Below are 270,693 nucleotides of genomic sequence, written 5' to 3' on the forward strand. Positions count from 1 at the left end.
GAGTTTCAATTTAACTAAACATATAGAGCATTTAAAATGCATGTCTACACCCAGTCACACACGTATATATATATATATATATATATATATATATATATATATATATATATATATATATATATATATATACACACACACATCTACATCTATGTGCATTATTGCACTTGTAGGCTATGTCTCTATTATAGTTCACATATTTTACAGTATTCTTTCATTCATTACTACTTTTTCTTCAGCTGCATTTTTGCAGTCTTTTGTCAAAAAAATATTCACATTTACATGACAATATAACCTTGCTACATTCTGTTTTACAGTATATGGATCAGATCATAAAAATCACCTATACTCCATTTTTTGTTTGCTGTATCTGATTTCTTAATAAAACATACACACACACACATTTTGAAAGTGCTTCTACAAACGATGCAACACGTTCACCCTTTTGAGTTGTATTTTGAAACTTTTCACCGGAAGTTAGCCTCTACATACTGACTTGTGTGACAGATATCGGGAGCGCAGAGTACCAACAGCGGACCATTCAGCCTCTTTCAGTCCGATGCACTGACTTTAGTCCAAAGCTGCAACAGCAGCGAGATTTCATTTAGGAAAGTGATTTATAGAAACAAAAGTAAGACTGGACAGAACTGGACAAGGGAAAAGTTGAGAACTCACTAGTCCAGTCTTTCTTTCTTATTTCTTTATTTTATCATCAGCGCCTTTGTTTTAGCCTATTTGTTTCTCCACCTTTGGACACGGTGATGCGTGCTGGCTGTGCTCTCTGCACTCTACCTGCGGTGATGAGTCGGGCCGCGAGATGAGCAGCGGGCGGTGTGGGGGTGCTAGGGGCGCACGAGGAGGTCTGGACGCTAAGGTAAAAACTCGGTTTGTTGGTTTAGGGGTTACCTTTGCTTCTCCCTGTGGTCCAAACTGTTTTATTCTGGAAGAGAGGGGCAGCCTCAACTTTTTAAGGTTGCCTTAGGATAGCTATAGTGTGTGTGTGTGTGTGTGTGTGTGTGTGTGTGTGTGTGTGTGTGTGTGTGTGTGTGTGTGTGCGCGCGTGCGTGTGTGTTTGTGTGTCTGTGCGTGCGTGGTCTTCTTATCGCAATGAGGGAATTGGAGGATTTAGATAAAATAACCTTTTCCTCTTTCAGCAAGCAACTGGTCTGTCGTGTTTTAATCTGTATGAACAGCAAACCAAGTCCACTGTGTTTTAATTCATTATCTACTTGTCCTCATCATGACTTGGTGATCTAACTAACCATTACACATATAATTCACCATTACCTGTCATTGCATATGCACTGGTTATACTGTTTCACTGTTTCACTCTAAATCGTAACCTAATGATATAGTTTCTTTTTGAAATATATATCTGTTTTCTATAGTATTCTAATCTATTCTGTTTGTTTCTATTTGTAAGTGTTTTCTGGAGCTATAGCAAAAACAGATTCCACTACAAGTTGTACTGTGTATGAGTGTGACAAAAAGCCTAAACATGATTGGATTGGATTTTGCTTAATGTCGAGGACACACAGTTTGAGAAGTTACCAGGGAACGAATGAGGAACTAACTTCAAGTGAACCATTAGTTAATGAGTAACTCCTAATCAAAGAGTAGTTAAAAATAAGTTCATGATTAGTTGATTAAAAAACAGTGATGAACGTATCATGAACGACTTTATAATTGATTCATCGTTAATAAGTACTTCCCTATCTAATGGAGCACTATAATAATGATGAGTTACAGAGAACAGCCTGGGAGATCCTATATTAATGAATTATTGAGTAATAATTAGTTAATGAATATCTGTGAATCAATCCACCTTCTTCATGAGTCATTCCTGATTCCTGCTTCCTGCTCCCTCATTGTTCCTCATTGTTCCTCATTTGTCCCCTGGTGACTATTCAAACTCTGTGGCCCTTATTGTAAATTATTGCAAACCTATAGTTGTAGTTGTTTGAGACGAAGTGATAAGAAAGATTTTTATTGCGTGTTGCAGCTTCTTTGCTCATGGTTAACGAGAGGCATATGGTCACTTGAAATGTAATTATGAAAAGTTTAGAGTACGATAAATATATCTTCTCTTTGCCCCCCTCTAACCATCATTCTCTCTCTGTGTGTTTTTTGTTTTCCTACAAATCCATGAATACGAAAGTGCAGACGCTTAGTGATATTGGTATACCACTTTGGTATTATTGTGGCTCAAAAAAAGGGGCAGGTTGTGTGATATGAAGTGCTGCACAAAGGTGGTCACACAATGGGTGTAAATATTCTATTTTGCTTGATTCTAAGGTGATTGCTGAATGATTATTTTGTGATTATGACACAACAGGCGATGATGTCATCTGAAACTGCATGCAACAAATATTTTGTAAAGACGTGGGTAATCATCTAATCAGCAGACATAAAGCAATCTCTGCCGGTTATTTTGCTGCTTACAGTCGACATCTGCACAGAAGAATTATTATGTCCTGATGCAGCTGGAACCAGAGTCCCTGTAATATGCCTTTAGGGGCTGAGAGTGTCTCTGCAGTCATCAACCATTAGTTTATGGTAGCCCATAGAGGCCACATTGGACATAAATCAATGCTATATCCATAAAGGGACTAATTGCGTGCATGTGGTGATAGTAATAAGGCAAATCTTATTATATACAATTATTATTCTGTGATCGTAGAGCTGCAACAATTACTCAATTTATCCAGTTGATTGATAGGAAATGAATACGAAACTAGTTTGATAATCAATTAATAATTTTAGTCATATTTTAAGCAAAATGGTTCCAACTTTGCAAATGTGCTGATTTGCTGCAATGTAATAATAAACAGAATATCTTTGAGTTTTGGACTGACAATCAAATAAAACAAGCAATCTAAACATATCACCTTGGGCTGTGAAACAACTAATCCAGTAAACAATCAGCATATTAATTGTGAATAAAAATAAGTGTTACTTGCAGCCCTATGTGAACAAAAAACTGTTACACACATGCCTTCTATGGCCTTCTGTAATTTCAGGAGGTGTGTTCACAGTATTTATATATTATTTTATTTTTGTGCTGGCACCTCGATACTCTGCACCTCACTGACAAGTTTCTCCTCAGAGAAGTTCACCTCTCATTCCAGGCCATTTGAATATTGTCTCCGGCTTTAAAAGGGGATGAGAGAGGCTGAAATGATTGAACAATGTATCCCACCCAATCCCATTCCTCCGGATGTCCAGATTGTGCTCCGGGTTCACCTGGTATGCAAAACCTGCCCCAAGATGGTGCCTGTGTTTACACCAGAGCCCTTTCTCTCCCTCTGTGTCCTTTTGCCCCCCTTCTGTGCTTACGTTTACTCTCCAAGAAGTAATATCTTAAGATGTCCTGCCCGCGGGCTCCGTGGTTTCCTCATACATCAGACCACTCTCTTTTATATGATGGCTGCAGATTTGATTTGCCTCGTCAGGATAGGTAGTCGCACAGACAGGGAACATTTATAAAAGATAGATATTGTCTTTAAACATAAGGGCAGACAAACTAGGCTAAAGTCTTTTTTCCATTAACTTCTTTCTGATGACACTATTGTCAAAAAGCTGGAGCTTTCACAGGGTAAACTTTCTTTTAATCAATACACTGACAAAGAGGGTTGTTGTGAAACAAAACTTGGCAAGTCTAATTCAGCCGGACTGTGGATGGAGCCTGTTGGGGCCATTGTTGGAAGAAGGTGATTGCTTTGACTCAGGAGTCCATATTGCAGTATATTGGATTACTTCTAGGAGTTACTTTTTGCTCAATGAGTCACATTTTCAGTGTGTGGCATAAAGTGAGGCTTGGACATATACAGTACAGTACATTATAATATACTTACATTTGACTTCATACTATATACATTTACTACTACTTGTGCTAGTAAGTGATGAAGGATCACACACTGCCCCTCCTGTGTCTCCTCATATTGATTATGTAACAGTTTCAAACTAAAATTCAGATGTCAATATACAGTGGAGGCTGGCACACATCAACTTGTTAAGATACGCCATTGTCCTATTTCTCAGTGTCAACACATGCCAACTCTCCACAAAAAAAGAGCAGTTTTTCACATTTGCTCCCTGGAATGCTGTATCTTGGCTATATGCTCTGTCTGCATGACACGTACAATGTGTGCTACGGTTGTCAATGACGCATGTTAAATGACGTGACGCTCGCCGATGCAGCCGGTGTGTATTACAATGATTTGGTGCTTATCTTCTTGGTAAAAATTACAGCACAGGGACACTTTGTTACAGACATTGTTGATTGATACCATGTTGCCATTTCTTGGAGTTGACATCGATGCAATCGATGGAGCCAAGAATGAGTAGGTGAATTGGAGCTTGGTGCATGTAGGAGACAGACAAGCACAAAATGAAACAACGGCCATGTCATAGTGTAATGCAGAGGTATAAAAATTGCCATGAGAATTTGGTTTAGTCTCTTAATTTGTAACTACGGTATTACTGTGAAACAAGCCTAACAGTCTACAGCCATGATACTTCCAAAACGCTAATAGAATGGTTTGTGCTTCTTGCAAGAACTTCAAAGTCACGCTAAGAGAGAGAAGGAGCTTTTTGTAAAAGAAGGTCTTGCATATTCCATGTTCTGTATATTTTCTTTTGTATACTCCTCAATTTGATCTCTGTGTTATTTATTCATTAAGGTAGTTTGAGGTACGGGGTGAGTGATCACACAAGAAGCCTCACATTAGTCTCTCTGTCCTGCACACTATACATATCATTAACACGCACACGCACGTGTGTTGAGAGAAGGTCTGCTCTATAAAATCAATTGTTGATTTAATCAACATTTACCCAGACTGGTTTCTGACGCATGCTGTGGTCACACAAACAAACACACACACACACACACACACACACACACACACACACACACACACACACACACACACACACACACACACACACACACACACACACACATTAGGAGCAGATTGCCCCTGCCTGGTTAAACACACACATTTTATGTGTTAGGGAAAATCACATTAATTAATCTTATTCTGATGCTGATGTCATCAACGTGAAATGCCCTTGTGGTTAATTATGTAATCCAAGAAATTACCGCAGGACGGCGGGACATGAGGCTGCACGCTTTACAGATGTTTTAAATTGCTGAGCCTTCTTTACGGATAGTAGAGTTGCAGGTGCGGCAAGTTTCATTCTAACATTTTGATATGAGTAAAAGAAAAACAATTCTGCAAAACCTTGGAACCTTGGAAGTTCAGTGTTTTCTCATATACAGTGGCAACATTTTTCAAATTCTCGCCTACAAAAATATCCGCACATGGCACCTAGTATGGTTAAACCCACTCATCCAGCAGTTACAGAGGAACATTATAATTCTATAAAATATAAAATATAGAGTGTTGTTTCTGTCCTGACCTGATGAATATAAGTCCAATATTCACTTTCTTTTAGCTCTGTGTTTGTCACCAACAACTCTTGAGGTAAGTAGCTGACTCTTAAGCTGCTAAATGCTCCACTATGTTGTATGTTGGTGCTGAGCAGGTAGTGTACAGTAGGGGTTTTAGGGTGCATTTGCTGAAAACAGCTGGCCGCTGCAGTTGAAAATGACGCAATGAGAGCAGTGATAGTAATACAAAAAGTAAAGTTGAAAGAGCACTTAAACAGACAGTAATTTGAAATGTGACTGCAGCTTTCAGCTCTTACACATTCATACTGTGATGTTCATGCATGTGCCTGCAATGCCACTTTGTGTGTTCATCGATGACTATCTGGACGAATCTAATCATCACGCTGCTCTTTGAGTTCATCTGACTGAAGGTAAAATTGAAAACCATCAGTCCATCACATTGATTTATAAACCTGCATTATCCCTTCGCTCCTCCACTCCCTCGTTCTCTCTCTGGCTTTCAGTGTTCTTGACCCATATCTAAATTTCTTATCTCAGAAATTATTCTTTATTCTTTTATTCTTAATAAAATAAGGGAGTCAGTTAAACACACTCTCTTTGCTTTTATGCTGTATGTCTTTCCTCCTTCCCTTCCCTACCCTTCCCTTTTATTTTACTATCTCCTCACATTGTACATTAACCATCGCTGTATCCTCCTCAACATCTCTACTCCCTAAATACTTCCATTCCATCTGCAATGCTCGCTCTCAAATAGCTACAGTCTGAATCTCCCCAAATTTTCTAACTCTTTCTTTCTTGAAGCGTAAAATTGAAACTCTCCCACCTCTGCCCATCAATGCATTGTATGTGTGTGTCTGTGTGTGTGATCAGCTCATCTTCTCTCCCCTGAGCCCTCACCCGCACCCTTGACTTTCATTTGATCCCCCACTTGGAAGTTCCACAGTGGTGTAATGTTGCGTTAAGGTATGTTGGGACAAATTTGTATTTTGTCTACACTGAAAGACAAATGATGTCTGATGAGTTTCATTATGAATAAAAAATGTGATAGGAGAGAGGAGATTGATAAAACAGAAAAGAGAAGAGCAATATGTAGACAAGTGAGACAAGTGCTGGACAAGAAATATACCCACCAGAAACAAAAGGTGATTTAATTTGACACTGGCTACAAAGTTCCGCAAGTAACCAGATATCTTGAGTGATTTATGCTAAAGCTCCCAGTTCTTTAAGTCGCTCCAACTGTCTGGTTGAATCAACGTAATATTTAAACACAGCCAAGTAACCTTTATCCACACTGGCAGCATGGCTCTAGGGATGCTCCTACATTCTGTCGGACCACCACTTTAGTTCAGAATGAAATATCTGAACATGGATTGCCATTACATTTTGTGCAGACATTCATTCACCCCTACGGTGGCCGACAGGCAAACCCCTACAAATTTCATAGTCATCCATGTAATTATCAAGATATTTCCTAAAAAACTAAAATGTCAATTTGATGGTGGCACTCAAGTCAAGGGTGTACGGTGGCCGACAGGGGCAAACGCCCTGCAACTTAAGAAAACACACACAAATAGACAAAACACAAGCAAATTAAGAAAACAACTTCATTAATTTGACAACACATGCGCAGCATTCAGCAAACGCGCTGCAAATACACACAACACAACCAAATACATAAACGCACTGCAAATATGAGACAATGCAACAACAACAAAAAAGCACACAAACCCAGAAAACAAATGCAACAAAAAAACGCAGTATCCAGATTATACAAAGGAAGTTCTCCAGACCTCTAGAGGGAGCAGCTAAGTGGAACAGCTAGATTTACGACCCCACGGGGAGAGAGCACTCTGCCTTTTTATTAGTCGGGTATGGCTGCAGCCTGGAGAACTCCATAGACTGTATATTAAATTCATATTATTATTATTAATAACATAATACATTAGTAATATACAGTCTATGCTCCCATCTCATGCCCTCCCGGCTGGTGCCTTCCCTGAGCTTCGGCTTTTCAAAATAAAAACTTGCGTCTGGTCCGCTATGTGTACTTTTTCAGCAGATGTCTTACTTACAACACGTTGGAGTTAGCAAAGCAGTTTTGTGTTTATATGTGCGAGCGGGATTTATTCAGTTTGATAAATCCCACGGTAAATTGGCTGGTTTACTAAACAGGGAGGGACTAGAAATCCTGTCTGTTTTTTGTATTTCAAGAGCGAATTGCTCCACAATATGAATACAGATTGATCACTTATTTTGTTGGTAACCGTTGTATAATCACCATTTTACACTTGAGTAGGCCTATACTTCAGTAATGCACCTTTCGGACCTCGAAATTAAACCCTCTCATGTAATATGGCTTAAACAAACGTCAACGTTAAACGCTGATGCAGTTTTAAATGTTTTATCACCACGAGTTTACAGACGTCTCTGCTGTTTGAGTATCACCTGTGACCTGAGCCGAGACACACCCACCAAACAAGAGAAAACATATCTCAAACATAGACTTAATATTTACAGTCTATGCAGTTGCTCTCTCTCTCGCTCTCTCTCTCTCTCTCTCTCTCTCTCCCTCTCGCTCTCTCTCTCTCTCTCTCCCTCTCCCCTCCCCTTTCTTTTTGCATCGTTTCATATTTGCAGTGCGTTTATGTATTTGGTTGTGTTGTGTGTATTTGCAGCGCGTTTGCTGAATGCTGTGCATGTGTTGTCAAATTAATTAAGTTGTTTTCTTAATTTGCTTGTGTTTTGTCTATTTGCGTGTGTTTTCTTAAGTTGCAGGGCGTTTGCCCCTGTCGGCCACCGTACACCCTTGACTTGAGTGCCACCATCAAATTGACATTTTAGTTTTTTAGGGAAATATCTTGATAATTACATGGATGACTATGAAATTTGAAACACACACTCATGTTCCCAGGGAACATTTGAACTCTTTCTCCATTAACATTGACGTTGCTTAACATCAGTATGTTAGCATTGTGAAATGATAATAAAACAGGCACATCCCTTTGACCAATAGGATGGGTGCTGGATCAAAACATGTCATTAAAATAAATGTTTATGGGCGTCAACAAAGAACCTTTGGGCTACACATGACCTGCTACGACCTTTGACCCAAGTCTAGAGTGGCTGAGAACATTTTGAATTCAACAGAGGAGAAAGTTGTTTCCTGCTCTAAATGTGAGAGAAAGCAAGAGTACATCGCAATGACCACATCACAAATGCAAGTTAGTCTAGAACCTCTCAGCTCATTTTTGATTGTGTTAGCAACGGCCTAGGACCAAAATGCTTCTGGACGCAATTGGATAGACCTACATCGAAACATGAGACCTAGTGCTGAGGGAAATGTAAACAGACTACAGCGTGCAGTCCTGAGCTGTGATGGTGTAGCATTAATATGTCTGTGAACGAGTGCCATCAGAATTTGAAAATAGTACTTTAACAGAAAGTTGTGTCAGTCATTGTATCAAACATGCCCCTAATGAGATAAATGGTTGTGATTGGCCCGGCCAGGATCTGGTCGGCTCGAAATCTGTCTGAACAGGAGAGCGACCAGACATATTTGCCAGAGCAAATAAAACATGAGCTCATCGATTCGTCGGGTTCCTAGGCTAAGCTGTTGGTTTTTACAAAGTGCAGCAAATGAACCAATTGGCATGCTGCCAGCAAAGCACAGTGAAGATGGCGAGAGATCCACTGCCTGTGAGCTGATCCATTATACATGATATGATCTAGCATACACAGCTGGGAGGGGAGACAGAGCAAGAGGAGGGAGAGAGAGAGAGAGAGAGAGAGAGAGAGAGAGAGAGAGAGAGAGAAGAAATGGGGAAGAAATATAAATAGGGTTTGTTTGTGATGTCTGTCTGATGAGTCAAACATGACATTTTGACACCATCAACACATATCCGCTATCGCTGCTGTTTTCTGACACGGAAAAATCCCAACTAACCCACTCGCTACTCCACTGATTCATTAATTACTGTACATAAATGGACAATAGAAACTGTATGATGAATTAACTTTTTTCTTTTTTTAACTTTTTTTTTTCTTTTTTTAGCTAACTCTATCTCTTAGATGCAGACACACATGCCCACAATTTAAGGAATGAAAAACATTACTGATGATACGTTCAGGCTTGTCAGTGTTGAGATCAACACTGGCATGTCCTTCTGAGCTTAACCGAATGACGTTTTGTCTGGCCGGCGTGGAAGTCCATGCGTACTTTGTAGTGAGCGCAGGTGTGTGCTGTTACGGGAAAGACAGTGCTTGTGGGACAGGATTTATAATTAGTCAGGTGAACATTTACCCTCTAGGATATCACTTACCCCTCTATGTCTTTCAGTGACACCCAACAATTGTTGAAGTCATGCTGCTCGTCTGTTGTCATGTCTCCTGTTGTTGGGACAACCATTATCCTAGCTCTCTATGGGACAACTGAAGTTTATCCTGACGTTAGTCCGCTCCGGCGCGAAATACTTCCCGACCATTGTCTCAATGAGCTAATGTTGGCTGGGAAAAATGATTGGTGAATTAACAATACATTTAAAAGGTATAAAGTCTACAACAGCACACTTTCAGCATACTCAGTTGTTTTTTTTAAGTACAACAGGGAATTCAGAGATGTGGCAAAATCATTTAAAACTTTTATTTAGATTTAATTGGATGCATTCTGCTGAGTAGCCAACAAGGATGAGAGGTGCAAACTTTCTTTATAATAAGAAAAATACAGTGACAACACTAAACACAAACAGTACCCAGAGCAATTGCAGCAGTTAGAAATGATTCCTTTTACTTTTTAGCCATGTTAGCAGTATGACTAGGGATGGCAATGTTAATCTGTCAGTGCGTTGGTCCACAACTCAATATCTCAACATCTACTGTGTGGATTGCAATGCAATTTTGTAAATACATTCATCTTCCTCTCAGGATGAATTATCATGACTTTTTCTAGCATCATCAGGTAAAAATTTACTTTGGTTAATGACCAAATATCTGCAAAACTATTGTCAATCCCATCAGCATCAGCTTATGTGAAGTGCTATCAACAAATGAAGATGGTGATAATGGTAAACTGTATACCTACTAAATATCAGCATGTTATTTAATGCAGCATGTCATCAAAGCAGCAACACTGTGATTCATTCAGCTTTGAGTGTGACATTGAGAGAAAACACTGAGGCGAGTGGAGGCAGGCTGTGCTGTTCACAGTCAGGCCTATGGCACTACAGGAAATTTATGAATGATTTCTCAGTTACGGACTGAAGTAATTACACTTTTATCACCATTTTTCAAACTAATGTGTGAAGAAAAGCTTACATTAAAAACATGCGATACAAGTTACTCAGTGACTTTTCATTTTTCAAATGAAAATATGACCCCACCGGTTTTACACATCAAAGTCTGTTTACAGGGCTTGGAAGGTACTAATCTTTATGTGAAATAAGATGTATGAAGCGTTTTTTGGCTCCAGAGCTGTGTAAAATCGGATAAGTGATGTCACCTGAGTCAGTTAGTCACTCCCTTAGAGATAGGGTGAGAAGCTTAGTTATCCGTGAGGAACTCGGAGTAGAGCCGCTGCTCCTTCGCGTCGAAAGGAGCCAGTTGAGGTGGTTCAGGCATCTGGTAAGGATGCCCCCTGGGCGCCTCCCTAGGGAGGTGTTCCAGGCACGTCCAGCTGGGAGGACTAGGTGGAGGGATTATATCTCCAACCTGGCCTGGGAACGCCTCGGGATCCCCCAGTCGGAGCTGGTTAATGTGGCTCGGGAAAGGGAAGTTTGGGGTCCCCTGCTGGAGCTGCTACCCCCGCGACCCGACCCCGGATAAGCGGACGAAGATGGATGGACCTGAGTCAGTGTCAGTCGGGTCTGAAGACTACAAGTTTGCAAAAATAAAAAAGGGAGTGTAGCATTAAAAAGCAGTGAGTTTACCAGACCTCTGTAGCCAGCTCCTCATCTCTGCTTGAGACTAGCATCTCAATGCTATCCGCTACTAGCATAACACACTAGAATCTCCAACTGAACTGTGGGTGGCCGAGTTGCATTGTGGGTAATGTAGGAGCTGGGTTTGTCAAGGAAGAAGAGTGTGTGGAATACAAAAGATGATACCTCTGGTTCTGCTGCATCAATTTGGAGCTGTCCATTGTGAGCTTCGACAATGTACAGTAGGAGTGCATCTCGTAATCAGTGGAGTGCTCTTTATAGTGCTCTCAGAAGATTATAGACCACAAACATACATCACCGAAATGCACCAGTATAACTTGTATAATTACTGATCATCGGTGTCTTTTTGCTGTGCATTTGTAACAACTGTATTAATTGCAGTCGATTGTCATTCATAATTTAAGTTATTTTGACGGCATCTGGGCTTGTTTTCTAATCCATCCTGATGGTTTCCAGGATTAGTCAACTGGGGCCAAACAAGGACAGGGAGTTGGAAAAAGGAAGAGCCAATATTAGTTAAGAGGAAGTGGATTATATTTGGTATCTAATGGAACACATGTTAAGATAAACAGGGATGGATGACAGAGTGGAATACTTTGGGATGCAGTTAATATATCTTTTAGAAGTGTCTTAAGTGTGTTAAGTTTCTGCTGAATACCTGAAATGTATTTGTAATGTCCTTGCTACCAAAAGCTTGACAGAATTAAGACGATTAAATTATAATCCTGTATGAACTATAGCTGCTGCCGTGTGTTCAGGTTTGGTTTTCATCACGTAAATATAGTATGATATCACTCGTCACAGATCCTGGTCCATAGCGAGCAGTCAGGGACGGCAACACACAGAGCAACGAGGATATCTATCCTTGAGTAGCAACAAGTCATCTAATTAAAACACTTAATCTCACTTGAGGTCTATTGTGAATTATTCGTGTTGGTTTAACCCACTAGGTCAAAACGTAAAAAACAATCTCACCCAGATCAGCCGAATGATCAGCCTCGGCTGCACAGCTGACTATTGTCGAACATCAGTGTTTAGAATGCCTGCCAAGCCCAGATCAATATGCCGTAGAGCATGATGGATTAAGAGGCCACCCGCATGTTTGACCTCACAAGCTGGGACCTATTCACCTCTACTGTCACTACAACCACCACAACACAAAAATGCAGACATACACAGTGTCCCAAGACATTTGTCCCACAGTTTTAACATCCTACTAAAAAATGACAACACAAAACCAACAAGACCCCGTAGTGACCAAACAATTAATCCACTTATCTAAAAGTTTAAAAAAAATCAAGTGTCTTCCAGAGCCTACAGAGCCCAGTAGATGTCATGGAGAAAAACTAAATTGTGCTCCTGATTTATTAATAAATGCACACAAATGACTTAATTTATGCTCTCGGGATGTCAAAGATATCACAATATTGTGTTCAACAACCAAAACCTAAAGTATATCCACCGATCTCAATCCAATCGACATAAAACTAAACAGTGTACAGTGTACTAAACTATAGCTATCCATACTGATAGCGTGAAGGGTGCACATAAGACAAAACAATTAGCATGAAAGGAGATCATTTATTTTTTTCATGACAGCTCCCTGGCTCCATGCCAATGTGACCATACCAGGACATTATTATCACACACATTTACAGCATAAATGTGCTGTATTTATTATTATTTGTTTTGTTTTTTTTGAGAAAAAATGCAGCCTGTTTTAACCAAATGCCTTTGGTGCTCTCACTCTGCAAAAACTGTAAAACGGGCAGAAGTACTGAAGCCTTCCCACAGCATAGACCACATGGTCACATCAAGCTATGAGAAGAAACAATCATCCTATTCCAAAAGTCTGAAAACTCATCATCTAGGCACAGCAAGCTATGAGCAAAATAAAAAAGGCTCTTTGTCTCTGGTGTCATTGCTTTCCAGCTCAACGCCATTCTTCTACTTATGTATTTACTATTATTCTGCTGTATGGATGTAAAATACCACAAACCGCTGCCATACAATGATATTTAACGCTAGAAGAATAGCTCGTTGAATGTATGAAAAGGGCTAAAGATGAAAGGCTGATTTGAATGAGTTCATAGAGCCTGCACATGGTTTATAAAAGGAATTTATAACTTTAAAGTTATCACACCCACACAACGATCACAGGGTAAACAGCATAATTATGATGCTGTTCATTTCACTAAATAATTTATGTGCACTTACACACAGTAGGCTATTAATTGTTAAAAAGGGGGGTGGTGCAATCGGAGCACCCTAGTGATTAGAAGACTGGTTCTTTTAAGTAAGCCGCCATAGAAGCTATCGCTTAGAAAATATTATAGATCCAAGACCAAACTGACAGAAGGGTGGGACTGAGAGAAAAAGGCGCAATCACTGTACAAATCCGTCTGCTTCTTCAGCACCACGGACAGCGCCATGGACTTATCGACACAGCAAAGGTTACAGGCTACGGATATTTCAGAGCCATGGTCGGGGCCATAGCTTCTAACTTGCTCAAACCTTAGACAGATAAGGAATCAATGAGTCAGGCAGGCTAGACTAACATTTTCAACTAAACAACCCCTCAACCCCTGAACTTTCTCTGCTACTTGCAGATTGAGATGGGGGACGACAGGTTAAGACAAGAGTTATGGCATTCCCCCTTATCTCCCCCCCTCAAATTGCTTTACTGTTTACTCATATTTGAGTGGCCTTGCTGGATGACGTTGCGTTGTTTTTGCAGTAAATGTTAAACAAGGTTCAACGTTTGTTTTTCCCTCCATCCCCCTGAGTCGGCACCTCAACTGTGCTAACACAATGATCTCATTAAAATAAATGAAGAGGCTGTCTTTTCTCATGCAGCATTGTTGTCTGTCTGAATATAACTTAGTTTGGATGTGGCCTCACAGTAAAACTTATTCACAGCCATGAGTGTGACTTTGACTCATAAAGTAACATGTGACACACACACACACACACACACACACACACACACACACACACACACACACACACACACACACACACTTTGATTTTTATTTTGGTGGATGTTCTTCATTATATATCATATATGTCCCTTTGTCCCATGATAGAGACAACAGTGACATAAAGCTTGATATAAACATGTAAATAAGTTAAATAAATATAGTTTCAAGGTGCACACAGCTTCTGATGGCCCATAAAAATACCTTAATACATTATTTCATTTTCTTCATTTATAAGACAAAAAGCGGGATGGGATTGAGGCAGTATTTTTCCCCAGTCCTTGCTTCTTCCCAGATAACCCAGATGATAAAATTGTAAAATTACAGGAGTGATCTATGTACATGCTTTTCATATCTAAAATTAATGACGACAATTTGGAACTTTGCTGTGTATAAGTGCTTCAGTAACAATTAATGTGTGGGTAAAAACCTCCTCTGCTGACTGAGGATCAGTCTCTTCACTTTGTCAGTCATTTTATGTTTGTGTGTAATCTCAGCTCTCAGCAGCAACCTCCCCATGATTGATTTTCCTTCATATTTTCTTGCTTCATTTTGTGACAGGAAGAGCCTGAGGCTGTTGGATCGATGGACGAGGCGTCATGTTGTTTCTTAATGAACCCGCTCGCTTATGTTCTAACAGTGACACTGGGCACACACACAGACACACACACACACACACACACACACACACACACACACACACACACAGTGATACCTATTACAGTGTGCCAACTGGTCCCTGCAGAGCAGTCCAGTCTGGTTATTTTTTCCTGTTAAGTTTTACTGACATTTGTAATAGTGTCTTTTTCACCTTTATCCGTAATTTTGCTTTGAAGCAGGATGACAGTGAGGGAGAGTGCTGTTATTTACACCTGCCAGATATGATCACTATCAGTAACACTTCTTTCTCTCGTACATCTAATTTTTTCACTCACACACACACACACACACGGCAGTAAAAGTTTGTGATTGTTAGGTGTTGGAGGTGTTTTTGTTCCACCTTGATTGGTGTTGTTGACAAGGCAATATTCCTGCTGTGGCATAGACACACACACATAAAGTGTGTTAAGTAGACGGTTGAAAGATAAACTACTCAAATAACAAATAGGAGTATGCCTACACATCATGAACAAAGGAGGAATCATCTCTAAAATAGAACCGTCTGAAAGTAGCACAAGGAACCAATGCCAGTGGGATTACGTCTCACTTTCAATTTCCAGTGGAAACTAAATGTTGTTTGTAGCTCAGCAACAGTAATGTTTACAACAGCAAAGTCACTATACAAACTCATACTGAGTGAAGTTTAGAGAGAAATACAATTTAAGAGATTTATCTGTCAAAGACATCAGTCACTATCAGTCATTCATCCTGTCCTATTGTCTTCCCTCTGCTGAGGTCCGATGTCATTACCATGCATAATAATCAGCTTTTGTTTTAGCTTGACCAATTTGCTATTAGCTTAGCTAGCACTATGCTTGTGTAAAACAAAATGGCAGTGGATGAAAGACTGCTGCACAGCAGATTAAAATATCGCTTTCCAATTGTCTACATGTGTATGTTTGCATGTGGATGCTAAGTAAAGTCTTTTTACACTCAAAGGTTTAGTACTCTTACTTTAGCTAAACTACAGCCTTTCTGATCTGCTGTCCGCTGACTTTGCTCTGTGTGTGTATTTTTTATGTGTGTGAAAGTGGAGGAGCTTAGCCCCAACATAGAACAGGTAAGAGGCTGCAGCGTGATGATAAATACTACAGTTTAACCCCCAGCGCCAGTTTAATACCAGGTTTCGGTACCCATCCCTAAATGAAATAATTTTCCTTATTCATTGTGTTACAGTCCTTTGCAATGTGTTCATTGCGCATGTTCATATCACGATGAGTTTGAAAATACCATTGGTCGGCACTACTACTACTACTACTACAGATGACCATTTAATATCTATATTCACATTATAGACACCACTGCTGACTATCCCTGAAACAATTTAGCCACAATTAAACATATTGACCATACACAGTCCAGCCATATACTAGTTTTTGACCTAGTCTTGGTCAGAGTTGAGAGTAACGTGTTACAAAAGTAACGCAATTGCAGTAATGTATTGCTTTTTGCTGTAACGCAGTAAAATAACATTTCTGTAATATTATACCCTTTACATTCTCAGTAACGCAAGTTACAACGCATTTTAACCCAAAATTAAGTGGTGTTTTGTTTTTTTAAGAATTCAGCAACACCTCGAAATGTTTTGGCACCAGACAAAAAAAAATCATTGCGTAAAAGAGTACCGTTATTTCCTACAGAGACTGATTCTACATTACATTACATTATATGTCATTTAGCTGACACTTTTATCCAAAGCGACTTCCAATTAAGTGCTTTCAACCTTGAAGGTGCAAACTTCAGACAACAAGTAGTAAGTTCAAGTACATTAGCTTTAAATAAGCAAAACTACAAAGAGCCATATGAAAGTGCAGCTTTAAGAATATATATATAATTTTTTTTTTTATCCGAGGTGCAGTCAGAAGAGATTTGTTTTTAGCCTTCGCCGGAAGATGCGTAGGCTTTTGTCCGTCCTTATGTCAATGGGGATCTCATTCCACTATTTAGGAGCCATGACTGCAAACAGTCGGGATTTCGTTGAGTGATTAGTTGTCCCTCGTAGTGAGGGGGCAGCAAGCAGGTTGGCTGATGCAGAGCGCAGTGGGCGGGTTGGGGTATAGGGTTTGACCATGTCCTGAATGTAAGCTGGGCCTGATCCATTCGTTGTCCTCTATGCAAGAACTAGTGTCTTGAAGGATATGCAGGCAGCAATTGGTGAAGAGAGCAGAGGAGCGATGTTGTGTGAGAGAACTTGGGGAGGTTGGAGACAAATCGAGCTGCTGCGTTCTGAATGAGCTGCAGGGGCCGGATGGCACATGCAGGCAGGCCAACCAGGAATGAGTTGCAGTAGTCTAGACCTGAGAAGACTAGATCCTGAACCAGAACCTGAGCCGCCTTCTGCGTTAGAAGGGGACATATCCTTCTAATGTTATGCAGCATCTATCTACACGATCGGATAGTTGCAGCAATGTTGGCAGTGAAGGAGAGTTGGTCGTCAAGTGTCACAATCAAGTGAAAATCTCCACTTCGGGTTAATGAGTAGGCCTGTACCCCCTCTACCAGTGGGTCTGGGTGTGTGGGTGAAAGAGTAGGCGGAAGAGAGAGCAGCAGGGGTCTATGTGTTGGTCGGTGTAATTAAGGTCTCAGTGAAAGCAAGGAACTCAGTCTTGCGAGTGGCAGACTGGCAGTTCCACAGGCCACCTGCGACAAGGTGTTGAGTGTTTGTGGAGCGGGTGGTACTAGTGTGAGTATGAAATACCGAAAAAATTTATTGATATATCATTTTCATATGATGTTGATAAATGTGAAGCCATTTTTATGATAGTGAGTCCAATAGGATTAATATTGCTTACATTTTAAGTAAAAGTTATCATAACATTGTGCTATAAAATAGAAGTTAAGGTCTTTTGCTTTGGTATGACTGATATTTTGTGGGCAATGCTAAGGCAGAATACAGTAACTTCCTAAAAAGGGTCAAAGGTCAAATTTGAGTTCAAAATGTTTTTGTCAATAGATTAATACAGGTATACACTACAAAATGTGAAAATTACAATATTATACCTATAACTCAATTGTCAGGACATTAAGATAACTTTAAAGTCATTTTTCTCAGTTTCACACTCTGGTGAGTTAAGGTCTTTTGCCTTTGTAGGGCAGGAGAATTCCGGCCAATTTTTACGTTAATCTTGATCGCTATAGCTACGCGAGTACTTTCGATAGAAAAAAACCCTACCCGAATCAGTGCAGGTAACACGGAGAAGCTGCAGCTCTGTACTACAAGCGTCCCCTGAGCTAAAACGGCAGTGGTCGGGGCAAGTTTTAGAGTGCCTTTGTGCCTCTTAACAGACACAAAATGCAATTAATATGTCTGTGCCACATGAACATGGCCCTTACGTGTCAACAAGATGCGTTTTCAACTCAGACATTGTTTAAATTCACCTACCCTGGTCCCTGTCTCGATCCTGCCGGTAGCTAGCTTGCCCTGCTAGCTGATAGCCGTTAGCCGTTAGCTGCTAGCTGCTGTCCGGTGAGTGTATTCAGACAGGCTTCTGTGATAATCATCCCAATAAAAATCCACGGAGCGGCGGTGATGTGGCTATGTTCTCCAGAGGACAGGTCATGTCACGTCTTGAAGTGTATTCCCCCCTAAAATAAACATTACTGCGGTAGTAGCTGTTAGCTGCTAGCTCCCCTCCGGTGATTGTGTACAGCCAGATAGCCATTAGCCGTTAGCTGCTAGCTGCCTGTTTAATAATAATAATAATAATAATTGCTTTATTTGTATATATATTTGTATAAGAGAAAGATAATAAAAGGACGGCATTACATAAAAGAAAGTCTAAAACATTTTTTTTTTCTAAGAAGTGATTTAAAAGAAGTCACTGATTCAGCAAGCCTTATCTCCTCGGGCAGGTCGTTCCAAAGGTTGATACAGTACTGTAAGGTGGGTTTTGTATTTGTATTTGTGCCGGGTTGTAATTTCTGTGTTGCATGCATGGTTACATTTATATCTATAGAACATGTCTAGAGGGTCTTGCAGGAAAATATGTGAGTGCACAATTGTGTGCCTGTGTGGCCTCGGTCCGTGGGCTTATGCATTACTGATGTTGATAAGAGAGAAAATGAAACATTACATTAGGAAATATGAACAGTTGGCTACACCAGATGAACGCCCTGACTCTCTTTGGTGACATCCTATCATCACACACCTCATGTTAGCAGCAGCTCCGAGAGCCTCCACATACATCGGCTGATCTGGCCAGTGGGTGGAAAGATGCTGGTTTGAATTTCTAATTAAGTCTGTCGTTCCCCCAGTAGCATGAGATCAGAAATAACAGTTGGTAATAAGAAATAACAGTTGGTAATCTTGTGCAGTAGGCATATGTGTTACTGTCAGATGAGCCATAATGTTCGAAATGGAAATGAGATCACTTATGGTTCAATAAAGATGTATATTCTGGGTTCAAACCCTGGCTACATTCGTCTTAATTTATCAAAAAAGTTTTTGCTGAACTTTCCTCACCTTGTAATAAATGTAACAATGTAACAAGCATATCAGAACCACAATTTCTTAAAATGGTTTGGTTTTGGGATGGGGATAGAAGGCACCTATTTGTGCACTAACGCTGTTGGATGTAATGTTACACAGTCAGCAGCATATATGCCAGGGTGTATAGAATCATTTTGGCCTGTTTTACTGTATCTTCTGTGTCATCATATAGCAGTGATGTGTGGCATCTCGACCACAGGTAAATTTATTGCATGCCACTTGACGCACAACTGAATGTCCTGTAGAGCTGCTTTCGAGGCTCATTGTCAGTTCATTCAGCCTCTTAACTGGGTTTGTAAAAGATCTAATTCATAGTAAAAAAACAAATGGAACAACATATCTGCGTCCAAAATTTCTTTCTCTATAGTGGAAGCATACCATTTTTCAGTGTAAGACATCTCCTTAACCTTAAACCACTTGCCAGCACTTCACAGTTAATGGCAAATGAATGCTGCACGTATGGTTGGAGTTTTATTAAACAAAATACATTGACCATTATGGTTTATATACACACACACACACACACACACACACACACACACACACACACACACACACACACACACACACACACACACACACACACTCTCTCAACAAGGTGTTTTCACTTATTTCACTGATTATACCTCTTCAGTCTGTGCTTGATTGACTCAAGGTATGATCATATTAGCCTTCTGTCCAACGACATTGCCACACATTCAGCTCTGAGGTGGGTAATTAATACATAAATATAGAGCAGAGCAATAATAGACTGTAGTCTGGAAGTGTAATATTGTACAAAACAAGGTGATAACACATCACTGTAATAATGACCTTTAATTTCCAAAACACAGTGCATCAATGTTTCGAATAAAAGTAAATTCTGACTTGTGAGTCAGGCGGAGGTGAATAGAACATTACCGGGGGATTCCACCCGCAGTGCAGCTGTGGCATGGTTTTGTTCTGTTCTTCGGCGTGCGTCATACCACACCGGGAGTGTTTCAGAGTGTTTTGCTTGCAGATTTTGTTGGTTTGGCCATTTTTCCTGGATATTTGTGCTTCTACCATAAAAATAAATAGTCTACATTTTAGTGCAGTTATGACCTGTTCAACGCAAAACATATATATATGTTGATGTTATGTTGATGCTATTTCCCTAGCATCAACATACAGACACCTGAAGCATGTTCCTTATATCCACACTTTAGTTTTGTTGCATTCATTGCAGAAAACCCCACTTTGCGTATGATGTTAGAAATGGAAGCAATGTTTTCAGTGCTTTTGTGGATAGGATATTGAGCTTTGATTTTGATCTAGAATGCTGGCATAGATACAACTCTTCAGCAACACGCACATTTAGTAGGTCAGCAGGTGATAACCGACTGATGACTGAACAAATGGTTCAATGTTATTACAAGACATAAATTAGTCTATAATAGTATATTTATTATTGTGTTTTTATTTTTTTATTTTTTTTATTATCATATTTTTTTCTGTCGACCCAGTAGTAAATGCTTTGCAGCCCATTACCAGTCCATGGTCTGGTGGATGGGGACCCCTGCTCTTCAAGCCTGGGAGAGTTATAACATGAAAAGGGGCTGTTTCCTAGCAACGTGCGGAAACTCATTGTCCATACTCACTCATGGCACTTGAGCCTTTTGCACATTTAGCCCGTCGCTGTCCACCGCAGCTTTAATCAGCCAGAATGATTGAAAACACCTGGGTTGGTGTGCAGTGCCTTTAATCGTTTTAAGATTCCTTTCTAGCCTGGGAAGGCCTGAAGCTACACTGTCACTTCCCTGAGCAGAGCCAACTGGCAGTTGTAAACACTGTTTAGGATTCCTCCAGCCTGCAAATCTGAGAAGGCAGCTCATTTGTCTTCACTTGAATCTTCGACTGCATACAACATGTATTTGTTTTACTTTTATTAAAGCTTTTAACGTGAAAAAACTATTTAAGCTCATTAAAATTACATTGCGTACATTTGAAGATTTGTATTATCACTCTGTGAAAATATTTGCTTAAGTGATTTTTAGATTTAACTTTAATTGTTTTTAATCTAACTTCCCCAATCCTCTCATCCAGCTCATGAAACAATTGCCTCAATTACAATACTGACAAAGCTGAACTTTTATTTGCTTTTAGATTTCATAGCTCTTTGAAAAAGCTGCACATATTCATCTCTGACCCTGCTAAACATCCTTGGTTATAGAGCCATGTCAGGAGTGTATTAATGAAAAGTGGAGGTATGTTTCAACCATTTCAAACGTATATATAATACCTATACATATTTTACAACTAGTGCAGTGCCGATTGTTTGGCCTGGTATTGCTACTTGCAGCTTTCTTGAGGACCGCTTATCCAAACAACTTCACATTTTACACTGCACTTCCCTGGGTACTGAGCAATACACCTGTCATGAAATAGTTGCAAACCCGAGTAATGCTAGAGTTTACATGTCATTTGCTAACAGCTAGCTAATTGGGACTATGCTATTTCTGGGAACAAAGGTGTTCATTCTGAAAGTCACACCGCTGATGTTTGCTACAATGTAACATATCCAGTATCTTTTCTTTTCTTTTCATCTGGTCTTAAATGTACTTTTGCAAGTGTGACGGTACCCACGGTACCCAGCTTCCCTTTTGGTGGTGGAACACTTAATAGGGGTCCCCTCTCAATACACTACAAATGTGCCTATATAACGCACTACTAATAAATATGTCCTGTAGATCTCAAGAGCTCACACTCAACATTTCATTGGGTCCATCCATGAGCGGTTGTGGAGAAAGGACAGACACACAGACTATTTCCATTTTAGTTATATACTGGTTGTTTCACGTGTCCTGTGGTAATTTTACATTTAATCATTTTTGCACATAAATATCATTTCTTTGCAGGACACTTATTACATCTTTAAATTAGTGGCTTAAATGTAATAGGACCCTTTTGAGCTTCTCTGAAGACAACATAATACATGTAATTATCTGTGATATGATTTAAAGGAAGTAATACTGCAGCCAAACATACTCAGTTGAGTTATGACCCAGGCCCTTCAGGATAAGAAGATACAGCTCTGTGTCTCCAGAAGCCTCTGGCACATATGGGTCTATTTAGCTTTAACAGAATTATCTAATTATGTTTCTTCACTAAATCTGAAATGTATCTCATCTGACAGAGAAGATTTGAGCCAAATTCTCCCTCCTCTTTTTACTCTGTTAACTTTTCATACTTACACAGATTCCCTGTTACAAATAGAGCCCATCAGACAGAAATGAGAAAAGAGAGGAATATGTTCCTATTCATCTTTTTAATAGTTAGTTAATTACAGCAACACCCTTAATGTGTTTACTGGATTTATTCAAGATGAAGTAGAATGGAAGAGAAAATGTTACTGTGAATGGAAATCAGCAACTCAAGTTGTAAACAACATGTAAATCTGTTATTTATATTAAGAAAAAGGTGAAGAAAACAATGTGCACCCTCAATCCTTCGCTACTTTGTAATTTAGATCTCAACTGTCAGTCGCTGATGCAGCAGTATTATACCAGGAAATAGCAAAGTTAGATTGCTCTGTCTCAAATGAAAACTCTCTATCAAACCTAGGCACTCAGTAAGAAATTCAGTCACTGATATTTCATTTGTCTGGTTTAGCCAAAGCCCTAACATGGAGCAGTTTTGTGATGCACTGGTACCCACACATTTGGGGCAGATAACATAATCTTTGAACATTCTGCCTGTCAAGAGTTCCATTTCCAAGCATCAGTCAAAGTTCACCACAGATTTCTTGCAGAATGAAAGATTTAAAGATTCAGTCAAGCTTCAGTCAGAGACCAATCTGAACTGTAAATCAAATATATTGACACATTTGAGAAGAATAAAGACCATTGACTGCCAGTAGAGTGAAGTGCAGTGAAGTGAGCTGGTAACACATTTATGACGTTTGTTTATAGTTAGACAATGCTTTTGTTGCTGCATTACTCTGCATAGCAATGTTAATCTGAGACTGTCCTTCCAAGAAAAATGCCAGCATCAGTCATCTCAGCAAATATCTCAAAACAATAAATGTTTACATTGAAGTGACAAAGCTGTCTAGCAGCCGTAGGAATTATGATTACTGTCAAAAGTAAAGGAGGAAGTTGAGTGACATTAGTAAAGAATCCCAAACAAAACTGTTGGACTGGGGTACACCACTATTCATTTTCTGTTTCCCTCCAACAGTTGACATTGGTTTCTTCTAACCAAGACCACGGCTGTTCCCTAACTTTAACCATGAGGTATTGTTGTAACATGACAAAAAAAAGGTCTCCTAACATTAACAAATGTAATTTTAACTCAAACAACAATCCTGAAACATATAAAAGTGATTGAGATACAGTGTTTCAGTACCATAGTGATCAGGATTCTCAAATACTTGTTTATTGTAATAATAATAATAATAATAATAATGATAATACTGCAAAAACATATATATTTGTATAGCACTTTTCAAGAAAGTCACAAAGTGCTTTCTAAGGAAAATAAAAAGCAATAAAAATAATAGCAAATGCAAGTAAAAACAATACAAAAACCAAGGGCAATACAATACTAGTAAAAGTAGATCAAAATACAGTGTGTACAGAGACTGCAATATGAAACAGGATATGACAGTGACTGCTCAGAATACATATTGAAAACATTTCCAATGGTTTCTGAACTTTAACATGCTTACAAAGTCATCCACTGAATGTTTTCAGTCCCATAAAGAGGTGTGTGAGGGGATCCCATTCACTGCTGTCATGGTAACTATGGCGAAGGCACTCACGTCAACCTCGAACAATACAATTATATTTCAAGGCAAAGGTTTTGTACAGTTTCATTTCTGCCCGGTAACGAAGCCATGGTTGCGAAGGCATGGAGAAATGTGAAGCTTTCCTTGAAACCATGTTCTATGGCTTCATGATGATAAAAGAAAACATTGGCCGATTTTTTTCCAGTCAGGTTAAAGCATCAGCTGTTTTAGGTTTGTTTGTGTGTTGTTTGTTGTGTTTTTTGCCAGTTTATTTTGAGGGGATTGATTGGAGGATGCAGGTTGCATTCACCCTCATCAGTGTTGGCAGCATAGAGGTCTGCCAGTAGATAATGACCTTATGTTTAGGTTGATAAAATGGACCAGAGTTCATGAATATGTAGGATATTACTACTGACATTCCTGTCATCTGTTGTTTTAGTGTATATTATGTATGTGCTTGCCGCCAATAATTGTTCATCAGTGTGGATGCTCACATCGTTATATTGTTTTGGTGTGGATGGCCCTAAAAACAGGCCTATATGGTCAGCCCATGGAGAGGATATCTGAATTTAAGCAGGCCTACCTGAAATATACATGGAAAGAACATATCAAACATGGGGCGATATGAGGTCAAGAATAGATTATGGTTGTGTAATATGTCGCAGCAGCAGCGAAGACACTGCAAAAAGTAGATGGACTACAGTATAGAACATTACGCTTATGAATAGGAGCTACTAAGTCAACCCTCATTAAAGCAGTAGGCTAATATAAGCAGGAGAGACGCCACTGGAGTTAAGAACAGAGAAACTCACGCTTGCATACTGTGTTTTCTTTGAATCATTTCTGTATTTGCAGCGTTTCTCTTGTGCATGTGTTTTTGTGGTCTATGTGGTTTTTTTACTTTGCATTTTTTCTGTACATGCAGCTTGTTTTGGCTTTTTGCAGCATGTTTTTTTCAATTGCAGCACAATGTTGTTGTATTTGTTTTGGATTATTGTATGTGTTTTTGAGTTGGCATCATTTCTGAAGCTACAACAATTTTTCCTAATGAAAGTGTTTTGGGCCATTGTATCGCGTTTTCCCTGGCCACTGTCATTTTCACAACTCAAAATAATTGCACACAATTGAGATGGCAATATCACAATAATTTCCAAAAGACAGATTTGAATGGATATCAGACATTTGTACGAAACACAAATGGAACCTTTCTTATGTATTGCTATGATTATATTATTACACTTTTCCAAATGTTGACTCAGCATTTTTCAGTTTCTTTCTGTTGGTCAGGCGAACCAGACCGTGGCCACAATTGTGATGCCATGATTGTCTTTAGTTATTCCTTTAAACACCACACATGCAGGAATATATGCAGGTGCACACATGCACAGCTGAGTTATGGAAACCGAGCTATGGAACAGGAACAGAAACAGTGGTACAGTTTTGTTAGCTCAAACCATATCAGACAGTTAAACACATATACGTCTTTTACTAAGCAGCTAAAACACTGGATGGTCAATACATATACATGTCAGCACTAGCACTATTTATTATTCTGTTAGTTTGAGTCAACATATATGAATTTTACTTATTGTTTCCCCCTAGTTTAATACTGCTTTTATTGTTCTTAATGGCTGTGTCTGTTCTAATTTATATTTCTTTCACTTTATACCGTGTTGTATTGCCTTGTTGTATATTTTTCTGTTTTTCTGTTGTGTCTTGTTTTATGCTAAGTTATGTGTTGTACTTTGTCTTGTGTTGTTTTCTGTCTCTGTGACGCTTTATGCTAAGTTTTGTTTTGCTTGTGTTTTTTGTTGTTGTTGTTGTTTGTTTTGTTTTGTTTTTTTTGTATTTTAAAAAGCCTTATTTAACATCGAAGGCAGGGTACTACAGATGAAAAATAGCCTTTTGGCTAATTCTGGCTTTTTTAACCCATGGGAAATATGTGTTTTATTAATTTGCACTGTCCCCTTCCATAAATAAACTAAACTCAAAACTCAAGCTTCATGCTGTTTTCTTTCTTATTTTGGTAATGGCTTACGTGTATGTGCATTATCAAGCTGGCATATAAAAAGGGCCGCTGACGTGTAGTTTTGTGCACCATTCACGTGTGTTTTCCTCACTGTTGGTCACTGTGGTGTATCAGGCTGCCAGACACCAGTTTGTGTCTCTCATGTTTGCGGCTGTCACAGGTGTGATGGTGTGTGTCGGGACGTGTTTAGCAGATGCACTCACAGTAAACGCATGACAGGCAGGATAGTGGTCAGTTTGCATTTGATACACACCACTTGTGACCACTTGTGACATTTTCTCCACAGGGAAAGTGTTGTGGGAGACATTATGGATTAGCCCTGGTTCATTGCCTTTTGTCCTTTTGTACATCATCTGCTGATTGTGCATACATCAACTAGCGTTAAGCAGTAAGGCATTATTTAGTGACACGTTAATGTAATGTGATTACTTTTTTCAGTAACAAGTAGTATAAGGTATTACAAATTCAGTACTTACATTAAAGTTGCTAACCCCAGTAACCATCTGTTACTTTGACATTTTGGGAGTCAATTGTTTGCTGTTTTACTAGGAGATAGAAAGGGAGGGTTGATTCGTTTCGTCTGTGGGTGCAGTAGAAAGGCTGGTCGGGACTTCTTTGCTTACTTTAGGGGCTGGAGGTATGGAGAGGTGGTTAACTTCCGCCAAAAGAGGAGCATTATGCCCTCCAGTGATGCCAAAGTTTTCATATTTTCATGTGACAGATTTTAAGGCTACTCTCCAACATTAGTTCAGAGTTGGAGGGTGCATGAAGCCCACATCTTCACTGCAAGAACAGAATGTCTGAAGAGCTGTTCGCAGAAACTGGGACTAAGCTAGCTGTTGATGGTCAGTAAAGAGACTCCCATCAAACTGTAGTAAACAAAAATGTCTTGTTTTCGATCTAGCATGTATTTAATAAAGACGGTTTTAGAGTTGTTGGAAGGCAATTTTGACGGAGCTGGGCAGATTAATGAAAATAAGCTAACAAACAACTTTTTGTGGTGCGTACTTAGTAAAGTAGCATAATTATTTTTTTAATAAGTAATGAGTAATTGATTACATTTTTCAAGTAACTTGGCCACCATTGTCAAGTACAATATCTCAGATGCTGATGTATATTTTGGATAACACCCTTATTTGCTTTCTTGCTGAGTGTCTTGTTTGAGTGTAAGCTGGCAGCGGAATGTGGTGTCGTTTGTTTCCATAGGAGAGAGGGTGTGTGTGGGAGCAATGCGAGGCTGAAGGACAATATATAGCGAGCAGGATATCAGTGGTATAAGTGAAGCATTTTTTATGGAGGAGTCCAGGGAGCACATGGCTGAGAATTTGGGGTCTGGCTCTTGGCATTCTCCATGGGACACTGAGAATGGTATGTACTGGCCAAGTCTTCTTCTTCCCATGTGCTGTCCCTCTCTCTCTCTCTCTCTCTCTCTCTATCTCCCTCTCTCCTTCCTTCGCACACTTCTCACGTTCACACACAACTTTTACGACGCTCATCTGGACACCGCTGGGTTAATCCACACCCACCACTGGACACTTCAGTTGCAGCGTTGCCATGATTTCATCTTATCGGACAGAAATACCGCCTGATTCTGGAAGTAGTCAGCTCAAAATTGCTTGGACCATCTGCCAGTCAGCTTGACAGCATTCAAACTTCATTCCAACCCAGATGTCTCCTAAGTGAAAGTGGTGATGATTTGAGAATGATATCAGTGCTGGAAGCCAAACTTTCTCCACAATTTTTATATGAGAACTATGAAGCAGCAAGCTGATGTGTTTTCTACATGCAGTGAAAACACGTAATCCTCTTAATGGGATATTATAGGCTCACATACAAAACAGTGCAGGTCACAGAGTTCTTGCATGGTGCCAAAGTACCACTATGCGTTTGCAGAGTCAAGGGATGTTTGGAACAGGAGAGCAGCTTTGCATGAACTATTAATCAGCTATCTGAGGCACTTATAAAAGACATAGGACTGGAGCTTTTCTCTGTCAGACCTTCATCTACTATCTCTGCGTGTTTCCCACTAAACTGACCTCCCATATGAGACAGGAAACAAGATGGTCAGACAATTCTCCCTTGAGAAGGCAAAAGAAATAAGGAAGGGAATAGGGCTGCATTCTCTGCTTTGGCTGATGGAATTTTTCTTCCACTTCTGACAAGCCAATTTGCTTCTGCATAGTTGGAGAGGTATAACATTGAAGAGTGGGGGAAGGACAAGGAGAACCTATCATGAGAGGAAGAGAGACAGAGAGAGATGAAAAGAAAACAATAGATAGCTCTTGCTCAGTTTGTGAACCATAACATCTGCTGAAGGGGCAGATTCTGGGTCACCTCCATCACCTACCTCAGTTAATCATAACAAAGAGCTTCACACGCTTGCATGAACACACAAACGCACACTCTTGTGACTGTCACTGGCCAAGTACACCTGATCTGCCTAAACTACTGTCAATCAAGAGGACAGAAACCTGAACAAAAAGCTGTATGGGGGACCTTTAACAACATAAAACATATTTGTGTACATGGCTTCATCAATGTGTGTGTGTGTGTGTGTGTGTGTGTGTGTGTGTGTGTGTGTGTGTGTGTGTGTGTGTGTGTGTGTGTGTGTGTGTGTGTGTGTGTGTGTGTGTGTGTTCAAATCCCACAGGGCACAGAAAGGCATTTTCGGGAGTCTCTGTATTACACATTATGTCATCCAAAAATCTACTAAGGTGTTTCATTTTTGGGTGAACAAACCCTTTAAAATTGGAATTATGTCCAAACAGCATATAGTTTAAAATAGGCGGCCAGAAAGTAAGCAATAAAGAAACAAATTAAAATAAAGTAAGAGAGAAGACGTCATGATATTGGTGCTTCAGAGCAGTTGGCTGTCAGTCTCCATGTGGGGCAGAGCGGTTCACAGATGCCGAAACAACATAATTACAGCTCTGTTTAGCTCCATTACAGCACTGCACTGTCTCTGATACCGCCTACAAACCCTCCATACTTTGCCTAATTACCCACTCCTCATCACATAGAGGCTTATTGATGTTAAACAACATAATTGGGAGGTGCTCGTAATGGGTGGCATGATCATAACCTTAATGATAACCTTACTGATAATGGGAAACAGTTTGTTTTCCTGATAATCTTCATTATCAGCCATTTGATCATTTGAGGACCCTTGATGTGTGATAAGTAGTTTTACTTACATTTTCATTTTCTCTACTTCCTTCTGCCTCTCCTTCCTGCTCTGTCCCCCTTGTTTTTGTGTGTGTGTGCGTGTGTGCGTGTGTGCGTGTGTGCGTGTGTGCGTGTGTGTGTGTGTGTGTGTGTGTGTGTGTGTGTAAAAAAGGAACAACGCAAACAATAGCTTACACTCAGTCCGTTTAAGCAAATATCTCTTGGGAGATGTAAATGACATAATGACATTACACACACACACACACACACACACACACAGAAAGAGAGAGAAGTTTGTATGACGGTCATGTATTTTGATTTACATGAACAGCGCAATATATAGTAATATTTCAAAGGAAAAAGCTGTGGCTTATCTCTGGCTTTGTGTTTCTTCTTGATAACACACAAACACAGCTCTGTATATTTATCATATGATTATAGGGCATGGAGACAGAGGATTTTCCACTGAATTGTCATGAAAAATATTTCGAAGAAGGATATAAGAATTGGCTCAGTAACAGCAGAAGTTCAAAGAAAGCTTGGACATGGAAATAAAATGTAAAATAAAAGTAAATCATTATTCAAACCACAGCCTAAAAAGTACTAGAAACATCTAGTATTGTAGCATGACTATTGGCGTAAAAAAAACTATCGGCAATTTTAAGTAATTAAGTAGTAAGTAGTTTTTACTTCCACCAAAAGAGAGAGAGAGAGCCGGGGCATCTCAGAACGGTGTTCACCGTTGTGAAACGGTGTGCAACTGCTTTGAGATCATAGACTGTAAATATTAAGTCTATGTTTGAAATATGTTTTCTCTCGTTTGGTGGGTGTGTCTCTAGTTTATTGGCTCAGGTCACAGGTGATACTCAATCAGCCTAGACGTGTCTGTAAACTCTCTCCCTGTGGGGTCGTACATCAAGCTGTTCAAATTAGCGCTCTCTCTAGAGGCCTGGAGAACTTCCGTTGTGTAATATGCAGCAGTTTTTTTTGTTGCATTTGTTTTTGGGGATTGTGTGTTTATCTTTTGCATCGATTCTTTTTTTTTGGTTTGTGTGCTTTTCTTTTTGCATCATGTATTTACAGCGCATTTGCTAAAGGCTGCACATGAGGTCAATAAGGCTATCAGTTTCATATCATTTCAGATTCAGATCATGTGCTGACCTCTTCTCAGCATTGTGGTTAACTAAAAACCGACACACAGACGCTGCCAGCGGCACACATCTTCTCACACACACACACACACACACACACACACACACACCCACACACACACACCCACACTCTCATATGCCCAGCTATGAAATTCAAGTATCTCTATATGTGACGAAGAAGGAGGTTGAATTTCAGATTACAAAGATCCTATTTAACCCAAAAATACATGTTGGATCAAAAAGGACCCGACTAAGAATTGATTATTTTATTCATAAGGACCTCTCCCTGTCACTTCTGACTGAAAGCAGGGACGAGCCTATGGGCGTGTCATGTAGTGGGCCAGCACCTTGCATGGTAGCTCTGCCACCATCGGTGTATGTGAATGGGTGAATGAGAGGCACATTTTAAAGCGCTTTGTGGGGCAAGGTAGAAAGGGTTTACATAAATGCAGTACATTTACCATTTACCATTGGATGAGTTGTTCTTGAGAACGCTTTGAACCAACACCCCCTCCAACAATGCTGCAAGCAGCAATACTGGGAACCAAGCGTTTTATAACTGCTTTTTGTGAAAACTTAAATTAATACTGGGAAGCAAACAATTGTCCCATTCCGAACAGGCTCCCGCTCCAAATGGGCACTGCACTAGTCAAATCAAAAATAAAAAAAAAAAAAATGCCAATGCCAAATTTACCAGAAGGCAGGAAATTAAGTGTTTATAAAAAAATACTCACCCCCGGAACTTACCGACCCTCGTCGTGTGCCAGTCAGTCTCTGTCTTTTCCAGCCTGGTAGTTGCTCTCAGCACCAAGCCCATTAGTTCCTACTTTTATTTTTTTTAGTGTCACTTTTAAAAAAAGGCTCAGTAATTAGCTGAAACAGTTGGGCACTGTAGGTCTTGCCAAACGTTACTCAAACTGAAGTAAATAGTGAATTTATTAGGGACTACTTTCAACTGCCAATTAATACATGCTTGAATAATACATGCTCAAGTAAGTGTTTACAGCAGCAGGGGTGGTGTATGTGGGATTGACTCTAAATTAACTACAGTGCCTGTGTTCATCATAATGAAAGAACATGTAAACTAGTCCTGCAATATGGATCACTGATGTGACTTTGGACAACAATAGAGGCTTTGGATACACAGAATACTTCTTTAATCTTAAATCTAACCATTGTTGGTTGTGCTCTTTTTATGGGATTTGTTGAGAATAAGAAAAATGTAGAATATGAATCTTACAGATTGTGTACCAAACAGGAGCCTGTAGCCTGTAGCCTGTAGGAGCATGTAAACTGTCTGTCTGTCCTGCTCTTGGCTTTGCTGCTCAGTCGATAAGAGCTGCATGTGATCTGAGGATGGTTATTACTGTACTGTAACACTACAAGGTAAAAGGTATTTAGCAGGGAGAGAAAACAACGGCAGCTTACTGTATTGTTGTGTGTAGTCCGAATGTGTGCTGTGATACCATGACAGGCTACTGATGTTTGACTTAGATCTTTGTTAAGGTACAGCAAGTCAATACCATGGTCAGAAACACATTCACACACATTGCTTGATGCAAATGCATCATCATGATCATCAGCAGCAGCAGCAGCAGCAGATGCACTTCAACAGAAGCACAGAGACTGGAACAGAGTGGAATTTGAAACGTTTTAGCCAAAAATGGTTCCATTGTCCAGGTGTTTTTTGCAGAAACGTTTCAGATTTTGTTTTGTTCTCCAACTTCGTGGATGAAAACGGTGAATTGGTGCCTCACAAAATGCACCAGCCATCAAACACACACACACACACACACACACACACACACACACACACACACACACACACACACACACACACACACACACACACACACACACAATTCTAGCAATTTCATAGACTTTAATGTTGTGGATTTCATTCAACAGGTATTCCAAATAATAATACTGTGTTCTAGACATGAGGCGAAGTGCAGACAAACGCACACATACTGTACAAATATCTGTAACTGAGAGGACATATCTCTTCTCCAGGAAGACACTCTCTTCACCTCTGACCCACTATCCCATTATCCAATCATCTCTTGCGCTCCCATGATTGATGCTTTTGTGCTGCAATTTCACAGTAAATGTTTAGAGAAATTTGCTATATGTGAAGTATACAGTTAACTTGTATAAATGACAATGTTGTGTTTTCATTGCTGTGAGGCATCCAGTGAGCTTTTCTGTAGGATCTTGCCTTACAGTAATTAAACCAATTGGATGAGCTCACAAATACTGTAAGATCTTTGTTCATTATTGGCTGGCATTGTGGAGGTACATGGTTTTCATCTTAAAGCTATGATGTGTGTAAGCACATGTGTGTTGTGAGTGTAAAAAAGGGAAGCTGTCGTTATATTACTGATTGTTGCTTGTTTTGTCTGTTCACTGTCAATCCATTGCTCTTTCAGTTGCAGTTGAAACCACCCCCCAACACACAGACACACACTTTGTTCCCACTAACAAGCTCCTTCATATTGTGTGTGTAGGTCACACAGTGAGATAGGGTTGAGACCACCTCATGTGTCAGACCTCCTCTGTGTTTTGGTCCCCACTGACCTCCATTCTCCCAGCATCAGTGGGATGTCCCAGGTGTGTCTCCTCTTGGCCTTGCTTATGCTCTGCAGCTCTGCAACAAAGGTACGACTCACGGCCTCGCTCTCTTTTTCACACACACACGCACACACACACACGCACGGGTTTTTGATCTACATGATGGGGCTGCGATGGTGTAGCTGAAACGTGACATGAAGCTTCAGAAAGTTTCGTCCTTCTTCAGGTCTCCTGTACTAACTCCCTGGAGCTTGTGAAGGAGCAGTGGAGCAGCTACAGAAACCAGTGCCTGGACTACCTCAACGCCACGCCCCCCACCAAAGGTGAGCCCCTCTCCTCCCAGGAGGAGGAAAGAGAATGCAGGAGAATGAAGCCTGAACTACTATAAGCCAAAAGCCGAATTTCAAAGATCTGATCTCTATTGCAGGGCTGGTGTGTAACAGGGCCTTTGACCTGTACGCCTGCTGGCCTGATGGACTCCCAGGAACCACTGTCAATGTCTCCTGCCCATGGTTCCTGCCATGGTACCATAAAGGTGTGTGTTATGATAAGATGAGATAAACTGTATTTATCCCAGGGAGAACTTGTTGTGTAGCAGTAACAGTACAAAGTGGGAAAGATTGCAAATATATGGAGTGCAACTGAACAAAATCTAAACAATAAAGATTATCAGTAAGATGCAAAAAACAAATACGCACAATGTCGGAAATGTAAACGGTAAGTATAGATATAACTTCCCAAAGCTGTGTGCAGAAACTCTCCCTTTATTTCAAATTAGAGCTCCTCTCTAACACACCTTCATGAGAAGTACAGTACTGGATATTAGACTTTTTCTAAACTGCTACTGTAGGTAGGCCTCGTCCCACTTGTTGAGTTGAAGCACTGACGTCAGTTTGTTTGAGAAATGCAAGACCCATCCAGAGACATGATGTGAGAGTAAAACTTCAGAGAAAGAGCTTTTTTGAAGATTGCTTCGTTAAAGTCATTGTGGAGTAAATGGAAAATGCTTTGTAATGGCAATGCAGCGCTTAATACTTTATATGTCCTTGCCATTCAGTGGGATGAAAGAAACCGTCTGTTGGATGAATGCTGTACTGAATAGTGTGTACCATGGTTTCAGTGAGTGGATGATGCATTTATTGTGTGTGAAGGCCACATATTAGTCAGTCATTAGTCAGCTATCACTCTAAATGTACTATCAATTTAAGAGTGGTATCAAAACTTCCCACTGTCTCAGGGAGCAGCACACCTGTCCTGTGGAGCTTTCTGAGACTTTTCTGGGGTGAAAACTATACAGAAAAAGGTGGGGATACTTCCATTTTGTAGGCAGCAAACTAACATAAACAAGCACACCTAACAAAACAGTGCAAGGGTACATTCAGCCGCGGCAAAGCGTAGCAAAATGTTTATTTAAACTGAAACGTTGCTGTCCTGTTGTGTTTGCAAGCGCACTGCCTTTTTAACACCTCTGACACACCCACCAAACGAGAGAAAACGTACCTTTAAAGCCCGTTGCTCACTGTTTCAACCTGGAAACTGTAGCAAAATGGAATATGATTACTCACTGTATTGTTGTGTGTAGATTGAGATTTGTGTATATATGGTATCTGGACAGTTAGAGCCATGCCACATGCCATCCTAATATACAATCTCATAATCTGTGCCTCTGCGTGAACAGTTCAGCAGGGTGTGGTCTACAGAGTCTGCAGTGAAGATGGTCAGTGGGCGCCAAAGAATACCAGCGAATGTGAGGACGACCCTGGTGAGGTGTGTGTATACATGACAGTGTGTTTGTGTGTGTGGGGGGGTCAGCCCTGACTTGTGAGATAACAGTTCCCATGTTTGAAAGCTGCTCGGAGTGGTGACTCAGCGTGTGAAAATCCTCCTATCTGTTCAATACTGTTTAGGAACTTTTTTGTGCGACGTTTAATCTGTTTAGTCTCTTAGTGTGTGGGTGGATGGGTGGGTAGATGTGTATGAAGGCAATGCATGGAAGTAACTGACTCAGTCCCTCATGTTGGTTCTGCAGCACCAGTATGGCCGCATCCTCAGTCAGTTAAGGATCATGTATACAGTGGGCTACTCGCTCTCCCTTGGAGCTCTGCTACTGGCCCTGGGAATCCTCATCACCTTCAGGTACAACATGTACAAGGAGTAAATGGTGGGCGGCAGAGAAAGAGGAATGAAAGAAAAAGAAGGAAGAATAAGAAACAGGAAAGAGAACTGAGGGTAGCAAGAAGAAAGGAGGAAAGGAGAATGAATGGGATGACAGTGGGAAAGAGTAACAGAGAATCAAAAAAATAGTGATGAATGAAATGAGGAAAAGATAATAAAAGTAAGGAAGGAAGAAAGGAGGAAGAAATGATAGAAGAATGAAAATAAATGAAGGGAGAAGAACGATGTAAAAGAGGGAAACTAGGGAAAGAAGGAGGGCAGGAAGGGATAAATAAAGAAAGGAAGAAGATAAGAAGGAAGGGGGTCAATACGAGAATTAAGAACAGACAGAAAGATAAAAAGAAGCTATGCATGAAAGGTGGAAAAAAAGTGGGGAAAAGGGAGAAGGAAACAAAAAGCAAAAGGAAGGAAGGAGACAATCAAGTAAGGAACACATTTTAAAGAAAAAAGAAAGCAAGACAAAAAAAATGCAAGGATTGGAAAACATTTTTTAGTCATGTTCCTGCATGCAAAGTAGTGAATAGAACACATACAAGTCAAAAACCATCACACACTGTCACCTCTGCACCAGGAAGCTCCACTGTATGAGGAACAACATCCACATGAACCTGTTTTCCTCCTTCATCCTGAGAGCCGTGTCCATCCTGGTCAAAGACGCCCTGCTGACCCTCACACTGGACCCCAGGAGCAGCAGTGACACCCAGACACAAGCCTGGGTCAACATACCGGTCAGAGCAAACACACCACAATCACTGCAAACATTTCATTACATGTTAAAATAATAAAGTATCAAAGTGACTCCTTGTATAAGAGGAAACAGATAATCCAATACACTACCTCAACTGCCACTCCCTTCCTTACATAAATTGTAAATGCAGAAAAGTGCATATGAAAATAACAATAATGAGACAGAGGGTTGCGACACATTTAAAGACTATACTCCATATTTCTTGAATATCTGTATTTTTCTATGGCAAACCTTAACTGCTATTAAGGATTGTGAACAAAGAAAGAAATATATGTGGATGCCAGAATCAAAAAGTTCATGTGAAGGACAGCTGTCCTTGTCCTCTGAACTGCTGAGCATTGTATTGTGCTGAAGCCTAACGCAGAGTCAATTTAACTGAGCTGAAAGCAGAATACTTGTGACTCCTTTGGAGATCTGGTTTAAAGGAGAATTCCGGTCGATTTCAACACGTAGCTCTGTTGTTTGTAAATTTGGAGTGCTGTCAGTAGCGGGAAAAATGAAAACAATCTGTGTTGCCTACACCGTGTTATCCTGCTAGCGTTAGCACCCAGGAGAATGAAACCGGGCAAACTTTAAACGTGCTTTTAGCCTCTTAACATGTTCGAAATGTCATTACAAGCGCCTACCCATGTGAAGTGATTCCTTCCGAGTGAACAAAGTGAATCTGATTGCAGTAGATGTGAAAGAAATGCCTAAAAGTTGCAATAATTCAGTTCTGTTTAGTTCCGGTGTTGAGACGGCAAGACTTAGGGACCAGCTACAAACTACAACACCGAAAAGAGATACAACAAAAATATTTATTAATTTAATGATTAAATAATGTAGTGTCTCCAAACTTACCTCAATTATAACTTGTCTCCTGCTAGTTGTACTACAGCACTTACTTTTAAAAAAAATAAACATATGCTTGTATATCTCTTTTCGGTGTTGTAGTTTGTAGACGGTCCTGAAGCACTCGTCTTGCCGTCTCAACACCGGAACTAAACAGAGCTGAATTATTACAACTTTTATGCATTTCTTTCACATCTACTGCAGTCAGATTCACTGTGTTCACTCGGAAGGAATCACTTCACATGGGTAGGCACTTGCGATGACATTTCGAACATGTTAAGAGGTTAAAAGCATGTTTTAGAGTTTCATTCTCCTGGGTGCTAAAGCTAGCAGGAGGATAACACGGTGTAGGCAACACAGATTGTTTTCATTTTTCCCGCTACTGACAGCACTCCAAATTTATAAACAACAGAGCTACGTGTTGAAATCGACCGGAATTCTCCTTTAAGACATTTTCGATTTTTGTATCAGAACAAAATGTATCACCTTGGCCTATTGTTTGTATCTCCAACACCTTCGTCATATTTTTGTGTCTCAGGCTGTTATGTGGTGCCGTGGTGCCATGGTGATGATGCAGTACAGCGTGATGGCCAATAACTATTGGCTGTTGGTGGAGGGCATCTACCTGCACAGCCTGCTAGTCATCACCGTCTTCAGTGAGAGGAAGTACTTCTACATTTACCTGGCCATTGGCTGGGGTAAGAACCACAACTCTCACACAGTGACTGACAATCGCATCGTAATGATGTTCCACTTATTACAGAATCTGTAGTTGTGTGCTTTTCTATCAGACAAATATTGGTCAGTTTAGTGAGAAGAGTAAACAGCATTCTGACCCAAAATCAATTGTTAGTAACAAACATGCATCTGTCAAGCAGTTCAGATATGGTTAACAGGTATGTACATACATGCAGATTAATGATAAAATACAGAGCAGCTGTTTGGACAGGCAATTGTAGAGACAGGAACAGTGGGAGATGGCGAAGGTAACATTTATTTGTAACTTGCACAATTCCAAAATGTATAAATCCTTAAGGGCACAAAATTCAAAAAACAATCAGCCCAGAGCCACTTTGGTTTATCATTTCAGATCTGCTTTCTTGAAAACATCTGTCTCTAAATAAAGAATGACTTATGCTCATATTAAGTTTTCAGATTGTTATTCTGATGTAGCAATTTAATTATATAGTTATCTTGAGATTTTAAACATTGTTTTCCTCATGCTTCACTGAGCGGAGATAACAAATCATGGTCTTGCCACAACTATTAACTGGATTGTACATTGGATGTTAGTGAGTCATTGTAGCCCGAAAGGACAGTTCAAGTCCGCAGAAGAGACCAGGTTCATGAACGGATTAGATTCTGCTTTGCATACGCAGCAAGCATTTTCATATCAAGTCATCATCGTGTTAGAGGAGAATAGATATTTTGTCTTGAGATAATGAGATTTTAAAGTCATCATCATAAATAATGCTAAATAATACAAAAAAATCATGTCAACATGATCACTTGGTTAAAGAATATATGCAGTGCAAATAATTAATGTAATTAAGTATTGGAGTGACTGATGTACCAGGAGCACAGCATCTATGATGTCATCGCTAATCCGGTAAAATGACAACTTTATGTCCTAAAAAGTTTGACTCTGTTCACTTTCTTGTTTTACCTTTGTCATTCTCAGGTGCACCACTCATATTTGTGTTGCCGTGGATCACAGTGAAATATCTGTATGAGAACGAGGAGTAAGTTGCTTTTTATGAGGTCACATCAAATGAAAGGCAATTTAGATGTAACAGCTTTTATCTGTGCATTCATAACATAGTGTATGACTGTGTGATGATTCTTTGGATACAGCTAAAAGATTAAAATCCAAAGTATAACAGAAATAAGTTAGAATGTAAAATGTGTGTGTGTGTGTGTGTGTGTGTGTGTGTGTGTGTGTGTGTGTGTGTGTGTGTGTGTGTGTGTGTGTGTAGGTGCTGGGAGAGGAATATTAACATGGGATATTGGTGGATCATCCGTTCTCCTATACTGTTTGCTTATCTGGTAAGGCTGTCTGTGTCTGTCTGTTTGTCTCTTACTCGCATATTCTCTGTCTGGCAGTCTACAATTGAACCATTTAATGAAGGAAATTCAAGTCCAGACTGTGCTGGCATGTGATCGAGCTACAGATGCACATAACACACACACACACACACACACACACACACACACACACACACACACACACACACACACACACACACACACACACACACACACACACACACACACACACACACAGCAGCTGACATTCCCCAACTGTGTCTTTGCAGATGTTGCTGTGAATAGAGAAAGCGAAAGATACCAAATGCTTGTGTTTGGGTGCATGTGTGAAAATATGTAGAAAATATTGATTCACCTTAAAATCTCCTTTTCATTTTTTATACATCTGCAACATTAGTATCTCTCCCCACTGAGTAATTTAGATGATGTTGACAGAAAGCCACTCTGTGTAGTCAAGTGTAGCATCTAACTATGATTTTATGCAGTAAAAGAAAATCAGCCAGATGTTCAGTCAAGTGTTTTTGTCTAATTTTAGATCTCCAGGAGAAGACGGAGTGTGACGTGACTCTTTCAGGCTCTTACTGCAGTGTAGTATACACTGATACAGCAAAACATTTTAGTCCAACACACTATTAACCCTTGTGCATCCCTGTAAAAAAAAGATGATCTGATGTCCTTAGACAAAAGTGTCTGTGTAAAAAAAAACTGCCATATAATAATATATTATTATTTTCCACTTTCACTAAGTTAAATATTTAACCAACGCCAAATGTATCCATTTTCAAACATAAAAAATGGCTCAATCTGGGGGAAAATAGTAAAAACTAAAACTTTGAAGCCAGGGTTGTAGATGGAAAGCCTGAATAGAATGCATGATGAGGACATTTTTGTCCCTAAGTGTCTAACTGTCTATTGGCTATGCAGTCATTATCGACTTATTATAGAAGCTGAGGTTGAACTTCCAAAATTCAGAAAAATACTCACACCTTTGTCAAAATGTAGACAAGATTATTAACACAGCCAAAATGATCGACAAGTTAAAAAGCCAAAATTGTCCCTAGTGATAAAAGTCACTGATTCATTTACAAATAAATCTGAAAAAAGGGGCTGGGAGTATGCACTCTTTTTTGTGAAACATTTATTTTAATACAGATTTTTTTGTATAGTATGTTTACTATTTAAGTCAATAATGTGCTTGAAGTTCCTGTTCTTTGGTTCTTTTGCACATGTTTTTCTTGTTCTACTAACAGTTGCCTGAGGAGATAAAACTAAAAAGATTAAAGAATGAAAATAAACTTGTAACAGCTTCATTATAGTGAAAATAGTGAGAAAATTTCACACCCTAAATTGTATGTCATATCGTTTCTATAATATCTTCGGTGTTCTACAAACACAGACACACACTCACACACACACACACACACACACACACACACAGAAATAAGTTGTGGAATTCCTCGTGTGTGTTTCCTGCCTCTTGTTCCCATGGATACAAACAACTTTATGGATGGAAACACTTATGATTACAAGTGCACAGTAACACTAACAGTAGTAATCTTTGTGACCTCATGCAAAAGCGTACTTGTGTGCATGCACGCACGCACACACACACACACACACACACAAAGACACACTGAATTATTCAGAAACCCGTACATTTCCTAGACTGTTTAAGTTGCACAGTTTGTTCCTTGTGGAAAAAATCTCTTTATCTTAATCTCTGAAATAGTTGCTGTCCAGTTGTATAACTTTATATGTCATCCTCCAGCAATCCCAAACACAACCCTGCAGTTCAACTATTGTCCACACATATTCACACCTAAATAAACTGCATTTGTGTGCACTCAAACACACACACACATTCACACAAACACATCTGTCAAGACAACATACACACGTTACCAAATTTGGTAACTAATATTTGTTAATAACTTCAGTGTTGTAATAATGAATGTTCTCTGTCATTGGGTCTGCACTAGATCACTCTGTGTGTGTGTGTGTGTGTGTGTGTGTGTGTGTGTGTGTGTGTGTGTGTGTGTGTGTGTGTGTGTGTGTGTGTGTGTGTGTGTGTGTTCAAATCCCACAGGGCACAGAAAGGCATTTTCGGGAGTCTCTGTCTTACATATTATGTCATCCAAAAATCTACAGAATATATTATGCACATTTTTTTAGATCATTTAACTCCCCCTCTCTTCTACATTTTAGATTAACTTCTTCATATTCATACGAATTATCAAAATCCTGATGTCTAAACTCAGAGCTCATCAGATGAGATACACTGACTACAAGTTCAGGTGAGACTTAACTGGTATCTGGAATCTTACCTGATAAAGGTCGTAACTAAAATGAGCAGCGGATAACCTTTCTTCTTTCTTGTAATATTCCTCCTCTGGTTCAGATTAGCAAAATCCACTCTGACTCTCATTCCTCTGCTCGGGATTCACGCCATCCTCTTCACCTTCGTCATTGACGAGTCTGTCCCTAAAGGCTCCATACTGCGCCTCATTCGCCTCTTCTGTGACCTGCTGTTCAACTCTTTCCAGGTAAGAGCTCAACTTAACATTCATCTTACTGTATTTACACGTACATCCTCAAACATTCCATCATTAGTATGTTTCTCCGTGTATTTTTCTCTTTATGCCTCTATCTTTTCTTTTCTGAGGCATACATGAACAATTGTAAGCCTTTTGTTGTTTCTTTAAAAGCTATTTTGACTCTAATGAGTATTTCTTTTGATTTATTTATAAGAAATATTTTACATTAAAAAGAAATTTCTCCTTATTTAGTGTTAAAATGTACTTATCCATTTCATATTCTTCTTTTGTAAAAGGTTTTACGTTGAGAATGAGTAATACATGGACCTGGAGTAAACCAATGTACAAATGGATGAATGAACAGTAACCTATTCATATTTAAAGGTCTCCTGTGGAGTTTTCCTTGTAAACCATCCAGTGTCACTCACCAAAATGCACTTTGTGTATCCTGGAGGTCTAACACATATGTCCCTCATCATAAAACATCTGCAAAGCCAGTTGTTTTGAAAAATGTGAAACCTCAATTGTTTCCATCCATGTTTACTTGCTACCAGTCTTTTTCTTCCCTGCCTTTGTTGGCACATTGCTGCCTTTGGCGTGTTACCGCCACCAGAAGATCAGTTGTGACCTAAACTAGCAATCCATTTATCTTACAAAGTACTACTAAGCATTGCTTGTGTAGCCTGCCTTTGTGCCAAAGAACTCATACAGGTATAAAGGACCCATACTGATGCACTGGATGACAAATAACATAACTTCATAGTGGGGAATATGGTACAGCTCTTTCACATGTTTTTAATTACCTGCTTTTTCAATGGAGTTCTGTGACACAAAGGTTGTAAGTTATATTTATATTAGGGCTGTCAATCGATTAAAAAATGTAATCTAATTAATTACATACTCTGTGATTAATTAATCGAAATGAATCGCATACATAATTAACGGTGCTTGAACTGATACGTTTTAAGAAAGTAAAAAAAGAAGAAAAAAAAAAGAGTACTAAACAACAGTTGGTGGCATTAAAGAACGGCTTGTTTATTGCTAAGGCCATATGGTCAAAATGAAATGATTTAATAATAATGTATAACAATAACATATTTCACTAGTAAATTGCTGTTGAACCATCAGATGGGAAAAGGACATTTACAATAACTTAAAATGCACCATGAGGCTGTAGTTTACCAGTTTCATTGAACACACCTCTTCTGTGTTGTTTTTCTGGACAGCTGCAGATTGTTACATACCGGTGTTGAATCCTCTACAGTAAAACACAGTCAAACTTTACACCGTTTAGCGTTAGCTGTCAGCATTTTAACCGTGTTTAATCCAGCTACTAGCTAGCGGTAGGCTAACGTTAGCTGCTGTCGAGTATAGTGTTAACTAGCGTCATATTCAGCGGTGTTTGTGTTTCAGAGCATCAGAGAGAAGAGCAGACATATCAGTGGCACCAGATTTCGGTAGCCAGGGTTGGCAGGAAGAAGATTTTTACAAGTAAATGTTCCAATTAATAATCCAGGCAGAACATTCTTGTCTCCCTCCTTCATTTTACAGTCCAATGGTGGTTAGAACGGCTCCGGGTCAAACGTCAATATGGAATTGATTAATCTGCGTTATTTTTTATTGCGTTATTTGTTCTCAGATTAATTAATCAAAATGAACGTGTTATTTTGACAGCCCTAATTTATATATGTTGATAATATTAACAAATGAAAATATATTTAGAGCTGTGTCCTTTAAAGCTCTCATATTTTGTTAGTTTATACTCGTATTTTGGGTTTCTTCTAGAACATGTTTACATGCTTTAATGTTCAAAAAACATTATTTTTCTCATACTGTCTGTATGCCTGTTTACAGTACCTGTCTCTTCAAGCCCCCCTACAAAAAATGCCCAGTCTGCTCTGATTGGTCAACGTTTCCAGGTCTTCCACATCTGCACTCTCTGCATTTTTGCACCGTCATTGCAGATGGGGAATACACTGCACGTGATCATTTAGTATAGTTATATGCTATATAGTAGTTTTCATTTCATTTCATTTATTATACAGGAAAATTTAAAAGCAACAACTAAGTTACAATAAACGGGCCTGACTCAGTTTCAAAACTGGTTTACAGCAGGTTCCTGTCTTAGTTGTGACATAACAACATACGGAAGTCCTGACGGCTTGTTTAAAGGCACTGTTTCTAAACACGGGCTGTGTAAATATCTCTGTGGATGTGAGTTTTGATAATTTCCCAGTATTTATATAACACCTTGACCTGCTTTATAATGAATTTCAGTCTATAATGAAGATTCCACTTTCTTTTTCAGGGCTTGCTGGTTGCCATCCTGTACTGCTTTGTCAACAAAGAGGTGAGACAGATGTGCTTTCATTTCAAACACCACCTTAATTTAATATCTGTCTTTGCTGCAGTTCCTTCCTTTCCTTTTGTAGAGACAATAAATAAGACATTTTTCATCATCAGTGTTCCTGTTGCCAGCCTTTATCGGACCTTTTATATTGTGTAAAGCTCCATCTTTGTTCAAGTTCTACTCTATATTTTTGTTTACAAAGTGGGACAGACACAACATCATCCATCTGTCCATATATCCATAGTCTTTGGCAAGAGAGCAAGTCCATCTCATGAAGTGCTCAGCGTCTTATTTAATCTTCATCACAAATCTTCATGTGTCTGTCCTCTATCTGCTCTCTCTCTCTCTGCCCCTCAGGTGCAGTCAGAGATGCTAAAAAAGTGGAAGAGGTGGAAGCTAGGTAAGGACATCGATGAGGAGTACCGCCACACCCACAGCCACACTCCGCACATCAAGAGCGGCAGCATTGCCACTGGCAATCTGCCCTATCTCCATGACAACAATGCCAGTGATCCCAGCGGTGACTCACCTCGCCTCAACAAGGCTGACAGAGACCCCTCGTGCTCCGCCGCACTGGAGGACAACCGCCGACTAGTCGTCTCCTACAGCAACGGGACAAGGAAAGGCGGGCCCGCCAGGAGTAGACACACCCTGCAGTTCTCTTTCCTGCCACACCGAGGCACTGGCAGTAATGTGACCACTACCACAGAGGACGCGTGTCTGGAGGAGAAGGTGCAGTGCCGCACATCCCCTCTGGACGGAGAGGAGACTAATGTATGAAGACAACTTGCTCTGAGGCATCTTCATGAAAACTCTTACTGTTTGTGCTTATCGATGTTTCGGATCAGTGTTTATCATGCGCCAACAAAACAGCCTGAGTGGAAAGAGAACGAGCAAATAACCCACGCAGATCATGACGTTTTAACCTGCCCAGCTGCAGATTAATATTGATTGGTTTTGGGACGTTAAGTGAAAAAGCACTTATTGACTTCAAACATTAGGAATGATAAAATAAATTAAAAAGAAACGTGTGTGTGTGTACATGGAGAACTGCCATTTCGCCACCGACCCTGCTCACGTTTCCATCTGTACTGCTGCTGCACTTGTGTTGTTTGTAAGTTTGCAGCAATGGACGTTCACAGTACAGTTTTTTTTTTTTATGAAACTGAATGTGGACTTCAACAAGCATGACTCAAGCTGTCTTGTCTCTCATATCAAGATGAAAGAAGAACTGAGAGATTCACTGGACATCACTGACTCTCATCACGCAGTGCTTGCAATGTTGAGGCAGAGGATGGACTATAATGTTTAAGTTATTTTGGTTTTAAATGACCAATGCCAAATGAGGAAATACTAAGAAGCCATGATAGGATTTATAGTAAATCAGTTGGATTGACCAGGCATCAAATCTACCTTTTCATGCACATTCCGTCCTCCCTTTTTATCTACAATAACTCCATCCTTTGCCTTTTGAAACAGATTTTCCTGACTGAATGTATATGAACAATGGAGAAATATAGGGTGGAACAATATTTAAGTGTATATATGTAATTAGAAATATGCCCATAGCACCTGCATTTAGGAGACTTAATTAGCATTCTTCATTTGTCTTAATGCAGAAAATTCATCGTTTATTGGATGAAAAGCAATTTGGCTAATGTGATGTGATTTTTAGTGTTGTACATAAACCGAAGTACCTCCAGAGTATGATCATCATACTGCTCCAATCATTATCCATACAGCCTCACATTATTTCATAACATCATACAGTAGAATATGGCAAACACAGAACATAAAGTGATTTTCTACACAATAGAAAAACTCATTTTATGTGCCAGAAAGGTTTTTCATTTCATAATGAATGAATATTTTTTTCTGAAACAAGCACCACGTTTACAACAGAGTAGTCTATATTCACCGCGTTCCACTTCTGGGATTGCTCCGGTGGCGGATGCATGTCTTTTCGCTGATGTCCATTTCCTTCCTCTTTCTTTGTGTTGGAATTTTAAACTCCGGTGGATTTATGAGGAATATGGTTAACTGCTCCTCAGATCTCTTCATGGTAAATTGAGACAGCTAGCGAGTTTTCTCTCCATGACTAAAACAACTTCCTTCCCGAGGCTATTTTGCAGCTGCTCCGTGAGGAGCTTAGCGCCGCCCATGACGATTGTGATTGGTTTAAAGAAATGCCAATAAACCAGAGCACGTTTGTCTCCCATCCCGGAATGCTGTGTGGACTAGCCAGACCCTCCTCCGCAACACTGTGGAGGAAGGTCTGGCAAAGCAAGACTAACAACAAAGTAATCTCGCAGAGACAACTGCACTGTAAATATCTATAAAAGTGAATTATAAAGACAAAGACATGTGGGTGGAGGGGTGTGTTGTCCTGTGTTTTTCCTTGCAGTATAGCTGAGAATGAGAATATGTTGAAAAAAGACACAAAACATGATTGTACCTGCCTTTTATTTAGATGTTGCAATTGTAAGAGGGGGCCCAAAGCAAACAATGTCATGACAGGACGCAAAAAAAGTTTTATATTAAAGCCAAATTGTTGTGTCTCATTTGTCTCTGTGGATCTGATTAAACTGAAATATGTCAGCAATCAAGTGTCAGTGTATTGTGTGAATTCAATATGAGAGAGAGACATGTCGTTCCTCCGCAGTGAGTCTACTGTCTGCTGATCGTGAGCTGACACGAGCTGGCACTTTTGACAAATTTGTGAGTAATGTAAGTATAGTAACAAAGCATACCTAACAGAAACATTTCTGCTATGACAGCCGCCACAAAATATCAGAGTAGAAAAACACGTTTCAACATTGGCTTCAATTTGGTAGACATTAATAACTAAAATCATCTCCGTGTGCACATGTGCATGCATATCATAGTGCAGTTATTCCACATCATGGTTGACTGCAAAGCCAATCAGTGGACTTACTATCAATCAACGCATGTTTCCATTGGAGATGACTGCAACATGAAATTACAATAACTCCTCTGTGTCTTGTTGCGCAGCAGGTAATACGTTGTCAGTGGATGAATTATGTATTGGTTGCGTACACATGTCCAATATTGTGTGTGCATGTGTGTTCATGTGTGTGATTGATCTAGAAATCTCTCTGAAAACACCTCCCTCCCCATCCTTGTATTTACATATATATATACACAGAGACATAAACCACTGGAGGCAGCTCTCTGCGTGGCAGGATAAACCCCGCAGAGAATATTGCTAAGCATGGCTCCCAATGTCTCTCAGGGGAATCGCCTGACTTTCACAGTATGTAGAGACTACAGAATGAGATTGGAATGCAACAGAGACATAATGTAAGGGTATATGTTTGTTTTTTTGTTGTTGTTTTTTTAAAGGGGAAAACTGGTAAAGTGTAACAACAAACATTTACTTTTACACTGATTTAATTCTGGTATAAAAAACGCTGACACCAGCCTTTTTGACTTCATAGGAGTCAAAAGGCTAATGTAAATAGTTTGCAAATGCATCATAACCAATCATATAATTTATTGATCCCCAGGGAGGAAATCCAGTTGTTGCAGCAACCCAGATTAAAGTGCCGATTACAAGTACAGATACATAGACAAAAGGTAAGAAATAAGAATAACAAATAAAACCAATAAAAAAGAATAGAAATTAAATGAAAAAAAACTGTACAAAAGCAATTAGATCCAACAATCCAAAGTGTGGGATTAGTAAAGTCTATTTTATCTTATCTTAAAATCACAAGGAGGGGGGGGGGGGATTTCAGGGATAACAGTATAATCAGTGTGCATGGCATAATACTGTATAATTTTCATTTTGTCATTAAACAAAGCATGTGAAGGGCAAGGTTGGATTATGAGACAATGGGACCCTGGACAAGGCAGGGCAGGTACCGTACCACTGTCCTACTACCACCAGAAGCACAATTCGGTCGTTGTCTATCACCGAGGCCCCTTAGACAGAGCTGCTCTTGTTTTGCACTTGCTTTTTGGATTTGTCCACAAAGTCGAAGGGCCCATATTGCAGAGAGTGCTCAGCCAATCGAATAAACTCACTTAAAATGTATCATGATGGTTTATGTCTTGTGACATCCTTTTCAAAGCTCAGTGAATGTTAAGGCTATTCCTTCATTTTTACAATAGGACTTTTGGGACTCTGTTATTGACATGACTGACTAAGCCCTTTGACTATGTGAAATGAAATTAGTTAGTTAACTTAAATTAGTTAAGTTAATAACTTCATGCAGGGGTTCTCTAAATGTCAGGTTGGAGGCTTGGACCCAAGTGCAGGAAGACGAGGAGTGAGCAGCAGTTTGAATAAATAATAATTTAATGAAGCACAAAGAGACTTACAAACTTGTAAACAGGAGAAAATAATCTAAAAGAAAGAGCAACACAGAAGGAACAGGGAAAAAATCCAGGAGCACAAAAACACTCACAGGGCGGAACTCTTCACAAAACAGACGAGGAATGACGACAAACCAACAACAGACAGAGAAAGCACACAGACTAAATACACATGTGGGCGGGGCAATCTCAAAGGCGGGAAAACACAAGACAGGAAGTAAAACAAGACATGACATGGGAGAAACAGAGAGACTACAAAATAAAACAGGAAACTAAGCATGAAACATACACAACAAGGTAAAACACAGAAGACAGAAGCAAGACATGTACAACAACAAGGAAACAGAGAATAAATAAACACAATAAAACTACAACAGAAACCCACAACCTTGACACTAAATGCAATTTTAACCCTTGGCCTGCATCTAGTATATTCATGTTGGGGAGTAACGGAATACATGTACCAGCGTTACGTATTCAGAATACAAATTATGAGTAACTATAAGTAATTATGAGTATTCCGTTACAGTTACAATTTAAATAGTTGGTATTTAGAATACAGTTACATTGTTGAAATCAATGGATTACATGACGATACTTCTCTGTTTCACAAGTTTATTCACTCTCTAAATAAATTAAGGCAACTCCATGCATTTCCCCCAATATGAAAATGAAAACCATTTTAACATTTTATTTTAACATTATAGGTTAATATCCTACAAGATTCTCTTATATATTTTACAAGAGTTCTCTTATATTCTTTAATTTTGTGTAAACTCTAGGACTTCAAGGAGAAGTAAAAACCTTGAGCCTAGTTGAAGCTATTCTTTGTTTTCAGTCTCTCCTTTTTAGCAGATAAGGGTGAAGAGGGCCATAACATTTGAGCTGTGTCTCATTTTCTGTCTCCTAAGCTACATTGATGTTTAGGCTAAGTTGGGAAACAGGAGCAGAGGGGAAAGTTGTAAAAGGATTTGACTGTTTATGGTGTCTTTTCCTCTGTGAAGCTGCTAAAGATAACCTGACTGGGGGTGGTTTAAGGGAGTTTCTACTATATAGATGTATGGATTTGTTGGCTTGGTCAGAAGACCCTTTCAGATGTGCTGCGAGTACCTGTGAAAGTGTTTTCTCTGCTTTTGCAAAAGTAAATAAATACTCAAAGACCAAACTTTGGTTTTATTCTCAGTAAGTCTTTATTAGTTTCAATTCTTGTGTTTTTTTTAAATCCACACTCGTGCTGCTAACAAGAAAACTTTACTACAAGTTGGCGTTGTCCGGCAGGATCGGTTGAGGGAACGGAAGGAGACCTCCGTGGGCCTGAGGTCTTGCAAACCATCGAATCAGCCTGCCTCTAATACCTCGATTATAAAACATTTTCAGAGAAGACAGAGGATCAGGACCGCAGAGGACTCTTGGCTGTTTTTCCACTCCGATCAAACGAACAGGAAGAAATTTCAAACAGCACGGGTAAGATCTAAAATCAAATAATTTCAATTGGATTGTGAATTCAAGATTTTGAACAAACATTCTAAATGAATTGTGCAACGAAAGATTGCAAAATAATCATTATCATTTGGTTAAAATTAATGAAACTAATTCTGACATTTGGGAATTGAGTACCATTTTATTTTTGGGGTCATTTTGGTAAAGAATATATATATATAACTGGGTTACGAGTGACATTCTCTTGCAGAAACGGACATATCTCTGATTATTTCTCTGATGCAGGCATGGCAATAGAGTGACAGAAGAGACAGACGTTGGGCTGGTGAAAAAGTTAGTCGAAGTAACTAACTAATTTAGGCAGAAGGCCTTTTGTCTGCAGGGCTGTACCAGGTTTTTACAAGGTTTGCCGAAGAAAAGAACCGAGCTTTGCGGTGACGACCGCATCGAAAAAGATAAGAGTATACTCAAGAAAGAGCTTCTGGAAAAATGGGGAATGAAACCTCAAAGCCATGCCACGCATCTGGACCCATTGTGGGCGAGATGGTTGGAAAATATGGACCGGACTGCACGAGATGTCTGTTATATTGGTCAAAAAGATTTCGCTTTCCACCAAATGGGACTTTTAGTACAAATAAGTTAAGAATGCTGAAACTAGACTTAGAAGAAGAAGAGAAAAAGCAAAGGGGAAAGAAAACAATTAAAACAGAGGTTTTAAAACAAATTGAGGATAACAAGGAATGTTTTAATGTGTGGATGAAAGAAGCTGATAGCAGAGAGAGAAAATAATTGCAGAAACAGTTAACTTTGTTAAAACTTGTTTGAATCTGACAATAAGAATAACAAAACAAAGAAAAAGGGAAAAGATATGAATACTGTTACTGATACATTTTCTCCTATCTATCAGAGTTTAAAAGTCGTGGATCCAGATCTGGACGTCCCACCGCCGTACCTCCAAACCCCGTCGGTAGCAAGGAAAAGAACGAGGGAGCCACCAGCACCTTGCGACAGACGGTTGAGGAGCAGAATGGAGCAAGATTACCGTGACCACGGGGCATCTGCGGATGATGAATTCTCAGCATTCCTGCCCCCCACAAAAGGAGGAACAGAGAGGGATGACCAAGGCAAAGCTGATGCATTCCCGATGATTCAGATTGCTACACCCGCAGGAGTGGGTGTGCTGTACAGACCCTGGACTGAAATAGACATTAGAAATGCTTCAAGTCATCTTCCTCCCTGTAGAGACTCTGGGACACACTTTGCCAAACTTCTCAGAGTGTTCATTGAGACTTTTCTGCCAACTGTTAATGAAGTACGACGCCTCCTGATGCAAAATCTGGGACCGATGGAATATACAAAAATAATACACTTTCTCCCTGGAAATCATCACCACGATCCGGCCATCCAACACCCCACTCTTACAAACAGAGCAAACGATGACTACACTGATGCGATGGAGACACTCTTCAACGCTTTGGAAACCACGTTTCCGGATCGGACTGACATGACACGTGTGACCAACACCAAGCAGTTGAAAGGAGAGCCGGTGGAAAATTTCCAGCACAGAATAGCTGAGATTTTCGACCGGCACAGTGGCATCGCACGCACAGATGCCAGGGGAGCAGTTGTTGAACTTTGGGAAGCCCATTTTAAAAACACATTTATGGGTGGACTGCTCCCTGACATTCGAGCTCAAGTAAAGAAAACCTGCATTGGATGGCAAGATTCAGCTCTGACTGAGATCGTTAGACATGCCAGACACGCTGAGGCAGTCTTGGATGCCACAAATGAGAAAGTAGAAAGAAAAAGACGACAGGACAATGACAATGCACAGCTGACTCTCCTGAAAACGGTGACGACACTGTCCCAAGAAGGGAGAGGAGCTTACAGAGGCGGCAACAGAGGTGGATTCAGGGGCAGGAACAGAGGCAGGGGGAGAGGAAAAGGCAGAGGACGTGGCAATCTTCCGGCAGTAGATAGGGATGTCTGCTACAACTGCGGGGAGAAAGGACATTGGTCCTATGACTGTCCTCATCCCAAAAAGAATTCATCCAAAGACCAGCACGGCAACCCTCATCAGTATGCAGATTGACAGGAGGCGGGGGAGGAACATGGTGGTGGGACTGACAGCCTGGAAGACACAGCTGCACCATTAGAGGAGGGTAACTAACACACACACACACACACACACACACACACACACACACACACACACCTTTTCATGCTTGCAACGAAGACATGCTTTCTTGCACGCCACAAACACCTACACCTCCCCCACACAATAGGCAAATCATATTAGACGCAATACAGCATATTGAAGAGAAACAATTAGCAGAGAATATGTCAACTTATTCAATGTATCAGTCTGATGTGTATAGAAAACTGCCTACAACTGTGTTAACAGTGCAAGGGAGGGACATAGAATTTTTGGTTGATTCTGGGGCTACAAATTCGGTTTTGAAAAAAATCATTGTTTCCAAATCAAAAGCTTTCTGGTAGACTTGTTCTCTCTAGGAGTGCTAGTGGAATGGTGATGCCAGAAAGGTTCACAATCCCTATGACTTGTGTACACACAGATCCTAAAGATTCAGAGCCAGAGAGGAGAGTAAAATGTTCATTCTTACTCTCACCCGTGTGTCCTGTGAATTTATTAGGCAGAGATTTGATGTGTCTTTTTGGAATAGGAGTAATTCCTACCCCGACTGGCCTTAAGGTTGTGCGTCTTGATAGAAATCACTTTTTGAATGACAGATTTTTGTTAGAATCAAAAAGCAAATATTCGTTCACATTTCTTTGGGACATTTCTCTTTGTCAGGCAAATAATCTCCTGACTGAAGCAAAACAAATTGTGTCACCTTTAGCAGTGCTAAGGGGGCCACAAGAAATACATTGCATTTCTTTTGTATCACTGGATATGGGCGAAAAATATGTTGATAAGTTCTTAGACCAGTCTAAGGATGAGCTTGAGTTATCTTTTGTCTACTGGCACACACACACACACACACACATGTGCAGTGGCTGTTATCTTGACTGAGGAACAGAAAAGGTATTTCATAATTCCAAACTCAGCTCACATTCTTCTATCTTTGTCTCCCACAGACCAGGGAACAGACCCCGGACACCTTGTTGTGACTTGTGAAAAACTGACTGACTGGACTGACACGGCTGATAACTGTATTTCATTTTCTCCCTCAACAGGATATTATAGAAAACTTTTATCCCGGCGTATGCCTTGTATTCGCAGTGTTTACATTTTGAGTGAACCTGTGTCTACAACGGACACGTTTTTGCACGGTAAACATGAAGCTTTACCCACTGATGTATCACCACTTCTATCGGAAGTACCACGTCACCTTTGGGCGACGCACAAATATGACGTAGGGTTAATCAGGAATTGTCAACCTGTAGTCATAATACCACGTTCGGATTTCAGGCCACAGAAACACCAGTACCCGTTAAAACAGGAAGCTATTGATGGAATCCGACCTGTTTTCAACTCATTATTGACTGCTGGAGTTATTATTCCATGTCCAGATTCTCCTGTACGAACACCAATTTTTCCTGTAAAGAAAATACGGGCTAAAGATCTCCCGACGGAATGGCGTTTTGTTCAGGACTTAAAAGCTGTCAATGCAGCTGTCCGCGCACGCGCACCGAACGTACCAAATCCCTACGGAATTTTACAGGGGATTAGAGGTGATGCTGCCTGGTTCTCGGTAGTCGATTTGTCTAATGCGTTTTTCAGTGTCCCAGTGGACAAAGATAGTCAGTTCTGGTTTGCTTTCCTGTTTGATGGAAAACCATACACTTTCACACGACTTTGTCAGGGTTACACTGAATCTCCGACCATTTACAATGACGCACTGCGCGACAGCCTCGAAAGTTTAACACTCAGTCCGGGCTCGAGTTTATTGCAGTACGTCGATGACATATTGATTGGAAGCTCCACGAAAGAGCTGTGTGAGCGAGACACGATTGCGCTATTGTGTCATCTTGCAACTCAGGGACACAAAGCCAGTCTGACAAAATTGCAATTTGTAAAACAAGAGGTTCACTTCTTGGGACATGACATTTCAGCAACAGGGAAAACTTTGTCTCCTTCACGGATTGAGGCAATTGTTTCCCTACCAAAACCTGTAACTAAAAAACAAATGATGTCATTTTTAGGAATGTGTTCCTACTGTCGTGTTTTCATCCCTAATTATGCACAGCAGGTTCAACCACTAATGGACATAATCCATGGTAAGAATCTGACTGCACACAATCCTATAACCTGGACGACAGAGGCTGAGCAGGCCTTTGTAAATCTCAAAAAGGCTTTCCAAAGTCCACCTACTTTAGGGTTGCCTAATCCTAATCTTCATTTCACTCAGACAGTGGATGAGCGTTTAGGATGCATGACATCTGTTCTCCTGCAGCCGCATGGAGACAGACTCCGACCTGTAGCATATTTTTCTGCTAAACTGGACCCAGTTGCAGCAGGACTTCCGATTTGTCTCAGGGCTGTAGCAGCTGCTGAAAAGGCCTTGGCGGCTTCTCGGGACATTGTAGGATATGCTCCACTCACTCTATTAGTTCCACATGCTGTCTCTCTGATCCTACTTGAGCAAAAAGCTTCACATTTGTCTGCAGCACGATACCTAAGATATCACACGTCTGCTCGATATGGCTAATGTGACAGTTAAACGTTGCACTGTACTTAACCCAGCTTCTCTTTTGCCTACACCAGAGGACGGAGAACCACACGATTGTTTGGCAGAACTGGAGCAAACATGCACACCTCGTCCAGATCTTTCTGACACTCCATTGGAAAACCCAGATCTCATTTTGTATGTAGATGGGTCAGCTGCCCAGAAACAGGACAGGTAGGGTTCGCGGTAGTTTCTGACACAGCTACTTTGATTGCTAAATCTCTCCCAAAACATTTTTCTGCTTGAGATGATTGCGCTCACTGAAGCATGTAAGTTGGCTGACGGTTCATCTGTAACCATCTACATGGATTCCAGGTATGCTTTTGGGGTAGTGCACGATTTTGGTGCACTTTGGAAACACAGAAATTACCTAAAATCTGATGGTAAGCCCATTCTACATCATCATTTGATCAGTGATCTTTTAACTGCCATCCTACTACCAACACAGGTAGCTGTATGTAAATGCACTGCACACACAGGAGCATTAGATGCTGTCTCTAGGGGTAACGCACGTGCTGATACAGCAGCTAAAGCACACTTGCCCCTATCACTTGACACCTTAGCTCACACTGCAGAAAAACAAATCTCACTTCCAGAGTCTGTAACGGCTATGCAAACGCATGCTACATCACAGGAAAAACAACAGTGGAAAACAATAGGGTGCACCTTTAATACTGGCATCTGGCTAGGGCCAGATTCTAAACCATGCCTCTCAAGACATTTTTTACCACATTTTGCTAAGTTGACACATGCGGAAGATCATGTGTCAAAAGGGGGAATGTTAGCAGCTATCACGCAGACATGGTTTACAAAGGGTTTCATGACATTTGCAAAAACATTTTGTAAAGCTTGCATTATATGTGCACAACACAACAGCAAAATCAAAGCAGTGAAGGTAACACAACAGGCAGCACACCAGCCACCAACAAGACCATTTGAACATCTGATGATGGATTTTGTGGAGCTAACACCATCAGAGGGGAAAAAACACTGCCTCGTTATGGTGGATATGTTTTCTAAATGGGTGGAGGTGTTCCCAGCAACAAAACAGACAGCTTCAGTGGTGGCAAAAGCTCTAATGACAGAGATTATTCCAAGATGGGGTATTCCGAGCCATGTGTCTAGTGACAATGGAGCTCATTTTGTAAACTCAGCAATAACACAGATAAGTTTGTTTATTGGCATAAACATTACGACTCATTGCATTTACCATCCGCAAAGCTCAGGGGCTATTGAGAGGGAGAATAGGACATTAAAAACAAAACTAGCTAAATGCTGTGCAGACACAGGCCTTCCCTGGACAAAGGCTTTACCTCTGGTTTTTAATGTACATGTGAATGCGTAAGCGATCTCGCTCCAATCTCAGTCCGTATGAGATTTTGTTTGCCAGACCTCCTTATGTAAGGACAGAAATGCCCAGGGCGGAAGTGCCAAACACGGCTCTATGTGAACACGGGATGCTCAAATACTGCACTCAACTTTCTTCTGCTCTCTCTGCCATAAGAATTCAGGTTTCAGCAGGTCTGCCTAAACCAGCGGAAGGACCGCTGCATAAGCTCAAACCTGGGGATTTTGTGGTGGTCAACAACTTCAGAAGGCAGAATTGGCAATCCAACAGGTGGCAAGGACCATTCCAGATTCTCTTGGTCACACACACTGCAGTGAAAGTCGCTGAGAGAGCTACGTGGGTCCACGCATCGCACTGTAGGAAAGTCCCAGATCCAGGAGAGGGAATACAGGTTCTGTCAGAACCAACAACAAGTGACGAGCAGGTTGCTGCTGAGTCGCCAACCGGAGAAAACCATTAAGAGACCAGCCTGACAGACACTGTTTCTGTGCTATCTCTAAATTGACAGGGGAAACTGGAGTTTCTCACTGTTTGTTCCTCGTGGAATCAGGCTGTTTGGCATACAGGTGTTGCTAATTGGGGCTATGAGGTTCCTAATGACAAAACAAACTTAACTGGCAGACTATCGATCAAGAAAGTAAATTCTTCTACACCAGCAATATTGTTAACATTAAACAATGCTCAGTACACAGACCAAGTATTTTGTTGTGTGTATTAGGACATTAGGGAGAGTTCCTTGTGGACCTTTTTACCTTGAAGTAACTTCACCTTCCACATCTGACAACACACCACTTATGTAGTAATTCTTACTGAAGCTGATTAATGTTTAATGAGCAATCAGAAGCTAATTTCCTCATATTCAGACATGAAAAAGACTCAAAATTACAAAACCCAAGCCAAGCTATTACAAAAACAGAACAAATACTGGATTTTGTGTTGACTCTGCCCTTGCAGGGAGCATCTATTTTAAGGACTGTCCTATTATTTGAACTACTGGGACCAGCTAGTGCTCCAGATGAGCAGTAGTGATGTTGCAGGTCTACAGGGAGGATTGTGGGAAATACATTATGTAAACAGAGGGCCACTCAAAACATATTACAGTGGTCAAAATCTTCCATACATCCGCTGTAAAACTGCCCCTCAGGATCACTCTGCTAAAGCCATCTGTGAGTATTAGATTCAGCTAATTAGGGAAATAGTTTACAGCAATATTGTAAATTTCAGCCCAGACCCACAGCCAACTGGACTGTAGAAGTGTGAAAATATATCAAATCCAGGTATGTATTGAATCTCTACCACAATGGAAAATATACAGAATGAGTTGTGTCTGCTTTTTCTCAATTCTGGTCGATTTGAGTTCCTGATAGTCCATCCAGGCTTACATCCCGATTCTCTCTCTCAGTTTCACTTCTAAGAGATGGAGCAGATCATCATTACTGGGTGCCATCTTCAATACATTGGCCACTATAATTACTGGATGAATGATTGAATAACTTATTTAATATTGAATGAATAGCTGAATCCATTTACCCACAATGGTTCCCTGATCTTTAGTGACTGGGGTTCGGTTTGAAATCACCAGCTTCATCATCACCTGTGCTGAAATATGTCTTAAGGGAGCAGTTTATACGTCAGCGCTGCCTCTCTTGCATTCACCTCCCTCCTCTCTTTTTCCATCTCTCTCTTTCTCAAAGGCTACAAATAGACTTTCAAATCATTTAAGAGCTAATCACTGAGAAAAGTCATTGTGAGATGTGTTAGTGTGTGTGTGTGTGTGTGTGTGTGTGTGTGTGTGTGTGTGTGTGTGTGTGTGTGTGTGTGTTTGTTGCAATCGCATGCAGTCTGTCGCTGGAAATCCCGACTTCCTGTGAGCTATAAAAGGCAAGAGAGTCCTATACACACGCCGGACGAAGCCAGAAGAAGTTATTTTGGAATCAGGACAAAAACACCTCAGAACAATGACATAGTAATGACAACGGAGCAGCATGGTGTAGAAATCAATTAGCTGTGACAGGTCTATTGTGGACAGCACTTGAGTCCAAGAACAGACAAAGACTGGGTGAGGCTTAAAAATCCAACAAAAGTGAAGTAAGAGGAAAAAACACTGTGTGACATCTGTGTGAATAGTGGGTGTTGATGTGGGTGCAGTGTTGATATTGCATAAAAATCACCTCAGGGGCACAATGCAATTTGGTCTGCAATACGAATCGAATATTTTTCCCACTGCAATACTTCACAGTGGTACATACTGTACTGTACAATTTCAGAGATTATATGTTTGCTTGTATTTCTTTAAAGCACCAACATCAGGATACTGTAACTGTACTGACAGATTTCTGCCTCCATCCTGTTGAATGTCAACCCAACTACAATGCATGCTGGGAAGTATATATTAATAAGCATACAATGTTTTTTATAACTAAATTTAATAAGCGAAGTTAGTTGACACTTAGTCAACTCATCATTCAAGTAACAAGATTAAACATCTAACAAGACTAAAGCACAGTGATGCTTTGAGCTAAATGCTAACATCAGCATGTTAACATGCCTTTAGTGACAATGCTAGGATGATGATGTTCACCATCTTAGTTTGGCATGTTAGCATGCTCGAATTTGCTAAATAGCACAACACATAATGTACGGCTCAGGCTAATGCACTGAAAACCCAGATTTATTTGTAATTAAACTTTTAAGGGGCCACTGCTTATTATTTCATGTTTTTAAAAAAACATATTCAGTACTAAATAAAAATTAGTTGTTTGTAATAATCAGCATAAGTATGCAAGGCACAGATCATGTTAAGCAGAGATAACTAAGGATCTTAATTTTCTGAATGGGAGGGGTGGGGTCATTTGAACTGTTCTGCGTCGAAAGGCTCATGGGAATAAAAATATATGTTCTGAAGGATTTCTATCCTAGTTAAAGTGTGTTTTAATAATGTCCTGTTAATGTTTTGGGTGTGCATTTATGTTACATGAGTTTTAGTTTTGTATGGTTGTTTTAGTGTTTATGTTTATCTACATTTATTGTTGCACCATGGCCCGAGTGGGGACTGATGGCCTCTGGGAAGTGCAAGTGTGTTTAATGTCATGTACATAGCTTGAAAATCAGGAACTCTGTCTTTTGAGTGAAACTTCCCACGTAGATCAAAAGATTGGAAATTTCAATGTTTTGTTAATTGTTTTATTTTGGTTTTGATAAAACAGATGTATTGAATATATTAATCTTAAAGTAATAATATAACAAAGGCGCAACAAATTAATTATTTAGTAGTGATAAGTAGCCTAATGCTTTCTAATTGTTATGTTTCTTTGCATGTTTAACTTAGCATGCATATTTAACACAACATGACTCCAGAAAAAAATAATTCATGTTTACTAATGGTTTTTAGTAATGACTACTAATGTAAACTTGATTTGTCTACTGCATCAACGTAACAATCTGTGTTAATACAACTTAACATGTTTAGTTAACTAAAGTGGTTTAAAACAACAGGTTTCCACGCAATTTTTTAGAAAAGTCAACTAATTTGGGTTAACAGTGTGTGGATGTCATTAGTTTTGCAAGGATTGGTGATAAACCAAAGTATTGGACAAATACAAATTTTGACATGATGATGGCACTAGAGGAAAAGTCAGGGGATCACCAGTGTTATTTTGTTTATCCTGAGGTGGACTGTATTAAACTCTATGGCAATCCAACAGTTGCTGAGAGATTTTACTCAAAACCACAAAGGTCTACCAACAGTAGCACTAGAGGAAAAATCTGAAAAACCCCAAACGCCATGCCTCTAGCGTGACTAAAAATGAGTTGAAACGACTTGAAATTGAAAAATGTTACTAATCAAGTTACATTTGTTTGTCAGGGTGTGTGAATGCATGAATGTATGGCTGTATTATATATACAGATATTGCAAATTTGCACTTGTTTTTTAGAAAAATGCCATTTAAATCCTGACAACTTGAAATCCTTATTCATGCCAGAACAAACAAAGTACATGGCATTTTTTCAGTTTTTTTCTGTAGCCCAGTAAGCGTTGAACAAGCCTAGATGAAGAGGGATAAATCAGCTTTTTTAGATTAGATTCAACTTTATTGTCATTGTGCAGAGTACAAGTACAAATACAACGAAATGCAGTTTGCGTCCAACCAGAAGTGCAAAAAGAGCAGAAAAGTGCAATGTGATATTCAAGTATAGACAGGACAAGAAATATGGTGCAGTGTAGACAGTAGTGTACAGTTGGTTAACAGAAGGTGGTTTAAAGTAATATAAATTAAATATGAATGTGTGCAGTGTATTAGCAGTTACCTTATAAGAGTAGCATAAATATGGCTATGTAATATGAACAACGTATGAACAACATGTACAGATATTTTTACCAGCCGTCTAAGTGCAGTGTGAAGTAATTTAAACTCTGGACCTAAAATAGCAGTTGTGTGTTTTCATTTGTAACACTTTGACTGTGTTTTGGCTGCTCTGGCTGAACCTTTCCCATCAATCGTGTTATTGTGAGTCTGGAGATCCCTGAAGAGCCATCACACACAACTTCAGCATACCTGGACAGCGCTGGTCCTGCAGGCCGAGCGACTGATACAGAATGCAGATGACTGATGGCTCATTAAGTCCTAATATATGTAACAGCAATAGAAGCAGACAGAGATAGATGCTGATTTCTTCCACACTCGGCTTAGACTTCCATAACCACTAATGACTTGTCAGCTCATCTGCCAGAAAAGTGCCGCTGCTGTACCTTTGGCCAGTAAAATGATTTCTCCTCAACCTGCATTGCATCTTTCTTCCAAGCTATACAGTCTCCATGTCTTGAACACCCTTGTCACACTAGATGAGCTGCCCTTCTTTATTTTTTTCTCCACATATGTACACAGCAACAGTGTCTGAATTTCAATTAGTAAGAGAGTAAGAGTAGAGAATGGCAATCAGAACCACATATATCAAACCTTGATTCATGTGACCACTGATTACCCAAATGACAGCGTGTGGAGAAGGTAGGAGCATGCTCAGACTGAATATTAGTAACACCTCTCAGTATAATGCCACACAATTCAACAGCTCTGCAAACTGCAGTCTAAAAATTGGCCATACACTTGATTCCACACCTCTCTAAAGTTTCAACAAGTCTCCATGTGGACCAAGTACAGACTGTGGACTGGTAGCTGGAGAGGTGCCAGTTCAACTACTGGGCACTGCTGAGGTGGGCAGCTTTCATGGGCACGAATATTCAATCTTGCCACAGAATGTCTATTCTGGCCTAAAACACAAAATATGTCAAATATGCATGATGTTTGGATGAACTTTAAATAAATGCAATGCCATCCATTTTCCAAAACCACAGGTTTTTGATTGATGAATACCTTACACTGCTTTTCCATGCACTCACTGCTTTCTGCTCGTTTCAGAACAGCATTAGAATCAACTTGCAGAGTCTTGACACTTGTCAAAGTTGTGTTTTAATTGAGTAGAACTCCACTGATCTAACACATCAAAACCGGTTCTCTAGACATGGGGAGAACTGGGAAAACTGTTTTATAATATCCTCTGGAGAAGCTTTGTCAAGTCTAAGAAAAATACAATCAAGGTCATCTCTTGTTTCAGTTTAGAGACTACAAACAGTAAAAAAAAAAGCTTCATTTTAGCCAAGAGCTTGTGTTTTCTGACCCAATCAAGGGATTAATAGTCAGGATCCTAAGTTCTCTTTGAATAGTGCGTACTCTTCATGTTTGTTCAGGAGTCGTGAATATGGGACAAATACATAGATAAATCTAAAAACATAAAGACTGGAAACCGCTAGCCTGGGTCCCAAGACCATCACAGGTTAAACTTCAATTCCATTCAGTCAAGGGTCCGCAGCTAGTTCAGATATAATAATAATAATAATAATAATAATAATAATAATCAAAACCACAATAATAATCACAATAATAATCATAATTAGGACTTAACCGTGTAGACTAGATATTGCAGAGATTACAGCTAAAAAGTTGTAAAAATACTACAAGAAATGGATGTGCTGATAGGTGGATTTCATTACCTTTGGATTGTTTTCAAAGGTATCAAGGCTAGCTATTTTCCCATGTTGCTAAGCTAAGCTAATCAGCTGAATTCTGTAGCTGCATATTTACAGATATGAGAACACTATATAACGGTATCAACTCTTGCAAGAAAGCGAATGAGCAGATTTCACAAAATGTCAAACTATTCCTTTAAATGAGGACACTGGTGTATATGTGCATGATTACATGCACCTGAATGCATTTGCACACCTGCACAACATACTAAAGTGCTAATGCAGTTTCAGTCTGAGGTAGATAAAAAGCATGAATAAAAAATGAATACACCTGCACTCAATTACAATAATTGTGAATTCCATAAAAAAAAATCGTGTGGTGTATCAGAGATAGAAAGTACTTATGAATAAGAACATAGAGTCCGGGCGCCTTGGTAGCTCACCTGGTAGAGCGCACGCACATATATAATGGGTTACTCCTCGACGCGGAAGCCGTGGGTTCGACTGCGACCTGAGGCCCTTTGCTGCATGTCATTACCCCTCTCTCTCCTCTTTCATGTCTTCAGCTGTCCTATAAAAATAAAGGCCTAAAATGCCCAAAAAATTGTCTTTAAAAAATAAGTGTCTTCAGTGTGTATGCTGTACTGCATGAGTAGGAGTGGGAGATGAACTGTATGTAGGAGGAGGAATTATGAGGCTCACCATCATGTGTAAACATTAATTAGTAAGTGTCACTCTAATTAAATGAGTAAACTGTGCATGTGACTTCAGTGTGCACACCTCTAAAATAATCTTCCTCTTAGTGTTACTCTTCAGTGTCTCCAAAGCTCTTCACCTGCTGTCAGTGCAGCAGTTCCATAAAGTGCTGTGGGCCATGCTTTCAGCTAAACATTCAGCTCCATCGGCCTTTTGCATGTGTATGTATAGTTAAGTCCTGTGTAAAAGTATACAGAATTTTGATGTGTATTATTATTTTCTACATTTTCATTCAGTATGAGTATATTAGTGAGGCTTCAAGGTCAGTTACCATGTTACAAGATTCATACAAAGAGAACAGGAGTCTGTGGATAATTGAGACCGCCAATGAGCCAAATCAACATGTATTAATTAAGGAGATCAACAGTGTGCATAGATTTGTTTTATAATTCACAGCTGCTGCAGCGTAGACCACATCCCTCCTCCTCATCCCTTCATCCTCTCTCTTACGTCTGTTGCTTTTCTCCTATCCCCATTTTCTATTTTCTCTCTCCTCGGTTTCTCAGTACCAAGAATTTGTGTCTCTATTAACTCCTTAACTTTCTCAGCATCCAAGGGGAATGGTTGAGGAGGGAGCCTGAAGCTGTTTCTGTTCACACCTCCTCATCAGTAGGCTGGACTATGTGTTTTTTCTTCCATCTGTATCCTCCCTTTCATCATCTCTCTGTTAATGCATGGCTCTGTTTCCATCAGTGAGCCTAGATACCACTCTGCTCATGTTTATTTGTTTTTCTCTTCTACCTGTTTTAATGATTATTTCATTTATCCTCTTGCGCTCTCCGTTTATCCATTCCACTGCTCTTGCTCCACCTCCTCTCAGCATCTTTCAGAGTTGAAACCATGTTTATCATATGAAAAGCAGGACTTCATTAAAGGTCAGGTTTAATTTTAATCTCTTTAGTGGCGTGTGCATCAGGGTTTAGGTTAGGCTTGCCGGTATCAAGATTGTCCGGCACATTACCAACTGCCAAGATGTCCGTTGGGAAATATGCCAAAAAATTCATTAATAGCATAATATTACGTAACTGTTTTACCTTAAAATAACAGCTTCAAAATAATTGTAATGCTACACTGACTTTTAATAGGAAGAATGGTGCCTTTGTCATTCTCACTCTGCGGCCCACCACTACTTTTGGTGAAACTGGAATATATTTAATGTTGAAAATGTTTTCTGGCTGTCCCTTTAATGTCATCTGGCTGCTCTTCCTTTAAACTTTCAGTGAGTTTCCTGATGGACAGAAAGCTTTACTTGTTGCTAAAGTAACGCTAACAGCTACTACTGCTAACCCTGCAATGTTAGCTGCTGTGTGTTTGGGTTCTTATATGTTCTGAGCCACCATACATAACCAGATAATTAAAAAAAAGTATGCTAAAGAAAATTACAATTCCAATGCAGACTGCACTTTCTTTCTTAAACCAGCATCTGACATCTGAATTGGAAGTCTAGATGGACCAAAGCCAAGGGTGAAATGATTTGGACATGATGACATTCATTGACTTTCCCAAATCATCTTTTTCTTCACTTACCCATTTTCCTCCCATATTTTCTTTACCTCTCATCATTCACCTATGTTTTTCTGTCAATGACCCATAAAAGGCTGCAATGAGCAGTTAATGCTTGGGTTAGTAGACTGTAAAATGTGGAGTATTGAAGACAGGATGACAATGCAAAAGGTGAACTCAAAGCTTGGTGTTCTTTAACATGAGGTGGTCAGCAGTAAACTCGATTATGTGTGAACCCTCAATAAAATCTAAAAAAAACAAACAAGCATTGCATTTCTTGGATGCTTCTGAACTTGAGGGAAACATTTTCAATCATCATTAGATTGCCAAAATATGAAACAGAGACAAATGGTCATCAGTAATGGCCTATGCTGTATGGTGGGTGACCTGCTGATTGCTCTTCCCAATCACTAACAAGTGACTTATGGCATTTTTAAGTCCTCATGGAATCTGTGATATTGGTTGCTGATTTTCATCAAAGAAACAAGACTAAGAGTCTACTGCCATGCTAGCGGCTCTGTAGGGCTGTACTTGAGATAAATGATCACATCAGCGTGCATGCTAGCCTGCTTACAGTGACAATGCTAGCAGGTGTGGAATCTTTATCAGGTTTAATGTTTAGCATGTTCACCTTGTTGGTTTAGCATGTTAGCTGTTTGGATGACTAATAGTTTTGCAGGTATTTGGTTATAAACCAAAATATTGGATCAGCAGCCATCATCACATTTTTAATGTGATGATGGCTGCTAGATGAAATGTCAGCGGATCAAAGTTATTTCAAGTTATCCTGATGGGACATGAATGTCCGTACCATATTTCATGGCAATCCATCCGCAATAGTTTTTGAGATATGTCAATAAAAAACGTCAACCTCATGGTAGCGCAAGAGAAAAAAGTCAGAGGATCACCAAGGTCAGGAGGAATACAACATCTAAATATCCGTACCAAATTGTGCGCCAATTCACATAGTAGGTTTTGATAGAATAAGGGAAAAAATAGCTGGTGGCATTATAGGAAGATCACCAAAGTCATAAGGATTCATCCTCTGAATAAATTGCATGTATGTTGTAAACGTCATGGCAATTGTAGTGTATGAACATTTTATAACTTTCTATAAACTTTGACTTAAGATTTGGTATAAGGAGATGCATGAACTTTACCCCACTTTTATTGAAAACATCTGGAAACTGTTAACATGAGCAGAGGGCCCCCCAAGACAGAAGAGTCCTTTTTTGGAGTCATGCCAGATAAAGGCATTGATTGGTCAGTTCCCTACTCCAATCATATACTTACATATATCACGTCTTATGTTAATACAATGTACAGGATATATACTGGGTTCACACAAAGAAAAGGCAGAGCGACAAATTTTGAAGATTGGGTCGGTCGTCTCTCCAGATGTCCATGGAGTCTGTAAATTGATGCTGAAATCTCTGATGTAATAAACCTTTTTATAATCGAGAACAGTGTCAACGAAGTTCCTTCTCCACACATCGGCAACGCAGTGCTGCAACTAAATATACAACACAATCCATCAAATAGTTGTTGAGATATATCACTCTGGACCGACGAACCTGACTTGTTGCACTTTTTCTGTTCATACTTTTATGGTTCAATTCTGACCTATGTGAATCACTGAAAAAATAAGGATGAGGGCAGTAATTCATAGGTTTAACTTTACCTGCTAAATATGTTACAAATGTCTGACAAATCAAACTGCTTTGTTCCTTTATGGTGAATCAAAACAAGGGCATCAGGGGCCTGTTGCACAAAACCAGGATAAGGGATTAAGCCGGGATATTCAAGTTATCCTGGATGAATTTAGCTTTGATTTGGTTGCACAAAAGCAGGTTGAATTAAACCCAGCCAAGTAACCATGGAGACTTATTCTTTGCAGCTAGCCTGCTCCAGAGCAGGCTAACAGCCAGGCTAACAGCCAGGCTAACAGCCAGGCTAACAGCCAGGCTAACAGCCAGGCTAACAGCCAGGCTAACAGCCAGGCTAACAGCCAGGCTAACAGCCAGGCTAACAGCCAGGCTAACAGCCAGGCTAACAGCCAGGCTAACAGCCAGGCTAACAGCCAGGCTAACAGCCAGGCTAACAGCCAGGCTAACAGCCAGGCTAACAGCCAGGCTAACAGCCAGGCTAACAGCCAGGCTAACAGCCAGGCTAACAGCCAGGCTAACAGCCAGGCTAAGATTAATTCTGGAGTCTGATGTGGTAAATCAGCTGCTGCTCTGATCCGAAATAAACGTGTTTAACAGTTATTCCGTTGTCTTCTGAATGTGTTCTGCTTTATTTTTTATTAACATGCATTACTTGTCACTATTGCGGTCACAAGTTTGATTTAAATCCTACTATTGCAGTTGTTTGGATGGTAAGAAATGGTTGCACATGCACCAGAGATAAAGTGGGACAATGCGCTGCTCTCCCCGTGAATATGCCCCGTGCAACGTGGAGAGGCGGGGGGAGGCAGGGGGATCCTCCCACACCGTGCAGCGGACTCTAAAGGAGACTTTTAGCGTCAATAACGACAACAATGGCACCTGACCAAACGTCTGTATTTTATGAGATGGGAGTGAGAATGTGTTGGAATGCCACAAAGCTTCTTAATCTTTTTATTTTGGTGCCGTCACGCATCTTGGAGCTCGGGAGTGAGAAAAAAAACATGAATAATAGGCTATATTGTTTTACAGATATGCTTACAGTGTGTATTGAAGTCACTTACTTCTTTTTCTAGTTTTTGTCCAGTCATGTTTGTTCTATATGAACATTAATTGTAGAAAGATATTTAGAATTATAGCTTATAGAGATTTGTGGATATGGTTGTAAAACATATTCTCTCATTATGAATAAGGGTTTGAAATTAAGCCTAGTCCTTAGGGTAAATTGCCCGAGGAACATGAATTCCCTCTGCTCACTTTTAAGGCAAAGTAGGCTAAATAATAAAACATTTTATTTATATAGTGCTTTACAGGCTACTCAAAGACACTTTACAGTAAAACCAGCACATTTAGCACATAAAAACAGATACAGCAATAAAACCAACACAAAACAAGCATATTAAAAGCAGTTAAAACTTTGTAAAAAATGTGGAGTGACTAGTAGGCCCTAAGTAGATCTTTTTAAATCCTTACGCATTGTTTTGTCTGTTGGACTTTTTCTCTCTGTCTGATAACAACAGCCGTATTTCCCTTTTTGCATATTATATGTTTCACCTCCTCGTAACTTTCCATTAACAGCTGCTGCTCAGCGGGTTAAACATATGCCGCACGCATCTTCTCCATTTCTGCATCAGTAAATCTGTGATCGATACCGTGGTCTATTTAAGAAAGCCGTGAACGTGCACTTATCCCAGCTATCTACACCTGGCTTGACATAGCTTCACCTTCTCATCCTGGCTCGGCAAACGTGCAACCGATTAAGCCGCGATGAGCGGACCACACTAAGTCAAGCTGCGCTTTCTCAGTTATCCTGGATTTCTTCATTCTACTTTTGTGCAACAGGCCGCTGGTCTCATGAGAGCCCATTATGTGTCTGGTATATCATTTTTGAGTGTATGTATAACTACCAAGTAAGGCTGGCAGACAAACCCAAACTTACTTCTGTGTTATAAACAAGAAGATGTGACAAAACATGATTTGAATGATTTGATGACTGAAAACACAAAATGCAGTGAACATATCTAGCAATTACTTTTTTGTTCTCCAAAATGTGTTGTCTAAACCTCAGCTCAGTTTAAGTTTGTTAATTAGCATTATTTTGTAATTTCCTCTGCCTTACTCTCAGCAGTGACTGGCAACATTTTGGCATGAACATGACTTGTTATCAGAAAAGTGTCCCAGGGCTCAGTTATACTTGTCATTCTTTCCATTTGGTTTTCTATTTTATCTATTCTATCATCTTCTCACCTCTCCACTTCTGTTATAGTTGATACAAGCTCCATTATTAAACTGAAAACATGCTATTTTATGTTTCTCAGCAACAGCAGCACTGACAAAAACACTTTCAGCGTTCATTCTGGCAGCTTCTTATTATTCTTTGCATTATAGAGTTTGGATCTTCACTCCAACCAAAAACAGTGGTAAAGCCAAATAGATTTCTTAACATTTTCTCCAACAGTGATTGTTGTGCCCAGATAGCAACTTGTTGCGTATTTAGTAGTCTGGATCAACGAAAGTACATTTTCTGGATAATTGCCTAACATACGGAACATGGCTCATGTGCCTGCTGTCCCTCACCTGGCAAAATCCCTTCACTTTGCGAAACAACAACAAACTTCGAGCTAGCAAGCTACATGCTGAAAATGGCAAGTTTGGTTCTTTCTGGAAATTTTTTTTAAAGACTTACAAAGAATATGTTTACCGCATTTACTCTCTAACTGAAACGTATTGGGACCGATTGGTGGGGATTGCTGTGGACAAAATACACATGGCGATACACTGGTACAGTAAAAGCATATTGTGTTTAACCATGCATCCAGCTAATTTAAATAGCTCATGTTACTGTATGGTGTGAACCTTGAACTTCATTTAATATTGTATGTGCCGTTTTCTTTTGTGTTGTGCAAATGTTGCACCTAAACAAGTTCCTTCTCAAGACTATTTTGCAGAGCCACCGTTGCTGTGTCCGGAACTTAGCGCCGCCCAAAACGATAGCGATTGGTGTACGATGGTGTATTGGTGTAAAGAAATGCAAACAACCCAGAGCGTTTTTTTCTCCTATCCCAGAATGTATATGTGGTGTAGCTAGACCTTGCTCCACATTGTGTGCAAATAGCTCTGGCAATGCAAGACTACATATTCAGACATTAGAGGTCGCTGTAGACCACAGCATGTTGGACTGCATGTTTGGAAAGCTGTGTTTACTTGGGCAGTTAGCCCAAGTTACAGTTACTTGGGCTATAACACAACTGCAGATTCAAGTGATGTTTGTGAGGCGGTGCTGATTTATCTGAAGTGCAAACTGCATGGCCCCTTCCTTTGCCGTCTATCCTTCTCTTGTTGTTTTTTTGTGAGCTGGCTGTAATAAGTTAAAATCTATGACCTGAATCAAAAAACACCTTCAGTAATCAGTGCCTGAGATGATACATCAAAGTAATTGCTTGAAGACTCTCACTTTGGAAAACAACAGGTATGTGTGCTCAAAAAAACGGTACATTGTTGAAAGAAAAATGTTACCAATGCCACACTTACAATATAAAAAATACAATATAAACAAATTGACATTGTCATCTTTGTTTTATGGGGCAAGCTGTCTTTCCATGTATGCATTTGTTTGTAAAAATATGTTTAAAGTAAGTCTACTGGTTAGCTTGTTTTTAACCAAATCATGAAAAATACAATTCATATCTTAAAAAGCTGCATGTTCAGTAAGACTCATGACCTCAATATTTCCTAAAGGAAAAGTCTGACATTTTGAAAAATAAGTTTTTTTGCTTGAGCAGTACCACTGTCATGTTCATACGGTAAATACCAAGCTACCACCATAAGCTGATTACAATATAGCTATATTACTATTAGGTCAAAGCCTGGAAATAGCCTTGCTCATAGGTAAAATAACCCACTTACCAGCACCGATGGAGCTCACTGATTTAATGTTTTAACATGTTATCTAATTTGTTAAATCCACAAAAACAATTTGTGGTTTTAAGAGGGTTATGTATTTCTTGACCAGGTGCAGTAACTTCCATTGGTAACACTGACTACAAGAGTCCAGAATGTCACAAACAAAGTGTAATGTGTTAATTATTGAGCTAGTAGCTAGTCGTTAGTAGCGCTGGTAGGCAGATTTTGGGTACCTGTGGAAAGAGCCAGGCTTGCTGTTTCCCCCTGCTTCCAGTCTTTATGCTAAGCTAAGCTAACTGCCTGCTGGCAATTGATCACTTGGTTAACACTGAAAGAGGATTCATCAACTTACATGTTGTTATCTTTCCTTAAGGGTCATCATCAAAGCTCAAATATTAATCAATGATCAACTACAAATGATTTACAAAACATATATAACATATTAAATAAAACCCTTTTAGGATGTTTTTAAAAACAACCTGCACATTTTGAAATTTATTTTGAAGGCTTTTGGTCTGACTCTGGTGTTTGTGTGAGTCACCAAGTTTAATGCTGCAGCCTATTGATCACCCACTGAATAATAAATGTGACTAAATAATGGAGAAATGTTTCAAGTCTTTGGAAATTTGACATCTATGTGAATGTGTTTCTGATCTGTGCACACTGTGTGTTTGTGTGCATGTGCATTTCACTGGTTTTCCTGCCATTTAAATGACCATGCACACACACTCACACACACACACACACACACACACACACACATCTCACAATGACTGAAATCATATGTTTTTCTCAGTGATTAGCTCTGAAATGATTTGAAAGTCTATTTGTAGTCTTTGAGAAAGAGAAAGATGGGAAAAAAAAAGAGGAGGGAGGTGAATGCAAGAGAGGCAGCGCTGACGTATAAACTGCTCCTTTAAGACATATTTCATTATAGAATAAATTCTATATAGTTGCTTCGGGCTTGTTAATTTGGATGCTAATTTAGTTGATTTTGAATTTCACTTATGACTCAGTAGTCTATTTTTTAAGCTCTTCTCTAACTCTCTATAGCAACATGAAAGCATTGTATCTCAAAGCGCAGATTGCTTCAAGCATGTGTCATTTGTCTGTGCAACGTTGTAGAAAGATACACACTCTTGCTCAGTAGATGTGGGCATTGTGAGTTGACTCAGAAGCAGTCAACGAAAAAGAAAGATAATTAGTTACATAATATCAGTTAACAACATACAATGGCAATACAGTTTTTTACGATCGCTGTGACAATTTTTTCAATACTTTTAACAACTTTCCTATACTCTTAAGGCACCAACACATCTGCAACACACAATTGGCAAAACAGTTAATTTCAAGCTCAACATCACACGTTGAAAACTAAACTCCAACACTAGTTTTCAAAATACAACAATTCAGTAACACAATACACCATGTCTACCAAAACAATGAAAACATGTCTCAAAATCAAATAATTCTTCCAAAACATTAACACATGTTCTCTTCCAACAGGAACATTTAGTCAATCATAGCACAATGTCATACAAAACGCTAACATCAAATGGAATTACAGAAACTGCATTATTTTATGTGTCAGGTCTGCCCTTATACAATAGACAGTAGTATATTTTATTGATCATAGATTGTGTTTTACACTGCAGTTTCTCTTCAAGCCTCTCTACATGAATGACCCATCTCATAGTAGTTTTATAGAATGTACAGTTTATGAAAAAAAGGAGACAGAGACAGACTTGTCCTGGTACTCCTCTTCCTTTCCCTCGTGAAGGCATTTTTTTTGTTTTCTGTGTTCATCTACAGTATATTGTTCAAATAGGTCCTCTTTTACTGTATGTACTACAGTAATATATGGTCATGCGATTGACACCTGAGTGTGTTTCCTAGATGGGAATCAGCTGTGATTGATCTATTTGCATAGCTTCAATCAGCTGTTTCTCAGTAGCAATGGAATAAAATGCAGGGGATATATTTGTGTTTATTTGTGAAAAGCTGTTCACTTTCACTTTAGCCTATAAGTTAAGTTTAGAACATAATGTTATCTGTTCTGACTTACAGTGTGAAAGCATTTGTGAATTTGGCAGTATATCCATTGTTTTGGTCTTAGTTGAGCTTGTTTGTAAAAGATGTTCAAGCATTTAAAATGTGTGTTAACTGTATACAATTTGTGTCAAAGCAACAAGAAATGTGTTAATTGTATAGCCTACACAAACAGATGTTGTGCAAACTGTGTTAAAGTGCCCATATTATGAAAAAAACACTTTTTCTGGGATTTGGGGTGTTCTTTTGTGTCTCTGGTGCTTCCACACACATACAAACTTTGAAAAAAAATCCATCCATGCTGTTTTGAGTGAGATAAGGTTTCTGAATGTGTCTTGCCTTCAGTCTCCGGATGAGCTGTTCAAAATCGGCACGGCTTGTAACGTCACAAGCCGAAACGAGCTGGCTAACCGCAACCATTAGCTCGTAACGTTAGCATTAGCGTTAGCATGCTAACGCTAACGCTAATACTAACGCTAGCATGCTACCTCGTTCTCAATAGCAAAGCACTGCAACAACACACACAAGTTCACCATAATCTACAAAAGAACTACTTACATGTGAGCCCTCATTTTTAGAAATCTCCCAGCTAATCCTGCCTTGTAACTGACTGAAGTTGGAGAAACAGCCTTTCTTTTACTGTCTATGGAGCTAGCTAGCTGACATGATCTACATCTGAGCTACTGCACATGTGCAAGTGCAATCAAAGATAGTACAGAAGAAGAAGAAGAAGAAGAAAAGAGGTCTCACTCTGTAGCTAAAACAGAGACCAGCTGAAGAGAGGATCTGCAGCAGTGAGAGAGAGCAGTGCAGTACAACACAAATATGGTGTTTTTTGAAAATTAAACCATGTAAACCTATTCTGGTACAACCTTAAAATACAATTATGAACCTGAAAATGAGCATAATATGGGTATTTTAAGAGTTTAGGAAAGTTGTTAAAAGTATTGAAAAAATTGTCATAGCAATCGTAAAAAACTGAACTAAAAATTACAAAATTGCAAATTCTTTTGGTACTTATCTTTGATAATGTAAGAGAGGTAAGCCGCAAGTGGCTTCCCATGGCTCAAATAACTTCCAGAATATAAAACAGGTGGTCAATAGATAAAGAAAACCAATTAAGGTAATAATGGCAACACTGTGGCTGAGTGGTTTGTTTTATGGGCGTGTCAGCTGTGGGATTGATTCTATGAAGGTGTTGCATGTTTTCATTGTGTTTCTCTCAGGTGCTCCACTTTCCTCTTACAATCCAATGACAGAGATTTTTCAAAAGAAAGAACAAGGATGAAGGAATCAGAGCAGCGAGAACAGAAGTGAAGTTTGTGATTGGCACTGTTCCCAACACAGTAAATGCTTTTAATCTTTTGCTCTTCAAACACAGTATGTTATAGCTGAAATGGGCATTAGAGTATTTACTCAGCATAAAATGGATGTTTGAAGGCAATTATTCATTGTCTGCATAATCTGTTAGAGCAAAGCCCACAGATGGTTTCTACAGAAGAAAGTAGTAGTCCTTGTTAGATAAAAAAAAAAAAACATCTGGCAAACTGTTTCAATTAGGACTGTAGCATATAGGACTTGTAACAAAAGATGAATGTGGAAGAAACTCAATCAACTTGATAATGGCTTGACACACTGAATTGCTTTTGACACTTATTTTAGTCAGAGCTCACGAAAAAACATGACTTCAGTATATGTGATTTCAAATTGCATTATAAGTTTGTACTGGAAAAAGAAATTGTCTGTTTCTGGCTGTATCAGTGACTTAAATACTGATGCAAGCATTTTAAAATTGAGATGAATTGGTGAGAGACAACAGGCTTTTATTCCTCCTTTTTGTTTTCATGGCTGACAAACACGAATGCTGATTATCTAAAGATGTAGAGGAATAAATCTTCATAAGACCTCCATTCACCACATGTACATGCAAACACATTCTCTCGCACACAAATATAGTTGCATAAAGTTTTGATTGTTGCTGTGCGAATTACACAATAAATTATGTTTCATTATGTTGACAATCAAGTTGTCCTTCCTTCGCTCCTCCAGTCTTCACTTTTGTCCTTCTTTGATCCCATTTTTACTTTTTCCTCAGTTTTGTGTGTCCCACTTGTGTTATCTCTTTTCAAAGTGCTGAGCATCCTCCTCAGTGATCTAGGTGTTTCTGACAGGCCGGGTGGTTTTATGACTCTCCTCTAATGAGGGCGAATGTATCTGCCAGCTCTTCCATAAAATGACAAACTGCTGGTCAAGTGTTCACCTCAGTGTAACAAATTTAAATAAGGTGAAATGTATGATCAGTGAGCAAGTCTGTGTGTGTGTGTGTGTGTGTGTGTGTGCGTGTGTGTGTGTGTGTGTGTGTGTGTGTGTGGTTTTCAAGTGTGACATTTGACAAAGCACACTGGAAAGAAATGGACATGCATAGAGTTGAAAATGCACAGATGATGGTCACAACGGTGAGGATGTGGAAAGCTGAGAGAATAAACCAGTTGTGACACTATAGGAGGATGTGGCCTGAGGCGTTGTGGGTTTGTTGGAGCGTTTTATATGCGACTGATATGTTCTAAAAGAAGGACAGTATACTCTGCACACTTTATATCATCCGAATGACAAGGTGGAGGCAGCAGGAAGTCTGTGTGTATCTGTGTATGTGTGTCGTGGGTTAGTCTTTAATTGCTCCACTGTCCTCCTGAGGCATTCAGAACTCTGTAAAGAATTGTGTTCCTGAGAAAAAAAGGAAAGATATTGAAAATGAGATAAAAGAGGTAAGAGAGTTTTCTATATGTGATCCTAATTATTTCTCAGAATTGGAAATAACCCACAGGGCAAGTTGAAAGAATGACACTGCGATATATAGCCTACAGTAAATGTTAATTTTTTTTATGTTAGATTTAATTATTTATTTCATGCATTCACAATTCAAAAAGGCTGAGGGTTTCCCTTAACTCAGGCATGTGACTATTGGTACTTGCAGCTTTGTAACCCATAAACTTAATTCTTTAAAGGAGTGAGGGATAACGAGCGGCCAGTAGCACAGTAGAAGATCTCTATCGCCCCTCTGTGGACATCAGGTGTTACTACAGGGATCATCAGCCACTAAGGGGCCCCTATTGACCACCTCCCCAACAAACACACATCTAGTACTCTGTGCATTGTGTATCATGTTGCGCCTTCAAGTATCCACAAAGTGCAGTGCACACAGCAAATTTTCACCCCCTTGGTGCCACATGTTCGAAAAGAAATGCTGCAAAAATGCAAAAATTGGATGACTCTATGGTAGATGAATAATTATATGATGCCGTCTAGGGTGCCCTTAAATGAAGAAAACGCGATGAAATGCCCTCTAGAGTGCCTTTGTTTAAGAAAACATAATATAGTTCCCTGTAGGCTGCCCTTCCACTAGAGAAAAGTGATCTTTAGGATGGCACAAATGAAGTAGATGTGATGCAGTGCCATATAGACTGCCCTATGCAGTTGGTCCCTTATAATAATATAGGTCTTTGGGGCTCCTGTGTCTGGTGTTTGGGGCAGTTACCTGCTTAGCCGGGTTGGTAAGCCATCTTTGACAGTTACATATAGTACTTACTGAATGTGGATGTAAACCCAAATATAAACCAAAAAAACAGATCTTCAGAACTGTAACTTTCCTCACTTTTAGGCAGTGCTGAATACAGGAAATCAGAAAAGGAAAAAAAAAATGGTTAACATAAGTAGAAGACTACTGTCAGGTTTGCTTAAAGACAAATGATGACAAATCATCAGCAACCCTTTTATTTATCACAGTATAAGAATGAATAACAGGCCAGGCTTGTGTATGATTAAAACCCAGCTAACTAATGACTCAGACTGATGTTTTTAGTGAGTCTGTTGGCTGTGTTTTGATGTATTTCAGGGTCTGGCTGCAGTACTGACAGGTTACTGTGTAGTTATTGAACGGTGAGTGTCATGGAATTTAGTGTAAGGCAGAGATCTTCAACAGGGGGTCCAGGACCCCTAGGGGGTCCTCAGAGTTACTGCAAATTATTGTTAATTTTTTGCAAGGTTCCAAGAAAATTTAAATATCTTAATATGAATCCAACATATTATTTGCAACATTATTAGCAAATATAAATCAGCTTTAAAATTTGTGAAAACCCCCCACTTACTGGCCTATAGGTCACTAAGATCCACAGATACAGTTCATCCTAAGGATTCACCCTGCCACATGTATGTTTTACATTGAAACATGATTTATAAAATCATGCCAACATTTATTATTTTAATAGCTTAGTAAGCTATGCACTAAAAAGGTATGTAGAAAGGCTTTAGGCCGCCCTACATGTCATTGTAAGCCCAGTTTAATATGCAACTTCATTTTATACAATATATGTAGTAGGGGCTCCCTGCTCCGTCTCTATTTCAGTTAAGGGGTCCTTGGCTTAAAAAACATTGAAACCATTGAGGTAAGAAAAGGCAGTTTGATAGAAACAAATGTGACCATGTTGTGTCCCAGTTTATGTGTCTGAGCATGACCTACAATCATGAAGATACTATCCAGATTGGGTCAGGATCCTTATGCTATACGACTGCTCTTCGGTGAGTAATCAGATCACTTGCGATTGGATTTTATCTCCTTACTCACCTTTGATGTTCTCTTTGGACGCCTGCTAGACAAGGTTGGGGAATGCCATCTTGTTTGCTGACTATCACATTCTTCTTCTTTCCCAAATCCCTTCCAGTCTGTTTTCAAACTTCCTGTCTCTGTGGGCAACAGCACAAACAAAACAAAGAGCCGCTTCCTAATGATGGACCACATTCAATTGTTTTGTTCATGCAAGATATTCACTGTGGACATTGAGGTCATTTCCTTTGTATTTTTCTCTGGAAATTTGGTTTTAGCAGCCCAGGAGTTGCACATTTCAAACCAGGCATAAACACGTTTGTCTTCAGATACGGACAGATGTTGAACCATAGGACCAAGTTCGTTTGACAAATACTGAGCCTGTACATGTGCAACTCACAGAGGGCAGTGGGAGGGGTTGGAAAAGGGCCCAACAGCACATTTTTGCCCCACAGCCAAAATGACATAAGAGGTTTCTCTATGTTCCATGCAAACATCACATCCTGAATATGATCAAAACCAGGATTGGACTCGTAACCAGGATACTACAATATGTGCAGGTAAACATAGGCTAGGCTTAGATAATATGAGACTTTAGGAGGAAACTGTCTAACAAGGTAGGAAACAGATAAATACATTTAAAAAACTATTTAAAATTAATAAATACAGCAAAAATAAGAAATAAAGGAAATGTCATCCAAAAGCAAGTTAACATTACTGCAAGTATCTGCATGTCACAAGTGAATCCATAACATTAACATTATTTCTTATTATGCAGGAATACAATACAATACAATGTCACAGCTGTTATATCAAAAACATTGCATTTCTACACTTTATTTAGGATTTTTCTAATTGACTAGCCCCGAATTTCACCATCACACTCAGGGTCAACCTTTATTCAACTTCTTCACATAAGCTGAATCAAGTTTAAAGAATAAAGTTATCCTTACAGTGTTATCTCACATCAATGTCAATCCCGCAACAACAAGCCAGTCCAGATGTTCATACATCCATGAGCCCAGACAGGCCAGTTTTCCGGCAGTGCCCGGTTCCCGTTGTAATGGAGATGACGTCATGCTGCAGCACCGGGATGAACGGCGCAGCCGCGGAAGGAGGGAGGGCGAGTTTACAACGCAGCCACAACTCCTCCGCCATTCAGCCAGACTGTCGACTGAACCGGGAGTGGCAGGATAACAGCCGAAGAACCGGAGCCAGTCGTCAGCGTCCCTTTTTCTCTGTGAGACTCCCCACACCGCAGCGACAACATGCGTGAGATCGTGCACCTGCAGGCCGGGCAGTGCGGGAACCAGATTGGAGCAAAGGTAAGAAAAACAAGCACACACCCGTTTTGATCTAGCCTACCTGTTAACTGCACTCGGTTTTATGTGATTGGATTCAAGTTTAACAGTCTTTATGCGCAAGTCTCGGCTGTTAAGAGGCCATGATGTCCACAGGAAATACTAAATAGGTCAACACAGTGTGGAGTGGAGAGGGTTGCATAAGACTGAATGCAGCGTACAATAGCATCCTTTAGGATGGGCGGTGGCAAGCCGAGACATCCCCGCTGCTGTCGCTGATGCCCTTTAAATGGACGTGTGTGTGTGTGTGTGTGTGTGTGTGTGTGGTGAGAGAGAGAGAGAGAGAGAGAGAGAGAGAGAGAGAGAGGGTGTGGCTCGGACACCGAATGCATGCATGCATAATTTGAAAACACAAATATAAGACAGGCCATATTTCATTGCAAGGATAATTAGGCCTAATAGGCTGGTATTTTATCAATTAAAACATCAGCCTGCATTAGCCTCATTTCAAATGTAGATCATCCCATTTTCTGAAGGGGTCTGTGTAAACCAAAGAGTGATTTGAGGTTGATGAATTTCAAATATATTAAAATATTATTCTGAGGCCAGCTCATGTTTCAGATTTCCAGCTGTCTAGAAACTGGGGCCAATCACAACCTTTAATCTCACATAGGGTGGGTTTAAGATGATGACTGACAGAGGAGCATCTTGCTTGATCGTAGTTACTGGACATAATTGGCTGGTTTCAGACTAATACGCATTTGCAAATTAGTCCGGCTATACCAAGCTAAATGTGCTGTGCAAGTTTTTATTTAATGGTTTTACCCATTGACCTGTCTGTAGTTCTGGGAGGTGATCAGTGATGAGCACGGCATCGACCCAACAGGAACCTACCATGGAGACAGTGACCTGCAGCTGGACAGAATCAACGTCTACTATAATGAGGCTTCAGGTCAGGACTGTTAAAAGCAACCACAAACATGTTTTGTTGGGAGCTTGGTATTTGAATACTCTGTCTTTTCTTTTCTAATAAAAATAGTTTTGACACATGCATTTGTCTTCCAGGTGGAAAGTATGTACCTAGGGCCATCTTAGTGGATCTGGAGCCCGGCACTATGGATTCTGTTCGCTCCGGCCCCTTCGGACAGATCTTTAGACCTGACAACTTTGTCTTTGGTATATGATCAGCCACACACACACACACACACACACACACACACACACACACACACACACACACACACACACACACACACTTCCTTAAGCTTTCTCACTGCTCATAAATTTCATGGTTATTTAAATATATATAATATATATGTTTGTCAGTTTACACACACTTATAAGTTGGTTATTACATAGGAAAAGGAAAGGTCATTTTAATTATCAGCATATTAGAGAGAGTTATTGTGTTCCATATAGATCAGTTTAAATTATGAACGAAGACCTTTTGGCAGGATATTTAAAGTGCGGATTGTAATGAACCCTTTCCTTCCAGGCCAAAGTGGAGCTGGTAACAACTGGGCAAAGGGCCATTACACAGAGGGAGCTGAGCTGGTGGACTCAGTCATGGACGTGGTGAGGAAGGAGGCTGAGAGCTGTGACTGCCTGCAGGGTTTCCAGCTTACACACTCCCTGGGTGGTGGTACCGGCTCTGGTATGGGAACTCTGCTCATCAGCAAGATCCGTGAGGAGTACCCCGATCGTATCATGAACACTTTCAGTGTGGTGCCCTCTCCTAAGGTACATTGATCACGCCGCACTGCTTAATAGTGTCTTTTATTTCTAGCTTTTTATCCCCCCTGACCTTTGCGCTGTGTGCCCCCAGGTGTCGGACACAGTGGTGGAGCCCTACAATGCCACCCTGTCTGTCCACCAGCTGGTTGAGAACACAGACGAGACTTACTGCATCGACAATGAGGCCCTGTATGACATCTGCTTCCGCACCCTCAAACTCACCACACCCACATACGGAGACCTCAACCACCTGGTCTCTGCCACCATGAGCGGGGTGACAACTTGCTTGCGTTTCCCCGGCCAGCTCAACGCTGACCTGCGCAAACTGGCCGTCAACATGGTGCCCTTCCCTCGTCTGCACTTCTTCATGCCCGGCTTCGCTCCTCTCACCAGCAGAGGCAGCCAGCAGTACAGAGCCCTCTCTGTGCCCGAACTCACACAGCAGATGTTTGACGCCAAGAACATGATGGCCGCCTGCGACCCGCGCCACGGCCGCTACCTGACCGTGGCCGCCGTGTTCCGCGGCCGCATGTCCATGAAGGAGGTGGACGAGCAGATGCTGAACGTGCAGAACAAGAACAGCAGCTACTTCGTGGAGTGGATCCCCAACAACGTCAAGACGGCTGTGTGCGACATCCCACCCCGTGGGCTCAAAATGGCCGCCACCTTCATCGGCAACAGCACGGCCATCCAGGAGCTGTTTAAGCGCATCTCTGAGCAGTTTACTGCCATGTTCCGCCGCAAGGCCTTCCTCCACTGGTACACCGGCGAGGGCATGGACGAGATGGAATTCACAGAGGCGGAGAGCAACATGAACGACTTGGTGTCCGAGTACCAGCAGTACCAGGATGCCACGGCTGAGGAAGGAGAGTTTGAGGAGGAGGGAGAAGAGGAGGTGGCCTAATCTCCGGACTAAGGTCTGGCTAAAATCACTCATTATCTCCCAACTGCACTGGTTATAACTCTATCCAACCATCCATCTACTTATTACACTCCCACTCTGCTCTTTTTCTCTGACTTTTGTTTCACAGTACTCTCATTTCCCTGTTCTCTTATTCTTGTAATCCTTCTCTCTGCCTTTCCTCTTTCTTCCTTTGACAGCCCCCTTTCCTCCAGCCAGATTCACAAAATTAAATTGACTCTCCCGTCTCAGTGCTCATATAGAGGTAGCTAACACAGGTGTGCTTGTGGTCTTTTGTCAGCAGCTTTCTTGTTTATGCTCATTTATCACTATCATTTCAGTACCTGGGCCAAGTATTCAATTAAAGCGTTGAACTCATGCACATTTTAACACTTGTCTAATTTGGAATTGATTGAAATAAATTTGTTGGAAAATATCCCTTTGTGTGTTTGATGTTCTTCTGTGTGATACATTAAATGACATACATACATTAAAGACCAAACAGAGTATCAAAAACCTTTTGATGATGCACAATTTGGCTTCCAGGTTTGCTTGAGATGTCACAGTTTGAAGGCAAACCAAAATGGAGACCTGAATAGTTTGTCTACAGATTAGGCAGTTATGCTTGAACACCACTAGGAGACAGTAATGAGATCTATGAGTTTAGTGCCTCTCTGAGCAGGATGTGGATGCCTTGTTGCCTCTTTTCCACTATGAAACCTGTAACACCAAATGTGCTGTCATAATGTACTCCTTTATAGAAAAGACAGAGGATTTTGAAGCCTGTTTATTTGAGCAATTGCAAAACACACCATCACAATCAGCTTTCCATCATGTGTTTCTGCTTAAATCAAACAATAAAAAGATCCTTAACATCAGTTCCAGTTTTCCTAATAGACTGTTGTGGAGACCCTTTGTCTTATGGCTGTGAGTGTTAATGACAGTTCCTCTTTATATAATTATTGATCAGGCAGTAGTAATTCTCATGGTTAAATGCATAGATGAATACAAAATTATATCAAAAGTGGATCGATGAAGGGGATTTTATTTTTAATGCCATTCTCAATGAGGTCACAAAACAGAAATGCTATTTCTACAAATAAGTGCTTTAGCTGGTCATGCAGATACATACGATTTGTGTTTTGTAATTGAAAGCTATACCTTTTGACTTAATGGCTGCTATTTTTTTTTTTTATAAATGAGAAGACCTAGTCTTAGTGTTAAAGGAAACAGGGAACAAAAACAAAGGACATATAATGGAAACCTAAGAGAAGTGAATATGAATGCTGCGATCTAAGAGAGGTGGTTTTATAGCAGACGTCATACTGTACGTATGTATACACATACTGACATAGATCAGGAAGTGTTCTGTCACTCCGATTGCGCTGATTGTGCAGACTGCTGCTACCGCTGTTGTCTGCCTCCGTTTGCACCACTGCTACATCAGAGTAATGACTATCATCTGATACACCTGCTGAAGATCTCTGCCCTCCTGGACAAACACATGGACACAGACACATCCAGACAGCATGGGCTCCAGACTGAAGTGAGTTAATCATGTCATTTTTGCTCGACGTCCATCATCACTCTGCCTGTCAGTCTGTTCTTGTGGTTTTTATTACTTCCTCTCACAACTGCACAGGAAGTTTCCTGCAGCAAGTCTTTTGCCTTTTATGTGTTGCCATTTACCTCTGAGATGTAGTGAAGTAGAACTAGAAAGTAGCACAAAATGGAAATACTCAAGTAAAGTACTTCAAAATTGTACAAGTACAGTACTTGAGTAAATGTACTTACCTACATTCCACCACTGCACTTAATTCTCTCTATCACAGTTTACTTTTGTCCTATCAGCACACTTGTTTCATAACATCCTGAGATCTTGTAGGTTTTGGGAAATTATAATGTGAGTAATATGATAAATGTTGAGCAAATTTACTGCATGTCTCAGCATTAATGAGGACATGTTTTGGTGGATAAAACACTGGACGTAGAATCTCACATCAGTGCTGTGAATCTCTTTCCTGTCAGAGAAAACCCTGAGCGAACCTTCTACTGGTTCTTTGAAGCAACTTGCCCCGTAGCCAGAGACAAAGGTGAGCCCTCTGCTTTCATTTTCACTAGCACACCTGCCAATGTAGTATTTGAAATTACTATGATTCCCAGTTTGTGTTTCAGCCTAGAGTGCTTGAAGTGTGCTGTCTGTTATAGAACCATTTTGATGTGCAGAGTGATTTGTCAGCAACAGAGAAGTTGATTAAAATTGTTCCTCAAATTTATCCTGTGACTCTATTCACCTTCTTCTTGTCATTTTCACTGCACCAATCTGACTGTTATCTGCCATCGGAAATTCGCTTCAAAGTTAAAAAAGAAACACTAATTTATTTATCTATAAAAGCATAAGTTGATAAGACTTGAATATGTTTCTGCTAAGCTGAGAGTTGCTCATACTTCCTGTCACGTGATCAGAAAAACCACAGTCTGTCTAGTTACACTCGAATCAGATGGGAGCATGTTGTGGTATTTGACTGAGCAGCTGGTTGTGGGCTAAAAAAGGGGCAAAAAATATCAAATACTTTTTATTGACTTGAAACATTTATTTACTTTGCCCATTTTCAATAATTTGTAGCAACATTCTTTTTCACTCATTATTGCCTTAAAGCTTTAGTGCATAACTTTTTGATATTTATGAACGTCCATTACATTCAAGCCATTGCCAAATGAGTTGCTTCAAAGCTAATTAAGACTATCAGCTCCACACAACTCTCTGTGTATTTTTCAGTATGGCTATGTTCAGAAGATTGTGTCATCCGGTGTCTTTCCCACGCAGAAACTCGAGTGAAGATAATTACCTCTTCTGAAGAGTCCATCATGTTTTTTTAATCCTCCATGTTCTCCTTGGTTACAAGCAACTGTGTGAACAGGGCGCGCGGTCTTGTAAGGCTTGTATCCAAGGGGGTAAGCGAGCCTCTACAAAGCGTATCTCCTATGGAGCCATTTTGATGCTAATAAGCCATCACCTTCCATTAGCATTCCATTGACTGCCATTCATTTTGGCGTCACTTTGACAGCAAATAACTTTACATCTGAAGCGTTTAAAGACTTTATTTGTCCATTGTTTATTTCTAAAGAAACTGGACGATGTATAAAATGCTCCATTACCTTGTATCTCACGTTATGCCTCCGTAGCAGGCCTTTTTGTAAAAATAGGCTAACGATTGTGTCATAACCACGCAACTTACTGTCGCATAGTAGAGAAATTACCGTATAGTCAGGAGAAGCTTGCAGGCAGTTTCGACTTACATTAGCTGTTTAAGTTTAATTACTAATGTTAACTAGCATTTTAGTTAGCAATAGTTAGCCTGTGCCTATGTTATTTCCTAACATATACCTACGCTCTCCATGTCTGCAAGATCCGGAATGATTGAGATTTCTCTTGGCACAGCTACCAGAAGACCATCAACTTTCAGACAGGTTGCTCATGTCACATCTATGTCGTCAAGCTCAGTTTGAGGCTGCGCAGTAATGCTCAGCCATCACCGGAAAAGTGCTTCTAATAGACTTGAGTGGTCTCTGTGGGACATCTACGCCGTTGCTTTGTCTATTAATTTTACTGTCTATGCTTGTATCCTGTGGACACGCCCACAGTTTTGGTGTCATTACTTAGAATTTCTCATGGGGGCGACAGAAACTACACCCTATAGCTTTAAAACACTTAGAATACTTTGCTTCTCTACTTTGTAAATTAAGTATTTTTGGGGGTGTTAGCCATGATGTTTCTTCAGTCATTCATTCATTCATTCTTGTTAATATTATAGATCCTGGTGTACTATTTCAGTTTCCAGAGGACTTCAGCGATGAGGTAGTAACTCATGTCTCGTGTTCTTGGAAAGTATTTAATGGATTTGTGGATGTATTATTTGTATTGAAGCATCTTGTTTTTAGCCATGCTAGCAGTGTGGCTCCAGGGATTGCAATGTTGGTTGGTCGGTCCACCACTTTAGTTCAGATTGAAATATCTCAATAAATTTTACTATTGCACATTATGCCCCATATGTCAGAAAGTTGTAATGGTTATAATTCACTATTGTAGTAGAATTGGATGTCTGGCCATAAAAAAAAATCCTCAGAGGATGAATCCTACTGACTTTGATGATCCCTGAGCTTTCATCTAGCGCCACCAAGAGGTTTTGAGGGAAATGTCTCAACAACTATTAGATGTATTGCCAAGAAATTTGGTACAGACATTCATATACCCCTCATGATTAATTGTATACACTTTGGTGATCCCCTGATGTTTCATTTAGTGCCATCATCTGATCATATTTTAGTTTATGACCACAATACCTGCAAAACTACTAATCTTCCCATCAGCCCCAGCTCTACTTTGTTTTAATGTTAATAAGATACTATCATACCTGCCTAACATTTACATTGTCAGTGTGAATATGTTAGCAGTGCTGTGTACAGATTCACAGAGTCTCTGTCATGGCTGTAGACTGTTAGACTGTTTAGGTTTCACTTTTCATTTTACATACACAATTCTATCCCACTCCAGGAGTCTTGTCAAACATTGCCCAGGTTCTGCTTCCCATATGACATACAAAGGTGAGTATAAACTGTCCTTACTCTAGGTTATATTTCTAGCCTGTAGTCTGTTTTTCTATATATCCACCTCCCCCTACATTCGTCTGTACAGAACGAGGGAGGGAGTGGCCGTGCAGCACTTTACTTTTGTTTTGACTGACCTCGAGGGATGCCAGCGGTTTGGCTTTTGCCGTCTCACCAACCACACACATACCTGCCTTTGCATACTCAGGTACATCTGTGTGAGAGTGTGTGAATGTGTGTGAGAGGGCTATTCTCATGCCAAGTTGAACCATGCCTTTAACGTCATGATTAATACCATTTTATTCAATATGATTACAGTTATCTTCCATGGTTTGAAGTGTTTTACAAACTTCTTAACAACTTGGCTGATTACCTCACGAAAGGACAGGTTAGTTTCCTTTCCATTGCTTGTGTGTGTTCTTTATGCTCTTCTATTAGTCAACTCAAGCTTGACTACCATTAACATAACGACCAAAATCTTCTCAACAGACCAATGAGATGAAAGCGTTGCTGGCTGCACTCTACAAGCAGCCCTTACCACTGGCAGCTGGATCTGTCACTCTGCAAATGGTAAATATCTAATTATCCAATGAGAACCAGGAGTCACACTTGACTTTATGGCTGTTTTCTGTCAGTGGTTAGCGTGTTGTGTTTTTTTCTGAGGGAGAGCAGCTATTGGTCAGCACAGAGGTGTCCCATCCTGTTGGTCACCCAGAGGGACGAGAGGGGGTGAGTCCCACAGGGGTTCATGTGGTCTGGAATAACGGCCGAGCTGATACAGACTTACTCCTGCTGGAAAAATGTAGCTGTCTGCGCTTGATGGCTAAATATGATGTGTGTCACTCACCTGTCTAATCAAATGTTTAAGCCAAACTTAACACGATTTGCACTAACGTCTGCCATTCATTGTGACCTTTGTAGCTGTTAACTGTATGTATCCATAACCCATGATTAACCCATTATTGTACTGACCCCACAACAAGTGTTTTGTCTTAGGAGAAAGGCCTTGTGGCATTTTGTTTGAAGTTTCATTCCAAAATAAGAAATCCTCCACTCCAAAGAAACATGTACTCATCTAAAACATTAGTTGTAATTCATATGATTTAAGTCAAGATTGATTTGGCAACATGCATGGTTTCCGTGGTAACAGCGAGTGTGGTTTAATACTTCAGGTCCAAGGATTCTGGTTTGCATTAGCAGTAACTTAATACAGCTCTGATATGGCGTAAAAATAGTGAAGGCAATTTGAATCCAGTGCAGGAATGGCGGACTCTACCACTAACTATGACAGCTTCTATTTTGAGCAATAAATACTGAATAAATACTTTAAATGGCTATTGCAGAAAAATGCCCACTATAAATACTATCAAAAATGGGGTTAAATTTCATGAAAATCTTAAGGATTATGAATGTAAAGTTACAGTAAGGAATTAGCTTAGACGATAGTTTGCATCTAACAACAGCTTTATTTAATGGATACAGAATTTTGGAATGGAAACCTAACGTCTGATCCTGTAACCTGTAAAACATGCAGAGAAAGAGAAAGAAAGCGAGAAAAACTTCCATTATATTTACCCAGTTTTCTTGTTAACGTTTTGTTTCATTCGATTTGACCAGGTTCCATACTTCATCGCTCCAGACCCCAGAAGTCTCCCTTCCATCCCTGAAAATGTGAGTACGGAAGAATAAACTAAACTCTGTGTTAATATACCATTTCAATGGAATTCCATTGCAAGGCAACAGCCTGGGTCCCTGTTAACTTCCTGTCAGCTGATGCCATTCACACACGATGCTACCAAGAGAAAGTATAAAAGAAGGAAGAGGCATACGTCATTAGAATTTTTTTCGTTCTATTGAAGTTAATGAGGCGGGTATGTCAAGTCCCACTATAACCTATCATACCTGTGTTGTTTCACCTTTGAGTAAAAAATGCTTCAACAAAATAGAATATAAACACATTAGTGATGTTGACTGATGTTTGTTAAAGCTACATTTTGTACGAATTTCTCCCATCTAGCGGTGAAACCAACTGAATATTACTTTCTAGCCCCTCCCATTCCAAGCACGTTTTCACTCCTACGGTGGCCATATTATTCCAAGAAGCACGACTTTTACGTGAGTGTTTATGTTAGTAAAGTATCAGTGCTATCGTTGTTCTGTACATTGTACGAGATTAATAGTGTAAGGCAATATTTACAGCGTAGGAGAGAAGCAACGGAGGTTTGTGTTTTTAATATATTTCTCTGAGCAGTATAAACAATGTCAATGAAACCAAAATTAGCTCTTACTATCTCCATCGTTTACATGCAGCTGTTCTAGCTGTAGCTAGTCTGTGTTACAACTGCACATGACATGAGTTGTCTGCCAGGGAAATCACGACATATATGATTACGTTTATGTTACAAGCTAGACAATCCTTTTTATCACTGACGCGAGGAAAAGTATCCTAGACGTCGTTCTAGCGTACACAAATAGGCAGAATTACCTTTTGAGAAGAAAGCAGGCAACTTCGGCGTTCCTTTTAAATATCCTTGCTCCTTATGAGCTCTTTCCATCTTGGAAAAGCCACTCCAATATTAACTTTGGTCTTGTTACTTTGCCTGTCGCGTTGTCATTTTAATTCTCTTTTTAACGTCCTTGGCGACTCCGTTACATGTCCTCGAGTAATCTTCTCCCCCTCCCTGGCATTCATCACGGTACCACTGAGTGTAAAAGCGTGAAAGACCTGAATGTCCCTCTTTGGCTAATGTATTTTAAAGATGGAGGCGCAACATGGCGGCCGTCATTCGAGCAACTTGCTCGTATGTATTCTGAATGATTCTGAATGGCAGATTCTACGCGTACGAGAATACTTTTCTAGGGCTACAGATTCAATTATTGGCAAATTATCAAAGATGTTTTATCAATATTAATAAAGTTATGAATATGGGTATTAATAACTCCACCAAATTGACAAACAATCAAAACGGGGCACTAGCCTGAACTCAGGGGCCAATAACCGAACTGTGAAACAATCTCATTAGGTGGTGTGCTCTTTAAAATACAGATCTTAATTAACTTGGTTAATCTATCTGGTATTTTTTAAGGGAACAAAAAGGGGTGAATTCGAGCACTACTTATGTTCAACCAGCAATTATTACAACAAATACACAAAACAATCACAGACAACTATTTAAAGTATAGTAGAATTTATTAACTTTAAAATTATCAATGGCCAATCAATAATCCTTCAATCATCAAACCTATATACCCTTTTACAAAACTACAACAAAAGCAAAAACAAACCAGCATGTAGTGAGACGCTGTGTCTGTGTGTGTGTGTGTGTGTGTGTGTGTGTGTGTGTGAGTGTGTGTGAGAGAGAGTGCGAGGAGGAGGGGGGGTGACGAAACCCGGGGGTTGCTCGGCTACGCCCCAGATTAGCCGTTAGCTTGTTCGAGCTAGGCTATGTCTTAGCGGCACAAAAGCTATTTAGCCTCAAGAGGGCAGTAGTAGGCTGCGTTGCAGCTCCACGTGGCTAGGCTAGCCAGTTAGCTCTCAAACTAATGTGTTGCTGACAAAAAGACGCTCTAAGGAGCGCAGTTGTCCGTATATATATGTGTGTGTGTGTGAGAGATTAGTGAAAGAGGAAAGAAGGACATTTAGAGAAAGAAAAGACACTTTGGATCTTGATTATCGGTAATGACTCATCCTCTCAGTCACTCAGGTCTGGACTAACCAGAGTCTGAGAATTTTGTCTGAATTAGGGGACGTTCATTATACAAGCTAACCAGCTGATTCTTTGCGGAGATAAACACAGCTCCGCCGATCTACAGACGGACCAACGGAGCAATCTCGCTGGGCAGTGACTAAATCCCGTGGGGGGGATTATCCATGTAGCATTTACAGTTCGATAAACTACATTAATCAACACAGCATGTCAACCATGCACCTTGATCAGTGGTGCTTTCACAGAAAATAATGGGACACGGTGGTCCCGATCAGATTAATACTCAAAACGTGCACCAGTAGCACTAGGATTAATCACACATTAATGGCAAAACAATGGCAGCATTAGCCTTTACACATTAATAAACATAATATGTTCTAAATCTCTCTGCCCAGAACACTAAGCCTTACTGTGTGTTGTCCATCAGTCCGTAGATTTCCACGGAAAAAACAGAATGCAATCCGGCCGCTCGTCAGTGGTGCGCGGAGAAGCCAGTTGATCCTCAGGGCAGCGGGGAACAAGCTAGAGTCGACTTTGAAGAAACAACGGTGTCCGTGTTGTCCGATTTTCTTCTAGAGAAACGGTGTTCTCGTCTACAGATTTGAAACACTGGCCGCGCTTCACCGAGTCCAATAGTGCTCACCAGAACTCCAAAATTGTTCACTTTCTGGGAAGATGAAGCTATTTAAAGCAGACGTCTGCGTGCATCCTTTTAGCAACTGGGTTGCAAACGGAAGACAATGGCTTTTTGGGTGCTCAGGCTATTTATAGCTCAGGTCCCCTGACCTGGCTCCATGCTGTTTTATGGTCCCAGAAACCAACGGGAGCTCAGAGTGTTCTTGAAGGTGCTACAAGCCTGTAGTTTTTAGAGTTTTGACCACTTTGGCCACTCCTTCTTGGTCATTTGGCCATTTTGTGATCTTTTCCTTGTGGTGTCCTGTAGGAGTCTGGTGAACAGGATCTGGATTTTCCACGTAGGCCCAGATCTTTGTCTGTGGCTCCAGGTGTTCTTTTGTTTAAGATCAGTTTAATTCTTACTTTCCTCGGTCCCAACAATGTTTGTTTTCCTTGTTATTGGTCTCCAAAATAAGGAGCATATACTGTAGCTCCACCCAAGCCCCTGTTTGGTCCAAGATAGCTGCTACATCATGATACGTGACCAAACAGGACAGGTCCGCCACATAATTCATGACAACAATTAAGATAGAGAGGCTGTAGTTTAACATTTGCTATCACTCACCAACATGACAGCTCCCTGTCTGTCTTTTACACCTTCACAAGGATTATTTCTTACTATGGAGTTTTATCTCCAAGTTAAAGAGGCGCTATGCAGTTTTGGCCATTTCTTCGCTGTTTTCTCGCTTTTTGCTCGCAGGTTTCTCTATAGAGCTCCCCCTACAGCTTTGGAATAGATATTTGGCAACTCCTATGTTTACTTGTGTCTGACTCCTCGCTCGGTCAGTCTGCCGTTTCCTCTTTCTCTATTCCTTCGACAATGCTTTCCTAGCTTTCTGCTTCTTTTTAGCTGGCTCAGCCATGACGATAGTGGGAAAAACTCCATCGCTACCTTGTTAGCCGGTTCCTGAATGGGCGTATGTGTGTAGTGCCATGAAGCAATTTGTTACATCGCGAGACCTGATATCACGCGATACTTCCAGACGCTGAGGCTGGCGACTTGCCAGCCAAACGTTGCAAGGGTGTTTTTTCCGCTCACAGGCGCTAGGGGGAAGTGAGACGACCACCATTCAACTCGTAAAAAAGTCATATAACCATTCCAATGACTCTGAAGCTGTTCAGTTATGGTAAATTAAGCTAAAACAAACTGCATAGTTCCTCTTTAATATAGGACGTCTCAACAGGGATATTGCAATTAAACAAAGTGCAAATGCTAACATTCATTGACTAACAAAGTAGGCTACTGGTAGCTTAAAGCTTTAGTGCGTAACCTTTTTTTAATGATGAACGTCCGTTCGTAATAGGTAATCGATAATTACCTCTTCTGAAGAGTTACTCATGTTTTTTTAATCCTCCGTGTCCTCCTTGGCTACGTAGCAACTGTGTGGAGGAGGGGTGGGGGTGAAGCGCAATCCTGGAAGGCTTGTATCATGTGGATGCACCAACAGAATTGTTGTCATTACTTAGAATTTCTCGTGGGGGAGAAAAGGAACATCGCATTATAGCTTTCATTGATAGAGGATCGTGGCAGTGCCCAGGAGGTGAACTGGCATCTCTCCATCTATCAATCCACACTCTACTTTGATCTGTACTGGGACTTGAACCACTGACTCTCTAGTTCCCAACCCAACTCCCTGTGGCCTGAGCTACTGCCACCCAAAACCATAGTTGGTTAGTCATTGATAAAAAAAGATGCTCTATTTCAGTCAAATACATGTAAAATACTACCGACTTGGCACCAATGACGTATGTGTTCTTTCTTTATAAGGTTCCTTGACCGCAACAGGAAACACACTAGACACATTTTGAGTGTTTAATAACAACTGTGAAATGGTCTATACAGGTGGAGTTTTGTGCACTTTGTCCATTTAAACATGTGTGTAAACACGTGTGTGTGTGTGTGTGTGTGTGTGTGTGTGTGTGTGTGTGTGTGTGTGTGTGTGTGTGTGTGTGTGTGTGTGTGTGTGTGTGTGTGTGTGTGTTTACCAGAGGAACTTGACAGAGCTGATTGTAGCAGTAGATGTGGGGAACCTGCTCCAGCTCTATGCCAGCATGCTGTTTGAGAGACGCATCCTCATCTTTGCCAGCAAACTCAGCACTGTAAGAAATACATGTTTGCGCTTCTGTTTTTATATTACTTTATTTAAGTCTGTCTACAGATGCATGTTCAATCTCTGGAACCTCACTGGAAACTCAACCTAACTAATAGTGATAACTGACACATTTCAAACTCCTACCCCTACACATTCACCTATACCTAGTTGAGACAGAAACCACTTTAGCGTCTGCTGAATGCAACTACTTGGAAACCAAACTCAGTGCAGCTAGAAAGATCTCCATTTAACTTTATTATGTCACTGCTCTGTATTAGGGCAGTGATGGCCTAAAGATTAGAGTTCAGATAGAGCCTGTATCAGGGCCATATTTAGTTCAATGTGTTATATGTCACTATTTTTGGTAGCCTACTGTACTTAAATGGCCAGTAGTATGTACTTTATTTTCTTTGAAGCCTCTATGTTTATAGGCTTGTGGTGATGCGCAATGTGCTATAGGTGCCAAAAACAATTCTATGTTTGGTACTGCCAATTAGTTTTGTTTTGTCATAATTTGTGTGTGCAATATACATTACACTTCGTGAGAAACAAAGTGTAGCAGAGAATCGTCATATCAATTCTAAGCTTAAAATTGTGATTCATATTTTTCCCCAAATCATGCAGGCCTATTGTGTATCCTTTGTGTTCTTATTGTCTGAAACAGTTGTCCATTTTGTATTGTGTAGCTGACGTCTTGCGTGCATGCACTCAGTGCTGTGTTATACCCCATGTACTGGCAACACATCTTCATCCCTGTCCTACCACCCCATCTACTGGACTACTGCTGGTAAGAAGTCTGTCTGTCTGTCTGTCTGTCTGTCCGTCTGCAATGGATTCACACTTCTTTTATTTGGTTACAGTGCACCAATGCCTTACCTAATAGGGGTCCATACCAGTCTATCTGAGGTAAACTGAAATTACTCAAATACTACCAAACCTATATCTACCAGGTTTGTCCCAACAGCTCATACTGTGTCTCTGTGTCTGTATTACAGCGGGTAAGGGGCCGCGGGTTGGAGGAAGTTGTAATTCTGAATGTGGACACAAACACTCTGGAAACCCCCTTTGACGACCTTAAAAGAATACCTTCAGATGTGGTAATAAATTGTCTACTGTACTAAATACTCTGTGTGTAGGATTGTATGTCTTTTAGTTGTCTCCCACTTAACACTTAACTGTTTTTATAGTAAGGAAACGTTACAGGTGTCCTTGCACTCCTGTTTGCGTTTAAATCAAATCAATAGAACCGTTAAGATTAGGAAATTATATAACAGCAACTTTAACACTTGAGAAAACAAAGTACTCACCCAGTGCTTCTGTACACTAGCCTACATGTTGTAGCAGCTTGACAGGTGGGATGAATCTGTGATGATCAGTATTTAAAACTCTGCTCCAATAATTCCTGAGCAATCCGAAAGTGCTACGCCCAGAGCAGGGACATTTTGGGGCCAGGAACTCTGGTTCCTCTGATGGAAACACAGCAAGATTCTTGAGTTCCTGAAAAGTTCCTCCAATGGAAACAGGCTTTTAACTGCAGTTTCAGTTTCAGCCCTCATATAAATGTAAATATGTCTCCAGATGTCTGGGCTGAAGGTGTGTTTGAAGCGTCAGGCAGTGTCTCCTGGCTGTGGTGTATCAAGGGCCTTCCTGAAAGCTCAGGCTCTGCTGTTTGGAGGCTACAGGGACGCGCTGCAGGATGACAAGGTCAATCACTCAAAAGTTACATTGCAAGTACACATTGCAGAATTTAACACTTAAGGTTGTTATCATAAAAATGACAACAGTGGAGTAAACAATTAATAGTTTGTTAAAATGTATTTCTTTAACTTTTGTATGCATTTAAAAAAAAAAACGATTTAAAGTGTTCTCTGCATTTCTATTTGGTCATTTCTAAAGGCAGCTCTTTGTCTATGTGTATTATTGGGACTAATTCTTCTCTTTTGTTTGCCTCTCTCTCTCTCTCTCTCTCTCTCTCTCTCTCTCTTTCTTTCTTTGCAGGAGGGTGAGATGTGGTTCAGTGAGGAACTGTTTGTAGATCACAAGTCTGCCAGTATGAGGCAGTTCCTAAAGAGTGCCATTCATTTACAGTCCTTCAAACAGGTACACACTGTGCCTCCAGCCGGTGACTGCCCTCTGCTGGACAGATTCTGCAATTATAACACTGGTGAAGGGCTGGTTGAAAGAGAATTAAAGAGTGAGCAAATGAGTGAGAATTCTTATATATTTTGATTAAATAATTTAAAAAAAAGAAATTTGTTTTTGTTTTTAGTTCATTGATGGTCGCTTGGATATTCTGAACAAAGAGAAGGAGCCAGATGATCTCTTTGAGGAGGAAATCTTAAAGTGTGAAACAGCTGCAGGTGTGTGTGTGTGTGTGTGTGTGTGTGTGTGTGTGTGTGTGTGTGTGTGTGTGTGTGTGTGTGTGTGTGTGTGTGTGTGTGTGTGTGTGTGTGTGTGTGTGTGTGTGTGTGTGCAAATTTCCTATTACTCACCACTATTTTGTTTCTGTCTGTTTATATAGGGAGAAGCAAATCGTATCAACAGTTGGTTGGTCAATTAAAGGTAAGTTATTTTAATCTTCAATTAAATAGTTTGAAGTTTGTTCCAGTCTTGTCGCAAAGTGCAACACAGATGCACTTGTACTTTTGACAGAAAGGGGGAGGAGCGCTCATCCTTAACATGAAGTCCAAAGCAAACATGGGGGTGAGTATAAGGTATAAACCAAGGTGTTTTCAGCTGTAAATTCAATCTATATTACCAAAACAACTCTATTTATAATGTTTTGATCTCTCCCAGGCCAAAGGTCTCACCAAGTCTGGTTTGAAAAACCTGCTGATGCACAAGGTGGGTCAGCGTTTATGTGAGTATGTACTTCGATTTAATCAAATTCTGCTGTGGTTTTACTGTAATACTTCCTTGTGTGTGTGTGGCAGGCCCACAATGAACAACACACCCATCAGAGAGGTGGATCTGTGTCGCACCGCCGTGCTAAATCTGACTGCTTGCAGAACCGCCTGCCAATCACACAACACTTTGGGAAGGTGAGATCTGTCTAAAAACAATCCCATGTCTATTTTAAATATTTTATGAAATTGGAACAGATACCATCCACATAAATCCTTCTCATGACCTAATATTCTTATGCTACTGTCCTGCACTGCTTCTTTGTGCATTTTTGCTACTTTTATTGCTCCATTTCTATCGCTTTATTGTGGTTCACCCCAACATCTGTCACTTTTGTGGGGCGAATGTTGCGTTGCTATCCCTTTGCTTTGTTATTCTATTTTGCCTCATGTCAGTCACGTCCCCGTCGGCCTGCTCACAAACTTAGGGTTCCCGGAGACGAGGAGGACATGCAGGACTCTGGAGACACATGGGATGGGTGAGAGAAACTGAGAGATGGAGAAATGTAGAAAAGACCAGGAAAAAGATAAGAATACACAGCATGTATTTTCTTATCTCTGTGCATCAGAGCTGTGTCTGGGCCTGTGGTTGAGGACTCTGAGCTCCAGAAGGATAAACATGAGGGGGAAGATTCCTTGCTGTGTGACTCGGAGGAGATGGATCTGCTGGGGGAGATCTTTGACACCCTCAGCTCCCGGAGCTCCCACGACCGCGGCCTTCTGTATGGCACACGCAGCCTGGATCTGTTTGGACCGGACAGCCATGACTATATTACAAAGGTAAGAAGATGAGGAACTCACACACACACCAGTAATACACACATAAATGTAATGTTTGGTCTAACATTGGCTGTTGTCTTGCCCAGCGTGGTTTTCCAGCCAACCCCAGCCAGGAGAGCCTGTCTCTGTCCATCAGCGGCAGTGGCAGCCTGCACAGCTGGAATCTGGAAACGACAGAGGAGCTGTCAGACCTGACGGAAGACTCTGATTGGCTGTGCCTGGACACCAGCGTACCAGAGGAGGAGGTGACAGAGAGTCTGCTGGCAACGTGTGAAGTGGGGGAGCAAGAAAGCAGACAGAGGGAGGTCAGAGAGAAACAGGAAGAAGTGAAGGTAGCAATTAATGGGAACCAAGAAAAAGAAATAGTGAACGAAAATAACTTTAAGGAAGTGAAGTTAGAGGAAGAGACAAAGAAAGAGGGTCAAGAAAAGAGAGGGAATTTAGGAGAGGACCCTGTGAAAGAACTGGCTGAGAAGAGAAAGGATGAATGGTTGAAAGAAAAGAGGGAAGACGGGCAAAATCAGAGTGAGGAGGTAGCTGAGGGACAAGACATAGAAACAGGAACAAATGAAATGCAGAAGGGCGAAGCAAGTGAAGAAAAGGAAAAAGATAAGCAGGAAGAGAAAGGTGAAGAGGTGGCAGAATCGTTAAACAAACTTTTACAACTGAATACCCTTCATCCCAATGCTGAGGAGGAGCAGCAAAGACAGGAGGACATGAAGAGACCCATCGCTTCTCCTGGGCCTCAGAGTCTCATTGTTGACCCTAGACCTGCAGCAGGTCAGGAAAAAAGGAATGAAGAAGTAGTAAAGAAAGTGGAGCGGGAGATGAGACAGACTCCCTCTCCTCCTAAAGTGCTATCTGCTGTAGCACGCTTCCAGTCTCAGGCGCAAAAGCAAGGCTTTCAGGTGAAGTACAGGACCAAGGAACTGGCTAAACCTGGGAGACCTGGCAACGTGCTTTGGAGCAGGGAGAAGGTACAAACACACCCGCCATGTGACTCAAATATATCAGAAGAGAAAAAACGCTCAGAGGGGCATGAGGAGGAAGACCTGTCTCTAATTAAAGTGTCTGACCTGAAGAAGAAATTTGAAGCTTAAATAAGGCTGGTGACATTGTAGTTTCTTACTTTCAACAAATACCAAAATGATGTGCAAGTCTGCCTTTCTGATTTTTTTGTCTGTGACTCTCAGCCCCAGAACCAATTGTTGCTATAGAAATGGGTCACAAATATAAAGTTTTATTTTTATTTAAATTGGCTCAGTAATTTCCTAACACAGCACTGTAGCTTAAAGCAAATGTTACACAAACTGGAGTCAACAGTGCATTTGTTGGGGACTTATCAGCCACAGATATGGTTCAGCAGGACAGTGTATGTGGGATTGAGTCAAAATGAACTAAATTATGTATGTTAATCATAATGAAGGAACACGTCACCAAGTGAGGCTCACTGACATGTTTTTAATGTTTTGGGTTTGTTCATATTGACAATAAGAAAAATATGACACCTTGCCATGAATTAGTAAATATTTAAACATATTTGTTTATTTGTCTGAATGTTGTATACTTGATGAAATGATGTCACTTAGAATTAAGGCAACAAGGAAGCATGGTTTCAATAAAGAAGTTCTCCAACACTGAGGAAAATTAATGTTTTGCATATCACCCACTGTATGATGGCCCTTTTGTCATGATACATTTTCTTCAAGTGTGTGTGAGACATGTATGCACTTCATCTGCTAAAACTGACAAATGAGTATAATTACTGAATTTTGGTGAGTCTTTACACAGAATCTGAATAACTTAAATGGTAATAAACTAAACATTTTGAACATCTAACATCCCCGTTCCTTTAATGCTCCAAGAAAAAAAAAAATGGACAGAAAGAGAACCATACTGGGTGTGCACATATCTGTTTATTAACAGAACACCTTGTGTACCATACATACTTTTTTTTTGTAAGAAACAGCTTCTCAGAGCTTGACATAAAAGTGCATCATAGTCCTTTTCAGTGTTTTAATCAATATACATCATAACTGGAGTATAGTGTAAAACAGAGTATTATATATAAATTCACAGAATACAGTACAGTGTTCCTCATGTGGCAGAATAAAGGGAGTGAGTTATTTTGATAAAAGGAATACGACAGAAACTCAAATGATACATATTTCTTCATGCAGGGAAATGGGTGATAATCTGATCAGTGTATTTGTTGTCACCAAGAATGAAAAAGTGCAGCACAGTGATAGTGTTTCTGAAGATTTTCTGGTGCATAAGACAAACACGGATAATCCCAGAGGACAGCAACAGCAGAAAATGGGAGGTATTGATCCACAGGTTTACACAGTGACGGGGGGGGTGAGTCTATTTCTAAACGCTCATCATATGAGGCGTTCTTCTTTGGGCAACGGGAGAGGTAGGCCAGGTTTTTCAGATCCCGCCAATCCCGTCTGTTTCCTCTCCTCTGCACTGGGCCTGTATGTCCCCTCCATCCTTCTTTTCTTCCTGATGACACACAGCAGCAGCAGCAGAGCCAAGCTGAGCAGGGACAGCACGGCAGACAAAAACACTGACACTGCAGGTGGGATTAACACCTGCATCGCCATGGTGACAGACAGCTGGGAAGGAGGGGAGAATCCCAAACAGGCCAGGCCGAGTGGTCAGTAAATGTATAAGTCCAGACAAAACTATTGATTGATTACATGCAGCATGTCAAATAAAGTCTATGTAATGTTTTGGTATGCAATATCCAAATCATTTCCGAGAAGATTCCTGGAGAGAACTGTGTAATTTGGTACTAAATATGGGGTGAATAGGGAGAGTGATAATTGGTGCACTTCAAATTAAAAGCATAACCTCCAGTAAATGCATAGCCGATCAACTATGCTGAATTTCCAAGTGTAATCCACTTATTTCCAGTAATTTGTCTATAGGCAAGTATAAATTAAATATATATGGAGAATAACAACATTCTAATAATTCATTCATTCATTAATTAATATTTTCATGAGTCTAAAACTGAGCTTTTCTTTTGAGGGAATTCATGTTTTACCAATAATTACTACCAAAATACTACCTAGAAATAACAGACCCATTAAAAAAAGAGTTCCCGAAGACTCCCCAAAAGCAAACACGGGGATAAGATCAAACGACAGTGTTTTGTCTGAACTCACCTTCCTGAGGAATAGAAAGTATCGATCACGTCGGTGAGGCCTGTGTTGTTACATATGTGCCAACACAGCATCAGTTAGCACAGTAAAACGACGAAATCTGGGGTTGATCAAATGGGTCTCGTCACTGTCCAAGATTCAATGTGCAAGAGGAAAAACAAAGATCATTTAGATTAGTCAGCATTAACTAAGAAAAGAGGTTGTCTATATTAAAATCACGTTATTCATAAATCACAAAGTGTGTGTGTGTGTGTGGGGGGGGGGGGGAATTGTGGAAAAGGGGAGAGACCATCTCAGGTAGATGCATACAGTATGTGTTGATCTGGTGCAGAGTTAAAGCACAAGTTAATTTTTTTAATTTATTCTTTTTATAAAATTAAATTATTAAAATTACAATTTTCACTCTGTTATTACACACAGGCCTGAAATACACACACATGCTCAGGTCCTTTTACAAGAACAAATGGAGAGATGTCAGAGTGAGTGGGCTGCGACTGCTGGATGCCCTGAGCAGTTGGAGGGGTTCGGTGCCTTGCTCAAGGGCACCTTGGCAGTGCCCAAGAAGTGAAATGGCATCTCTCCAGGTACCAGTCCACACTCCTTACTTCAGTCCGTACGGGGACTTGAACCAACGACCCAACTCCCTACAGACTGAACTACTGCCACCCCCATAATAGAGAAATACTAAAAAAAAAAAAAAAAACCTGCAGATGGATGACCTGAGTGATAACAACCTGTCAAGAAAATATGCTTCTCTCAGAGCTTAGATTACCAGGGGAAATAATCTAACACTGACTGGACTGACAGCTAAATGAAGCAATGATGTCACTACCACGACTTTGTCAAAACAAGAACTGTAGAATTGTCACACTACAATTCTCCTTTAGAAAAAGAAATGGCACAATTCTGTGTTGCCCATGTCTGTAAATCGTTCTTCCTTCAATACATTTCAGTCCAAAACAAAAATACAATAAAAAGTATGAAAGTTCCCACAGAGGTCAATGCGCGCACACACACACACACACACACACACACACACACACACACACACACACACACACACAAATAAAAACAAAAAAGTGCTTGTTTCAGCTACTACCCCTTTTATATTGTAGTAAATTAAACATATTTATGCTTTAGACTTGAAGATCTTGGGCTCCAGGAAGCTGTATGTAATTCTTCTTTAGGTTTTGATATGTTATAGACAAAACAATACACAAAGAAAATAATCAGCAGATTAATATATAATAATAATAATAATAATAATAATAATAATAATAATAAGTGTTGGTTGTAGTTCTTTAATGCTGAAATGCCGTTAAATGTACAGAATAATTACAGAAGTTACATCTTTACTAAGAAATTCCATCTTTATAAAATCAATCAATACTGTACCTGCATTGCTATCCTTCACACACGACAACCTTTGTGACTGGGATGAGTGTAAATGAGTCTATAAATGAACATATAATATGTTGACATTGACAGAACACCAAAACTAAAGTATAGGAACCACAGAGTTAATCAAACTCATTAATATAATGGTGCCATAAATGTCCTTTCACGTGACAGACACGGGTAATTTTTCTCCTGGAAAGAAAAAGGTGTTTGACTAATTCTGAAAAGATCCATATCCTCCCTAACCCGATAAACAATCACACCGACACTGACACACCCACCGAATGTTTAACATTATGTTGCTACAGACTGCTGCATGTCTGTGCACGGCGGAATGCAGCAGGTCCTGCTATACTACTACACCTGTTTAACCGGTGTCCTGGCCCCTCAGCTCAGGTGAGCCTGCTGCTGCTGCAGCTGTCAAATGACAGGTGAAACCGCTGATACTTTAGTTGTGAAGGAGCTTCCCAGGCTCTCTGACTCACGAAGACACTCAGAAACTGTTTCGGTTGTTGTTCGACCTGTAGGCCTACGTGTTGTCTTCTTTTGAGGGGATAACCTAGATATTTGAGCAATTCAGCGGGATTTAGGCCTACCTGCCGGTTTTCGAGCGTCCAGATGAGATGACCGACGACGTGCCCTGTGGTGACCCTTAGTTCAAAGGAAGATGCTCTGGCAAACCGACAAAACTCTTAATCCAGTCAGTGGTATGTATGTTCGCGGCATAGCTAAAACTATTTTTTCCCACGCTCACCTGTCTGTCCATATGCAAATGCGCGTGTCCACGTGTCCCATCTGTGCCAATCAGAAACAGCTTTTTGTCACTCTCTTTCTTTCTTTCTTTCTTTCTTTCTTTCTTTCTTTCTTCTTTCTCTCTCTCTCTCTCTCTCTCTCTCTCTCTCTCTCTCTCTCTCTCTCTCTCTCTCTCTCTTTCTTCTTATTGTGCAATTTTTTTACTTTCTTATATTTTTATTTTATTTTGTAGGTTACTTTTTAAACACAAACCACATAGCTCAGTACAGGGAGCAAGTGTATTGATTCTGTTTGCCAAATCATCAATCACTCATCACTCACACTGATATCATGAAGGTTTAATAATTAGAGAGAAAAGGCCTTGTGCAAGATTAGAAGGCTGTTTGTCAGCTGAGGAAAGTCCAGTGTGGCCTAGTTTCATTATTACTAAGCAAACAAACTAGTCATGTCCAAATAGTAGAACTCCTGTCGACATGCAGAACAAAGACACACTGACTGCTCAAGGTGGAAATTGGAGCTTATCAGAAGTTAAAAATTAAATAAAAAGATCCAGAATAAAAGTTAAGCACAAAGACATAGGCCTAATGTCATTTTTTATACTCAAGTCACATAAAGAAGCCTCCTTTGTTTTTCTAGTAGCCAGATGCTTTGTGGCATAGGTGGAAAGTGTTAAAATTTAGTTCTCAAGCAGATGTACTGTACTGTTCAGTGTGAGCTCTAAAAGGGCGACAAATCAACCTTATCCTAAATGGAAAAACTCTTTGAAATGCAACAACAACTTTGCCTGAATGTTCACTGTAGCCAATATAAATGTGGCCAACTGCTAACTGTGTTTGGTGGTCCACAGTATGTGCACTTAAATGCAATTTAAAATGCTATTACGTAACAGTTAACTGGAATAAAAGTAAATATTTGCAAAAAGAGTATAGCTATAACAAAGTTACATTGTATGTTGTTTGAAAAAATAGTTTGGCATTTTGGGACATATTATTTGCTTTATTTTCGAGAGATAGATAAGAAGATTGATTCCATTCTTTGTCCATTAAATATGAAGCTACAGCCGGTTAGCTTAGCTTAGCACAACGACTGGAAACGGGGGAAACAACTTGCCTGGCACAGTCCAAATGTAATATTCATCTTTCAGCACCTCTGAAGCAAATTAATTAACAAAACATGCTATTTCAACACGTCGTTTAAATAGAAAATGCACCTGCGCCCATCTGTGCGCCCATGGGCATGCTGGTCTTACAGAGAGGTGTGTTCAGGTGCATTCCTGACGTATTGCTATTTTGAAACAGTGGAAAGTGATCGCGCCATTGACCAACAAAAATCTGGTCTAAAGTCAATAACGTAGCATTCACTTCATGCACGATCAGATCGGTTTCTTCTCCCGAAAATCTCTCCTTCCAAATCCACCATCATAATAGCAATGCGCCAAGGTACAAACGCGTCTGGCACCTTGGTTTATTATGCCCCCCAACACACAGCTATGATTAATTAAGACATGTAAGTACAACCCTTTTAAACAATGCGCCTGGCGCACGGACCCTTTTTTCCGCCGTTTAACTAGCAAAGGTGGATTCGTACACGCCCTCAACGCACCTGCGCCAGACGCTTCACGCCGTGCGCTTAGATCGTTAAAATAGGGCCCCATAACTCCCAAGCCTGTGTGCAGTAGTTCAAAAGATTAAAGTGAATTTTGAAACAATGTTGTGGATGTATAATAACATCCACAACATTGAATCAATTGAATCAAATATCCAAAGAATGATCTGGATACTTATATAGGATATATACTTGTTGCTGTTGTTATTGGAGAAAATTCCTTGCTAGCCCTAAATTTACTTTGACCCACATTGTCTGTGTGCATATGCACTATGTTTGATTATGTGTAAGTATGCTGATTCAGCAGGCTCACAATAATAATTACAAGATTAGTAAAAAGTAGTCATTTAAAAAAAACATAAGTTTAGAATAGCCTTTTCTGTAATTTTGTAGTGAACTGTTCATTCGACTGTATAACCCTCATTGATTTTCTACTGTTTATCTTTTTCCTCAGAGCGGAGATAACAAACCTTCTCAACTGCTGCTGGGAAATCATATGAATGTGTGTTTGTATTTACATAGCTGTAGAAATCTGTTGGATTAACATGAAAAAATATGTATATCAGTTGCACATATTGACAACACATTCATTAAATTCATGTTCAATTCAAAGGTCTTGTATTAAAAAGTTCTGTATTATGTTCAATATATTCAATTACTAAACTAACTTGTATACAGAATGTTTTCATGTTCAATCAACCCAATCTGTTAGAGCTCACGCCATTGAACAATACAGTTTAGATATGTTTGGTTTATCAATTCTACATGAATATGTCTAAAATCTGATTTCTGGTGAAAGTATTTTGTGCATCATTATTCCTGCTCCTGTTAAATATGTGAAGTACATTTACTGCTGTACATTTTTGAAAGCAAAAATGTCAAAAAGCATAAAACACAGTTCTTGCACAAAATAAATTCTATTTGGTCAAAGAATACTGTACATTTCTACCAAAAGCTTGAATGGAAAACATTGTACAGTGCAATTCAAACAAGTTTAAGTTGTATACACTGCATATATACCAGAACCTAATAAAACACACTTACGTGCCTAAAACATATACCTTATGACAAATACAAATGTTTAAAAATGTTACGTTCGGACATACTTCAAATCATTTTGTCATGTCACTGGACTGCTAAATGCTGTTTTTGTCTCTCTTTGTAAGAGACCTTAATAAAAACACTACAGTTTTATCAAAGGTAAGCAGGACAGTTAGATCCAAGAGGAACACTGCATGTCTAAAAGGAACAACCTCAAAAAAACAGTTAAAAAGCAGGAATGAGGTCACATACAAACGAAATTCCAAGTCCATGAGATATTTCCAAATGCTGTTATCCAAGTCTTGCCACACCATATTCCACTTGCATAATACATATATGCACAATACATATTATTCAAAATTCCTGCATTTAACAATAAAGTCACTTGTAAAACGAGGGGACAGGGTATGAAGGTAGCCACTTTAAAGGGACTGTTCACCCCAAAATAAAAAAATAGCTTTATGTTATTTATTTATATTTTCACGACACTTTGTGCACCACAAGCCAAGTGCCATTTAGTTCTATTGTACTTGCGAGAACCTCTACTGCCGATAAATCCAACAGTGCGCAACTCACACCAAAACGATCCAGATTGATAAATAGCAATACAGGTAAAAAGAAAAGAATTGTGTTTTTCATTTATCCTAAACATAATATGCACCCTGACACGAGAGAAAAAATTGAAGAGGAGGACTGGTGAGACATCATTGAGGTGAAGTGGAGGTGGTGATTGAGGGTGGATAAAAGGAGGGTGCTGCAGAGCGACAGTCTACAGCGGATCAGGATCAGGCTGAAGGATGAGTAGGACTCAGCTGTGGCTGCTGGCCTCTCTGGCCTTTGTCTCTCTGACTTCTCTGGCTGATGGAGCTCCATTGTAAGTAGACCTGCCTTACCTTTACCTTCACCTTACGCTTTGGGAAACAACAACAAACTTTGAGCTACCACAAGTTTTAAAGAAAGTTTGTTTTGTGCAATAAGGCAGGCCTGCTTGGTTCTTTCGGGGAATGATTGTAAAGATTTACAAAGACTATGTTTACTCTGTAACTGGGACGTTTTGTGACTGATTGGCTGGAATTGTCATGTACGAAGTACACACCGCGATACACTGCTAAGAGCAAATTACGTTTAACCATATATCTAGCTAAATTAAACAACTCACGTTACTGTATCGTGTGAACAGTTAACTTCCGAGACCATTTTGCAGAGCCAGCTTCGCTGTGTCGCCCAAGACGATTGTGAGAGCATTCTATCCTAGTGAGAGCATACTATCTTTCTAACAAACCTTACTCCCCAGCGCTCTGGAGATAGGTCTTGCAAATGTGAGACTATCATCAAGGTAATCAATAGATCAGTAATTGTGTGTGAAGTGCTGGAGCTCATGATTGTCATTTGAACAAATAGGTTTGTTTTCTTTGTGTAACGCTGTGTGTCCGTTGGACTGATAGTGGATGTGTCCCCTAAAGATTATGGTGCGGGAAGGATGGAATGGCCACACAACTCTCTTGCTCTCTTTAATCTGGTGTAAAAAATCACAACAGCACACAGTCTTCATCAACAGCGTGTTATGCAGTTGCAAGCGTTCATATCTCCAGCTTCAATGTTTTTCTCTTCTCTTTCTCTGACTTTCACTTCATAAATGCATTTTCACATTACAATGCTATTTTAGTCTTTTCTTTACAGTTGAGTGTGATTGTATAGTGGTTTTATAAAGTAAGATTTTAAATAGAGCAGCAAAAGCATTATTTCGTATCTATATAACATATTTCTAGAGCAGTATTAAAACATTCTGAATGCACATTTTGTCCACAGACAATAAATGGAAAATGGAACGCCATTTATTTTTCTATTTACGACATATTGCCGTAGTGCAAAAACATTGTGCGTGGCTAGCTAACATTAGCTTGGCATGCTACTAAAAGTGGCACTAGTAGATAAAGTTACTATTCCTGCACATACGTGTCTGCAACTTTCAGATGACATGCTAGTACCGCTTATAATCAAAATATACGTTACTGATAAACTGATACTGGCGGGTGGCAGTAGCTCAGCCCTTGTTATTGTGTGTTGTTATCTGGTTGGGAACCAGAGGGTCGCAGGGTCAAGTCCCAGTACGGACCAAAGTACAGAGTGTGGATTGGTAGCTGGAGAGATGCCAGTTCACCTCCTGGGCACTCCCAGGTGGTCTTGAGCAAGGTTCCGTACCCCCACAACTGCTCTGGTCCAGCACTGGCAGCCCACTCACTCTGACATCTCTCCATTTGTGCATGAATAGGTCCTGAGCATGTGTCTGTTTGTAGTGATTTCTAACAGAGTGTAAATTGTAATTTCAATAAACAGTAAAAAAACACACTTTTAAAACGTTAAAAAGTTTAACGTATCAGTAGCCACACTGTTCGCATACTCCAGCTTCAATGTTTTTCTCTTTGCTGAAGGCATGTACGGTGCGCAATAAGAAACACTATGCCAGTTGCATTATTAACCCACCTGGTGGCTTCAAAACTATACATATTTAAACAACACATCTATTTTGTAGAAATTCATGAAGGCTATTTCCAACTGTTACATTTGGTAATTTGGTTGAATTGAAACTTTAACTCACAGACTCTAAGACAGTGGTTCTCTAACATAAAACTGAGGGGTCAGAAGATCATTAAAGGAATACGTAAGGGGGGGAAAAAAACATAATTTAGTTTTAGTAATTAGGTTTTTTTTGACTTCCTATCATTTTTCTTTTTTTCTTGTGAAATACTGGAAATGTTCCCCTCTTCAAGCACATACATATCTCAGAGAAAAAGTCACACTTAGTAAGGCCAATAGCTGTGACAAAGGGTTACAAGGACATTTTTAAGGAGTCATATGCAAAACAGGTCAGGACTTCTGTAAGAGATTCACTCTTAAAACAAATACACCTATAAATCATGTATATAAACACTGGCAACTCTCCATTATAATGTATGTATTTTATAGTGCTTAAAAAAGAACATGTTTTTCAGTATATCATGAACACTTCTGGTGTCACGTCTGCACAGGGACTGCAGTATATTCACATCAATATCTTTCTCTCTCTCACTGCTGCTCTGCAGGAAGGTGATGTCTGCCCCTAACTTGTTGCGGGTAGGAACAGCAGAAAACATCTTTGTGGAATGTCAAGACTGCACTGGGGAAAACATCCCGGTCGAAATCAACGTGATGAACCATCCATACAAAAACAGACAGCTGACATCCACATCTGTGACCCTTACCAGTGCAAGAAACTTCCAGGAGCTCAGACAAATAACTGTAAATCAAATACCGTCACACTGTATATGCATGTTACTGTTACTTGGCTTCATTTTCTAACACAACCACAAAGAATGTAGATATAAATCCAGAAATGTAAATCTTGATGCACATACTGCTCATCATACTGGTTTCAGATCCCTCCTGGAAGCTTCAGTAAGGATCCTAGCATAAAGCAGTATGTGTATCTGCAAGCTCAGTTCCCTGACCGACTGCTGGAGAAAGTTGTCTTAGTGTCCTTCCAGTCCGGGTACATCTTCATCCAGACTGACAAGACCCTTTACACCCCCAACAGCAAAGGTAAGTTCAATACTAGAGCTACATAAGAAACACACTGACTCCTTTGTTTTTCCAGAATGTAATGATTGTACTGTAAATTAAAGTAAAATGAACCCCTCTTGACATAAGTGGAATAGTAAATTCAAAAATAGATACACCTTCCTCCAACCTTCAGCAGCAAAAGGAACCTCTTTCTTTCTCTGTCAGTTCATTTCAGGATGTTTGCAGTGACGCCCCGTATGGAGTCGGTAGAGAGGGATGCCGAAACTCAAACTGATGCTTCTATTGCCATCGAGATTGTGGTATTGTATTTCATTTTTGATAAGCACAGATTGTAATGTAATGTTTTATATGTAGTCAGCTGTAACTGAGAGCATGACGCCTCTTAGTGAGGTGATATTACAAATCCTTGAAAGTAGATAATGTTCATAATAATGACCGAAATTAAAAAACACATCCACAGTTAACCTTGTGTCTTTGTTAGGTTTCATGACTCTAGTAAAACATGTCCTGCTACTTACTGTAAAAATAAATGCAAGAAAAAATAAATCTAGTGGTCAAGTTGCACATTGAACTCTTCTTTCAGTGGAAGTGTGAAGAGTGTTTTAGAAATACCCGAAAAAGTGGATTGTAGACAAAATAATTTACATACATAAAATATAGCATGGACTTAAAGCAATTTTTAAACTGGCACAGCTCTCTGTTTATATGGTTGTTCATATGTTATATGGTTGTTTTAGACCCCTGAAGGCATCATTTTACCACTTGATCCAGTCTCTTTGAAATCAGGGATCCACTCTGGAGATTTCAAACTCACTGAAATTGTCAGGTTAGTATTTTATTTTCATTTAATTTCTATACATTCTGTTCTTTAGTAGTGCATTTAGCAGTCCCTCCAGGATTTCGCGGCCTTTTTTTGAGATTGTTGCGGCCCAAAATGCCTGATTTCGTGGGAGCTTTTGTCAAAAGGCACGATAAAAGTTGCGATGTCTTTTGTATGTTTGTTGCAATGAAGTTGGAGGAGACAGTGAAAGTTGCAAAACAAAGTAGTGATTTTGTTTTGTAACGTTCTTTAAAAATAAAAAAGAAACTTGTTTTGGGGAGAATAAAACTACTCTGGGCTGAGATTTCCTAGTAACCTTACCAAAAAGGCTCAGGATGCTGCAAATGTTAGTATAATATGAAATGGCTGGTGGGTTTAAGACAAAAAATAATAATTTATTGAATGAATCAAATCTGAACATATGTGTCAGTGGCTTGTTGATCTTTACATTGTTAGTTAATTTCCTATCCTGGCCTGGCCTGGGACACTCATTCATACGGTTTGATAAAGTAACGTTACTTATTGGACTTTAACTTATCATTGCACTTACAATAATGAGCATAGCTGTCCTCAATTTAGGTCATCGTGTCGTCTCATCTCCGGTTTTTCCTGCATCCACCGTGTGTGTTTGTGTGTGTGCGTGCGTCAGTCACGGGGGGAACTGAGCAGCCCCACCCACTGCAGAGAGCCGACAGGATTGAAACAGCAACAGCTTTCAGCGACTTTAGAGAGAAAAAACATTACAGCGTACATTAATGTTAAAATGTATACAGGTTGGCAGGACGGTCTGAAATGTTTTGAAATGTCTTTCGCTTTATGTTTTGTTGGTAAATGTGAGATGTTCGAGTCAGTCACACAGTTCATCAGAACCAAGGAAATGATCAACCTATGGCCGTTCTCACTCCCGCTTGGTCATTGGCTCTCAGAGTCACATACTGACGGCACGTGGGACTGCTGGGATTGGTTGAAGTTGCGGGAAAATTCAAGTTATTGGTCAAATTTGCGGAAAAGTTGCGGTGATTGGTCAAAATTGCGAGTTGCACCAAATTCGCGGTGATTGATTGAATTCACGTGAATTGGCGCAATCTCGACATCACGAAATCCTGGAGGGACTGATTTAGATCTTAACATGGAACAGGTGACCTTAATTCAAAACATTAATATCTTAAATCATTTAAGATTATGCAAAGCAAGTTTCAATATGTTTATGTGATCTTCCTACGATTATTTTCCATGTTGCCAATATAGTGTATGAACAACTACTAAACCAAAATGATTTATTTCTGTGGTAGAGATATATTAAACATGAAGTCAGAGTCCTTCACACATGTCCTGTTTTCTGTGAGGAGGTTCTGGGTGTCCAGAGGCAAAGACAAGATAAATACCTTGGACACCAATGGACTAAAATAATCATCCTAATAATGCAAAACACCGTTCTACAGTATTTATTGTGCAGTTTGCTGGCCAACCTGAAAACTTTAAACCAATTTTTTTTTCTGTAGTTACTGCTCTCTGTATTTAAACGTCAAGTATATCTCAATTTGTGTACGATATAAATAGCTTCAGATTCACTTCTAACTTGATATTGATATATTTTTTGCTTTATTGTGTGTGTGTGTGTGTGTGTGTGTGTGTGTGTGTGTGTGTGTGTGTGTGTGTGTGCGCATAGTCTCGGACTGTGGAAAGTGGTGGCGAAGTTCCAGAGCAACCCACAGCAGAGCTATACTGCAGAGTTTCGAGGTCAAAGAATATGGTGAGCCCCATGAACTGCACTTTTATTTATTGTAACATATTAACAGATTTATATTTAGTATTTATAAAGCTATAACATTCATTAATTTTTTATTTGATTGGACCCACAATAAAACTCCTTTCATTTTTCAGTGCTGCCCAGTTTTGAAGTTAAACTGATTCCTGTTAGCTCCTTCTTCTACGTGGACAGTCAAGAGCTCACCATCAACATCAAAGCTACGTATGTGAAGGTTTTGGTTTTGTGGCTTTAGAGACCTGATTGGGATATTGATTGCAGGAGAAAATAAAGGGTGATGTTCAAGGGTGGCCTCTTACTCTTTTAGTCTGTTAGTCATTTAATGTTTTTTTATTTACTTTCCTTGTTTACTTCATTGTGGGTCTAAACATTGTTAATTCAGGTATCTGTTTGGTCAAGAGGTGGATGGGACGGCCTACGTGGTGTTTGGGGTTATGCAAGAGGGTCGTAAGAAGAGCTTTCCAAGTTCTCTTCAGAGAGTGCAGGTGAGCACATACGTAGACATCTGTTGATTGGTCATTCTGCCGTATGCAGTATAATGTATGTTATACAAACGTACAGCTTGGCCTTTACCAGTGATACAAAATCTGCAAGACTCTAAAACATGAAAAAGGACACCTATAGTATACCTCCAATTGTTCACTGACTGTATTACTGTACCACTGTACTGTATTTCAAGATGCATTTTTCTATTATGTCACATTAGATAGAGGGAGGTATTGGAGTGGTCAAACTGAAGAGAGAGCACATCACACAGACCTACCCAAACATCCTTGAGCTGGTGGGGAGTTCCATATATGTTGCTGTCAGTGTGCTGACGGAGAGCGGTAAGAAAGAAAGACTGTGTTTGTGCTTGTATACTATGTTTGATCATGTGTGGGTTGAATTAACTATCATTACTTTTTATTTTTTATTTCTTATTTTTTATTTATTATTATTATTATTATTATTATAGCAGCCTGCGCAACATGGGGATCACCTTTTGAACCATGTACACACTAGTTGCTCTTTGGCTAGCAATGGCAACCAGAGTGTTATCCTCCCCCAAAAAATAAGTCATATCAGCATTGTGGACAATAATAATAATAATAATAATAATAATAAGAAGAAGAAGAAGAAGAAGAAGAAGAAGAAGGAAAAATAAAAAAACACATCATGATATGTTGTTCTGTATCAGTTAATCTAAAAGAAAGTAAACAGATGTTAAAATCACTTTTGTGTTTCTGCATTTATTCACAGGTGGTGAAATGGTGGAGGCGGAGTTGAGAAGTATCCAGATTGTTACATCACCTTACACTATCACCTTTAAGAAAACGCCCAAATATTTCAAACCAGGAATGTCCTTCGATGTTGCGGTAAAGTACTTATTTAGATTTATATAAATTAACAGCAAAAGTATTTTTATATTTCTACTTAAATAAGAAAAATCCTTTACAGAAAACATTTCATTACTGAATACAGTTACTCTAAAAATGCAGATACAAACACAGATTGTGGTTTATTCTAAATATAAAAGTTGCAAAACTGTTTTAATATGAAATATTTTCATCTGTCATGGATTTTCATTATGAATCAAATATTTTCTCAAACAAGTTAGATTCCAGAGAAAAAGAAAAATTCACCCATTTGGGTCACTATGTACTATCTACTTTAAATCAAAATACTCAGTGCACAGCTAGTGCTGTTTGCAGAAAAAATAATCTCATATCATGAGTCAACTTAATAAATTTTTCTGATTGTTCAGCTGTTTGTGTCTCTGATGGCAGGTTGAAGTTGTGAATCCTGACGGCACTCCGGCAAAAGGTGTTGCAGTGGTGGTCGACCCAGGCCAGGTGGAGGCTTTAACCGCAGCCAACGGCATGGCAAAGATTACCGTCAATGCAGGTGCAAGTCTGGCAATCACCGTAAGTCTCTATATTTTTTATGTTTATTTTTTTGCATTACAACCTGATTGGCAAATGGAAGCTTAAAGGGTAATTTGGTATTTTTCAAACTGGACCTTATTTTCCCATGCATTGATATCTAAGTAGTCTCGCTTTAAGGAAACGAACATCATGTTCCTAATTATGTAGAATAGGTTGTCGGTTAAAATACGAGAGCCGAGGCAATTTGGTGAATGCCATCACGACGGAAGAAGTGGCGTTTCCAGAAGATGTTAAAATTGTCAATGAAATCTACGTTGTGGACTGTGCAGGCAGTCTGAAGCCAGGCGTTGAGGCTAAGAGAACGACTAAAACGGCCCAGGCTGCCAAACTTCAGAGGACTGACAGGAAAATTCATTACAACCAACATGAAGAATGATGTCACAGGCGTGAGGATGATTGGCAAGGACGCTGGGAATCTTTTCCATTATATCAGTTAAAGGAGAATTCTGGTCGATCTCAACACGTAGCTCTGTTGTTTGTACATTTGGAGTGCTGTCAGTAGCGAGAAAAGTTAAAACAATTGCCTACACCGTGTTATCCTCCTGCTACAGTTTGCACTCAGGAGGCTGAAACAGGGCAAGTTTTAAACGTGCTTTTAGCCTCGTAACATTTTCGAGATGTCATTACAAGCGCCTACACATGTGAAGTGATTCCTTCCGAGTGAACACAGTGAATCTGACTGCAGTAGATGTGAAAGAAATGCATAAGTTAAAGTTAAAAGTTGTGCTTATTCAGCTCTGTTTAGTTCCGGTGTTGAGACAGCAAGACTTCGGGACCGTCTACAAACTACAACACCAAAAAGAGATAAAATATTTATCAATTTAATGATTAAATAAGGTAGTGTCTCCAGACTTACCTCAATTATAACTTGTCTCAAGCTAGTTGTACTACAGCACTTTGCTGTACAAATGCAAAAATAAGCATTTGCCTATTTTTGAAAATATTTTTGTAGCTCTTTCCTACCTGGGTGACAGCTCTATCAAATCAAGTAGAGTTGTCCCTCAGCCTTGCAGCTCTACGCTGATTTTACGATTTCATAGCTGATTTCCGTGGTTCTGCTACTCATTTATTGTATTGTAAGTATGTGAATGCTGAAGATAGTGTAGTTGAGCATCTTCAAGCAAGACCAAGATATCTTTTTCCAAAACAGAGCTAAAAAGAAAGCAAATATTGGCAATGCATTAATGCTAATGTTCTGTGTCTGAAGATGTTAAAAGTACAGTACATGTTTGCCACAACAGCTTTTTTAAGCCAATGCTGCAAAAATTAGAGGTCACGCATGTTAATGTTGTTCTGCCCCATGGTGGCCAAAAATCGAATAATGCAGCTGTAAGTAACAAACTGAGTTGAGTTGTAGTTTTAGCCGATGCTTATTGAATGTTAATTTTAAGTGTCTTACCTAGACCTTGCTCAGTTAAATGACAATATTTAATACAGCTATGCAATGAAACAAAAGAATGAAGCATACCAACAGCCATCTTTATGTTGTACTGTCAAGCTATTGTATGAAAATCCTTTTCAATTCTTTTTATTATTATTATTTTTGTTGGTCCATTAAGTGTTTTTTTTATTGCTAGGCTACTGCCAGGCAAGGTCTTCATAGGATAGGATAGACTTGAGACTTTTTAATGTATTATTTAATCATCTGTTTGCATATACTTTGTTAATTGCAGGCAAGGACCAATGGATCTCATATTTCACATAGAAGGCAAGCATCAGCCACCATGGTAGCTCTCCCATATACCACTCAAAGCAACAGCTACATTCACATAGGTAAGGGACATCCTGAAATAACATTAGATGTTGAAAAAAAAGGTGGTGGAATTGAAGTATGCACCATGCACTACATCTTTTCACAGCATGTCACATTTGCAGGTGTGGACACAGCTGAGCTGGAATTAGGAAACAACCTCAAAATCAGCCTCATCCTCAAGAGGAAGGAAAATCATGACATTGACATCACATACCTGGTGAGAGATGTTTTACACCTGCATGTGTGCATATATAACTTTTTTTTTTGTTGCATCCCACAACCTGTGTAGTCGATACATGTCAGATAAGAACTAAGGTTATCTGTGTCCATAGATCCTGAGCAGAGGTCAACTTGTAAGAAATGGGCGTTACAAGACGACAAGAGGCCAAATACTGATTCCCCTTACAGTCACTGTTACCAAAGAAATGCTGCCATCGTTCCGCATCATAGCCTACTACCACACAGATGGCAATGAAGTGGTATCAGACTCTGTTTGGGTGGATGTAAAGGACTCCTGCATGGGCTCGGTGAGACACAGATAATACGATTTTTTTATATAGTCTAACTGCTTTAACGTTGCCTCATTCATTGACCTCCCCTTCACATTTAGCTGAGGCTGGAATCATCCAAACCCGCTCCATCCTATGAGCCTCGCAGGATGTTTGGTCTTAAGGTCACTGGAGACCCAGGGGCTACAGTGGGACTGGTGGCAGTTGACAAAGGCGTCTACGTCCTAAACAACAAGCACCGTCTCACCCAGAAAAAGGTAATTTCTTAATTTTATATTTAACAAATATAATGTGTGACAGTGATTTAATTTAAAAAAATATACATGTATACATTAATTGTTAGCGTTTGAATTCAATAACATCCAGTATAAATTTGTCCTGCACTAAATACAATGCATGTGTTAATATGTCTCGTAAATGTGTTCAATGCTTTATAGATATGTGTTTAAGAGACTCCATTGTGTACGGAAGAGGATTAGGGCCAAATGTGAAAAATGTATTTGAGTTCTTAGATTAAATACAGAATTCAGACTTCTTCTGAATCATATCATATATATGATATGGCATTAAACACATTTACGAGACACATTTACACACGCAATGTAAATACTGCAGGACGAATTTATACTGGATATAATATACATGTAATTATACTCTAATAAGTCTAACATTTTTAAGTTTAAAAAAAAAGGTCAGAATTCTGAGACTGATCCTCCATGAATTATTACTGTCCACTATTCCCTCCCGTTTTCTTTCCTGCTCTGACTTCGACGATTAATTAGAGCTGCATCTCATGGCCGTTATTTGATAGGTCCTCGGTCCTCGGCTGAACCGGAAGTTGTTCTGTCCATCCTCGGTGAAGGCTGTCTCAAAGCCCTGAGCCGTGCAGTTGAAGGAGTTGCTAACTCTGCCCAAACAACTGACAGATTCATGTGACGCTTCAGAGGAAAGGACATCTCATCCCTCCACAACACATTTGCTTGTTGCCTCTCTCCTCCGATGATTTCCTCGCTTCTTTCCCGCGCCTCCCAAGTGAGAGGGAGTAAGACACGAGGAAGGGAATCAAGTGGAGGAGTCGGGGATGCAAATTCAGGGCTATGGGAGCCACTCTCAGTGCTACGGATAAAGATTAAGGCCACAAAATGTACTTTTTAAGTTAAAAAAAAAAAGTCAGCAATCTGAGAATTAAGTCAGACTTCTTGCTTTTTTGTCAGAATTCTGAATTTAAACTCAGAATTCTGAATTTAAAAAAACATTTTGTGGCCCTAATCTTAATCTGTAGTAGTGAGAGTGGCTTTGAACAAGCAGATGTGTTTAATAGAGGAGACACACCAGCCCGATAATCGGCCGTTGGACCGTCTGGCGAGGTCGGTGACTCGAGTCTGTTCGGTGTGTCCTGTGCCGTCGGCCGTCCGAGGAGCTGTCGGCCTTCATTTGGGCCGACCCGACATGTTCAGTCTGGAGACAGGCCCGGGCAGTCGGGACTCGCCCGGAAATGGGGAGCGGATGAGCCGCTCAAAATCTGATGAAAATCTTTTAAACTGACCTTTGTTGATCCGAAATGAAGACAGATTCAGAAACTGCACGGCCTATTTCTCGCTTAAAATGTTTTCAGAAACACGTTTCAGTGAACTATTTTAGTACAATATGAGATCGTATTCTGAACAAGCCGCCATGACAGTCTGGTTGTGAATTTCCGGAGAAAAAAGAACCACGTGACGCGTTCGTCCAATCAGCTGCCGGTTTTCAATTTCTGGGAAATAATCAGACTGTTAATGGAAACAATACAGCGCCGCTTGCTGCTATGGAGACGTATTACGTTTCGCACACGCGCAGAGCGTATGCTCAAGTCGGCATCGCCTCAGTGTGTTCTGAGACACTTTTTGGACCTCGGGGACCCGACCGATCAGTCCAACTGCCTTTTCTGCCGACGGTCGGCCCGTCTGGTTGGTTTGTCAGGGCCTTTAGAAGGATTTGACATCCTTTCCTCTGAAGCGTCACATGAATCCATCAGCTGTATGGGCGGAGTTAGCAACACATGAGATGCAGCTCTAGTTAATCATCGGGGTCAGAGCAGGAGAGAAAACGGGAATGAATAGTGGACAGTAATAATTTGTGGAGATCGAGTTTAACAGTTTACAGCTAGTATGGTTTTACCTGTAGATTACCTGTGTGTAAATGATACTAAAGTAATTGCCTTTAGTATTTGCCTTTGTCTCCATTGTGGATTTATAGGACCACAGGTTTAAGTGTTCATCAGAAAGCCTTAAAGGAGAATTCTGGTCGATTTCAACCCGTAGCTCTGTTGTTTGTAAATTAGGAGTACTGTCAGTAACGAGAAAAACGAAAACAATCGGTGCTGCCTACACCATGTTATCCTCCTGCTAGATTTTGCACCCAACAGGCTTAAACAGGGCTTAAACAGGGCAAGTTTTAAATGTGTTTTTAGCCTCTAAACATGTTCGAAATGCCATTACAAGTGCTTAGCCATATGCAGTTATTCCTTCCAAGGGAACACAGTGAATTTGACTGCAGTAGATGTGACAGAAAGGCATAAAAGTTGTGTTAATCCATACCTCTGTTGATTTCATGCTGTCCGGTGAAGTCCACACTAGTCGATTGCCGATCTCATACAATCCAATATTCCAAAATGCATTTTTTCCACACAAAAAACGATTTGCCGAGGTTCTCTCCATAGTAATGACTATGTATCAACAGGCTGTAACCTGACACCACAGTGGAGCGAGCAGAGCTGCAGTTCAAGAGTTCAACAGCTAGGTAACCTAGCAACGGCGGAGCCTGTGGGCAAAAGCAGGGAGGAGCTCAAGGAGTTAAGTACTCTGGCGTATGACTATTTTAGAAAAATAAATAAATTAAAAAGTCCACATGGGATTTGTTTTGATGCGCTGGATTTAACCAAAGCCCGTCTACGGAAAGCCGTTCCACTCTCTATTAAGCCCCATTGTACCGAATTTGGTTGCAGTTCCACCAGAGTTCCACTGGGGGTGATCACGGTCCAGTGCTAAATGAATGGGACTCTATGGCGCTAGATGGCTAAATTTGTCTCTTTCGCCTGATTGTCGTTGCGAAATCTCAGATTTGATTGTAGTTTTTGCCAGTTCAACATGGATTATAGGTTGAAAGTTGAATGAATGAGTACTTATGTCCTTTCGATTTCTTACAGGTTGAGTCGTTGTTGCCCATATCACGCTAGCATTCTGCTAATGAATGCTGATTGGTCAGTGACGGACTGATTACTATTGGAGATCCCGCTTGACGGCATCCGAAGCAGAACCAGAATGTCAGAGTGAATATTTCGGCGTGGTCTTTAAAACATTAGCAAACCTCTTTCTAGCACGTGTATTAACAGGGAGAGCCTAACCTGTCAGCTGTGTTGTCGATGCCTCGAGAGAAAAAAAAAGGAAGCGACTCAGAGCTGGCTGTAAAGCAGTATCTCTGGCCGTATATGTGTATGACGTCATTGACATTTTGGTGGAACCAAAGAATTTCTAATAAGGGAAGAAGTTCCACTCTCTCGTTACTTCCGGCTTCTGAACTGGTTGCAGTTCCACCAGAGTTCCATATAGGGGGCGCTCACAGGCGAATGCAGAATGAATGGGACTCTATGGAGCTATACCCCTCAAAATCCACTTTTCTCAGGATATAATTTTTTGTCTAGTAATTTAAATGTTGCATTCGAAAGGGGAGGCTAAGAAAATACACACTGTTGGGTGTTAGATTTTTTTTAAATGGCTTTTTTGTTCTAAAAAGCCTTTTAAAATGTCAATGACGTCATACACATATACAGCCAGAGATACTGCTTCACGGCAAGCTCTTTTTTCTCTCGAGGCATCGACAACATAGCTGACAGGTTAGGCTCTCCCTGTTAATACACGTGCAAGAAAGAGGTTTGCTAATGTTTTAAAGACCACGCCGAAATATTCACTCTGACATTTTGGTTCTGCTTTGGATGCCGTCAAACGGGGTCTCCAATCGTAATCAGTCCTTCACTGACCAATCAGCATTCATTAGCAGAATGCTAGCGTGTTACGGGCAACAACGACGCAACCTGTAAGAAATCGAAAGGACACAAGTACTCGTTCATTAAACTTTAGACCTATAATCCATGTTGAACTTGCAAAAACTACAATCAAATCTGAGATTTCTCAATGACAATCAGGCGAAAGAGACAAATTTAGCCATCTAGCGCCATAGAGTCCCATTCATTTAGCACTGGACCGCGATCACCCCCAGTGGAACTCTGGTGGAACTGCAACCAAATTCAGTACAATGGGGCTGAATAGGGAGTGGAACGGCTTTCCGTAGACGGGCTTTGATGGAACTTCTTCCCTTATTACAAATTCTTTGATTTAACCAATCATCGAACTTCCACCTACCAATGAAACGAGTTCTAGCCAATCAGATGCAAAGTAGGGCGGGTCTTTGCCGAAATGTGAGAGTGCTGTGCCGGTGTGGTCTCCGTGGTAACGCGGCTAAAAAAAATGGAGGCAAAGTTTATCAAACTTGGAGCATGTAGATACAGGCAGCTTTAGTTGAGAAAGTAGTTAAAACAAATGGCGCTGGGCATGAATAGAGGACAGGAGGAAAAGGGTGGAGACGGGAAGCCATTTAGCACTTGGTGCCTCAAATTGAGGGAGCCGGGTGCTTGCTTCTGCAGCGCGTTCAAGGAAGACACTGTACGGCAGCAGGGGTAAGACAATGCTTGCTAGTAACAAAGCTTCGGTCCGTGCACTCTGTAATACGAGTATGTTACCGGTGTCGTGCCAAGGTACTTATCCCCGCCAGGATTTGTATCCCCTGGCCGCGGGAGGGCGCGTGCTCTCGGAGCGGAGCTTCGGTCCCCCTACAGGTTGTCTCATTGGAACTACAGTTGCAGCTAAAAGTTAGATAGTGGAAGACTCGACAGGGTTTTCCATAGTAAGGGTCTCATTTATCTACATGAATACGTGTATTTGTCTGTTACATTAAGGCGACGTGTGAATTGTTTAATGCGTCGTTTATTATTGTGGATTAATCAACAGTGTTTTCCAAAGTTCCATATTGACATGCTCCTTAGCTATAGGCCTATCTACGTTAGTCATGCAGGTTAATGAACAATATTTTTTCCTCGTCTTTGCTAACCCATCCCTCCCTGCCCTCTGACGTGATTTCTGTTTCAATTTAATTTAGTTTAATATGGCTTTTCAATGAACCGCTTTGTTCACCTGTCTGCCATATAAGTTACAGAGGGGATAGGCTACACAAAATATCAGACCTGCTATAATGTGTATCCCCTCTCCTAACATGCAAAGGGTCTGTCCTGTCATGATGTGTGTTCTTTTCTGTGTCTACCAGGTCACAATAAACAACCTGAGATAATATGGAGATGTCTGCTGTTTTAAAGCAAAAGTTAAAGAGGGGATACACAAAATATCAGGCCGTTTTTCACCTGATATTTTGTGTATCCCCTCCCCTAACATGCAAAGGGTCTGTCCTGTCATCATATGTGTTATTTTCTGTGTCTACCAGGTCACAATAAATAACTTAAGATAATATGGAGATGCCTGCTGTTTTCTAGCAAAAGTTAAAGAGGGGATACACATTATATCAGGTGAAAAACGTCCTGATATTTTGTGTATCCCCTCTTTAACTTTTGCTTTAAAACAGCAGGCATCTCCATATTATCTCAAGTTATTTATTGGACCTATTTTGTGTATCCCCTATGTAACTTATATGGCAGACAGGTGAACAAAGCGGTTAATTGAAAAGCCATATCAAACTAAATTAAATTAAAAAATAAATCACGTTAGAGGGCAGGGAGGGATGGGTTAGCAAAGACGAGGAAAAAAATATTATTCATTAATCTGCATGACTAACGTAGATAGGCCTATAGCTAAGGAGCATGTCAATATGGAACTTTGGAAAACACTGTTGATTAATCCACAATAATAAACGACGCATTTAACAATTCACACGTCGCCTTAATGTAACAGACAAATACACGTATTTATGTAGATAAATGAGACCCTTACTATGGAAAACCCTGTCGAGTCTTCCACTATCTAACTTTTAGCTGCAGCTGTAGTTCCAAAGAGACAACCTGTAGGGGGACCGAAGCTCCGCTGCCAGGGGATACAAATCCTGGCGGGGATAAGTACCTTGGCACGACACCGGCAACGACCGCTACCGTTGCGACTGTGCCTTTACTGACCGAGCGTGATACAAACAATACGAGTGTGCACGTTCATAGCGGAACATGATTTGTCATTAACGATGGCCACTGTGTAAAAGCTATCTGAAGCCCAAACTGCCTTGACAAAGCTGTCTGTTTGGAATTAGCATGGCAGGTATTTACGTCCCAGAGTTTAGACGTCTAGCTATATGAAAAGATAAACAATGCGACGTTTTTAATAAATGTAAATAAAGCAGCTAATATCAACAAGGACAACAAAATCATGAATGTACTAATTTGCTTTTTTGATGATGACCTGCCAAAGTAGTAAAGTTTAGTTTTCACAATGATTCATTGTAGGATTATGATATTATTGCAATATGTAAATCCACATTGACTCTTTATTTAACATATGGTTGGAAGAAGTAAAAATGTATCCAAAACTTTTTACTTTTTAAAAATTATGAGTTTTATTATTGATATTTAATATTTAACATTTTCTTCCGGGGGAGCATGCCCCCGGACCCCCCTTGAAGGGTAATATCCTTCTCACCCTTTTCACCCCTGAACCGTTTTCATGCCTGTCTATTATTGATATGAATGGGCTAATTTCTAGCTATGAGCCATTTAGTGCTATTATAAATGGCAGCCTTACGTGTAATTGATTTCTGTGTACGTTTCCCATTTTGACCACACCACATACACACTTTCACCAAAAACTGATCAACAAACTGATCAACAAACTGTGGCGATGGCTACTACAACTGAACCACTTAGTCTTACTTACAATATGTCTGTTTAACTTGTGTAACTAGTGTAACCCTATGTCTTGTCTGCTCAGGTGTGGGATATTGTAGAGAAGTACGACACAGGCTGCACACCAGGTGGAGGGAAGGATGGTATGGGTGTGTTCTACGATGCTGGGCTGTTGTTTGAGTCCAACACAGCTTTTGGGACTCCCTACAGACTAGGTGACACTACTTTCTACTACTTCCTCTTCCCTTCCCAGAACATACTCCTCTTTAGGCTTTGATATTGTACCACTGAAATATCCCTAATTACAGTAGGAGAAAGAGGGTGTAAAAGTTTGGGGTTCTCTTTCATAGCATTCATTTCAATGTCTCACTATAAGCCCCCTCACATATTCACAGACACTAATATATCATAACGCATCAGGGCCCTGCATTCATACTCTCACCAGAGGTATGCCTGTGCTGGGAGGCATGTGAGATTTTCAGCATTGGGTGGTCAGTCAGTCTTTTCTCAGACTGAACCCTGTGCACCACAGACCCCGCAGGGTTATGGTGTTAGCAACAGATAAACGTGAGTGATATCTACGCTCTGTCTGTGCATCCTGCTAATAGGTTCCTTATGGGCACATTCCAGCAGAGGTTGCAAAACATTATACAGTACAAAACTCAAGTCTATTTCCAACCTTGTTGGATTCTGCTAAAGAACTTGTCTGTTGCGTTTCCAGAATTGAAATGTCCGGCCCCCAGCAGGAGGAAACGAGCTGCTACTATAATGGACGTCACAACCAGCTTAGGTAAGAACCACAGCTCTAAACTACCCAATAACCACACAACAATCACGTCATCTTCTGTCATTGTTGTTGACTTTAACAATACTTATCTTTGCCATGCTATACATTAGTGGAAATATAAAAGTGAGACTTTTTACTTCTTACGCCATTTACTTTATATGTCAATCTGTTCCTTCATGCCGCTTCTTTCCATACTGAAGAGAGAGGGAGCCCTCATTTCTTGCAGGTTTTACCCTCCCTTTTAAATTTTTTTTGTCATAGGATAGAGTGTGTCACATGTTGTACTGATTGTGATTTTGCCCTATTTTATTAAAACTGACTTGACTAGAAAAAAATATTTTGTATTTATTAAATAAAAAATATAAAAATTTCTAACAGCTTTCCAGTTTACCATTCTTTTTCCCTCCATATCTTCTTATTTCTGTCGTTCCTCCACAACCCTCTTTCTTTCCAGTGAGTCAATATCTAGACCAACTCCAACGTGACTGTTGTTTGGATGGCATGAGGAACACCCCCCTCTCATACACCTGTGAGAGGCGCAGCGAATACATCAGTGATGGTGCAGCCTGTGCCGCAGCCTTCCTGCACTGCTGCAAGGAGATGGAAACCCAGCGAGCTGAGAGGAAGGAGGATAGCCTCCTACTGGCTCGCAGTAAGACACAGGGACAAGGGATGGGGGGAAGCCCTGGGTGGTTATTCATGGTCATACTGGTAATTAGAAGACTAAATAGTAACATTTTTGATGACACTTTAGGTGAGGAGGATGACACTTACATGGACAGCAGGGACATTCATTCTCGCACCGAGTTCCCTGAAAGTTGGCTGTGGTCAGACATCAAACTGCCTGCTTGTCCTCAGGAAAACCCTAACTGGTGAGTCAACTAAAATATAGACACAAACAATAAACTGATGACTTCATAATGACACCACTAGGATGTAGAGCTATTATTTACCTCTCAAAGTGTTTTCTTTGTTTCAGTGACACCACAACATTGACGAAAAACTTTTCTTTGAAAGACTCAATCACAACCTGGCAGTTCACTGGCATTAGTCTGTCAAGAACTCATGGTGAGGATTCAGTAGTCTTGCATTGCCAGACCATCCTCCACAGGTCTGGCAAGTCCACAAAACATTCCAGGATGGGAGAAAAACGTGCTCTGGTTTATTGGCATTTCTTTTAACCAATCACAATCGTCTTGGGCGGCGCTATGCGCCGTAAGCGGCAATGGGGCCTCTGCAAAATAGACTCGGGAACGAACTTGTTTTGGTGGAACGTGTATGTTCAAAAGTTGTTTTAGTCGTGCAAGAGAAAACTCCTTGCAGCGATCTGAGAAAAGGTCAACCAAAGTCCTCATAAATTGACTGGAGAAAAATGCCAACACAAAGGAAGCCTAAAGCAACAGATATCCGGCCTAAATGAATGAAATCCAGCGGAATTTCCATTGGCAACGGAGTAATCCCGGAAGTGGAACGTCGTGGATAGACTAGGATTCAGTGACTAAAAGATTTATTGTGCTGTAGTTGTGCCTCTAGCCTTAAACCGCTCCCATCCCTTACAGTTCACCCCCTCTCTATCTGTTTCATCGTTTTTTTTGCCCCTCTCATCTTAAAGGGGTGATAGAATGATTATATAGGGCACGTGTCAAACTCAAGGCCCGCGGGCCGAACCCGGCCCCTGGCAGGTTTTGATCCGGCCCACATATCAATTTAGGTTCACAATAAATGTTGGCCCGCCTATTTGTGCACCAAAACAAAAAGACAGGAAACTGTTTTTCAAACGACAACACGACACACGAGCAGAATTTGGTAGATTTGCCGACTTTGAGACTCCCAGAAATTCCCACAGAAGCAGAGAGTTTAAATTAAAGCTGGGAAACTGGTCGCTGGGAGTCGACTTTTAAAATGTAATCTTTGTTTTGCTTGATTTGCTAAATTCTAAGATTTCTAAGGAACTATTTGCTGCCTTTTTAAGGGCTTTATGTGGACCAAACTGTAAGTGAGAAGACTATATGAGATATGGACTAATACAGTCAAAGATATTTGACTTTTTTTTTAATAAAAGCATGAAAATAAACTCTACATATCTGGCCCTTGATGCGATTCTCCTTTTCCAATGTGGCCCTTAGTGAAGTTGAGTTTGACACCCCTGATATAGGGTATTTTACACTGTTCCTTAAGGTCTCCTAATAGGGTATGTAACATTGGTTGGGTTGAAAATTGCCCGAATGCTATTTTATTAGGCCCTTAACTATCCTGTGAATATGGCTCTATTTGGAACAAGAGCTTTTCTTCCAAATATGGTATGCTCATGAATATTTAGATGAGCTGCGCGCTGATTGGTTTGAGCGAACCACATAGAAACACATTGGAGACGAGACAGCAGGTCTCATATTTCAGACACTGCAAAGTTATACATTGTTTGTCGGGCTATTTCGTTATTAAATTCACTTCTGAGACTTTTTTAAGCGAGAAATCAACTATATAAAGCTCAAACATGGGCCGTTTTACGAAAATTGATGGCTAATTGCAAATTTGGTAAGACATGTTGGACTTTAGCCAAGAGCTCCACACAGTCTGACGAGAAAGCGGCAACCTCCATACCCAGTGAAAGTCACCGTTTCCCTGGGTAGTGGACTACTGGAATACTCGGGGCTCCGTGGAGCTCCATGGAGCTCCGCGGAGCTGGCTGGCTGCCAGCTGCCGGCATAACTAGAGTAGCTATATTTACAGTTTGAATTTCGTCACGCCACTTATATAACATCTACCTCAAGGTCTTATAAAGCTAACAATGGTCCAATTTCAATTTAATGCATTTTTGTGAATTTCAGTGGAATTCTAAGAGGAGGCTAGCTAGCTCTCATTGATAGAGCTCCATCCATCCGCAGGCTCTATCAATGAGACTCGATTGTATTTCCCCAATCGTTTGTTTAAATAACTCAACACATTATAATTACACACATTATAAGATTAACTGGAACCTATGGTAAGAGATTGCTGGCGTAACAAGCTCGATGACCGCGCTCTCACTCACACACACCGGCCATGTAGCAGGAAGAGGGGAGCTGCAGGCCCTGGAGCTCTGTCAGGTCAGCGGCGTTTGGTAGTCCATTAACCCAAAAAACAGTGACTTTGCGCAGGTATGGAGTGCCGTGGGCTGCCAGCCGTGATGGAGCTCCATCTACCTCACAGCAGGCCGGGGTCTGTGAAGGAAGGCAGGCCGGGCGGCGAGGCAGCAACACAGGCAGCCAGTCGGACAAAATTTGCAATTGCAGATGAACAATGTATACAATTTCTGAGACTAGAGCCAAATGAGGAGGAGCCGCCAAGTTGACGTCAACTAGGCGGCTCGTTGAGATTTGCCCATTTTCAGAGGCAGTTTCAAATTGTGAGATTTGCAGAGGAAAGAGGTGTCAATGGGATTTTGAGGTTCTATGTATGTCCTAGTTACCCACTAAACTGTTATTATTCAACTATGACAAGGTAAAATCGGTTTTGCATTCTATTACCCCTTTAAAGGAATCTGTGTTGGCGAGCCATTAGAGGTCATTGTCCGGAAGGAATTCTTCATTGATCTCAGGCTACCGTACTCTGCTGTCCGTGGAGAACAGCTGGAAATTAAGGCAATCCTCCACAACTACAGCCCCCATCCTGCCACCGTAAGTCAGTGTTAGTCTGCTCTGGTGTTTCCAGTTCCAGACCATCCTCACTCAGAGAACTGACAATTGCAATTATGCAAGCAGCTTATAACGACATATATTTATGTTTGTTGTTAGGCAGCAATTTTTAGCTGCTCACATAGTGGTCGGGCCCAGAACTGAGGCAACCTTACTGGTACTAATGTATACAGTGTGTTTTTCCATTCTTCTGAAGAAAACAACGTCAAGCATTATATTTCTTTAAATTAGGAATGCATCATTGTTAGGTGACCTAAAATAAAACTGATGATTATGATCCTATTATTCACTCCATTGGATTTTTATCTTTAAATACTTCACATAGTCTCTTTCTCCATCTTTGCCTCGTTTTTTAAGGTGCGTGTGGATCTGACTGATGAGGAGAATGTGTGCAGTTCAGCCTCTAAACGTGGAAGGTATCGCCAGGAGGTTAAAATGGGGGCCCAAACTACACAAGCTGTACCCTTCATCATTATTGCTCTGAAAGAAGGAAAATATAGCATTGAGGTCAAAGCATCTGTTAAAGATTCTTCGCTCAGTGATGGAATCATGAAGAAGCTGCTGGTGGTGGTAAGAAAAACAGACTCCATCTAGCAGGTTTAAAGCTTATTTATACCACATAAGAACTGTTCTCTTAAATGTTCAACCTGCAATAAAAAAGTTAAACTTTACGTTTACATTTACAATGTTACGGTTGGAATGTACAGTATGTGCGGCTTCTTTCAGGCTGTTACAACTGATTTGGACTGATTTTCAGCTGGGATGTTGTATGCAGTCACTTGCTTGATTTGTCTGGGCTATCCAAAATCACTGTTATTATCCATTTTATGATATGACAATGCTATGGTTTTGGTCAGTGTTGAATCCATTTCTATGGAAGTAATAATATTTTGAGTTTATTTTGTAAGACCTGAGAAAACCTGTGTTGCAAATGGAACGTAGAAATTGGAATGTAAACAGTTGACCAGTGATCTAGAATTATGTAATTTGATTGGCTGTTAGATTTAGTATAAAAGGATTTTTAAGGAAAATAACCATGTTTTGTGTTAAACATTTGGGTTCGAGTAAGTACTGGGGGTACAACTACAACTTTGTCGTTGTGGTTACAATGAAAACCATAAGTTAAAGGGGTGATAGAATGATTATATAGGGTATTTCACACTGTTCCTTAAGGTCTCCTAATAGGGTATGTAACATTGGTTGGGCTGAAAATTGCCCGAATGCTATTTTATTAGGCCCTTAACTACCCTGTGAATATGGCTCTATTTGGAACAAAAGCTTTTCTTTCAAATATGGTATGCTCATGAATATTTAGATGAGCTGCGCGCTGATTGGTATGAGTGAACCCCATAGAAACACATTGGAGACGAGACATCAGGTCTCATATTTCAAACACTGCAAAGTTATACATTGTTTGTCGGGCTATTTCGTTATTAAATTCACTTCTGAGACTTTTTTAAGCGAGAAATCAACTATATAAAGCTCAAATATGGGCCATTTTACGAAAATTGATGGCTAATTGCAAATTTAGACATGTCGGACTTTAGGAGCTCCACACAGTCTGACGAGAAAGCGGCAACCTCTATACCCAGTTAAAGTCACGGTTTCTCGTTTACTGGACGACCGGGGCTCGGGGCTCCGCGGAGCTCCGGAGCTGCAAGCTAGGCTATGTGTCCCATTTAATCCTATTGGAAAAGATTGTTGCTACACTTTCGGCATAACTTTCGTATATTTACAGTTTGAATTTCGTCACGCCACTTACATAACATGTACCCCAAGGTCTTATAAAGCTAACAATGGTGTCCGATTTGAATTTAATGAATTTTTGTGAACATTAGGGGTTTCGTTAGCTGCGACTGTCCCTCTAATCCTGTTTACAGATCGCGGCTAGTTAGCTTCACTTTCGGCATAATTAAAGTATATTTCCAGTTTGAATTTCGTCACGCAACTTATATAACATCTACCCCAAGGTCTTATAAAGCTAACTATGGTGTCCGATTTCAATTTAATGCATTTTTGTGAAGATTAGGGATTTCGTTAGCTGCTACTGTCCCTTCAATCCTATAAATCGCGGCTAGCTGCAGGCCCTGGAGCTCCATTAGGGCCTCGGCATTTTGTAGTCCAGTAACCCAGATCCGGTGACTTTGCGCGGGTATGGAGCACCGCGGGCTTCCCTTCGTGACGGAGATCCAGCTAGCTCACAGCGAGCCGGAGTCTATGAAGTAGGACACGCCGGGCGACGAGGCAGCACCAGCCTGCTGAGCTCCTGCTGAACTGCGACACACAGTTGGACAAAATTTGCAATTAGCCATTAATTTTCGTAAAACGGCCCATATTTGACATCTACATAGTTGATTTCTCGCATAAAAAAAGTCTCAGAAGTGAATTTAGTAATTCAATAGTGGACCTCTGGAGATCTGCATGACCTAGCTAGATTCAGAAGACTAAGCTGGCCTCAGGTCAGTGGTGTAGCCTATGCAAATGTTGGGGCGTGACAAAGACTAGGATTTGGGATGCTTACGTCAGCTTCCAGCTAGGGCTGAAACGATTCCTCAAATAACTCGAATATTTCGATTACAAAAAATCCTCGATCTAAAATGATTTGCCTCGAAGCTTCGTTAAATCAATGTTTCCAACGTTGTATTGCTAACGGACGGTGTTTCAACACAAGCATCTCAACAGAAAACATTTCTCATCCATTCCACGAAGCGGACCCGACAAAAGTATATCACGGAGTTGTATGGACGATGAAAATACACCAAACACCAACTACCAAAAGCAAAGACAAGAAAATACGTAGCAGTGACCACAATTTGATCTAAAGAGCCAACTTGTTGACTATCCCTCGGAGAAACAGCTGATTGTTGCGCACCACTCTCTCTCTCTTCATGGAGAAACAGCTGATCAATGATCTACTAGCATAAGTGTAACAGAGCTCAATCTATTTTAATTTAAAATATTATATATAAATTAAAATAGATTGAGTATAATTAATATTTACATATACATATATTTACATATAGGCCTATATACAGATCAGTCTCAGGTTAAAACTTGTAGTTCTGAAAGTTAAGTTGCACAACTTAAGGTCATGTTTATGTATGTTTAATGTATGCCTTAGTGTGAGGTTGATGTCATTTCAGAAAATGTTTTCTTTAAAAATTTTATAATGTAATATGGTACTTAAATGCACTTCATGTGTTTAGTTTTTTGAGAGATGATAATGTAAGCAATGTAGGCAACAAAAATGTAGCTTTTTCCAAAAATGTAACCAAACTATCGTTTATTATTGCTCTTCCATAAAACAAAAGTATTTCTTATCCGATTATTCGATTAATCAATGGAATAATCGGTAGAATACTCGATTACTAAAATAATTGATAGCTGCAGCCCTACTTCCAGCTTTGTTGAGATTCGCCCGTTTTCAGCGGCAGTTTCAAAATGTGAGATTTGCAGAGGTTAGGGGTATCAATGGGATTTTGAGCTTCTATGTATGTCCTATTTACCCACCGAACGTGTCGTTATTCAACTATGACAAGGTAGAATCGGTTTTGTATTCTATCACCCCTTTAAAGGTTAGGGAATTATTGTTGTTACGTGTTGAAAAAAACATTTGACTGCCAACAGTTGGAAACAGTAAACCAACAGCAAACTCCTGTGTTAATTAAAGGAATCAGACATCAGACAGACAAGATTGCTCCAAAATAGTTGTAATTTCTAATGTTTGCCCTCACTGTTGTTTTTTCTCAGCCTGAAGGCGTACTGGTTAAATCTTCTCAGATTATACTCCTAGACCCCACTAATAAAGGTGTAGGTGAGTTTACCCATTTAATTAGCCACATTATGTAGTCATTTAGTAATGTTTTACCATTTTCTACCTGATCCCCCAACTTGCCCACTGTTTCTCCCTTTAGCTGGTAAACAAGAAGTCATTCTCAACAGTGGAATTCTTAAAAAAGATGTGGTCCGAAACACACCTACTAGTACACAGATCTCTATGACAGGTCAGATATTATAGTAGTTATATATATAATAGTTATATTTGGGTTATGTCATACAGTACCTGTACAATGAACTTTGCATAGGTGTAAATTGTGTGTGGTGTGTGATGTATGTTTTGTGTGTGTAGGGAAAAATCAAGTTCATCGTTTGGTGAGGACCGTTAGAGCGAACTCTCTGAGTACTATGATCGTCCAGCCCCACGGCTGTGGAGAGCAGAACATGGTCAGCATGACCCTACCAGTCATTGCAGTCATATATTTGGACAAAACCAAACAGTGGGGAAAATTGGGCCCTTTGAGAAACGTGACACTGCCCTCCAATACATCAAGGACGGTGGGCTCAAAGATGTATTTATTTGCACAGATACCAGAAATCTTAATAATTGATTGATTCCCCTCCGTGTGGGATTTTAAAGTTTCTGATTGGTAGAATTGATATAAAAAGGCAGTGTGGTAGACAGTAATGCATGCTATATCCTTGCCACACATATACACATATACATATACTAGGGACACTGAGAATCAATAGTCTGAAAGCAACACATAGACTCATAGACCATGTTTTAACCAGGGTTGTCAGTACAAACAAAAACCTATGCCAGCAGAATCATTTGAAAGATGCTATAATCACAGAATGTAACAGGACTTCTCAAACTGGTTGTGTGTTGTTTGTGTCCAGGCTACCAGAATGAGCTTGTCTTCCGTAAAAATGATGGGTCTTTTGCTGCTTGGCCGGATCAAAAGAGCAGCACCTGGTGAGGCATCTAAACATCCATGAACTCATATGTAATTGTTTGTACATCCTCCTCTAACTTAGATTCTGACAATGTGTGGATGATGTTTGTCATGTGTGAATAAATGAAACTAAGCTTCCTCTCCTCTCGAAGGCTGACAGCTTATGTTGCCAAGGTGTTAGCAATGGCTTACAATCTGGTGGCAGTGCAAACTCAACACATCTGTGAAGCCATCAGGTTTCTGATTCTCAAAGCACAGCAACCTAACGGCTCGTTTAAAGAAATTGGAACGGTTATCCATGGAGAGATGATTGTGCGTATACTGATTTCATTGACATCTAATCTTAATCTTGGTGCTACAAAAACAGCTGATCGAGATGAATACAATTACCTATGTGAATATGAAAAACTATGTGTGTATGTGTGCGTGTAGGGTGATGTGGCAGGCGCAGATTCAGATGCCTCCATGACGGCCTTCTGCCTCATTGCCATGCAGGAGTCTCGCACCATATGTTCTGCCAGTGTTAATGTGAGTACATTCATCTGCAAACAATGTTTTCTCTTTTTCCCTCACCTTTTTCACTTCTTCATTTACTGACTCCACAATAGTGTTGAGTGACACAAAGTTAATGTATTAGTCATCTTAGTCTTTTTTAAACATTATCATTAGCCACTTAAGTTAATGTAGTTGTTTAATGATGTGCTTCTTGGCCTTGGAATTACCATTTAGTTACCACTCTAGGTAATGTTCCACAGACATGCTGACGATTGCAGCCTACATTAGAGCAGACAAAGACAATGTTTTATTGATTCCTTACATTTTTTCGTTTGTTTCTTTAGTTTTAGAATTGTTAAAAAAACTGCTTGTATGAAGACGCTCCTACCACATTCCCATACTGGAATCAAAGGTCCCCAGCTCCCCAGAGCGAGGGGTTTAGTGAATGGTCAATTTTGCTAAAAGGATTCTTTTGAAAGCAATTGACACATTCAAATTGGAGACAAATTGTCCTATTAAAGGTTGTATTATAAAAAGTGACCACTTTTCTACAGTCTTCATCTCTGCTTTTAAATACTGTAGCAGATTAACAAAGACATCCCATTTTCACACCACAGACACCTCTCTGACACGAATGGTGCTTAATGAGTGCCTCGTTTTTGTCGGTTTGATTGTTGACATGTCAAAGCGATGCATAAAAATGTCTTGCTGCCTTTCAATCCAGTCTCAGCTATTGTCCAAGGTTAAAATTATACGGCATTTCTGAACAGACGTGGATATATTTGAAATAGATGCACTACTGTTATCTGACCTTGTTTTTTCCTTCTGTCCAGAGTCTGCCAGGCAGTATTGACAAAGCAGTGAACTATCTGGAAAGCCGTCTTCTCTACCTCATCAACCCATATGCTGTTGCCATGACGTCATATGCCCTGGCCAATGAAAACAAACTGAACATTCAGATCCTCTACAAGTTTTGCTTCTCCAGGTGTCGTCACACAGCAACATTCTTAAACTAAAATTCAGAAACACAATATATGGTGTGATAAATAGATAAAAAAAATACTACACATCCACAAATAATAACTTTAATAGAATTATAAGAGCCGAAATATCAAAAATATGTTTGAGCTATTTTAGAAAAGTGTTTTTTCATAGATACTCCACTAGAACTGATAATGTTATTTTTCAGCCATATAGTGTCCTGCTTAGTACATATTGGTAAGAATCTTTCAATAACAACTCTTACATTTATATCTGAATGTAGCATGGGTAATAACAATTTAGCAGTAGTACTTCTCAGTACTGAACAGAGCAGACACAATATGGGATTTTAGCTATGCATTGAATCCAACTATCTTTAACTAAGAACAGTTTACCTCTATTCGGCATGGCTTCTCCCAGTGGCTCTCCTGCTTCTAAAAAGAGATGGCACAGCAGATGTTTCCACAAACCCTTGCTGTTACCTTCAACTATCTCTGAATGCTTGTCCCTGCTGTAGTCATCTTCGGCAAGATTTCCCAGTAATGATGTCGGTGCTTTTGCGTCATATATGGGGATTTTTACATCACAGGGAGCCATTGTTTGCATCGTTTTACACCTGATGGTAATCGGTGGTAGTTTAGGGTCACTTGGTCCTCTCTTCTTTTCTGTAGCTGCGGCATCCAGGCACCATACACCATGGAGGCACTTTGTATATTTATATCGTTTGAATCGGTTGTCTGAATGAAGAATGCTTCAATTGACTACATTTGCCATCAATCCCGACTGGACAGACACAAAAAAGGTGGTGAAAAATCATTACTCAGTCGAGCTCTCATGTAGCTTGTATATTAATTTCTGCTTAAATGGCCTTACTACGATAGAACGATTAGTTAAAACTCTTAAGCAGATTTTGACTTTATTTTGTATGTTTCATCTCTATACAATTCAATATTTTAAGATGAGGAATTGGGGAATTATTAGTAAATGAATCTTGTTTCAGGTAAAGCATAGTAATATAAAGATTTGTGTGTATGTCTTCCTCAGACTTTGTCCCACTGGCCGACACCTAAGGGATACGTTTACACACGGGAGGCCACAGCTTACGCTCTTCTTGCTCTGGTCAAGGCCGAGGTGAGCATATCCCACTTGTGTCACTAATCAGGACTCTGACAGAAAACATACAACTGAGTCCTCATCCATCCTACCTCACTGAAAGGGTAGGGAGTTTGCAAACAAAAGTTGGTGAAAGTGTCTCCCAATGTAACTGCCTCAGTTTTACACTTTTTAAGTAACCATATTTTTCCAGTTATTAATTTGGCTCATGTCAACCTTTTACATTATTGGTGACCACTTCACAGAGCACTTTATGATTATGAATAGATATATAGAAGGCATGTTTCTTCACCTTTTGCAATGACTTAGTATTGAGTTGGCTATATAGTTTATAGACGGCTCCAGTTCAAAGTACATCTTATCAGTACAGACGCTGCTAAAACAAGCCTGTTCTACTAGCTCAAACTTGAGACACTTATCTCTTTAAATGATTTTTAAAACTTAAACTTGAAATATTTTTTGTGGTACCTATTGTTGCTGTTGTGATTTATTGTTGTTGGATACTGCTATGTGACCTTGTCATGGCCTGGTCTTATTTGCAAAAGAAGTTTTTATACTTAATGTGACTTCCTAGAAAAATAAAGGTTATATATATATATATATATATATATATATATATATATCATGACATAGTAAAAACAAGGGACTGATGTGAACATCCTGTTCAGCATAATCACACAATAATGACTTGAATATGGCAAAAACAAAAACATGTAGTTTGTGATTGTTTGCTTTTATCAGGCAAGTTTCAACTCTCTGCTGTTTGATTGTGTCATAATACAAACAAATGATTTAGAAGCTCTATGGTAGGCTTTGGAAACTGGCAGATTACAACAAGTATAACTGTAAACTAATCAGGACTTATCTCTAGTTGTACTAAAGTTAACAAAGTTAGGTCAACCATAGACCATTTCAACCATTGACTTGTCTTCTGCTAATAAAGGCATTTCAAGACGCCATACCTGTTGTGAAATGGTTCAACACCGAGGTGGAGGATTGCGGAGGCTATGGTTCAACTCAGGTAACACAGACCCCTCTCTCCATCTTGATACCTGCAGCTTATGTTAGCTCATAACCTATATTTCTTCTAAATCTTGTTCCCGTCCTTCACTCTTTCTCTCTCTAGGCTACTATAATGGTGTACCAGGCTTTAGCGGAGTACTGGACTAATGCTAAAGATCAATCTGAGAAAAATCATCTGAATGTGGACATCTGGTTGCCGGACAAGTCAAAGCCTGACAAGTACAACTTCAACTGGGATAACCATGGCAACAGCCAAGGTGGCAGCAGCCAAGTATTGATTAGTGGTGGCGGTAGCGGTGGTGGCGGCAGCAGGGGGGGCAGCGGCAGCGGTGGGGGTGGTGGTGGAAGCAGCGGCGGCAGCGGTGGCAGCGGTGGTGGCGGCAGCGGTGGTGGCGGTAGCGGTGGTGGCAGCAGCGGCGGTGGTGGTGGCGGCAACAGTGGTGGCGGCAGTAGCGGTGGTGGCGGTAGCGGTGGTGGCGGTAGTGGTGGTGGCAGCGGCGGTGGTGGTAGCGGTGGTGGCGGTAGCAGTGGTGGTGGCGGCAGCAGCGGTGGTGGCGGTAGCGGTGGTGGCGGTAGCGGCAGTGGTGGCAGCGGCAGTGGTGGTGGTAGAGGCGGCAGCGGTGGCAGCGGTGGCGGCGGCGGCAGCGGTGGTGGCGGCGGCAGCGGTGGTGGCAGCAGCAGCGGTGGTGGCGGTAGCGGTGGTGGCGGTAGTGGTGGTGGCAGCAGCGGCGGTGGTGGTAGCGGTGGTGGTAGTGGTGGTGGCGGTAGCAGCGGTGGTGGCGGTGGTAGCGGTAGCGGCGGCAGCGGTGGTGGCGGCAACAGTGGTGGCGGCGGTACAGCGGTGGTGGCGATAGCGGTGGTGGCGGTAGTGGTGGTGGCAGCAGTGGCGGTGGTGGTGGCGGCAACAGTGGTGGCGGCAACATGGTGGCGATGGCGATGGTGGTGGGGCAGCGTGGTGGCGGCAGCGGTGGTGGCGGCAGTAGCGGTGGTGGCGGCAGCGGTGATGGCGGCAGTGGTGGTGGCAGCAGCGGCAGTGGTGGTGGCGGCAGCGTGGTGGCAGTGGTGGGGGCGGCAGCGGCAGTGGTGGCGGCAGCGGTGGCAGCGGTGGCGGGAGCGGCGGTGGCGGTAGCGGTGGTGGCGGCAGCGGCAGGGGTGGCGGTGGTGGTGGTAGCAGCGGCAGCGGTGGTGCAGCGGCAGCGGTGGTGGCGGCGGCAGCGGTGGTGGCAGCAGCAGCGGTGGTGGCGGTAGCGGTGGTGGCGGTAGTGGCGCGTGGGCGGTGGTGGTAGCGGTGGTGGTAGTGGTGGTGGCGGTAGCAGCGGTGGTAGCAGCAGCGCGGCAGCGGTGGTGGCGGCAGCAGCGGTGGTGGCGGTAGCGGTGGTGGTGGTAGCGATGGTGGCGGTAGCGGTGGTGGCGGTGGTGGCAGCGGCAGTGGTGGCGGTAGAGGCGGCAGCGGTGGCAGCGGCGGCAGCGGCGGCAGCGGCGGCAGCGGTGGTGGCGGTAGTGGTGGTGGCAGCGGTGGCAGCGGTGGCAGCGGTGGCAGTGGTGGCAGCGGTGGCAGCGGTGGTGGCGGCAGCAGCGGTGGTGGCGGTAGCGGTGGTGGCGGTAGCGGTGGTGGCGGTAGCGGCGGCAGCGGTGGCAGCGGTGGTGGCGGCAGCAGCGGTGGTGGCGGTAGAGGTGGTGGTGGCGGTAGCGGTGGTGGCGGTAGCGGCGGTAGCGGCGGCAGCGGTGGCAGCGGTGGTGGCGGCAGCAGCGGTGGTGGCGGTAGCAGCGGTGGTGGCGGTAGTGGTGGTGGCGGTAGCGGTGGTGGCAGTAGCGGCGGCAGCGGCGGCAGCGGTGGCAGCGGTGTTGGCGGCAGCAGCGGTGGTGGCGGCAGCGGTGGTGGCGGTAGTGGTGGTGGCAGCAGCGGCGGTGGTGGCAGCAGGGAAGGCGGTAGCAAGGGTAGCTACGGTGGTGGCAGTGGGGAAGGCGGTCGCAAGGGTGGCGGCAAGGGTGGCGGCAAGGGTGGCGGCGGTGGCGGTAGCGGCAGCAGGGAAGGCGGTAGCAAGGGTGGCGGCAAGGGTGGCGGCAAGGGTGGTGGCGGTAGCGGCAGCAGGGAAGGCGGTAGCAAGGGTGGCGGCGGTGGTGGCAGCAGGGAAGGCGGTAGCAAGGGTGGCGGCGGTAGGCGCTCCCGCCGTAGCAGGGGTGGCGGCAGCGGTGGTGGTGGCGGCAGCAGCGGTGGCGGCAGCAGCGGTGGCGGCAGCAGCGGTGGCGGCAGCAGCGGCGGGACCAGAACATCTAAAGTGAGAAGACACACTAACAACCGCATAGTGGCTCATTAATATCATCATTCCTGATGTTTTCTGTATGCCTGTTTTGTGTGTGTGTGTGTGTGTGTGTGTGTGTGTGTGTGTGTGTGTGTGTGTGTGTTTGCATATTTAAATCCACCAGATCAACGGTATAAACCAGAATATAAAAGTAATTGCCACGGGCACAGGGGAAGCAATGGTGAAAGTAAGTACAATTTGTCATTGTTCTGATTTTTATCATCTTTTGTGACAGGTGACCTACAGTATCTTACAGTAATTTTGTATTTCTCAATCATGTTGTCTCCTTTTGTAAACAGTAACGATTCTGGCCAGCTAACCTAACGTAGCTGTGAGCTGTCAAAACAGCAGGGCAGGACAGAAAATTTAAATACACCACCAAATCTAAGCACAGTAGAACTGAATAGTTTCCATTTGTATCCCCCCCAACCTAAATCTTGGCAGTTATGCTGTAAATGTAAAATGTACGTTTACAGTTTACAGAGTTTGTATGCATAAATACTAAGCTAACACTATGTGACAGAGACATAGAAAATGTTTCTATAAGTTCCCTAAAAGAAAAGTATGAACCTGAAAATTAGCATATTATTTCTCCATCATTGTCCTTTTTGAGTCTCTGAAAAGACCAAAGACTTATTTTAGATATTTTTAATGTAGATGTCTATTAGTTCATCACATATTAAGATGCACTTTTATCTATGTGACAGATGGTGTCCCTGTATTACGCTTTGCCTAAAGAAAAGGACAGTGACTGTCAGAAGTTTAACTTGTCAGTGCAGCTCCTCCCAGGTAATTTGGTACCCTCTCTGTTGTTGTTTTTTTCTTCTGCCAAGTACCTTACCTTATGAGAAACTGATAAACAAAATATTCAACTACTCAATACATTATTTTGCTCCTGCAGAGAAAATGGATGAGGATGAGAACATATACAAGCTCAGAATAGAGGTTTTGTAAGTATAATCAAGAAGTCATACTGACAACAGTTATAGTAATATGGACATTTATTACCAGCTAGCCCCTACATTACCCTTTTCTGTTATTTAATTATTCTGTCCATTCTGTGTGCAGGTATAAGGACAAGGACAGTGATGCATCCATGTCAATCCTGGATATTGGCTTGCTAACTGGCTTCACCGTTAACACAAATGACCTGGACTTAGTAAGAACTTGTACAGATATACATAGAAATACAAGTCTGTGTTTTAAGGTTTAAAAAGTTGTCTGACAGTGTGTGTGTGTGTGTGTAGTTGTCTAAAGGACGAGCCCGCATTATTGCAAAATATGAGATGAACACAGTCCTGTCAGAAAGAGGCTCACTCATCATCTACCTGGATAAGGTTAGATGTCTGTTTCCTACCTCTGTACTTTTTCTCTCTGCCTTGTTCTTCCTTTCTTTATCTCTATCTCACATTTGTCCACAGGTTTCTCACACACGACCAGAGGAGATCACTTTTAGGATCCATCAGAAGCTGAAAGTGGGAGTCTTACAACCAGCTGCTGTGTCTGTCTATGAATACTATGACCGTGAGTCTCAGAGACACTTTGAAACATATGATGCCTCCATGTGCATTTCTGCCAATAGATGTCAGATTAGATAACACAGGAAATGCAGGCATTATTATAATTATTATATACTTTTAAAAAAAAAAAATTATGTACATATTCTGAAATCTTTCTTTCCCATTGCAGAAACAAATTGTGTGAAATTCTACCATCCAGAGAGGAAAGCAGGAAAGCTGCTGCGGCTCTGTACAAGTGATGAATGCACATGTGCAGAAGGTAACCAGGATGATGTCAAACTGACGTAATCCGTTGTCTGTAAACATAAATGTTATATCTGAAATTCTTGAAAGAACATTTAAACCCAACACTAACATTGTGCATCTAAAGCATTGATCCATCATGTGGAGGCTTATCATCCTGTATCGTCTGTAAACTGCAGCAATTTATATATATATATATATATATATATAGAGAGAGAGAGAGAGAGAGAGATGTAAACATGTAAACAGTTTTTAAGTATTTAAGTATATAAAGATAACAGTAAGTATATAAAGATAACGTGACACTTGAAAGATAAAGTGACATGTGATGTGATCCTATGGGATGAAGCTGTCCCTGAGCCTGGTTTGTGGCTGCAGTGGTTTGCGTCTTCAATAATCCTTTTGGTTTTCTTCCTGCACCGCTGGGTGTAGAGGTCCCCCATAGATAGCAACCCCGCCATGGTGATATGCTTAGCAGTTTTTCACCACCATCTGTAGAGCCTTACTGTTGATGGCAGTGCTACTTCTATACCAGGCAGTGATGCAACCGGTCAGGCTACTCTCGATGGTGCACTGGTAGAAGTTGCAGAGTATCCTGGAGTCCAAGTTGAACCTCCCCAGCCTGCAGAGGATGAAGAACTGCTGTCTAGCAGTCTTAGTGATGGTGTTGGTGTCATGAGCCCAGGTCAGTTCCTCACTGATGATAACCCCGAGGAACCTGAAGCTGCTGACTTTCTCCACTGCAGTCCCATTGATGGAGATGGGGATGTGTCCTTCTCTCTGTCCCTTACTGTAGAGTACAATCAGCTTCTTTGTTTTACTGACGTTTGGATGGAGTTTGTTGTCTTTGCACCAAGATGTTGGGGCTCTGACCTGTTCTCTGTAGGCCGTCTCGGCGCCGTCGTTGATCAGGCCGATGACAGTGGTGTTGTCAGTGAACTTTATGAATATTCCGTCAAGTCAGTAAGCACCTGTAGGATCTAGTATGATCAGAGCAGCAGTCTAGCTAAAGAATAGCTCATTATAATACTTAAATTGTGACAAAGATACAGCTGCACTCACCCTTCAACCCATCACCACACAACCCCATGTGCTTATTTAACCAGTTGTGTATATTATTTAACCTTGTGCCTCTTGTGTATTTCCAGAGAACTGCAGTATGCAGAACAAGGACAAAATCACCAATGATCAGCGAACAGCTAAGGTCTGTGAGACTACACAGACCAGCATAATAGATTTTGGTAAGAGTTTAAATGAATTGCATTTATATCACACAAAAATGGATGTGTATGTTTGTGTGACATAGAGATTGAGAGAATAAGTACAGTAGGACTATGAGGGAGCAAGTGAGCTTACAATCTGCAACTTTTCTGTCCTCAGTGTACAAAGTGAGACTGGACAATTTTACAGAAGATTTGTCCACTGACATTTTCACAGTGAAGGTACTGGAAGTCATCAAAGAAGGTAGGTATTTATCTTTGAACTGCCTGAAATGTACTAGAAACTGATGTTCTAATGTGCCTTATAGGTGATAGTGGCTTAACAATTTGTTTTCCTCTTTCTGAATTGTTGTGGACACATTGAATGACTGAATTAATGAATGAATGAATTAAATTTATTTCAGACATATCAAAAATAAACAAAACAAAACATCAAAGAAATGTACAAATAAGTTAACAAATAAGCAAAACATTCAATAAACAATAAGAAACATTAACCAACATAGAGATGTCTGAAAAGGACATCCTACCCCTTTTCCATGGCTCAGTAATTATTATTATTATTATTTTTTTTTTTTTTTCAGTATCACTTCTCGTCCTGACCCTTAGTACTGTGGAACGCTCCCATCTAACTATATACAATTTTGTGTTTTTAAATGTACAATCCATACACAGATATATATCGACATTCACACATATACATACGTACACACACACACATATATATATATATATATATATATATATATATATATATATATATATATATATATATATATACATACACACGCGCTTACAGGAACCAGAAAAGAAAAGAATTGGCGGATAAACAAACCAACAAACATGGAGAAGGGTATAGAACTTTTACATGGCCATTTTCATTTTAAAATTCTTCCAGATGATGCAGTCGACAGAACTAAAGTTATTTGTAACCACTGCAAAGTTGAATTTTCTTATCACCGGAGTACTTCCAGTCTGAAATATCACCTAAATGCAATACGGAGAAGTATAGATAAACAAAGGCAAGAGAAGCTAACAAATGCCATAGCGAAGTGGAAAGCTACAGACTGCAGGCCGATTAGTGTTGTGGAGGACATCGGTCTGAGAAACATTCTGAGAATCGCAACAAATGACAGCAGGTATGAGATTCCCTCAAGACGCACCATCACAAGAAGAATGTTTATGCCACTCTCTGATAAAAGAAAAAAATGTATCTGCTGTTACCTCAGAAATTGTTTTAATGTTATGATTGTGGCTCAGGATTTTGTGGGCAGTTTTTTTTATATATATATAACAGGATAACATTAATGCCCTGGCAGTGGCAATAAGCTTTAATTTTATGTTTGCTTTGATTACATTGTTTAAACTGAGATTTACACTAAATATTTTATTTAACTGCTACTGTATGAACAAAACGCAGATGTTAAGTGTTTGCAGAACAAATATTATGGCACTTTCGTTCATATGGCACAACATTTAAAATAAAATTGCGCTATACACTACTTTTGAATTTATTATTGGATTTTGCGTATAACAATGTGATTAATCGCGATTAATCAGGGAAAAAAAAAAAATCATTTGATTAATCGCGATTAAAACTTTTAATCGTTTCCCAGCCCTAACATAAATACATACACACATACATATATACATACACATACACTTCACACAAATATATTTACATACACATATTTACATACACTTACACATACACACTGTAAATATAATTGAATATTAATTGTGTTTCCAGTAAAACAGAAAAAGTCTTGGCTTGGTTCAACAATTTAAGAAACACGCTTATTCACTTTCTTGCAGAAAGTTAGATAAGTTAGGTTAGGTCTTAATGTTTCACTCATGTTTGAACGTTAAGTATGAAGCTACCTCTAGCAGCTAGCTAACTGTATCTTGCATTGATAGGTAACCGGCAGATACTCCAGGAAGTTCTTGGTCCTGGCCAAGAAATAGTCCACCATTTAACCCCTGTAAAAAACAGAATTGTTGTTTTTACACTTTGATTTCTTTGTATGGATTAAACATGGAGATTAGAGGTGTTGGTGGGATGGATTTTGTTACCATTGGAAAGATTTAGGTAAATTAGCCAGCTGTTGGCTGCATATTTCCTATGACAGTGGTATCAATAGTTCTATCAATCTAACTCTCAGCAAAAAAGTGAATGAGCATATTTCCCAAAATGTCTATTTTTTAAGCGTGATTCCATTGGGTATATATGAGAATACAGCATTAATGTTTTGTACTACATCTTTAGCTATGCATTTAACTTTATCCTAAAGTACCTTTTCTCTGTTCTCTTATACTTGAATTACAGGAAGTCTTGATGTGGGTCCTCTGAATAAACAGCGCACATTCCTCAGTTATCCCCACTGCAGGGAGTCTTTAGATCTGGGGACGGGAAAAACCTACCTTATCATGGGCACGTCCAAAGATATTTACAGAGATGACCAACATCAATCGTATGTTTTTTTTCTTTGTGTAAATGTTTGTAGATTTTGCATTTAAACATTTTTACTGTTTCACTGTTTTCTAATAGTAAATCAAGTTAGGCTTTCTTGTACTCTAGCTTAAGTGTTACTCTCACTATGGATAGTGATTGTGGGAAGGAGTGAGGAGGCTTTTCATGTCATGTTACAGAGTGTTACAGATGTGTATTGTTTTTTTTGCTTTCCTCAGGTTTCAGTATGGATTCGGAGAGAGAACCTGGATCGAGTACTGGCCCACAGAAGCAGAGTGTCAAACTGAGGAACACAGAATTACCTGTCTGGGCATGGAGGAGATGGTTAATCAGTACCAACTCTTTGGGTGTCAGCAGTAGTGAAACTCAAGAAAGGAAAATATTCATTTTAAATTGTTGTTTTTATTTTGCATAATTCTTGTTATGTCAAAATGTCCCTGCTATGGGACATGAGGGCTTACAATGTTACACTGTATTGATTAATATGTAATGGTTTTAAATCATATTGTCTGTGTTTGACAAATAGACACTGATTACTGTTATGTTGATTACTGTATAGTAAGCTTTAAGTTTAATAAATAATTGATTGAAATTGACAATGTTGAGCTCAGTGGAGTGATGCAAAGACAGTTCAATTTAAAATGATCCAAATTTAAAATTGGTTATGATTCAGAATATGCTTCCAGAAGCTTCTCACAAAGTTTAAATTAACAAATTCCTTTAGTTTATCCCTTTCTAGCCATATTGCCTAAATGAAATAAAAACTTTGTTTTTCTGAATCAAACAAAATATAAAAATTGCTTTTCATGTTTTTGGTCGTTGGCAGACATGACATAGGTTTATTATATAAAGAAGCATGTCATCTGCATATAGCAAAACCATATGTTCTTTACCCCAAGAATTATTCTTTCTATGAGCTAATTGCTACATATTGCTGTGGCTAGTGGCTCCATCACTCTGGAGAATGATAATGAGTAGAGATGGGGAACCATTGTTCCATGCTGAAAATGTAATTGTCAAGACATGGTATTTTTGTACACGTACAGCCGCCAAGACTGATGCACATTTTCTGAATGGTTGGGGTGATATTGGCAAGCAACTTGGGGAATAAAAAAAGTTAGCAAAACTTTTTGCTGGCCACATTTAATAATGAAACTGGTTGCTACAGTTTGTGCATTTTGATTAAATAGTGTTATTTATATATATAGACCCTTTGCAAACACGTGACCACGACCTCGTGACCACGCCATGATGGACGGCAAAACCACCAGCAATAACAAGCAAAACAGTGTAGTAGACGAGCGGAAAGTTTCATAGTTTCAATCAGTTTGAAATACATAACACTAAATAAACTGTATTTATGGCTTTTATGGCTTCTTCTATTGAACAACAAGTTGTCGTGCCGTTATCGGTCGAGGTAGGGCATCTGGTAGGTGCTCACAAAGAGCAGTATTTGGAGAAGTTGGAGATAGCAGGATTGAATACCGACCCTTAATTCTTCCTCCCTCTGTTTTCACAGACATTGTTAAATCGCCGAGTCTGCCCGACTTCAGTCCACATGATCTGTACCACTATGTGGTAAAGCGGGTATCCCCATATACTGGTACTGATCTCAAAGCTTTTAATAGTCTGCAGGGACGATTCTAGGGATCTGACCTCAGGGACCTAGATTTTTAAACCCTTAAATCATGACTTCTTGTGAGTTTTGGGGAAATAAATAGACATATTGAGACATGCAATTATGACAAACTATCAACAGATTCAAGGCATCTGCTGTGAAAAAAAGATGGCAACTACAAAGCATGATTATTGCAGCACACATACCCAGGGGCGTCGGACTGGGGGGGAAAAAGGGAGACTGAGTACCCAGGGCCCTCATGTGAGGAGGGCCCAAAAAGATGCTAGAATGAATAGCTGTGGATGCAGGGAGGGGCCCATAGAAAATGCCTTTCTACAGGGCCCAGAATTTTGAGCTACGCCCCTGCACATACAGTATCTTGAACTGGTAAAATAAGCCTTAACATATTTTTAGACAGGATTATTCATGTTTTTTTTCTGCTGTTAATTTTCAACTTTTTCATTTACATCATTGATAGAAACTGATATGGTTATACAGCTAAATGATGAATAATCTAATCTAATAATGCGTCTGAACCAGATGGGGAAAATACATCTCTTTTTCTTAAGAGCCTAGTCCTCCATGAAATGCATATGTAAATATAATGTGAATGGAATATTAAGTGTTTTAAATGTTTTTGCCCATACAATATATGTCCACTTTCTCATCTGGTTCTTCCAGGTCCCTCTCTTTGTCCACTCTCTCTTCATCCTGCTCTCTCTCTCTATCCCCCTCCCTCCGTCATATCACTGACAATCACATACAAAACATTTTGTAATCAATTAGGAAATAATCAAATAAAAGAGAAAACAAAAAACACAGTAGTCCTACTATATAAATATATATATATATATATATATATATAGTAAATATATATATATATATATATATATATGTCTTATAGGCTACCTAGCCATTTTCTCACCTTGTTCATCTTGCTCTCTCTGCCCTTCTCCCTCTCTATTCTCCTCACTCCTTTGTGCTGTCAACCAGAAGGCAAATGTAATCGACTAATCAACAGAGAATGCATTGTGTAGGCTACCAAAGGTTATACATTCACCTATTTATAACATATGTGAATATGGGGTTGCTGTTCAGTGCAGTGGGATAATGTTAAAGGCTTATCTTATACTTTCTCACCTGAACCTGGCTGTTTTCTTTAAAAAAAAAGAAACGTATATCCATCTATGGGGAAACAGACTGTGAGTCAGGGTTTGTTCTTCCAGTGTTTCAGTTCTGATATGAATGAGTCTGATGATCCGTCAGGTCGAATTATTTATTTTTCATTTGCATTGACAGTTAAAAAATAAGAAAGTGTCTGGTAGGGAGGTAGCGGTGCTCAAGCCGTTACGGCAGGCTATTAATAGCACACTTTAAAAAACTTGTTATAGGCTACTCCTAAGCTACATTTGCCTACAGTTAGCAATTTTGTCTAACGTTGCACAACAAAATTGGACTCTGTGGTGAATAAGCTAGGCTAATTCAGATATAATTGCCATCATTGTGATCAGGGAATCACAGATTGGTTCCACAAATACTACACCTGTAGCCCTACTTAACGTGTTCATTTCGATTAGATTTAATTTTCACTCCATTAGCCATACCTTTTCAGTGGTTGAAAGTAGCCATACTCTGACGACCGAATTCCCCAAAGTTATCTGCGCAGACTGAAGAGTAGGCTGAGGTGCCCTCGTTCAGGGAATCGCAGATAGGCTGTTGACTTTAGGCTACAACTGAGCTGAGCCTGTCGTCATTTATCCTATTCCATTGCTAAAATCAGGTTTGCAGAAGTAATAACGTTTGAGCACTAAACGATTTCACAAAATCACAATGATAAGGACTTTATTTTTCAGGGGTGCTGAGATGATTTTTAGGGGTGCTTCAGCGCCGCCTATGATAGTCTGGATGCTTACCAGTTCTTTGTAGCTGGCTGGGTTACAGGTACGCGATGCTACGCTAACGGCGGGGGGAGATACCTCATAATGGCAAAGATAAGACATCAATCTAGGGTTTATTTTGTATTAAACTCTGTTCTTTACTTAAGTAAATATTTATATAACACGTAGCCCATGTTTTTATAGGACATGGTCAGTCGTGGCTACCCACATACCGTTGTTCACTGGGTGTGGCAATGCAACTATCTAATGGATGCCTGAACGCATCCCAGCTCTGGGAAGTGCAGTCATTAATTATCTATCACATGTTAATCCATTCAGTAAATCACAGTGTCTATGATTAGTCGTAACCACACATAATTGTAACATCTAGCCATCTTTTTATCTGTGATTATATTCGCTGTGTAGCCTATGTTAAGATTTGAACGGTGGATATTACGACGTGATGGGCAGCAGCTAGCGATCAGTCCAAAGCTAGCTGCAGCTAGCTCGTCAGTGAGCTGGGGTAGGAGCTCCGCAGACCCGCTTTTTAACTCGTTTTTGTGGCCTTTTTTAAGCTAGTTTCCGTGCCATGTCATCTTTAATTTGACTGATATTTTTTGTATGTGTGTTAAGTTAAATGATCAAGGGAACGGCTTTCTTTTTTGGATATGTAGCTAGGTCAGTGAATAACCGATGTTAGTTATGTGGGTCATCATCGGGTTGGACCTGTTAGCAGGAACAGCTGGTTAGCACGGCAGCTAGCTAGCTGGTTGGTTAATTTTATTTATCACTCATTTAAAACAGAAAAGCAATACATGCACATGCTTCTGTTGCTGAGGATTACTCTGCAGATTGTGAATGTGCGAACACAAACACAAACGAAAACGTACGCATTTAGCTTGCCGTCCGTCTACAGTATAGCTCTTCCGCCATCTGTCATGGCGTTCATAATTCGCGCGAGTGGAGCGTGACGCTACGTGCAATGGGTCTATATATATGTATGTATATGTATGCTTTGTCTCTTTCATTTAATTATTGCTGTTTTTTTTTTATATAGAGGCAGTCGCTTCCATCTTATGGCCATTAATAGTACTGCAGCGTTTGTTGGTCATAATCATAGACTGTATAAAACATAATATCAGTACTGTGGAGATGGGTCAATGTGAGACTATATCAGTGATGAGAGAAGTTATCAAACCAAAAAGACTTCAACTGTAAAAAAATATAAAAATATATATATATATATATATATATATATATATATATATATATATATATATATATATATGTGTAACGTTTTGTACAAATGAAGAATAGTAGGCTAGGAAGGTTATTTTGTGAATAAAAATTGAGAGGTCATAGAAGTTAAAGTTGAAAGGTCTGACGGCTGATTTTGCAATATGCTTAGTAAAGCTAGATGTAAATACATTTTAAAGTTAGAAGTTCACATTCCTGCGAGGAAAGAGAGATGTGATGTTATCTACAAAGTAAGAGTTACCAACCTGAAAACATTCATGACTAAGGTACTATGTGAATGCAATAATAATCAATAAAAGCCATAAAATGTTCTTGCAGTAATAGTCTTAAGTGTTGTTGGAAAAACAACAAAACAGTTTACTGGCTCGTCTGCCTTTACTTCTTACCTGCCCAATTCTTGTTCACCAATAGATACAGTTTCTTCTGTTCGGAATTGCTAAAAATCCCCCCAGAAATTACTCAACACTTTCACCTGACTAGTTGTCTGTGTATGTTCAATATGTTTGCTTATGTGTTAAGTATACTGATTCAGCAGGCTCAGAATAAGATTTACAATAGACTTAAATTTCCCAAATAAGAAAAACACAAAGGCGTTACACTAGAAAACATCATAAATGCACAATGGCCATCATTTTGCAATAAACTAGTCATTCAACTCTATGCTTAGTCAAACATGTAAAGCATCATTGATTTTCTACTGTTTATCTTTTTCCTTTAGAGCAGAGATAGCTTAATGTTTTTTCAGAAATCAACAGTTTCTCAACTGCTGCTGGGAAATCATGTGGGTGTGTGCTTGTGTTACACGTGTACAGAAACACTTTGGGAGGAGGGCGGGCGAGACAGTAGTGATGCGAAGTGGAGAAGGTGTGTGTGTGTGTGGGGCGGGGGGTGGAGTGGATAAAAGGAGGGTGCTGCAGGGCGACAGTCTACAGCGGATCAGGATCAGGCTGAAGGATGAGTAGGACTCAGCTGTGGCTGCTGGCCTCTCTGGCCTTTGTCTCTCTGACTTCTCTGGCTGATGGAGCTCCATTGTAAGTAGACCTTCCTTACCTTTACACCCCCCCATGTGCTTTAGTTAATTCACACAGAGCTAAAATATATAGTTTGTTTGTTAATCTTCCTGATATTAAAGTTATTATTGGTTAAACTGCAATAGGAGCAACACAAATATCTAGGGTCCTCTGCATGTATATTCAATTTAAAAAGTGTATGGATGGAAATATTAGTTTAACCCTTGTGTGGTGTTCATATTTTTGTTACACAGCCAATGTTCCCGGGTCTGGTGGACCCACCACATTTTTAGGCTTTTAAATCAATACAGCCATAACAATTTATGTAAAAATAACAGATGTTTACTTTAGCTCAATTACCAATGATATATACATCATTTATGGTTCATATTTGCCATTTACTAGTGTGAGATCACATTTATGATCATATGATCATTTTCATTTTTTGTGAGAAAAATTCGATTATAAAAAAGGTTAAAAAAAAAAATAGAAACAAGATTTTTGATCATTATTGGTGCTTATTTCTTACAACTTAATCATAACAGGTGAAAGTGCTTGAAATGTAACAATTTTGTAACTTTGTGTGGGAATAGCAGGTGCAGAAAGACAACATTCCCGCACACAGACACCTACAATCGGACCCGCACACATACAGACGCACAAACACACACAGACGCACAGACACATAGGCACACACACAGACACACACACAGACACACATACAGACACACACACATACACACACACACAGCAGGCCCAGTTAGGAGGAGGACACAGGTAAGTTTCGTAGGGGGGAGGGTGTACCGTGTGCAGTCATTGAAAATAAGTTATTTTTATGTTCTTCACAGAAAATGAGCCAATGCCAATGAGTTTGAGTTAGAAGAAATAATAAATAGCATAATTTTTCTTTTAGCAAATATTGAAAACGGGTCCCACAGACCCGAACACCTAACAAGGGTTAACTTGTGTCTTACATAATAAGAAGTCAAGTCCAGTTTGTGTTACATAAGTCAAGGTAATCTGGTCTTTGAAATGATGCCATTCTTGTTCAGAGTTTGCACAACAATGCATTAAGCCAGACAGAGCAAAAGTCTAGAGGTATGATGAAATGTTTTGTTGATCCAGTACTGGATCTTCATCAAGGTAATCAATAGATCACTCATTGTGTGTGAAGTCCATGCTGGAGCTCATGATCGTCATCTGAGAAAATAGCTTTGTTTTCTTTGGTAATTTGGTTGAATTGAAACTTTAACTCACAGACTCTAAGACAGTGGTTCTCAACCTGGGGTGTGGGTCCCAACATAAACCTGAGGTGCCAAGAGGCAATTAAAGGAATAAGTAAGGGGGAGAAACATTTACGTTGCACAATTGCACAAAATTATGTTACAATGTTTAGACTTTTCTACCATTTTTTCTTTTTGTTCTGGTGAAATACTAAAATTCCAATCACTTAGCACAGTAAAAAGTCACACTTACTAAGGCCAATACCTGTGACGAGGGTTTACCGTACAAGCACTTCTTTTTTTCTTTCTAAGTTGTCACACACAAAAAATGTTGGTAATGTTTGTCAGTACATCATAAACAGCATGTGGTCACTTGACTGCAGTACATTGACTGCAGTATATTCACAACAATATTTGTATCTCTCTCACTGCTGCTCTGCAGGAAGGTGATGTCTGCCCCTAACTTGTTGCGTGTAGGAACAGCAGAAAACATCTTTGTGGAATGTCAAGACTGCACTGGGGAAAACATCCCGGTCGAAATCAACGTGATGAGCCATCCATACCAAAACCACAAAGCTGACATCCACATCTGTGACCCTTACCAGTGCAAGAAACTTCCAGGAGCTCGGACAAATAACTGTAAATAAAATACTGTCACGCCGTGCATGTTACTGTAAATTGGCTTCATTTTCTAACACGATCACAAAGAATGTAGATATAAATCCAGAAATGTACATCTTGATGCACATACTGCTCATCATTACTGGTTTCAGATCCCTCCTGGAAGCTTCAGTAAGGATCCTAGTATGAAGCAGTATGTGTATCTGCAAGCTCAGTTCCCTGACCGACTGCTGGAGAAAGTTGTCTTAGTGTCCTTCCAGTCCGGGTACATCTTCATCCAGACTGACAAGACCCTTTACACCCCCAACAGCAAAGGTGAGTTCAATACTGTCCTGCATAACTGTAAAGACACACACTTACTTCTGTGTTTTTCCCAATTTAAATGATTGTACTGTAAATTACAGTACAACAAATCCCTCTTTTGACATTTTTGACACAAATTTGAGACACCTTCCTCCAACCTTCAGCAGCAAAATCAATCTCTTTCTTTCTCTGTCAGTTCATTTCAGGATGTTTGCAGTGACGCCCCGTATGGAGCCCGTAGAGAGGGATGCCGAAACTCAAACTGATGCTTCTATTGCCATCGAGATTGTGGTATTGTATTTTATCTTTGATAAGCACAGATTGAAATGTAATGTTATGTAGTCAGCTGAAACTGAGAGTATGAAACCTTTTAATGAGGTGATATCACAAATGCACAGCAGATAATGTTCATACTAATGACCAAATAACAAAAACAGTTAACCTTGTGTCTTTATTATGTTTTTAGTAAAACCTATCCTGCTACTTACTGTAAAAAAATAAATGCAAGAAAAAATAAATCTAGTGGCCGAGTTGCACATTGAGCCCAGCCTCTTTCTTCAGTGACAGAATGAAAGCTAGAAAAAGTACCTGAAAAAGAGTCAATATAGACATTGACCAGGGTCATGGATTGTAGACAAAAGGCATACATTAAATATAGCATGTATTTACGAAATTAATTTGTAAACTAGCACGGCTCTCTTTTTATGGTTGTTTCAATATTGTTTATTTTTAGACCCCTGAGGACATCATTTTACCACTTGATCCAGTCTCTTTGAAATCAGGGATCCACTCTGGAGATTTCAAACTAGCTGAAATTGTCAGGTTAGTATTTTATCTTGTTCGAATGAAATTTTCCACATTGTATTTTAATAATTTTGTTTTAATGGTGATTTTACATTTTACCATGGATAACAGGGTAATTAAATTCAAACATTAATACCTTTAAATAATTTAAGATTATACAAAGTAAATTTGAACATGTTTATGTTGTGTTTTCTACAATTAATTTCCCATGCTGATGCTAATTTGGTGTTTGGACAGCTACTTGACAAAAATTATCTAAGTCATACAGTATAGGAAGTGTGGAGAGACACACTGAATCCTTAGTACATTCATCACTCGAGCCAATACTTTAAACATTAAAACTTTTATTCTGAACTTCAGTGTTTCTGTAGTTACTATCAACAGAAAGTTCTTTGCTGCTGCACATATGTATATTATTGTAATGAATAATTAATTCAATCAATTTCTTTTATTTTGTATAACATTGATATTATGTTTGTGTGTGTGTGTGTGTGTGTGTGTGTAGTCCCGGACTGTGGAAAGTGGTGGCGAAGTTCCAGAGCAACCCACAGCAGAGCTTTTTTGCAGAGTTTGAGGTCAAAGAATATGGTGAGCCCCATGAACCGCACCTTTATTTAAAACTTGTATAAACCTACAATATTCACATGTTTTTTACATGATTGAACACACAGTAACATGTTTCCAATTTTTCAGTGCTGCCCAGTTTTGAAGTTAAACTGATTCCTGTTAGCTCCTTCTTCTATGTGGACAGTCAAGAGCTCACCGTCAACATCAAAGCTACGTATGTGAAGGTTTATTAGGTGTTATTCAGAAGCTGTGTTGCTCTTTTAGTCAATTAGTCATGTGTTTTTGTTGTTCCCATTTATAATTGTGGCATTCAAACATGTCCCTCACTTGTGGATTTAGGTATCTGTTTGGTCAAGAGGTGGATGGGACGGCCTACGTGGTGTTTGGGGTTATGCAAGACAATCATAAGAAGAGCTTTCCAACTTCTCTTCAGAGAGTGCAGGTGATCACATACTCATGTTTGCTGTAATTTTCTGTGTGTCTTGTGGGACTCTAAATCATGAAACTGTCTAGGATTTCCTGACGTCTGCAGTTACATTGTTACATTCCTATCTACAGATATTATTTATTTAGGATGTTGAGAACAATGCCAGGCTGACATACTGTAATCATTTACACTTTAGTACCTCCAACTGTTCAATGACTATATCACTGTATTTCAAGATGCATTTTTCTATTATGTCACATTAGATAGAGGGAGGTATTGGAGTGGTGACATTGAAGAGAGAGCACATCACACAGACCTACCCAAACATCCTTGAGCTGGTGGGGAGTTCCATATATGTAGCTGTCAGTGTGCTGACGGAGAGTGGTAAGAAAGAGAGACTGTGTGTTTGTGCTTGTTCACTATTTTTGATCATGTGTGTGTCAAATTAACTATCAATATTATCAGTTTATTACTATTGTTATTATTAATAATAATAATTTCCCAAAAAGAAGAGATATCAACGTACGTTGTTCTGTATCAGTTAATCTAAAAGAAAGTAAACAGATGTTAAAATCAGTTTTGTGTTTCTGCATTCATTCACAGGTGGTGAAATGGTGGAGGCGGAGTTGAGAAGTATCCAGATTGTTACATCACCTTACACTATCACCTTTAAGAAAACGCCCAAATATTTCAAACCAGGAATGTCCTTCGATGTTGCGGTAAAGTACTTATTTATTTTTATATAAATTACCAGCAAAAGTATTTCTACTTACAAATAAAACATCCATTACAGAAAAAATGTCATTACTGAATACAGTTACTCTTTGAAAACACAGATGGCAGGACTTCTAAATATGAAGGTCGCCTGTTAATTAATGTTCTTTTAATAATTGTAATTGACTAGAGAAATGTTTTGATCTGTTTTGAGTTTCATTATAATGTACAGTAAAGGCATAATACTTAGTGCACAGCACTAAAATTAATCTCATAACATGAGTTTGGCCTTAAGTAATAAGATGTGTTTTCATAAGACAGTTACACAGTTTTCTGATTGTTCAATTGTTTGTGTCTCTGATGGCAGGTTGAAGTTGTGAATCCTGATGGCACTCCGGCAGAGCGTGTTGCAGTGGTGGTCGACCCTGGCCAGGTGAAGGGCTTCACTGCAGCCAATGGCATGGCAAAGCTTTCCATCAATACAGAGGCGAGGGAACCAAGACTGACAATCAAAGTAAGTCTATAAATGTGGTTTCAGTATCATTTCAATTTTCAATATCAAAATTATTCAACTGTTTGTGTAGTGAATGCTTACCTGTGTGTGTTGTTAATTGCAGGCAAGGACCGCGGATGATCGTATTTTAGATGAAAGGCAAGCATTAGCCACGATGGTAGCTCTCCCATATACCACTCGAAGCAACAACTACATCCACATAGGTAAGGGACATAATAACATCAGATTGTGGGAAAAAAGGTGGTGGCATTGGCAAAGTATGCATCATGCACTACATATTTCCAGTGTCTAACACTCATCACAACATATCACATTTGTAGGTGTGGATACAGCTGAGCTGGAATTAGGAGACAACCTCAAATTCAGCCTCAACCTCAACAGGCAGGAAAAACAAGACAATGACATCACATACCTGGTGAGAGATGTTTTACACCTGCATGTGTGCATATACAACTCTTTTTGTTGCATTCCACATCCTGTGTAGTATATACATGTAGAATAAGAACTGATATTAAAATATGTGTCCCTAGATCCTGAGCAGAGGTCAGCTGGTGAAAAATGGCCATCACAGGAACACAGGTCAATTTCTGATTTCCCTGAATGTTCCCATTACCAAAGACATGCTGCCATCGTTCCGCATCATAGCCTACTACCATACAAATGGCAATGAAGTGGTATCAGACTCTGTTTGGGTGGATGTAAAGGACTCCTGCATGGGCTCGGTGAGACACACAACACAAGTTTAGGAGGGCAAACAAGACACCCACACACAAATTGATCAAGTTATTTGACATTTCTCGGACACAGTTTGTTTTCATTTATGTAACTGCTTTAACAAATACAAAACTGTATGTCCCATTTTCTGACCTCCCTTTTCTCATTTAGCTGAGACTGGAACCATTGAGACCCGCTCCATCCTATGAGCCTCGCAGGATGTTTAATCTGAAAGTCACTGGAGACCCAGATTCCACAGTGGGACTGGTGGCAGTTGACAAAGGCGTATACGTCCTAAACAACAAGCACCGTCTCACCCAGAAAAAGGTCATTTCTTTATTTTATATTTGTCTTTAAAAAATATATATTTGAGAGGGGTTTTCATTAAAAAAGTGCTTGAAAAATTACACACATGTTGACTTTCAAGTTTGTAAGCTTTTGGCTAAAGAAATAGCCGGTATAAATTTGTCCTGTTGCAAATACATTGTGTGATTAGGTGTGTCTCATGCCATATCAGAACTTTCATATATATTTCACAGATATTTCTGCTTAATTTACATCCTGTAAGCTTTGTTTGTTTGTATTTGTGTGCGTCAATGACCTCCACCCTGCTCAGGTGTGGGATATTGTAGAGAAGTACGACACAGGCTGCACACCAGGTGGAGGGAAGGATAGTATGGGTGTGTTCTACGATGCTGGGCTGTTGTTTGAGTCCAACACGGATTCTGGAACTCCCTACAGACAAGGTGACAATACTTTAATTTCCCCTTTCCTGAACATACCCCTCTTTAGGCCTTAATGTTGTACCAATGAAATATCTAGTCTAATTAAGAGAAGCAGGCACATAGACCTTTATTCATGGCCATAAGTCAAGTGCTTTTTCTTTAGGAGTAAGCATCTAGTGGACAGTAGAAGAACTGCATCTTAAAGGGTCTTTTCAACTAAATTACATCATATTTCTTATTCCCCTTGTTTGGTATTTGGACATGCAGTTTGGTATCTGTACAGTTTCGGAGACATTGTTTGTGAAATCACTCGTTGCTGTCTAGCCATAATTTCAGCAACAGATATCTTAAACTTTGGGCACATACAGTAAAACCAAAACTGTCTGACAAATGCCACTTGTTGTAGACTATATCGACAACATTTTTCATTTCCAGGATTGTTCAGCTGGCGCCGGAAATTCCGCCGGATGTCCCTAATTGTCTCTCACCTTCAGCTTTTTTTGTGTTGGCATTCTAAACTCTGGTCAATTTATGAGGACTATGGTTAACTGCTTCTCAGATTTCTGAAGGTTAAGTCGAGACAGCTAGCTTGACTATCGATTGTTAGGTATTGTAACTCCAGATTCTAGGAGTATAGGCATAGCCCTCTAAGAGCCGCTGCTATTGGGTTTATCCCTCGCGCATGCGCAGTCATGAAGATTTCTTTCGCGCCCTTGTGCCCTGCACGGGCCTCTCTTATGTCCGCAGTTACTGTATATTACAGCTGCGAGACCAGAGATCTGCTCCCAACATCAGCATTTTTCTTCAGCTAATGTTAGTGAAGCAGGTGGCCTGGATCTTAGAGGGCTATACCTATACTCATAGAATCTGAAGTTACAATACGTAACTATTGTTCTATTTTGTATAGGCTTCGCCCTCTAAGAGCTGTTGCTTTTGTGTTAAGGGCGAAGCTGATGTAGTCAATGCCACCTGTGACACCAAAATCCACAAGTAGATAGCATAGACTAGCTTCTCTTCCTTCTCACACTGTACAGGTTTTTTTATGTCACCTAAATTGTTACCTATATTGTTGTATAGCTTAGGCTATCTCCATGACTGGCCTGCTTAACGTTGTGAGGCCCTGCCACATGGATTCTGAAGTTGCTCTATAATTTAGATTAAAATCATCATTAATTAATGCAAAGCACATCCCTCACGGCACTCTAGTGCAGGAGGATGGAGACATGGCATACCAGTTCTAATAGCGCATCACATGCCGTTAAATGCGGATAAGACCGAGTGAATCATGGAGACACATCACGCAATGAAAGAGGATGAAAAAAGGCACGGCGATGCCCAAGACACCGTTGCACAGATGTCAGCCACTGTCATACCTCTGAGGAGGGCCGTGGGTGCTGATAACCGAAAAATAGTTTGTTTTGACTTTCGGCATGAATGAAGGATTTGGCTATAAAGTAGGCAGTAAAGTAGCAGCCGTTGGCTTATCACTGCAGTGTGGGTGATTGCACAGTCCAGATGCAACAGTGCGTCCCTATGCCATATGGCAGCTGTCATGATGATGACGGCGCCCCGAGGAACCATGGTGCGCTCGTGTGTTCTAGTGCCACTAGAATGGCCGTCAGGCTTTCTTCCTGAATGATAGCCAGGAGACGAGGAGTCAGGGGGACAGGGGGAAAAGCGAGACCAGTCTCGCACCTTCATAGAGAACAACATTGCGCACTGTGCATTTCCGCGTGAGGCGAACAGATCCACTTTTGCCCTCCCAACCTGTTCCACAGCATCTGAACGAGAGTGGGATCTTATTTCCGCTCGTTGTGAGAGGGACCCCCGCAACATCAGGTCTGCCGCGCGGTTTGGTAACCCCGGAGTGTACCCCGCTCTGATTAAGAGCAGGTGTCTGTGTGACCACAGCAGCAGGCTCCTGGCTATTTCTAATAGCCGGGCTGAGTGTACCTGCCGCTGTAACATTGTCTGTTCTTATCGACACGTCTACCTGACAGACAGAGCAAAGTGTTTCATCACTTTAGCACCGTGGCAGGCTCCAAGCAACGTGGAGAGATGGAGGATTTCCCCATCTCCCTCCCACAACCTGGGACTTGGACTTGCCCTGCCATCCAACGAGAGATGCATCTGTGTCTGTTACGTGTGACCTCACCCTCCCAAGGGTAACCCTCGACGATAGAGCACGGGGGGTTTCCTCTAAGCCATGTTTGACTGTAGAGGGGAAGATATGGTCAGCATGCGCCTCTTGTGCCGTGATGGGTCGAGGCGTAGGCGGCCGAACCATCTCAGAATTTTTCCTCATGTGCAATGTGTGTGTGTTTACTCATGTCCTAGAGGAGCCACTACATGACTCGCGGGCATCAACACCAGCAGATGCATCACTGACAGCGCTGACACCACCCTGTGAGGCGCAATGTGTGACAGCGGAGAGTTTAATGCATCCAGCCTGGTTTTCATAGTGGCAGAGTTTATGTCCACACCAGATAAACTACCGCCAGTGAGGGGATCGGCGAACCCTCACTGGCAAAGTGTTTGTAGATGCTGCACAGCCTCCACTGTGTGGAGTGCAGCTCTCTCTGAGTCATAAGGATTAGGTTGTCTAACAGAACCATGATCCCCTCTGCGTAATGGCTGATAAACCGCCTTGATACATTTGGAAGGCGTACGATGGGCAAGAGAGCAACCAATTGGCAGCTTGAACTCTTGAAGCTGGAGCTCCCAGGAAGGAGAAGCACAGGAATGTTCTGTGTTTGGGGATGACCGGAATGTGAACATGCCCTCAGGTCGATGGAAGTGAACCAATCGTTGGGCGCACACACTGCAACGCATTCAATCAACATGTGGAACGGTCGCTCCAGGATGCACCGGTTGAACAAAGACAAGTTTGCTCCTGTTTGAGGAAATAACGGGAGTAAATCCCGTCGTTCTCCTCCTCTGCAGGGACGCGGGAGATTAGGCTATAGCATATGTTGTTATCTGAACTTGAGATAGCATGATAGTTTTTACCACGCCAGTAAGAACCGGGGAAGGGCTGAAGAATTGAAGCGTATAGCCATTTGTGATTAGCTTCAACATCCATGTGTTCAACATGGGTAACATGCTTTTCCACACAGCACAGCGTTTCGAGAGCAGGTCTGTGTGTTGTCTGTTTACATAGCAGTGATTATGGTGTCTTTCCCACCGCTGTGTGAAGTAATTTGTTCGTTTCTCACAAGCCGTGGTGCTGGGAATGCTGTGGATGCATGGTGGGGTCAGCAAACAAAATGTGTATTCGGATCAGAGTACCGAAAACAAGGGCCGCTAAGGGGGCGACTCAAGACTGGGAGGTGGAGAATAATTCAGTAGGCTATAAACATGCACTTTGAATGGGTGTTTGCTCCTGTTAATTCTGACACAGTGTGGCTGGGCTTCGCCTGCGTTACTGCATGTGAGCGTGGTGGTGAGCCTGTCTGTGTGTGTGAGGGGAACGTGTGTCTCAGTGGCCGCAAGATGCTCAGAAGGGACAAAAGCGGACTGACTGAAAGGAAACTGCTCTTTAGGAGAAACTGTGTGGCCCTTAAAAGCGCTGTTATGTTTCCAACTGTCAGCTGGAGTGAGACATGCGTTCCCGGCGCCCCGTCACTGTCACTGCCACTGAAAAATTAAGCCAATGCGGAAGTGCCAAAAACAGCAGTTCATCGAGTGACGATTGTGATTGGTTTAAAGAAATGCCAATAAACCAGAGCACGTTTTTCTCCTATCCTGGAATGCTGTGTGGACTAGCCAGACCCTCCTCCGCAGCGCTGTGGAACTACACTAGGGGTAACTGAAATAATGTGTTTTTGATTGAGCCAACCCTTTAAGGCATTTATATAATGTTTTAACATTTCAACAAATAAAAAGTTCACTTGTAGATCCATTTTCTCACCCCCACACCATCCATGTGTCTAACCCATAGACTGTATAAAATATGAACATAGTCGACGTGACGTCACCCATAAGTTTCTTAAAATGTTAAATTATGCTGTAAGTGCATTTTAACATGGGGGGCTAAGGGGATTGAGTCCCCTTTGGATCCAGCCTCAAGTGGCCACTCGATGAACTGCTTGATTGAACTGTTTTTGGCACTTCCGCATTGGCTTAATTTCAGCACCAGAGGTTTCAGCTTGGTTTGACCAGGTAAAGGACCTCACTGATTGTAGGAGTTGTATATACAACAATACCATGCAGGAATCACATCTAGTTCCAACCTTGTTGGGCTCTTTCAAAGATCTTGTCTGTGATGCATTTCCAGAATTGAAATGTCCGGCCCCCAGCAGGAGGAAACGAGCCGCTACTATAATGGACGTCACAACCAGCTTAGGTAAGAACCACAGCTCTAAACTACCTAATAACCACGTATTCATTCATCTTCTGTCACAGACTTCATGCTCTCCACAATGTTTGGGGTTAGACATGTTTGTAGTTGTCTTTGTAATGCTTTCCAGTTCACCATTTTTCTTTTACTCTATTTCTTCTTCCTCTGTCATTCCTCCACAACCCTCTTAATTTCCAGTGAGTCAATATCAAGACCAACTCCAACGTGACTGTTGTTTGGATGGCATGAGGAACACCCCCCTCTCATACACCTGTGAGAGGCGCAGCGAGTACATCAGTGATGGTGCAGCCTGTGCTGCAGCCTTCCTACACTGCTGCAAGGAGATGGAAACCCAGCGAGCTGAGAGGAAGGAGGATAGCCTCCTACTGGCTCGCAGTAAGACACAGGGACAAGGGATGGGGGGAAGCCCTGGGTGGTTATTCATGGTCATACTGGTAGTTAGAAGACAGTCAAAACCGTAACATTTTTGTTGACACTTTACTTTAGGTGAGGAGGATGACAGTTACATGGACAGCAATGAAATTGTTTCTCGCACCAAGTTCCCTGAAAGTTGGCTGTGGACAGACATCAAACTGCCTGCTTGTCTTCGAAAACACCTAACTGGTGAGTCAACTGGAATATAAAGTAGACACAAACAATACACTGATGACTTAATTATGACACCACTAGGATTTAAAGCATTTTTTTTTACTTTTACTGTTAACACTTTTCTTTGTTTCAGTGACACCACATCACTGACGAAAAATGTTCCTTTGCAAGATTCAATCACAACCTGGCAGTTCACTGGCATTAGTCTCTCAAGAACTCACGGTGAGGAGTCAGTGACTAAAAGCTGTCTTGTGCTTTAGTTGTGCTGCTCTCCTTAAATGTTCTGTACTTGACATTCAAAACATTAATATGACAGCAAACAAATATTAGGTACTGTATGTAAAGATACAGTATAGAGGAGTAATGGCCCGAGCTATGAATGAGGTCACACTTCCTTTGTGTGTTGTAATCCAAACTTCTCTGTTCTTTGTTTTGATAGCCCGTCCGGCCAGGAGTGCATGTTAGTGCATTTGGCTGTGAAAAAACACAAATCATTTTTTTTATCCCTCTCATCTTAAAGGAATCTGTGTTGGCGAGCCGTTAGAGGTCATTGTCCGGAAGGAATTCTTCATTGATCTCAGGCTGCCGTACTCAGCTGTCCGTGGAGAACAGCTGGAAATTAAGGCAATCCTCCACAACTACAGCCCCGATCCTGTCACCGTAAGTCAGTGTTGCTCTGGTGTTTCAGGTCAGAGCCAATGAGACTGTAATATTTTATTAGGAGTTTGCAAGAAAAAGGGCAAAAACAACAGGCAATACTGACAGACAATGTGTGGCAAAAAAAGAGAAGGATTGTAATCCTTTCTCTAGTCTGTGATAGGTGTAATAGCTGCTCAGATGGTGGTCTGTCCCAGAACTTGGGAAATCTTATTGTAATATATACAGTGTGCCTTTCCATTCTCATGTAGGAAACCATGTAAAGCATTACATTTCCTAGGGATGCACCATAGTGGGGTTTCCATCAACGTATTTGTATGCCCATTTTCAGTATCACATTAGAAAATGTTGATGGAAACGGCAAAATTCAAAAAGACTTCCTCAAATTCTCAAAAAAAGTTTTTACGCTCGCTTGAGGTGGTTTCTGCCTTTTTCGAAAAATAGTAAATGCGCAAAATGGGAGATGGAAACAGCTTTGCCGAATAAGTTGTGACATAGCAAACATGTAACTCACATGACTTCCATCGGATGGGGGGAAGGATCAGGAAATGGGTCCCATCCAGTGCCCCGCACACTTGTGGCACAAGGTGCATAGTGGAGTTGCGGTGCCCTATAGCCTGTGCCTTAGCCACTTTGGGTATATTGATGAATTGGTTCAACAGCTTGAATTACATGGCCCTGCACACAGCGTATACACAGCGATGTACGGTTGTCTTACTGACACCAAATGTCTCTGCCACAACCCTGTATTCTGCACAGGTGGCCAACTTGTACAATGCTACCTCTCTCCATTTAGCCAAAGAACTTAGCTTCTAAACTCTTTGATTTAGCAAGCCGGTTTGCAATCTACAACTATGCGTAACGTCAACTTGTGACGAAACTATGCTTTGCCAGTTGATGGAAACGCTTCTAATTCGCATTTTCTTTTTTTTTTTGCGTCATTTTAAAAGTTTGCTTAACATTCGCTTGACAGTTAGATGGAAACATGATTATTGTTAGGTGACCTTAAATAAAACTAGTAGTGGAATGTAACTAAGAACATTTACTCAAGTACTGTACTTAAGTACAAATTTGAGGTACTTGTAGTTTACTTGAGTATTTTCTTTTCATGCCACTTTCTACTTCTACTCCGCTACATTTCAGAGAGAAATATTGTACTTTTTACTCCACTACATTAATCTGACAGCTTTAGTTACCAGTTACTTTACAAATTATTTTTTTTGCACACAAAACACATTTAGTTTATAAAATACAATGTTTTATTATGAATTAAACTACCCAACAATATAACAGCCTACAAGTCCAGCGGAAATGATTAGCCAATTAAACACTTAACTGATTGACAGAACTGTTATGATCATTTCCAGTTTCTAAAATGTGAGGATTGATCTGCATTGAGTACTTTTACTGTTATACTTTAAGTACATTTTCCTGATGATACATACTTTTACTTGAGTAACATTTTCAATGGAGGGCTTTTACTTGTAACAGAGTATTTTTTTTACAGTATGGTATTAGTACTTTTACTTAAACCTACATTGTGTAATTTTTTGAGTTGATTCTTAGTAAAACACCCCTTGTTCTTTCACAAATATGTGCTCATTCATGTGTAATTACTTCCACCAACTAATCAAAGTATTCTCCTAAGCATAGTATCTGCCATTCAGAATCATTCCGAATACATGCGAGCGAGTCGCTCCAATGACGGCAGCCATGTAGCGCCTCCATCTTTAAAATACATTGGCCAAAGAGGGACGCTTTTAAACTCAGTGGCACTGTGACGAATGCCAGGGGGAGATTACTCGCCAGGGAAGCGAAAAAGAGAATTAAAACGACATCGCGACAGGCAAAGCAACAAGACCAATTACAGTGGCTACAACAGCTGCGTGTAAACGATGGAGATACTAAGAGCAAATTTTGGGTTCGGCCACTGTAGGAGTTGAAATGTGCTCGGAATGGGAAGGGCTAGAAAGTAATATTCAGTTGGTTGTCATATACAATTTCACCACTAGATGGAAGAAATTCTTACACAATGTAGCTTTAAGTGAAGAATCTGAATACTTCTTCCACCACTAAATAAAACTGATGATTATGATCCTTATTATGCACTTCACATATTTCAGTCTTTTTCTCCATCTTTGTCTCGTTTTCAAGGTGCGTGTGGATCTGACTGAGGAGGAGCATGTGTGCAGTTCAGCCTCTAAACGTGGACGGTATCGTCAGGAGGTCAAAATGGGGGCCCAAACTACACGAGCTGTACCCTTCATCATTATTCCTATGAAAGAAGGAACATATAGCATTGAGGTCAAAGCAGCTGTTAAAGATTCTTCACTAAATGATGGAATCATAAAGAAGCTGCTGGTGGTGGTAAGAGAAAAGAACAGCGATCTCCCATGTTAAAGTCAGCGTAGGAAAACAAATATCTTTTTAGGTTTAACTTTTATACAAATATAAACTGTATCAGTGTTTTCAAAATGAACTGTAAATAAGAAAGAGAAACAGAACAACAACAAAGGAATATTTTAATCAAATTCAAGCCATAATTGTATTTTGTTGCACACCAACAGATAGATTGCTCCAAAATAGTTGTAATTTGTAATATTTGTCCTCACTGTTGTTTTTTTCAGCCTGAAGGCGTACTGGTTAAATCTCCTCAGATTATAATTCTAGACCCCACTACTAAAGGTGTAGGTGAGTTTACCCATTAAATAGACACATTATGTAGTAATTATGTAATATTATATTTTTACCATTTGCTACCTGATCTCCCAACTTGCCCACTGTTTCTCCCTTTAGGTGGTAAACAAGAAGAAACTCTCAACAGTGGAATTCCTATAAAAGATTTGGTTCGAAATACACCTACTAGCACACAGATCTCTGTGACAGGTCAGATATTATGTTATATTTCGGCATGTTATGTCATACAGTGCCTGTACAATGAACTCTGCATAGGTGCTAATTGGTACTGTATTGTTCTTAATGTTGTTATTGGTGATATGATCCCCCCTTACTCGTTGCATTTTAGTTTTGTTTCTTCCCATTGAATATTTTGTTTGTGTGTGTGTGTGTGTGTGTGTGTGTGTGTGTGTGTGTGTGTGTGTGCGTGTGTGCAGGGAGAGAACAAGTTTCTGCGCTGGTGGAGAACGCCGTTAGTGGGAACTCTATGGGTACTCTGATCGTCCAGCCTGGCGGCTGTGGAGAGCAGAACATGATCAGGATGACCCTACCAGTCATTGCAGCCACATATTTGGACAAAACCAACCAGTGGGAAACTGTGGGCTTTCAGAAACGTAACGAAGCCCTCCAACACATCAAGACCGGTGGGCTCAAAGATGTATTTATTAGCACAGATACCAGAAATCTTAATAGTTGGTTGATTCCCCTCCTGTGGGATTTTAAAGTTTCTGATTGGTAGACTTGGTATCAAAAAAAGCAATTTGGTAGACAGTAATGTATGATATATCCTTGCCCCACATATACAGGCTAGGGACACTGAGAATTAATAGTCTCAAAGCAACACATAGACTACGATGTATTAACCAAGATTGTCAGTACAAACAAAAAGCTATGCCAAATATGCTATAATTACAGAGAAAAAAATTAACAAGACTTCTCAAACTGGTTGTATGTGCTGTTTGTGTACAGGCTACCAGAATGAGCTTGTTTTCCGTAGAAATGATGGGTCTTTTGCTACATTCACGCATTATACGACAGGCAGCACCTGGTAAGCATCCAAACATCCATGATACATAATTGTTTACATATCCTCCTCTAATTTAGATCCTGACTATGTGACAATGGTGTATTACATCTGCATATGTTGAAAATGTCTTTATTAGGAGTAACCCCTTGAGATGCATATACATGAAACTAAACCATTACACATTCTCCTCTCCTCTTCTCTCCTCTCCTCTCCTCTCCAAGGCTGACAGCTTATGTTTCCAAGGTGTTTGCCATGGCTAACAACCTGGTGGCAGTGCAAAGCCAACACATCTGTGAAGCCATCAAGTTTCTGATTCTCAAAGCACAGCAACCTGACGGCTTGTTTCGAGAAGGTGGAGCGGTTATCCATGGAGAGATGATTGTGCGTATACTGATTTCATTGACATAAATTCTTAAACTTGGTACTACAAAGATAGCTAATTGAGATGAATACAATTACATATATGAATATGAAAAAATATGTGTCTGTGTGTGTAGGGTGATGTGACGGGCGCAGATTCAGATGCCTCCATGACGGCCTTCTGCCTCATTGCCATGCAGGAGTCTCGCACCATATGTTCTGCCAGTGTTAATGTGAGTACATTAATCTGCAAACAGTGTTTTCTCTTTTTCACTTCTTCATTTACTGACTCCACAATAGTGATGAGCGACACAAAGTTAATGTGCTAGTCATCTAGTCTTTTTTAAACATTATCATTAGCCACTTAACGTTAATGTAGTTCTCATGATGTGCTCTTTGGCCTTGGAATTAACATTTAGTTACCACTGTAGGTAAAGTTACACAGACATGCTAGAGATTGCAGCCTACATTAGAGCAGATAAATACATGGTTTAATCCATTCCTTACATTTTTCTTTAGTTTCTTTAGTTTTAGAATCGTTAAAAAAAACTGCTTGTATGAAGACGCTCCTACCACATTTCCATACTGCATCCAAAGGTCCCCAGCTCCCCAGAGCGAGGGGTTTAGTGAATGGTCAATTTTGCTAAAAGGATTCTTTTGAAGCAATTGACACATTCCAAATGGAGACAAATTTGCTAATTAAAGGTTGTATTATAAAAAAGTTCTACAGTCTACATCTCTGCTTTTAAATACTGTAGAAGATTAACAAAGACATCCCATTTTCACACCACAGCCACCTCTCTGACACGAGTGGTGCTTAATGATGCCTCGTTTTTGTGATGTGATTGTTGACATGTCGAAGCGAGGCACCAAAATATTTAGCTTCGATTCAATCCAGTCTCAGCTATTGTCCAAGGTTAAAATGCTATGGCATTCCTGAACAGAAGTGGATATTTGAAATAGATGCACTACTGTTATCTGACCCATTTGACAGCCTTTTATGCTTACACTCTCCTTCCTTTCTTTTCCTTCTGTGCAGAGTCTGCCAGGCAGTATAGACAAAGCAGTGAACTTTCTGGAAAGGCGTCTGCCCAGCCTCACCAACCCATATGCTGTTGCCATGACGTCATATGCCCTGGCCAATGAAAACAAACTGAACAAGGAGATCCTCTACAAATTTGCTTCCCCAGGTGTCGTCACACAGCAACATTCTTAAACTAAAACATCTGGTGGACCTGACTCCACCAGAACTGATGATGTTATTTTTCAGCCATATAGTGTCCTGCTTAGTACGTATTGGTAAAAAAATCTTAAATATCAGATTTGAATCTCTCAAATATTGATATCTGAATGTAGCAATGGCAGAATAAAAATAACAATGATTAGCAGTAGTACTTTTAAACCATCTCAGTATTAAATAGAGCAGACAACATATGGGATTTTAGCTATGCATCGAATCCAACTATCTTTAACTAAGAACAGTTTACCTCTATTCGGCCTGGCTTCTCCCGTGGCTCTCCTGCTTCTAAAAGAGTGGGCACAGCAGATGTTTCCTCAAACCCTTGCTGTTACCTCCAACTATCTCTGAATGCTTGTCCCTGCTGTAGTCATCTTCGGCAAGATTTCACAGCAATTATGTTGGTGCTTTCGCGTCATATATGGGAATTTTTACATCGGACAAAGTTATTGTTTGCACTGTTCTACACCTGTTGGTAATTGGTGGTAGTTTACGGTCATTACTCGGTCCTCTCTTCTTTCTGTAGCTGCTGCATCCAGGCACCAAACACCATGGAGGCATGTTTGTGTATTTATATTCTTTAATCGGTTGTCTGATCAAAGAGTAAAATAAGAAGAAAAGAGGCACCTTTCTAACTTTTTGTACACAGAGCCGCAGGTTTGGGAATTGGGATTGAGCGGGCGTCAGACTCTCTTGCGCAGTGCATGAGTACATGTAGGCACTGCTGACTCAGTGCCGCTAAAGAGAACACAGCTTTCTCGGTCAATATAGCATGCACTGAGGAATGTATGCTTCAATTGACTACATTCAGTCGGGCTCTCACGTAGCCTGTATGTTCATTTCCGCGTAAATGGTCTTACAACAATAAAACAATTACCAGTTGTTAAAATTCTTTTAAGTAAGCACATTTTACTTTATTTTTTATTTTATCTCTATAAAATTCAATATTTTAAGATGAGGAATTATTAGTGAATTAATCTTGTTTCAGTTAAAGCATAGTAATATAAAGATTTTTGTGTATGTGTTCTCAGAGTTGTCCCACTGGCCGACACCTAAGGGACTCGTTTACACACGGGAGGCCACAGCTTACGCTCTTCTCGCTCTGGTCAAGGCCAAGGTGAGCATGTCCACTTGAGTATGTCTAATCAGGACTCTGACAGAAAACATACAACTGAGTCCTCATCCATTCTACCTCACTGAAAGGGTAGGGGGTTTGCAAGTCTGTGAAATGTGTCTCTAAGTAATGTAACTGCCTCAGTTTTACACTTTTTAAAGTCACTCTATGTAACTTTCAGTTTGTGTTAATTCTAGCGGCCACTTTGGACAAAAGCAGTAGTGTTCTTACCACACCTGCTGTTGTAAAGATATTTTCTTTACGATGCTGTATTTCCCACTGTTTACCGAGTTAGCGTTACAGGGAGGTTATATAGTTGTGATGAATGTTTTGCTCAGACAGAAAATCATTCATTTACAATAAGAAAATAAGTTACAGATGCATCGTTGCATTTCAAGTGTTGCATACGGTAACTTTGCCTACTTTGGATGTCTCATGAGATAAACCGGGTAACGTTATCACTGTCACTGTGTCACAAGCCAAAGCATTAAGAGTTTGTTGTAGCAACCAACGTAATAATAACTTATATTAATATGCCGCATTTCATGAAACCCACGGACGCTTTACCCAGGTACTGGGGGACAAGGGAAAAGAAAATATTAGGCCAAGACAAACAAGGACAGAGAAGGAATAAAAACTGGGCGCTAAATGGAAGGGGGACGTCATTTTATTTGACGTACAACCACATTAAGTTATTTTTTAATGACATAGACATATTACATACATGAGGGACAATTTGGGGTGGGTTTTGAGTCATTTACAATCCCATAATTGTTTTCATCTGTTGAAAGCCCGACCGAGATTGACTCGGATTCTTGCCCGTCCTCTGTCACTCTGTCAGTTAAGTTAATTTTAAGTTAAGTTAATTTCCTTTTTTTCTGTGATGGCCCTGCCCCAGTATCAGCCATAACTACAGCAAATAACTTCTAAAATCAAATTAAAATACAATTACGCCTATAAAGAAATATACCTTTTACCTGGCTGGATACAATAACACAGGCTTTTCCAATGTTACAAAGAAATCTGTGACCCATCAGAATGTGTGACTGTAGTGCCGTCTACCTGCCGCAAATCATTCTGTGACTTCATGGAATAAATTGGACCAGGCAAAGGCACCAATTACAGTAAAACTAAATAAAAATAGTAACTTTAAGTAACCATATTTTTCCATTTGTTAATTTGGCTTTATGATTATATATGGATAATATTGAGTTGACTTATATATATTTAATCTCAATGTGGTTTCCTAGAAAAATAAGTTACCGTATTTTCCGGACTATAAGTCACATCAGTCAAAAAATGTGTCATGAAGAGAAAAAAAACATATATAAGTCGCACTGGACTATTTAATCTGGAAAGGCAAGTTATTAAACTACACAATAGCACACAAGGGGCTGAATACGGTAGGTGTCCGGTATGTTAACGTAACGTAACTGCACTGTTGACGAGCCTCTCCCAGCAGCACGTTGTTCAAGCACCCATCTGTGGACTCGTTCCTCCAGCTCTGGCCATCTGGATTTCAGCGCGCGACTAGCTTTCTTTGTTTTCTTCATTGCAGTAAGACTAACCTTTTCGCCAGTCCCTCACAACTTTCTCTCTCACTCCAAACTTTCGTTCTGCTGCTCGATTACCGTTTTCGGCTGCGTATTTTACTACCTGCAGTCGCCTGCAGTTTCTTTTCTTTCTCAGTTGTCTTTAGGAGCAGAATATAGTTGTCACAAGCATGGAGCGCCTCTCGCGGCTGTAGACGGTAATGTTTTCAGCATGAAATAACATATAAAAACATGTTAAATTATATATATTTTCATAAATAAGTCGCACCTGACTATAACTCGCAGGACCAGCCAAAGTATGAAAAAAAGTGCAACTTATAGTCCGGAAAATACGGTATATATTATGACATAGTTATAAAAACAAGAGACTGATTTGAGCATCCTGCTCTGCATAATCACACAATAATGACACAATTGTGGAAAAATCAAGGACATGTAGTTTGTGATTGACTGCTTTTATCAGGCAAGTTTCAAGTATCTGCTGTTTGATTGTGTCATAATAGAAACAAATGATTTAGAAGCTCTATGCTTTAGAAAATGGCAGATTACAATTTAAAGTATAACTGTAAAATAATCTGGATTTATCTCTAGTTTTACTAAAGTCTTCAAAGTTCAGTCAACCACAGACAATTTCAACCATTGACTTGTCTTCTGTTAATTAAGGCATTTGAAGAAGCCAGACCTGTTGTCAGATGGTTCAACACACAGCAGAAGGTGGGCGGAGGCTATGGATCAACTCAGGTAACACAGACCCCTCTCTCCATCTTGATACCTGCAGCTTATGTTCGCTCATAATCTATTTTTCTTCTAAATTTTGTGTGCCCCCCCCCTCCCACACACACACACACACACACACACACACACACACACACACACACACACACACACACACACACTCTTTTTCTCTCTAGGCTACTATAATAGTGTACCAGGCTATAGCAGAGTACTGGGACTAGTGCTAAAGAACCAGAGTATGATCTGAATGTGGACATCTTGTTGCCGGGCAGGTCAAAGCCTGACAAGTACAACTTCAACAGGGACAACCACTACGCCACCAGAACATCTAAAGTGAGAAGACAGACAAACAAACAAATGGCTCATTAATATCATCATTCCTTATGTTTTCTGTATGTTTCTTTTGATGATATCTGACTGTGTGTGTGTGTGTGTGTGTGTGTGTGTGTGTGTGTGTGTGTGTGTGTGTGTGTGTGTGTGTGTGTGTGTGTGTGTGTCCCACAGATCAAAGATATAAACCAGAATGTGAAGGTAACTGCCACGGGCACAGGAGAAGCAACGATGAAAGTAAGTACAAGTTATTATTGTTCTGAGTTTTATCCTCAGTTGATTATTGATGTCTAAATATTTGTTTAATCTTGTTTGGACTATATTTTTAAAACAGATGTCTATGAGTTCATCACATATAAAGATGCAATTGTATCTGTCTGACAGATGGTGTCCCTGTATTACGCTCTGCCTAAAGAAAAGGACAGTGACTGTCAGAAGTTTAACTTGTCAGTCCAACTCCTCCCAGGTAATTTGGTGCCCTCTGTGTCTTTCTTTATTCATCATTATGTGTTGTTTAGGTACAAACAACATAAGGTACCTTACCTTATGAGAAACGAATAAACAAAATACTCAATTACTATATACATTATTTTGCTCCTGCAGAGAAAATGGATGAGGATGAGAACACATACAAGCTGAGAATAGAGTTTTTGTGAGTATAATCAAGAAGTCATGAGTGAACAAGTGTTTTTTTATCTCCATCTTTTTTATACTGTTATTTAATTATTCCATCTATGCTGTGTGCAGGTATAAGGACAAAGAGAGGGATGCATCAATGTCAATCCTGGATATTGGCTTGCTAACCGGCTTCACCGTTAACACAAATGACCTGGACTTAGTAAGAACATACAGATACACGTCATGTATCCACATCCACATACAGTTCAGTCAGTGTTTATGGTTGGGAGGAACAAGATGTTTTAGAAAGTTTAGAAAGTTGTCTGACTGTGTGTGTGTGTGTGTGTGTGTGTGTGTGTGTGTGTGTGTGTGTGTGTGTGTGTGTGTGTGTGTGTGTGTGTGTGTGTGTGTGTAGTTGTCTAAAGGACGAGCCCGCATTATTGCAAAATATGAGATGAACACAGTCCTGTCAGAAAGAGGCTCACTCATCATCTACCTGGATAAGGTTAGATCACTGTTTCCTACCTATGTACTTTTTCTCTCTGCCTTCTTCTTCCTTTCTTAACGTCTATCTCACATTTGTCCACAGGTTTCTCACACACGACCAGAGGAGATCACTTTTAGGATCCATCAGAAGCTGAAAGTGGGAGTCTTACAACCAGCTGCTGTGTCTGTCTATGAATACTATGACCGTGAGTCTCAGAGACACTTTGAAACATATGATGCCTCCATATACATTGCTGCCAATAGATGTCACAGTAGATAACACTGGATAAGCAGGCATTATTACCTTTTTAAATTATTTTATGTACATTTTCTGAAATCTTTCTTTCCCATTGCAGAAACACATTGTGTTAAATTCTACCATCCAGAGAGGAAAGCTGGAAAGCTGCTGCGGCTCTGTACAAGTGATGAATGCACATGTGCAGAAGGTAACCAGGATGATGTCAAACTATCTGTCTACTGTAAACATACATTTGTTATATCTGAAATTCTTGAACAAACACCAAAACCCAACACTAACATTGTGCTTCATAGAGATAAAGCATTGATCCATCAATGTGGGGGCTTATCATCATGTATTGTCTGTAAACTGCAGCAATTTATTATTGTACCTCAATAAAGTTGGGGGACTTAAGGCTGAGAGAAGAGTAAACAAGATAAAGAGTCTACAGCCATGCTAGTGGCTCTTAGAGGCTGTACCTATGTACAGCAGCACATGCTGTCACATTTTAGTTGGAAATGTCATTCATTTTGCAGTTATTGGGTCATGAATATGAACATTGCACAAATTAAGATTTAAAAAAAAGCATTTCATTAAAAGAAAAAAAAAAGTCCGAACATCACACAGGTGATGACAATGTACTTAGGAAAACATAAATGTCTGAATCTAATTTAATGGCAATCCATCAAATAGTTGTTGAGACGTGTTACTAGAAGCTAAAAATGTAAACCTGCTGGTGGCGCTACAAGAAAAGTCAGGGAATCACCAGAGTCATTCAAATTTATCCTCTGGGCACCATGCGTATCTCTACCGGATATTATGGAAATCGATCCTTTAGTTGTTGAGATTCTTCCATCTGGACCAAAGTTGTGGAATCACTGACTGACAGACAGACATGGTCACTATTAGTGGCAAACTTTGCTAAAAATGATGGTCAAACCATGATGACATCACCAGGATTGTTCTCTCAGAGTATAGAAAACTCCCTTCAGAGCTACAGAGGACAATGTATAAGCATTTTCTCAGGCTGCGTAGTACTACTTGAGATGGTACAGTATACTGTCCCTCCAGTAGAGTGCCTTTTAAGATCTGGTGAAGGAGATGGCGGTGGAATTCAATTTTTTTAGTAAATCACCAGATTGTAAATTGTAAAATAATCATCACAATGTTCCATCAAGGCAACAAGCACCTGCAGGATCGGAGTATTGTCAGAGCAGCAGGCTAGCTAAAGAACAACTCACTAACATACTTAAATTGTGTATCAGATATAGTTGCACTCACCCATCAATCCATCCACACACATCCACATGTGCTTTTTTGATCAGTTATGTATTTACGTTGTGCCTATTGTGTATTTCCAGAGAACTGCAGTATGCAGAAGAAGGACAAAATCACCAATGATCAGCGAACAGCTAAGGTCTGTGAGAGTACACAGACCAGCATAATAGATTTTGGTAAGAGAGTGTGAATGGATTGTATTTATAAAGCACTTTTATCCAAAAAGAAAATGTGTATGTTAGTGTGTATGAGTAAGTGAGCTTACAGTCTGCTAACAACTTGTCTGTCCTCAGTGTACAAAGTGAGACTGGAAAGTTTTGAAGAAGATTTGTCCACTGACATTTACAAAGCGAAGGTACTGGAAGTCATCAAAGAAGGTAGGTATTTATCTTTGAACTGCCTGAAATGTACAAGACACTGATGTTTTCCCAAGGTCCCTTAAAGGTAATAGTGACATAACAATTTGTTTTCCTCTTTCTGAAGTGGTTTGGGCACATTGAATCTCAATGGTGTTTCCAATCAGACAGAAACATTATTGTTCAAAATGCACTTAAATACTTTCTTGCAGAGAGTTAGATGAGAATGAACTACCTCTAACAGCCAGCTAACTTAGCTTGCATTGTCAGGCAACCAGCAGACACTCCAGAGATTATTGGTCCTGGCCAAGAAATTGACCAGTTGACCCCCTTAAAAATGCAAATTGTAACTACTGGGTAGCTCACCTGGTAGAGAAGGCACCCATTTATAGAGGTTTACTCCTTGACACAGTGGCCGCAGGTTTGACTCCACCCCGCCGCCCTTTGCTGCATATCATTTCCTCTTTCATGTTTTCAGCTGTCCTATATAAATAAAGGCCTAACATGCCCAAAAATCAATCTTTAAAGAAAATATATATATATATATATATTGCAAATTGTCGTTTTGTTGTACGGATTAAACAAACAAAAGTAGAAGTGCTGGTAGGTTGATTTTGTTCTTTGTGCAGAGCCAGGCTATCCGTTTTCCCCTGTTTTCAGTCTTCGTCCTAAGCTAAGTTGCATGTAAGCTACGCAGTCATAAGAGTGGTATCATTAGAGGTATCAATCTAACTCTCGGCAAGAAGGCAAAACTGTATTTCCCCAAATGTCCAACTATTTCTTTAAGCATGATTTCACTGGGAATATGAGAATACAACACAAATGTTTTTTACTGCACCTTTAGCATTTAATCCTTACCTTTTCTCTGTTCTCTTATACTTGAATTACAGGAAGTCTTGATGTGGGTCCTCTGAATAAACAGCGCATATTCCTCAGTTATCCCCACTGCAGGGAGTCTTTAGATCTGGGGACGGGAAAGACCTACCTTATCATGGGCACGTCCAAAGATATTCACAGAGATGCCCGGCAACAATCGTAAGTTTGTTCTTTGTGTGAATGTGTGTGGAGTTTGCATTTCAACATTTTTGCTGTTTTCTATTAGTAAATCAAAGCCTTTCTTGTACTCTAGCTTAAGTGTTACTCTCACTATGGATAGTGATTGTGGGAAGGGGTGAGGAGGCTTTTCATGTCATGTTACAGAGTGTCATTTTTCACTGTGCTTTCCTCAGGTTTCAGTATGTATTCGGAGAGAGAACCTGGATCGAGTACTGGCCCACAGAAGCAGAGTGTCAAACTGAGGAACACAGAATTACCTGTCTGGGCATGGAGGAGATGGTTAATCAGTACCAACTCTTTGGGTGTCAGCAGTAGTGAAACTCAAGAAAGGAAAATATTCATTTTAAATTGTTTTTATTTTGCATAATTCTTGTTATGTCAAAATGTCCCTGCTATGGGATATGAGGGCTTACAATGTTACACTGTATTGATTAAAATGTAATGGTCTTAAATCTCATTGTCTTTGTTTGAATAGATAATAATAGACACTGATTACTGTTATTTTGGTTGTGATTCAGAATATATACACTCATGTAGATCAATTAACGATACCTGCAGAAGTAATAAAGCTGACATTTTAAGCTATTGTAAAACCACTATCAAAAATAAAACTAAAGTGGGCACCTAATTAGCACACCTGGTAGAGCAGATGCCCATATATAGAGGTTTACTCCTCGGCGCAGCAGGTCGACGCCGACCTGCGGCCCTTTGCTGCATGTCATTCCCTCTCTCTCTCTCTATTTCCCCTTTCAAGTCCAAGCTGTCCTATAGAAATAAATGCCCAAATCTTTAAAAATAAAATAAAACTATGTGTAACTGAAATGCTGTTGTTTTATTAGCTGGTTTAGCAAGGAAATCCATTTAAAAAAGTGTCATGATGCAGCAGGTGCAAGTAGCCCGATCACACAATTTAAATGAATTAATTCATCTATGTATCCTTGTCCAACAGTATCGTTGAGATTAAATTCATATATGGATAATGATTAATGAACAGACTTATTCCTGCGGATACACAACACATAACTGAAAGCAACAGTATACCCACACGTACATGGAATGCCATTTTATTCAATAATAAATAAATGAATAAATACATACATAAATCAATATGCCCATTAAATACATCTTAAAATAAATAAATTATGTAATACATATAGAAATGAGTCAATATAGTTCAATAAATAAATAAATAGGTTTTACTTTTATTTCTCTTAAGGGCCTTTTGTTTCTTAAGTACACATTTATTTATTTCCCTCTCTACTTTCCTGGTAAGGTAATGGCTTTTAGGTCCAGTATTCATCCTGAGACTTGCCCACCCAGCTCTAGCCCCTATAGCTTCTAGTGTTCTGAACTCTTTTCAACCAATCAGTTTACAGTGTTTGTTGGATTTTATTAGGAAAATGAAGCTATTGTCTACTCTTGATGTACCATCTCCTCTATTTTTTTTAAGTTTTACCAATTATTGGCCCTGCCTTTTTAGCTATTGTAAGACAAATTATCCTGGCAAAACCTTTTATTTTAACCTGGAAACTTTTTTCCACTGTTCCACAGGTGAAATTCTTTTAAGGAACTTGAAAGATTATTGTCCTGGATCAACAGACTTTTTTCTCCATATTCTTGCCTATTAAAATTAGGAAAATGTTCGAGCAATGAGGAACAATAAATCATTTTTAAGTGTTAAGATGCAGCAGGGGGAGAGCAATAAGTTGACTTGACTGACTCAGACTGGTTAAGCCTTATACTTACTTCAGATAAACTTTGAAACATATTTACAGTTAGTTAGTCAGGATACTATGCATCCTGATAAAGTTCCCTTGGCCTTTGGAATTAAAATAGCCCCACATCATCACATACCCTTCACCATAGAGTGGCATGGGGTACTTTCCATAAGATCATCTCTCAATGCAAATCAAACCAGCTATTAGGCTAACTGAAATAAAACCATGCCAGTCTTTAGGTATGGTGAAGGGTATGTGATGATGTGGGTCTATTTCGATTCCAAAGGCCAATGGAACTTTATCAGGATGCATAGTATCCTGCATCCATGAAATAACTGGCCTTTAAAAAATTAAAATCTGCCTGCCTCTATGGGAATTTAACATAGGGGTGTACTTACTCATGCCCCCTGTATTTTAAGGAAGAACATTTATTTATTTACGATACATTATTCATTCACAAAGAAAATTGGTGTCCTTAAAGATTGGATTGTTCCTAATTTTTTTAATTAAAGCATTAAGATCAATTTCCTAAAGATGATTTGTTTTTTCCTCTTTTTAGTCAACTTTAGCATGGGTGTCCTAATTTGTTCACATGACTGTATGTGAAAAGTGTGGATCGAGTGTGGAAAAGTGTGGATGGAGTGTGGATCTCCCAATGCTCACTATGAACAAGAATTATAGCAAGAAAAAACTGTTTCAATGTACATATGGGCATTTAACCAGTGTGTCAAACAATGTAAGCCTATCCTTTAAATGGATGAGACAATAGTGAGGAGAATTAAAGGCGCATAAGGCGGGACGAGAGTTGATAAAAGGAAAGTTCTGCAGAGCAACAGTCTATATTGACAGCAGATATGGGATCAGGTTGGGTGATGTGTCGGACCCAGCTGTGGCTGCTGGCCTTTTTGGCCTTTTCTTCTCTGACTTCTCTAGCTGATGGATCTCCATTGTAAGTAGACCTGCCTTATCTTACGTCCTACACACTCCTGCAGACCCTGAAGGCCTGTTCAAAATTGCTTTAAATTTAAAGGACCTAAGATGTTATCAGCCTTGCTTTATGATAACCATATTGTGATTTGTAAAATGTTAATTTTTCTTTATTACTTTGGCACGATTCTGAAATGACAATAATTCTCAGTATATTACTTTTACAGCTCATTTTCCTATTAAAATGTGTTTAATTGCTTTCACACATGTGAAATGTCTGCTCTTCAAATGACTCAGTGATTCGGTGTGTTCAGTGTATTGTTTCTGTTGACCAAAATGGCTTTTCTAATTAATTGTATTAATAGTCTAATTGTGTCTGTAATATACTCAAATTCAAAAAACTTAATTTTTTTTATATCTTTGACTGATCTGATATTGTCATAATGCCCAAAGAACTGTTACCATATACCATCATATGTTGTCAAATTCATCTAACCTAAGGTACAGATCATGAAATGTCATTTCTCAAACACATTTACACCACAGGAGGCAAATGTTAGTTTTTGGTTGTGAAATTTACTGGTTTAAGCAACGAGAAAGGGAAATGTAATTTTGGTGTCATTAACCCTCTGAGAACGAAAGACGCACCGATGTTTGACAATGTTTGACAACACTCTTACTCAAAAAGCGATATTACAAGAGTTCATTTCAGACATGTATCTACTGTTTAAATCATATGTTACGCTACTTCGTGAACCTCAGACTTTGGTCAATTCATTTCAAGCACCAAAACAATTTGTCAACACATCACATTAGTTATGGTGTGTTTTCTAAAGAGATTTGAGGAATTTCAAAAAGCCAACTTCAACTTTCAAGCTTTAGCGGCAAATTATCTCTTTACACGTTGCTTTAGAAAAAATTTGAGCGTCACTAAACGGAGAGCTGAGTTTGTTCTGAACATTTTGATGTGAAAATGGGTATGCAAATACCCTAAAAAGGTAAATTTAAGTAGAAGTATGTGTAGAATGCCCTTAGACCTCAGATGGTTAACTTATTGATTAATTTGATTTAAAACACGGCTTTAAGGTTTTGACTGAGCCTTTTACATCTCAAACAAAACAGGTATCCTACATAGTAGAATCTAGTAGTATCTAATGTTTTGAGATTGTAACAAATCAATTGAGAAAAACAGCAACATTAAGACCAGGTATTACCTGCATTTGCAAACAATTAAAGAGTTATTGATGCAGGCTTAGGAGTGAAGATAGAGAATTTTAGTTTAACTCAGTTACATTTTACATGTCTAACATAATGAGCAGCTGCTGTCCAGTCTGTGTTACGTAAGTCGAGGTACTGCGGTCTTTCAAATGATGCCAAATTGGCCTGTGATGCATTACAACAGAGTCCACAAAGATGATGAAATGTTTTGTTGATCCAGTACTGGATCTTTGTCAAGATAACCAATAGATCACTCATTGTGTGTGAAGTCCATGCTGGAGCAGAAGATCCTCATCTGGAAAAAAATATGTTGTTTTGCAAATTGGGAGAACCAAAACTGTAACTCAAACAACCACTGACAAAAAGTTTCAGTAAATCCTAAACAGCATGTGGTTCTTTCTGTACAGTGAGTGACTATATTCTTAATCTTTTTTTTCCACACTGCTCTGCAGGAAGGTGATGTCTGCTCCCAACATGTTGCGGGTAGGAACACCAGTAAACATCTTTGTGGAGTGTCAAGACTGCACCGATGATAATAACATCACGGTAGAAATCATCGTGGTGAACTATCCAACAAAAACCAAAAGGCTGACATCCACATCTGTGACCCTTACTAGTGCAAAGAAATTCCAGGACTTGGGACAAATTAATGTAATGTAAAAAACTGAAATATACAGTATATTACTTGGTTTTATTTCCAAAATATAGTACATAATATGAATTTATATCTGCACCCACCCTTCTCCTAGTTCACCGCTTGTGTCTCTTCATACTGGTTTCAGATCCCTCCTGGAGAATTTAGTCAGGATCCTAACATAAAGCAGCATGTATACCTGCAAGCTCAGTTCCCTGATGTAAAGCTGGAGAAACTCGTCTTACTGTCCTTCCAGTCCGGGTACATCTACATCCAGACTGACAAGACCCTCTACACCCCCGGCAGCAAAGGTGACTTCAATACCACTTCAGTGCTGAGAAACACAACATTGTTAAAACACTCCTGTCCTGATAGTGTTGTTTTATTTCCTTCTTCAACCTTTGGAAAATAAATGTATTTCCTTTAGTTCATTACAGGATGTTTGCTGTGACCCCCGCCATGGCGCCCGTAGAGAGGGATAATGAAACTGATGCTTCTATTGCCATTGAGCTTGTGGTATTGTACTTAATCTTTGATATTGAATAGAATTTCAGATAATTTCCATACTTTCATCTTCGTTTAGCATAATAGCATGCTATGATTAGCTAATGAGCACTAAACACAAAGTAGGCTACTCCTGAGGCTCATGGGAATGTTTGGTTGCAAACCAAAATATTGGACAAATTGGGATTTTGACCTGATGATGGTGCTAGACAAAAAAGTAAGGACGTGAAAGTTTCATGATAATCCATCCGGAACGTTGTCACTCCCAAAATCATGAATGTCCATCTCACAGTGGAGCCAGAGGAAAAGTCAGGAGAACAGTCTGGACCAGGGGTCAGCAGCCATTGGCTGGTAGCTTGACCATTGGCACCCTAGCAATAAGTGAACAAGAGAGTATTTTTAAAATGCTGAAGTGTCGTCTCATCCGCATGCCAAATGAACTCTATCACAGCCATTGGCAGGAGCACAGTTAGTTATGGTAGTTGGACTGACTTTTCCCCCAATCTGGAGTCCACTAAGAACCGCCCTACTCTGCCTCTCATTGGCTAGTACTCACTGCCTTCTTCAAAGAATGTGGTGCGAAGGAGGGAAAAAACTCAGCCTGAGTGGGCTCGGTAGATGATGGCATGCTTAGTGCTGGCATGGCCCACTGATTAACAAGAACATTTTAAAATGGCACTTCATATCAAAAAGGTTGCCGACCCCTGGTCTTGACCCAAGTGGTGAACGAGTGACACACAGACCAACATTGCCATAAGTTTTACCAGATTTTACTGTTTTCTTACTTTTTCTTATTTACTTTTTATTTTATTGGGTGGGTTGTAATAATTTGGGTTTCCTTTGGCCAGTTTCCACCAATGCAAAGCTAGGCTACGTATATTCCAATGAACTGGTCCATCCTCTCATCTGAGTAGTATGATAGTGGCAGGACACGGCTCAGCTCGACACATATTGACTGATAACTGATAACCGTCAGAACCAAATGTATTTCAGTTTATTATAATGAGGTTAAACTTTTTCTTTTTTTTTTTAATCTTTTTTTTCAATTATTATTCTGTCATAGCTCTGTGAGTGAAAACTTCTAGTGTTTAAAGCAACATTATTTTTTAGGACTCCTACTATTTAATTAATGGTTGCTGAATTGTTCCTTTTTTAGACCCCTGAAGGCATCATTTTACCACTTGATCCAGTCTATCTGAAATCAGGGATGCACTCTGGAGTTCACAGACTCAATGAAATTGTCAGGTAAGTATTTATTCAATAATTATTAATTACTCATTTAGTACCTTGTGGTTAATTTCCCTTTTTTTGCATGCAGGTGAATTAATTTAATCTATACAAGACTAACGCAAAGAGAAAATAGAAATTATATAATGGACACTGCCAGCCAGTGTACAATAAGTTGCATATATACTGGATCACAATTAGTTTCACAGACGACAGAGATAGACTTTTCCACTTTAGCAGTTGAATGTGAAAACAGCCTCCGTGGGACTTAAAGCAGTTGAGAAAAACTATTAAATAAAGATGCAACTATAAGAGCCACTAATGATGGCTGCTACATAGTGTTAGTCATAGCAAGCTAGCTAGCTATTAGCTTGCACAGTAAGGGCTATTTCTAAACAAGCCAAGTGTAAGTATCTGTGTAAGACTAACTTATGTGTGTGTGTGTGTGTGTGTGTGTGTGTGTGTGTGTGTGTGTGCGTGCGTGCGTGCGTGCGTGCGTGCGTGCGTGTGTGTGTGTGCGTACGTACGTACGTGTGTGTGTTAGTTATGGACTGTGGAAAGTGGTGGCAAGGTTCCACAGCAAACTACAGCTAAGCTACTCTGCAGAGTTTGAGGTCAAAGAATACGGTGAGTTATAGCAGAGGTCTTCTTTATCTCTAAACCTACACCACCTCTCCTTACTTTCTACCTGATTTAAAACACAATAAAATACATTTGTTTCAGTGCTGCCCAGTTTTGAGGTTAAACTAAAGGTTGAGAGACCCTTCTTCTATGTGGACAGCCGAGAGCTCACAGTCAACATCAAAGCTATGTATGTAAAAAAAAAAGTTTTGTGACTTTACAAAACAGGTTTGATTGGTAAATTAATAAAGTAGATGTCAGGTTCTTTGTTTTTACTTAAATTTTAATCATAAGCATTTTGTATACTCTATTTTAACTTATTGTGAAATAAAAATACTTATTTGTGATTTTAGGTATCTGTTTGGTGAAGACGTGGATGGGACTGCCTATGGGGTTTTTGGGGTTATGCATGGGGGTAAAAAAAACAGCTTTCCCAGCTCGCTTCAGAGAGTGCCGGTTAGTACTCACACATTTGCTCAATCACTGTCAAACATCAGCTGTTTGTGCTTGGCCTTTTATTAGTGTTGCAAAATAAGTGTAAAGTGAAGTACCAACTGTCCACTGTAATTCTATTACGATGCATTTCTTTATTACTGTATTTCACGTTACTGTAGATAAAGGGAGGTAATGGAGTGGTCACATTGAAGAGAGAGCACATCACACAGACTTTCCAAAACATCAATGACCTGGTGGGGAGTTACATATTTGTAGCTGCTGGTGTGCTGACAGATAACGGTAAGAAAGAGAGACTGTGTGTTTGTGTGTGTGTGTGTGTGTGTGTGTGTGTGTGTGTGTGTGTGTGTGTGTGTGTGTGTGTGTGTGTGTGTCTGTCCATGTGTTTTTACATGTGTTTATGTGCATATACTGTATCTTCGCACAGGTAGTGAAATGGTGGAGGCAGAGTTGAGAGGTCTCCAGATTGTTAAATCACCTTACACCATCCACTTCAAGAGAACGTCCAAATATTTCAAACCAGGAATGTCCTTTGACATTGTGGTAAAGTACACACTCACATGTACATTTATTTAAAATGACAAATTTAAATTAAAATAAAATTATTGAAATCATTTTAATACATAAATTGTCACTTTTAAAATCCAGCGGTCACAAGCCATCATTCAGGAGTATTATTCTGAAAAAGACATTGATATTAGTCTCGCATTGCCAGACCTTCCTCCACAGTGCCGCAAAGGAGGGTCTGGCTAGACCTAACTAGGAGTTTAGAATGCCAACACAAAGGAAGCAGAAGGTGAGAGACATCTGGCCGAAAATGAGGGACATTCGGCGAACCTCCAGCAGCACCAGAACAATCGCATAAATGGCCGTCATCGATATAGACTACATTGATATGGATGTTTTCCATATTTTTTCAAGTGATATAAATCTCTCAGAATGTTGATTTCTTAAAACAAAAGACAATTCACAGACTTTTTATTACTTCATGGGTCTTGATTATGATGTAAATGCCAATCTCTTCAAATGGATGAATTTCCTAAGAAAAATAATATCTGACATGTAGACATACTAAACCACTATTATCTCAGTCATAACAGCAGACAAATATAACTGCTTTTTCATTAGAGCTACTGCAGTTTGCAGATGATTTCAGTATTTCCATTATAGTATTAGATTGTACTTAAACTTGTTTTCATTAAACAATTGGATGTTTTCCGATTGTTTCTTTGATGGCAGATTGAAGTTGTGAATCCTGATAACACTCCGGTACAAGGTGTTGTAGTGGTGGTCAATCCGGGTGATGTGCAGGGCCGCACTTCAGCCAATGGAATGGCAAGGCTTTCCATCAATACACAGGACAATCCTGAACCATTGACAGTGACAGTTAAGTGTTGAAATCCGCTCAAATTGTATTTACATTTAGCAAATGTAGGCATTAAGTAAACATGTATGAGAAACACAGTATGCCTACCTGTGTGTTCAATTGTAGGCAAAGACCAAGGATCCTCATATTTCATCTGAAAGACAAGCATCAGCCAACATGACAGCTATCCCATATAGCACGAACAGCAACAATTACCTCCACATAGGTACAAACCAAATAATATCAGATAGTCAGTGATAGTTCTGCTTGTGGTAGCACAAACTACCACACACGTTTTTGTTATGTCTAGCACTAATTTTGCTAATTGGAATGTTGTTATTGCAGGTGTGGATACAGCTGAAGTAACATTAGGAGACAACCTGAAAATCAGCCTCAACCTCAACAGGCAGGAAAGTACAGACAAATACATCACATACCTGGTGAGAGATTTTTTTACGCCTGCGCATGTGTGCATTTGTGCTTGGGTGTTTGTGTTGCTTCCAGCAACCTGTATAATACAGTATACATGCATGTCGGCTAAGTACTGATCTGTGTCCTTAGATCCTGAGCAGAGGTCAGCTGGTGAAATATGGACATTACAGGAACACAGGTCAAGTGCTGATATCCATGATAGTAACCATTACCAAAGACATGCTGCCATCGTTCCGCATCATAGCCTACTACCATCCAAATGACAATGAAGTGGTATCAGACTCTGTTTGGGTGGATGCAGAGGACTCCTGCATGGGCTCGGTGAGACACACTACACGGATATAGCTGAGTTTAGGAGGGAAAACAATACAACCACATACAAACAGATCAAGTTATTTGTATTTTTCACAAATACAAGTATGCCTCCTCCTTTAGTTGAAGTTGGAACCAGACAAACCCAATCCATCCTATGAGCCTCGCAAGATGTTTACTCTGAAAGTCACTGGAGACCCAGGGGCCACAGTGGGACTGGTGGCAGTTGACAAAGGCGTCTACATCCTAAACAACAAGCACCATCTCAACCAGAAAAAGGTCATTTCTTAATTTCATATTTATCTTTGAAAATATTTTAAAGGGGTTTCATTTAAAAGTATTTTATGTACACATTGTTAAACTAAAAACACAGCCTGTGGATATGGATAATATATATATATATATATATATATATATGATATATATATATATATATATATATATATATATATATATATATACACACCTTACATTCTAAATATACTGCATTTATACAGATTTCATCCAAACCGCCTTAAAATGTTGTCTTTCATTCACCCATACACACATACACTAATGGCAGCGGACCTGCAGTGCAAGGCACTGGTAACCATCAGGAGCAGTTTGGGGTTTGGTGTCTTGCTTAGAAATGTTTCTACATGAAGATGTGGAGGAGCCGAGGATCCAGTCCCTTGGATTAATAGGCAACACTTCTTTCACATGTGACATAACCCTAAGATGTGTCTGATTGTATTTGTGTGTGTGAATGACTTTCGCCCTGCTCAGGTGTGGGACATGATAGAGACGTATGACACAGGCTGCACACCAGGTGGAGGGAAGGATGGTATGGGTGTGTTCTACGATGCTGGGCTGTTGTTTGAGTCCAACACAGCTTCTGGAACTCCCTACAGACAAGGTGACACTAATTTACTCTTCCCTCTCATTCTTTTTCATCCTCCTACTAATATTATTCCTTATTATATATTGATTGTTGGCCAGCTCTTTTCTGTATAAAAGAACTATATGTTAAAATTGCTTATATTTGCTAGGTTTTGTTTAGTTTTTACTGCCTGCAATGTTTTGGTTCACTCTCACCATGCTCATCTGGGTTGTTTCAAGCAGCAGGCAGCTATTTACAGTTAAAAATGCTCTAAAATCCCACTGTACACTGTGCACTACCAAATGAAAAAGACGTAGTGCCAGATATTTCCTGTAAGAGTTGGTGGGGACAAAGCATAGCTACAAAGAGATTGAATATTGGACTAGCATTCATCAGGTGGCCAGGAACACGACTCCAAAAAATGCTAATGTTGCTTCATGTCTGTAAATAGCCAACTGCTGCTTAGAACTTTGCCGTATCACCATTGGTGATCAGTTAATGCAGGTTAAAGATTTTTGAGGGGTGAGAATCCAGTAGTAGTAGGGTTAAAGGGTTAGTTCACTCCAAAAAAGATTGCAATGCAGATAGTTCAGGGACACTTTTCTAAAAACAACTTGGTGTGTTGTGTGAAAGAACAACAGAGAGAAGCAGTTTGCAAACTATGATGGCTACTTTATCAGGAGGCAGGTGAACATGCATCTGCCTTTGAGCAGCTCCTAATGTGCACTGATCCCCCCAAAGCACTTCAGCTCCACCACACAACTTGTTACTGTTTTTTAAAGATAATTTGAATGCTGTCAGCATTCACCTCTTTGTATTGGGGTTGAGGCTTATAGGCTATGTTTGAGACAGATATCTCAAAACCTGGCACATAAAACCAAAATGACCTGCCAAATACCACTAAAGGTAATAATAAGATAAGATTTTCATAATTTGGTTGAACCAGCCTTTCGAGGCATCCATGTTGGCTTCAACAGTCCTGCTGATTGCCTCGAGTTGAGCACAGTCCCCTCGATCAAAAGTGATTCAAATCAAATGACTCCATCAATATGTTTTTACAATTAAGCTTTTGTGAAACATAATATTATAACAGTCCAACAAATAAGAAGTGCAATAGGAGATCAATTTTGTCACATCCACACCCTGTCCATGTGTCCAACCAGATAGATGACCTCACTCTGATTTTAAGAGTTTCACATCAGCTACATTACAAAAATCAAGTCTAGTTCCAACCTTGTTGGGTTCTGTTAAAGATCTTGTCTATGATGCGCTTCTAGAATTGAAATGTCCGGCCCCCAGCAGGAGGAAACGAGCTGCTACTATAATGGACATCACAACCAGCTTAGGTAAGAACCACAGCTCTAAACTACCCATTAACCACATATTCAGTCATTTTCTGACACACAGTTCAGGCTCTCCACAATGTTTGTAGTTGTGTTGTTGACTTTCCCAATACTCATCTTCCGCATGCTACATGCAAATATTAGTGGAAAGATAAAAGTGAGTTGAAACACTTTTTACTTTATACTTTATTTACCTTATATGTAAATCTGTCTTCATACTGCTACTTGTATTGCATGTCTGTCCAATACTAGAGGAAGAGGGAGCTCTCATAGCTTGCTCTTTGGCATGTTTCTTTTTTTATTTTAGTTTTTTTAATTTTCTAAATAAAACGTTTGTAATTTGCCCTATGTTAAAATGCTTTACTCACAGGCTTCCCGTTCAACCTTCTTCTTATAGTCAGTGGTACCAGATTAGGCGTTTTTCTGCTACTTAAAGGGGTGGTTCAGAATTTTGGACATAGGACCTCATTTCCAAGTTAGCCAGTGTGTTATTTATCAGTGGAGACCGTTTTCAACACTTTTCATCCAGTCCTTCCAGTTGCAGAGTTCGCTGGTGCTAGGCTAGCTCAAGTCAACAGTATCTGCTAGCCGGCCACTAACACTCCACAGTATACCCGAGGCAAATAAATTATAACGCCAGACTATCAATGTAAATGTCTGTTGATAGAATAATGTTTCGAAATAAAACTACCCTTGCATCTCAATGATCGCATAATATTTTGAGGGACTAGTTTCTCAGCAGCAGCGGAATTTTACTTTGCTCCAGTTAGTAGTACTGCGCCGAAAAGTAAACAGAGAAGCGCACTCCAGTAGGGACACCTAGTAGTAGCCTAGTACATTGGTAATGAAGCATTGGATTGGAAACTAAGGACTAGGCAACATGGTGATTCAGTGTGCATTTAGAAATTGTAAAAATAAATCAAACAGATGGGCACCACAAAGTTTCCACAAATTTCCATTGCGAGATCCAGAAAGGAACCAACTGTGGCTTCTTGCTGCTGGCTTGGACATCAAGACACTGGCCGAGACGCTACTCAAGTTGCGAATTTGTAGTGATCATTTTAGACCAGGGGACAAAGGACCACAAGTCACCGACAACGAATGCGGTTCCATCCGTCTTTTCCAGATGCACCAACAGCTACTGATGAACAGGTAATAACTTTTGGTAGGCTACTTTAGCTAATAAAGCTAGCCCCTTTCATAACGTTAGATTAGCTGCTACTGATAGATTGAGACTGACAACATTAGTGGAGCTAACGTTACAGTTCAATGCATTGTGGAGAGTGACAGCGGCAGGTAAATAAACTTGCGTGATTGCTTTGCTGTAAACCGGCTTCCTTGGTAGCCTAGGTAATATCACTCCACCACTGCTGTAGCCTATGCTACCAACTACAGGGAACACAGTATAACTATTGCAATGCAGTGAAAGGATAGTTTTATTTCGAACATCAACAGACATTTACATCGATAGTTTTTTTTATTTATTTATTTTTTTTTTATTTACATTGATAGTCTGGCGTTATAATTTCTTTGCCTCGGGTGTACTGTGGAGTGGGTAAGACTGTTTTTAATGGCAGGCTAGCAGATACTGTTGACTTGCACTAGCCTAGCACCAGCGAACTCTGCAACTGGAAGGACTGGATGAAAAGTGTTGAAAACGGTCTCCACTGATAAATAACACACTGGCTAACTTGGAAATGAGGTCCTATGTCCAAAATTCTCAACCACCCCTTTAAAATTATTTTGGGCAAGTTGTGATAATTTAAGCCACTTTTTATACCAGATAACAGCGGTTTGTTTGACCAGTGACGGCTCGCTTGATGCAGACACATTAGTTGCTGCCTCTGGACCACCCGAGAAGCACAGGAGGACAGGATTTAATCTAGCTTGGCTGACTGACAAAATGAAAAAAGCGGTCAAGCAGCCATCACTCGCATAACTGTGGTCAGAATAGAGCGATGTCTCAGTGAGAACAGCAGACATAGTAACGTAACGTCGCTCATGAACCAATGTCTGAAAAATTATGAAAGAGATGCTTTGCTGAAGCAACTGTGCAAAACACAATGTTAGAGACCTTCTTATGTTATAATGATGTTTTTTTTCAGTTCATTATAAAACTGTGGCAGGCCGCCACAGTCTAGGTAATTAATAGGAAACACCGGTCCAAACTGGCAACACTGCTTATACTCCATATCTTCTTACCTCTGTCGTTCCTCCATAACCCTCTTTCTTTCCAGCGAGTCAGTATGAAGACCAACTGCAACGTGACTGTTGTTTGGATGGCATGAGGAACACCCCCCTCTCATACACCTGTGAGAGGCGCAGCGAGTACATCAGTGATGGTGCAGCCTGTGCTGCAGCCTTCCTACACTGCTGCAAGGAGATGGAAGCCCAGCGAGCTGAGAGAAAGGAGGATAGCCTCCTACTGGCTCGCAGTAAGACACAGGGACAAGGGATGGGGGGTAGCCCTGGGTGGTTATTCATGGTCATACTGGTAGTTAGAAGACAGTCAAAACCGTAACATTTTTGTTGACACTTTACTTTAGGTGAGGAGGATGACAGTTACATGGACAGCAATGAAATTGTTTCTCGCACCAAGTTCCCTGAAAGTTGGCTGTGGACAGACATCAAACTGCCTCCTTGCCCTCAGAAAACCCCTAACTGGTGAGTCAACTAAAACCTATACACACACAAAATACACTGACAACCTTCGCCTCTTAAAGTGTTTTCCTTTGTTTCAGTGACACCACATCACTGACAAAAAATGTTCCTTTGCAAGATTCAATCACAACCTGGCAGTTCACTGGCATTAGTCTCTCAAGAACTCACGGTGAGGAGTCAGTGACTAACAGCTGTCTTGTGTTTTAGTTTAACCTTCTTTTTCTTTGCTGTGTTTCATGGCTTGTTTGTTTTTTTCTTCTTTGTTTTTTGAAGGTATCTGTGTGGCTGATCCATTAGAGGTCATTGTCCGGAAGAACTTCTTCATTGATCTCAGGCTGCCATACTCTGCTGTCCGTGGAGAGCAGCTAGAAGTTAAAGCTGTCCTCCACAACTACAGCCCCAATCCTGTCACCGTAAGTCTGATTCCTCCAAGTAAGCCATCAGGACCATATTTTTCATGAACTAATCCAGGCCAAAAGGACAAATATTAGAATTTCATACAACAGATGGCTATTAATTACATACTCTGTGATTAATTAATCGAAATTAATCGCATACACAATTAACAGTGCCTGAACCGATACTTTTTAAGAAAGTAAAAAAAGAAAAGAAAAAAAAGGGTACTAAACAACAGTTGGTGACATTAAAGAACGGCTTGTTTATTGCTAAGGCCATATGGTCAAAATTAAATGATTTAATAATAATGTATAACAATAACAATAACGTATTTCACTAGTAAATTGCTGTTGAACGACAAAAACAACCACGAGATGGGAAAAGGACATTTACAATAACTTCAAATGCACCACGAGGCTGTAGTTTACCAGTTTCATTGAACGCACCGTCTGTGTTGTTTTTCCGACGGCAGCTGCAGATTGTTACATACCGGCAAAGCCCGTCTACGGAAAGCCGTTCCACTCCCTATTCAGCCCCATTGTACCGAATTTGGTTGCAGTTCCACCAGAGTTCCACTGGGGGTGATCGCGGTCCAGTGTTAAATGAATGGGACTCTATGGAGCTAGATGGCTAAATTTGTTTCTTTCGCCTGATTGTTGTTGAGAAATCTCAGATTTGATTGTAGTTTTTGCAAGTTCAACATGGATTATAGGTCAAAAGTTTAATGAACGAGTACTTGTGTCCTTTCGATTTCTTACAGGTTGAGTCATTGTTGCCTATAACACGCTAGCATTCTGCTAATGAATGCTGATTGGTTTTAAGGCTGATTTTATCAACAACACTTAAATTACTCTTAGGGCTGGGCGATATGGAGAAAATCAAATATCACGATATTTTTTACCAAATACCTCGATATCGATACCGCAACGATATTGTAGTAACTGACTATTGGTGCTTTCACAAAATATTTACACAATGAGATTGTTGATAAATAATCATCAGTAATGTGGATATAATGACTAAGTGGGTAAAGGCAAATAATAGAACAGTTACAACAGTCTGGTGAGTTCAGAAGATGGCATCACTTTACTGTAATGCAGCCTTTAAAACCAGGAAAACAACACTTATGCCATATTACGATATTACGATATCCAAAATCTAAGACGATGTCTAATCTCATATCACGATATCGATATAATATTGATATATTGCCCAGCTCTACTTACTCTCCTTCTGCATCTCTATCTTGTTCTCAAGGTACGTTTAGATCTCATTGATGTGCCACATGTGTGCAGTGCAGCTTCTAAGCGTGGAAAGTATCGCCAGGAGGTTAAAGTTGGGGCCCAAGCTACAAAATCTGTACCTTTCATAATTATTCCCACAAAGGAAGGACAATACCACATTGAGGTCAAAGCAGCTGTTAAAGACGCAACAGTCAATGATGGAATCATGAAGATGCTGCAGGTGGTGGTAAGAGAAACAGACTCCATGCGGTGGGTTTAGAGCTTTTCTTCTGTTGTCCACAGCTACATGTACATGTAGCAATAATGTCATCTAATGTTGTACATTAAATGTCTGCAGCCATCTAAAGCCAGCAGGACAGATATGTTAAGACATCTGCAGAGTGCAGTGCCATTACACACAACTGTCCACTGGCTGAATGATTTGGCACAGTGCACTGGAGTATGAGCCGAAAAACAGGGCCACTTGTCTTCTTTTTGAATCAATAATGGTTTTAAATTTACAATTGATTCAGAATTTACGCTTTAAATGATAATCAAATCCAATCGTGAGATTCCCAAGGATTCCAACCTGTTATTCTGCTGTTCTGTTACACATAGAGTTTCCTAGAAAAACGTTGTGATTCCTGTTGATTGTCTTAACTGTTGTTTTTTTCCAGCCTGAAGGTTTACTGATAAAATCCCCTCATATTGTAACTCTAGATCCTGCTAAAAAAGGTGTAGGTGAGTTTTTTTCGTTAAGCAGCTGCTGTATGGAAAAACACAATAATTTAGTAATATATTTTTGTAACATTTTACTTTACTGGCCATTAATTACATAGTAGTATTTCCAAAAATTGTAAAACTGTAATTAATTACTGATTAAAATCAACCGTCAGCTGGGAATATAGTGGACAGCAGGGTTGACATCTAATGTGTATGCAATTTTGTGTCTGTGTACACATGTACATCCAGTTTGTGTGATCAAAAACCTTGGGCAGACATCTGCACATGCATGTGTGCACATCTGCCTCATCTGCCCATGTCTGCGGATCCAAACAACAAGGTCCTTTAAAAAACATAGAGTGACCACCGATTACAGAATCAAGGCAGGTTTTTTAAGCTAGTAAGTAGCCAAGTAAGACGCTGATAGGGTGGGACACAGGGGTATTTGTTTTTCTTTTCTGTCCTTCCCTTTATCCAACACATACAAATATTAGAGGTGAAACGTTGATAGTAAGTCACAAACATGTACATTCTTTGGGTAAATGATTTTGAGAATATGAAATAGTTTAAAACGAGGAGTAATACGTGTGCTACTAATTATACTCATAAATTGATTTTGATTCAGGTCAGGCCCTTTGTAGTTCACTACTGTGTAAATGCATTATTTATGTTGAAAGACTTATGGGATGTCGTAATCATCTCTTCTCTCCAAACTGGAGATGGAGTTATCCCTTTTAAGAATAGATGGACTGACTGCAGACATTTCTGAAGCTAGTAAATAAGCCTCAGTATTGTTGTTTTCCATTCTAGCCAACCTGGCAACCCTCTCTGGAATTGTCAGGGAGCTGCAGTCAGTTCAAGCGTTATTCAATAGTCCTTGCCACAGTTAATGAACACCAAGACATGAGGGACATTTGTCATGGCAAACAGTAGCAGACCCAAAGCCTGAGTGAACATGGTGCAAAGGAAATAAAATGTTTACTTACCTGATCATTTGCTTACTTACCTGATAATTCAATACGGTCTCACAGCAGTTTGTGTAATTGTCACAAAATGTTTTCCACACCGCTCCTTTAAAAATGCTACATCCTAACTTTACTGTAAGGGCACACTATTGATATCTTCCTTTGTATTTTTGTAGTATGTATGTGTGCGTTGATGTCATATGTCTGTGTGCCTATGTGTATGTATAATGTGTATAAGCTATTGGACACCTTAATTTCCTTCGGGATAAATAAAGTATCTCTATCTATCTATCTATCTATCTATCTATCTATCTATCTATCTATCTATCTATCTATCTATCTAATTCCCTGTGTTTCAGCGTGCCTTAGGCAAAGCTAGAAAGATAAACTTAGACAATGTTACAAGGTTAAAAGGCTACTGATGTACAGACCCGGAACCCTTGATTTTACTTGTTTAATGCATACTTATTGTCATTTTTATGTAATTAATGGCCTGTTAATTAAAATGTTACCATGTATGTTTATTATTTGTGAATTAATCCCAAAACATGCAAACACTTTGTACCTTTTTAGATGGTAAACAAGAAGAAATTCTCAACAGTGGAATTCCTAAGAAATATTTTGTTCCAAACACACCTACTAGCACACAGATCTCTGTGACAGGTGAGATGTTACAACATGATATGTGGTAGAGTGCCTGATGTATTACCTCTGCATTAAAGTGTCACTGTTGTAAGAGACGTTTCTTCTTTGTTCTTAGTGGCAAAATATCACCTCACTTGTTCTGGAAATGTTTGCAGGAAGAAAGAATGCAAATGAACTAAAGAATGACATTAGTGGGAAATCAATGGTCAGTCTGATCAAACAGCCCTCAGGCAGTGGAGAGGAGAACATGATCCACATGACCCTACCTGTTATTGCAGCCACATATTTGGACAAAACCAACCAGTGGGAACCTGTGGAGATTAAGAGACGTAATGAAGCCCTCCAACACATCAAAACCGGTGGGCTCACACAAATGCATTCCTTAGCACAAATACCAGACATTTTAACTACAGCCAAAGGTGTTAAAGCTCACTGACTTTGACAGAAGTGGTATCAAAACAGTTGGTTGACAGCAGTACAAACCAACCTCTACTCATCCTGGCTTTCAATGGATAAGAATCAGCATAGACTTAAATGGCACTCAGTAAAAGCTATGTGTGTTTGTTTTATCTAGGTTACCAGAATCAGCTTGCTTACCGTAAAAATGATGGTTCTTTTGCTGTGTATCCTGAGCGTGGAAGTAGCACCTGGTGAGGCCTGAGAACATGCATGAACTCAGACGTAAATAATGGCACATCCTCCTTTAATAACCTAGATTCGGAATATGCAAATCAGTGAAACTAAACTATTACATCTCCTGCTCTCCTCTCCTCTTTAAGGCTGACAGCCTATGTTGCCAAGGTGTTTTCCATTGCCAGCAATCTGGTGCCAGTGCAAAGAAAAGACATCTGTGATGCTGTTAAGTTTCTGATTCTCAACATGCAGCAATCTGACGGATTTTTTACAGAAGTTGAAGCGGTGTCCCACAGAGAGATGATTGTGCGTGCACTGATTTCATTAACATCAGTCTTTATCTTGATGCTAAACAAAAGACTGTATCTAAATGAAAACCATTACATGTCACTGGCTATCATTTATGAATAAACATGTTTTATACTGATGATTATAATGATATTTTTGTGTTTATGTGTAGGGTGATGTCTACGGCAGAGATTCAGATGCCTCCATGACGGCCTTCTGCCTCATTGCCATACAGGAGTCTCGCACACAATGTGCTGCCACTGTTAATGTGAGTACCTCATCTGCATACAATTTACTGACCTACACCCCAATAGCAACTTTTTCTTTTTTTTCACACACTGTGGTATCGACTTTGGTTTCAAGTATCGTGTACTTTTGGTAGTATCAGTACAGACTACTAGATTTGGTATAGTGACATCCCTAGTGCATACGCTCCAACAGCTGATGCACAGGATAAAGTCAAGCAGTTTTTCTATGCTGACTTGGACATCATCATAAGGTCCCCAAGGAGGACAGACTAATCCAGCTGGGGGACTGCCAGGGTTGGGTGGAACCACCATTTTTTAAGATACATAATTGGTAAGGAAGGAGCCAGCAACACAAATCTTAATGATGTCCTGCTGCTAACAAAGTGCTCTGAACACAAACAAAAGTCTGGTAATTACCAACACACTCTTTCACCAAAAGAATAAATTCAATCAATCAAGCATTCTCGCTCTAACCTCAGTCATATCATTACCTTTGTCATTGTCTGTCTGCCATTATGTAGTATTATTATTATTATTATTATTATGTAGAAGCATCCTCCAAAACAAAACCAAATAACATAACAACTGGTTAGGTGAGAATGGCCTGGAAATCCAACAGCTCATCAAGCAAAAGAAGCCGCTCAAAGGCAGGTCAGAGAACTGAAGAACCAGAGGTGGACGAAGAAGTCCTGTCCAAGTCCTGGAGATGCAACAGCTAGCAGACTGCAGGGACCCTCTCCAACTCCAAGAAAAGTCTCAAGAACAAAACTTACTTTACGTGGCCTTAATTTACCTTACACAGGCTTTTGACTTTGTGAACTGCACTTTGGCCTAGTTCTTTAAAAAACATTGTCTGGCCAGATAAATACATCAGCAGTGGTTGCAGAGAGGAAACAGAGCCTTTCATGGTATACTGGAGTCAAGCCAGGCTGTGTCATCACCCCTACCTTGTTCTATGTGTTGCTGCCACCTCACAGGAGAAACTAAGCCACATGGGTCAATATAACCCACCAAACTGATGGAAAGCTGATGAACATCAATCACTTCAGGACAAGAAGAAAAACAAGCACTTTATATATCATGGAGCTGCAGTACGCAGGTGACAACGTCCCTCTCTGAAGAGGACTTGCAACTGATCCTAAATGCCTTTGCCAAGGCACACAAACAACTCAGTCTGGCCCTTAACATCAGGTTTATGCTGACAGGTCCTCCTTCAGCCACCACCCAAGACACACACTCCTGTCTCCCCCCCAGCAATATTTGTTGATGACAGCAGTCTCATAAAAATGTGAAGCCATTCCATCCCATATCCTGGGAGCCTACTCTACTCTAAAGCCAACAACGACGAGAAACTTCACAGCTGTCTCTGCAGTCCCAGCAGGGCTTCGGTGCATCTGAGAAGGTTACCGTTCAGGGTGATCGCCGATGACCACTGCCTGTTACCTTATCTATCTGTTCTCCTATTATTCTCCTTTCTTATTCCTTCATCTTTTCCTTTTGTCCAGAGTCTACAAGGCAGTATAGACAAAGCAGCGGCCTATCTGGAAAAGCGTCTTCCCAGCCTAATCAACCCATATGCTGTTGCCATGGCATCATATGCCCTGGCCAATGAAAACAAACTGAACCAGGAGATACTCTTCAAGTTTGCTTCCCCAGGTTTCTTCATACGATATTCACATACACATTCAGAAAGAGTGTAGATGAATATGAATGTTAAAGTAAAATAAGACTATTGCATATTGATGCAGCATAACAACTATACTAAAATACTAGAAATGTATACTAAAGCCAAACTGATACATTGTCATGTCAATTTAAGCTAATCAGAAATACTGGTTTCATACATCATTATTGATGTTTAGTTAGATAATAAAAAAAAACAAGAGGCTGCAGAAATGCCTAAGATATTTGTGATGTATTATAGAAACAGCCATGCCCTTACATAGTTTGTCCACTGCAGTACATATATTGGCTTGTCACAAGTACAGTATAGTAATGCATTTGCATTTGTCTGTGTTTTCCTCAGAGTTGTCCCACTGGCCGACACCTATGGGACGTGTTTACACACTGGAGGCCACAGCTTACGCTCTCCTGGCTCTGGTCAAGGCCAAGGTGAGCATATCCCACTTATCTGTATCTGTGTGTCACGGGCATGTCATGCTATAAAAACATTCAGTAGAGTAAAGCATAACAGGTTGGTGAAGACCATTTTCTGACTGCAAAGCCTCTGGCCTTTTAGTACTGCTGCTGACCATTTTCCAAAGAACATCATAGTTAGTTAGTTTAGAGTGGAAATCCAATTGCAGAGGCTCACAACTTGTTTGAGTAAAGTAATCCATCACAGAGAAAATCATTTCTATTTTGGATAAAAGCAGACATGATGTTTTTTGTTGTGTATTGCTTGTATAAGGCAAATTTGATTATGCCAAAATAGGAAAAACATATCCAGAAATCTAAGGTATGCTTTGGAAATTGGCATGGAGTAATATACAACCATAAATGATGAAAATTATATTTCTGTTATATAACAGCTGTAAAAAAGAATGTCTCTATTTTCACAATGACAATTAAAAAAAACTCCTATACACAGTTAAACACAGAGATTCCAACCCTTTCCCTATGTTAATAAAGGCCTTTAAAGAAGCCAGACCTGTAGTGAGATGGTTCAACAAACAGCGAAGAGTGGGCGGAGGCTATGGATCAACTCAGGTAACACAGACCTTTTTATCCTCTCAGTATAACCATACATTATGCTTCTCTAGCTCTTTTTTATCACTGCTTCACTCACTTTTTGAGACTGTCCCCCATGAAAAAAGTTATTTGTTCAAGCAGCAATTACACCCTGTATTTACGTTTATAGTGGCAGCGCCCTCTAGTGCTGTAGTAATTATGACAGGAGCAAAGCGGGAAGTAAGGTGACAAAGTATAGGAGCGCCAAACTTCTCGTAGGAGGGCGGTTGGGGTGGTGGATGGGTCAAACAAACACGACTTTCAAACAAAGGAGTTTTTTTAAGTTTACGGAACAAACAGAACTACGTCACATTCTGCGACACGTGCATAAGTGAAGCAACGTAACAAATGTACTGATTTTAACCTAAACCACGATCTTTTTCTAAACTTAACTAAGTATTATTGTGCCTAAATCTAACCAAACTGTGACAGTTCAGTAACATTAACAACGTGTTTAAAACCCCGAACATTACGTTTTCTGGTTTAGATATGAGGACGGAAAACGCTCCCGTGGGTCGTATTTCCTGCCTAGTGGTGCTAATTTATGAAACTCTCCTATGGGTCGTATTAGAGGGTAGGAATTAACAACCTATATGGCCGTATTATTTGGAGGACTTGTTGTGTTTTTCAGGTAGTCTGGGCCCAAACCATTGATCAATTTATTTTTATTTTTCCCCCCTCAATCTTTTTCTCTCTAGGCTACTATAATAGTGTACCAGGCTATAGCGGAGTACTGGACTAGTGCTAAAGAACCAGAGTATGATCTGAATGTGGACATCTTTTTGCCGGGCAGGTCAAAGCCTGAGAAGTACAACTTCAACAATGACAACCACTACGCCACCAGAACATCTAAAGTGAGAAGACTAACAAACTCACAGTGGCTCATTAATATCTTCATTCCTGTTGTTTTCTGTATGTTTCTACTGCTGATCCCTGACTGTGTGGGTGTGTGTTGGCATCTTTAAATCCCACAGATAAAAGACATAAACCAGAATGTGAAAGTGACTGCCACGGGCACAGGAGAAGCAACGCTGACAGTAAGTAAAATGTAATATTTTAGTCCTGAGTTTCATGATTATTGATGTTTCCTTTTTGAATCTCAGATGAGAATAAATTTACAACATTTATTAACCTTGTGAGGACAATACTATTAAGACGGATGCCTATTGGCTTATCACAATGCACGCAATGTCTGTGTGATAGATGGTGTCGCTGTATTACGCTCTGCCTAAAGAAAAGGAGAGTGACTGTCAGAGGTTTAACTTGTCAGTGCAACTCTTCCCAGGTAATGTGGTGCCCTCTGTCTCTTCCTGTTTATCTATTTGGCTTTATTTGTTGTAATTTTGGTATTTCTTTGTCTGCTTTTATTTGTCTATTTCGTATTGATACCTGCTGTCTGTTTATCCTTTTACCATTTTTTTTTATTGGAAAAGATTCATGCTGATCTAATCTTTTGTTCCACCAGAGAAAATGGATAAGGATGAGAAAATATACAAGCTGAAAATAGAGGTTTTGTAAGTAAATTGAAGAAATTGCAAATAAACATTACATTAATTTAGTACATATGTTTTTTTAATGCATTTCTGTTATTCCCTTTTCAGTGTTGCCCTTGTTTTTAATTTCCCCATGTACATGATTTAATTTTTGCTCGTTCTATTTATCTAACTTGTCATTAAAAAATAGACAAGTAATGTTGCAGATATTATGGTCACTTATTTTTAACAAAAGTTTGATTCAGTTTAAACCTAATTTATACATATTTGAACATATACATAAGTAACAAACCATTTGGTAGCTGGCCGGGAGCTTTTGATTGTATCACCCAATCTCCCTCAGCAGATTGAGTGTGACCAGTTATCATTTTTAATTTCCATTTTTCTGAGCACTTTAAGGAGTTCTAGTCTAGATTTAAAGTTAATTCTTGACTGTGGAAACAGCACTTGACAAAAGTCTCACCACAAGGTAAATTTCCTCAAAAAAGATTGTTTTGTAGCTAATAAATGTAGCTTTAGAGCAGTTATGTCTTGTAATATTTGATAAGGTTTTTTATTACTAATTCCTTCCTTATTTTATTTATTCTGTCCGTTACCTGTACAGAAACAAGGACAGGGAGCGCAATGCATCCATGTCAATCTTGGATATTGGCTTGCTAACTGGCTTCACTGCGAACACAGACGACCTGAGCTTAGTAAGACACACACACACACACACAGACGCGCACACACACACACACACACACACACACACACACACACACACTCTCACACACACACACACACACACACACACACACACACACACACACACACACACCACATACAGTGACCTTTGTCTGTGTGTGTGTGTGTGTGTGTGTGTGTGTGTGTGTGTGTGTGTGTGTGTGTGTGTGTGTGTGTGTGTTTGTAGTTATCCAAAGGACGTGCCCGAACCATTTCAAAATATATAGTGAACCCCTCCCAGTCAGAAAGAAGCTCAGTCATCATCTACCTAGATAAGGTAAGACATCACTGTTTCCTACATCTGTACTTTTTCTAACTGCCTTGTTCTTTGTTTATGTATCTCTATCTCACATTTGTCCACAGGTTTCTCGCACACGACCAGAGGAGATCACTTTTAGGATCCATCAGAAGCTGAAAGTGGGAGTCTTACAACCAGCTGCTGTGTCTGTCTATGAATACAGCAACCATCAATCCAGTAACCGTGAGTCTCAAAGACAACCAGAAACAAGTGCTGCCTTTGTCTCTGACACACAAACCATACGTGTGCCACTTTTGAGCTTAAAGCATCATTATTTGCTGCCAATAGATTTCAATGAATATGGCAGGGTGGATAAGGATGCGTTTTTACATTCTCCAGATATAGAACGTACATTTTCAAATGTGCAACAATCCTGCAATTAGCACATCTTTCTTTCCCATTGCAGAAACACATTGTGTGAAATTCTACCATCCAGAGAGGAGAGGTGGGCAGCTACTGCGGCTCTGTAAAAATGATGAATGCAAATGTGCAGAAGGTAACAGAATGATGTCTAACTGAAGATCTAAGCTATGCATACATTTGTTACATCTGAAACCCTTGTTTGAACACTTCTAGCAGAAGAAGATAAGCTATATATTGATCACTGATTTGGGGGTTGCACTTGACTGCGATTGTTTGCTTGTTTTAAGATCTGGTGAAGGAGATGGTCACGTAGCATATATAATTGTAATGTTATCATCAGAATTTCCTGTCAAAGGCAACAAGCACTTGCAGGATCCTGTAGGATCAGAGCAATAAGAATAACTCACTAACATGCTTAAAATTGTGACTTAGATACAGTTGCACTTACCCATCCATCAATACATCCACACACATGTGCTGATGTAATCTGGCTATCAGTTGTGTATTTACTTTGTGCCCTTGTATGTTTCCAGAGAACTGCAGTATGCAGAAGAAGGGCAATGTCAGCAATGATCAGCGCACAGCTAAGGCCTGTGAGACTGAAGTGAACAGTAAAATAGATTTTGGTAAGAGAGTGTGTTTGTTGTTTGTTTTTGTGTGTGAGTGAGAAATTGAGAGAATAGATAAGCAAGTGAGCTAACAATCTGAAACGTGGTCTGTCCTCAGTGTACAAAGTGAGACTGGAAGATTTTACAGACGGCTTGTCCACTGACATTTACACAGTGCAGGTACTGGAAGTCATCAAAGAAGGTTGGTATTTCTTTTATTTGAACCTTAAACTGTTTGAACTGCCTAAACGTTAGCTTTCCCCAGATGCTTCCCTTGAAGTACCTCAATGGGGAGATGCTACAGTTCTTTACCCTTCTGAATTTTAAGGGCACTTTGGCTTTCCCCCAAAGCTGCTTCCAGCCATGATTATACTGGGAGAATTCAAATTCAAAACTAATGTTTCTAAACTGGGCTTGTTATACATCTAAATATGAAATAAAGGATATAGTTTATTACAAGTGGCTCTAGCCATCACCTCTATGAGTTATGATTGTACTTACCAAAGTTGGAGAATTGCTGAGATCTCAGAACACAGTGACATTGCTGAAAAATAGGTCCAATAGAGCAAGGAGTCAAAGTTCAACCAGTAACTGTAAACTGGGTAATTTTACTGTTGCCTTTATTTTCTCTTCCAATTAACTTTGGCTAACCTGGAGGTCTGCTCACAACATGTTTGATCATCTGACTGCTTGTGTTTCTTGCAACAAAGTCCAACGTGTTCATAAAACACAGCGTATCCAATGTTATCATAACTGATAGAAAGGTATGGTTGGAGTTATAAAAATACAACCTATATTGTAATAAACCAAGGCTTTCCTTTAAATATGTTCTCTCCGTTCTCCTATATTTTAATTACAGGAAGTAATGATGTGGGTCCTATGGGTAAACTGCGCACATTCCTCAGTTTTCGGCACTGCAGAGCTGCTTTAGATCTGAGAACAGGCAAAACCTACCTTATCATGGGCGCATCCAAAGATATTTACAGAGACGCACACAGTCAATCGTAAGTTTGTTGTGTCTGTGTATGTCTGATGTGTTCGTTCCTCTCGTAATATTGTCAACATTTAAAGATGTTAACCGTTTCCCTGCTTTCTGCTGCAAAATCACTTACTTGCATGCAAATCAAGCTTGTCTGCCTTGTTAATTTATTTGGTTTGTTTGTCATTCATTTTTTTATTTTTTGTGAGGGAGAAAAAAATTTGTAATTGCCATGATTATTTTGGTCATCCCTTTTTGATTCATTCCAACATGTTAAAGAAGCTGGTTCCATGAAGACCTATTGTGTTTTTTAATTTGCTCTCCTCAGGTATCAGTACGCGCTCGCTGAAAGAACCTGGATTGAGTACTGGCCCACAGATGAAGAGTGTGAAACTGCTGAATACGATCCTATCTGTGCTGGCATGTTGGAAATGGTCCAACAGTATACACAACATGGATGTCAGCAGTAGTGATACAGAGGACATTTATCACAGTAAGCACAGTGCTGTGATAAGCTGATTAAACACTTAGTTGATTGACAGAACTGTTTTGATTGTTTCCCGTTTCTAAAATGTGAGGATTTTTCTGCATTGAGTACTTTTACTTTTAATACTTTAAGTACATTATTCTGATGATACTTACATAATTTTACTTAAGTAACATTTTCAATGCAGGACTTTTACTTGAGCAGAGTATTTTTACAGTGTGGTATTAGTACTTTTACTTAAGTAAAGGATCTGAATACTTCTTCCACCACTGACTTGGACCGTTCACCACACTGGTGTCCAGAGGATGAATCTGACTGACTTTGGTGATCCTCTGACTTTTCCTCTAGTGCCGCCATGAGGTCAAATTTCTCACTGTAGTGAAATATCTCTATATGTACAATGGATTGGCACAACATTTCTACACACATGCATGGTAATGCATGTAAATCTTGAGTCTCAGGCTCCCTCCAACTGTTCATTAAAGCAACACTAAAGCACTTTTCCTGCTTCGGTCCCCCTACAGGTTGGAAGCGGAATTGTCCATTACTGCTGTCGTAATGTCTCATTATGTCTCATTCGAACTACAGATCTGCCAACTGATCTGGCAAACTTGCATAATGTAATGTAATGGACAATTCCGCTTCCAACCTGTAGGGGGACCAAAGCGGGAAAAGTGCTTTAGTGTTGCTTTAAATATGTATGAAAAAGAAATCTCAAGTAGAAAATAAAAACAAAATAATATTCTAACATAAAAAAATAGTGCAAGTTGAAATATACAGATAAAATATAACACAATAAAATGTAAAGTAAAGGAATGCAAATTGTGGAAGACAGTAATTGCAAATGAATAAGCTGAAAAAGACAACTAGCCTACGTGAAAGACATGCTAAAGTTAATAAAAAAAAATCTATTTTATTGTATTTATTATTTATTATTGTTGTTTGTGTAGATTGTATTTTTCCAAGCATCAGTAGATAATGAAGTATAATGGAATTAGGACCAAAGTCTTGTAATATTTGACAAAGAGAGAACTGAGGGTTGCAAATCAGGTTACAAAACAGAATTTCTGGCAACCATCTTTAGGGAAACGGCAATTTGAGAGACTAGTACAGAGCCCGTTGAGAATGTGCCTGTTTGAAACGGGGCAATTGCTTGGCCTGTGGTATTGCTGCTTGTAGAATTCTTCAAAACCAAATTGTACCACAAAATGACTTACAGAAGGACCCCAAACCACTTAATATGCAACTCCACTGTATAGCGGGGGCAGATTCAGAATGTAACCACAAAATATCACAATGACAATTTGGAGTATTCAGACATTAGCGTCATGGACTCATGGCAGTGCGCTACCCACCTGGCCCTTTATGAGAGCTAATCAGCGCATATCTGCGTTTATCAACCGCCAGAACCGGACCGTTTGTGTGTGTGTATGTGTGTGTGTGTGTGTGAGAGAGAGAGAGAGAGAGAGAGAGAGAGAGAGAGAGAGGTGTGTCATATGATCGTTAACTAATTTAACACTTCAGCAGGTGTTAATTTCCATACAGGTTTAGTGGTTTTACGTTAACGGTGAAGTATGGATTTGATTCGCAGAGGTATTTTGGCGATGGTAATTTTATTAGTGTTGTAAGTTAGCAGTAGACTTAATTAACCTGACCCAGGGTGAGTCTGGATAGCAATAGTAATAGTAGTAATATAACACACACACACACAAACACACGCACGCACGCACGCACACACACACACACACACACACACACACACACACACACACACACAGACAGACAGACAGACAGACGTTCCTGCAATTTATAGATGGAAGGGACAATATTTTTGGTGTTGTGCAGCAAACTGAATTTTTATCCAGAATTTTAGGAGAGTCCCGGAGGATACTGAAAATAGGTTTTTCAGACATCACTCGGTTTTCAGAAAAACGGATGCGTACCTCTGTAACTAGAATGAAATAGTAGCCTATATATAAAAATTGCATGAGAGGTACAATGGGGCTATGGCTAACGATGGTTTCTCTTTAAACATTACTGGACAAAAGCAATATTAAAACAACGAGGACGTTTTTTTAACCGTCTCCATTTTTTGTCTTGTGGGTTCATTATTTTGGACTTTTCTTTCATTTTTATTTTATATAACAAATAAACATTGGGGCAGCAGCGCGCAACGATTTTTAGTCGCATGCTGCCTAAAAATCAAGACAGCGAAGAAGAAGAAAGTGACGTACTTCCTTTAGCCCAGTCGCTGGCGGTTCATGTTGGTGTTCTCGGAGAAGAAACAAATCAAACTTTAACGGACATTCTAAAAGACTCGGGATACAAAGTGGCAAAGTGCCGAGTGAATCGTTAAACTTTGTTCTTAACTTTTGTTCAGCTAACGTTATATAGTTTTCGGGTCGAGGTGCCTCAGAAGAGAACGCTATGGCCAAGGTACAAGTCTTAAATGTTGCTGTTCTGGACAACCCGAGCTCATTTGGAAACCCATTTCAGTTTGAAATAACGTTTGAATGCATGGAGGATTTACCGGAAGGTGGGTATTGTTTTCAGCTAACGCGTAACGTTAATGGCAGTTAACATAATCTTTCTGATATGTTAGCTAGTGAGTAACTTTAACGTTAATGTTACTAGCTAGCTAGCTAGCTACCTCTTTGGGCGCATTCTGCTTAAGTGGTAACTTATACATTGCAGGTAGATGGGGTGAGTCATAAGTTATTTAACGGTGTGTTGTTCGACGATATACCAATATTAGCGGTCGTTTGGGCTGGTTACTGATATTTCGTTTGACAAGTTGTTGAAAATTGGCGCTGGCGCGTTTGTGCTCAACGCCCCGCCTCCTGCCTGCAGTGATTGGTTCGTTGACGTTCTTAGGAGTTTTTTTCCGAGAAGCTGATTAGTTGATTACGTTTTGTTACTGTAGCAACAGACCGGTGCCACGAGTTGCCGCGAACGGCGGTAGACGCTAGAATGTTGATACCGAACGTAACTGGTATACTGCGCAAGCGTGAACACTAGCTAATGTTAACAGCTAGCGTAGGGTTAGCTAGGTTAAAAGACAGGGTTTGGTTAGGGTTACATTTCGTTACTTCTTCAAAACGTCTTCATGTATAATGAATTATAAAGTAGATTATTGCTGCAATTAGCCTCATATGTAGGCCTATTAACTACAGCGTTGCGTTGTAGCTGGGTTCAAATAACCGTCTGCGTTGACGCCTGCGTGTTGTCATTCATGTTACGTTCGGTATCAACATTCTAGCATCTACCGCGAACAAAGACAACCAATGCATATCGAAACTATTTACTATGTTATATCTTAGAAGGCAAAAGGGAAGCAATAGCATGTATACTGTCAATGCATACATTCAGTTAACCTGTGGAGACATTAACGCAGTGCATGCTGTCAGTATCAAGCAATATCAGGCCATTAATTGTTTATTTGGCCGTCAGTGGAACTGGACTTTTTTATAAACTATTTTTTTGAGGTTACGCCACTTCATATAACATGGAATTACAACACAATACCTAAAACAAGTGGCATGTGCTTGTATTTCTCACATTTTAGTCGAACAATTAAAAAATAAGCCGTTTTTTACTTGCATTTGAACAAATGTGTTTTTGCTTTGTAATCAGCCAGTATGGTATGGTGATGAAATGGAGGGTATCAATATCAGCTTCAAAAAAACTATACATTAATCCACACTGAAGTTTTCAATTATGTTAGCACCCCAAATTTAATTAATCTCATTTGTATCGTGTTGGTAGCAGAAGTCTCAGCAGCAGATATGATACGGAACCATTTTGCCTGGCTAGATATTTTAGGAATTATCTTTCTCTCCTGAAACCGACCCCTAACTGAACACACTAAACTCTGTGTGATGGCAGATCTGGAGTGGAAGATCATTTATGTGGGATCAGCTGAGAGCGAGGAATACGACCAGGTTTTGGACTCTGTTCTAGTTGGCCCGGTACCGGCTGGCAGACACATGTTTGTGTTTCAGGTGAGTAAACTGTGGTCACACATGTTACTAGGGATGCTTGATTATGGAAAGAATGATATTACCATGACCATTATTTTGGTCAATATTGAAATCATGAATATTTAACACGATTACTAGTTGTCTTTTGGAAAGAACCGTTAAAACAATCAACAGTGAAAACACCTTGAACTGTGACAGTTCCCTTAATACTCTTCCCGTTGAACAGTTCCTTCTTCAGAACACAAGACAAAATAAGAGTTTACTTGCAAAAGTAATTTGCAAAATAATGGTGTGATCATTAGGAGCCGAAATCGTAATGGCTATTACAATTTTGATTAATGGCACAGCCCTACATGTTACCTCTCATCTCATACAGCTAGAACACAGAAGCCAATGAATACTAGGACTAAAATCTAAGAAATGTGGGTAAATGTACTGGATTTCCCTGGTTTGGTTCTTCATTTTGCTTGGTGCTGCATTAATTGCATGATTTCGACCCCCTTGAAAACGAGATGGTGCATCTCAAGGGACTATCCTTCTAGGGCTGAAACGATTCCTCGAATAATTTTGATTACAAAAAATCCTCGATGCAAAATGATTTGCCTCGAAGCTTCGTTAAATCAGTGTTACCAACGTTGTATTGCTGACGGACGGTGTTTCCACACGGATCATTATTATTGTCGCACACCAGACGCTGCTAAGTCTGCGGGCGGCACATGCCAGAGCGTAAATAGTGAGAGGCTAAGAGAAGAGACAGGCTGGAGAAAACGACAAAGTGTCCAAAGTTTGGAATCAGTTCAAACGTAATTAAAACGAAAATCCTGTACAGTGTGTCTACTGAAAAACCAAACTAGCTTACCACAATAATAGCACGACGTCAGTGCTTCAGCATCTCAACAGAAAACATTTCTCATCCATTCCACGAAGCGGACCCGACAAAAGTAAATCACGGAGTTGTATGGACGATGAAACAGCATGGAGAAACAGCTGATCAACGATCAACTAGCATAAGTGTAACAGAGCTCAATCTATTTTAATTTATATATTGTATATAAATTATAATTGAGTATAATTAATATTTACATATACATATATTTACATATAGGCCTATATACAGATCAGTCTCAGGATGAAACTTGTAGGCTAGTTCTGAAAGTTAAGTTGCACAACTTAAGGTCATGTTTATGTATGTTTAATGTATGCCTTAGTGTGAGGTTGATGTCATTTCAGAAAATGTTTTCTTTAAAAAATTTACAACGTAATATGGCACTTAAATGCCCTTCATATGTTTAGTTTTTTGAGAGATGGTATTATAAGCAATGTAGGCAACAAAAATGTTGCTTTTTCCGAAAATTTAACCAAACTATTGTTTATTATTGGTCTTCAATAAAACGAAAGTATTTCTTATCCGATTACTCGATTAATCAATGGAATAATCGGTAGAATACTCGATTACTAAAATAATCGATAGCTGCAGCCCTATATCCTTCAATACATTTCTTCAAATGATTACTGTGGTTTTCTTTGATCTGATTTCTTTCTTTGTGTTCCTTTCTGCCCCCTCAGGCTGATGCTCCTAACACAGGGCTGATTCCAGAGAGTGACGCTGTAGGAGTGACTGTAGTCCTTATAACCTGCACTTACCGTGGACAGGAGTTTATCCGCATCGGTTACTATGTCAACAATGAATACACAGACCCTGAACTACGGGAAAACCCACCTCTGAAACCAGACTACGCTCAGGTAACACGCATAGGGCTGGGCGATAGGGAGAAAATCAGATATCACGATATTTTTCTTTTTTAAGATTATTTTTGGGGGCTTTTCCCTTTATTATGTAGTGACAGTGGATAGACAGGAAAGGGGGAGAGAGATGGGGGATGACACGCAGCAAAGGGCAGCAGGTTGGATTCGAACCCACGCCGCTGCAGGACCCAGCCTACATGGGGCGAACGCTCTCACTGGATGAGCTAGAGGTCGCCCCAGATATCACGATATTCCTGACTAAATACCTCGATATCGATATTGCGGCGTTATTCTAGGGTTGACAATTGGTGCTTTAACAAAATATCTTCTCACTTAGATTTTAGATAAATAATCATCAGTAATGTGGACATAATGTCTAAGTGGGGAAAAGGCAAATAATAGAACAGCTAGAACAGTCTGGTAAGTTCAGAAAAGTACAATACTTTACTGTAACGCAGTCTTTAAAACCAGTAAAAGACAACACTTATTAGGGGTGGCACGGTTCACAAAACCCACGGTTCGTATCACGGTTTTAGGGTCACGGTTTTCGGTTCTGTACAGTTCTTGTTATTTTTTTCTTTTAATCTTTAACACTCCAGAAATATACTTCAGCATATGATAGCTTAATTATCCACAATGTAGGATACAGTATTTAAAAAAATAGTTATATCATGTAATCCTACACAAACTGAATTTGACTTGTAAGCACATTATTGGAACCATCTCTGAGGAAAGCTAGGTGAGATTTTGATACAGCAAGAGGGAAGACATTGATGATTTCAACAAGCTTTTCATTTATTTGGCAAAAAAAAGTGTATACACACTTTACTGTGTAAAGTGTGTATTACCATCTACATGAACTTATGTGCCTTTTTAGCACACGAAGATTGAAATATTACAGAATATCAATTTAAATAACTTGCATTTATCAAACTGCCAACTTCAGTGTAGCTCTTAAAAAAGCGGTGTCCTTTTTAAAAGAAAAAGAGGAACTCTTAAAGCTCCGTCTTTTGAATAAGTCAGAATACGTTAAACATAAAAAAAAAAAAAAAAAAATTTTTTTTATAGTTCTTTAAAAATAAAAAGGAAACCTTGTTTTGGGGAGAATAAAACGCCCCGCCCGCTGCAGAGAGCCGACAGGATTGAAACAGCAGCAGCTTTCAGCGACTTTAGAGTTAAAAAACACGCAGCGTACATTGATGTTAAATTGGCAGGACGGTCTCTTGCTGTACGTTTTGTTGGTGTCTTGTCCACACCTCTTCTTTCGCGCGAAAGGGAAACACACTGTCTGAGGTCACATACGGGCACCTGACGGGCACGAGGCCACATTGCGCATGCGTCGAACCGTGTGATGCACACACGGTCCGAACCGAGACAAGTGGACCGAACGGTTAGGATGTTTTTTTTCACGAACCGTGCCACCCGTACCACTTATGTCATATCACGATATTACGATATCCAAAATTTAAGACAGATATCTAGTCTCATATCACGATATCGATATATTGCCCAGCCCTAAACACAAATGCACTCAGAGATGACAGTCCTTGATTTCTGTCGTAGGGGACCTGCTCGCAACAATCTGTCCTTATTGGACTGAATTACAAAACAGATCTTGGTGTCTTATTTCCTGCAGAGAGCCGACAGGATTGAAACAGCAGCAGCTTTCAGCGACTTTAGAGTTAAAAAACACGCAGCGTACATTGATGTTAAATTGGCAGGACGGTCTCTTGCTGTACGTTTTGTTGGTGTCTTGTCCACACCTCTTCTTTCGCGCGAAAGGGAAACACACTGTCTGAGGTCACATACGGGCACCTGACGGGCACGAGGCCACATTGCGCATGCGTCGAACCGTGTGATGCACACACGGTCCGAACCGAGACAAGTGGACCGAACGGTTAGGATGTTTTTTTTCACGAACCGTGCCACCCGTACCACTTATGTCATATCACGATATTACGATATCCAAAATTTAAGACAGATATCTAGTCTCATATCACGATATCGATATATTGCCCAGCCCTAAACACAAATGCACTCAGAGATGACAGTCCTTGATTTCTGTCGTAGGGGACCTGCTCGCAACAATCTGTCCTTATTGGACTGAATTACAAAACAGATCTTGGTGTCTTATTTCATGTCATTTTTTTTTTTTATATATATATAATTTTTTTTTTACAACACTACTTGAGCTGCAGATAGCTTAAACATGCTGTACAGTACACGGGCCATGCTAATCAGGAAAGGGTCTATTGAAACACTGTTTTCCACTGCCCTCTGGTGCTCTGAAATTGGATTTTACAATTGAAGTTACAGGCAACAGTAGCACCAACGAAGATGTATAACATGAACTGTAAATGTATATCGTCATTTTTATTTTATTTTTGAAGCTTTCTCTTCTCTACTAGCCATTATAAGCAGGGGTTTGTGGTGTCATGCGAATTATTTTAAATGTGAGGTGAACAGTGCTGGTGTGATGGATTTCCTTTTTTGTGTTGCCTGTCTATGTACTTTGTCTTCATTCTTCGTTTGAATGTTAATAGAACTGGCTGTTGGAGGCTGGTGCTCGCAATACTCGTTAGGTTAACTTACTTTTATATTACAAATACAAGATCTCGTTTGGTAAAAATTCTTCATCACAAACCGGAGGCATTTTGTTTGACAGACCACGTTGTTTACCAGGTACGGAGGGTCTGATGAAAAGACGCTGTTTAGTTCCATGAAGGAAAGTGTTTCTGAAACTTGACCCATTTTGGGACTACACGTCAGGATATTTCGACCACAAACCGTAATTCTGACGTTTCCTCAATTTTGCTTTCATTCTCTCAGCTTCTGCGGAATATTTTGGCCTCCAACCCCCGTGTCACCCGCTTTCATATCAACTGGGAGGGCTCGGCAGACAAGATGGAGGACAGCGAGAACGTTGACCCGTCCCCCAACATTAGTGGCATGCTCCCTTCCTCCTGTTTACCAGGAAAGATGCCACCTCTTGGACTGATGCCGGACAACTCCATGGACTGCATGTAAAAATCATCAGACTAGGATAATGGACAAAATGGTCTTCTTATCTGTACACTCACCCACATCACAAACGTGACATGGACATTAACAGGAAGCAGGGATATGGCAGCAGGGACACATTTTGTGTCCCTACACATTTCATACACAAATGGGATGGATCTGGAATTGTTACAGTTTTTGTCTCTTGTGCAGTCTCTTTCAACACAGACCCGCACAACCAACATTGCCTTATTTTACCGTATCCCTGAGCCAGAGTAAGGTTGAGTCATAAGGTGGGAGGGATGTTAAGATCGCCATATCCTCACAGCCGTGATACTTGCAAGTCATGCTCATACACTGACGTTGACCTCTTTGGTACCCATACCCGTACTGTGCTGTTCATTTTGTCCTTTTGTGCACCGATCAAAGCAATGGGCAGTGCTCTGTATGTCAGAATAGATGTAGCACTAGCTGCCCGTAAAAAAGCATTTTGTTGTTCTGAAGGTTTGTCTCATCTGAGGTAAGTTTGTAGCATCTGGAGTACCTGTGGAAATCATCTTGGGCTTGAAAAATGGGCCGCCTCCAGTTGCCTGTTGCCAGAAGTTGCTTTAATTACTGTTAGCTGGATAGCTTGTGCCGAGTACAACCTTGTGTTTGCAAGTTTTACCCTTACGTTATCCAGATAACTCACTAAACCCACCTCTTCAAACAGGCCCCAGTGCAGGTAATGTTCTTTAAAATGTTACATAAAACGTCTATCTGTAATTATGCACAAAACATGTAGGTAAAGGAGACAAATGAGAAAAGTATCGAATGAGATGCCGTATTGCAGTTAAATTGTTGGTGGTTTAGGCTTACTGTAAATAATGTTTTCCCAGTGCTTATTTTGTCTTCAAGATGAGAAGGCATATTTCCTTTTTGTACTTACTATATATATTGTCTGTCTCAGTATTTGTAACAACAGTATTGGGGTTAATAAAGTTTGTTTTGTGGACCTTGTGCTGCTTTCTGATAACAATCACATCTTACTTAAACAGCTGCTTTCCACCTTGACTATTGAGGGAGGAAGCGTGTGTGTGTGTGTGTGTTGGCCACTCTTTCCCCTCCTCTGGCTTTTCCAATTTCATTCATAAAATGCAGCAGCCTCACTCCACCATTTTCACTCTAGCCTCATGTTGCTAGGCAACTGCAGCACAAAAAGGAGGGGGGCTGTCTGGTCTTAACCATTTTATCTTCTTAGTTGAAGGGACTAACTCCTTCGTCCATCCATCTGTTGGACGAAGGTCTCTGTGCTTCTCAGGTCTGCACACTGTTTGGTAGGACACTGAATGATTATAATAGCTGCAGGCTAATAAAACAACAGTCTCTGTGCCATGTAAAAAAGTGAATGTTCATATTTTGCATAAAAATTCATACGTACCATTACCTGTCCCACTGGTGTAAAGTAACTATGTTTACTTAAGTACAATTGCGAGGTACTTTTACTTAATTTGAGAATTTTCATTTTATGCTATGTTATACCTCGCCACATTCAGAGGCTACTACATTACTTTGATATCATTAGTTAGGCCATTCTGCATGATGCTCATACTTATGTTTTATACTTTACCTTTTGTGTACTATTTATTCATTTTACAGATGAAAATGTTATTAATCATGACAATAATTTACAATGAAAACAAGTTTGTTGTTGCCCAAGACTAGTTTTGAAAACCAGAGTAATGTGTTAGAGAAATTACTCAATTAACCTTACAGTGACACTGAGCCTGGGTAAAACCATATATGTCAGGCAAGCACTGATAATTTCTCAGTGTCTATAATAATTATCAGAACACATTGAAATATCATATTAATGTAGGGCTAAATGTCTAACAAAGTGCATCTTCTTTAGCTCTAACAGTTTGGTTTCCTTTCACATAATAATGTAGGTGGCTATAGAACCCTAATCTGATGGTGTCAGACACTGCAGTAGCTGTAGGGATCTCCTATTTATAGCTTGGGTGTTGTTCATGGGCATGGGTCCTTTTATAAATTCAGATTTTTTTTACCAACACAAGCTCACATTATTATTGAAATAAGATATTCAGATGCAAATCTATGTGAAATTGTGCCTTTTGATGATCCTGATAAAAAGGCCCTCGGGCATCTGCTACACTCGCCCTGTAGCTTGCCTACACCAGGTGTGGGGCAAGGATGACATATGCTGTTGGAGGATTCTGACTGTAAAGGTCGTTGGTACACAGACAGTATGAGACTCTGTGTGTTTTCATCCAAAAACCGATTGTAAAAAGATTGTCTTTTCTTTCCTGTGATTCATTTCCCACCATGCACGGCAGTCTGCGATCTGTTTAGAAGTCTTGCCAGCTAGACCGCGCCGCGCGTGCGTTAAATTCTGACCAACATTTCTAAAAATAGCTCGCGGTTGACGTCACTAGCCAAACGTGTATCAGTCGCTTGGCGGCGGGAGGGTGTTTTTTGGGGAAGAGATGGGGGGGGGGCATTCCTGTCAACCGCTGCTTACAGCCAATAGATATCCTCGCATTCACCGAGATTCCCACGGTTCTGCCGCGCCAAGCCAATGGAGGAGAGCAATCGGAGAAAGTGGGCGCGTATGTCGTCGGGAGGAAAATAATCGCTGATGTTCCCGTCGCTTGCTATTTGTAGGGCTGCGGGACGCTGCCGTTGTTGATGGATTACGAAGGGCCAATCAGAGCGATCCTTGGCACAACGCCGTAGAAAGGTGGCCAATCCGTAGCAAGGCTTAAGCTGTCAATCAACCCCGGTTTTGGCAAGTAGGCGGGACGTTCGCTCGGCTGTAGTTCCGTCATCTCGCTTGTCTTCTTATATACTGTCTATGCTTGTCTCCGAGCCTACAGGGGGCCAATGTTGATTTGGGCGAATTCCCGTCGTTGTCGACCCTGCCGAGGATTCATTTTTAAAAGCTGGGTTCGGTAACGAAAAGTGACAGGCTTCTGATTGAGAATATTGCATTTCCGTCCTCGGTATAGCTGTTTTTTTTGGGCTGGGGGAGAGGTGGGGAGCCGGGGGGGCCTCGCTCGGAGGGGGCTGCAAGGAGGGACAGGAGAAGACTGAATCCTCCGTGTTCAGGCCAAATGCGCCGAGGTCGGCCTGGCAGTCCAGTGGAGCCCCAGTGACCGAGATACCACAACGATAGCTCCCCGTGGATTTAAACACTATATCAGTCGCCGGTGGTTGATGACCGTGGAGTGAGTGAGCCCGCTGCACTATACCGTTACCGTCTCGCCGTGGCACCCCATCACCAGCTGTCAGGCTATCAAATCTCAAAACCTCGGAGTAAACGCTTGGTAACTGTTACAGCTGGATTTAAGAAATACCGTTCAGACCTAATCGAGCTTAGACCGGCTTGACAAGTCTGTAGGGCGGCCAAAAAGCCACGCTTCGCCCGTTGACAAGTTGTCATCATGGGCAACGCGCCCACGGCCAGGAAGGGCAGCGAGATGGAAAGCGGTGGGTAACGTCGCCAGTACACACCACTCCTGAGCAGCACCTGCTCGGTTACAGACTCATGAAATGATCAGAGACGATGTGATACAGCAGGCAATGTTAGCTTTACATAACAAGCCATACACTGCTTTTAGAGGCCTATTCTTGCTTTCCCATTCACTGAGATCCACTTGTATTTCCATGACAAGTCCTTGCTGCAAACGAATTAGCTTGTGGCATGCAAGCTCCCAAGAATCTACATTAGAATATAGGAGCATTGTATGTGCATGTAGATGAAAAGGGAATCTCTCTTCAAATGATGCTCAGACGTACTGTTCAGTGTTAAACTTTGTTTTCAATTTGATTTTAGTGGATGCATAGGTAGGGTGAAGCAGGATGTAGAGCTTTTTCCATAGCCACATCTCTGTATGAGCTGCAAAACAGCCAACAGCAATTGTCTGCAAGCATCTTGGAATATTCACTGTTATGAAATATTGGCAATATCCCAACACTCTGTGTCTGCTGTACTATAAGCCCAATGTAAAGTTGCTATTATGAAGAAGAATGAATGTATGCTAATGTCTGAGGCCACTGGACTGTTGTATTTATTGAAGTAGTTAGTTACTAAGGCTTTTGTTTTTATAAGGACATATAAGGTACAGACTATTCTTTTTATTTATAGCAACAGTGAGGCATAAACAATGCATATGTTAGTGTCTATAACATACTTAAGTCAGTCTGGGTATTGGCTGCCTGTGCTGGATACCATGTATGCTGCAACCATGCATTGCCATTGAAACAGTGTCCTATCAACCAGATATGTTTTTCAAAGAGTTTATGAAATATGATTTTAGAAGTTCTGAGGTATCCTACTATTTATTTTCTGGTTTCTTTCACTATTTATACAAACTACTGAAGCTTTTCTCGTGCATTTGTCTTCCACAGTCAAGGAGTTCCTTGCTAAAGCCAAAGAGGACTTTCTCAAGAAGTGGGAGAACCCTGCACAGGTTAGTGTTCATCTAACACAACAGGAATGTGACATATTTTCTGCATGAATTTGCATGCATAGGAGTTTTTCATTCCAAATCTGTGCGGCCAAATATATCAAATTTATATGTGGTATGCTCTCTACGATTCCTCTTAAATAGTCGTCACAAAGCATGGGCCGTTATACGATTCTGACGGTATGATGACCTTTAGCATACAAATGTCACAGTTTCACGGTATTGCAGTATTGCAATTACATCTTTAAAATGTATTATTTTTTAAATGTCTGGGTAAAAAACATAAAACTTATACCGTAGGAACGGTATGACGGAAAATTTTAGTGGTTTTGAAACCTTGACTTTTTCAAACCGCTATATACCTTGAAACCGGTAACCGGCCCATGCCTAGTCATCGCTATTGGAATTTCACTTGTTTTCTATATTTATTGTGCACCACAAATTGGTATGTTTTTTTTTCTGTTCCTGCAGCTTTAGGTAAATGTATATTTGTCGTTTATATTTGTATAATCTGTATATTTGTATGGTGACATGAAGCAAGTGGCTCGTAAAATATGTGTGGTGATGATTGAGTTTTATCATTTATTAATTTAGATTAAAATCATGTTCTTCCAAGTCTTATCTTTTCTCACATTCCTGTTGTCCAAGTTATTATCATGTTTTTGTTACATGTGTGAAGTTTTGTCGAATGTAATGGATAGCATTGCATTGAACATTAAATTGCCTATTTTACATGTAATATTTGATATTCCTGTTATGTGTTTTAGAAAAAATATTCTTGCTTTAAGACATATTTTACAGACACAGATAAGAAAGTAATAATGTAAGATCTGTATCAAGGTTCTTTACATTGTAGAGTATATCTATCTTTCTCTTTGACTCACAAAGTTATGAAAAATAACACACTTTTAAAAAGAATATATAAACTTTATATCGATGATCTCAATCAGGACAGCTTTTACAGGCTTACAAAATAGTATTAACTATGACTGGGATTTATGTTAATATTCTGTACAGTATATGTACAACATATCCAGTATGTACATATATGTATTGAATACTATAAACATAAACCATAAATACCATGTTTCCTATACTATATATACAGTGACTACTCTATAGTATGTAGAGTATGCACATGTTCCACTCACATACATGTACACTCACAGTCTGTACAAAAACATACATAATATAAAATAGATAGTACATGTAAGCATAGGACACATTAGAAAATAAACATTTACTTCCCACCCCACATCCCTCACATCCCATTTTCACAAAAAACAACTAACCCTTTTTTTTTTGTTTTGTCTGTTTAGAACACTGCTGGCCTGGAGCAGTTTGAGAGGTTGAAAACCTTGGGCACGGGCTCATTTGGCCGTGTGATGCTGGTGAAGCACAAAGAAACGGGACAGCATTATGCCATGAAGATCCTCAACAAGCAGAAGGTCAGTCTGGGTCAGGAGGGTCACAGTGGGATGGAGGGTATTAAAACATGACTGTCATTTTACGAAACTTGCACGATGGTCATAGAAAATATGGAAATTGTACTAAAAGGGCTTCAAACATTTGTGGATATTGGAAAAAAAGCCCCCTCTTTGTATGCTGGTGTAAAGATGCAGAGACTCAAATACAGATGCAAGCCTTTTTCTCCCTTTGAACCTCTTTGAACCAGCTTGTGCTGAAGCAGGCATCAGCTGGAGTGGCAGAGCTGAGGTTGTGATTTTCCATGTTGACTGATTTGGGTATATGGAGAGAAATAAATGACATTTTCCTCAGTTGGCAGCATTGGTCTTGTGTAGTGTTTGGAGAACTTGTATATTTGCACTTTCTCTGTGTACTTCAAAGGAGAAGTAAAAATGCTAAAAGTGTTTTAGGTTAGCAACAGCAGTGTGTAACTGGTTCAAACAGAATTAAGTCTTTCATTTTGCAAAGGGTCTGAGGTGTTGTGCTAATTGGGTGTATGGTTGTGCTAATTGTGTGTAGTGTTTTGAAAAACGGTCCCTGTTTTCAAAGTGGTGCTTAAGCAATCGAAAAAAACTAAGAGTTCCTGATATATTCTATTTTTTATTTTTTTTACATACTGACTTTTCACCTCAAGAGGCAGTCCTCTCTTAAAGGACAGGCCATTAACCTACTTTATAAAAGCAGCTGATGTGATTTGCCTTTTTTGATGCTACCTGCTTAGACTATAACTCAGACTATAATTTTTTTGTTCCGCTTTGCACTATAATTACTGTATATTTGTGTGTCTGATTACCAAAAGTGCAAAAACATTTGTTGACTTTTTCCCGGTTTCACAAGAATAAAAGCTTTAAACATTTTGGAAATATTGTATCTGTCATCTGGTATGTCACGTTACCTTTAAAGCAGTAGTGTGCCAGGTGAACATAACCAGCATAAAAAAAAGATATACTTTGAATGTAGATGCTTGCAGATGTTGGCCATGCAATACATTTAATGCCAGGCACTAAATACATTTCAATACAATATAACAATATAAATGTGTAGCCTGAATAAGGCAGATTGTGAGGTTTCAGAGCATCTATAAACTGCTAAAATTGGAAGAAAACGGATGTGTTGATACTGGAGTAAAGATTATGATGGTGATAAAACATCATTGGCAAGTACTTTTTACAACATTGAAAATATATGTATTTTTTTAACCTTTATTTATTCAGGGAAGGTTCACTGAGAAGCCTCTCTTTTGCAGGAACGCCCTGATCACATTCACACAGTTACACATTCATACCTGGAAGCTGCCCAGTACAACCACAGTCTGATCTGCTGGCCACTGAGCAGCTCCACTGGAGCGGTTGGAGGTTAAGGGCCTTGCCCTTTTTAATCCTCCGTGTCCTACTAGCAACTGCGTGGTGGGGGTGAAGCGTGTCACGGAAGGCTTGTGTCATGTGGAAGCACAGACATAATTGTTGTCATTACTTAGAATTCCTCATGGGGGAGAAAGAAACTATGTACTATAGCTTTAAAGAGACCTACAATTATGCTGCTCTGATAAAACAATAGTTTATTCTTCTTAAAACATGATTTCGTAGCCAGGTTGGATCAGTGGGTAGAGCAGGCGCACATATACTTGGAGGTTTATGCCTTGACGCAGAGGTCCAGGGTTCAAATCTGACCTGTGACAATTTCCTGCATGTCTTCTCTCTCTCTCTCTCTCTCATGTAGCTGTCCTATCAAATAAAGGCGGAAAAGCCCAAAAAATAATCTTAAAAAAAACATGATTTCTATTTTGTTATGATACAATATAAACTCTCCTTCTCCCTCTCTCTTTTTGCCTTTCAGGTGGTGAAGCTCAAGCAAATAGAGCACACCCTGAATGAGAAGAGGATTCTTCAGGCTGTCAGCTTTCCTTTTCTGGTGCGGTTAGAGTACTCGTTCAAGGTACGGAGAATTTTTGTGTGTGTGGGTATGTGTGGACGTGTGTGGACGATGAGTGACTGGATAGATTTTCCTTCCATCCGTTCATCGGCTTGCCCTCCATCCCCCATAACAACTTTTAAGTTGCTATTTGTCAACATTTTTGTAAAGTTGGTCCATTAAAAAACAAAACCAGTGTTTTACCCCAGCCCATCCAGTTGTCTTACCTATCACGAGTGTGGATGACACTTCGAACAAACTCATTATTTTCAAACATAACCTAACCCTTACAGTCTAGGTCAGGGGTCTTCAACATTTTTTAGTGCAAGGACCCTTTAGCTGAAAGAGATGCAGAGCAGGGACCCTCTAACACATATATTGTATAAAAGTTTAGTTCCATATTAATATGGGCCAAATGGATGGATGGATAATTATAAATTATATTATCTAGATGTGTTTCAATGTTAAACATACATGTGGAAGGCACATTAAATCCTTACTTGTACGTATGTGTGGCTGGCTACCATAATGGCATACCTTACCTTATTGTAAGCGTATCATCAATATTGTGTAAATGAAATGGTTTGTTTTTTGTACGAATAGGCCAATTCATCTTTGCTAATAATGTGTTGGATTCATGTTAATATATATTTTCAGACATATTTAAATAAAAATAAAGAAAACTACTCCAAAATAAATATCAAACAATAATTTGGGACCCCCCCTGCAGTAACTCTGAGGACCCCCCTAGGGGTCACGGACCCCCTGTTGAAGATCTCTGGTCTAGGTCATTACCTTGAATAACATTCTCTATAATGCTTTATATTAGAGAGTCTCACCCTGACTGCTGAAGTCTCTTATTTGTGTATTTGTATATAAAGGTTTCTGTTTGTGTTTATTTTGAGGTAATGTGGTAAATTCCTTTTTCAACTGAGAACCCAAACACTGCATGTGAAGTTTAGACTTTTAACTTTGTGTGGTGTCAAATATTCTTTACTTAAAGGGAAAATTTGCCACCTTTTAATGTGGATGTCTAATCAGTACTGATTGTATGTAGTAGAGCTGGGACGATATGCTTTTGTCCCGATTCGATTCTTTCACGATACATGGGTGCTGTTTCGATTTACATTTATTGCGATTCTAGAAGTATTGTGATTCGATAGTATTGAGTATTGTGATTTTCTTTTCCTTCTTTAACAAAAACAAAAGTTGAATAATATACTTCTAGAGACAGTTTATCATGAGACATTTTTAAAAAGTATTGTTTTCTAAAAATAATGTCAGTCAGTCTGACATGTATTTAATTTGTAGAAAAGTACATAACATGTATTTTCTGCATTTTGTGCTTCCTGTCTGTTTTGCTGGAAACGGATATGATGTAGTTGCCATCGGCGGTACCATATAAACAAATTTTATTTTTTAGGTGAATCACTGGTAAAAAAATAAATAAAAACTATCTAGGGAAAAGAATTAAGTTTAAAAAAATCTTCACAAAAAGTATCACGATACATACTAGGCCTGCACGATATTGAAAAAAACTTACATTGCGATATTTTTTTCCCCTGCGATATATATTGCGATATGAATAAAAGACTAATTTTTACAAGAGGACATAAATAGCCCTATTTAGAAATACTAAATCATTCTCAACTACTGGGGTGATTTTGTAGGGGAGTGCATTTACAAAAACCAAAGCAAGTAAGCGCTGTGATTACTCTTCTGAAGTGATTTTGGAGAGGGAAATTAGGAAGAAATACACTGGTTGACTGACATGACACCATTGTATTCATATAATATCTATATTAATAATGCATGCATGCTGCTTCCTCTAAATTTCAGGTTGTGGTCGACTAGCGGGGCCTGCTTTGGTTGTTTGATAAATTGATTAAAATTGATCATGATTGTTGGTTTGCTGTGCATGCAGAGCCTGCATGTCACACTCTTGCAACAAACCGTGTATCCAAGAGCACTTAAATCAGTGTAAATTACGTTATATCAGAAACAGACTGCTATTGTAGGTTAGTGTTACGTTTCCAGCGTCGCACAGTGTTGCGACTTTGTCGCTAGATTTAGCGACTTTTCAGAACCCCTTAGCGACTTTTTTTCAAAAAAGTGACTAGCGACAAATCCGACAAAGTATTGTCCAGCGAGCACGCAAGGTATTTCTCTCCTGTAGCCGCCAAAACAGTCTTTTTTTACTTCAAAGATAGGCTGCCTAAGTAATAATTATAAGGTCAAATAAATTCCTGTATTGAATTTGTGATTTGGCTAAAGATTTGTATTTCTTTATATCTACCTTGCTGACACAACCACTAAGCTTTATACAAATGATTGCGTAATGACGTCAAAAATATGCAAATGAGCGTATGACGTCATCTAGCGACTTTTGGAGCTGGTGCTAGCGACTTTCATTGGAAAAAGTTGGCAACACTGGCGTCGCAGCTCCGAACCATAACGTTACTTGGGACAGGCGCCTTGTTTCTTCAGGCTAACTATGTTAGCTTTAGCCTGGCTAGTAGCAGCTTTCTGCGGTGAATGGTGAAATGGCCGGGATATGTCGTGATTACGTTGCATTAATCAGGTGATTTAGTTTGTCTTTGCAGCAAACATAAAACACTGACTACTGTAGCTTCACTACATGGAAAAGCATGTGCATCACTGTGTCAGTGGCAGCTGCCGCTTACGGTACTTTTCTACACATGGGAGAGCCTCACTTCCCATAACAACCCTTCCCAAAACTGCCCATGCTGTTTTCATTGCAGCAGAATTATTTCATTTCTGAAATAGAGCAGATTTTGCCGGTGCGGCCGGCTAAGCCATATTCCTCATTCAGATAGATAAGAGATAAGGTTGAAAATCGCCAAGCAGGGCTCCAGACTAACTTTTTTCACTAGGAGCACAGTGGCCCCCAACTGAAAATTGTAGGGACGCAACCAGAAAATTTAGGGGCACACACCGTAAATCAACATGATAACCAAATATTCACATTTCTGCTAATCTCCACTGTATTGCTAATAAATACTTTGATAATAGATGCAGAAATTACAATGTGCTGTTTCAAATTCAGTGTCACTTTTGAAGATGCAATATAGAAGTTAACCAACAGCACCATCGTTGTCATGAACAAAAATAAAATATATATAGTCTACAATTACAATGAATTCAACTTAAAATTAAACATGCGTTGTTTAGGCTACTACTGAACCAATATCGGTACCGATACCTGAAATTCGGTTCGGTTCCGTACCTTTTTTTTGGTACTTTCCCTCTATAATTACAAAACAATTATTTCAGTTGTAAAAATTATTGTCAAACCTATTTATCCTATGTACATAGAACATTATGTTATTTTATTAGAATATGTTACACTCTAAAGAAATTAAACAAAAATAAAAATGAAACCCCTCCCTCTCTCCTCCCAAACCCATCCCTACAACCTATTAAATTTAATAATTATTCATTTCTTACTCACTGTAACTTTTATTCTTGTATTTGTATATTCTTTTTTAGCCTGTTTCATTTTCATGACCGTTTTTAATTGCTCTTTAATGTTTCATGTAAAGCACTTTGACATGCCTTGTTGCTGAAAGGTGATGTAGAAATAAAGTTGCCTTGCCTTACAACCTCAGCCTGTCAGTCAGTCACCAGGGCACAGAAACCACTGTTGTGCCTGCTTAGGAAGTGTAACGTCAACAGCACCGCGATCGCTTTCGGCTCTCCATTAATATCATATCGCAGCAAACGCTGTCTGCGTGAAGTTTTGAAAAACTGTAACTTGCAACACTTGAAATCAGTTTATTGGCATTTCCGTGACTCACTGTGACTCAAAACTGCAGAGCCGACGTTAGTTTCCGCAGCTATGCGTGTGTGTGTGTGTGCGCGAGTGTGTTTGTGAGGACAGATAAGCTTGAGCTTACGCGCTCCCAGGTACCAAAATTTCTACGTTTATCGTGTAAAAAAGGGGACAAATTTACTGATCGCACATGTGCGACTGGATGTAAAATTCAGTCGCACACTCTCAAATTTTGGCCGCAAAATGCGACCATTTGGTCGCAGTCTGGAGCCCTGCCAAGGTGTCTCTTAAGGTCCAGACACACCAACCCGATTATCGGCCGTCGGACAGTCTGGCGAGGTCAGTGACTCAAGTCTATTCATTGTGTTCCGTGCCATCGTCAGTCGGAGGAGCCGTCGGCCTTCATTTGGGCCGATTTGACATGTTGAATCGGAAGGTGGGCAGTCGGACTCAATGACCAATCTGATTGGTGGAGTGCTAACCCAGAAATGACAAGCGGAATGAGCTCAAAATCTGACGAAAATCTTTTAAACTGATCTTTGTTGATCTGAAATGATTGATGACAGATTCAGCAACTGCATGGCTTATTTCTCACTTAAAATGTTTTCAGAAACACGTTTCGGTGAACTATTTTCGTAAAATATGAGATCGTATTCCAACTGAGCCGCCATGATGGTCTGGCTTTGAAATTCTGGAGAAGCCAGACCCACGTGATGCGTGCGTCCAATCATCTGCCGGTTTAAATTTTTTGGGCGACAAGACAGATTAGCACCGCCTGCTGTTATGGAGACGTATTACGTCTCGCGCACGCGCAGAACGTATGCTCAAGTCGGCGTCGCTTCGGTGTGTTCCGTGGCACTTTTTTGACCAACTCGGGGAGGCAGTCAGTCCATATGCCTTTTCTGCCGAAGGTCGGCCATTGGGTTGGTGTGTCAGATTCTTAAAAAGAAAAAATAACTGCCTTAGGCCAAATGTACGAAAAGGTGGAGAACTTCTTAAACTGAGAAAATAATAAAGTGTGAGGGAATTTATTTATAGATTATAAATTTGTCATATTTACAAAATTAAAAGTTTATTAACATGTATACAGTAGTTCTAATGTATATATTGCATATATATGGGCGTAAAATGTCAATTTTAATACTCCAAATGAATAATTTATATAGTACCTATTGTTTTTTGTAAAAATTGCTATCTCTTTATTCTTGTCAACGTTTAACTCTAGGTAATTCCTGATGCAATAATCTGTCAATTTACAATCTCATCCTGATCATCACTTGATCATCATTGACAATTAATTCTATCAGGGGTGTGTCATCTGCAAATATAGAGTGAAATGAGACACAAATTCACAATCTTCTTCAACATTTTCACACTCTAGCTTTGTTGTTGGCTGGCTGTACCTGTACAGGCTAACCCATCTGATGGCCATACTCCAATTAAAGCCTTATTCAGGTTAAGCTGTTTAGATGCTCATTGGATGCCCTGGATTTGAATATCCTTGATGCTTCAAATAAACCTATTAAACAGAATTCTCCTGTCCACGTATCTCGTCCTGCTCACTGAGGAGACTCAACAACAAAAACATATTAACTTGGCTTAGTTAGAGTTATTTGACTATTCGAATTGCATTTGCAGGTGTCAACCAAGGCTGGCTGGCTGCAGTATAGGTTATAAATCCTGTCCCCTCCATCTTAGCAGATGGGACATGGGCCAAACTAAAAAATCAAAGTCCACATAAAATAAATTTTTCCTAAAGATGGTACTTCTTAGCAAGCTGATGTTTGTTCAAGTCTTAATTTTTTCTTATAAGTTTGGTTTTTATGTTATTTGATGCTATAAAAACGAGGTGAAATGTCATGATTGAACGTCTGTGATTGACTTGCGATTGTTCTGGCGGGGGTTCAATACCATGATGCACTGCCCGATCACTACTGCGCAGACTCTGGCTCCGAAATTACAAAATGGCAGCACCCGAATCTGGAATATTTTGGCTTCACTTTTGTGCAGTGGGAGCAAGTGGAGACGCGTGGTCCATCTTTATGTAACGATAAGCATGTGAAGAATGAAATCCTCCTTGACAATATAAAGCCAGTGTTATTTATCTTGGTTAAAGGGTCTAAAGAACTTAGGATTTGTACACCAGGTTTTGGAAATATAACACAATGTATAATAGACACTAGGGGTGGTACGGTTCACAAAATCCACGGTTCGCTTCGTATCACGGTTTTAGGGTCATGGTTTTCGGTTCTGTACAGTTCTTGTTATTTTTTTAATCTTTAACACTCCAGAAATATACTTCAGCATATGATATATAGCTAAAATTAGCATATTGAATGCATGTTGCACAATACATGCATACAGTGGCAGTTTTATCTATTGTTTTATTTCCGCTGTCATCCAAAATGTTCCCACACACCAGACTATATACACGACGCTGGCGCATCCTCCAACTCCGGGCAGCCTTCCTTATCTCTCCCACCTGACATTTCTGCATGTGACATGACCTGCAGCACTCCACACTCCACCTGAGGAGCGGTCGGCTCGGTGCCTCTCAAAATCTGACGAAAATCTTTTAAACTGACCTTTGTCGATCAAAAACACAGCTTTAGCAACTGTATTAAAGTTACGCTTAAAATGTTTTCAGAAACGCTTTTCGGTGAACTATTTTCGTAAAATACGAGATCGTATTCAGAACGAGACGACATTAAAGTCTGTTTTGAAATTCGGGAGCAGCAAGAACCACGTGACACGTTCGTCCAATCAGCTGCCATGTTTTGCGTTCGTCACGCTCATCCCCCTCGTCGTTCACTAAGTGTTTTAACATAGGTGTCGAAAGTGGGCACTACGGCAGTAAGTGGTTAGTGCAACAACCACCGTGCGACACACACGCTCCGAACCGAGACATGCGAACCGAGCGGTTCGGATGTTTTTTTCATGAACCGTACCACCCCTAATAGACACATATGGTATGGTAATAACTGAAATAAATAGGTGGATTTGTTTTATATAGACCCAGAAAATACTGTTTTCATGTCGTCTAGTTGCCCATCCTGTATGTGTATGTGCGTTAATATATGTGTATGTGAGTTAGTGTCACTAACAGGCCCTCTGTCTTCCCTTCCCCAGGACAACACTAACCTCTACATGGTGATGGAATATGTACCAGGTGGAGAGATGTTCTCCCACCTACGGAGAATTGGCAGATTTAGGTTAGTGTCTTAGCAATGGAGTTAACATGAACTTTACAGCCAGAAGCAATGTAATACATACAGAGGTAACTTGTGGAGCTCTGTACTCTCAATTCAGCTCTGTTCTCCTCTATTTTATTCTCTTGTAGTCAATATTATTTTATTCTATACAACTCTGTTCTCTTCAGGTCTGTTTTAGCTATGTTGACCTCTGCACTAAACTGCTCTCTTTCTGTCAATGTGCGTGTGCGTGTGCGTGTGTGTGTGTGTGTGTGTGTGTGTGTGTGTGTGTGTGTGTGTGTGTGTGTGTGTGTGTGTGTGTGTGTGTGTGTGTGTGTGTGTGTGTGTGCAGTGAGCCTCACGCTCGGTTCTACGCTGCTCAGATCGTTCTAACCTTTGAGTATCTGCACGCTTTGGACCTGATCTACAGAGACCTGAAACCTGAAAATCTGCTCATAGACCAACAGGGCTACATACAGGTAAACAACACCTGATGCAATAATATACAAAAGCTGATCATAAATTAATAACTCAAAATGTCCGCATGTATTCATATAATTTGTCTGCAAAGGCCCACATAAGGTCTTAATTAATCTTTATATTATACATCAGTGGGAAGTAATGCTAAACAATGTCACCTACTCTTGTGATGGCTGACATTAGTCTCGCATTGCCAGACCTTCCTCCACAGCGCTGCGGAGGAGGGTCTGGCTAGTCCACACTGCTTTCGGGATAGGAGAAAAACGTGCTCTGGTTTATTGGCATTTCTTTAAACTAATCACAACCGCCTTGAGGGGCGCTAAGAGCCGGACGCATTGACAGTGCTTCTGCAAAATAGCTTCTGGAAGAAACTTGTTTTGGTGGAACATATACATTCAAATGTCATGCAACAGAAAACTCAGATTCAACAGATAGTCTAGCTAGCTGTCTCGATTTACCCTGCAGAGATCTGAGGAGCAGTTAACCATAGTCCTCATAGATCGACTGGAGTTTAAAATGCCAACCCAAAGAAAGCGGAAGGTGTGAGACATCGGACTAAAAAGAAGGACGTCCGGTTGAATTTCCGGCGGCACCTGAACAATCCCGGAAGTGGAACGCCGTCGATATAGACTAGCTGACATTGACATTGATGGCTGTTGAGGCTTTCTAAACATGCAGGCTGAGCCAGCTCTGTGTTTGCTGGGAATTCTCCTCACCCCTTAAATTTTCCGCCTACAGCCAAATCCCCCTATGATTTCCTGCTGTGCACTGTACCCATGGTTTAGTTTGTCCAAAACCCGAGTTAACATCGGTGCAGCATTTGAGAGATGCCAATGCAGTTGAATTCATATTTATTTGGTCTGCACCTACAATTATTTTCATGATCAGTTCATCTGCAGTTTTTTGCCCCAATGAATAGATTAATTGTTTGGTCTTTAAACAACAGAAATCTGTGAAAAATGGGCATCACAATTTCCTAGAGCCCAACATGATATCATTACATGTCTTTTCTTGTGTGACCAAAGACATTTAGTTTACAATGTAAGACAAAGAAAAGGAATCTGGAACCATAAAGTCTTTGACAATTTTTGCTTGAAAATAACATAAGGAAGGGATACTATCCGACGAGGTGTCCATTAATTCCTGGATTATGGACACCTCGAAGGGCAATATCTCGCTTATAATATCATGGTCACCAAAAAAAAAAAATATTTTCATTAATTTTGCAATCAAATTCAAACATTTTTCAAAAGCCATGACTTTCCAGTTTTCCTGGTAACACCTGTGGGTTTGACTAATACCTGAAACAAGGATTCCCATCCCATAATATTCTTATGCAATGGGAATTTTGTTCACTACTCCAGTAAATAGGACGAACCTTAGGTACGACTTGGCAATGGAAGATATTTCTAGTCCACTCAGCTCATGGAACCCTTTGGTTCAGCTATGAGCCAGAAAGATAACGTTATGCTAGGAAGATTCAAAGTCCATTGCATTGCATACGGTTGACAAATAGTAAATATAATTTCACAGTATGTTTAACAACAAGACTACCTAGCTATCCAGTCATGTCATTGTACCCAAATCAATATCAAGATTTTCACGAACAAATGAGAATCCATGTGTACTGCACGCAAGAAGCGAGTTGAACAGCAATTGGGATGTGATTTGTTTGATTCAAAGTATCTGTAAGTTCAGAGGGCAGTGTAACTTACTTCTTGCAGCTTGTGTGTTACAGTCACCATCCTGTGGTGTTCAGAGGATGAGGCACTAAAGACTCACACACAGTGTTGTAAATAAGATGTTAGCTTGTGAACGTATTGCACGTATTTATTTACAACAGTGATCAGACAATTTCACTGGAACTACTTATTAGGTGTCCCTTAACAGGTTTTAAGGGACACCCTACAGCATATCAGAATCGGGTATTCACCCAGACCGTGGTATAAAATGAATAGATCATTGTAAGGTATTTTATTGTTTTACCTCTCAGTTGAAGGGTAAGAGGAACCATAGAGCTTTTATTCTGAGGGGAATAAAGAGTTTTAATGACTGGCTGTTGACTGTGTTGTGGGTTAATAAAGTGAGACGTGCAGTTCCGTCTATGTTCCGGCATTGGAAGCCTGTGTTTTCTTTATTTTTTAAAGATTATTTTTTGGGCATTTTCGGCCTTTATTTTTGACAGGACAGATGAAGACATGAAAGGGGAGAGAGAGGGGGAATGACATGCAGCAAAGGGTCGGAGGTCGGAGTTGAACCCAGGCTGCTGCGTCGAGGAGTAAACCTCTATACCGCTTCACCAACAGCTATCCGGGCGTCCGTGTTTTCTTTATTTTATAGTCGAACCTAAGTCTGGGCAACATAATAAACCCTCTGTAACATTATCAAAGAGGTTGCTGACTTATTTTCTTTCAATGAACTAATTGATTAATTTACTAATTTATTGACCAAGTAATCCACTCCGGTGTACAGCGGCTAACATTAGCCAAGTAATCTACCTAGCTAGCTAATGTTTGCTGTTGATACAACCAAGCAAGATGTAGTTCACCACAGCATCACATTCACCAACATTTTACAAAATGTTGGGGAATGTGAAGTTGTTTATCATTTAATGCAGGGATGAAATACACAGATAAAACTGAAATGTGAGGCATGCTAACTTTAGCATTTGCTAAAGTAGTTCAGCTATTTGCTTTGCTAGCTCGATCTGAGTGGCTTGGGATAGTTATGAAATGTTATATGAGATATTGTTACCATTGTTATAATATGCAGCCACAGGAGTGTCTCTTTAGAACGGTATCAGTTACATACAGTAACAGGAAAGACACAAGTTATGTGTACAATTTACAGAAGATAATTTGCTTAAAAAGAGAAAACTGGATATGATTTAATTTTGGCAATCATTGGTTATTTTCAGTCGTCATAGAGTCATTGGGATGCCAGGACAAAACATAACACAGCTTTACAGTCGAGTCCACGGGGAATCAAACAGTCAGGTTTTAAAGAGAGTGGGTTCAGCTCTGTTTTCCGTACAACTAGTTGCACGCAGTTTAGCAGTGCATTGCATGAAAATAAGATGACAGATTATTTAAATAAACAGAACATTTTGAAATGTATTGGTGCATATTTAGAAAGTTGGGTGTCCCAGAAATACAAACAATATACATGTGTTTGCCCCACCCCTCAATCCGTGATCTCACACATACATGAAAGTCTCTAGAAACTGTCAACAACTACCCAGAGAGTGCACAAGCGCAACTAGGATGCCATTGTGTATTTTGCAATTATCTGCATTGTGTGCTGGCACACTGAGGCTGTCTTGTAGCACAGATTCTGTTGCCCTCTAGTGGTAAACGGTGAAATAACAACAGGGGAAAGATTCCATTGTTTCCCAAAGATCCTTGCTCTACTCCCTCTCTGTTTATCATTTGTCTCTCCTTTCTGCTGCCTTTCATCTGCTAAAACTCCGCCGGGCACTTTGAGATTGCGTCTGCTTATTTTGTTCGTTGACTCTCATTATTTGTCATTACTCTTTCTTTTCCTCTCTCAGGTGACAGATTTTGGCTTTGCCAAACGTGTAAAGGGCCGGACCTGGACACTGTGTGGCACCCCAGAATATCTGGCCCCAGAGATTATTCTCAGCAAGGTGAGCCACCATAGTTTTTTTATCTTGTGAACTGTCCGCTGTGTTTCCTTTCAAAATGAGAGAGTCTGCTTTTGAACAAGCAGTGATACCAACTTGTTGCACAACACATTACAACACTTTTCTTACAGGATAGTTGTTCATTTAAAGAATTATAACACATGGTTGCTGTTATTTCAGAAGTATTGATTCAAAACTTGGTGGTATTCATGGTCCTACCAGCCAGAGGATGTTGATTTAGGATTTAGGATTTCAAACCACGCTGGGCATGTGGGTTAAAGGAGCATCTACGGAGTGCACACAACTCAGATGTTCCTCAAAACAAGATGTAAACAGTGAAACATGCATCAAAGGACATTTTTAAAATGTTTAACATGCTGTTGTTAACTACTGCATTTGACACGTGGTGGTGGGGAACAAAGCTGTGCAAATATTTGTCAAGGTTTGACTAGATGTTGTTTGGTGCTATGTAAATACGTGTGACGATCATCATGTAGGATTTCCTTGAATAGTTCTCATCTTCATAATATCACAAAAAACAAAATGTCATTACTGCTAACGACATGCTGTATATAACAATCATATAGTTTCCCTCTGAACCTCTAGATGGGTTGCACAGACTATGTTAGAAAAATAAGATGTATAGGATGAATGAAATTTAATAACAAACATACACATAAACAACAATAATAAAAACATTTTCAAAAACAACATTTAAAATGTTATTTTGATTAACTGTCTATAATAATCTCTTGTTCTCTCTCTTTTCTTCCTTCCTTGTAACATCCACCAGGGGTATAACAAGGCCGTAGACTGGTGGGCGCTGGGCGTACTCGTCTATGAGATGGCAGCAGGGTACCCGCCTTTCTTTGCTGACCAGCCCATTCAGATCTATGAAAAGATCGTATCAGGGAAGGTGAGACTGACTCTCTGAATACTACTTTGTCCTGCATTTAATATCTATTTGTAACATTTGGAGTATACCCACGCCTCATCCACAGTCCCTGACTTCTTTCTTCTGGTATATTGTAGAAAATGTTTCAGTTTGGTTTATTTTCATAGTATTGCTCAATTTTAGGAATAAACAAAAATGTTAGAATTAATCCTCAGCGGCAATTTCAATTTTGGGTCAAGCATGCCTCTGTACACTTTTTAGGCAGGTACTTTACATAATACAGTATGATAGACGACTCCAATTTAGAAAATACTGCCTTCTGTCTTATTTTACTCTGCTGACTGATTTGACTTTTTTTCAGGCTGATAAAGACACATTCAGTTATTTTTCTGTTAGATTTCAGCCAAATGCATCTCTATTCTGTCCTAATAATATGCTTTTATTTACAGAGACACTCTGTAATGATTCTGTTGCATGTCAGGGGTGCACACATGGGGGCAAAAAGATGCACATTGAACACAAACACACCCACTCATGCAAAGGCCTTTGCACAGTGCCCTTCCCCCCCAAGCCTCTTTTGCTGCTCTAGGCAATTAATCTATTTTGTCTGTTCCAACCACAACCATCTCTGTGTCACAGTTTTTAATGCATATTTATGTTACATAGTATACTATACTGTACGTCCCATTTTCTATATGAGGTTCATAAGCTTTAGAAACAATGTTTTTAAAAGCTTTAAACAACAAATGATATTGTTTACTTTACACCTTTAGTGAGAAGCAGTGATTGCTGTTTTTTTTTTAATTTTTACTTTCCTGAGATCATTTTACAATCAGTGTCGATGCTGTGATGTCTACGTTCTTAGAATTTTATGCTGGTAAATTTTGAGTTTCTGTTCTCTTCAGCCATGTTGGATATGTTAGATAGCCGTACAAAATAAGACTTGTTATTGTATTTATTACAGACAGACTGTTGAATAACAGACTGTTTCTGTCAGAATTGTAAAATACATCACTTCTTCCGGCCACCACATGGGACAGTGGTGGCCTGAAGGTTAGAGAAGCAGGTTTGTTCCTATAAATCTGGGTGGGGAAAGTGAATGAGCAGCACTTGCCTCTCCCTCATTTAAACCACCGAGGTTCCCTTAGGCAGGCCTGTGTGAATGTGTGTAACTGACTTGAGTGTCAACAAGGCATTCTCAGCCATACTTACCTGCTTTAATAAAGGCTAAAATAAAATAAAAAGTTTGTGCCAGAAGATTTTACCAAGGAAACACCCATTACTGGCTATTTCAAACACAACTGTAATATATGTCATGAAGTGACGTTCAGTTTAATTATTCGTGTTATATCAAACAGCAGGAGTATGAAATTAGATATTGATTTGAATGTACATTTTTGTTTCAGCACATTTTGCATTTTTTCCCCAACGTTATTCGTCAATCCACACACTCGCACCTAGAAACCTACTCTTTCTGTACATATGTATTTAAATTGTGAGAGATTCATAGACTGCATCTCAGAATTCTACTGCTGCCTCATTCTTCTTCTTGCCTTCTGTCTCAGGTGCGTTTCCCATCTCACTTCAGTTCAGACCTGAAGGACCTCCTGAGGAACCTGTTACAGGTGAAAGCAAATATCTCAGTCATTCCGATGTTAAGGCTGCCTTTTACTTTGTTGTGTGTTCTGAATTTACTCTAATGTAAAAGTGAGAAAAACGTGTCGCTATTATCCTCAGGTCGATCTAACAAAACGTTACGGCAACCTCAAGAACGGGGTCAACGACATCAAGGGACACAAATGGTTTGCAACCACTGACTGGATTGCCATCTACCAGAAAAAGGTAAGTGTGGCTGTGAGTGTAAACTTTGTAGATGTGTTAACTTCCCTTCTGTAAAGTGCTCTCCTTAACTGACGCTTTTAATCGTCTTCAGGTGGAAGCTCCCTTCGTCCCCAAGTTCAAAGGACCAGGCGACACCAGCAACTTTGACGACTACGAGGAGGAGGAGATCCGCGTCTCTTTCACTGAGAAATGTGCCAAGGAGTTTGCGGAGTTCTAGAGTTAAAGAGTGAGAGAGGAAGAAAGAAGGAAGTAGGGAAAGTCAAAGGTAGGCTGGTCAAGTGGGAGACGTGAGGAGAGAGTACTGTCTCCTGTCCAATCACAAGCACCAGCTACAAAAAGAGGGGGGGGAAATGGGATAGAGAAGGGAAAAAGAGCAAGGACACTGACAACCAGCAGTGTTGCCTTTTCTGTTGCGTTTCTGTTGTATTTTATTTATTATTCTGTCTTATTTATGGATCCCTTTACAATGAAGGTGTGCTTCAGATTCATGAGTGTTGGGAACCCCACTTATTTAGAGTTGCCTCTAGACATTTTCACCCAAGATCTGCCCTGCTCTTTTATTGTTGCATTCATCATTTAGTCACTTTTGGGCCACATCACAGAAATCAGTCAGTCTGTTCTAATCTCCTGCAGTCTGTTGGTCATCACATGAAGCCCATTGAGTCATACAAATTGAGGTCTCAGTCTGCACAAAGCTTTCTTAAATTTAAACTGATAACCGGCTAACTTGCTCTTTCTTTGGTGAGCAAGAGGAGCATCAAAGTGACCATTCAAATGAATTACACTCATATGCGCTTAAATAACTTATATTTTGCAGTCCTTTTTCTTTTAAATATTTAAACCTTCACCATTTCATATCATAGACAGCATACGTCGAATCACTGGCATGATTGGCCAGAAGAAAAACATAAAGATGATGCATTGTGTGCTCAAACAAGTTGCGGTCAGAGACAAATGACACTTGTTACTTGTAACTAGATAGTAGTGACAACAATGATATCATGTCAGGCTAACAAACAAGGACATTTGGATAAGGGAACGTAAATATCTCAGTTTCAATGGTGTTGTGAAAGAACACCATAACATAATGGTATCTCAGGTTTGAACATATCACTTAATAAGACATTTTATCAACATATAGCATTGAGATTAGCAGGTAAAGAAGATGTGTGTGACACTTGCTTATGATATAGATTTGGGAATTCAAAGTCCTGGTTAGCACTAAGAGGAACATGCGGGAATACCAAGACTTTCGGTTAGCGTATTCCAGTTTCCCCTTCCAGAAGATTTGGTTTTGCTAACTCAACAACTCTGTTTGGTATTAAAAGCACTCACTGTCTCTGCTCAGAGCTCACTTACTAGTCAAGTTGATGCGGCATTTTGAATCAACCGTTTGGCCTTTCCAACTAAGGGAGACTATCTGAGGCAGACTACCTCAAACTGCTTCTGGCTGGTGGTCAACGGAGCACTTTGACCAGTCATCGAAGGCAGTCTGGATAGTGTGCTTTATGGTCTTTTATAGAGACCTGTTTATGTTCATCTCCCCAGCACCCAGCTCTCCTCTTATCACTTGCAAAGTTGGACCACACTCCATGTGACAGTCTTACATGTGACAGCAAACTCTTATTTTAATCTCTGTGTTTACATGCACAGTTTAATTTAGATGTTTATGTGGTGGTGATGATGGTGTAAAGACGACTGCTACTCCATTGAACAAGTTTAAGGTAGTTGTACCTGGAGTTGATTAGAATTAGTACTGAGAAGAGACAAAAATGATCTTAGTGCACAGTATACAAGCTGCCATACAGTGCACGACACAGCTTTTCAGGTGTTCAATGCCTCCTTTATAGCTCCTGAGCTATGATGGCAAAGGACTCAAGCAATGCCCAAAAATGGTGGTCATTGTAGGATTTGGTCATTCAGAATTTATAAAACAAAACAAAGTGACACTGGTGTCTGTTTCAAACATTCAAATGCCTTTTTCATAGCTGTTTAATGTGCCACCATAATGAAGATATTCTATTTTGGTTCAGACAGGTGCTCTGGTTTTCTGCGATTGCTTTAAAATCCAGATATTTTTTGATTCACACCAGTCCTTCCTGTCCAAAACAGTTTAGATATGGGGAAATATAGTACAATATGTACATTATAACTGTGCTGTAATATTACATGGCCCCAGGTTTGTTTGGTAATTTGATTTAAAGACAAATTAATTTCCGAATATGCACCATGTCAGCACAGCATTAGAAGAATTAATGAAGGTCTTAAAGGGCCACTCATTCAGTATTGCACTTCCATAAAACTTGCAAGAGACTTGCAGCAGAGGCCTAGATATCCAAACTATTATGCCGTGTTCACGTCATATGGGATGGACGGTAGCAATGGGAAAGATTGCCATGTCCACTTGCGAGCGTTGACACCATCTGACAACTTTTCACAGGCTGAGGAGTAGTCCCCTTTACTAGTTAACTGACTTTGCATGTAAAATCAGTGGGGTCCAGGACCCCTCTGATGGGGCCTCAAGATGAGCTAAAGAAACAGGATCCATCTAAAGTCCCTTCATAGTGTCTAGTGGCTAATATTGTGCTTTAGTAATGTATATTCCCAAACAAAGTTAATTTTACACAAATTACCACAAACAAACTTCCTCAGTGACCCTGGGGCTTTTGGGGATCTGGGGCCCGGGGCAGTTGCCCTCTTTGCCTGGTTGATAATACAGCCTCGCCAATGTCCAGTAAAAAGGTTTTGATTGACTGATTGGTTTTCTATCAAAGAACTGAGTCACATACAAGGCAACCGACTTGTGACCAAAAGGGTCCATCCCCTCCCCTACATACCCCTACTTTTCACATTCATCTTTCTCATTGAAAGAGGTGAAACAGCTGAAAGACATTTCATTGATCAATCTGAAGTCAAAATCATATTCGCAGATAGACGGGCCTGAGCTGCAAGGTGGATACATACCTACTTGTAGTTGGTTATTATGGACTTATTTACCAACCTTATTATTATTATTATTATTATTATTATTATTATTATTATGACATTGTTGTAAACCACTTGTTGAGACTTCACACTCGCTGTATTTCCTCCATGTCAAGTTTAATGTTGACTATATCATCATGGACAAAATGTTTGAAGTTATGATACAATATTAGTCTGTGTCTCCTCGATGTTTTTTGCAGTAATACAACTTCCTCTCAATGCAGGCACAATGCTGGTACATACTGTCGCACTTTTTAGGGAAATGAGACCCCAATGTAAACCATGTTAACCCCCGCCACACACACAGACACACAGACACACTGCAAAAGGAAGCAAGTCACGGGAACAGTGACATAAAAACACGAAGTGTAATATTTTGCAACATGAGTATCATTCCAATAAAGTTTTACTTGTAAAATTCTACTGAACTTGGGTGTGTTTCCTGGATGTGTTTATTTGATAGTTCAGCTGCCGCGAGTTTGGGAAAGAGTGAATTGTAGGAGATAACATATTTTAAATGTAGCGTGAGTGTTGTAGCCTGGAGGTCAGACATCCATCATCACTGCCGCCTGATACGGAATGGAGCCGCCATCCACCCATCTGTTGACCGCGCGGCTCAATCTGATTCGCCATAACGCTTAAAAACACGACTCTCAACAACTCAACCATCTCCTCTGCTCTATGGTTGGACTGCGCGTTGGTGTTTCTTTGTGTTCAAATCAGATGTTATAAACGAGACTATCGAGACTGCGAACAAAGAACATCGCTCCGATGCGTTAAAAGACAGCCAATTCCACCTTAAATGCCATTTGCGTCTGTGGTGGAGACCTAGGCGCCATCTTCGGTCTACCTTAAGCGCACAATGTGGCCAACGAACGAAAGCGTACACCAGCCAGGCTTCCGTCCTCATTCTCCAGCCGGGGATCGCACTCTGGCTTCGCAGCTTTGACACAGCGTCACTTGTGAAACAGCACAGGGGGAAAAGACACACTCGGGCCAAACCCCATCCGCACTTAAGCAGGAGAAGATGTCCGAGCCTAATAAGTACCGAGAGTGGATTCTGGAAACAATCGACTCTCTGCGCTCGAGGAAAGCCCGTCCGGATCTGGAGAGGATTTGTCGAATGGTCCGGAGACGACACGGGTCAGACCCGGACCGAACCAGGACAGAACTGGAAAAACTGATTCAAGAGCAGACGGTGCTCAAAGTTAGCTACAAGGGGTCCATATCGTACCGAAATGCGGCGAAGGTGCAGAGGAAAAGCAGAAAGAAGAGTGAGTTTACGGCCGCTGGCGGCAGCAGCAGCAGCAGCAGCGCGGAGGCAGCGAGGGAGCGGACTAAACACGACCATATGAACAACAACGGCGACAGTGCGCACAGCTTCACCGACCAGGAGGAGGGAGAGGAGGACTCGGAGCCCAGCCCAGATTCCCACACTCAAACACCAGCCAGCACAACCGAGAAGAAGCTCAAGCCTGCCGCCAGCCCGAGTAGCGGAAACGGGTGCCTCAGTTGTGGCGCAACAACGGGCTGCGCTGTCGGGAGCTGCTGTAAAGAGGAGAAAGCAAGTGCGCCGACAGACAAGGGATTAGGACCGCAGGGAGTGCGGAACTGCCCTTCGCCCGGTCTCTGTCACAGAACAAACGCACACGGCAGCGGTGATGCCAGCAAGTTATCACCGAGCAAAGCCGATGCAGTTTGCGGAGAAAAAGAGTCGTGTTTGTCCGGAGATGACACCCAGAACAAAACTTGCTCTAGGAGCGTCAGCAGCCTCCCGCAACAACAGAGACAGAAGCAGACTGAGCTCCTCAAGCCCAAACTTCAAGTCGGAGGAGGGGGCACCAAAACTGCGGGGAACTACGCCAACTCCGACCTGGGCGACAGATTGGTGGCTTCTGTTCGCAGCCTGTCCGAGAAGAGCATGCGAGGGAGCACCGCGACCAGAGGCCACGTGAAGCCGCTCGGGCTGAAGGAGATTTTGGGCTATCTGAGCAGCCAGGACCGGCTGTCGGAGGAGAAGCTGACCCGAGGCAAAGTCAAAGTGGTCATGGAGAGAGAGGTGGCGAGGGGCAGGCTGCGCAGGAGCCGCTGCGGGAACATTACTCTTCCTCTGAGGGGGATGGTGGTGAAGAAGCCGATGCCGAAGAAGGCGTCCGCTGACAGTCTTGTGAAGAGCGCACTGCAGGACATGCACACTGTGAAAAAGGTGGGCGCTGCACTGCTAACTCAGTATTTCCAACACGTCCCGGTTGTACAGGGCGCTAAACAGCGATGGCTTAATGGCTTGCTGATAAATTAATGATCACTGGTTAAAACCGCGCATACGGTACCAGGATGCGCTCGGCTTCCCTCACCAAATATGTTTGTTTCTTGTTCAAACCCGATGTTTTAAATGCAAAAGTATTTAAGCGGATTTCCCACATTTAGGAAGATAGGGTAATTGTTGTTTCATTAATTGTCAGCGGGATGCGGCCGTGCCTGTGTTGCGTGTGTCCTCTGTAGCCTCGGTTAATGTGTGTGTGTGTGTGTGTGTGTGTGTGTGTGTGTGTGTGTGTGTGTGTGTGTGTGTGTGTGTGCGCGCGCGGGGCTCTGCTTCCTGCACAAAGGAGCAGGCGGTTCCGGAGCGGCTTCCCCGGCTCCCGGGATGAGCGCGCACCATAAAGAGCGTCTCTGCATGGATCGAGCACGGGCTGGTTCTGTTGTCGTTGCCAAATCACTATTTGTGGTCAATAACATTTCATTTCGCTCTCAGGAACTTTAGCTGTGCGGAACAGAGCGCGGAGTGTCTGGGCCTGCCGCGCAGTAGGCGGTGTCTGTGTAAACTTGAGACGTGCCGCTGCCGCTCTCATCTGGCCGCTGCTCTGTCGCGCATGCCGGCGGACTCAGCCCAAACAGCCGAGCATCACGTTTGTTCATGTAGCATAGGCTAAATTTCATTTTGTGAGGCGCGTTTCTGACCCCGTAGTTTAGTTTCTCTCTTCCCCTCGCATCTCTCGTTTCGTGCCTCATAAAATCCTTTGTATCATTTCTGACAGCACACTCTCCTCCCCCCTCCCTTGTGGGTGCAGACTTGAGTAGGCTAAGTAGGCGGCTATCGGTATTTCTGATGGCCTATCTGTGTTTTTGTGGGAGGCTATCTTGTTGTTTGTCATCTAGCTACTTATTTATATAGGCTACTGTTTAAAGCTCTGATCAGCTAGGTTACAATGAGTGCAACCTGAATGAGAACTTCGCTCAAACTCAAGTGTTGCCCATTCATCTCCGAGGATGAAAGATGTGCGTTATCTCCACTTCCTTTTGTTGAATGGAGACATTTTTATATACGTAACTTTATCTTTCATTGCAGCCGCCGTCCCCCTCTCTCCAGGAGAATGAGCCGATGGAAACAGCCAGTGAAGAAGAGGAACCTGAAGAGAATGAGGAAGGGGAGGATGATGATCCCCGGAGTTCTGAAGAGGAAGGAGGACCTAACCCGGTAGCCAGGACAACCGAACCACAGCTTATTGAGAAAACCAGAGAAGATGCTGAGATCCAGACAGCATCTAAGCAGGAGAGCCCCCAGCAGCAGCACTTTGGCAAAGGTGTGCCTGCGTGAATGTGTGCGTGGATAGGCTATGTGCAGCGTCTGATTTAAAGGCTCTAGTTATCACTAGTAACCTTCCTCTGTTAATCAGTAGGGGAGACGGGATGGTATAACACCTTTTGTTTGAGCATCAGTAACTCAGTGGTTGTTTGTGCTAGAGCTCTCAAATTTTGATACATACCCATATTCGTCTACTCCTGCAAATAAAACTTACTTGGGTGTCTACAAATTATGTAACATTGTTACAACCTACCCCACTAACTGGGGATAGATGTAACAATGAGAGGTCATTTGCTGAAATAAGATTCATACTTATGCAACAACATCATTGAAGAATAAACTATAAGCACCTTAAAATAAAGTAAACAAGCCCTATTTCTTCTAAAACTTTACATTTAGTACAAAAAACAATTGCTGTGAGTGTGCACGTGTATTTTATTCCTGAATGTGCATGTTTCACATAAGGGTTCAATCACTGTCACAGTTGTGGCAAATGTAGGTGGATCCCCCTGGGTTGCAGGCTTTTTTGGTCCCAGGCTTACAATGTACTACACATTTAATGAACTACAGTAACACACAACTATCCCCACCCCAAGCAGCCATTACATAGCTAACTGTTTTAGCATGTGGGTTTAAACAGGCATGAATGCAAAGCATCAAATTAAACGAAAAAAAACCCAACAGCTGCTACTTTAGTTTGTGTGAGTCAACGATTGTATCTACAATACAATGAATGCCAGGCAAAAAATAATCTGTTACTTTGTTTTTTTTTGGTCACTTGCCACTTCTCCTGAGAGCTCTAAAAGGAAATGGGAGTGTACAATATTAATGACATCACAGTAGCAAATTGGTCAACTAACCCAGTTTTACAACATTCCCCAGTCTCCCCTAGTACTATCATGACTACTACTACTACTTTATTTTTACTTTAGTAGAAAAATGTTTTCTAACTCTTACTAATATATTACATAATTACTTTACTATTGACCTCATTAAAGGTGCTGTAGGTAGGATTGGGAAGATCCAGGACTTAGCCAAAAAATTTGAACATCAACAACAACAACCTCTCGGTCCCTCCCCCCTTTCCGCTAAAGCCCAAAATGGTCTCCTAAGCCTCTCCCCCCACAAGAGAGAATGAATGCGTGTGCATGAGCAGTGATTGACACACAGTTAGACACCCCCCCCCCCCCCCCCCACCCCCAAGGCCCTGATTGGTGCATCTGGCACCAGGGAGTGGTGGATTTTTGCATATCGCACTACAGGCTGTAGGTGGTGCCAGAGGAGCCAGATTCGTTTTTTAAATTACCTGCTTCATGTAGTTCTACTCTAATAGGGTCAGTTTCAGCAAATATGACAGAAAGTTAGTTTTATAAGTCTTACCTAGTGCACCTTTAATGGTTATTTAAATATTGCTGTTTTTGTTTTTTGTTTCTGATGTGAATACATTTGAAATACAAATACATTTGAATGTATGTGTGTTTCATTTTAATATCAATACTATTGTTCACTATACATTTTGACTACTACTACTAATAATAATAATAATAATAGAAGAAGAAGTAAAAGTTGGTCTTTAATTTTTTCTCTTCACTTACACTTACACTTTTTGTCTGGGTTTGGCTGCTGGTCTCACAGGGATGTGCGGGCTTGATTCCCTCACCAGGACACTGCGTCCACCTGTTCAGGGAGATTCCCTGTCACAATGTAACAGCACACACTTGGAGGAGAGCGCTGTCATCCCTGATCAGCTATATACGGAGGCACAAGTAAGTGCAAGCATGTGCATCTGTCCTGTTGCTTTTTATTGTTGTATGATGTTCCATGCATCCAACAGGTCAAAATGACTCTAACACCAACCATGAAATACAGCGCCCTACATTAGAGTCTGACTGGGGACCTATGTTGCCTCTCTCCCGTCATCTCTCTACTACTGTCTTTAATAAAGGCTAAAAAATACCCCAAAGTAGGTTCTAAAACCATATCCCACATCTCAAATCCCTTAACCAGTGATGGAAGAAGTATTAAGATAATTTACCTTATTAAAAGTACTACTACTATGATATATAGGAATTGTGGGTGACGTAGCAGCTGTAGTTTTGTCACACAGTCAGCTCCTTTCATCCTTGAGTTTAGATGGAGGTCATATAACTCTGATGCTTTCAACATGATATTAACTCTGGCACTCTTTCTAGTGACTTTGGCTTGTTCCAGGGAGCAGATATCTTATTTTTGTCATGTTCATTTATTTGCATCTTTGTTTGACTCTCTCTCTTCTCTCCACCTACATAATCAGATGCAGCATGACAGAAACAACCACACCTCCTCAGGCTTTAACAGTGAGTTCTGCTTTTTCAGATAATATTAAAGTCTGTGTGTATGTGTTTGGTGGCTAGCAATGATGACAGGTAATCAGAATGTACTTCATTTTTTTTCCATCGTAGGCTTGGAGTCTAAGACAGAGGTTGGAGTGTCGTCCTGCCTGCTCACACCCACTGCCTCCCCGAAGGACTCCGGCACATCTGAGGAACGAGGGATGAACGGAGATAGCAGTGGAGGGTAAGTACAGCAGAGATACTGGAGACACTGAAGACAGACTCATTGGCTTGGTAGTGTCTGCTCCCCTCTTACCTTACCCCTCCTATCATCACCTTTTAAGTTAAGTAAGATGTTGTGAACTTGTTGGCAAACAGAAGCTTATTTACACATTCAGCAGTTACAGAGCAACATTATTTCTTTTGAGTCGTGTTTCTGGCCACCTAAAAATGTGAGGCCAGTATTTACTCTCTTTTAGCTCTGTTTTTGTTCTCTACCAACTCCTGAGGGAAATATCTGATTTTTTAGCTGCTGAATGCTCCACTATGTTCACCCGCTAGCCGCTAACTGTGTCTGTCTGCTGTTTGGTGCTCAGCACCTTTTCAACGCTTTCACATTGTCCCACTTGTACATTTTTATAATGAAATTATTGATTATAGTCACTATAAGTAAAGTGTAAAAGTCTGGCAATTAAAAAAATAATCAATACATAATATCTGATTCTCGTGTTTACACTGACAATGACAACAATGTGCAGTCACAAGGTTTTAATTTAAAATGTATTCATCACTAAAAACATGGAAATCACAGTGCTCCCATTCGAATAAACCAACACTTATAACAATAACACAGGGGGAAAAAACACCCATTAAAACCATAGATAAAAACAACACAAAATAACATTCTTTAATTCAATTATCAGCTCTGATATAGCTTTACAAGTTACACATTTTAACATCCTCCTGCAGGTTTTGTAATGGGCCAACCGCCCTTTTCCTCATCTCTCTAGGTTTCTGAAGTCTGAGGGGACCAGTGGGAGCCCAGTGGACTGGACAGTGTCTGATGTGGTCAGTTATTTCACAGCAGCAGGTTTCCCCGAGCAGGCTGCTGCCTTCAGGACCCAGGTGAGCCTGTTATCCCCTTTAACAACCACTAGAGGCCACCAGAGACAGGAATATTGGCTGTACTTGAACTTTTAACAGTTGTAACCTACATCTACCTACCCACGTTGCTTTGCTCTCTTCATTAGGAAATCGATGGCAAGTCTCTTCTCCTCATGCAGCGTAACGATGTTTTGACTGGCCTATCGATCAGACTCGGCCCCGCCCTCAAGATCTATGAGCGCCATGTAAAGGTTCTGCAGAAAACACATTTTGAGGATGATGACTGTTAACAATAAAAATACACACAGAGACTGTTATGTCTGTATACACATAGCTCAACTAATCCTATAAAAATGTATGCATGATATACAATACACTTCATTTTTCATCTCATGTCAAACAGCGCACACACACACACACACACACACACACACCTAATTTTCTCTTCCTCTGGCCCTCTGTGACTGCTCTGGTTCAAAAACAACACACAGAAATGAGACTGGATTTCCTGGACAACAGGATTTTCTACCAAACCGAGCACAAATGTTAGAGGGAGAAAGTAGACTTATACAATTTTAAGATACAGAGGTTAAAAAAAAAAGTCATGCAATCATGCGTCGTTTTTTATTTCCAATGATCAAGCACTTTCTCGACTAAACTGTGCAACATGGTTTGTTTTTAAACTGTTATTTTGTGCTGACCTTTATGCACATTTTAAAGAAGGTCTGGGAAATTCTGTGTGGAAGTAAATTTCCATTTGTTCTTTTGGGGCTGTGGTGCAAGGGTTTCTCACTTGTGGCTGTGTTTGTCATTGCACACATACTGTATGTGTGTGGCGGGATTGACAGAGCATGTTGGATTGATCAGAAACAAATTCGAAGTTAACCAGATTTAACACATTCCCAGAAGCTGGAGCGGATGGTTGGGATGCTGACCCGTCAAATATCTGCCCTATATGTCAGACTAGAATCCGGTGCAGGGTTCACAGCCATGTGCAGAAGGCCGTATAGGTCAAAGCAATAAGCTGATAAACTAATTTCTGTACTGAATTAAATTAAGACTGGGGATGGTAAAAACATGGCTGACCGAGCAAATGCATTACTGTAAACTGCTCAGCTCGTTTCACTGCAGCAGAAGATGTTTGCCTGCTGAAAGGATTCCACTATTACAAGGACATTTTTCCTGGAAAAGTTCAGCAAAGAGTATACAGTAAGAATACAAAAACTTCCATTGAAATAAAAATTGCAGAGCTGAGATGCTGAGGCTTCTTAATGTGGCAGGACTCGTCAGTCAGGCTCAGGATAGTATCTCTGGACAAATGAAAACGACTGACGATGTCCTCACTGCTGTATATTTCCTGAAAAGGTTTTTTTTGGGGTCATTTGGTGCCACTGGTCAGCAGGTGTCACTGATTGGTATGGTGGAAACATAACTCTTAGTTCAGAGTTAGCTTGGAGTAGAATGGCTAGGTTTTTAGGCTTAAAATAAGTCTACAACTAACACTACAGACACTACAGTCTAAAATATCTTTATGAAACTGGCCTCAGAGTCGGCTGCAGAAATGTTGATCAAACATGCCAGCTAACTGAACTGAAATCAGCAGAGCAATCAACTCTCAACTAAATATTATAGTGTATATATTAATAATCAGTCCATTTTATACATCAGCCTCCATCTGTAAATTATTTTTTTTAAATGATCTAACTGAAAGATGTTATTGCAGGGTAAAGCTGAGTCAATCAATCAACTAATCTCATACCACCAGCGTTTTACCGGTCAAATCTTAGAAACCAAATGCTGTCATGATCACATATCTCATTCCCACCTTCACTATAAGGGCATACATTCCAGTTTTGGCATCTCCTCTGTGCATGCATTATAAAATTACTGTTTGTTTTCATATTTTTATGTTTGTATTCCATTTTTTCAGCATATTGGTTTCATTTTATGAAGGTTTTCAGTCCACTCTCCACTCCCTGATGTTCACATCAATGTTTATTTGTGCATTTAAACCTCCTCTACCTCTCTACCCTCATTTTCCCATTCCCTGTCACTTTCTTTGCAACTTCCAAGAACATATTTTCAGGTTATTCCACTTAGTTGAAGCTGTATGCTACGGCATTCGTTGCCCCTGTTAGCATTCAGATCATTTCATTCTCATTAGTCAAATCTGTAGGAGAGGACAGCTGTGTTCGAGTCCAAATTCTCACAAGGGTATTGTAAAGTGTGTCTATGCTCTTGTTGCTTGTCTCAAGTTGTTTGTTAAAGGACAATTTTAGCAATAAAAGTTTGAATTAAAATACCACAATGTGTCCAGAGTGAGAGTGTGTGTGTGTGTGTGTGTGTGTGTGTGTGTGTGTGTGTGTGTGTGTGTGTGTGTGTGTGTGTGTGTGTGTGTGTGTGTGTGTGTGACACACAAACACAAATGTGCATATGTAGAGTGTGTGAGGGAGGGAATCCAACAACAAAACAGCTGGGTTACAACAGCTACTCCCTTCACTCACAACGGCAAGGAGTCAAAGGAGGAAAGACCATACTGCATTTTAGAAAAGAAAAGACTTATCCAGATGATACTATAAGTAATTTCTTTTTGGGAAAAAAGGCTCTATACAGCATTTATTTTGACCCATAAATATTTCAGAGTAAGCCTGGAAGTAGTCTCCATAATCAGCCAGGGACTTGTGCCTGCGTTTGCTGGTAAGAAGCAGGGGGAGGAGGAAATATCACGCTATATCTGTCCTGGGACACTCTCCAAGGTAAGTGCTTGGGATCTGTTTGTGTGTGTGTGTGTGTGTGTGTGTGTGTGTGTGTGTGTGTGTGTGTGAGAGAGAGAGAGATGTTGATGATGATGATGATGATGATGATGATGATGATGGGGTTACAAATAAGACAGGGAAGCAGATTGGAATAGTTATACCTTCACTGAAAAACAGACATGTTGGTACAAGGCAGAGGAAGAGCAAAAGACTGAGACTCGCTGCTGGGAACTTGGCTCCAGGAAGACCAAAACCACACCAGGGCAGTTCAGGTCAGGCAGAACCTGAAACCTTTGGCACTGATCACAGCAGAAATCAGACTATACAAGAGCAGCACCTGAATACACCACAGTAAACAACTGCAGAGGACAGTGAGGGCGTAGATCTAGTGTTAAAAACATTGGATATCTGACGAGACCAAGGAGACCAGTCATGCCAGGCTCTGGAGGAGCAGAGTGAGTGAAACAGCTGCATGTGGACAATATCTAGTATTGACATACTTGATACAGTATATTTGTTTGTGGCATAAAACTGGTGCTAACTTATCAATGTGCAAGTTGCATGTGCAGGTGATCAAGTTTAAAAAATATACAAAATACCTGTTACATTAAACTCAAAATGATTGAAGAATTAACAATATGTTTTTTATGTGTACAGGCTCATGTAGTTGCTACGCACAGAGCTAAAGAGAGTCTAAATACAGCTCTGTGTCACATGAGGAAATTAGAGCTACAAGTGCAGAGCCTGCATGTGAGAGAGTCGTAATGTGTCTCTTGTTTGGAAAGCCCAAAGGGAGAAGATTTCTCCACTGCCATCCTGAAACAGAAACACAGACCGAACAGACTCATTGTGGATGAAGCGCTCAATGAAGACAGCAGCATTGTCAGCCTGTCACTGGTGTGTGTGTGTGTGTGTGTGTGTGTGTGTGTGTGTGTGTGTGTGTGTGTGTGTGTGTGTGTGTGTGTGTGTGGTGGCTTGTTTAACTATATTCGTGGGGTCCAAAAGCCGGGAGTCCAGTATACTTGGGTCCCGACAGCTTTGTGGGGCCAAAATGCTGGACCCCACAAGTTTAAAAGGGTGTTTGAGGGTTAAGACTTGGTTTTAGGATTAGGAATATAATTAGGTTATGGTTAGGGTAAGGGTTAAGGTTAGGCATTTAGTTGTGATGGTTAAGGTTAGGGTAAGGGCCTAAGGAATGCATTGTGTCAATGGCGGGTCCCTACAAAGACAGTGCCACAAACCTGTGTGTGTGTGTGTAATATGTATAAATATATCCTAGTCATGTTTGTATTTGTTCTGAGATTTGTGTGTGTGTGCACTAGATTAAGACAGAGGAGCTGCAGCTCTTCCGGGGGGACACGGTGGTGTTGCGAGGGAGGAAATGTCGCCAAACAGTGTGCATCGTCCTGACAGATGAAACCTGTGGGCATGAACGAATCCGCATGAATCGTGTGACGCGCAACAATCTGCGTGTCCGGCTTGGTGATGTCATCAGGTAGCCCAGATCTCACACCTGTATCTTTGTGTATGGTATATGGTAGTCTCGCTTTGCCAGACCCTACATTTGACAATATTATCTTTAATAACGAGGATGTTGATGTGTGTTTTATCGCAGTATTCATGCCTGCCCTGATATCAAGTATGGGAAGCAGATTCATGTCCTCCCTATAGATGACACCATCGAGGGCCTGACAGGAAACCTCTTTGATGTTTTCCTTAAACCGTATTTTCTGGAGGCTTACCGGCCCATACATAAAGGTACTGCAACACCTCAGCCGCTGATCATACCACAGTAAAACAGCTCTGTTTATAATATGATCCTGTCCCAGGGGATTTTATCAGAATACAGCCTAGAAAATCTGCTTAGAAATATAGGAAATATTGGATATGATAAGAATAACACAATGTAATTCTGCTAAATAAAACACATCCCATTCATATTAATTTCACTTGGTTTTACTTTCAACAAATTGTGTGTCCAAATACAATACACATTTTGGGCTATGGGCCGTCAGGGCAAAAAATTTGGATAGTCATCATGAAAACATTAATTGGTCATGTGACAAGGGCTGGGAAGATTATTTTCACAGAACTGTATAAAAATAAAGTGCAATACAATTACAATAAACTTGCCTCAAACTTCAACAAAGAAACCCTTGCTGCACACAGTTTTCAGATAAAAGGAAACAGAACAGAAATAAAGTGCAATACACAATTTATTTCTTACAGCAACAAGTGCTCTACAGTGAGTTCAATATGTTTCTATTTCTAAACTGGTCTTAAAATTTCAACAAAGTACACAGTTGCCATACAATGTGTGTTTAAAGTATATATCCATTTACTAAATAGAAAGGCAGCGATTGGCAGAACAGGCAACAAAGTGAGAGTACTCTGTTCCAATGGAAATCAAATTTGTCAGATTGACAGCACTCTAGCCCAATGGATTGGTGGGTCACAAAGGGGCATTCAAATTCTAGGAGGGGGGGAGGGGGGCAGGTGCCACCCTGGGCTCCCCCTCTAGACCTACCCCTGATCTAGAGCACACTTAGATGCCCCCTGTATGTGGTGAATTTTTTTTAATCTGTGCTGCCAGGTGACATCTTCTTGGTGAGAGGAAGCATGCGGGCGGTGGAGTTCAAGGTGGTGGAGACGGACCCCAGCCCCCACTGTATTGTTGCCCCAGACACGGTCATCTACTGTGAGGGAGAGCCAATCAAAAGAGAGGTCTGTGAGAGATTCAGCTTGTGTACCAGCTTTATATTATAATACAAATTTCAGAAAGTATACAATATACACTATTTTGATAGTTAGTGTGGAAGAAATGTGCTTTGCTGTTTGTAGGAAATTATCCAATGCATACACTGCAACTACCAATTTCAAATTTCAAAAAATGTTAGTTCATTGTTCATTTTCTAAACTGTTGTTCAATCCATTGCGGAATCATCTACCATATTTTGTCACTTTTTCCCCAGCTATGAGTCACCCCTGTTATCCATAGTACATTGCAGTGCAGAACAACTCCATGAACATGACACTTAAAATGTTAGAATTTCTGTCTGCATGTTGGCCTTTAAAAATAGACTTAATTCATGTCATTTTCCAGTATGAAAGATCTACATATTGAAAACTAGGCTAGAATATTGTATATAGTAACTGTGACACGGGGTTGTCTACAGACATGATGCCCTCATGGATGTATATTTTCCATGCTGCAAAGATGTCTGGTCCACCTTATAACATTGAGATGGAACTCATTTGGGTTGAGATAGGCACTATACAGGCCAATGAAGTATACTAAAGCCTCTGTCATCTTCCTGGAGCTGACTTGAGACGATGTTTGGTTCAATATAAAGAACTTCTGGAAGTCTCCATTTCACTTTTGAACAGCATTAAGGTTAAGCTACATAACAGTGGCAAAATGATAATACTTAAGTTTTAATGGGCCTATTATTGGTGCAAGGAAACCTGCTTATGAAACCAGGCAGCAGGGATCCATGGGTTCTTTGCACGTAACAATGCTGCAACAGAAACAGAAACAAAGTCAGCAAAGTCATCCAGTTTTGGTGATTTAATTTACACCTTATTGGCATCAGGAACTGGGCCAATGACTGCATACCACATTCATGACTGAGAACAAACCCAACCAGGTGTGAATCTTGCATATCGCCCTGTGACAGGATGAGGAGGAGAGCCTTAATGACATTGGCTACGATGACATCGGAGGCTGTCGGAAGCAGCTGGCCCAGATTAAAGAGATGGTGGAGCTTCCTCTCAGACACCCTGGCCTTTTCAAGGCTATCGGTGTTAAGGTGTCATATACACACACAAACCCTGACCCTATACACTCTTATATCTGCTTCATTTGATTATAACATTAGGTTATTCTCTTTTAATGACTCCGTGGGCTCTTCCCTTCTCTCTCTCAGCCCCCCAGAGGAATCCTGCTGTATGGCCCTGCAGGCACTGGGAAGACCCTGGTGGCTCGGGCTGTAGCCAACGAAACTGGTGCCTTTTTCTTTCTCATCAATGGTAAGGCTTTGTTTTCACACATTGACACAGTCAGAGCATTTGTACACAGGAAGAGAGGAAGAAATAAGCTGATACTGTTTTTGCAGGTGAGTGAGAAACTTTAGAATATTAAGTATACAGAGTTACTATAACCTGATTAGAAATTGCAATTTACTCATTGGTGTTCTTATTTATAGATCTGTGTAGGAGAAAATGTGTTTTACATGCTGTGCATTATTATGTGACAAGGTCCGGAGATCATGAGTAAGCTGGCGGGAGAGTCAGAGAGCAACCTAAGAAAGGCGTTTGAGGAGGCAGAGAAAAACGCTCCAGCCATCATCTTTATTGATGAGCTGGATGCCATCGCTCCCAAGAGGGAGAAGGTAAACAATAGAGAACAAAATGCCTGTGTCTGTTGTATACTGAACTGTAACTTGTGTGTGTGTGTGTGTGTGTGTGTGTGTGTGTGTGTGTGTGTGTGTGTGTGTGTGTGTGTGTGTATAGACTCATGGTGAAGTGGAGAGGCGTATAGTCTCCCAGCTCCTGACCCTGATGGATGGCCTGAAGCAAAGAGCTCATGTAGTTGTCATGGCAGCCACAAACCGACCAAACAGTGTGGACCCTGCTCTAAGACGCTTTGGTCAGGACAGCCACACGCACACATACATACATACACACACACACACATTTTTTTTTAAATGGTGATGTCTCTCTCCAGGCAGGTTTGACCGGGAGATTGACATTGGAATCCCTGATATGACCGGCAGACTGGAGATCATGCAGATCCACACCAAAAACATGAAACTGGCTGGCGATATCGACCTGGAGAGGGTGAGAAAGTGTAGCAGCCCGGGCCAAAAGAAACATAATTAATGATAATAATGTTAATTTTCAACTAAATAAATCTAAGCTGAAACGTTTAGTTAATCAACAAATCATGCAACTATTGTGCAACTAAAAGTTTGTCTTCAAGAAAACACACCAAACATGTAGATCTAGTGTTTTTGAATTCTGAAGATTTGCTGCTTTTCTTCATTTTATGTAATGCATGTTTGAGTTTTAGACTGTTGGAAAGGGTTTTCTGTCATTTTATGCAACAAACAATTGTATTGTTAATTCAATTCAATTTATTTATAGTATCGAATCATAACAAGAGTTATCTCGAGACACTTTACAGATAGAGTAGGTCTAGACCACACTCTATAATTTACAAAGCCCCAACAATTCTAGTAATTCCTCCAAGAGCAAGCATTGTTATATTAAAATATATTTGGATATTCCCCATGTTATTAATTTATAATAACTTAGTTTCACTTTCTTCACTGAGATAAAAGTGCTGAGAGTGACTATAAAAATTGGGATTTTTTTTTATAGTGAATTCAATTAAAGTCAAATTTTTGAGACCCTCCTATTTTAAGAGCATTATAATTACATGAAATCCACTGTATTTCTGTAACTTTTCAATGATATAATTACACAGAAAACACTATAACATAAATTGTGAACCATTTTTGAGAGAATAAAACTACCCTGGGAAAAGGGAAGATGGGAATTGTGACTTATTCTTAGTAAAGATATGATGATCTGATATATAAAATATTCACCTTCAGGTACTAACCTGGCAATAACCTATTTAATTGAGTTCAATAATATTCACTCTCATGCGGGTGGAATTACAGTGTAACAGCACAGGTCTAACAATATCTTCATCAAATGTGTGTGTGTGTCTAATTTAAGTGTTGAAAAATAAGCTATCATCAAAAATGTAACACCACCTTCTGATGGCATCAGTCCCAATCTTGATATGCATTTGTGCTGTTTAATAAAGTAATATTTATATTAACGTAATATCTATCTATTAACATATCTCAGATTTCCAAAGAGACCCATGGTCATGTAGGCGCCGACCTGGCTGCTCTGTGCTCAGAAGCTGCTCTGCAAGCCATCCGCAAGAAGATGACCCTCATAGACCTGGAGGATGAATCCATTGATGCTGACTTGCTCAACTCACTGGCTGTCACCATGGATGATTTCCAAGTACACACATACACACACCCATGTACGCAAATACACACATACAGACTTTTGCTCTTCCTGACCGTATCTGGGTGTACTAATCCCTCAATGAACACTACTGTGAATCTCGTCATTTGTAACCACATGATAAAAGGTAGACGTGAATATTTTTTAATGAATGAATAAACGAAGAGAGATGCATCTCCTTTCCCTAGTCTATATACACAACGTTCCACTTCCGGGATTGCTCCAGTGCCACCGGAACTTCCCCCGTATGTCCCTCATTTAGGCCAGATTTAGTTACCTTGGGCTTTCTTTGTGATGGCATTTTAAACTCCAAATCCATCTAGCTAGACTATCTGTCCAATCTGAGTTATCTGTTGCACGACTAAGAACGTACACGTTCCACCAAAACAAGTTCCTTCTCAAGGCTATTTTGCCGCTGCTCCGTCCGGTGCTTAGCGCCGCCCAAGATGATTGTGATTGGTTTAAAGAAATGACAATAAACCAGAGCACGTTTTTCTCTCATCCTGGAATGTTGTGTGGACTAGCCAAACCCTCCTCCGCAGCGCTGTGGAGGAAGGTCTGGCAATGCGAGACTACCTTTCCCTAACACTCATCATGTCCTCCCTCAGTGGGCGCTGAGTCAGAGCAACCCATCAGCTTTGAGAGAGACTGTTGCAGAGGTGCCTCAGGTGAACTGGGAGGATGTCGGAGGACTGGACCAGGTCAAGAGAGAACTGCAAGAGCTCGTTCAGGTGGAAGAAACACTTGCACACTCACACCGCCACACTCTGCACATACCTAAAAACACAAGCCCCATCAACAATCCCATCCATCTTCATCTCACTCTCCCCAGTACCCTGTCGAGTATCCGGACAAGTTCCTGAAATTTGGTATGACTCCATCTCGTGGAGTGTTGTTCTACGGCCCTCCGGGCTGTGGGAAAACCCTGCTGGCTAAGGCCATCGCCAACGAGTGCCAAGCAAACTTTATCTCCATCAAAGGACCCGAGATGCTGACCATGTGGTTTGGAGAATCGGAGGCCAATGTCAGAGATGTGTTTGATAAGGTGAGAGCAGAGAAAGGAAAGGAAAATGAATAATTGTAGAAGGTTAGACGTAAGAGGATTTGTTTCACACTGTAACTTTGCTGACCTTCTCTGCCTACAGGCCAGACAGGCAGCCCCTTGCATCTTGTTTTTCGACGAGTTAGACTCCATTGCCAAATCTAGAGGAGGCGGAGGTGGGGATGGAAGTGGTGCAGCTGACAGAGTCATCAATCAGATACTCACAGAGATGGATGGCATGTCAGACAAAAAGAATGTCTTCATTATTGGAGCCACGAACAGGTGCATGTGTGATTTTGTATTTAATGATTATGGATTGAGAGGTCAGTACACTGGAAGTTGAGATGAGGATCTTCACCTCTGTGCTCATCTCACCTTCATAACTCCTCTTATCACACCAGACCAGACATCATAGACTCTGCCATCCTGCGGCCGGGCCGTTTGGACCAGCTCATCTACATCCCGCTCCCAGACAAACCATCTCGCACTGCAATCCTAAATGCCAACCTCCGCAAGTCCCCTGTCGCACGAGTTAGTGATACACACACACACACACACACACACACACACACACACACACACACACACACACACACACACACACACACACACACACAATTTCTCTGTACAGTATCTTCCTTATGTACACAAGAGAGAGAACAGAAAATTGTTTTGTCCCTTTATCCTGTGGTATAATGTATTTATTAGTAATCATTATAAGTAATGCTCCTATTCTGCATTTTTTCTCTTTCCTTGTACACCTCATTCTTGTAGGATGTTGATCTGGACTACCTGTCTGACATCACAGATGGGTTCTCCGGAGCTGACCTGACAGAGATCTGCCAGCGGGCTTGTAAAATGGCCATCCGTGAGGCCATCGAGGCCGAGATCAAGGCTGAGCGTCAGAGGCAAAGCAGACCAGGCATCCCAATGGTACTGTTGCAGCGCTTCTTGCTTATTTACACCTCAGCGTACTGTCACGGCATAACCACAACCCTGGGAAAACTTGATTCTGTCATTACTCATCTAGGGGCTTCCAGGCCTTGGCCACCCGTGCATATATGAATCTCCAGGGATAGCAGCGTTCTGTTAAGGTACGGTGAAAAGGCCTACCTGTCCTGGTGTTGCTCCGATCCGTCACCCGGTCAGCCTGCTCTCCCTGCTCCGATGCTGTTTAGCGTCGGTGCTCCATTGACAGTTCATTTGTAGACATTTAAAGATGCGGACAATAACTTTAACACAAAAGGGGATCGCCGTTGTGGTACTAGGAAACATAATCTTTTCCTGAAACCTCTCAGCTGCTCTCAATCATCCCTCCCTCCTTAAGCCCCACCTACCCGTAAGTACTTACTTACCCTGCATGACAGCCATGCAGAACAGCCAAAAGGACGATAGGCTGCCGTGACAGTGCTATGATGTGTTAAAAAGGAGACTGATAATTGGGTCTCTGTGACACACACACACACACACACACACACACACACACACACACACACACACACACACACACACACACACACACACACACACACACACACACACACACACACACACACACACATATGCGCCACTCCTCAAAGCAGTACCAGGCTGTGTGTGCAGGGTACAGAAAGAGACTGTGGTAGATAAAAAAGTTCCCTAAAGGGCGGCTGTGGATTTTGTAACTTTCAGCCTTTGGACTGGGAACACACACACACACACACACACACACACACACACACACACACACACACACACACACACACACACACACACACAAACAAACAGTGTATTGTTTCCACATGATATCCTCTTAATTTTTCTCTGCCTGCAGGATGAGGACTTTGATCCAGTCCCAGAGATCAGGAAGGACCACTTTGAAGAGGCGATGCGATTTGCTCGTCGCTCTGTCAGTGACAATGACATCCGCAAATATGAAATGTTTGCTCAAACTCTGCAGCAGAGCCGAGGTTTTGGAAACTTCAGGTACACATATGAAAGTACAACACTTGTGTTACTACAGAAAATGTAGTCTTGATTTCTACAAGGCTTATTCCTTTTTCCCCCACCTAGGTTCCCCTCTGCTACTGGTACCCGGTCTGGAGGTCAGGGGTCAGACTCTGGGTCAGAGAGGCCAGGCGTGTACAGAGAGGAAGGCAATGATGATCTCTATCAGTGACAAAATCGCATCATATTTATATTTTCGTTTTCCTATTCCACTGCTGTGCTTGGCTTCCTCAGAGGAATGATAACCGAAGCATACCGGGAGTGGAAATAGCAAGACACAAAGGGAAACATGGCGAAATAATAGTAATAATAATTTTAAGAAATCTTTTTTTAAAGACTGAAAAACATGAATTAAACAAGAAATCAAATGATAAATGTCTGTATAGCTTTAGTTGTTACAATATTGGATTGTTTTAATGTAAAAATCAATACACTTGTAAGACAGTAGCACTAAGATAAAATGATAAATGTGTCAACCCTAATAACAAAATCTTTGGGTTTTCACACTGTAAGCTGTTTACTTGTGTTAGTTTAAAATGTGGTAAATAAATGTATTTGTATGCCTCTATGATCACTCTTACGATGTTTATTTTGTAATACTGAATGCAGTCTTTCTGAAAAAGCATCATTTAAGAGTACAGTTTAGAGTACTATGATACAGTGGGTGGCATGATGGTTTCCATTTAGCTGCTTCTGTTTCAGTGACCTGGTTATTCGGCATGCTGGCTCATTGTCACACTGTCATGGCTTACTGGGACACTTGTATAGAACCATTGTTAATGTTATAAGATACACCTGCACTTTCATACTATGTCTAGTCCAAATATCTGCTATGAATGCTGTGCCCATTTGATTAAACACATATGAATGTGCATCATGTTCACAAAATATAAACAGATTGGGTGTCAAGACTAGATATGGCACAGGCTCCTCTATAATGATTCATCAAAACGAAAGGGTCAGTTCACACAAATCACACAAAAATAATAATAATAATAATAATAATTAATAATGATTTTCCCACATACACCTTGTTACATACTACTTCACATCTTAGTCATCATGTCTTGGTTTTGTTTGCTAAAGGTATGAGGCACCAATACAATACACCCCAATACAATAAATCTAAATGGAATTTTCAGACTCTAAGAGTATAAAAAAAATAATAATAATAATATATAATTATATATATATATATATATATATATATATATATATATATATATATATATATATATATATATATATATAAACTTAACACAAAAAGTAAAGAAATTTGTGTTTGGTAGATTATTTCTCTGTAGTAACAATGCTTTTTGGCAATACATCTTATACCATTGGAAAGCCTGTTTAGTTTCCTTTCAAATGGTGCCCCATTTGTAAGGAACATGCATTTGTGGGATGAGCAGCAGCGCTGAGTATGTGGGTTGCGCCCATGAAAAATTTGCCAAATCTTCTCTGCCAATGCCAAACAGCTTATTCTGCCATTGATCCGTTTGGTGTTTGGTGTATTGGATGATTGAAGTTTGAAGAAACAAGACATATTGGCATTTGAACAATTTATTCATTTCACAAACAGGAGCCTCAGTAGCATGTGGAAGAACCACACACAGCCACAACAGCCTGGCACCTCCTCCTCATGCTGGTCACCAGCCTGGCCACACACTGCTGTGGGATGGCATCCCATTCTTCAACCAGCATTTGTCGCAAGTCAGCCAACGTGGTTGTGTTGGTCACTCTGGCACGAACAGCACGCCCAAGCTGATCCCACAAGTGTTCAATGGGATTGAGGTTAGGACTGCTGGCAGGCCATTCCATCCTCTCCAGTCCCACATTCTGGAGGTAGTCTCTGATAAACCCCGCCCTGTGAGGGCGAGCATTGTCATCTTGGAGGGTAGAGTTCGGTCTCGATATATATATATATATATATATATATTTGAGAAATGTAAAAGTAATGCATTTTATGGAAATGTCCATAGTTCTTTTTGTTTTCTAACTGTGAAACATTTTCACTTTTTTCAACGTATTACATAATCAAAAGCCAATTGACAAACAGTGAACCTAAGGCCTTCTGAGGGTCTGGGTCCACCTTCCAGCGGAACCTTTGTTACTTGTCTAGAGGAAGGGTGTTCTATTAAGTACCGCTCGGCTGTTTATTTCCGGTGAGAGGCGGAAGTGGCATCAGGGGGCTTGTGGAGGTGACCGAATGGCAGACACCAGAATCTTTTTGGAAACATTAAATTAATGCGGAACGGAAACAAACAAATATAATCAATTTTAGCTAACTGTGTATAAACATCGTCGCTGCCATGGGAGCTCACCTGGGCAGACGGTATGTCACCGAAACGGGGACCGAGCCGGACCCAGCGAGGAAATACGAGTTCGACCCCCAGTTTGGCTTTCCAGAGAGAAACGAGAGAGGTTTGTCAGCAGTTACCAGCTCAGAGAAACCCATACTGCATCCTGTATGTCTTAATAATAGTCTGAAGTGGAACAGATTTCCCTATCAGCCATGCTAGGTTGGCTCGTCAAACGTTAGCCGAGTTAGCTTTGCGCTACTGAGAGTAATAATAGGCTGGTTAGCTTAACGTTAACTGGTGTTTGAGGAGTTCAATGTCAAGTAAGCAGGTGCAGTTTTGCTTCATGTATTTACCCTTTACTGCTTATTTCGAACCATGTGCTCCAACTTGTTCTGCAAATTGTTGCTACCTTTGGAAGTCTGTGTCAGTAGACTCCACTTAGACAATGTCACCTTTTCAAATCAAAGAATGGACCATTTACAGTCTAGCCTGAGTGTGCATGGAAAAGCATTTTGGCACTGTTGCATTGCCTAATATTCGTATAGGTTAGATTAGTATATATATATACACCGAGCCTCTTCTCTGGGCAGAACTTGCATAACAGACTCTGTATTCGTCCACTCCGACAGCCATCCATATAGTAACAAATAGTATCAGGTCCTTGTACATTGAAAGATGACCATGCAAATGTGTATCCCTTTCCCAGAGATGGTAGCAAGCCAGGAGCAGATGAATCTGGCCCAGCTGCCTTTGGAGCAGAGGGACTACTGTGCCCAGTACCTCCTAAAACTCATGAAGTGCAAGAGGGACAACTGGCCCAACTTCCTGGCCTGCAAGCATGAGAGACACGACTGGGACTACTGCGAACACCAGGAGTAAGTGTTTACAGAGAGAGTTAATGTTAAGACATTTGAATGGTTGGGTTTAGGGCTGCAACTAACGATTATTTTCATAGTCAATTAATCTGTTGATTATTTTCTCGATTAGTTGTTTGGTCTATAAAATGTCAGAAAATGGTGAATAATGTGGATCAGTGTTTCCCAAAGCCCAAGATGACGTCCTCAAATGTCTTGTTTTGTCCACAACTCAAAGATATTCAGTTTATTTATTATTATTATATTATTATTTATTTTTCACAGAGGAGAGAAGAAACTAGAAATTATTCACATTTAAGAAGCTGGGATCAGAGAATTTTTACTTTTGTCTTAAAACATTACTCAAACCGACGAATCGATTATCAAAATAGTTGCCGATTAATTTAAGAGTTGACAACTAATCGATTAATCGTTGCAGCTCTAGTTGGGTTTAGTTTTTTTTTTTTGTAGGATAGACTCTTGTAGACTGTGATGCTTTCAGCAGTCCAACTTCATTGGTTTAACTTAGGGCTAAGCAATATATCAATATTATATGGATGTATTATGCTAGATATCGTCTTAAATTTTGGATATCGCAACATGTGTGTTGTCTTTTCCTGGTTTGTCATTATATCCACGTTATTGATGATTATATATAAAAAAATATGTATCAATGTATTTGGTTCAAAATATTGTGATATTGGATTTTCTTCATATCGCCCAGCTCTAGTTTAACTGTATGTAAGGGCTTTTGTTTTGTGTAGAGGAAAAACTGTAAGCGTTTCAGCAGTTGCTGAATCATGATAGGTTCACCATTAAAACTGGGTAACGTGCAGTACCATCAGACATGTAAGCAGATCAAACCCATACACACTATTCTTATTTAGTTTGTTTATTTTTCATAACTATCAAAAGTAAAGTTAAAATGTAATCTAGTGACCAGCAGAAGCTCAGAAAACCTAAGTCAATTAAACTGGCTGGTTTCCTTTCAGTTGTATGAGCTATATATACAGTATATATAAAAAAGATTCTCACAAGGCCCAGTTAGTAGTAGTTCTGGACATTTTAATCATGTCACACAACACAATTTTCCTCAGCAGATGGAGCTGTCCAGTTGTTGTGGAATTGTAGGTTTTTAAATTTATACTTTTGTGAGCAAAAACTGGCATACTTTGTTTACAGTGTAAACTAAGTATGCCAGCATTTTAAGGACTATGTTGGTTTGAGAGATCTTAACACAATCTCTCAAACCAACATAGATGAGAAGTCCTTAAAATGCTTAGTTTACACTGTAAACTAAGTATGCCAGTTTTTGTGGTTTATATTTTTATTTCTTTGGGGAGGGGGGTAATTAAGAGTCTAGAAAAACAAACAAACCTTTGTTTCTAATAACAGGGTGGAGTTTCCTAAAAAACGTATCTCAAAAATGGAATCCATTTTAAGTTGTAACGGCACTAGAGATCTTCAATTTCAGATTTGTCAATTAAACTTTCATCTTGTGATAATATGCAACCACCTTGTCCTTAACTATATACCTGGTGTTTTTCTGCCTCCAGCTATGTGATGCGTATGAAGGAGTATGAGAGAGAGAGGAGGCTCCAGCTGAGGAAGAAGAGAGTCGAGGCTCAGGCTGAAGCTGCATGATCAGTGCATCCTCTGATGCGTCTTCTTCTCTGTATATATTTGTGCCGCGGCTCACAATAAACAATATTGTTTAAGCTCTACAACCCTCCGTCTGTATTGTTTGACAAGTTCTTGCAGGTGCGATTTCCCCGTATTTTGAACATGTAGTTGCAACCAAATTCCGATGACCCAGTTGAGCCTGTAACATGTCTGTTTTGACTATTGGTGACACTTATGTCTGCACAATGCATCCTTGTACAAAGCTCCAATATTCAGGGGCTGGAGTGGTGGTGCACAGAGTGACACTTATAATACATAACAGAGCAACGCAACAACATTTTGGTTAACCTTTTTTTAATAAATTACTTCAGGCATCTACAAAATGACATTGTCATGATTTCAAATTTAGATGAATTGATATAAAAACTAAACCGTTGACATTTAACTGAATCTCACCAGATGCAGATTCAGCCTAAAAAAAACAGTATTAGATGACAGAGTGGTTGGACATGATAACATTATTTATGTACAGTATGTCATTGAATATACACTGGGTAGTTTGAAGGCGAATAACTGCTTTGGGAGCTCAAACACACATGTCGGTTAACCAATCAGAATGGGTTTGTGGGCAATTAAAAAAAAGCAAGTGTAGTGCTTCACATTTGCACTCATTACAGGGATGGCAGATGGGAAGCAAAAGAAAATTTGGTTTGGGGGGAGGAAAAGGGTACATGGTTAGATTATTTCAGTCAGTAGTCTACTAAGTTCCAGTGGAGATTTTGGAGGGTGGAAAAAGGGAGAGCACACTCTCAGTTTAGGAGGGGGTGTATTTGACTCCTACAAGCGGGGAGAGCGGCGCGGTCAAGTACTCCTCTACAGGATAAAGGGCAGGATGGGTGAGCGGACAGGAGGGTAGTCACGGAACTCCTTCAGGTAGCTGCGGTGCTTCCCCTTGGCCCACACAGTCATCTGGATGAAACCCACCAAGGTGAAGAAGGCCACCGGCAGACACTGGGTCATCAGCGTGAAGCCAAGCCAGGAGCCCAGCTGCAAGAGGGAGAGGAGGGATGTTACACACAGACTCATACCACAAGAGGGCAGCAGCCGCACGTTTAAAAAAAAAAAAAAAAACTTTCAGTCTTTTTAAACAAACAAAAAAAGGTAAAGTACAATTATACAATAGCAACATGGGACAATGTAATCAGGTGGACTAATTTCCCCAAAGATTAAAACTTCCAGCTGTGCAATAAATGTGTATTCTTTTTAAGCTAACTTTACAATTATCTGCCTTATTTCCAAGCAATCAATGCCACGTTCATGCAGAGAAAACTCTTATCAGAAAAAAAAAACTCTTATCAGCCATCACTTAATGCATAAAACATGTGACCTCATAGGTGTAGTTGGGGCAGGAGACCAGCAGGAAGATCCAGGTGAAGGGGTTCTTGGTTGGATAGGGAATCTTTCTGGTCTTAGAGCCTGGACGAAGATAGCAAAAGAAAGGGGATGTCAAAGAAAGTTTGTTTTTGTTTTGGAATCCATCTATTCGTTCCTTTGACCCGATATTAAAAGTAAACATACTGACGAATGATAGTTTTCTAAATTGAACTTAAATACTATGAAAACTAATGTTCTCAATTATCTTCTTACTATGAGTGATTGGGTACTATATAAACACACAATTTCCTGCCAAAGTATGAGCAGTTTTGGTTATTTCACATGAGAGATTTCCGTCTGTGTTGCTCTGTCTGTGCTCCTCACTCGTTTGAGGTGGGTTGGGCTTAGTTGAAAAAACAAACAAACTGATGTCACATTCTTCTGTGCACCAATTGTTGCTTGTTGAGTCAAAAGGTATGTAACAATGTGTTCAGGGGCTTCAATTTAAAAGCACTCAAATATATTTGGATTGGATTTCAATTGAGTTTTCTTCATGGTTCATGAGCCATGCACACACCGCTCAAGAACTACATTACAACATCAAATATCCTTTTATTTTTTTTAAATTAATTACATACCAACCGTATCTACGACAATTCTACGTCAAATATCCCTGAAAATGAGCTTAAACGAATGTCAGGTCCTATATTACAGTAAAAAGCCTGTGTGTATGTTAGTCAAGTGTGTGTGTGTGTGTGTGTGTGTGTGTGTGTGTGTGTGTGTGTGAGATGTAGAGGTGTTGCAGGTGTGTATACCTGGTGGACGGAGGTTCCGAAGAGCAATGTGGATGGAAAAGTTGCCGATCTGACAGAACTAAGAAAAAACAAAAAGTGATTCAAGTGACATTCAATAGTATGTAGAGCAAAAGGTAATAAACACTTATAAGTCTGGGTGTGCCTCTTATTTCATACTTCTGAGATGACAAAGAGATTAAAAACTAACAATGACAAATGTTTTTTTTATTATTATTTATTAGTCAAATAATGAAGGATAGTTTACAGAGCTAAGTCTTAAGGATAGAAAGATTCTCACCAAGAATATGACGAGAGCCAGTCTGATTTGTTGCTCCCCATAGACTACAACAAGACACAATTAACAAGAGTAAAAATGAAAAGAGAGTTACAAGAAATGTTGGTATATGTGAGTGGTTGGTGCATGCATACTCACTGGGTGGTGTGTACAGTGGGTGGTTGATGTAATAGGCCATCCATGCTGCAAAGCCCCAGTAGTAGGTACAGTTCTGAATGAAACAGCAACATTGTCACTTACAGGCACTCTTTTTTTTTTTTTTAAATCACAAACTGAATAGCTAGTTATTCATCTTTTACTCCATAAAAAAACCTACATTACACCTTTGCCCATATTAATGTAAGGCAGGCTATGACAGAGCTTAAGTGGTAGAATGCATCTCACCTTGAAGATGTTGCGTAACGGCATTGTTCCATGAGAGAAGCGATGGACAAACAGCGTCTCCAGCAGCCTCTTAAAGAAGTGGAAAGAGTGACACATACAGGCGAGACTGAAAAAAACAAAACACAAAACACACGCGTTAGCTCTACTAGTTATTAAAAAGAGGATGCAGGTACATGGCAGTTTTATCATCCCATCCAAAAGCTCTGTCCAGATAGGATTTTAAGGGCCACATCGATATGGAAAGAGAATGGCTTAAAGGTCCTATGACATGCTGCTTTTTTGGATGCTTTTATAGAGGCCTTAGTGGTCTCCTAGTACTGTATCTGAAGTCTCTTTCCCGAAATTCAGTCTTGGTGCAGAATTACAGCCACTAGAGCCAGTCCCACAATGAGCTTTCTTTAGTATGTGCCATTTCTGTGTCTGTTAACTTTAAATGCTATTGAGGAGGAGAGAGGGGGGGCAGGGTGGGGGTGTGGCCTTGACCAACTGCCACTTTACTTGTTTGCAAGCCATGATGTCTTTTAGTATCAGATCAGTGTGCTAGAAATAACTGTTTGAATTTGTAAAAAGCTGAACTGAACCGAACCAGACTGCTTGGTAGAAACGGGGATTTGGACCATCCCAGTTTCTGAAGCGCTGCAAATAGGAATGGCACAAGTTAACTCTATCAAATGCTTCTCCACAGTGTCTAATTTTATTAATTGACAGCTGCATTACTTTTGATCACTTTGCAAGTGTTGGTAAATAAATGCCTTCCTTTAATAAATCCGTTGGTCTGGATGTATGGTAGCTAGAGTATTGCTAATAGTTTAGACATTAGTCTGTTGATTAGGAATGGTAACTAGATCGATCAGTGGGATCTCCACTGGGTTTTAACTAACGATGAGTTTGGAGGTGAGACTGAATGTGGCCTATATTCTATTGAACAGTGGTGATATGATTGACCAGAAGGGAAGACATCCAGTCCCAGAGCATTGTTGTTGGCTAAAACTTCTACCTACAGACACAACACTGGTATCCATCTTTTTCAATCCAACTCTTAGCAAGAAAGCAAATAAGCGTATTTCCCACTATTCCTTAAAGTTGAGACAACTTAAGGAGGACACAATTGCTCTCTGGGGGACGAGACGACTCTACCTAACTACTGTATATAAAGTTTGTGAAGGTGTGTTGGAGACACTCACTGTACGACCCAGTGTTTACTGGTGGTAAAGTCATATTTGGGTGCGTAGATGAAGGGAACTCTGAAGTAGAACATCAGATAGAGGACCAGAGGACCGGTGTACTCCGTCAGAAAGACCTGAAAAAGGTAAGCAGGACGAGATAAGTCAGAGCCTTGGTAGTCTGGCTCAACGGGTGTACATTGCTGGGATAAAGCCGGACATTTGGCAGGTCTCCCACTTGCCGGGTGGTCCCTTCCCCCTCGCTATCTCTGCTATCGGGCCTTAGTGCCGCCCAGGACAGTTGTGATTGGTTTAAAGAAATACAAACAAGCCAGAGCTTCTTTTTTTTCCTATCCCGGAATAGATAGGTGGTGTAGCCAGATCATACCGCAGCACTGACACAGCGCTGTGGAGATAGGTCTGGCAATGTGTGACTCACATTAAATATACTGCTTTATTGCTGTGTTCGAAAGATAAATATATCATATTCCTTGTCCTTGTTCTGTCTTTCCTGTACCTGCCTCTCCCAGGAGAGCCAGTACAACACACATACACTTTTTACCCAGCGGGAAATCTCAATATAGCTCTCCTCGATCCCACTCGCAGTCTGATGTACGTGAGCTTGTCAGGACTGTTGGACTGTGACAGCATGACATATTGTACTCACTGTGACCCAGCTGATCTGGGCTCCCAGGTCTCTGAAGTAGAAGGTTGCCGTGGTTCCCACAGGGAGATGCTGCAGAACATCCTCATCCTTCAGAGACTTCCCCTCTGAAACGCACATACGCTTACTTAATGAGATGCACAGTAAAGTATGAGTTGATTGTGGAGAGAAGTAGTACTACATTCACTTTAAGTATACTGATAGACGATCACACTTTGGCTGACTTACTGGGGTCGAGGCGAATGGACTGCCTGGCTGGGTACCACTGAGGATCTGAAACGGACAGATAAATACGTCACAGACATTGAGAATATTTCTATGTTCAGCTTCAAGATTAGCTTGATGTTAAATCAGACTTATGAGGCTTTAGACGCCTGCAGAGAGATGGCACTCACGGCTCTTGTGGAACATAGACTTGATCTCTCCGATAGTGGCATTTGGCTCGACCTTTAAATAACACCACAATAAATAAGTGGAGGGACATGTACACACACACACACACACACACACACACACACACACACACACTAGCCCTGTTTTCCATTCATGATGGTGATTAGTTGTAAATTTAGCTCACATACCCCATAGACGTGGTTTATTTAAACAGCTGGTATTAGGGTTTCAAAGAGCACACACACACACACACACACACACACACACCCCCCCCCAAGCACTTACCTTGGAGAGTGGGCCACAGGCTCTGTTTTAAGTGCAAGTTAATCTTACATAAAAATATATTCCAATGAGCTCCATGCAGTGAGGTATTCACATTTCTAATTTTGTAAACAAAAACACAGTGGTATTGGATCAATATGGTATTGGCACATACTCCAGGTAGGTATTGTGTATATATATATATATATATATATATATATATATATATATATATATAATGTAATTGGTGCATCCCTAATAAGGTCCAGTAACTGTGGCAGTCTGCATGGAAATATATAGTTTTGACCCGAGTTACAAAAACTATGTTTCATTCATAATGACCTTATCAATATAAAAGATAACACCAGTTTTTCTGCATGTTTTAGCCCATTTATTACACATGGTAGTAGCTACTTTATATTATTAAATAATATAATTAAAAAGATTTACTCATAGACCAGTTTATGAAGCTTTGACATTTGGATTAGTAGATGCCTTTAAACAATGTTTCATGCAACCACTGATATCCATTCATTACTGAAGGTTACAAAAATAAACTTGGAGAGTGAGAGATGTGAATACTATCCCTTCCTTCATTATGTTGTAAATGACAGATGGCCCGTCTTGTACACGTTCCAAGTCACTGCAAGTTATTGAAGTGAATGGAAAGCGAAAATTCTGACAATTCCTTATGAAAACAAACTATGCAATACATTCTGCACATTACATAACTAGAATATCTCAGGCATCCACATCAAATTTCTCTTAGGCCTCTGACATTTATGAAGTTGGTGACAGGTTTCTCAAAACATTTTAGCAGTAAGCCTATATTTCCCTGCTGGCCTGGATTAGGGGAGCTAAGATGCTTCTGTGAAATGTATACCAGTATGCAATCACACCGTCCAAGCAAAGGTGTGACATAGGAGGACACTTAAGCTCCTTCTAGATGAGCTCATCAGCGTACTGTACATGTAGCTGTGTGAAAGACCAGATATCACTAAATGAAATAATATAGCACATACTGTTTAGCAAGTTTGTGTCTCGAATGTGTTTGCTTTGTTATAGAGCATTGAGTTTGGCCATACTAAGAATCAAAGGCCAAGACATATAATCAATTACACAAACCAACATTGTTCAGTAGTAACGGTGTGGTAGTGCTAGATTATTTTAAAACTAACGCTTAAATGAAAAAGCCTAAAACTGTTACCCTTATTATAGTATTTTAGGAACTTAAAGAACTAGTATTTTCTGTGAGGAAAAGTTCCTCAAACATCGCGTGACCCATCTAAGGTAGACTGAAGCAGTCTGCTGCTGTAATAGACTCGTCTTCTGATCACGTTGTCCAGAGGACTACAGGCCATTTTCAGCATCATGACATCACTTAGAAACCGCCTCTCTGTAACCACTGCTGCCCCCTCTTTTTTTTTTTCACAGGCTTCATTCAGTATTGAGATCACGGAGTCTGCCCTAGTAACCCTGACAGAGTTTTATTTCTAACTCAGTCTGTTAGTTTAGCTCTGCTGCCCTACTTCAGGAAACCAGTCCCCCAAAATGCCCTTTATCCAGTTCCAGATCTATATCTGTCAAACCTCTAAAACCTGCTCTCCAAAAGGTGTTAAGATTGCGCATGATAACGCCATGGAAACTCTGCTAAGCCAACTACAGGGTATAATCCAACAAGGATAGCACTTTATACTTGAGAAGCAGGCTTTGATAAACTGAGTCTGTCCCGGCTGACAGACTAACCCCACTGTAAACTTGGCTAATGCAACTTTATACACCAACAGGCCTCAACACCAACAACACACTTAACCCTCATAATGCAACAGTACTGAGTTACAGGCCTGACAGTAACAAATGGAAGCTGTCTAACACAACAATAACAAAGTTCAAATTACTGTAAATATACCTGATAAAACAATGAATTTCAAGGTCCTATCAAAATAATGGTGGCTAATGCAACAGTGATACTCTTAAATCCTGACTGTTAACACAACTTAAGTCCATCAGTCAGAATCACATTTACCTTTTCTGACTGTACTGCAAAACTCGTATTACATCTGTGACTAAACCACACGACATTTACACTTCACATTACAGCAACATGGTTCAACCTTAATGAGAGCGGAGTACTTCTAGTGATGTTAAATATCCCGCAAACCATGAAGGCAAAGCGTTAACTTGCCGTGTCTCATTTTTACTCTTCTATTTCCAAAACAGACAAATAACTATTAGTTACAAAACAAAAACAAATTCTCTATAGTATATCTATGAGGGACTTTACTTCTACAAACTGCTGTATTTTGAAAAGCTGACAATATATATTGTATGCAAACTAATTTGTCCTGTACCCAACTGGGGTTGGAGTCTTGGAGAAAAACATACGACTGGGTTGAGAGTGATGACTCGTGTTGTAAGAATAGTTCCTTCGGGGAATAGCTCAGTGTGTAGTGTGCGTAGCGAGTGTGTGGTCGAGCGAGATAGAGAGAATGACGGTGGTTGCGCTCAATGTACAATGCAGGTTTCATTTCGTCCATGAATAAGTCCAGTTACAGTACAAGTCATTGCAGAAGTAGGTTAAAGCAACACCAAAGATTCGAATGAGACATAATGGACACAATTCCGCTTCCAACCTGTAGGGGGACCGAAGAGGAAAAGTGCTTTGGTGTTGCTTTAAAGGGTTAGTTCATTTAATCTGTTGTCGTTTCTTAAGTACGTAGTGTAAAAAGGGTTTATAGTGAATTGGTGCAGTCAACCAACTTCTGAAGGCCATAACTAAAAAGTAACAAGCAGCACCACAATGAGATAATATAAAGTGATGTCCCTTTCATCATTCCACATAGAGAAGTGAAGTTTCTTGGTAAATTTTATGAAGTCTCAAAAGTAAAAAGTGCATATGTGAATATATATTTGACTTTAAACTGTATATAATATTTTGAAATTTTTTTATGGATATAAATATGATATAATACCACAAATTATATAATATCATGAACATTATGTAGGACTTTTTCTCTTCTCAGGAGAAGTTCAGGGTTCAGAGACTGCTCACAGCTGCAGTTTCGAGGCCATACAGGTAGGTTGTGGTAGTGGTGTAATGCCTTATGTAAGGTCAACTGTACCTAGTATTATGTCTGCACAAAACAATGACCACAGAGTTTAATCAGCCGCTCTCCCAACAGATTCACAATGAAAAGTCAACTTCACAAAGGTTGGATTTGTTGGAGGGCTGTCGTGTTGGTTTGCACAGCTGTACTGTACAGTTGTTTGATATTTCTCTCTCTCTCACACACACACACACACACACACAGTCCTGAAATCGAGATGAAAATGGTTAGAAATACGTTCTCACCTTGTCCAGGAAGCAGAGCTTGTCCTTGGTCTTGGCATCCAGTATCTCCACCTCAAAGAAAACAACAGCCTTTTTAGTTTTTTTAGCAGGTTTGCGCTTGACTGGGGCTTGAGCCAGCAACGGGACAGCCACTGCCGCCGCCCCGTTAGATGGCTTTTTAGTGTTGGTGGCCTCTAGTGCTAGGGCATCCATGTCCACAGTCCTCCTCCTGCACTCAGTTTTTTTACCTTCTTTCCCTCACTCTTTCGGCTCTCTTGTCTCTCTTCACCTCTCAACTGTCTGTCCGAAATCTACGACAAACCATAGAGGAGCTCTCAGCTGTGGAAATAAATCAGTCTCTCCCCCTGCTTCTCTACCCCTCCCTCCTCTTTTTCTCGGCCATTCTCTTGCTCTCCCGCCCTCTTTGCCCCCCTCTCATTCCTTCACTTCTGGTGTGTTGCTTTATTTAACTGCCAGCCGACCCCTGGAGCGTGGACATACGCCACATGTGTGTGCACAGTTGCATACACAGGAATGCCCAGTATCCTCCCGGCAAACTGTCTGCAGTAGATCATCTGTGTATACCTCAAGAAGGAAACTTCATGAGATACTAGAGCAGTAGCTATTAGCGCAGTAGCTATATTTCAACATAACTCCCCCCTAAAAAAAAAGGACACCTGATGACTCCTGACACCTCTCAACCCCCGGCTAAGTGGAAAGATGGAGGAGAGGTTATATGACAAACAGCAATCCCCCTTTCCTAGTTTGTCCCCCTCTTTTCCTCTCCCCAGCTAAATATAAACGTCTACTGCTAACTCTGCATGACCAACCCTCTCCCTACACCCATCTACGCCTATGTGGTGATGTCATGGCGCTCACTTACACTTAGTGCAGTACTGTCCATCTGTCCATCTACTATATCTACAGCCCTGATGTACCAATCACCAACCCTTGATCACACAACTGAATGAACCAGTTTAGGGTCTTACGCCACACAGACCACATACTTTTTACGGAGTGTGCAGACTTAGAAGCCAGATCTCTCTCGGTCACTCACATGGGGAGTCACCTTTTCCTGCCACCAAGGGGTGATAATACTCCAGACTCTGAGGGCTTAGTTGGGGCATTCCCCTTGGTGAAGCCCACCGCCACTCTTCCACTCTCTAATGACGAACAGTTGGGATTCAGTTTCCATGGTGGCAACATGAAAGTTTAGGCCAGTCATGTATCTATAGCCATGCTTCCAGTCAATTGTGAAGCTAATTTTAAACAAACTTTTAGAATGTCGCAAATAAGAAATGTGAATTATGCGTGTTTCCATAAACTGGAGCGAATAAACAAGTAACACATAGCAGAACAAATGCATTATTATAAAAAGGAAGAAGAATTATGACCAAGAAAGTCATAAAAAATCATGTCCAGGCTAAGGGGGTTTCACACCCCGAGGAAGGCTTATGTCGACACGCGTTGGTGTATTTTTAATGTCTTGCCCTATTTATTCAAGGCCTTTTTGTCACTTTTTGTAACCAACCTTGAGTGCCTGAACATGATTTTTTTATGACTTTCTTGGTCATAATTCTTCTTCCTTTTTGTGAATTGTATTCCCTTCCATGAGCACTGGTGGTTAAAAGGATACCAGAAGCGTTCCTGACACTGACATAGCAACTGTAAAAAGTCGCTATTAAAAAACATATTTTTTCCAATAATGTAGACACGCAAATGTATGCAGCATAACCGTCAATCTTCATACTGTGAAAATGGTATACTGCTGCAACCCTATAGGACACATGACACTACGGTTGAGACTTCGGGGAAATAACCCCATCTCAGTCTTCCCTGTGCCAAGCATACCTACCACCATAGTACCTCCCCCATCTCTATATAAAGCTTCTGTTTGGCAGTCTGTTCTGGTAATGCACTCTGGGGTGAGGGTGAAGCAGGGAGGAATAGGCTTTAATTGTGACAGTGGACTTTAGCTGTTCTTTGCTGTTTTTGCCTGTACCTCTTATCCTAAGGTAAGACACCACTTATTGCAATCTGGAAAGATTAGCCTACTTTTTTTAGACAGATTAACTGGAAATGTCTCTTTGCTCCGAAAGTGCTCTTGTACACACGTCAAGATACTGATGGACAGTCGGTGTGTAAGCAAGACAGATCACTGTGAAGGTGATGCAGCTCTCTGGTGCTATGTGACAACTATCTATGTAATGACCCAAATGGATAACATCTACAGTTTGATTTATGCCCCAAGATATTTTTGGTGTTACATTGTAACTAAAAAAAAATATAACGATTTACTACTTTACTGTTAAAGTATTTCTGTTTAGCTTTAGATTGATGTGGTGTGCCCTGTAAAGCATGCAAAAAGTAAATAATAGAAACCATTATGATTGATTCCACAAAATGGCTCTTACATTTTAACTTAATTTGATTAAAAAAATGTTAAGGAATACATAGAAAGAAATTAACTGAAAGAGCACCTGTCTGCACTGGTTTGAGCATGTATCTTTTAACATGTGTACTGGTTAGGGTGTTACTCACAGTCCACACCCCGGCAACGACCACATTTTTGTGACTTCAGTTAGCATACTTGTTGTAGCTAATAGTGCAACAATGCCTATTTACTGGCTAGTCATTCAGTTTCATTGGCCACATACACAAAACATTTTCACCCACATGGTTGCATACTGGTGTAACTCAATATGCTATTACCGTAGCCGTGTATTCCAACTGCAAAATGCACCATGGTCACATGCCATATTCTGTAAGTTTTTCTTCCACCTTCACAAAATTTTAGCACTCACAATGAATAATAGTTACAATGTGGGAACATAGGCCTGATTATAACACAGTGGCTTCACACATACTTCAGAAATGTGCAGGCTAGTGGTATTCAAATGCAGCCAAGTGTATGGAGCCAAGTGTATGGCCAGAAGGTGTTAACTGAAGATACAGGTTGTGGCTAATGCTGTCACAATGCGTACTTACTGGCTTATCATTCCGTTTCAATGGCCACGGCCATGAAAAGGTAAGTCAAGCAGATCAGTTAGGGGTCGCAGGAAATGCCTTCTACTGACACATTGGCCAGTGAAAACAAAGTCCAACATCAGTGCAACTACTGAATGAAAAAAAAAAAATTAATATATATATATAAAATTTTATATATATATATTTCATGATTTAAATGTTGTTTCACCCCTCATCTGCAACAGCAACATCTGTCAACAGAAAGAAGAGGAACCGAAGAAGCACTGGTTGGGTCAGTTTCTGTCACACTAGTTCAAATCCTGTCTGATGGGTTTTGGAAATTCGTTTTGCCAACCTTTAGAGATGCTTTTACTGTATCGAGGAGTACAATGGTTAAGTGGCATAGTAATCTTTCACATCAAGTGTCAAGTCTGGATGTTTTTGAGACAGTTAAACAGAAATCTGTTTTTTCTTTCTAAGTTTCTGCCATCAACATAGGGTCAGACTGATGCTGATGCTGCATTAAATAACACATCACATCCAAGCCATGACGGTTAATTTAACAGGGTTTGCGCACTGTTCACCTGCATTATTGGGTAATAACAATGATAAGAAGCGCCATGCGCCATTCCAGTCAGGCGAGAAATATCCTGAACTGGGCTCTGTGTTCAGCTAACATCGAAATTCAGCGTATCGAAGACCTAACAATTACAGAATGCAAGTGTAATTCGCCATAGGCTAACTGTGGGTGCAGCTTGACTTTCAGGAACGATATTAGCCGATAACCGTTAATTCCCGTACACGAGAGGCCACAAATCCCCTGGTCATCGCAACCAATATGCGATCTTTACTGCACATGTTTAAAGCTCTGACTGTTCTGGTGGAATTTACCCTTACAGAAATCACAGGAAACCCCTGCATTGTTCTGATTAATTAAATTGTAGCCCCATAAAGCGCCCCATTGAAGGTTTAGACTTTCATAGACACTACTTACCTCGTAGTGCTTCATCTTGGCAGCTTGCACCCCCTTCCTTAATATTTGAGACGAGTGACAGAGCCGCTTCCAATCAGCGGAGTAATGTGCGACTGCTGAGGCCACCGTAGGCGGGCACTACGTCCGTGCAGCAGCCAATCAAAACCGGCAGACTTCAGACACTATCAGTGCCGTAGCCAATAACATTTGAGCAAACAGAGAGGTCGCAGCTTTGCTAACCTACCGGTCATAGGTAGGCCTAATTTGATTATCCATGCATTGCTCTTTGAATGGCAGCTCTGTCCATTTGTGCGCAGGTTTACCGATCCAACCGGCGACGACACAATGTGGACCACTCCTCCTAAACTGTATGGAAAATGTATCTATCTGTTGACTTCTCCCAAAAGTTACTTCCAAGCTGAATGCCATTATTTTTCCAATTTCTTTTTGCATCTCTTTCTCAAGTTCATGCTACTACAGTATTTATGTACTTCCCCCCACAATTGCACAATATGTAATATCTTTGTTTCTATCTTATTATCTCTCACCCTGGACACAAATTGTGTGAACCCTTCCCCTCTGGCGGTAGGCTGTGGTCCATCAGGACTAAAACCTCACACCACAAAAACAGTTTCTTCCCCTCTGCAGTCTGCCTCATAGACCCCGGTCTGCATACATAAATATGTTTTTATGTATGCACCAAACCAAGGGAAATACCTGGCAATACATCTTTTTTTTCTGATTTCTGATTTGCCTTTTCTTGTTAAAATGCATTTCTGTGTATATTCTGTTTTCCTCATGCATAAATTGTCCTGCTTAAATAAAGTTTGCTATTTGCCTGGTACGTTGTCTCTTTATAATCCTTCATAATCTAAAACAAAAAGCAACACTTATTCTAAAGAAAACTGTCAGGCTATGAATTGTTTGCAGTAGCAAAACAACACACATTTAAAGGAATAACATTTTTGGCACACCCCAAACATAAAATGATGTATTCCCATACAGATAAAACCTGGCCTGCATGTCTTATATCTCCAAAAGCGCCATAATTGTCTCAACTCTTGTTGTCCAATACACTTACATATATAGGGCTACATATGCATGTAAATACTTTACATTGATTGACTAAAATGTGCAAAAGCAAGTGGCATAATAGGCATTATGGCCTTTCTAAAAGAATGTTGCTCTGAACTCCACCTTAAAAAAAATGTAAACTGGCAAAGCACTCTCATCCCTGAAAAACAGGTTTTGCTTCACTTAACAGAGACAAGTATCTCAAACAAATAGTGCAGTCACCATTGGCAACACCCCAATTACCAGAATTGTTGTAAAATTAAATACAGGACAGCTAAAGAAAACCTAGTGAGGTTCTTTTGTGGTCTTCATGTGTTCGACCATTATGAGTGTGTAGAGCTCTTTTTTAGAAGACATATTGTCTATTAAGTTACATCCAAATGCTTGTTTGTTTTATTTTATGATTAAATTACCCAAATGATGTATAAAGTTGAGTGATTGCTCTCAGTAACTTAGTGGGCACTATTTTCAATGTGAACACTGCTAAGGGTGTTACCTGCCCCAACAAATCTCTGATAGTGTAAGCTAAAGCTTGTACATGCATGTTGTACATAGAATCTGAAATGCTGCCTTCAAGTGCTACTCGTACACGTCTCCTGTCTTTGCACAACTTGCAAAGCAGTGTTACAGAACATGAATCAAACAAAATGGAAATATTGTCCAATCCAAAATTATTCAAAATCAAAAGTTGTCTCCTGAGTCTTAGTTTGGTTGTATTATATCTGGTTGCATAAATCACGCAGTACGATGGTCAAACTGAACCGCATTACAAGCACAAATCTGTTTAAAAAAATCTACAAATGCAAAAACACAGGCTATAAGACTGTATGTCTAAGCACATTAGCCTATGTAGCTCCTCACTCTATGGAAGGTCCAAGGCAGATTCTAATCTATCTTTCTAAGCAATATTTTGTTCTATGGTTTTATTGCCTGATCAATTTCCATACATCATTTTTAAGCCATCTTGCATGTACTTGAAAACAGATTTAGACAAGACATATAAAGGTGACATTTGTACCTCATTAAAAGTATGTATGTTTTACTCAAGTCACAGGTCTAAGAAAAGTGATCAGATGGGGAATATTTGTTGTGAAGAACATTGGCTCCCCTGAAGGTAAAGTGCCACAATGTTATGCCCTACATGTCCTTGTTGTGCACCACACTACCAGCCAGTATGCAGGGGATTTAGTAATCTTGAATCTGGGCCACTCCCAAGCATAATAAAAGCTTTTCCCAGCAATCTATCCAGGGT

At 40.3% G+C, this 270,693-nt stretch overlaps 9 protein-coding genes and 2 pseudogenes across 12 annotated transcripts; 10 read left to right on the forward strand and 1 right to left on the reverse strand.

Annotated features, from left to right (window-relative positions):
- The first annotated feature begins 545 nt into the window (after nucleotides 1–545).
- gcgrb (glucagon receptor b) lies at nucleotides 546–44,851 on the forward strand. Its single transcript, XM_078278144.1, has 14 exons — nucleotides 546–871; nucleotides 33,070–33,220; nucleotides 33,360–33,456; nucleotides 33,561–33,668; nucleotides 34,812–34,900; nucleotides 35,163–35,269; nucleotides 35,880–36,036; nucleotides 37,426–37,585; nucleotides 38,569–38,629; nucleotides 38,864–38,933; nucleotides 41,139–41,227; nucleotides 41,332–41,476; nucleotides 43,776–43,817; nucleotides 44,175–44,851. Exons 2-14 carry the CDS (start codon nucleotides 33,164–33,166, stop codon nucleotides 44,595–44,597), a joined length of 1,605 nt encoding a protein of 534 aa, XP_078134270.1. The 5' UTR covers nucleotides 546–871; nucleotides 33,070–33,163; the 3' UTR covers nucleotides 44,598–44,851.
- A 4,576-nt stretch (nucleotides 44,852–49,427) lies between these two features.
- Nucleotides 49,428–80,506, forward strand: LOC144535538 (tubulin beta-4B chain-like). Its single transcript, XM_078278076.1, has 6 exons — nucleotides 49,428–49,438; nucleotides 77,330–77,459; nucleotides 78,279–78,387; nucleotides 78,501–78,611; nucleotides 78,931–79,175; nucleotides 79,261–80,506. The coding sequence occupies exons 2-6, from the start codon at nucleotides 77,403–77,405 to the stop codon at nucleotides 80,071–80,073; spliced, it is 1,335 nt and encodes a 444-aa protein (XP_078134202.1). The 5' UTR covers nucleotides 49,428–49,438; nucleotides 77,330–77,402; the 3' UTR covers nucleotides 80,074–80,506.
- A 917-nt stretch (nucleotides 80,507–81,423) lies between these two features.
- On the forward strand, nucleotides 81,424–96,473 carry dennd1c (DENN domain containing 1C). 2 transcript variants are annotated; one of them, XM_078278087.1, is made up of 23 exons: nucleotides 81,424–81,616; nucleotides 82,099–82,163; nucleotides 83,886–83,929; nucleotides 84,626–84,675; nucleotides 84,767–84,886; nucleotides 84,997–85,066; nucleotides 85,168–85,248; nucleotides 85,342–85,407; nucleotides 86,296–86,349; nucleotides 91,050–91,160; nucleotides 91,840–91,940; nucleotides 92,014–92,059; nucleotides 92,149–92,250; nucleotides 92,732–92,857; nucleotides 93,152–93,253; nucleotides 93,423–93,513; nucleotides 93,675–93,715; nucleotides 93,806–93,856; nucleotides 93,950–93,997; nucleotides 94,087–94,194; nucleotides 94,453–94,535; nucleotides 94,626–94,836; nucleotides 94,923–96,473. In XM_078278087.1, exons 1-23 carry the CDS (start codon nucleotides 81,600–81,602, stop codon nucleotides 95,934–95,936), a joined length of 2,802 nt encoding a protein of 933 aa, XP_078134213.1. In that variant the 5' UTR covers nucleotides 81,424–81,599; the 3' UTR covers nucleotides 95,937–96,473. The 2 variants fall into 2 exon arrangements, with proteins under 2 accessions (XP_078134213.1, XP_078134221.1); XM_078278095.1 differs by lacking the exon at nucleotides 85,342–85,407.
- Nucleotides 96,474–103,477: 7,004 nt separating this feature from the next.
- LOC144535563 (complement C3-like) lies at nucleotides 103,478–141,209 on the forward strand (annotated as a pseudogene). Its single transcript, XR_013503676.1, has 44 exons — nucleotides 103,478–103,677; nucleotides 105,887–106,082; nucleotides 106,220–106,382; nucleotides 106,569–106,663; nucleotides 107,102–107,190; nucleotides 108,854–108,937; nucleotides 109,069–109,156; nucleotides 109,335–109,437; nucleotides 109,659–109,779; nucleotides 110,192–110,307; nucleotides 110,719–110,856; nucleotides 112,551–112,650; nucleotides 112,753–112,847; nucleotides 112,963–113,157; nucleotides 113,241–113,396; nucleotides 120,153–120,282; nucleotides 120,789–120,857; nucleotides 121,309–121,506; nucleotides 121,609–121,726; nucleotides 121,834–121,922; nucleotides 124,371–124,510; nucleotides 124,886–125,098; nucleotides 128,279–128,342; nucleotides 128,443–128,532; nucleotides 128,658–128,863; nucleotides 129,209–129,284; nucleotides 129,417–129,576; nucleotides 129,697–129,792; nucleotides 130,593–130,729; nucleotides 130,915–130,936; nucleotides 131,785–131,871; nucleotides 132,797–132,874; nucleotides 132,980–133,147; nucleotides 135,304–135,366; nucleotides 135,887–135,968; nucleotides 136,081–136,129; nucleotides 136,248–136,338; nucleotides 136,427–136,516; nucleotides 136,601–136,703; nucleotides 136,869–136,958; nucleotides 138,091–138,183; nucleotides 138,323–138,406; nucleotides 140,489–140,633; nucleotides 140,851–141,209. The product of XR_013503676.1 is annotated as a complement C3-like (transcript).
- Nucleotides 141,210–146,338: 5,129 nt separating this feature from the next.
- On the forward strand, nucleotides 146,339–198,806 carry LOC144531064 (complement C3-like; annotated as a pseudogene).
- A 2,182-nt stretch (nucleotides 198,807–200,988) lies between these two features.
- Nucleotides 200,989–208,475, forward strand: LOC144535574 (histone chaperone asf1b-B-like). The gene is made up of 4 exons (XM_078278114.1): nucleotides 200,989–201,291; nucleotides 202,641–202,756; nucleotides 204,302–204,478; nucleotides 207,311–208,475. Exons 1-4 carry the CDS (start codon nucleotides 201,183–201,185, stop codon nucleotides 207,506–207,508), a joined length of 600 nt encoding a protein of 199 aa, XP_078134240.1. The 5' UTR covers nucleotides 200,989–201,182; the 3' UTR covers nucleotides 207,509–208,475.
- Nucleotides 208,476–209,986: 1,511 nt separating this feature from the next.
- Nucleotides 209,987–232,578, forward strand: LOC144535584 (cAMP-dependent protein kinase catalytic subunit alpha). The gene is made up of 11 exons (XM_078278122.1): nucleotides 209,987–210,970; nucleotides 211,892–211,953; nucleotides 213,270–213,398; nucleotides 215,254–215,352; nucleotides 222,251–222,333; nucleotides 222,665–222,791; nucleotides 226,343–226,438; nucleotides 227,229–227,351; nucleotides 228,896–228,955; nucleotides 229,068–229,172; nucleotides 229,264–232,578. Exons 1-11 carry the CDS (start codon nucleotides 210,925–210,927, stop codon nucleotides 229,387–229,389), a joined length of 1,056 nt encoding a protein of 351 aa, XP_078134248.1. The 5' UTR covers nucleotides 209,987–210,924; the 3' UTR covers nucleotides 229,390–232,578.
- Nucleotides 232,579–232,615: 37 nt separating this feature from the next.
- Nucleotides 232,616–241,458, forward strand: samd1b (sterile alpha motif domain containing 1b). The gene is made up of 7 exons (XM_078278134.1): nucleotides 232,616–234,363; nucleotides 235,504–235,738; nucleotides 237,376–237,506; nucleotides 238,034–238,076; nucleotides 238,182–238,296; nucleotides 239,063–239,177; nucleotides 239,303–241,458. Exons 1-7 carry the CDS (start codon nucleotides 233,185–233,187, stop codon nucleotides 239,444–239,446), a joined length of 1,962 nt encoding a protein of 653 aa, XP_078134260.1. The 5' UTR covers nucleotides 232,616–233,184; the 3' UTR covers nucleotides 239,447–241,458.
- Nucleotides 241,459–242,344: 886 nt separating this feature from the next.
- Nucleotides 242,345–251,543, forward strand: LOC144531071 (transitional endoplasmic reticulum ATPase-like). The gene is made up of 18 exons (XM_078270988.1): nucleotides 242,345–242,367; nucleotides 242,698–242,809; nucleotides 243,235–243,407; nucleotides 243,528–243,670; nucleotides 244,506–244,636; nucleotides 245,590–245,721; nucleotides 245,839–245,941; nucleotides 246,170–246,303; nucleotides 246,425–246,560; nucleotides 246,639–246,751; nucleotides 247,793–247,957; nucleotides 248,572–248,694; nucleotides 248,796–249,008; nucleotides 249,109–249,287; nucleotides 249,407–249,536; nucleotides 249,780–249,938; nucleotides 250,819–250,970; nucleotides 251,058–251,543. The coding sequence occupies exons 1-18, from the start codon at nucleotides 242,345–242,347 to the stop codon at nucleotides 251,161–251,163; spliced, it is 2,427 nt and encodes an 808-aa protein (XP_078127114.1). The 3' UTR covers nucleotides 251,164–251,543.
- A 1,589-nt stretch (nucleotides 251,544–253,132) lies between these two features.
- ndufb7 (NADH:ubiquinone oxidoreductase subunit B7) lies at nucleotides 253,133–255,872 on the forward strand. Its single transcript, XM_078278183.1, has 3 exons — nucleotides 253,133–253,412; nucleotides 253,998–254,166; nucleotides 255,702–255,872. The coding sequence occupies exons 1-3, from the start codon at nucleotides 253,301–253,303 to the stop codon at nucleotides 255,787–255,789; spliced, it is 369 nt and encodes a 122-aa protein (XP_078134309.1). The 5' UTR covers nucleotides 253,133–253,300; the 3' UTR covers nucleotides 255,790–255,872.
- Nucleotides 255,873–256,105: 233 nt separating this feature from the next.
- Nucleotides 256,106–268,476, reverse strand: tecrb (trans-2,3-enoyl-CoA reductase b). 2 transcript variants are annotated; one of them, XM_078278170.1, is made up of 12 exons: nucleotides 268,389–268,476; nucleotides 264,449–264,499; nucleotides 260,838–260,889; nucleotides 260,671–260,715; nucleotides 260,446–260,549; nucleotides 259,800–259,915; nucleotides 258,616–258,721; nucleotides 258,370–258,442; nucleotides 258,235–258,278; nucleotides 257,958–258,015; nucleotides 257,156–257,244; nucleotides 256,106–256,815 (listed from the first exon to the last, which is right to left on the reverse strand). In XM_078278170.1, the coding sequence occupies exons 1-12, from the start codon at nucleotides 268,401–268,403 to the stop codon at nucleotides 256,642–256,644; spliced, it is 927 nt and encodes a 308-aa protein (XP_078134296.1). In that variant the 5' UTR covers nucleotides 268,404–268,476; the 3' UTR covers nucleotides 256,106–256,641. The 2 variants fall into 2 exon arrangements, with proteins under 2 accessions (XP_078134296.1, XP_078134290.1); XM_078278164.1 differs by lacking the exon at nucleotides 268,389–268,476 and having other exon boundaries at nucleotides 264,449–264,761.
- Between the last annotated feature and the right edge of the window lie 2,217 nt (nucleotides 268,477–270,693).

This window comes from Sander vitreus, chromosome 2, assembly GCF_031162955.1.
Source record: "Sander vitreus isolate 19-12246 chromosome 2, sanVit1, whole genome shotgun sequence".
Classification (NCBI taxonomy): Eukaryota; Metazoa; Chordata; class Actinopteri; order Perciformes; family Percidae; genus Sander; species Sander vitreus.

Excerpts from the sequence above, each read along its gene's own strand:
- gcgrb (XM_078278144.1), top strand. The coding sequence starts at position 33,164 with ATGTCCCAGGTGTGTCTCCTCTTGGCCTTGCTTATGCTCTGCAGCTCT. Across the intron at positions 33,457-33,560 it reads CGCCACGCCCCCCACCAAAG|GGCTGGTGTGTAACAGGGCC; the intron begins GTGAGCCCCTCT and ends TCTCTATTGCAG. Across the intron at positions 41,477-43,775 it reads TGCTGTTCAACTCTTTCCAG|GGCTTGCTGGTTGCCATCCT; the intron begins GTAAGAGCTCAA and ends TTTCTTTTTCAG.
- LOC144535538 (XM_078278076.1), top strand. The coding sequence starts at position 77,403 with ATGCGTGAGATCGTGCACCTGCAGGCCGGGCAGTGCGGGAACCAGATT. Across the intron at positions 77,460-78,278 it reads GGAACCAGATTGGAGCAAAG|TTCTGGGAGGTGATCAGTGA; the intron begins GTAAGAAAAACA and ends ACCTGTCTGTAG. Across the intron at positions 79,176-79,260 it reads GTGTGGTGCCCTCTCCTAAG|GTGTCGGACACAGTGGTGGA; the intron begins GTACATTGATCA and ends GTGTGCCCCCAG.
- dennd1c (XM_078278087.1), top strand. Across the intron at positions 85,408-86,295 it reads ACCCAGAGGGACGAGAGGGG|GTTCCATACTTCATCGCTCC; the intron begins GTGAGTCCCACA and ends CGATTTGACCAG. Across the intron at positions 86,350-91,049 it reads TCCCTTCCATCCCTGAAAAT|AGGAACTTGACAGAGCTGAT; the intron begins GTGAGTACGGAA and ends TGTGTTTACCAG.
- LOC144535574 (XM_078278114.1), top strand. The coding sequence starts at position 201,183 with ATGGCCAAGGTACAAGTCTTAAATGTTGCTGTTCTGGACAACCCGAGC. Across the intron at positions 201,292-202,640 it reads CATGGAGGATTTACCGGAAG|ATCTGGAGTGGAAGATCATT; the intron begins GTGGGTATTGTT and ends GTGTGATGGCAG. Across the intron at positions 204,479-207,310 it reads TGAAACCAGACTACGCTCAG|CTTCTGCGGAATATTTTGGC; the intron begins GTAACACGCATA and ends TCATTCTCTCAG.
- LOC144535584 (XM_078278122.1), top strand. The coding sequence starts at position 210,925 with ATGGGCAACGCGCCCACGGCCAGGAAGGGCAGCGAGATGGAAAGCG. Across the intron at positions 215,353-222,250 it reads GGTTAGAGTACTCGTTCAAG|GACAACACTAACCTCTACAT; the intron begins GTACGGAGAATT and ends TCCCTTCCCCAG. Across the intron at positions 222,792-226,342 it reads ACCAACAGGGCTACATACAG|GTGACAGATTTTGGCTTTGC; the intron begins GTAAACAACACC and ends TTCCTCTCTCAG.
- samd1b (XM_078278134.1), top strand. The coding sequence starts at position 233,185 with ATGTCCGAGCCTAATAAGTACCGAGAGTGGATTCTGGAAACAATCGAC. Across the intron at positions 234,364-235,503 it reads ACATGCACACTGTGAAAAAG|CCGCCGTCCCCCTCTCTCCA; the intron begins GTGGGCGCTGCA and ends CTTTCATTGCAG. Across the intron at positions 237,507-238,033 it reads AGCTATATACGGAGGCACAA|ATGCAGCATGACAGAAACAA; the intron begins GTAAGTGCAAGC and ends CTACATAATCAG.
- LOC144531071 (XM_078270988.1), top strand. The coding sequence starts at position 242,345 with ATGCCAGGCTCTGGAGGAGCAGA. Across the intron at positions 249,009-249,108 it reads TCAGAGATGTGTTTGATAAG|GCCAGACAGGCAGCCCCTTG; the intron begins GTGAGAGCAGAG and ends CTCTGCCTACAG. Across the intron at positions 249,537-249,779 it reads GCAAGTCCCCTGTCGCACGA|GATGTTGATCTGGACTACCT; the intron begins GTTAGTGATACA and ends TCATTCTTGTAG.
- ndufb7 (XM_078278183.1), top strand. The coding sequence starts at position 253,301 with ATGGGAGCTCACCTGGGCAGACGGTATGTCACCGAAACGGGGACCGAG. Across the intron at positions 253,413-253,997 it reads TCCAGAGAGAAACGAGAGAG|AGATGGTAGCAAGCCAGGAG; the intron begins GTTTGTCAGCAG and ends TCCCTTTCCCAG. Across the intron at positions 254,167-255,701 it reads GACTACTGCGAACACCAGGA|CTATGTGATGCGTATGAAGG; the intron begins GTAAGTGTTTAC and ends TTCTGCCTCCAG.
- tecrb (XM_078278164.1), bottom strand. The coding sequence starts at position 264,640 with ATGGATGCCCTAGCACTAGAGGCCACCAACACTAAAAAGCCATCTAAC. Across the intron at positions 259,916-260,445 it reads CCCAGATCAGCTGGGTCACA|GTCTTTCTGACGGAGTACAC; the intron begins GTGAGTACAATA and ends TACCTTTTTCAG. Across the intron at positions 258,279-258,369 it reads CCCACTGTACACACCACCCA|TCTATGGGGAGCAACAAATC; the intron begins GTGAGTATGCAT and ends GTCTTGTTGTAG.